Source organism: Balaenoptera physalus (genome assembly GCF_965194825.1).
Source record: "Balaenoptera physalus genome assembly, chromosome: 5".
NCBI lineage: Eukaryota > Metazoa > Chordata > Mammalia > Artiodactyla > Balaenopteridae > Balaenoptera > Balaenoptera physalus.
The window spans coordinates 131,000,597-131,288,954 of NC_138884.1; the positions used below are offsets into that span (position 1 = coordinate 131,000,597).

Here is a 288,358-nt window from a genome sequence, read left to right on the forward strand (position 1 = left end):
CAAACTCTCCCAAACTTAGTGAATTAAAACCACCACCAGGAATCAGACAGGGCACAGCGAGACTGCCTGGTCTCTGCTCCAGGAAGTCTGGAAGGAGCTGCGAGGACTCAACAGTCATTCACTGATTTATTCATCTGTGGTGACGCTCAACTACAGCCCGTACAAGGGGCCTCTCCCTTTGCCTGAGCTTCTTCAGAAAGTGATGATGGCCTCAGGATACTGCAATATTACATGGTGACTCAGGGCTCCAAAAGTAGATATTCCATCAAACGATGGAGAAACTGCGTTGCCTCTCCTGACCTAGTTTCATAAGTCAGTGTCACTTCCGCCAATTTCTACTGTCACAAGCCTGCCCAGATTCCAGGGGAAGGGACACAGACCCTATCTCTCAATGTCAAAGTCACATTGTAAGAGCATGAAAGTACACAGAATATCATTTCAAAAGATAGATGGCAAACTGTTAAGAACTGTTAGCTCCGAGGAGTGGGGTGAGATTATAGTAGTAGGAGATGGATGCGACCATTTGCTTTTCCTATAATGGGCTGGGACTTCACAATGAGTCCCCAGTTGAGATGTGTAAAGGACAAGAAGTAGTGTGTCTGGAAAACTGCATGCAAATAAAATGGGGCATGAGACATGATTTGGTGCCAATCAAACTACCTCAGCTAAATTCCTAAAAAGCATGATCTGGTATCCAACCACTCAAATGTCAGCCACTGTGGAGATGAGTGGAAAACATCAAAATGGGTGTCCTGATACTTGAGCCAGGCAGTCCAATCTGTGGCTAGACTTAGGTTGGTAAAGAAGCTGGGACCCTGACAACTCAGGAGCGTCTATGCTTTTTGGTTTGTTTTGTATCACTTTAGCTTTCTAGTAAAAAGTCCCTTTAAAAAGTACAGTTTGTTCGCAACTATAAAAACAGAAAAAAAGGATATTTTCTACTCATGAGGATCCTTTTAACCAAGTTCAACTCTAGATCTTGATTCAGATTACGGGTGGGGCTACAAGCAAGAATAAAGGAAGCCTGGTATCATAGTGGGGTTTTCTTACTGAATTTAACCATTTGCAACTGAAATTACTTTTTGTGTGTAGACTAAATCTTTAGTAGAAGTTTATTTTTTAAAAGTTCAGATTGTAACATTTTGTGGTGAATACCAAGACTTATTGTGAAAACACAGTGATCAAGACACTGAGGTAGTAGCATAAGGATGACCTTATGGAATGGAATACAGAGCCCAGAAATAGTCCCACATAGTCAAATCAATAGTCATTTGATTTTTGACTGAGATGCCAAAGCAATCCAATGGGGACAGGAAAGTCTTCTCAATAAATGAGGGGAAAACCGTTCATACATATGGGGGGTGGGGAGAACCCAATCCTTACCTCATAGCATATACAAAAATTAATTTGAGATGGATAACAGACATAGTAAAAGTTAGAACTATAAAGCTTCTAGTCTAGAAGAAAGCGCAGGAGTATATTTTTGTGACCTAAAAGACAGGAAGAGGACATGGAAAGCAATAAAAGAAAACAATGGATAAATTTATCTTCAAAATTTAAAAATCCCTCTCTTAAAGACATTGTTAAGAAAATGAACAGGCTATCCAGAAAGTAGAAGAAAATTACGCAAAGCATATATTGGGATAAAGGAGTAGCGTCTAGGATATTTTTAAGAATCCGTACAACTCATTAATAAAAGACAAACAACCCAAAACAGGACACTGAGACGAAAGTCAAGTGATGCTCCGCGTAGAAAAACACCCAGACACTTGAAAAAATTACTCAATGCCATTGCCACCCTCATATTTTACCCAAACTCTGTGTACAGTGAAAGAATCATTTAATATTTTTAAAAAATAACATTAATTGGCATATAAACATGCCCATTATAAAGAAAATCTGATACAAAAATAAATATTTCCTTCCTTCCATTTACCTCATCCTAATTAACTCTTCAAAAAGTATGGGTAATAATAATTCACACACACACCAAGCTGAGTTACATATAATTATGTTTTTATTTCACAGCCTTTTAAGAGTATAAACCACAAAGTATTTTGAAAAACAGACATGAAGTATCATTTAGCAGCCACAATATTAAAAAAATAAAGTAAAAGAATGAATTACACAACAGAATAAAATAATCTCTGCTGACTTTGACTAGGAACACATAATGTTCACTAGGAATGTTAAATGATTGGCACTACCCCTTTCCCATCACCAATTATTACTAAAATCAATCACAGGATCTATTCCCAGGAGACCATTCCACTTATACCTACGTTCAATGTGTAAATGTCAAGTTAACATCTTGAATTTAGTTCCAAAATACCATGTTTCCTTTTCCTCCGGGAGACAAGTTCAATGGCAAGATGGAACAGTGAAGACCATGGAACACCAAGCATGTGACTTACATGGTGACTCTAACCACCCCCCTCCCCATACACACACCCAGCAAGTTCTAAAACACAGGAAAGAGAAAGGTGTGTACTATGCTGTACAGCACAATAGACACTGGCCACATGTGGCTATTTACATTTAGATTATTTAAAAGTAGATAAAATTTAAATTTACCTCCTCAATCACAGTAGCCACATTTCAAGTGTTCGCTAACCCCATGTGGCTAGTGGCTACCATATAAGACAGTTCAGATATAGAACATTTCTGTCATCACAGAAAGTTCTTTTGGACAGCCCTGGATGTGGGAAGTGTTTCTTCTCCCTTTGCTGAGCCAGGATGTAGGCTGCATATGGAAGCAGTTCTGAGAAGCAATTCTTCCAGGATATTCCTAGATTGGTGGTGGAGTCACAGAACGGAGTAAAGTAGCCTTTCTTCACATAGATTACCCTCCCCGGTGCGTGAAAGGAATGATCTTTTTATGGGGATCAAATACACAACTAGATGCCACCAAAAATTTGTCAGGAAAATCAGAGAAGAGAGAAATGAAGCAGATGTGGAAGTAGCAAGGTAGAACATTCCTCATCCCATTTCAAACCTCCATGAAGAGATTATGTCCTCCAAGACAGTGTGCAGGTTCCCAGCATCTTCCTCTAGAAAAGCCTGATGGGGGCAAGGATGTTGGTTGAGAGAGAAGGGCAGTCCTGGTAAGTGTTTCATGAGAAAACCTGACACGTCTTGCACTCTACTCACTCTCTCAGAGCACAGCAGTGTTGCTTGGAGTGTTGCCAGTTGTGAAGGAGCTACAGTTTTGACATGTTTCAAGCATTATGCTTCTTTACTACTGTATTTTGTATCCAGGGCACAGACTACAAGTTGTTCACCCAAGATCCACCATTATCTTCTTCCTTATCAAGAGAACTCAGATTTTTGTTGAAGGCAGTTATATGTCCAGCAACAAGAACTACCTTTCTCAGCCAACCTTAGACATAGCAGGAGCCAATGACACAGTCTGGCCAATGAGATGTAAGCAAAAGTTGCTGGGCTGCCGAAAGCTCTTTAAACGGAAGCGGACTCAAACTGGCGTGCTCTGTTTTCCCTTTGGGTTTCCTCCATCTTCTTGAGGGGAGCTGTAACAACCACCTTGGAACCTAAGGGAAAAGCCATGGGAACCTCAGGGGCCACCTTGACCCCGACATCTGTGAGCTGCTGAACCAACACCAGTACTAGCTGACCCCCAACCTCCTTGTTACACGAGAACAAAACGAAACCCCTACTTTGTTTAAGCCGCTGTTCAGTCCAGTAATTTCAAGATAGCAATCCACCTTGATTCCCAATAAGAAAATTTTTATCTGAAAGTAAAAAATATCTTGCCTGAAGAATCTGTACATATTCAAGTTCAAGAAACTTCATAGAATCATATTAATAAAACAAAAGTATATCTTGAACCCACCAATGCCTAAACAGACCAAAGGTGGGTGGAGGAAATAATCAGGATTACTGTGTAAAATAGCTGCTATTAAGGCAAATAAGAGGGGTTTTGGCTTAATCCATCAGGAAGTTTTTTTCTGAATGTCTATTATGTTCTCAGTGCTCTCTAAACACAGGTCTGCCCTTCTGCTTACTCAAATTCTTATATGTTAAAATGCTAACTACTCAGATAATTATTCAGATCATTATTTCATCTATAACTTTATTTTGTGTAGACAAAGTAAAAAATGGAGAATTGAGAATTGATTTCACTGATTCAAACAAACAAAAAATCAACATCAAAGATCTACAACTCAATGTTTAATTTTCCCTTTATGTGACACAGACAGCTGACAGTGATTTCCTAATGGTCCCAGAGTTTAAATTGTGGATCTAGCTTAAATAAGCACAAGTACCTCAGAGTAGCTATAAAAATAAAAACAGAGTACAGTATTCTGCAAGTACTTTCTATGTACTACATTAGTATTCTAAAAGTCTCTATATTAGTAGGTATGAATTAGAAAAAATAATCATTTCCCACTATCCTAAATGGTTTAACCATTTACAATGTTTAGAATTTTGGCCATTAAAAATTTTTAACCCTATTGCACTTATTTTGAAACTACAGACAAAATTGGAAACATGAAATGTCAAGCTAAAAATAGAATATTGCATATTTTTTACTCACCTAGTTCCAAGTTTCCACCCCTGCAAGTGAACCAAAAACAAATCCTGGCACCTTGTCCATTCCCAGAAAAGCCAGTGCATGGCACACCCTGGGTAAATTTTCTCTCTTATTCTGTGCAATCACACCAGATGGCATCAGTCCTGCATCCACAGCTGTGCCTTAAAATTGAAGTTCAGACATAGGAATCTACTTTATTAGACATTTTAGATTTCACAGGTATGATTGTGATGTCATTCTCATTCAACTTAAAATGGTTATCTTTCCAAATAGAACTGCAGATTCATTGCACTTACAAGTTTGGAAATCCGTGAAACAATCGAGATTATCCTAATAAGATTTCAAGTCTTTTTAAACAGCTGAAATTTAGAAACAACAATGAAATAAGAACAGTTGAAACAGAATACTAATATTATATAACAATCGAATTATGGCCCATTTCCTTATAATGTAAGAAATTCAACTCAGTTTCTAACATTGCTGAAGAGTCACTAAAAACCTCATATTGAAAATAAAATATAGCAATTTTCTATAATCAAGTTACACTTATATAACGAGCAGTTATTTTAAATGTTCCTGACTTTTCAAAATGTTTTAATGCCTAGCTCATATGTACACTGTCTTCAAAAACAGACTTGGTGGAGTGATTGTCAGGACCAGGGTGTGGTCAGTGGATGGAGCAGCCAATATGTACAAGCCTGGCACCTAGGCCATTGTGGGCGTCAGAGCGCTAGATTAAAAATGTATACAGGTAGCACAAAATTTGAGTTCAAAAGTAGTTCTAATGTGAGAGATCGATCTATGTTGCGTTCTTAAAAATGATGATTGAATAAATGAATGGAACAGGGCAGCTCATGTAGAGAAGTCAAAGTTTCAAAAGCAAGACCTCTAACAAAGCAAGCGCAAAGCAGGAGATCAACAGCAGCAAGTTCTGAGAGCAAATGTGAGAATTCTTAATTCCCAGATTTTAGGGCCAAGTTCCAGGCAGAGATTGGGTAATAGGAATAAATATTCATTTTTGCCTGGATAAATGGGAACTTAGTAGATAATGAATTAGATTCTGAGGAGGTTATAAAATGGAACTGGCCACAAGAGAGAAAGGCAACCACTCTTTTCGTAGGAAACTGAGTCAGTAGAACCAGCAAAGAGATTGGCTTAATACTGGGATGGCAGCAAACTACTCACCCTGAGTTCTCTATAGTCTCCTGTCTAGAAGAGTCAGGGGTGATTTAAACCTCTGGACACCAGTGGCACTGCTACGAAGAATAAAGGATTATAAAATCAAGACAAGCAGGTGGTTAAAACAATTTGCATTCTGGTTATTTACAAAGTATGAAGGGATTGTTTTCCATCCTTGTAAACTATTATTGCTTTTTTTCTTTTTTAATAAATTTATTTATTTATTTTTGGCTGTGTTGGGTCTTCGTTTCTGTGCGAGGGCTTTCTCCAGTTGCGGCGAGCGGGGGCCCCTCTTCATCGCAGTGCACGGGCCTCTCACTGTCGCGGCCTCTCGTTGCAGAGCACAGGCTCCAGATGCGCAGGCTCAGTAGTCGTGGCTCACGGGCCCAGTTGCTCCGCGGCATGTGGGATCCTCCCAGACCAGGGCTCGAACCCGTGTCCCCTGCATCGGCAGGCAGACTCTCAACCACTGCGCCAACAGGGAAGCCCCTATTATTTCTTATTAATTACTCCCACACTCATCTTCAAAGTCCATATTAACCATACAACTGTATAACTACATGTTACTCCACAGGTGTCAACCAGTTAGAGAACTGCTGTGCAAAGTACAATTTAGAATCACTGCAGTTGATTCTGAGATTCAAACTGGGAATTCAAATCGAGTCTTATTATACCTTCAATAGAGAGAGGTGTGCGTATGTGTATATATGTGTATATATATATTTATGTGTATATATACATATATGTGTGCATATACACACATATATGTGTGTACATATGTATATACACATATGTATTTGAATTTGCTTATGACATTATATTTAAAATAAACCACTCACTTCATTAACAACAGTTCTATTCTACTAAAGTGAAATAGGAAAGCAGGAAATTATCTGAATGTGTCAGGCCAAAACTTCCCCCATAAATATTCACATAAGTGAGACTATTTTTCCTTCTCTTGAATTATTAAAATAATTGTCTTCCACTTCACTTTCATATTATCGACTTAGGCAACACTTAGTGTTTCACTGTTTTTAGCCTTTCTACATGGTCTGTCTCTGTGCCTAAAATTAATAAATGTTTTCCGTGTTACAGTCAAAACAGGGACAGCTTATCTTATCCTAAACATGACTGAACCCAGATCTTCCTTTATTGAAGACAAATTGTATCTGCATTACATATTTCAACTTCAAGAACCCCTGCACTGTTTTCCAAAAGAGCATATTTATTAAAATTGCAATCACTTCTCACATCCCATTCTAATTTTTATGATCCTCTACCTAGACACTGTACTAGGTTAGGAATCAGTTTGGCTCCTTGGTTCCAGTAGAAGCTCACTGGTTCTGAGTGGGAGAGAGCCCTTTATTTCATTGCACCCATTTCCTCCATCCTAAGCTCTCACTTTTTAAAGGGCCTGGGTCTTCAAAAGTTTACCCAGGGACAAAGTGAAACCAAGGGTGGTCCCTGCTTACCATCGCAGAAAACGTCCGTCTCTGGTGTTCCCAGCCCGGTTACCCGGCTGTAACTGCATCCGCGGTCCTCCACACCCCAGCCCAGAGCAGCAGCTCGGCTCCAGAACTTGAGACGGCATAAACCGAGGAAAAAGCATCTGGAAGATAAAGTTATTTCCCAGACTAACATTGCCCAGAGCGTACTTAGGGCACACTGGTGAGCAGTTTACTCCTGCCCGTCAATCTTCCCGAAAAGGTTCTGATCACGTAGGACAGCCTACATTCTTCCTGTCCTTTTCCCGTTGCCCTACAACGCTTCAACTGCCTCCTTTCTCCAGCCCTCCATGGCAGCTCCAAGGACTCTCCCAATGGCTCCCACTCTAACGCTCACCATCCTGCTGTTTCAGACTCTAAACCTACCGCCGCAGCAATCTGCAGGCACCTACGGGGCTGGCGTCTAGAATAGGAGTAGGGATCGAGAGGAAGAGGAGATTCCCCATAAAAAAACGGGCCACTGAGTCCTCGCTCCTTGGCACCGCCAGTTGAATCCCATTTAGCATCTCCAAAGCACAAAGATACTTAAAGCAGTGTTTGGAATACTTCGAGCGCGCCCTGTTTCTTCCTGCCTCCTATCGCAAAGGTTAGGATGACATTCGATTTTGTTTGCAAGTGGCTGGACTGAATTATCCGAATAATTTAGTGCTGTACCCCTTGGGTACGAGATAAATTGCAGTTGGACTGGAAGAAGAGCTTGCAGGTGCTCAAAGCCATTCTGGCTCCAAAAGCTAAACTTCTCTCTTTTCTGCATCTTTCCCCGCCCCGGAAAAGCTTAGGGTCCCTCCCTAAGAGCACAGCACCAGCCCAGACCCCAGACACCCGCCGTCCCTGACATCCCCGCGCGCCGCGAGCCCCGAGCCTCCCGGAGGAGCGGAGAAAGTCGCCCCTTTGCCAACCCCTCCCACGCCCAAACGGACCTGCCAGCGAGGCAGCCGAGCCTGGCCCTCGAACCCGGGCGGCCAGAGAATCGAGGCCGAGACCCAGCCCGGTGTCCGCACAGCTCCATGCCCTCCTGCCAGTGTCCGCGCGGCGCCGGTCACACCCCTTGGTCGTGGGAGAAGCCCCAAGGCTCCCGGTGCAGCGAGAGGCGCCCGGGCTGGAGCGCCCCGGCAGTGCTGGCCACGGAGTTCTTCAGCTGCTTGATGACTACGAAGAGCAGCAGGAAAAGTAAGAAGAGCAGAAAGAAGAAGAGCGCCAGGTAGAGCAGAAAGTTGAGCTCCCACTCCATGCTGAAGGCGCCGGCGCTCAGGGGCCGTGCGCGCTCCGCACCCGTTGCCTCTGGCCTGCAAGGCGCAGCCTGCCGCGTCCCACCTCCGGTCTCCCCGCGCCGGCGCTCGGGCGCCTCGCCTTGGGCAACGGCTCCGGGGTCCACCCTCGGCCTCCTCCAGCTCGGAGGAAACGCGCCAAGGAGCTGGGGTAATCCCGGCTCCCACCCTCCCGGTAGGCACGACAGCCTGTCTACGCTGAGATCCTCTCCTGAGCTCTTGGGAACGCGAGCTGATTTTTCCAGGCTCAGCCTCCCGGAGGGTGTTAGGGCTGGTGTTTTGCTAATGATCTTAAGGTCTCCACCCGCAACATCCAGTGGGGTCTCTAGCCCCCTCCCTTCCTAATTAATTTGTTTCATTATTTTCCCTTGTTCAGGCTTTCCCAAAGGGCAGGCGATGCCATGGCCCAGAGACCCAAAAGTATCAAAGGGGACAGTGAAGGTGGGGTCTAAAGGGCTGTGGGATGACTTAAGGGCGCCTGAGTCAATGCCAGGTCAAGCTGCCTTGCTCTTCAGAGTTGCAGATGCACTCAGTATAGAGTGCACATTTTTGTGTATAACAATAGGAAAAAAAAAAAAGTTAGAAAAGCATTAGATTTATTTAGAAAAGCATTAAAGAGAAAATGCATTTCAAGTTATATTGTACAAAGCCCTCCAATGTTGACTTAGAATTCAATTTCTTTGGTGGAAAACAAAAACAACACAACAATTTACTTAAAGTGCTCGCTTAAGCCCCTAACACCTCTCTGTAGTGGATTAAGATCACCCACAGCCCATATGGTGCAGCTCTGAAAGAAATCCAGTTGAATTCTTGCTGTGTAACAAATTACCCAAAAACTAAGTGGCTTAAAAAAAACATAAACATTGGTCATCTCTCAGTTTCTGTGGGTCAATACTTTGGGAGCACTTAGGTGGGTGATTTTGACTTGGGGTTTCTTATGAGGTTCAGTCAGATGTTAGCCAAGGTGGCTGTCATCTGAAAGCTTGTCTGGAGCTGGAGAATCCACTTCCAAGGTGGCTCACTTACATGGCTGGCAAGTAGTGCTGGTTGTTGGTGGGAGGCCTCAGTTCCTTCCAATGTGGGCTTCTCCACTGGGCTGCTTGGGTGTCTGCACAACCTTCTGCCGACTTCCCCCAAAGCACAAGAGCTGAGAGCACTTCCCCCAGTGATCCAAGAGAACAAGGCAGAAGCTGCAGTGCCATTTATGGCTGGCTTCAGAAGTCATATACCATCACTCCTGCAGTATCCTATTGGTCACAAGGCCAGCCCTCTTCAATGTAGGAGTCCAAGGACATGAACACCAGGGGGTAAGGATCATTGGTGGCCATCTTGGGGTCTGGCTATCAAAGCTGCTAACACAATGGGTTATCATTGCCCACTCTATAAGCCTCCAACTTTATTTCATTCTTTATTTGTGAAGATACAGGAGAGGCCCCTGGAATGAATTTGGGGAATAAGGCCTGACATACACATCCCGGATTATTTAATGGGCTGCTTATAATAAATGGCTCTCCCAGTGATGGCAGGGGGTTCAAAGAAGCAGGATGGTATGGAAAAAGCTGTGAACTGGAAGTCTCAAGGACCCAATTCTAGTCTCAGCTCCACGTGTCAGTGGTCACTTCAGCTCTCTGACTCTCCGTCCCCTCACCTGTAACACACCTTGCTTACCTTTTCCTTGGATTTGTTGTGAGGATCAAAAATGAGTGGGATGTTGAGTAAGAATGTGTTTTCCTAAGTAAATGCCAGGCACTATTATTATTCTTTTACTGAGAGTCCGCAGTGTTACAGACTGCTGTGCAAAATTCCCAGGTCCTAGGCCTCTCCACCAAACATCCTACTGTGTAAGGAATCTCTCAGATCTTTCAATCTCTCTCTCAATAACATTATTGATCCACCTCATGGGCAGTAGTATGCTGGAACTGGCTCAAAGTTTTTCTCAAAAATTTTGCAAGCCATTTGCTAAATACAGCTATGATTAAAAATTAAATCGTATAAACTTACAATTAAATTATGTTAACAAAGGTAATAAATACTCAAAACTCATCACTTCCTCATTGTCTCACCACATTTTACTATCATCTATGCACTTGAGATTATTTACATCGGTTGTAGCTGTATGGCTGAAATGTTATACAGTAGGATGTTACTGTGTATTTCCAACTGTGCTCAGATGTCACGTAGTGTCGTGAAATTGGCCACAGTAGGGGTATTTGCCCTGTGGAAATGTACAAGTGCTACAAATCAGGGCCAGAGAGCCAGTTGTTAAACACTTACCAGCATATCACTGCTCACAGAGTTACTGAGGAAAATTTGAAGTCTTATACAAGTAAAGCAGAGATCTGTGATTTTTTCTGACTACCCAGAGTCTACACACCTCCACTCTAGGCACCACATATTCCTACTGGTAGAATTTTCCATTGTATGTAATCTTGGAAAGAAGGTAGATCCCAATGACTGCTTTCCATTGCCATCTCCCGTTATGGAAACCAAGGGGGTCAGAGATATCTTTTACCCACTCCTGATACAGTGCAGGGAGGAGGGCAGGAAGAGCCATGCCAGAAACTCACCCGCATATCCTTGACTCCAGGACTCCGAAGCTTGGGAGCAGATGCAACAGGAGAAAATGTTTGGAGGTCAGCTGCATCTGGGTGGCAGAGGAGCTCCCAGGCCAGACCAGTCCCCGGAGTGATGGGGCGTGGCTCTTGCTGCTGCTTCCCTGGCATCCTTGACTCCTGCCCTTTTTCCAAACTGCCTCTTTTCTATTCTGTGAACTTCCCCTGGCTTTCCAGTAAATCTCCTTACTGCAGCAAAGCATGGTGGTTAACAGCAGCTTGCAGATGAGAATACTGCCTGATAAAGAAGGCATGACTTACTTTGCATATGTTAAGCACTCATTATCAACAAGGTGTTTGGTAGAAAAGGCATATGCCACTTGGCACATTGCCATCCAGATATCCAAGCCATTCAAGGATGGACACTGAAGCACAGAGAGGTTAAGTGAGCTGCCCAAGACCACACAGCTAGCAAGTGGCAGCCTGCATTCTCAACCCTTAGGATATATTACTTCACAGAGGAAAGTGCTCTTTTCTTATGCATGACTGTCAAATTAACGACTTTTTTTTTTTTCTTTTGAGCATCAAACTTGAAAGAAACAAATTTCAAGAGACACATACCTTCTACTTATGTGCATCTCGGCTCCTTCCTTTGAAACCTTGAAGGTCAAAGCTTCAAATGAGCCAGTGTATCCCTGCAGAATGCTGGGGAAAGAGGCCAAGAAATGAGGATTTTATGTCACCAAGCTCAAACCCATTTCAGCCTGCCTAACCATAACTATTTAGATTATCCATTTATCTGAGCAGCTTAAATGGATTTATAAATATTAACTAATAAATCTTCATATTCACTCTCAATAGAATTTGTATTTAAAATAACATTGCTGCCACAAAAATAACTTATTACATTTATTAGATGCTCCCAATGCTTTTTGCCTCTGGTCATGTTTAAATATCTCATAAGATGGTCTGAATTTCAGTTTATTTTATCACAAATGACTCCATAGGAATAAGACACCACCTTTCTCAGCCTAAACATGCATACTACATGGAAATCCATGTGAAGAAAATCCAAGAATTTTAAAAGCCAGAAAGGACACTCGCTGTAGATAAGAGTGTTACGGTTCCATTATCTAAAAAGAAAGCCGTGGTGCACACGTTGGTAAGGTGGAGGGAGGCTGTGTCACTGCAGTCCTATACCACTGCCCACAGAGTGGACCCCACTTGTGCTTTCACTTAACACAGAAAGCCTCATCCACCACTCAGAGGCAGACTTCCCACTCCTCAGTCCCCCTCCTCACGAGTCTCAGAACAACTGCTCCTTGCCCCGGCCTGTGGACATCCATGGTGTGTAGCAGGATAGGGCTCTCCTTCCCTTTGCCTGCTTTGTCCTCCCACCCTCACCTCTAAAAGGGAGGGGGGTCTTTTATCATAACAAGCATCAAAGGTATCTATGGGAAGTGATTAATAGTAGCAGTAGAAGAGGTTGTCCTGTGAGTGTGCTTCTCTAAAGAGCCCAGAGCCCCAAGAAGACACTCAGGAAGGACTGTAAAAGTCTGCCAAGATCCCAGGATGGAACCTACCTGTTGGGGGTACCTGCTAGTTGGAAGCAGCTTCCCCAACACAAGGGCAGGATAAGAGTAGGAGACTAGAGAAAAAGAGATTTCCAGGTACCTTCCTGAGGCTGATTCAATTTGGCCTGAAATGAATCCAAAAGAAATGAGAAAAAGATTTTGCACCATGCTCTGGCCTCAAAATGTGTTACTGACCATGGTTAGTAACACTGGGTCCTTAAGTAACTGTATCCCTTTCCAGATACTGTGGACCATACAAATTGGGTTACAGGTTTCTGCTTAGATGGGATGTCTCTTAAAGTACCCATGCATGTGCTGGGGATGAGGTCCATACTCTATGGAAGTTTCCAGGCCCTAAGAAGCTATGTTCTAGCTAGTCAGGGCTTGAGTCAGTCCTCGTGATCCTGGCAACCCTTAATGGCTCCAAAATATCCATGTTCCTCTGACACCTCTTCTCCCTTGCTCCTGCTTCAAGTACAGATATAACACCATGTTCATTTCTAGGAGACACAAACTGGGCTTCCTTGGAATTGCCTCTGATTTATATATTTTATCACTCCTAAAACCCTCAAGACCAGAATTAGAAAACCTGTGCGGGCTTCCCTGGCGGCGCTGTGGTTAGGAATCTGCCTGCCAATGCAGGGGACACGGGTTTGAGCCCTGGTCTGGGAAGATCCCACATGCCACGGAGCAGCTGGGCCCGTGAGCCACAACTACTGAGCCTGCGCATCTGGAGCCTGTGCTCTGCAACAAGAGAGGCCGCGATAGTGAGAGGCCCGCGCACTGCGATGAAGAGTGGCCCCCACTTGCCACAACTAGAGAAAGCCCTCGCACAGAAACGAAGACCCAACACAGCCATAAATAAATTAATTAATTAATTAAAAAAAAAAAAAAAGAAAATCTATGAGAATGTTCACTACTGTAGGAGAGAAAAGTGAGGTGTTCTACCTCAGGGAGTCATCTAAAGTTAATCAACAGTTATTGTAACATTCCAACAATAGGGTTTGCTCTCCACACCCTCACCTCTTTCCCCATTCCATCCCCAAAAGCCCCCTAACTTGGGCAGTTATGCAATGCTTACAAAATGAGATATGCTTCAGGAAATAAGTAAAATGCATGTGATAAGCTGCTTAAATCTGAGGAAACATTTAGAAATACCCGTGAGTCAGAAGGAGGGAAGGAAGGAAGGCTGGAAGGAAGGAAGGAAATCTAAGGAAGAAATCTTTTTGAGGGGTATGTGGGAGATCATCCTATGTGGGTAGCCTTTGAAATCCAGAATTCGCCACTAAGAACAATTCTACGGAGACAACACAACCACCACCACAATTCTAGACACTGTCCTCAGCTTCAAATGTCTTAAAACACAACAGAAGATACCCAAGTCTGTCTAATATTAAAAAAGAAAAATGTTAAGTGACAGATGTGGTAATGGCCAAACACTATTTCTTTAATTTAGACTCTTTCCAGTAAGTCAGCAGGAACATTGGAGAAAGTCGATGTGACCGTGGCTGGCCTTAGACTTGATCAGTATTATGCTATGTAGCAAAATAAAAAGTCTGCGCATCATAGAGATCAATACATCCTTTGTTCAGCACAACTAATGACAGTGGTGAAACTGTCACCACTAATGGAAGGTCTGCAAAGCTTCTGTGTCAGCTGATAATGATCAGAGCTGTGGGCTTGCAGAAGCACGGACACACACACGAAGCTCAAACTGGACTGCCCCAAGAGAAAAAGGAATTAGAAAAAGTAGAATTTTTTGTCACACATGCTCCCTTAGTGAAATGACAACTTGTGAGCTCTAATGACACAACTAGGGCCTGCATTCCCAGATCTAGGGATCCAAGCTGTCCTCCACGCACATGCAGACACCATAGTTCAGACTGGCAATGAACAGACTTGGGTCCCAGTTCAGTATACTTGACCCTATACTATACTGTACAGTGCTGTATTTCCAGTCCAGTGGACTTGGACACATATCTTGGCTTTGTTTCTTGCTAGCTGGGGGACCTTGGACACCACTGGTTGCCTACCAAGCACCTCATCCCTCTTTCTTCCTTGTCAATAGAATCCTGACTCTAGTCAGGTATCTGCCTCTTTCCCATGTACCCCATTCAACTTAAGAGGAGACTTTTGGGGAAGTGGGTCCCTGTTGATCTAAAAGTCATTCAGAGAATATGACAATTTTTTTTTTGTACAGGAGGGGGCATATGACCTAAACTGACATAATCTAATTGAAGAAGTGGATTATTAGTCAGTGTCCAAAAAAGAAAACAAAACCCCTGTAGGTATTTAAAATAGGGAAATTTAATACAGGGAATTGGTTACAAGGCTATTGAATGGGTAGGAGGAGGAAAAGAAGAAGGTAAAGTAGCACAAGATTATAGCCCCATGAGCTAGAGGAGCAATAGGGAAAGTAGAATTACAAAGAGCACATGATCACTGCTGCCCAGAGCCTGGGATCACTGTTGCCATAATTTACATCCAAGACTTCTCCTGGAAATTGCAAGCCTTTAATAGACTCCAGAATTCCAAAATATTGTATCAGACAGATTCTGCTAGTACAACTGTTGTCTAGGTGGGAAGACAGATTCCTACTGCTTTCTAATCCACCACCTTCCCAGAATCCTTCTCTTTTTATTTTTAATTGTGGTGAAATACACTTAAGAGTTACCATCTTAACCATTTAAGTGTACAGTCAGTGATATTAAATACATTCATAATGTTGTGCAACCATCTCCACCATCAATCTCTAGAACTCTTTCATCTTGCAAAATTAAAACTCTGTACCTATTAAAAAGTAACTCCCCATTTCCCTTTCCCCACAGCTCCTGGCAACCACCATTCTACTTTCTGACTCTTTGAAATTGACTATTCTAGGTAACTTATATAAGTGGAATCATACAGTATTTGTCCTTTTGTGACCGGCTTATTTCACTTACATAATTTCCTCAAGGTTCATCCCTACTATAACAGGTGTCAGAATTTCTTTTCTTTGTAAGACTGAATAGTATTCTGTAATGGTTAATTTCATGTATTAACTTTACCAGGCCACAGGGTGTCCAGACGTTTGGTCAAACATTATTCTGAGTGTATCTGTGAAGATGTTTCTGATGAGAATAACATTTGAATCAGTACACTGAGAAAAGCAGGTTGCCCTCCCTCGTGTGGGTGGGACCAATCCAATCAGTTGGAAGACTGAAAACAGGCTGACCCTCCCACAAGTAAGAGGCCCGAATGCCTTCAAGCTGGGACATCAGTTTTTTTCCCTGCCTTCAGACTTGAACTGAAACTGGGTCTTCTTTGTCCTTGAGCTGCTGCTTTTCAAACTGGAACTACACCTTCATCTCTTCTGGGTTTCCAGCTCACTGACTGCGGACATTGGAACTTCTCAGCCACCATAATTACATGAGCCAATTCATTATAGCAAATCACATCTATCAAAAAAAATCATATCTATCTATCTCTATATCTAGCTCAAAGTCCTATTTGTTCTGTTTCTCTGGAGATCCTTGACTAATACATATGCCATTGTATGTATATACCACTCTTATAAATATGTTTTATTTTGAGTAAAAAAAGAGCTATACCATATGATCTAAAACATTTAAATAATCTACTTTGACTATAGGTTATAGGAAGGCATATATATATGCCTCCTGAAGAACTTTTTAGCCAACCCAATATTTCCTGAGAAGTTTAAAAATTTTTAATGCATCAAGTCACACTGCCATTTAGTATATGTGAAAAATATCTCTCCTCAGGGTTTTCTATATTTAGAGAGGCCAATTCCACTGTGGTTAAGGTATAGGCCTGGTATTATTGCCTCTGTGATATGTCATATTAGCAGGCCCGTTGTCATAAATACGGGTTGGAATCTACAACAGAAACTCTTGCTGAGAGACTAATGCCCCCACTAGGAAATATACCTGGATATTCCTTTTGTAACCATCACCATAAACCAGCCAACAAATGACTGCTTAACCAAGCCTCCCTCTGGCTTTTGCATCAGCTGTGAATCAATCCAAGGAATCTTCTAACCCTCCCCATGGAAATCGTTACTTCAGACTGGAGGCTGCTGGCTTAGGACAGGCAAAGCCTCTGTATCGCTTCACTCATACATGCTTTCTTTTAACTTAAGGGATCTGAGCACCTAAACACCAAGATGATTGGCATCCGGGAGACAGCAACCTTTAAAGCACCTTTTCAAGAATTCAGAAGTTACGGATTATAACTTCAGCAATATAGAGATCGTCCTATCATTCTCTATGACCTGTGAAACCCTGTAAGAAGAGAATGTTCAGGGTGTGTGTGAATCTGGTGGTACTAGAATATTAATACCTTCACGAGGTTTTCTTTTGCTCAGTTGCGGATACCGTTGGTTGAGCTAAGTGACGCGATTACCGCAGTTACTCAATAATGAAAATGAAGATTTGTGGCATCTGAAGGAAATGCACATTCCTGCCAGCTGTTGCACACCTGGCTCTTCTGTGTGCCCTTCCTAATCATGATCTCTTCATGTGGTGTACGGCTGACCTGTGGGCTCTGATTGTCACTAGACACCACCAAGAATTTTGCTTCTCCACCCACCCCAGCTGGTGGTTGAGCTGTTTCTCACCTATGAGAAGAGACGAATACACAACTCATTACACAAAACTCAGCACCTGCTACCAACATATTTTTTGGCTCTTCGTATTTTCTTCTATCTTGTGTATTTCGTTGGATGAAAAATAAAGTCTGTTGCAAGAAGAAAACAGCCATTTATCGGTTTCATCATTTTGTTGATGCCTTAGTCATACTTGCCAGTATGATTTTTCCTCCTCCTTTTCCACATTTCTTCAGCTTTTCTGTTGTTGTGGAAAGAACACTGGTGGGAAACAGAAGGCCTGGGTTCTAACCATCCCATGCTAGCATAGCCATGTAACACTGGGCATGTCTTTCACTTCTCTATGCTTCTGCTTCCTAAATTAGGGGATTGAACATAATTATCTCCATGTCCCTTCTGGCTGCAAAATTCAAATGACTTATCATTTTTACTGCCAAAACCAGGGAGCGGTAGAAGAGTGAGATTATCTGGGTGAATTGCTCCCAGCTGCCACGATGATGGGGTAGGCTTGGAACCCAGGGCGCCTTCTTTCAGGAAAGCAGTTTCCTCTGGGAAGGGCCTCTGACACGTTAACAGAAGGGGTTAGTGAACCACTGCTCACCCCCCACCATGGCATTTTTCCTTTTAACTTCAAGGAAGCAGGGTTTTTCACATGTAACCAACATATCAGTGGCTCCCGAAAGCAACCACTTTTTCACTATGTGCAAATCATGAAGCAGGACTCAGTACAACATGGATTCCTTCAAAAGAGAAAACCACGCTACAGAGCATCACTGAACAACACAGAACTTACTGAAGGAAGAATTTAGACCACAGAGCTAACAAATGTGCACTGGACATTTCTGTTGCTCCCAAAGCCCTGGTTGGCTGTTTGGGCAACTTCAGCGTGCCTTCCTTTTATCCCTTTCTTCCCCAAAGTCATTATTTTCCTTCCTTTGCTTTCTTTGTTAGGCAGGAAACCTGAGCACCAACCTGAGCTAGCTTCTACCTGTAGGTTCATCAGATTCTCTTTTAAATGAAATTTCTGCCCACAGGAATTCTCCTATCAGTTGCCAAGAAGATATTTTCCCCTGGGTATTACACATAACTCTTTTTTTTTAGGTTATTTAGATTTATTAAGTATTTGTTCACATTTTCTTCACATCAGAATATTATTGTTTTTACATTTTCAATTGAAAATGCAAAAAAGCCCAAAATTAAGATTCATCATATTTGTTTAATTTTTATCACTAGCAATTTGATTATTAACAATTGTCCATTCCTGGATCTTCTCGCTTTTTTTTTTTTTTTTAATACATTTATTTTTGGCTGCGTTGGGTCTTCGTTGCGGTGTGTGGGCTTCTCATTGCAGTGGCTTCTCTTGTTGCGGAGCACGGGCTCTAGGCGCGCGGGCTTCAGTAGCTGTGGCTCGTGGGCTCAGTAGTTGTGGCTCGCGGGCTCTAGAGCGCAGGCTCAGTAGTTGTGGCACACGGGCTTAGTTGCTCCGCAGCATGTGGGATCTTCCCGGACCAGGGCTTGAACCCGTGTCCCCTGCATTGGCAGGCGGATTCTTAACCACTGTGCCACCAGGGAAGCCCTAATATTTTTTTTTATTGGAGTTATAATTGCTTTACAATGTTGTGTTAGTTTCTGCTGTAGAACAAAGTGAATCAGCTGTATGTATACATATATCCCCATATCCCCTCCCTCTTGAGCCTCCCTCCCACCCATCTAGGTCATCACAGAGCACCAAGCTGAGCTCCCTGTGCTATACAGCAGCTTCCCACTAGTTATCTATTTTACACATGGTAATGTATATATGTCAGTGCTACTCTCTCAATTCGTCCCATCCTCCCCTTCCCCCGCCCTGTGTCCACAAGACCGTTCTCTACATCTGCGTCTCTTTTCCTGCCCTACAAATAGATTCATCAGTACCATTTTTCTCAGCCATAAAAAGGAACGAACTTGGGTCATTTGTAGTGATGTGGGTGAACCTAGAGTCTGTCATACAGAGTGAAGTAAGTCAGAAAGAGAAAAACAAATCTCGTATATTAACGCATATATATATGGAATCTAGAAAAACGGTACACATAACTCTTCAACCTCTCTGATCAAGCTCAAATCATTTCCAAATAAGAAAGAATGTGAGGGAAAGACTACTGTGTTAAGAAGACCTCCCAGGTAGGCTGCTGAGGACAGGACTTCATGCCAGTGCAACTGCAGGCATTGTTTTTTATTCTCTTTCAGATTAGAGTGAGTAAAACTCCATTGTACAGGCTTAAAAATGAAGCTTTCTAAATCCCCAGCACCCTAAGAAAAAGGCTTTATGAGTTTTTATCTAATGTTGAGCAAAAATTGAGCTCATCTTAAAGATTATTTAGTACTAAAGAGTATTGAGTGTTTTTGTTATCAAGCAGTTGACAGTCCATTATTTCATATTGTCTTTAATATCACCATAATCATTTTATGACAGTGTTATAAAGCTAGTATATTTGGTGTGCTATTTGATATTCCTGCTTTTCTAGTGAGGTTTACTCTGCCACGGAAATAATGGGACAACATTTGCTCTCAACGTCAGCACAAGCAGCATATTAATTTAAAGGACAATTGTTTGCCCATCAAACTATTGATGATCATGTTTGTAAAACATTTCATGCATAATGGCAGTGTGTTTCTAAAACTAGTCTACACACTGTGATTTTTTTTTAAACACCATGAAATTAAATTGTGAAATAAGTCTTGCAAAGATGTCAAAATTTCACCCTCCAGTTACTGGAATATATAAGGGATAAAATAATCCTGTGTTTTGTAGGTGAACTATTGAATGAAAAACACTCTTTTCCCAAAGCTTTTCTAAAGGAAAGTAAACGCACAAACTGTTTAAACTTATTGCTGTAGATACAACTTCGTCAAAATGTAATACTAATCTGTATATCTAGCATGTTTTAAAAGCACATAGAATTGAGCATTGCTTCATTGTAGAGTATGGTGATTAAGTCCCTGGGTTCTAGAGCCAGGCTGCTTGAATTAAGAAGTCTTCACTTCCCTGACCAGCATGTGACCTCTACTCTGTGACTTAATTGACTCATCTGTAAAATGGAGGTATAAAACGATACCCTCAACGTTGGGTTGTGGTGAAAATTAAATGTATTAATACATATAAAGAGCTTAGAACATTGCCCGAACATGGTAAGTGCCCAATAAGAGTTAACTCTCATTCTCATTATTATTTCACAAGTCAGGATGTTAACAACGCAATGACAGTGTCAATCTGTGATTACATAAACCAGCTGTAGAATTCATTTCCTATCTCACTAATCACACCTACCACTCTCCAGATCATGTTTGTGCTATTACATTTATAGTTTTTTTCTTTTTTTTTTTTGCTATGTACAGTGCTTTTTATTTTTTGAATTTTATTTTATTTTTTATACAGCAGGATCTTATTAGTTATCCATTTTATACATATTAGTGTATATATGTCAATCCCAATCTCCCAATCCCACCACCACCAGCCCCCTGCCACTTTCCCCCCGTGGTGTCCATACGTTTGTTCTCTACATCTGTGTCTCTATTTCTGCCCTGCAAACCGGTTCATCTGTACCATTTTTCTAGGTATAGTTTTTTTCTAATGTTTAAATTTTTGATACATCTAGAATTTAATTTTTGGTGAGGTGTGATTCTACCCTTATTTTCTTCCATATGACTACTGTGTTTTCCCCAAACCATTTGTTCAATGAATAACTCATTTTTCCTACTACATTTCTATATCAATTCACTCTCCTACAACCTTAGACCAAATCTTCAAACTAGGTTTCAATTATGCCTGAGGGTACATGAAGACTTTCTAAAGGGCACATGAGCGTGGTTAGTTTTATGCTTATGTACAGATCTTCAACTTCCACGTACTTTTTCCTAAAATCATTTGCCTAAGAAGATGCCAATCACCAAGGGTCTCTCTCTTTCTCTCCCTCTATTTTTAAAAATAGACTATTTTTTAGAGCAGTTTCAGATACACAGAAAAATTGAGTAGAAAGTACTGTTCCATACACCCTCTGCCTCTACACACGCACAGCCTGCCCCACTATCAACATCCTCCACAAGAGTGCTACCTTTGTTTTTTGTTTGCTCTGTTTTATATTTCTTTATTTGGTTGTGCCGGGTCTTAGTTGCAGCAGGCAGGCTCCTCAGTTGTGGCATGTGAACTCTTAGTTGCAACATGTGGGATCTAGTTCCCTGATCAGGGATCGAAACCGGACCCCCTGCATTGGGAGCACAGAGTCTTATCCACTGCACCACCAGGGAAGTCCCAGAGTGCTACCTTTGTTACAACTGATGAATCTGCAGTGACATATTATCACCCAAAGTCCATAGTTTACATTAGAGTTCACTCTTGGTGGTATACGTTCTATGGATTTTGACCAAAGTATAATGACATGTATCCACCATTATAATATCATACAGAATAGTTTCACTGCCCTAAAAATCCTCTGTGCTCTGCCTGTCTATTCCTCTCTCTCCCACTTATTCTCTGGCAACCACTGATCTTTTTACTGTCTCCACAGTTTTGCCTTCTCCAGAATGTCATATAGTTGGAATCATACAGCATGTAGCCTTTTCAGATGGGCTTCTTTCACTTATCAATATGTCAAGGGTCTCTTCTCATACTCTTCTTTCCAAATTTCCTCCCATTTTAGCAAGAAAATCATATCTCTTACCTAGTCTTAATTTTAATACTGTACTTTACCAAATGAATAATCCTGTAAACAATTCCTTTAATCAAGGCACCATAACATATCCTCCCCCATCCATCTCATTAAGAGATACATTTCCAATAAATTTTACTTTTTGGGTGACAAGAAACATACCCTTGTCTGCTGAAAGCCTTCAGTGGCTCTGTCTCCCTGCCACATCAGGCAGCCTAGCAACGGGCCAGCTCAAAAATATGGTGAGGCAGCTTCTAGCTGATATCAGCCTCACTAAGCTCCAACTACTACTCTTTTCTAAGAAAGTCATCCCACCTCTAGGAAGCCACTGTTGTTACATAGTTAAACAAATGCTTCCTGTCTCTTCTCAATGCCCTAGGTTTACATAAGTGAGCTCCTGGGCCTAACCACCTCTCACGGTGGGATGAGAACTTGGGAAATCCTGTGTGCTCTTCTGCTGACTCTTAGATGTAAGACTTTCCATTAAGCCTTGCCTTACGCCCTCTCTGTGTATTGTTTGGGGGTATTAGTGCCAACTAGTAGTCATATAATAATTGTTTATCAGAATTCATAGTTTATGATGTTCTAATCAAATGCATATTACTGGTATTTATGATAAGTCAACCCAAAAGAAATTGTTGTACACATATGTTCATAGGATATATATTTGAGGTGAAGAAGCATGACAAGAATGCCAATAAAAGATGGTCGACATAAAAGCCTATTACATTAGGATAAAAATCTACGGGAGAAGTGGAATAGAAATGGAAGTTGGAGAAAAAGAGACAAGATGAAATTTCTGACAGAAAGGAGCTTGTTTGTTAGCGTTTTAAATGGATGGCAATGGGTTCCAATCACTGTGGTACTTTTATTTCCACTGAAGAGGGATAGCTTTTTTTAAAAATATAGATATTTGCAGCATGCCATAAACAACATCCTTCACTACTACTTAAATTTATAATGAAAAAATTTTAATGTCAATTTAAAATGTTTCAGGGGAATAGAGTTTTGCAAGAAGCTTTTAGGGGGACTGTAATCAAAAATATCCTAAAAAGAATCCTAGACTGCTTATTTTCTTACATCCCGACCCCCTCCTCCTCCAACCTCACACTCAGTTGGAATTATTCAGGCGCTTCGAGGGGTGTGCGTGTGTGCGTGTGTGCATGTGTGTTTAGGGGTGCCATGTACAAAGGTTCTGTAATTTAAGCCCAACTATCCTAAGAGTTGCTCAGTAAATGTTTCTTGAGATCAACTGAATTGAAAATAAGATATTAATAATTTAAAACAAAGGCAAAATAGGATACAAAGATAAGATTCTTTCTCTGTCTCTGCTTTCATAAATTTGCTGTGATAGTGGATAACAGGTGGTCTGCACTCCAGAGAACATGGTCCTTGGCTTTATCCTGCCAAATATTCTTCTTTTTTCTAATCAGCAACTGTTATGAAGGCTGAGAACCTGGCTGCCTGAAGTGTTTTCTGTGGGTCAGCAGTGTTCGCGTCACCTGGAAGCCTTTTAGAAATTAAGACACCCAGGCCTGACTCCAGGCTTTTGAACCAGAAGCAGCAGTTTCACAATATCACCAGGTGATTCCTATGCGCATTAAAGTTGGAGAAGCACTAGATTGGCAGCCCCCAGTCGTCTAGTTAACTCATGGGTGACAGCCACACCTAGTGAGGTTCCAGTTCTAAATGTACCTAAAGGTATTCTTGGCTGTTCCATGACTACCATCATCATTAACCGTACTAATGATATATACCGATAAACCAATTAACAGGGCACTTCTGCATACATTATCTAATTTGATCCCAACTACATTCTTCAATTTAGAACAAAGTACTTCCTGCAAAGTGCACAAACTCAGTTCCATCAATGTGAAGAGACAAGTAGAGTTTCCTGAATTGTTTTCAAAGATGAACACACTCTTAAGTCCAGAGAGTCATTTGGAATTATTTTCAAATTTAATAATGTCAATACTCTTCACTCAAATATATTTTGTTGTTATATTCCAGAATATTTTAGGAAAAAAACATAATAAAGTAGTGATTTAGAGTGGGTTGGTTTTACTATTGTATCATAAAAATCTAGGTCTGGTAAGCTGGGACGAAGTGAGAGTGGCATGGACATATATACACTACCAAATGTAAAACAGATAGCTAGTGGGAAGCAGCCGCATAGCACAGGGAGATCAGCTCGGTGCTTTGTGACCACCTAGAGGGGTGGGATGGGGAGGGTGGGAGGGAGACACAAGAGGGAGGAGATATGGGCATATATGTATATGTATTGTTGATTCACTTTGTTATAAAGCAGAATCTAACACACCATTGTAAAGCAATTATACTCCAATAAAGATGTTTAAAAAAAATATCTAGGTCTGGAAAGCATGTTAATAAAACTATGTTGAGAGAGGTCAAACAGCTTGTCCAAGAGAGATTCACAATCAAAAACACCTAAGAGGCAACTAATAAATCAACAAAAGGATTTTAAAGGTCTAATTGCACATGTACTGTCTCAGGTACTAAGTAAAGAAATAAAAACACTTGGTATTAACACTATATATCTGTATCATCCACACTTCAACCCTTATGCATTAGATAGAATACCAAATCATAAAACATTCATCACCACCTTTAAGGAGTTTTTATTTTCTGCATAAGAAGAGACTAAATTCAGAGATTAAAAAAAGTAGAAAACAATCACAGGGCAGAATATGGAAAAGAGCTTTATAATTTAATATTGTATGTATCAAAGTGATATAAACAAGCAGACTGAGGTGGGATTAGTAAGATAAAATGGTGATCAACATTTATTTCAAGGTTTTCTAGTTCATTTTTTTTGGACCCACTGCTTGTTATTAGGCTGCCAAGAAGGAAGGTCTGCAGGTGGGTGGGATGAACAAAAAAGCAGAAGGATCAAACATGCACCAAGGAGTGGTGGGAAATGAGCCATGGGGAAGATGCCTGCAGAGTCAGGAGGCAGTTCTACATGGAAGGTCAAGATCTGTATTAAGTGTACCACAGATAAGCAATCAATAGACCAAATACTAATATTTCATTCCTCCTACCAGGAGGTCACTCACTCATATTTAGACGTGTTATTTTCAAGGGATTATATCTGGTGAATTGGACTCCTTAGTCTGCTTTGGCAAGCCTGGTGGAGTCCTGGGGTTCTAACATTGTGTCTCCTTGTAACGCAAGAAGCCCTCTTCTGGGCCAGAAGTCACAAAAGAGCCTTGCAGTTCTAATGGGTTACTTCTTGTGCCAAGACTGCCCTGTCATAGACATGCTAGGAGCCCTGTACATGTCTCTAAACCTCTTGTGTGGAGTCAGAGTGAGCCCATGAGCAAAAGCCATCTTGGCTTCATTGGAAGTTCATCACTGAGTATCAGCTCCTCACACACAACAACCTTACCTTATATATGGAACTCACTTAACACAGATTGTGACCCCTCACCTCCCCACAGACACACATAAAATAGCCACTAACATGCCACATGTCTGAGGGCATCTTCTCCATTGCTTAGTTCCCACCCCTCCCTGGAAATTGGCTTGTGTTCTTCCCTTTGCCTCTTTGTTCTAACCACCCACCCACAGTCGTCCTCTTTTGGCAGCTCGAAAGGACCTGGCACTCTTGATGTAACTACCGACGGCACTCTGCTTCACCAGATCGGGTTCTGACACCATGCTCTGCTGCCAAGGGCCCTGCCTCCCTCCAGCTGTTCCCCTATTTTTTCCTCAGCAGTGTGACGCCCACAGGAAGGAGTGGGGGAGAACTCAACCGGCAGCATCCCTGCTTCTATTCCTGGGCTCTGCTGAAAGCTCTTAAGTACCCGACACAACTATGAGTTACTGAGCATAGGGCTTTTACAGAGTTTGGGCTAATCAAATGAGCACAATTTGCTCTGTACTTTGGGACAGAATGAACCTTGTTAATTGGTGTCAGGAGTCTTGAGCCAAAATAAACATCATAGCCTGAGGGGAGTGGTCATAGTGTGGAACCACCTACTTCCGGTCCACAGGACTGCTTTTTAAGAGTTCAGGTGCTTCCATGTCCTGGCTATTGTAAATAGAGCTGCAATGAACATTTTGGTACCTGACTCTGTCATACAGAGTGAAGTAAGTCAGAAAGAGAAAAACAAATACCGTATGCTAACACATATATATGGAATCTATAAAAAACAAAAAATGGTCATGAAGAACCTAGGGGCAAGATGGAAATAAAGACACAGACCTACTAGAGAATAGACTTGAGGATACGGGGAGGGGGAAGGGTAAGCTGGGACAAAGTGAGAGAGTGGCATGGACATATATACACTACCAAATGTAAAACAGATAGCTAGTGGGAAGCAGCTGCATAGCACAGGGAGATCAGCTTGGTGCTTTGTGACCACCTAGAGGGGTGGGATAGGGAGGGTGGGAGGGAGGGAGACCCAAGAGGGAAGAGATATGGAGACATATGTATAACTGATTCACTTTGTTATAAAGCAGAAACTAACACACCACTGTAAAGCAATTATACTCCAATAAAGATGTTAAAAAAAATAATAAAAAAAAGAGAAATTTTAGAAAAAAAAAAAAAAAGAGTTCAGGTGGATGTGAGCTAGATACTGGAGCCTGCCCAGGCATAAGTTGCTACGCAGACCTTGTACTTGTCCCTGACTTTTATCTATGGCACACACAGCATCTGTCAAATTAGGGGGAAAATATCCCACCACTCTATAACACGTTCACAGGCTTAAGTCTTTATATAATTCTTTCCAGTGCTTATTGCTATGGATTTATTTTCACACAAAGTTAATCAACTAGCTTGTAGTTCCTTCAGGGTAAAGTTGAAAGTATTGCCATTTAAAACCACTTCATGAAAATATACACCGATCCCATTCTCTGTGAAAATCAGAGTTTCAAACTGCCTTCTCAAAACCTGATTACCAAAATATTGACTAATCTCTTGTAGAAAAATAGAATGAACTGAGAAGCTTGTGAAATACATTTTGGATGGCTAAATATGTTGTGGGGTTTTTTGAATTCTGTAATATTTCCCAATTCTGAACAAATTTCTTTATGCATCTTAAAGCAATAGCCTGGCTGAATGGTGCTTGGTGCTTTGCCTCACCTCAACTGGCTTTGGTATCCTCCATATTATTGTTTATGATGAAAACACCATCTGTCCTTCTTGAGAAGGTTTTGAAACTATTTTGAAGGAGGGTAGTTTCACTGAAATTTTACTTAATTTATACAATATTGGCAAAGGTTCTGGAAAATAATCTTAACAGTTTCCTCATAACAAGGACATATGGCTATTTAAAATAAAATGACATTTTCTAATTTAAAGAATATATTTGTTTATTAAGTCTATCATAATCAGGTTGGTAGTACTTTTACGCAAAATATGGTTAATAATCTATCTTGTTAGATATAGTGAACACTCACACTACCAAAGAGGAGAAAGGCGCAGATTAATAGATGTCTGACCTTTGGCAAGTTACCTTATTTATCTAAGCATCAAAATGCTCATCTACTTAGCGTTGTTGGGAAAATTCAAGGCATGGAGTTGCTTTAAACAGTGCCTGGAGGACAGTGGGAATACAAAGGTAACTGAAGATTACTTTTCCCAGGTAGCACAATGGCTGCCGGTAAATATGCTTCCACCTCCATCCTATTCTTGTTCTTCTCTCATTTATATAGCATTTACTAAGTACCTACCATGTCTCAGGCTTAGGTGCTAAGGATAGAGAAATGAATGAAACAGACTCTTCAGATGGAGCTGAGTAAGAGACACAGCCAGGCAAACAGACCACTTTAAATGTATGCCTTGGAGGAGACCTTCAAGATGGCTGAGGAGTGAGACGTGGAGATCGCCTTCCTCCCCACAAATACATCAGAAATACATCTACATGTGGAACAACTCCTACAGAACACCTACTGAATGCTGGCAGAAGACCTCAGACCTCCCAAAAGGCAAGAAACTCCCCACGTACCTGGGTAGGGCAAAAGAAAAAAGAAAAAACAGAGACAAAAGAATAGGGACGGGACCTGCACCAGTGGGAGGCAGCTGTGAAGGAGGAAAGGTTTCCACACACGAGGAAGCTCCTTCGGGGGTGGAGACTGCGGGCGGCGGAGGGGGGAAGCTTCGGAGCCACGGAGGAGAGCGCAGCCACAGGGGTGCGGAGGGCGAAGCGGGGAGATTCCCGCACAGAGGATCGGTGCCGACCAGCACTCACCAGCCCGAGAGGCTTGTCTGCTCACCCGCCGGGAAGGGCGGGGGCTGGGAGCTGAGGCTCGGGCTTCGGAGGTCGGATCCCAGGGAGAGGACTGGGGTTGGCGGCGTGAACACAGCCTGAAGTGGGCTAGTGCGCCACAGCTAGCCGGCAGGGAGTCCGGGGAAAAGTCTTCAAAAAGTCTTCGAGCTGCCGAAGACATAGAGACCATTGTTTTGGGGTGCACGAGGAGAGGGGATTCAGAGCACCGCCTAAATGAGCTCAAGAGACAGGTATGAGCCGCGGCGATCAGCGTGGGCCCCAGAGACGGGCATGAGACACTAAGGCTGCTGCTGCCGACACCAAGAAGCCTCTGTGCCAGCACAGGTCACTATTCACACCTCCCCTTCCGGGAGCCTGTGCAGCCCACCACTGCCAGGGTCCCGTGATCCAGGGACAACTTCTCCAGGAGAACACATGGCACGCCTCAGGTTAGTGCAACATCACGCTGGCCTCTGTCACCGCAGGCTCGCCCCGCACTCCATACCCCTCCCTCCCCCCCGGCCTGAGTGAACCAGAGCCCCCGAATCAGCTTTAACCCCGTCCTGTCTGAGTGAAGAACAGATGCCCTCAGGCGACCTACACGCAGAGGCGGGTCCAATCCAAAGCTGAGCCCCAGGAGCTGTGCGACAAAGAAGAGAAAGGGAAATCTCTCCCAGCAGCCTCGGGAGCAGTGGAGTAAATCTCCGCAATCAACTTGATGTACCCTGCATCTCTAGAATACCTGAATAGACAAAGAATCATCCCAAAATTGAGGCAGTGGACTTTGGGAGCAATGATATATATATATTTTTTTCCTTTTTCTCTTTTTGTGAGTGTGTATGTGCATGCTTCTTTGTGTGATTTTGTCTGGATAGCTTTGCTTTTACCATTTGTCCTAGTGTTCTGTCTTTTTTTTTGTTGTTGTTGTTAGTATAGTTTTTAGTGCTTGTTATCATTGGTGGATTTGTTTTTTGGTTTGGTTGCTCTCTTCTTTCTTTCCTTTTCTTTTTTTTTATTACTTTTTATTTTTTTTTAGTTTTAATAATTATTTTTTATTTTAATAACTTTATTTTATTTTTCTCTCTTTCATTTTTTCTCCCTTTTCTTCTCAGCTGTGTGGATGACAGGGTCTTGGTGCTCTGGCCGGGTGTCAGGCCTGTGCCTCTGAGGTGGGAGAGCCGAGTTCAGGACACTGGTCCACCAGAGACCTCACGACTCCATGTAATATTAAATGGCGAAAGCTCTCCCAGAGATCTCCATCTCAACACTAAGACCCAGCTCCACTCAACGACCAGCAAGCCACAGTCCTGGAAACCCTATGCCAAACAACTAGCAAGACAGGAACACAGCCCCACCCAATAGCAGACAGCCTCCCTAAAATCATAATAAGGTCACAGACACCCCAAAACACACCACTGGACGTGGTCCTGCCCACAAGAAAGACAAGATGCAGCCTCATCCTCCAGAACACAGGCACTAGTCCCCTCCACCAGGAAGCCTACACAACCCACTGAACCAACCTTAGCCACTGGGTGCAGGCACCAAAAACAATGGGAATTTCGAACCTGCAGGCAGCAAAAAGAAGACCCCAAACACAGTAAGTTAAGCCAAATGAAAAAAAAAGAAACACACAGCAGATGAAGGAGCAAGGTAAAAAAGAGCAAACAAATGAAGAGGAAATAGGCAGTCTACCTGAAAAAGAATTCAGAGTAATGATAGTAAAGATGATCCAAAATCTTGGAAATAGATTGGAGAAAATACAAGAAATGTTTAACAAGGACCTAGAAGAACTAAAGAGCAAACAAACAATGATGAACAACACAATAAATGAGATTAAAAATTCTCTAGAAGGACTCAATAGCAGAATAACTGAGGCAGAAGAACAGATAAGTGACCTGGAAGATAAAATAGTGGAAATAACTACTGCAGAGCAGAATAAAGAAAAAAGGATGAAAAGAATTGAGGACGGTCTCAGAGACCTCTGGGACAACATTAAATGCACCAACATTCAAATTATAGGGGTCCCAGAAGAAGAAGAGAAAAAGAAAGGGACTGAGAAAATATTTGAAGAGATTATAGTTGAAAACTTCCCTAATATGGGAAAGGAAATAGTTAATCAAGTCCTGGAAAAACAGAGACCCATACAGGATAAATTCAAGGAGAAACACGCCAAGACACATATTAATCAAACTATCAAAAGTTAAATACAAAGGGACTTACCTGGTTGCGCAGTGGTTAAGAATCCGCCTGCCAATGCAGGAGACATGGGTTCAAGCCCTGGTATGGGAAGATCCCACATGCCGCGGAGCAACTAAGCCCATGTGCCACAACTACTGAGCCTGCGCTCTAGAGCCCATGAGCCACAATTACTGAGCCTGGTGCCACAACTACTGAAGCCTGTGCACCTAGAGCCCGTGCTCCGTGACAAGAGAAGCCACCGCAGTGAGAAGCCCATGCACTGCAATGAAGAGTATCTCCTGCCCGCCGCTTGCCGCAACTAGAGAAAGCCCGTGTGCAGCAACAAAGACCCAATACAGCCAAAAATAAAGAAGTTAATAATTAATTAATTAATTTTAAAAACTAAATACAAAGAAAAAATATTGAAAGCAACAAGGGAAAAACAACAAATAACATATAAGGGAATCCCCATACAGTTAACAGCTGATCTTTCAGCAGAAACTCTGCAAGCCAGAAGGGACTGGCAGGACATATTTAAAGTGATGAAAGGGAAAAACCTACAACCAAGATTGCTATCCCCAGCAAGGATCTCATTCAGATTTGATGGAGAAATTAAAACCTTTACAGACAATCAAAAGCTAAGAGAATTCAGCACCACCAAACCAGCTTTATAAAAAATGCTAAAGGAACTTCTCTAGGCATGAAACACAAGAGAAGGAAAAGACCTACAACAACAAACCCAAAAACAATTAAGAAAATGGTAATAGGAACATACATGTCGATAATTACCTTAAATGTAAATGGGTTAAATGCTCCCACCAAAAGACACAGACTGGCTGAATGGATACAAAAACAAGACCCATACATATGTTGTCTACAAGAGACCCACTTCAGACCTAGGGACACATACGGACTGAAAGTGAGGGGATGGAAAAAGATATTCCATGCAAATGGAAATCAAAAGAAAGCTGGAGTAGCAATTCTCATATCAGACAAAATAGACTTTAAAATACAGTCTGTTACAAGAAACAAAGAAAAACATTACATAATATCAAGGGATCAATCCAAGAAGAAGATATAACAATTGTAAACATTTATGCACCCAACATAGGAGCACCTCAGTACATAAGGCAAATGCTAACAGCCATAAATGGGGAAATCAACAGTAACACAATCATAGTAGGGGACTTTAAAACCCCACTTTCACCAATGGACAGATCATCCAAAATAAAAATAAATAAGGAAACACAAGGTTTAAATGACACATTAAACAAGATGTACCTAATTTATATTTATAAGACATTCCATCCAAAAACAACAGAATATACTTTCTTCTCAAGTAGTCATGGAACATTCTCCAGGGTAGATCATATCTTGGGTCACAAATCAAGCCTTGGTAAATTTAAGAAAATTGACATCGTATCAAGTATCTTTTCTGACCACAATGCTATGAGACTAGATGTCAACTACAGGAAAAAATCTGTAAAAAATACAAATACATTGAGGCTAGACAATACACTACTTAACAACCAAGAGATCATTGAAGAAATCAAAGAGGAAATCAAAAAATACCTAGAAACAAATGACAATGAAAACACCACAACCCAAAACCTATGGGATGCAGCAAAAGCAGTTCTAAGAGGGAAGTTTATAGCAATACAATCCTACCTTAAGAAACAAGAAATATCTCAAATAAACAAGCTAACCTTCCACCTAAAGCAATTAGAGAAACAAGAACAAAAATACCCGAAAGTTAGCAGAAGGAAAGAAATCATAAAGATCAGATCAGAAATAAATGAAAAAGAAATGAAGGAAACAATAGCAAAGATCAATAAAACTAAAAGCTGGTTCTTTGAGAAGATAAACAAAATTGATAAATCATTAGCCAGACTCATCAAGAAAAAAAGGGAGACGACTCAAATCAATAGAATTAGAGGGGCTTCCCTGGTGGCGCAGTGGTTGAGAATCTGCCTGCCAATGCAGGGGACACGGGTTCGAGCCCTGGTCCGGGAAGATCCCACATGCCGCGGAGCAACTAGGCCCGTGAGCCACAATTACTGAGCCTGCGTGTCTGGAGCCTGTGCTCCGCAACAAGAGAGGCCGCGATAGTGAGAGGCCCGCGCACCGCGATGAAGAGTGGCCCCCCGCTTGCTGCAACTAGAGAAAGCCCTCGCACAGAAATGAAGACCCAACACAGGCATAAAATAAATAAATAAATAAATAAATAAATAAATAAATAAATAAATAAAATTTAAAAAAATAGAATTAGAAATGAAAAAGGAGAAGTAACAACTGACACTGCAGAAATACAAAGGATCATGAGAGATTACTACAAGCAACTATATGCCAATAAAATGGACAACCTGGAAGAAATGGACACATTCTTAGAAAAGCACTACCTTCTGAGACTGAACCAAGAATAAATAGAAAATATAAACAGACCAATCACAAGCACTGAAATTGAAACTGTGATTAAAAATCCTCCAACAAACAAAAGCCCAGGACCAGATGGCTTCACAGGAGAATTCTATCAAACATTTAGAGAAGTGCTAACACCTGTCCTTCTCAAACTCTTCCAAAATATAGCAGAGGGAGGAACACTCCCAAACTCATTCTACAAGGCCACCATCACCCAGATTCCAAAACCAGACAAAGATGTCACAAAGAAAGAAAACTACAGGCCAATATCACTGATGAACATAGATGCAAAAATCCTCAACAAAATACTAGCAAACAGAATCCAACAGCACATTAAAAATATCATAGGGGCTTCCCTGGTGGCACAGTGGTTGAGAATCTGCCTGCTAATGCAGGGGACACAGGTTCGAGCCCTGGTCTGGGAAGATCCCACATGCCGCGGAGCAACTGGGCCCGTGAGCCACAACTACTGAGCCTGCGCATCTGGAGCCTGTGCTCCACAACAAGAGAGGCCATGATAGTGAGAGGCCCGCGCACCACGATGAAGAGTGGCCCCCGCTTGCCGCAACTAGAGAAAGCCCTAGCACAGAAACAAAGACCCAACATAGCAATCAATCAATCAATCAATAAATAAATCTTAAAAAAAAAAATCATACACCATCATCAAGTGGGGTTTATCCCAGGAAAGCAAGGATTCTTCAATATATGCAAATCAATCATGTGATACACCACATTAGCAAATTGAAGGAGAAAAACCATATGATCATCTCAATAGATGCAGAAAAATCTTTTGACAGAATTCAATACCCATTTATGATAAAAACCCTCCAGAAAGTAGGCATAAAGGGAACTTACCTCAATATAATAAAGGCCATAAATGACACACCCACAGCCAACACTGTTCTCAATGGTGAAAAACTGAAGCCATTTCCACTAAGATTAGGAACAAGACCAGGTTGCCCACTCTTAGACTATTATTCAACATAGTTTTGGAACTTTTAGCCACAGCAATCAGAGAAGTAAAAGAAAGAAAAGGAATCCAAATTGGAAAAGGAGAAGTAAAGCTGTCACTGTTTGCAGATGACATGATACTATACATAGAGAATCCTAAACACGCTACCAGAAAACTACTAGAGCTAATCAATGAATTTGGTAAAGTAGCAGGATACAAAATTAATGCACAGAAATCTCTTGCATTCCTATACACTAATGATGAAAAATCTGAAAGAGAAATTAAGGAAACACCCCCATTTACCACTGCAACAAAAAGAATAAAATACATATGAATAAACCTACCTAAGGAGACAAAAGACCTGTATGCAGAAAACTATAAGACACTGATGAAAGAAATTAAAGATGATACAAACAGATGGAGAGATGTATCATGTTCTTGGATTGGAAGAATCAACATTATGAAAATGACTATACTACCCAAAGCAATCTACAGATTCAATGCAATCCCTATCAAACTACCAATGGCATTTTTCACAGAACTAGAACAAAAAATTACACAATTTGTATGGAAACACAAAAAAACGCAGTATAGCCAAAGCAATCTTGAGAAAGAAAAACAGAGCTGGAGGAATCAGGCTCCCTGACTTCAGACTATACTACAAAGCTACAGTAATCACGACAGTACGGTACTAGCATAAAAACAGAAATATAGATCAATGGAACAGGATAGAAAGCTCAGAGATAAACCCATGCACATATGTTCACCTTATTTTTGATAAAGCAGGCAAGAATATACAATGGAGAAAAGACAGCTTCTTTTTAAGTGGTGCTGGGAAAACTGGACAGCTACATGTAAAAGAATGAAATTAGAACTCTCCCTAACACCATACACAAAAATAAACTCAAAATTGAATAAAGACCTAAATGTAAGGCCAGACACTATTAAATTCTTAGAGGAAAACATAGGCAGAACACTCTATAACATAAATCACAGCAAGATCTTTTTTGACTCACCTCCTAGAGAAATGGAAATAAAAACAAAGATAAACAAATTGGACCTAATGAAACTTAAAAGCTTTTGCACAACAAAGGAAACCATAAACAAGACAAAAAGACAACCCTCAGAATGGGAGAGAACATTTGCAAATGAATCAACTGACAAAGGTCTAATCTCCAAAATTTACAAGCAGCTCATGCAGCTCAATATCAAAAAAATGAACAACCTAATCCAAAAATGGGCAGAAGACCTAAATAGACATTTCTCCAAAGAAGATATACAGATAGCCAACAAACACATGAAAGAATGCTGAACATCACTACTCATTAGAGAAATGCAAATCAAAACTACAATGAGGTATCACCTCACACCAGTCAGAATGACCATCATCAAAAAACCTACAATCAATCAATGCTGGAGAGGCTGTGGAGAAAAGGGAACCCTCTTGCACTGGTAGTGGGAATGTACATTGATACAGCCACTATGGAGAACAGTATGGAGGTTCCTTAAAAAACTAAAAATAGAACTACCATATTAGCTAACAATCCCACTACTGGGCCTATACCCTGAGAAAAACATAGTTCAAAAAGAGTCATGTACCACAATGTTCACTGCAGCTCTATTTACAATAGCCAGGACATGGAAACAACCTAAGTGTCCATTGACCAATGAATGGATAAAGAAGATGTGGCACATATATACAATGGGATGTTACTCAGCCATAAAAAGAAACAAAATTGAGTCATTTGTAGTGAGGTGGATGGACCTAGATTCTGTCATACAGAGTGAAGTAAGTTAGAAAGAGAAAAACAAATACCGTATGCTAACACATATATACGGAATCTAAAAAAAAAAAAGGTCACGAAGGACCTAGGGGCAGGACAGGAATAAAGACGCAGATGTAGAGAATGGACTTGAGGACACAGGGGAAGGGTAAGCTGGACGAAGTGAGAGAGTGGCATGGACATATATACACTACCAAATGTAAAACAGATAGCTAGTGGGAAGCAGCCGCATAACACAGGGAGATCAGCTCGGTGCTTTGTGACCACCTAGAGGGGTGGGATGGGGAGGGTGGGAGGGAGACGCAAGAGGGAGGAGATATGGGGATATATGTATATGTATAGCTGATTCACTTTGTTATACAGCAGAAATTAACACACCATTGTAAAGCAATCATACTCCAATAAAGATGTTTTAAAGAAAAAATGTATGCCTTGAATGCTCTAGGAGCACAGAGAGGGGACTCAGCTCGTCTGGGTTTTCAGGAAAGACTTCTTCCTTTCTCTGAGCTGAAAAGTGAAGAATGCTTAGAAGTTGGTCAGAAAGAAAACGTGCGGTAAAGTACTCAGGCAGAGAGAACCCCTATGCAAATGCCTAGAGGTGAGAGAGATTTTGGTGCCTTTGAGTAACTGAAAATAATTCAATAAAGTTGAAGATTAGATAAAGACAGAAGTGTTCACAGATGGGACTGGGGAAATAGACAAGGACTGAATTATAAAAGGCAGTGTAAACCACGGTGTAGAGTTTGGAATTTATCTTAAAAGCAATGGGAAGTCATGGAAGGGTTGTTATGGAAAACAGAGAGGTTAGAATTGTGTTTGGGAAGCATCATACATAATGTGGAAAATGAACTCAAAGAAAAAAGACTGGAGACTGAGAGGCTAAGTTGGTGGCTGATAACAATAATTTAGGCAAGAGATAGCGGCCTGAATTTCAGTGATGATGATAGGATCAGAGAAAACAAATGGGTTAGGTGTTTAAGCAGGTGGCCTCAACTGGACTTGGTGATTTATAAGAAGAGGTGGGTGTGGTTAGAAAGGAGACGAGAATGTCACCCTGGCTTACTGGCTACTGGGGTGTTGCCATTCTCTAGAGGGAATATAAGGAAGAACAAGCTTGGGAAGAAAGATAATGAGTTCAGTTGTGGACATAATGAATTTCAAATGTCCATAGAACATCTAGAGGCATTCAGAGTCCAGAAGAGGTCAGGGCTGGTACAATACATTTGGGAGTAATCAGCAGATAGCTGGTCATTGAAACCATGGAAGTGGAAAACTGGGGAGAGTATATAAAAAGAGACATTTTCTGGGACAGAATCCCATGAAACATTGACACTTAAGAGATGAACTGAGGAAGAGGAATACCCAAAAGGGATTGAAAAGGAATGGCCAAACAGGTAGAAAAATCAGGTGAATTAGAATTCACGAAAGATAAAAAAGCATTTCAAGAAAGTCACCAAAGTCATGGGAAACAAGTATCTCAAGAAGACAAATGACATCAAATGCTACCAAAAAGCCAAGTAAGAGATTTCAGTTTTCACTGGTTTTAACAGCAAGGAGGTGTAAATCAATCTAAATGTCACATAAACACACACATACACACAGACTTACATGCATATACACATACTCACACACACTTTAAATCCTCAAATAATAGGTTATGTTCTTCTAAGATCCACCAAGTCTGCTCTGTCTTGTTTTCCTTCTCTTCCCACTCCCATCCTTTGTAGTGGCACTGCAACTTACCTGAAGCCCTCATTAGACCAAAAGGTAAAAGAGGAAAGGGGAGCGGTGGGCAACTTAATGTTTGGTGACCAAGATTTAATCCATTTCAATGGTACCTGGATTCCAGCTGTTGTATGGAAATGGAAGCCACTTATTATCATTTTAAATGTAAACTGTAGAAATGAAATGCTGACTTGGCCAACTGAAGTTATGAATTTTAATTCTCATCTAACAACTCAATTGACCTTTGGAAAATTTAAGAAGGGAGACTACGGACTGTACATTTTAACATTTCAGAGCTTTTACTACTAGCTTTTGCTCTAGACAATACCATCTATAGACAGCAAACAAAAGTATGCAGAGCTGAATTTCTTTGCTATATTTAGTTGATCAGAAATTATTAAGGAAAACATGCAGTTGAAACGGTTTACTGCAAAGAAAATGACTGACCTATTTTTGAAGTCAATTATAACTCAAAAATTCAAATGTATAAAAGTTCTAATTGGTCAAGGGTTTCAATGTATAAAAATTTTATATTTTCTTTTTAACTCCTTTAAAGCATATGGTTTAGTTAAAAGAAATAGGATTTATTTAGACAGCAGAAAAATGTCAGATTATATGACTCATATCCTACCTAAATTTCTCTGTTCCTGCTGGAAAATTTCCTCTAACAGATGAGTAATCTTATTTTATGCTGGATCAGCCCCACAGTTTGATATAGCTATGGGTTTGAAATAGGAGTGAGTTGCTAGTTGTATGATTCAAGTCCTCTTTGAGTACAATATCGTTATCTCATTACTTTAATAAAAAATTGAAATTATATAGAAAATTTCTAACAGTCTTCATCACCAATGATGTATACCAGTAATGTAAACCAGATTTTCATCCTGAAGAGAGCTAGAAGTTCCCCAAGTTCCAAAAAAAATGCAAAAAAGCAAATATGTAAATTATGAGCTTGACACTGATTGCAAGCAAAATTCTAAAATAGGTTCTCAAACAGATGGTCTGTGAGCATTTAGAAATGTAAGAGGTGACCATCAGGAGCCAGCATGGGCTCAGTACAAACAAATTTTGCCAGGTAATCCAATGTCCTATCAAAATAGGGTTATTAGGCTAATGGGCTTGCAAAGGTAATGTAATATACACAAGAGAACCTTAAAAAGTAAAAATAATTGAACCGTTCAGCCATAATAGAGTATGCAGGTATTCTATTTACTATGATATAATTTATTATGACTTTTGACAAATATTTATTGAGCACTTACTTTGCATCTTGTACTATGCTAAGTGCTTATACACCACTTCTATTAATACAGTTCTACCTATGAGGTAGAAACTGTTATTATCAAGAGGCAGTGGAGTGTACAGCTTAAGTGCACAGACTTGGAGCCAGACAGCATTCTTTCAAATCCTGACTCTGGGGACTTCCCTGGTGGTGCAGTGTTAGAGAATCCGCCTGCCAATGCTGGGGACGCGGGTTCGATCCCTGGGCCAGGAAGATCCCACACGCCACTGAGCAACTAAGCCCGTGCCCCACAACTACTGAGCCTGTGCTCTAGAGCCTGTGAGCCACAACTACTGAGCCCGTGTGCCACAACTACTGAGTCCATGTGCTGCAACTACTGAAGCCTGCACACCTAGAGCCCGTGCTCCGCAACAAGAGAAGCCACCACAACGAGAAGCTTGCGTCCTGCAACAAAGAGTAGCCCCTGCTTGCCACAACTAGAGAGAGCCCACGTGTAGCAATGAAGACCCAACACAGCCAAAAATAATTTTAAAAAAACAAAAAACAAAAACCTGACTCTGTCACTTAAATGGCTGTGTGACCTTGAAAAGTCACTTGATCTCTGCCTCATGCTGATCATCGGTAAAATGGGGATGATGATAATAATAATAATAGTAACTCCCTTCAAAAGGGGCTGTGAAGATTAAATGAACTAATGTATGTGAACATCTAAGGAAAGTATCTGGCACATAATAAATGCTATGAGTATCAGCTGTAACAGCTCCATTTTGAGAAGTAAGATGTGTCCAAGACACTACAGTTTCCCAAGCCAGGATCTAAACCCAACACTGAAGCCAAAGCCCATGCCCTAAACCACTATAAAATTTACATTTTTAAAATGTGTGACATTCTTAGATGATTTCAAAGAATCCTTGACATCTACTCACTTCTTTATACCTTTGTTTTAACAATGTACCTTACACCTAAGTTGTTTGGGAAGCTACTTCTGGGCTCGTGTTCTGAAACTTTCCTAGAAGCCAGAAAAGCTACTTAGGAAATTGGGTTTGCAAATTTGAAGGCTATAGCCTTCATATTTTAACAGGCATATGGTTATACCTCTGGAGAGTGACATGTGCTGACCTCATTCAATAAAGAATAAATACTGTACGGAATATTACTCAGCCATAAAAAAAAGAACGAAATAGTGACATTTGCAGCAACATGGATGGACCTAGAGATTATCATACTAAGAGAAGTAAGTCAGAAAGAGAAAGACAAATACCATATGATATCACTTACACGTGGAATCTAAAATACAACACAGATGAACATATCTATGAAACAGAAACAGACTCACAGACATAGAGAACAGACTTGTGGTTGTCAAAGGGGTTGGGGTGGGGGAGGGAAGGATTGGGAGTTTGGGATTAGTAGATGTAAACTATTATATACAGGATGGATAAACAACAAGGTCCTACTGTATAGCACAAGGAAATATATTCAATATCCTGTGATAAACCATAATGGAAAAGAATATGAAAAAGAATATATATATATATATATATATATATATATGTATGTATGATTGATTTACTTTGCTGTACAGCAGAAATTAGCACAATATTGTAAATCAACTATACTTCAATAAAATTATTTTAAAAAAGAATAAATTTATCCCTGGTGGTCCAGTGGTTAAGGTGCTGCGCTTCCACTGCAGCAGGCACAGGGTCGATCCCTGGTCAGGGAACTAAGATCCTGCATGCTGTGTGGCACAGCCAAAAAAATTTTTTAAAAAAGAAAAAGAATAAATATTGTAATAGAGGAAACTTAGTAAGAACCATAGCTAATGTTTATCATTGTTAAATATGGGCTGACACCTGTTGTAAATGCTTTTCATGTACTATTTAATTTTCATGACCACTTTATGAGGGTATTATCAGCCCCATTTTATTTTCAGAGAGGTTTACAACTTGCCCAGGGTCACCCAGCTAGCAAGTTGAAGAGCTGGCATTTAAACCAGGCAGTTGGAGCCTGGGCTCTTTATCCATTAAACTCCCTCTCAAGAAACCACATCCAGGGCTTCCCTGGTGGCCCAGTGGTTTAGAATCCGTCTGCCAATGCAGGGGACACGGGTTCGAGCCCTGGTCCGGGAAGATCCCACATGCCGCGGAGCAACTAAGCCCGTGCGCCACAACTACTGAGCCTGCGCTCTAGAGCCCACGAGCCACAACTCCTGGAGCCCAGGCGCCTAGAGCCCGTGCTCCTCAACAAGAGAAGCCACCGCAGTGAGAAGCCCGCGCACCGCAACGAAGAGCAGCCCCCGCTCGCCGCAACTAGAGAAAGCCCGCGCGCAGCAACGAAGACCCAACGCAGCCAAAAATAAATAAATTAATTAATTTAAAAAAAAAAGAACCCACACCCAGCTATACTGAGTACTTGCCAAAGAACCTCAAAGAAGTCACCCTATTTGTTTCCAGCAAGCTTCCTCACAGCCTATTTAGTCATTTTGAATGCTCAAGTCCACTGACGTAATCATTCATTGCCCCCATTTCCATGTCTCCTCAAATGCCTCCTCATCAGGGAGGCTATCTTCCTGACGATGCTGTTTGCACAGTATCCTCCTGGTCACACGTGCCTGGCTTGGCTTTACTTTTCTTTCTATCACTTATCACTGCCAGGCATTTTTCATTTGCTTGTTTGTTGATTACCTTAGTGTCCACCTGTCTCTATAACAAAAGCTCCAAGGGACTTTGTCTATTTTGTTTACTACATTATCCCAGTACTTAGAATAAAGCCTGGCACATAGTATGTTCACAAAACATATTTCTATAAGTGACTGAATTCTTACATATTTTTGTTATACAATCTAACTTATCAGTAATACCAGAAACAAAAATTAAATAAAAATGCCATGATCAGATGTAATATATAATCTCTATTAATTTCAGTTTTCCCTTCCAGTCCCTGTTTATAAGCAGATACTATTTCTTCTTACAGATATGTACTCATAACAGAGCTTCCAAGATGTATTCTACCTTTTCAGATAACATTATCAGATCAAATAAAAAATCCAATTCTGAATGGATTTTTGTCAGTGACTTTCAATAAATTACCCTTTCAGGCTCAGTTTTGATTTTTTTGTTTTTTTTTTTAAGTAAAAGCCAAGTTGGTCAAGGATTTTCCATTTGCACATTAGAAGTCATTTTTCCCTGCATTTTATATTGGCAGAGGTAGAAATTATAGTTCTAACCCAGTAGTACTTAACTAAAACAAGATTACTGAGATACAAACCATGCTTTCCTTTCAGGCCACCTCCTAGACATCATTAAAAATTTTCCTGGACTTCCCCAGTGGTGCAGTGGATAAGAATCCACCTGCCAACGTAGAGGACATGGGTTCAATCCCTGGTCCGGGAGGATCCTGCATGCTGTGGAGCAACTAAGCCCGTGTGCCACAACTGCTGAGCCCATGTGCCACAACTACTGAAGCCCACACACCTAGAGCCGGTGCTCTGCAACAAGAGAAGCCACTGCAATGAGAAGTCCACACACCGCAATGAAGAGCAGCCTGGGCTCGCCGCAACGAGAGAAAGCCTGCGCTCAGCAACAAAGACCCAACGCAACCAAAAATAAAAGAAATTAAATCTTTAAAAAAAAAATGTTCCTGATCACTAAAGAAAGCACACTTCAGTGATACAGATCTAGCACTTTATGTGTTACAAACTTCTTCATAAAATATTTTAGCAGTATTTTGATGGATTCAAAGGTTGCAAAAAATGTCAAATGGAGATTTTCTTTGCACCATCAACAAGATGAGACTAGGCCAATGAAACATGAAGTCCGAAGGTAATGCTTACCTGAGAAGAGTTTGTGGTAGGAATAGCATTAGCTGTCTATTGTTTCTTAGCAGCTTAAACAACACACGTTTACTACCACAGTTTCTGTGAGTCAGGAATACAGGCACAGCTCAGCTGGGTCTGATTACAGTTTTCTCTAAAGGCTGCAATCAAAATGTAGGCCAGGGCTGGGGTCTCATCTGAAAGCGTAATTTGGGATGCATGTTTCCACGCTCACTTATGTGATTCTTGGCAGTATTCAATTCCACTTGTGCTTTGGATTGTGGGTCTCAATATCTACAAGGCCGTTGGCTGGAGGACATCCTTAGCTCCTTGCCACATGGGCCCACCAACGTAGAAACTTGCATCATCAAAGCCAACAAGGGAGATAATCTGCTGGTGGGATGGATGTTGCAACCCATCTAATCACAGAAGCATCATCCCCTCAATTCTGAGATTTCTACTGGCCAGAGGCAAGCCACTCAAAGAAGAGGATTACACAGGCCCTGAAGGCAAGCAGGTGGGGATCATTGCGGGCCATCTTAGAAACTGCCTACCACTGAAGTACTATCTCAAGATAATACCATATTTCTTCTTAAAGAGATGAGGCCACATGATGCCACCTTTTGGCCTTGGCTGTCCACTGTTACCTCCTGGAGAGTCAGCATCATCTGGTGTTTTCCCACTTCTGCTGAAGCTGCTGCTTCTGAAACAACCTAAGCCTTTCTTCCTAGGCAAATTTAAGAAGGTGAAAACAAGAAAAAGTAGAAACTTTTCCCTTGAAATCATTCATTTGAATAAAGAGTTGGTCATGATATAGGTGCAGCATCCCTGGGCTTTGGGCTAAAGGAGAGTGGTGAATGTTGTACAAATGACATAGTCTGTAGGAGCCTCTCAGTCAAGAACAAATACCGCATCTGCATGTACAGCTTCTACTGCTTGTTAATAAAAGCTCAATATTAATCTCACTCTTGCTTGTATGTAAGCTTTGGGATTACAGTTGGATCTCATGTCTCTTTATATTAATGAACCCTACTTCATGGTTGTATTTCTAATTGTGTGTCAAGTCTAAGCATAAGAAATTGAGTTTGGATAATCTAATAATAGCAGCTTTCTTTTCTATATAGATGTCAATGGCAAAGTAATCAAGAGAGGAAAGTTAAGATACCGAGAGAAAAATAAGCAGATTCACTGTTAAGGTGAAGTTCATACACTTGGCATAGAAATGGATTCCCATTTACAAGAAGCAGGACAGTGTAATAGTTATGAATACAGTCTCTAGAGACAGACTGCTTGGGTATGAATCCTGGTTGTATGATTTTCTAGCTGTGTGACCCTGGGAAAATCACTCAATCTCTCTGTGCCTTGGGTTTCCCCATCTGTAAAACAGATAATAATTTCACCTACCTCATAGGGTAATTATTAGGATTAATATTTATAAGTGCTTAAATCAGGGCCTGGCATATAGTAAGTGTTATACTCATGTTTCTTAAATAAAAGAATCTATTTTAAATTTTTACTTCATATGACTTCCAGTTTCTGGTCCAACACAAAGTCAGCTTGGAAATGTCCTGCTGTCTACACACAAGAAAAAAGCTGAACAAACTAAAGGGCAACAACTTTTCTTAGATTCATCACAGAAGTGAGGTCACGGGACAAACCACTGCTGCAGAATTTGGAGAGGCAGACAGAGAGATACTGAAGACCACAATTTACCAAAGCAGAAACTCACATATAGAAACCTCTACAGGAAGCAGCCTGTGGTAGGAAACCTAAGCTGTAAGGGACTAATAGTTGGAGGCTCAGTGTAGACAAGTCTGAGAGCTGAAACTCCAGCAGGGAGTTTCAACGCAATCCCTATCAAATTACCAGTGGCATTTTTTACAGAACTAGAACAAAAAATTTCACAATTTGTATGAAAACACAAAAGACCCCAAATAGCCAAAGCAGTCTTGAGGGAAAAAAACGGAGCTGGAGGAATCAGACTCCCTGACTTCAGACAATACTACAAAGCTACAGTAATCAAGACAATATGGTACTGGCACAAAAACAGAAATATAGATCAATGGAACAGGATAGAAAGCCCAGAGATAAACCCACACACTTATGGTCAACTAATCTATGACAAAGGAGGTAAGGATATACAATGGAGAAAAGACAGTCTCTTCAATAAGTGGTGCTGGGAAAACTGGACAGCTACATGTAAAAGAATGAAATTAGAACACTCCCTAACACCATACACAAAAATAAACTCAAAATGGATTCCAGACCTAAATGTAAGAGTGGACACTATAAAACTCTTAGAGGAAAACATAGGCAGAACACTCTATAACATAAATCACAGCAAGATCTTTTTAGATCCACCTCCTAGAGGAAAAGAAATAAAAACAAAAATAAACAAATGGGACCTAATGAAACTTAAAAGCTTCTGCACAGCAAAGGAAACTATAAACAAGATGAAAAGACAACCCTCAGAATGGGAGAAAATATTTGCAAACGAATCACAGACAAAGGATTAATCTCCAAAATATATAAACAGCTCAAGCAGCTCAATATTAAAAAAAAACAAACCCAATCCAAAAATGGGCAGAAGACCTAAATAGACATTTCTCTAAAGAAGATATACAGATGGCCAAGAAGCACATGAAATGCTGCTCAACATCACTAATTATTAGAGAAATGCAAATCAAAACTACAATGAGGTATCACCTCACACCAGTTAGAATGGGCATTATCAGAAAATCTACAAACAACAAATGCTGGAGAGGGTGTGGAGAAAAGGGAACCCTCTTCCACTGTTGGTGGGAATGTAAATTGATACAGCCACTATGGAGAGCAGTATGGAGGTTCCTTAAAAAACTAAAAATAGAATTACCATGTGACCCAGCAATCCCATTACTGGGCATATACCCAGAGAAAACCATAATTCAAAAAGACACATGCACCCCAATGTTCATTGAAGCACTATTTACAATAGCCAGGACATGGAAGCAACCTAAATGCCCATCGACAGACAAATGGATAAAGAAGATGTGGTACATGTATACAATGGAATATTACTCAGCAATAAAAAAGGAACAAAATTGGGTCATTTGTAGAGACGTGGATGGACCTAGAGACTGTCATACAGAGTGAAGTAAGTCAGAAAGAGAAAAACAAATATCGTATATTAACGCATATATGTGGAACCTAGAAAAATGGTACAGATGAACCAGTTTGCAGGGCAGAAATTGGGACACAGATGTAGAGAACAAACATATGGACACCAAGTGGGGGAACGTGGCGGGGAGGTGGTGGTGGGATGAATTGGGAGATTGGGATTGATATATATACACTAATATGTATAAAATGGATAACTAATGAGAACCTGCTGTATAAAAAAAAATTAAATTAAATTAAAAATATATAAATAAATAACACTCCAGCAGGGAGGCACTCACAGGGTGGCTCCAACGCTTTTGTAAGTTTACCTTCAGAAGCCATACCTGGCTCTCACAGTGATGACTGCGGGGGGAAAAAAATCTCTTCATGCTTCTGGCAAGGGAAGGAGCCATTATGATATAGGACCAGAACACCCTGTTCTTCTTAATAAGACCTGCCCCCAGCAGAAACTATTTCAGCAGAGCCCCACAGACTGGGATATTACCAGAGCCTCACTAACCAAGGAAAAGAGCAAGACCGAACTCTATCCCCCCCTAGCCTTATGGTCTCACCTAAGGACCATTGTAAAGGTCACAGCCCAGGGGCCCTGGCTCACTAAAAATCTGAGACTAAATCACAGGACTGTAGAATGCTCCCCTCCCCCACACCTTACCAACACATCACAAAGCACCTAGATACCTCAGTTCCTTTTATCCTGTACATGATGTCTGGTTTTCAACAAAAAATTACAAGGCATACTGAAAGACAAAACGTACAGTTTGAAGAGACAGAGCAAACATTAGAACCAGTCTCAGTTATGGCAAGGATATTGGAATGATCAAACCAGGAATTTAAAAGAACTATAATAAATATGCTAGGGCTCGAGCAGAAAAAGTAGACAACACACAAGAACATAGGAGACAGTCTAGAGGATCTTGGGACTGGAGGAGACTTTTTAGATACAACACCACAGACACAACCCACGAACGAAATTTTGATACGCTAAACTTCATTAGAATTAAAAACTTCTGTTCTGTGAAAGACACTGTCAATAGAATGAGAAGACAAGCCACAGATTGGGAGAAAAAACTGCAAAAGACATATCAGATAAAGTGCTATTATCCAAAATATGCAAAGAACCCTTAAAACTCAACAATAAGAAAATGTAAAACTCAACTAAAAAAATGGATAAAAGATCCAAATAGACCCCTCATCAAAGTTTTATAGATGGCAAATAAGCATATGTTTGCTTATACGTTCAACATATGTCATTAAGGACTTGCAAATTAAAATAAAAATGAGATACCACTACACACATTTTACAATGGTCAAAATCCAAAACACTGATGCCAAATGGTGGTTCCAGTATGGAGCAACAGGAACTCTCATTCATTGTTGGTGGGAACACAAAATGGTACAGCCACTTGGGAAGATAGTCTGGCAGGTTTCTTACAAAGCCAAACACACCCTTACCATACGATGTAGCAATTGTGCTCCTTGGTATTTACCCAAATGATTGAAAACTTACGTCCACACAAAAACCTGCATATGAATGTTTACAGCAGCTTTATTTGTAATTGCCAAAACTTGGAAGCAATCAAGATGTCCTTCAATAAGTGAATGGATAGACAAATTGTGGTACATCCTTACAATGGATTATTCAGCAACAAAAAGAAATGAGCTATCAAGCCACAAAAAGACATGGAAGAACCTTAAATGCATATTGCTAAGTGAAAGAAGCCAACTTGAAAAGGCTAAATACTGTACGATTCCAATCATATGACATTCTGGAAAAGGCAAAAAAGAGTCAGTAAAAAGATCAGTTGTTGCCACAGGGGTCGGGGAGAGGGAGGGATGACTAAGTGGAGCACAGGTAATTTTTAGGGCAGTGAAACTACTTTGCATGATACAGTCATAGTGGATGTATGTCATTATACATTCTTCAAAACCCACAAAATGTTCAACAGCAAGAGTGAACCATAATGGAAACTATGGGCTTTGGGTAATAATCATGTGTCAGTGTAGATTCGTCAGTTGTAACACATATAGCACACTGATGGGGGATGTTGATGGTGGGGGAAGGTGTATGTATTTTGGGGGTGGGGGGAGAGGTGTTTAGGAACTCTGTATTTTCCACTCGATTTTGCTGTGCTCTGAAAAATGTCTATTAAGTTTTTAAAATCCATGCTGCTAAAATATAGCTCAGGTTTAGACTGTAACTGAAAGTTCTCCTTCTGCAAAATGAGTAAAGAGCAAGTTGGAAACCACTGTGTGGAAGGCACAACTTTGCTGGCACCAATCACACTGCCTAGCACATAGTAGGAGGTCCATAATTCCTCTTCTGCCTCTACTCACTCCTGAAATCTGTAAGCCCTCAGTTAGCAGCAGCCCCTGGGGAAAGGGGAGTGGATGACACCTGCAGGTATATTTTGCACAAAACAGACTGGGAATCCCAGGGCTATGCACAAGACCAGGTATACCTCTTTCTCCAAGAAATTTAGATCAGGGCTTCTCTAACTTCAGTGCATATAGGAATCCCCTGGAGAGGTTGTTAAAACAGACTGCAGGGCCTCTTCTGCAAAGTTTCTGATTCAGTAAGTCTGGAATGAGACCTGAGAATTTGGATTTTCAACTGGCACCCTGGTGATGCTGATGTTACTGGTCAGTGGATCACATTTAAAAGTTGCAAGAATTTTGATGGTTTTTAAAGATGAAATCTTCTCAGTAGACATTCTGGAACTTATAAAGGAGGAGCTTGGGACCAGCAATCTGGCTGAAAGGGACTAAGGAACTTCTCAGAAGGCTGCATCTGCTTGGCAAGCACACTGTGTTTACTTAGAATAAGAACTTATTTGGATAGGTTGGGGTGATGGAGACTATGAGAGAGGGCCTAAGCAAACTAGCAGTCCATGTTTTGTTTTGCTCTCAGAGAGTTTTAACAATGTTTTGATCCCTTTAAACAGGGCATGTGCTGTGTAGGTCACCACAGTCCCCATCACTTCCTATAGTCCTAAACTAACCAGCTTCACTCATTTATAATCTACCTGGACCCTGACGTCGTTTCACCTGCAAGCCCTGTACTAGCCCTGACCTTTCAACCCCTTATAGCTTTAAAATTATAGGATGCTATCTGTAGACTTTCCTATTGTGGCAGAGAGGAAGTTCCTTCTAACATACAAAAAAGAGCCTTTGCCACTCAATATTTTCGACTACATATCTTCATCCTGCAGTGAGAAATTTTCAGGCAAAAATAGCTTCATGAATACCATAACTCTCCACAACAATATAGTTTGTGATGAACACAAGCATCTTCCTTTAAAAGAAAACTTGGTATATAAAACTAGAGATAGAAATTAATACATACATGAATAAATAAGGCAAATTATAATAATTTAGGGTTGCCAGATTTAGTTTAAAAATATAGGATGCCCAGTTACATTTGAATTTCGGATAAACAAACAAATTTTTTAGTATAAGTATGTCCTATGCAATATTTGGGATGAATTGGACATGCTTATACTAAAAAAAAAAAAGCTATTTATTGTTTATGTGAAATTCAATTGTAACTTAGCATTCTGTATTTTATCTGGCAATCTGTATTAGTTTCCTATTGCTGCTGTAACAAATTATTACAAACTTAGTGGCTCAAAGCAACATAAATTTATTATCTTATCTTACAGTTCTAGAGGTCAGAAGTCTAAAATGTGTCCCTAAGACTATGTTCATTTTGGAGGCTCTAGGGGAGAATCCATTTTCTTGCATCTTCCAGCTTCTAGTGGCTGCCCATATTCCTTGGTTTGCAGGCCCTCCTCAATCTTCAAAGCCAGAAGTATAGCAACTTCTCTTCTCACTGACCCCTGCTTCTGTTGTCTCTCCCTTGCCCACATCCCTCTTATAAGCACCCTTGTGATTACATTGGGCCCACCTAGATAATCTCCTCATCTTGAAATGCCCAATTTATCACAACTGCAAGATAACTTTTGCCTTACAAGCTAACATATTTACAGGTTCCTGGAATTAGGACAAGGGCTTCTTTGGGGCAGGGGTGTAGGGGGGGACTATTCCCATAACGGTTATTTGACTTACGAATTTAGCCCACAATAATATATTCTACTTTTATTATTTTATTATTTCTAATTCTATTTCAGATATGATTTTGTTTGTAGAAATCTAACTGGCACAGAACTTCTGGTTTGTATTTATTGTTTAGACACCAAACCACATAATTTCCTACAGATTTTTATCAATGAGTATGAATCTTCTTTTTACAGATGAAAATAAATAAAAGGAATTCAGTCACGTGCCTGAGACAGAGCCATATGCATAATTTTCCTTGTGTCCAGGATTACCCACATAGTACAACAATCAGTATGCAGCAGAAATCAACATGTCCCCTGCTTCTCTTCCCCCTTATTTTGTTGTATTTATGATAAGTTGAAGACTGATAATTTTTTATTCCTCTCAACATATAGAAAAGCTTAACAATAATAGGAGAGATCATATATAGGTTCCTGAGCATAGTGACTGATAAGAATGAAAGGGGAAGCTCTTTCAACTATTCAGTGGAAACTAGAGCTGAACTTGATAAGCTGAGGGTTTTTATTTATTATATGAATGAAAAAATATGGAAGCAAAATATACACTACATCTGACTTATTAGTGTTCAGTTGTTGTTGTCTCAGTCCATTCAGGCTGCTATAATCAAAATACTGCAGACTGGGTGGCTCATAAACTATAGAAATTTATTTTTCAGAGTTCTGGAGGCTGGAAGCCTGAGATCAGGGTGCCAGCGTGGTTGGGTGATGGCTCTCCTTCAAGTCACAGACTTCTTGTAGTATCCTCATGTGGTGGAAGGGGCCAGGGAGCTCTGTGGGATCTCTTTTATAGGGGCACTAATCCCATTCAGGAGGGATTAGTGCCCCTCCTCCCAAAGGCTCCAACCTTCTACCACCATCAACTTTGGGGGTTAGGATTTCAACATATGAATTTGGGGAGACAGAAACATTCAGACCACAGCATTTGTCAATGCATAAAATCTTTTCAGATATTGACTATGTGGTTTCCAGATTGAGTTTTGAAAAACAACAACAAATGTCTCTGATAAAAAGTTTGGGGTTTCCCTGGTGGCACAGTGGTTGAGAATCTGCCTGCCAATGCAGGGCACACGGGTTCAAGCCCTGGTTTGGGAAGATCCCACATACCGCAGAGCAACTAGGCCTGTGAGCCACAATTACTGAGCCTGCGCGTCTGGAGCCTGTGCTCCGCAACAAGAGAGGCCGCGATAGTGAAAGGCCCGTGCACCGCGATGAAGAGTGGCCCCCACTTGCCGCAACTAGAGAAAGCCCTCGCACAGAAACGAAGACCCAACACAACCAAAAAAAAAAAAAAAAAAAAAAATGTTTGAATGCCAAAATTCCTCTAAATAAAGAAATAGTTAAATGTGTCAGAACATGAAAAGGAAAACATAAGTTTTTTTTTTTTCTTAACTCTTTCTGATCATAAAAGCTATTCATATGCCTTACAGAAAATTTGGGAAATTCATAAAGAAAAAAACTTCAAAAAGAAAAAAAATTTCCCAGAATCCCACTACCCAGAAATAATCATCTTAACATTTTGCATTATTTCTTTCCAGGATAATTTCTGGAAAACCAATTTCTATATAGACAAATTGCATGGCAGACATATTATATAGTAAATAAAATGTAAGCTTCCATTTGTTTATTTAGTGATCTGTCCATTAATTTCTTTCAACAGATGTGCTGTGAAATAGGTCATTCATCCACTTATTCACAAGGTGCTCTACAACATGGCTCTTCATAGACTTTCTTTTTTTTTTTTTTTGGCTGTACCGCAAGGAATGTGGGATCCTAGTTCCCTGGCCAGGGATCAAACCCATGTCCCCTGTAGTAGAAGTGTGGAGTCTTAACCACTGGACCGCCAGGGAAGTCCCTCTTCATACACTTCTAATAGAAGTGTATTTAGTCAGTATTCTTTTGGACACACTTACCAAAAGACCACCTCAAATGTATTGGCTCATCAACTGGAAAGTCCAAGAATTTGGTGCAAGCTGTTTCTATGTAAAGGATCTACTTCTCTCTCTCTCTTATTTCTCAGTTCTGTCTGACTTCATCTTCATCTTCAAACAGGTTCTCTCCATGTGGTGGCAAGATGGCCCCACATAGTTCTAGACTTTCATGGTCCTTAATGTTTATAATCCTAGAGAAGGAAAGACCTACTCTCTCCCAGAGTTCACATGTCAAGACTGATGGAGGAACTTTTTTGGTCCTACCTGGGTCAACAGTCAATGAGAAGACAGGGATGGGGTTCCACAATTAGCAGGGCCTGATCACAGCCATGCCTGCTATTAACATTAACAACAGAATCACATAGGGTCAGGAAAGGGCATGTCTCCAAGAAATAGAAGGGTGCTGGTCAGACAAAGCAACAGATGTCCAATAAAGAGGAGAGAAGATCTATACTCAAATATCTTGTAGAAAACCAGGTTATATTTAGACAGATCATCTAGGTCAATATACTACTCAAACTTATTCTTTTTAAAGAGCAGAATGCACATTATCTGAACCTCTCCTCAAATTAAAAAAAAAAAAATTCCCCTGTAAGCATGAAACAAATGTCCCTTGGGTGTCTCAAAAGTTTCTTACTAAAAACAAGGCTATGAAGTAAATATATTTTATGATGGTATGTAGATGTGAGTGGAAACGGGTTATACACCTTTGGATTAACTCCAATAAAAGGCAAATGCTGTAGTGCTAAAATTACAATAATATAATAGTAAAAGTAGGAAGGGATGGTGGAAATTGTATAAAAGTGGAAGGTGAGCGGGACAAGGTAATCAAGCAGTGATCTCAGAACAGCAATCAGACGTGGCATATTTGGACAGTTTCACGGGAAGCCTTGCCAAATCCAAAGCGGAAGGAAACTAACAATTTGAATTGCTATTATGTCCAAAACATGGTGTTTGATGCTTTCCTTCAGACCATTTAACACAAAGTAATTATTTCCAACCTAAATACACAGAAGCCAAAGCTCAGGATTATTTAATTCACCTACAGTCCATTTGATCTGAAGTTTATCTGAAGCCAAAGTCCATTTTTTATCCACCACCAAGCTGTCTCTCAGGAAAGGACAGACTATTTCAACAAAGTCCTGTTTCCTTTCTGATGGGAAAGAGAAATTATCAAAAGCCCACTAAAATAACCCAAAGATTTAAATGATGAAATTAACAGCCAGGAGTTCTGTTGCGAAACTATACTATAAACATGAATTGTGTTGTTTAAGAACTTAAACGGCCTATACCTTGTAATCCCCTTGCGCCTTTTGAAAATCAATCGGCTGTCTGAGCGTGTGGATATAGGGTCTGTCCACTTCCCTCCTTCTTCACGATTCCTGTCTGCGGACCATGTCAGGCTCATCCAACCTCAGTCTTGGCTCATGTGGCTCCTTCTGCTTGAAAGACTTTTCCTCTCCTGCAGATGATTTTCTGGCTGATCCTTCTCATCATGAAGGATTTGCTTAACTCAAATGGCACCTCTACAAAGTGACCTCTTCCTGCAATTAGCCTGATTAAAATAGCCTCCTCATCCTCAAATACTGATAGTATTTAGTATGTGAAATTGTTTTATTTAATTGTGTAGGTTTTAATTGTTTGTCTCCTCCAAAGAGGACATACATTCCTTTCGGGTCAGGAGCTTGTCCACCCTGTTTATCCAGCACTTGAATTATTCTTGGGACACGGGAGGCCCTCACAAGTAGTATATGTAATTTACTGAGTACACAGATTACAAGTGGTATAATGATCACTGGTAGGAAAAAACGCTTGAGAGGAGACAGAAGCGAGATGCAGCCTGTGTAGGAGTTACATTGCCTATCACCCTGAAGCAAATGAAACAAAATAATATGTGAACACTGAACTAGTGCCTGACTCCAAGCCAGGCATTGTTCTAAGCATTTTACATGTACTAACTCATTTTTATATCTCATAATAGATTTATCATTGCTATTTTGCAGATGAGTAAAGTGAAGCATATAGGCTACATTGGCCAAGGTCACAGAAAAAGTACAGGGCAGAGTCAGAATTTGAGCCTGGGTAGTTTGAAGTTAGTTCCTGCTTTTAACTACAGAGGGTCCTGCATGTATAACACTTCTCCCTTCAATTTTTCAATGGCTTGAAAGCGATATGCATTCAGTAGAAAACATACTTCGAATTCTGAATCTTGATCTTTTCCCGGGGCTATGTATATGCAGTACGATACTCTCTCTTCATGCTCAACAGTGGTAGTAACCACAGCTCCCAGTTAGCCACCTGGTAAACAACCGGTACACTTACAACCATTCTGTACCCATACAACTATTCTGCTCTTCACTTTCAGTACAGTATTCAGTAAATTACACAAGATATTCAACACTTTATAAGAAAAATAGGCTTTGTGTTAGATGACTTTGCCCAACTGTTGGCTAATGTAAGTGCTCTGAGCAAGTTTAAGGTAGGCTAGGCTAAGCCATGATGTTCCTAGGTTAGGTGTAGTAATGTATTTTCCACTTCCATGGCTTTATCTGGACATAACCCCACGGTAAGTGGAGGAAGGTCTGAACTACTTGATTCTGCCTCTCCCAAAGAGCCGAGTGACTGGCAGCACGAACACACTAAAGTTCCTCTACGCCTATAAAATAAGCTTATCGCCTTAAAATAACTGGAGAGGCTGTAAGAAATAAACAACACATTTTGTTTCAGCCAGCGGTAGGTACAAATTGCTAATCCTATCAATTCTTATCAATTTTCCGAGGTTTCACCGTCAGCCCGTAAAAATACCCCAGCTCACCATCTCAACTTTCTTCTCTCCCCTCCGCTCCACTTACGCCGGCTCATTCCAGTGTTTCTCCAATGAATCTGCTGAAACTCTGCCTCTACAGCTTTTTAGTGGCCAAATCAACTTCCTCATCTGTAAAATAGCAATAATACCTGTCTAGCCTACTCCACTAGAACTGAGGATAGAGTGAAGTGTGAGAGTTGCTCTACTGATATTAATTTCTACCACTGGTGGTTATTTCGGGGTCCTTTTCTCCCCTACACTTTATAATAAAAGAAACATGTTTCCGTTCAGAATTTCGCCTCCTTTCGCTTCTCCAGCCAGCCAGCTCCGGCTGGTCCAACCTTGCTTTGAGCCTGCGCACTAGCGGCGGTCCGCCAGCCTTTGCTTTCCCAGCTTCAGCTGCCGCGCTTTGATGACGTCAATCTCCTGCGCCGAGGTACGAACAGGGTGCGCGTGAAGAGGTGCAGGGTGTCTTCTCCCGACGCGTTCCAGTACCTGTGCGTCCCCTGACCCGACAGTATGAAGGAGACGCCACTCTCAAACTGCGAGCGCCGCTTTCTACTCCGCGCCATCGAAGAGAAAAAGGTAAACCGGGCATTTGGCGCTGCGTGAGCGCTCGGGTACCGCGGCGGCCCGCAGCCTTCCGGCCTGGGCGCACAGACCTAGCTCTCGCAGGCCCCGGGAGCCCCTGGGGGAGCGGCCGGTGGGTTCCCCCAAGGCCCCAATATTTATTTGGCTCCGGTGGGGTCTTTTCAAGGCTCAGGTCACCCCAGCGACTGTCAGTGCTCGGGCACCTAGTTTCCACTCTCCTACGTGGAGTGGTCAGGATCACACTTATCTCCAAGTGCTTAGCCCAAGGACTGCCTAGCACAGAGTAATCAATATTTGTATTAGGAATAAAGGAATGTTGTGCTTACAGCGGCTGGATGGCAGACAAACCTATGATTATAGGAACATCAAGATCTCATTTGGAACAGATTATGGGTGCTGCATTGTGGAACTTGGAAAAACAAGGTAACAAAGTATTCAAATTAAGTATAAGCTCAATAGGGAGAAATTTAAAAGAACTTGATTGACTCAGTTTACAGAGCAGATAAGTCTGGACAGTACTTTGTTTAGCTGCCCGAAATAAATATGTTTTCTTCAATGCAAGACTTTGGGTTTATAGTCACACTTTACATTTTTAATCATGAATATATTTTCTGTCACATGAGTATCACATAGTTCTTTCTGATCTCTGTGAATCATATATACAGCCAGCAGTGATTGCACTGAATTTGTTCCTTGCATTTGTTGTCATTAAGTAGGGCCTACTTTCCTCCTTTACCTGAGTGACATGAGAATTAGATTTTTAATATTCATTTGGAAGTTGTGAGGATATTGGTCAGATAATGTTGGTGAACCATGCCATAAGAAAACTCTTAGGACGTCTCAAGTTTGCATGCCATCTTGTATCACTAAATATTTGTTTTAGAAAAGAAAAGAAATGGTCATTGACTCTTAAAAATCTGTGGCATAGTAAATATTGTAATAAGAGATTTTTTTTCCCTGTCATCTCTTTGGTTATGCCAATATGTGTTTTATTTCTGTATGTATTCTACTACTGTGCTTTGTAGGTAACTTCAACCTTTAATGTTATATCATACTGAACATGTTATTACCCAACGTATTACTCAGCGTACTGTAAGACTGAAACTTAATTTTTAGATTTCCTTTTTTTTTTTAATCGGAAAGGAAATACATTTAATTAACAGATTTGTACTTTATCTTTGCAGAGTTCTTGGACAGGTTTCCTGTGAACTTGTTTCTCCAAAACTCAATAGGGCAACAGAAGGTATTCTTTTTTTTAACCTTGAACTCTCTCAGATGGCTGCCCCAGCTTTTGAACCTGGCAGGTATTTAAATCTTTTTCTTAAGCTGCTTTAGCCAGAGGAGAGCCTAACAGGGGTGAGCTATTGTTTTACTGCCTGGTGTTATATTTCATGACATTAGCCCATTCCTGTTTTCATAGGCAGTCAGATCTCTTGGTGAAGTTGAATCGCCTCTTGGAAAGATGTCTCAGAAATTCGAAGTGTATAGACACTGAATCTCTCTGTGTTGTTGCTGGTGAAAAGGTGGGGAATATGCCCAAAATTCTTAATCTTGGGATGAGTATTGTTGATTCATGGATCCCTGTATCTATACTTTCATTCTCAGAGCTTCAATTAATTCAGTTTTATTCTAGTTCACGTCACTTCACATATTCCTGAGTGCTACCCATAGAACTTTGTGTCATCTCTCTTTGGAGGGACAAAAAAATTGGTGAAAATAGCAACTTGGATTTGCATACACATTTCTTATTCAAAAAACTTGTGGTTTTTCACATGTTTTCATTTATTTTCTTACGTTATTTAAGTGAGTTGATAGAAGCAGGTAATGTTTTCCTTTTTTATGGATGAAGAGCTGAAGAACTGATTAAATCCTTCATTTGGATAGGTTCATTGACTTACACAGGGCTGCGTAGTGAGTCATTGGTAGTCTGACATGGGAAATATTACTCTCAATATATTGTGCTACTTGATGATATTAGAACTTTATTCTTTTTTTTTTTTTTTTATAAATTTATTTTATTTATTTATTTATTTGGCTGTGTTGGGTCTTCGTTTCTGTGTGAGGGCTTTCTCTAGTTGCGGCGAGTGGGGGCCACTCTTCATCGCGGTGCGCGGGCCTCTCACTGTCGCTGCCTCTCTTGTTGCGGAGCACAGGCTCCAGATGCGCAGGCTCAGTAGTTGTGGCTCACGGGCCTAGTTGCTCCGCGGCACGTGGGATCTTCCCAGACCAGGGCTCGAACCCGTGTCCCCTGCATTAGCAGGCAGATTCTCAACCACTGCGCCACCAGGGAAGCCCAAGAACTTTATTCTTGATTAGGGTATTTTAACCATCTTTTTGACTCCAGAGAAGTCACTTGGCCTTTCCACATTCCATATTTGAATATAATACTATTTGCATTACTTGTAAGGTTATCATAAATATTGTCAAGTAAAACCTAAGAGTTTGAGGTTTTTAAGTTAGGAGACACAATAAAAATATCATTAGACTTGGAGTTAGGGGAATCTTAGTACTAAATGTAGAGTGGTTCTGTGTATTTACAGTATATATTTTACTATTTTCAAATGACTCATAGAAAGGTAAACTACTGGTATTTCAGGTGTTGGTCTGGCTTGACATTTTTCTAAATGTATTTTTATTGATACAATAGAAGGAATAACTGCATGTTTTAACAGCAAGAGAAAAACTTGCACACAGTGTTCCCTTTCCTTATAAATTATCTCTGATTGTGACTCTTTAGGATTTATTTTTGTTTTGAATTCACATTCAGGTTTGGCAAATACGTGTGGACCTACATTTGTTAAATCACGATGGAAACATTATTGATGCTGCCAGCATTGCTGCAATTGTAGCCTTATGTCACTTCCGAAGGCCTGATGTCTCTGTCCAGGGAGATGAAGTAACACTGGTAAGCTCCCATGATGTGAGCCAGGCTCCTTCTTATGAATGAATGAATATCCTTGCTGTGCAGACAGCTTGTTTCTAATGAAGTCTTGTTGCAAATGGCAATTAAGTATGTTCTAAAATTTGTTCCTAAGGCAAAAAATATGGTCACAGTTACCTTTGAAATCTCTTAAATCTCCTGTATTAAAGTTTTGTCAATGAAAGCATACCCTATCCTGGTTTTTTTAGAATAGAACTCGATGACTTCTTTGGATTGAGCATTAGATAAAGTGGTTGGTTTATGCTTAGGGGGCATGTGTGAAAAATCATAATTCTCAGTGTTTTCACAGTGAGATGCTTGTTCTTACTGTGTGGCAAAAACCCATCAGAAACACCTGGAAAGACTGTTAAAACATATTGCTAGTCTCCATCCTCAGAGTAGAATGGGGATAGGATGTATGAGTTTGTACTTCTGACAGAGTTCCCAGGTGATACTGATGTTGCTGGTATAAGGACCACATTTTGAAAGCTATGGACCTATACTATTTACATTGTCCTTTCTTTTGTGCAGAGTATGCCAATTTCAATTTATATAAATTACATGCTAGAATAATGAAAGTGCACTGTAGTGATAATTTGATTCCTGAAGTTATAAAAGGAAACATCAGATGCCCAAATTCTCTAAGATGTCATTCATGATGCTGTTTTTAGGAAGTAGACTGGAGCAGACTCTTGAAAGACTTAGAGGTGTAGACAAAGTTTTATTAACAATAGAGACGTGGTCCTTTAGAGAGGGGAGGTGGTATATGGAAGTAAAAAAGAAAGTATAGAGTGATGAGTAGACAAAAAAGACATTGATTAAAAAATACTGTAGAGATATTGCTGGTGGTAAAGTGTTACAGCCATGTTGGAAGAGTTTGGCAGTTTCTTAAAAAGTTAAGTGTAAACTTATACAGCCTAGCAATTCTATATCTAAGAATGTACTCAAGGAGAATGAAAGTATACATTCACTCAAAGACTTTTATGTGAATGTTCATAGCAGCATTATTCATTACAGCCAAAAACTGAAAATTAGCCAAATGTTCATCAATTAGTGAATGGAAAAACAAAGTGTGGTATATCCACACAGTGGAATACTATTCAGCAGTAAAAAGGACCAGACTACCGGTGTGATGTATACTTCAAGGTGGATGGAACATGCTGAGTTGAAAGGAGGCAGATGCAAAAGACTGAAAATTGTTTGATTCCACTTACATGGAATGCCCAGAAAAGGCAGATTTATAGAGATAAAGTATTGATAGATCAGTGGTTGCTTTGGGCTGAGAGTGGGAGTGATAATCAACTGCAAACACACTTAAGGGAATTTGGGGGAGTAAAGAGAATGTTTTAAAAACTGAATTGTGGTGATAGTTACTTCACTATATATTTACTAAAAAGTGAATTATTTACTAACAATTAGTGGATTTTATGTTATGTAAATTATACCTCAACAGAGCTTTTTGACAAATACATCAAGTTTTAAGGAAGATGAATGGCGAAGTCAAACAGGTAGTTGCAAAAGAATTTATTTAGGTACTCACTGAAGATTAAAGGGATTTCATATTTTATTTTAATATTTGATGTACAAGGTGATTTTTTGTCTGTTTATAAGTTAGTGACTGTAATTACTGAAACTTTCATTTTCAAACAGTATACACTTGAGGAGCGCGATCCTGTGCCATTGAGCATCCACCACATGCCCATTTGTGTCAGCTTTGCCTTCTTCCAGCAAGGGTAAGTCTCACCCTGGTCATGGGCTGAAATTATAAATGCAGCTAGGAACTTTTTTGTTCCATTCAAATGTGCCGTAGGCAAACGAACAAACCCCTTGTTTAATATTAGAGCGCCTTATAGTTCTTTTCTTTCTCTGTTAAGAGCATTACTTGACAAATGCTCAGAACTGAGAGCTTTCTCAGTAGAAGTGACAAATTCTCCTTTAATGAAGAGACTTCACGTTTTCCTTTTCATGGCATACTTATACGTTTATGAGTTTACCACAGCATGGTAGCTTATCTTTCCTAGAGGTGTACAGATGTTAGGCTCTAATTTTGGAAAGTAGGCTGAGAATGACTGTGGATTAATGGAAGAGGACTTTGGAATATATTTGAGGAGCATATTATATGGAATAGTTGTAGGATAGGAGCAGGTTACAAGGCGGAATGGTTCACAAATGAGAAAAAAAAATCTTGTTTTCCTTCAGCTCTCCAGCAGTTTCTTCACAACTCACTGCTAATTCCTCCTACAACAGAAAACCTGGAATCTTAGGTCCATGTAAGGTGCCTTTAAATGAAAGCTTGAGCCTTAAATCTCTTTAGAAACAAAGAGAGGTATAAATAGTTTAGCAATTTTATGACTAAGAACTAGAGAAAAGCTTTCATCTTTCAGTCACTGTAGTATAGAATTTTATTAGAGGGAAATAGACCAGCACTGTCCTGTAGAATTATGACATGAGCCATATATGTAATTTTAGTAGCCACATTAAAAGGGTAAAAAGAAACAGGTAAAATTAGTTTTGATATTTTATTTTACTTGATATATCTAAAATATTTTAATATGTAATCAATATCTTAAAAATTATTCTTGAGATATTTCACATTCTTTTATTTCTACTAAGTCTTTGAAATCCAGTATTTTATACTAACAGTACATCTTAGTTTGGACTAGCCACATTTCAACGGCTCAGTAACCACACGTGATTAGAGGCTAACATTGGACACTGTGGAAATAGGCAGTATTTTTTTGTAATGAGCCATTAGCAGAACCTGGAAGAATTTCAAAGTACAGGATATTAGGGAAACTTTAAAATTAACCAAATTAATGTTATAATAATTCTGTTGTCTCTTTTCACATTAAAGTGACTCAAATTCATAGGCTCAGACGTACACTGTGTTGACCTTATTATAATGCTATCTCTTAAAAATATCCATTAGCTTAAAATTGACAAGCACTCAGCATCAGATTTGTTCAGGTCCATTTAACATTCATTTCAGAACATATTTATTGGTGGATCCCAATGAACGAGAAGAACGTGTAATGGATGGCTTGCTGGTGATTGCCATGAATAAGCATCGAGAGATTTGTACCATCCAATCCAGTGGTGGGATAATGCTGCTAAAAGATCAAGTCAGTGCTTTGATTTGATTAATGTTCCATTAAAGATAGGTCTCTTCTTTTTAGAAGCTTTTTCGTGTTTTTTAACTAAAATCCAACAGATATCTTCAATGATCGATTCTCGGATCTGTTAGAATCTGGTGTCAGTACTGTCTGTTGACTTGTGGCTACAAGGTACCCTCCTTCCTCCCTGGCTTCTCCCGTGGATGGCCCTCCAGAGTCTACCCCTCTAGATGGAGGAATACTCTTTTCCTTCCAGTGAGGAAAGAGATTTATATCCTTTCCCCCTCCCCTTCCCCTTCCCCTTCCTTCCCCTTCCCCTTCCCCGCGTTGGGTCTTCGGTGCTGCGAGTGGGCTTTTCTCTAGTTGCGGTGAGCAGGGGCTACTCTTCATTGCGGTGCGCGGGCTTCTCATTGCGGTGGCTTCTCTTGTTTCGGAGCACGGGCTCTAGGTGCACGGGCTTCAGTAGTTGTGGCACCGGGCTCTAGAGCGCAGGCTCAGTAGTTGTGGCACACGGGCTTAGTTGCTCCGCGGCATGTGGTATCTTCCCGGAACTGGGATCCAACCTGTGTCCCCTGCATTGGCAGGCGGATTCTTAACCACCGCACCACCAGGGAAGTCCATATATCCCTATTTTTCTTTAAAGTGTCAGAAAGTAGAAATTATGTAAAAAGATAGTTTTACTTTTGGAATTTGGGTACAGTGAGCAGAAGTTCTCAAATCCAGCTACATATAAGATTCACATGGGGACTTTTAGAAAATAGATTGCCATGTACCACATGGTGCAGCTGGTTAGGAGCACAGAGACTACTTAATTGGAACTCCAGCTCTTCCTTATACTAACTGACCTTTGGCAGATGGTTTCATATTTTTGTGCTTCAATCTCTTTATCTGTAAAATAGTAAATAATCTTAATGTCAACACCTTCTTGTTAGGAGAATATAAGGATAGATATGGATGTATTGTACTGTATAGCATAAATTAAGTGTGCAGTAAATGTTAGTTTCTTTTATCATCATTGTCATTATTACCAGCATCATGACCACTGCCAGATCCCTATTTCCAGCGATTCTGATCCATTAGGTCCCTGAGGCCTGGGAATCTTTGCTTTATAAAAGCTTTCCGGGGGACACCGTGCAGCCCTGTCTTGAACAGAGCTATGGATCACTCACAGAAAGGAAATTAGTGTGTCTGTGGCCTCTTCAGTGGTATCTTCTACATTGTCATAGAAAAGTTTTTGGGTCAGTTCCCTTAACATTTAAAAATAGCTCTCATATCTTGCCTTAATTTGTGCTTACAGTGTATTATTTTCATATTTGAAAAAAAAAGTAAGGCTTAAATTGCAAAGGTAGAAAAACTAATCTCATGTTTTTAGTTTTGTTAGAGAAAGCTATTTGATTTGTTGTCTTTAAATAACAGAGTTCACTTTTATAAATAGGTTTTGAGATGTAGTAAAATAGCTGGTGTGAAGGTAGCAGAAATTACAGAGCTAATACAGAAAGCTTTGGAGAACGACCAGAAAGTTAGGTAAGTTTGATTTATTTAGAACTGAATGGTCTTGTTATAGATTTTTCTGTTGGGGATTTTTCTCACACAAGCATAACTATAGTTTTTACACTCAGTCTTTCCTTATCTGTTCATCTCAGTTGAATATACTAAATGTTTTTTGAAAGTTGATTGAACTATTTATTGTATTCCAGTTTACACATAATCTGTATTAAAAAGCCACGTAATATTTTTCGTTTAAAAAGTTAACATTTTCTTAGGAAAAAAAGAATCCAGTAGCTCCTGTTAACAGAAAGAATACAAACTGGGGTTGGTTTCCATCTCTTCTTACTGTGTGACATTAAGCAACAGCTATGTCTCAGCACTTCAGTGTCTTCTGTAATATGGGAGGTTAATGCCTACCTGGTGGGGCTGGTTTGAGGATTGGAGAATAATATGCTTTAAGTACATAGCACATGCTTGGCACACAGTTTAATAAATGGTTAATTATAGTAACTTTTTATTATCTCACTTGATAGGCATAATAAATTGGTGGGGTTAAGTTAGTCAAATAGTTTCTCATCCAATATTTCTCATCTATCAAAAGGATAAAATAGTTAACTTTTTTTCCCTTCCTGTCTTCTCTCCCATCTCTCATTCCCCCTTCCCCCACAACTCCCCAAAAAAACCCACACAGGAAAGAAGGTGGAAAGTTTGGCTTTGCAGAATCTATAGCAAATCAAAAGATCACAGCATTTAGAATGGAAAAGGCCCCTGTTGATACCTCCGATGTAGAGGAGAAAGCAGAAGAAATCATCTGTGAAGCTGAACCTCCTTCAGAAGTGTATCTTTACTGGGTGTTTTTGGTAAAAACAAGAAGATTCATAACACTTTGGGCATTTTTAGGGCTATGTGAAGCGTGTGCATACGGAAATTTGTTTTCTGAAACACTGTACTTTGTTAGAAAAAAACACTTAAGATATAAGACAAGATAGTGATGAGTCATATTAAATTGATGGTGTAACATCTACCTTCTCTTCAGCTATCCTACCAAAACCAGAAAATTCTCTTCTTTTAAGAACCAATTTACAGCATTTCATTTTCCTTTGGAAAACTGTTCTCTAATCTCACTGGCATGGTCAGACACTATACATTACACATTGTTCTTTTATTTTTTAATAAATTTATTTACTTATGTATTTATTTTTGGCTGTGTTGGGTCTTCGTTGCTGCATGCGGGCTTTCTCTAGTTGTGGCGAGCAGGGGCTACTCTCCGTTGTGGTGCACAGGCTTCTTATTGCGGTGGCTTCTCTTGCTACGGAGCACGGGCTCTAGGCGCTCGGGCTTCAGTAGCTGTGGCTTGCGGGCTCTAGAGCGCAGGCTCAGTAGTTGTGGTGCACGGGCTTAGTTGCTCTGCAGCATGCGGGATCTTCCCGGACCAGGGCTCAAACCCATGTCCCCCTGCATTGGCAGGCGGATTCTTAACCACTGCGCCACCAGGGAAGTCCCCACATTGTTCCTGAAGTTCATTCACCAGATTTATTACTGCAACTAAAATGTTCAGAGCGAGTGTGTCTCTTGATATTTCTCACTCATTGTGTCCATAAAATCTTAACCTGAGTTATACACTATTTCTTCTTCACTGTTCAGCCATCCATAGTATAGCTATTAGTAAATTTTTTCCTAATAATTTGAGGCACACTTCAATCAATCTTAAAGGAAGAAAACTTTCATTCTAATCATTTTCTGCACTGCATCAAATAGCAGTATTTTTGTTATTCAGTTTTCTTAACTTGCTAAGTGTTTCGAAACCTGTGCTGTGGACTCCTGGAACCGCCCAAATTGGAGAGGGAATAGAAAACTCCTGGGGTGATCTTGAAGACTCTGAGAAGGAAGACGAAGATGAAGGTGGCAGTGATGAAGCTATCATTCTTGATAGTATAAAAATGGACACGGGAGAAGTCTCTAATATTGGAAGCCAAGGTATGTGATACTTTATGGCTATGTGTAATATATATATATATCTATCCCTATTTTAGGAATCTTATTTTTATATTAGCAGTTACTTTTTTAGAGGGGCTAAATATTTTGTAATTTAAATTTCAACTAAACTGTTGAGGCTAACTGCAAGAATATGCTTATCTTTGAGGAATAGTGGTATTCTTTGGTATGTGAAGGGAGTGGCATTTTTTATTTTAAAGTTTTTTTTTTTTTTCTTTTTTTGTATCTTATCCGGGCCAGTTTTAAGGGGATGAGTTTCCTAAAATCTCATTCCTGTGTGCTGTTTTTTCTTTGTATAGTTTCTAGACTCAAACATAAAAAGGCAATATCATAACATATATTAGAGTAGTGCCATCCACAGAACTTTCTGCAGTGTTAGAAATGTTGTCTCTACACTGTCCAGCATAGTAGCCACTAGCCACACGTAGCTACTGAGCAGTGAAGTGTGGCTTGTGTGAAGAATTGAATTCTAAATTTTAATAAATCAAACAAGGAAGGATCTAGGAAGTAGGTTGGTGGAGAACTAAAGAATGCAGCTACTAAATCTGGCTGAGAAAATAGTGAAGGTGATACTGTTTCAGTGTGTAATGCATATACCTGCCTGCCTTCAAGGAAGGAGAATATTGCCTGTAAATATTACTGAGAACATGCTGGGGTTTTTTGTAAGGCAAAAAAAAAAAAAAAAAATCCCCATTAATTGGGACCCTTATTCAGCTTCCCCAGTGGTTACTTCTATTTAGTATTATTCTTCCAGACCTCGTTCCATGTATTTACTATATATTTACACCAACATAAGCTGCTTAAACACAGGGACTATTTATTGATAGATGTTACTTTTTTTTTTTTAAACTCCATATGCCTTTATATGTTTGTGAAATTTTTCTAATAGGGAGAAAGTAATTGAAAACTCTATTTAAATATAAAGAATTAATGTAATAAGTCTCATGGGGAAAATGGGCAAAAGAATAGAAACAGACGTTTCTGTTCTTTTGCCTATTTTTTGTTTCTGTTCCTAGTTGTATATGCATTCTCAAATACAAACGGCCAGGAACACATTGGCAAGGGTGTATAGGAAAATGGGTTAATATACTATTCTTGGAGTGTAAATTGAAACGTTTCTGGAGGGATCTGGCAAAAATGTCTTTCGGAAGGTATATGCCTTTTGACCTAGTAATTCTGCTTCTAGGTATGTTTCCTTTTAGTGTTGTTTATAGTAGGGAGAAATTTAAAATTTAGATCTTCAAAATTAACAAATTCAAAGAGTAGCACAAGGAATTCAGTTGGCATATTGACTTGTTTCCAAATTGGTTCTATAAGATGCTCTATGTGTGTGTGTGTATATATATATACACACACACACACACACACACACACACACACACCTGTATGTAGAATTATCCCCCTCACTTTAATTCTATTAAAGAAGCACACATAAGGTTTTCCAGAGCTCCAAGGAATAACCTCAGGGAAGGGAAGAACCAAATAGTACCTCCTTTATAAGCCTCCACCCAAAATGCTGTTTGGGCTCTCTATCTGAAACTTATATTCCTTTCTTAACATTTTCTTAAAAGATGCCCCTATAGTGCTCTCAGACAGTGAAGAAGAAGAAATGATCATTTTAGAACCAGATAAGAATCCGAAGAAAATAAGGTAACAAATTTCTGGTTTATTTCAAATGTATACATATACTCAAGACTTTTTAGAAGCTTGCTCTCTGGGTTTCTTCAACCTGAGATTTATAGAATTAGGTCTGTAAAACTGCTTGGATGCCTTTCAAGGTTACAGTATTCTTCTGTCATAGTTGGCAAAAGTAAGCTCCTAGTACTAATACTGTTAAAACTTGTTAATTTACTTTGTTCACAGAACACAGACCATCAGTGCAACACAAGTAAAAGCACCAAGTAAAAAGCCAGTGAAAAAGAGAAAAAAGAAGAGAGCTGCTAATTAAAGTTCACATAGTTGTATATTTGTATATAACTATTAAAAAGGTATTTATTCAGTGCTAACAACCTTGGGTATTATTCACAAACCCATTATAGAATCTAGTTCTTTATACAGTTTTTTACATTATGCTTTAAAATAAACGTCTGGAGAACTCTTTAAAACAGGTTTTAAATAACTGTCACTTTGGTAGGTCAAATGTAGTAAAAGTTGATGAATGAAAAAGCATTTTCATAGTGTGTACAAAGACCTGAAAGAGTCTTCTTAGATTATGCCCAAGTCAGACAGTTGGCCCAGTTCCTTACGGAGGTGAATGTCATCACCTGTGTGTTGGAAGGAGAAGCCTTCCCAGTCCCCATGCTTTAATAAACCAAATTAATTTTTGAGTGAAATCCTGAAGTCAAATTTTTACCTCAAATTAAATTTGACTTACAAACCAAATTTTCCAAATCAATTTATTTCTTATTATCCTGACAGCTGGCATCATTAATACTTTAACAAAAACCACTTAAAATTAGCCAAATATCTAAGATAGTTACATGTACAAAAGATATACAAATTAAAACCATTTAAAAAGTAATAGATACCATAATTTGTACTTGACCATAACTTCTGTATTCAGAAATGATTGTAAAATTAAAACCTAAGATAAAATCTGTACACCATATACTTTGAGTGATTTACATCCTAGAAAACAAAGGCAGTCTTTCACTGTTACACATTTAGTGTCTCTGGTGGGTTGAGGAGAGAAACACCATGATACCTGTAAGCAGGGAAAAAAAAAATCCATTTTTAGTAAACATTCACTGGGTGAAACAGATTATGGAATGAAACATATACTAGGAACTCACAAATGCTATTTCTGTCTACTTGAATTAATGGTTATAAAACCATAGTCTGGTCCCCAACACTTGCATGCATGCCCCCCGTTCCTCTCCCCTCTTCTCCCTCAAATACAGGACAGAAGCTCAAAACACATGGCTGCTAAGAGAACAGTTGCTTAAGGAGGCTGTGCCTGATTTGTGAATCCCTTAAATAAAGTTAAAATGTCAAGGATCTCTGAACCGTACAATAGCCTGGAAAAGCAAGCTTCTTTGGTATCTACTGCTGTTAATTCTTACTTTGAGTTTTTGTACTTTTCTCTTATTGACTGTTGTGCATGCCGCGGAGCTCTGAGGTAGGTCTGGTGAAGGTCCATGAGACAAGGCTTTAGAGTTTCCAGCGTATATCCAGTCTTTTGTACTAATGATTCAGGCTGCAGGAGGGAGGACGGAACCACTGAGTTTTGTTTTTAGTAACAGACACTGAATACAAGTTAGTAGTTGGCATTAAGCTTGAGTTTTGTTAAACTTCAGTCCTAACACCTCCAACTAACATCTTCCAGTTTTCTCAAGCTCTGTTTGCTAACTTCAATCAATTTTTATTATTTTCCTTGCCAGCAGCAAGTTTTATGGCCTGAATTCTTTAAGCACACCTTTCAAATCCAAGTATTAATAGTAAGCAAGCTTTCTACCTAACAACACATGCTATTAAACAGGTAAGACAAAATGCTTTAAACAGTGTAGGTGATTGAATAGCTCTTCCAGTTCAGTACATCTAGACAACTGTCAGTTGTATAGGACAGTTATTTAACCTATCTGGCACAAGCATTTACAGCACAAGGTGGATGTGTGAGGACGTCGTCATACATACCCAGCTTTGTCCCGTGACAGTGTAGAGTGCTAAATGGAAGGCCGCTGCGGCGATAACTGATGGCAAATACTTTAGATATGGGTCAGCATCTATCAAACTTAACTCTCCCAAAAACTGGAATGAAAAAGTAAATATGCTTTATGATCATAAGAGCTCTGGAATTCAAACCTCAAATCCTTACCTTCTGACCGAATATTTTGCTGTCTTTAAGACTGGCTCTGTAGCAACCATCGCCACATCTTTAAATATATCCACTACCGTGTTTTGCTTCATTCTCATCCTGTATTTTTCCTCCTTTAATAGCTTTAAAAACAACTCTGCTGGCTACCATTTCCCAAGACTTCATCCTCATACCACTATTCCTAATGCTTTCTCCATTTATGTTTTCTTTTGCCAATGATAGGCTTTCTTTCATACTGCAGCACTAACCTGTCCCCAGAATACTAAATCCCTTGACCAAGGCTGTATAATGAAACTAGAGCTTGCCCCTAATTGTGACCTTAGACTCTTCATTCAACAAAATGAAAAGAACTTACCATTGCTAAACTTTCAACTTTGCAGTTTGCAGACTGCTGGTGCAGAAAGTACTGGGTAAGAAACTGATTTATTGTTGGTGCAGCTAAGTCAAAAGCAAGGACTTTCAAAACTAGGTGCTCCATTCTCAGAACTTGTTTCTTGGTATAAGTGTCATCTGTAATGTATACAAATTCTGCTACTTCTGGGGGGTATATTTCTTCAAACTTTCTACAATGAAAGGAGTTTTAAGTAATCAGTCCTTTTATAAGAAAAGCAAGCTTGTTTATCCTGACTTGAAATCCCTTAAGCAGAATAAATGGAACGAATCCAAAACCAGTTGCCTGTTTCCACTGATACTTGACCATTTCTAGCCAAGACTATGTAAATGCTAATTAAAAGCCCCAAATATTTCTCCCACTTCAAAGGAAATAAGTGAGAGACTGACTTCCCAAGATGGGAACAATGCCAGAGTTCACCAAGTAACTGAAAATGTAGGAAATTTCCTTAGAAAAATAAATAATTTACATTTTAGTTTTCATGTCTTAATGGAGAAAAGATTTTGCTTATATACCAGAAAGTACTTTAAAGTGGAAGGAACCACTCTGTAACCTAGTCCTGGTGTATTAAAATGTCACCAGTCTGTAGGTTCATTCAAGGTGCCCTGAAATCCAGATCTAGGAAAATTAATGTCCTAAATTTAAAAAGTTTCATCCACTCCACCATCCCTAAAGTAGTTGCTGACTCCCTGCCTTGTATAGTATGTTAAAATGTCACACTTTAAAAGATCACAATTTCTTCCCTACACAGAAATACTACTAATCACTTTTAACCCAACAAACCAAGTTGTACTTACGAGGCTAACAGCATAGCAGCAGTGCCCACAAGCTGAAGTTTTCCTCTCAACACAGACATTGATGAAAGAAACCTATCAATGTAGTTCACAGCCAAATGCAGGGTCTCATTCTGTAGTTTATATTCTTCTCCTACTTCAACTAACCAGTCCACGAGGATAGCCCTCATACTGTTAGTAATGTCTGGCTGTTTCTTCATGTAACCCACTTTAGGCTTACATTTAACCTGTTGAGAAGGTTACTTAGTATAGTGTTAAAACTGCAGTTAGATTATTTTACCATTAACAGATGCTGCCTATATGCTAGAAACTTAAGTATAGCATTAGAGTAATTCACTGGCAGTTAAAAAACTTAAAAACATTATCCTCTTAATTTCCTTTCACCACAGTGAACAAATAGTATAAAAAGTAGATTCAGAGAGCCTTTACCTCCATTTCCCTAAGGTATGTGTGAATGTCCTCATGGTAGTCTGGTACTTCATTAACACTCACTGGCTTTTCATCTTCCAATACAATTGACATATCCATAGTATGTGGTGACTCTGGGAGAATTCAAAAGTACAGTGAAGTTCACTTTTCATTTTCGACTTAATTTAAGAGCTAAAAGTGATTGCCCTTGTAAGGAGTCCCAAACTACCAATGTGTTTATTTCATCCAACTAAAAAGAGCTTGTTATGACAAAGTACATAGAAGATTTAACTCTGATTTTAGTACCTATGTCCACTTACTTTTGGAATGATTTTAATTAACAAGAAAAAGTACTGACAAACCATTAACAGGAAAATGAGCTTGAGGAGCAGGTATTATGTTGAAGTATCATTCATCTCCCATGACAGGAGTACACTGGTTTTGCTAGGACAAAGTTAAAATCCAAGTTTTGAGATATCTAGGATTTGTCATAAGAGTTTGCAGACCCCTAAGTCTAACCTATTCAAAGCACAATCCAGGCAATAACTAGAAGTAGGGCTAACAAGTGTGATAAAGAGAAACTCAGATTTGTTATGGGCAGTTCAAACACATTAACACTAAAATCAACGGGTGATTCTTTTTTGGTAAATTTAAATTATCTTTGAAGGCAAAAAATATCATCCATTATTCTTTTTACTTCAAGGTTTGAGGTTAAAATTTATTGCAGATTTTAAATAAAAATACACCAATTATTTTATTTCCATAGGACTTCCCTGCTACACCTCTCATCCATAGAACTAAAGCTGAGATTGAATTTAGTGAGCTGTCCAGTGACTCGATAGCCTGATGGTAAAGAAGCAGCACAAACTGTAGTCAGAGTTGTCTATAGCAGCTACTCTGACTCACAGGAGGACAATGTCCCTCTCTGGTAACAGACAATCACTTAGACTGATTTTACAGAAACAGTTTTAAAGATGGAAGAGATGTTGGCTATCTCAATATTTAAAGCTGCATTCTCAAATAGCACTCTATTTGAGAATGGTATGTACAAAGTGAGTCTTAAGAATACAACTGAAATATATTCTCCCAATCAAGCAAACACTTCCAGGGTCAGATTAAAATAAGTCTGAGATCTAATGAAATTGATGTAATTAGCCGTGTACCAGAAGGAGCACGGGATTAGGATCCTTTTGTAGGTCACTAGGTCTTGCATTAGCTGTGAGGCCTGAGATAAGTCACACCCTTTCTAAACTTGTTACATTAAACCTAACTCGTAGTTAAGGATCAGGTAAGATAATGTTCTGAAAAGCAAAATTTCATTAACCCAGTCTATTCAGTAATTATGATTACATTGATTTGATAACAAATTTTCTTTAAAACTTACCAAAACTACCATCCATTGGGTAATCAAGAGGTACCAGTGGTTTTCTTGGTCCTGGTAAAGTAACAGCTGAGTTAAAAGCCAAGACATCTTCACCTTCTGGTTTTTTAGATTCAGCTGGCCTCTTCTGAGTCTCTTCCTCTGCTGAATCCACGTGAATGGTAAACGCAGGCTGCTGGCTGTTTGCTTTCCAGGCAGGAACGGTGACATGCTCATCATTTACAGGAAGATCCTTAAGAGGTGCAACCTAAAAAATAAATAACTGGCTTTGAGCTTATTAAGTGGAATTTTGTTCTGCTTTCATCCCCTTACACTGCATTTACTCCCAATAGCTCTATCAGGAAAATTAAACTTTAGGGGGAAAAATCCAGACAAGGAAATTTGAGTAGTCGGAGAAAGAAGGGATGTTCCAATTTGTCACAGGCATTCCTGCAAGAGTTTTAGAGTCACACTAAGTGGAATTAGGCAAAACTCATCAAGGCCACGAGATGGGCGGAGTGGCAGGCCGAAAAATGCCAAATTTAGGAGAGATGGCAAAAAAGTGGTTTACCTCTTTCGCCCCAGGGTGGAGCAACAGAGCAAATTCGGTAAGATGGCGGAATTGACCAAAAGCAAAGTATTTTTTATACCCTTTCCTAAAGCAGAGGTAATCTCTTAACCATATGGGGAGGATGAAGGAAGTCCGAGCAGCGGCTGGGGCTTAAAAGCAGAGAAAGGCGTGGAGGCGGGCAAAGACCATACTCATGTTGTAGGGCTTGGTTTGACTTCGTTATCTATAGAAAAATACTCCCAGTGGAGGAGAGCGGACAGGCAGCACAAACGCATTGTGCTGGCAGGGAGAGTAATGGGAGAAACTAATGGGAGTAATGTGGCATCCTACACTCCAGAAAACCAGGGATCAAGGGACTCCAGGTCCTGGCCTTCCGCGAAAAGGCCAGGGGATGCTTTCTCGCCACTCTCCTCTGCCGGCTACGGCTAAACCCATGCAAAACTCCCGCTCGGTCCACCCTCCTGCAGATACGGCTCACTGCTTTACCCGTCGCGTCTTAGGCCTCTGCTGCGGCGCTGGTCCCCGCGAGTTCCCGGCCTTCAGTACCGCCAGCCCAGCGCGGGTCCGGGGCTGCTGGGTGGGCGCCGCCTTCTCGGGGTTGATGTTCTCCTGGTTCTCCTGGTCCTCCTGGAGCGCCGTCTGCTGCAATGTTAGCAGCGCCGAGCCTGCCTCGCGGGCCGCAGGCCCGGGCGCGGAGCTGCCCAACATCACTGCTCCCGGGGGCGAGGCGGGATCAGCCTGCGGCGCCAAGCAGCGTGCACTGCGTCCCGCCGACCAGCCTAGGTACACTCCAGCCGTACCCGCCCGCCGCAGCTCGGGCCAGCCTGCCCGCCCGCTGGCCCGCTCGGGATCGTGTAGGACCGAGGAGGTTGCGAAAGGCGGAGGCAGGCACTGCCGGGCGTGGAGGGCCAAGGACGCCCCCGAAACGAAGCGAGCAGCCCGCCGGAGCGGCGGCTGTTCATGCAGTTCAAGTATCCCGCGACTATTGAAATGGACCAATGAAAAGAGCCGAGGCCCGTGACGTCACTCGGGGCGACGCGGTCGCAAGCGAGTGAAGGCGGCTGCGAAGGCAACCGAGCAGGGGCGGAGCGGGGCGAAGAGATGTCGAACGGCGGCAGGAGGAAGTACGCGCGCCCGGCGGAGAGGCGGGGCCTAAGTCTACTGTGACTTTAAACAGGGCCGCTAGGCGGTCCCTGTCTCGGGGCAAGGGCTGTCTCTAGGATAAACTGAATTAAACTTTAACAATTAGTAGCGGGCCGCCCCGGCCTTCTGCCCTAGGACCTCCAGTTAGCTTGAATGACTAGTTTCTCAAGGTCTAAAATCTGATCCGGCCACATACTGGCCTGGTGGTCCTGTTCAAGTTATTCAGTGTCTCCAATTCTCAATTTTCCTATCTGTTAATTGGGAATAATATCTACGCGTTATACAGTTGTCGTTAGTATTAAATAACGTGCATAAATCATTTAACACGCTGCTTATGTAACTGATATAATATTGGAAGACTATAATGTCATCTTACCATTTAGGTGTTTCTTCACAGTCTTATGCTTTTTATTTTTCCTAATGAAGATGCAATTAATTTAAAGTGCCACCTTGAACTACTGTTGATATATGTTAACAAACAGTAATGTACTACAAGAAATTCAGCTAGACAGTCATTAATTTTTATCTCTTTTTTTCCCCAAGGTGTGGCAGCCAACAAAAAGCACGGAGTAAAATTCGAGTGACCTAGATATAATTCTGTGTTCCATTTAGAAATGAAGGTTGTTTAAACATAGTAAAAACAATATGACCTTATAAAAGTAAAACTCTCGGGCTTCCCTGGTGGCGCAGTGGTTGAGAGTCTGCCTGCCAATACAGGGCACACGGGTTCGAGCCCTGGTCTGGGAAGATCCCACATGCCGCGGAGCAACTGGGCCCGTGAGCCACAACTACTGAGCCTGCGCGTCTGGAGCCTGTGCTCCGCAACAAGAGAGGCCGCAATGGTGAGAGGCCCGCGCACCGCGATGAAGAGTGGTCCCCACTTGCCGCAACTGGAGAAAGCCCTCGCACAGAAACAAATACTCAACACAGTCATAAATAAATAAATAAATAAATAAAAGAACGTGAATTTCTAAAAAAATAAATAAATAATAATAAACTCGCAGCAGATTGATGAAGAGGCATCCTGCTATACCCATTATTGTAGTTATAAAAAAAAAAAAAAAAGTAAAACTCTCTTAGCAATATGTGCCTTTAACAAATTTTCACATTTAACATACAACAAGGCTTGCACATAACTAATAAATATAATGATATATAATTAAGGAGCACTGTTGTTTTCCAACAAATTCATAAGTGTGCCCTTCTTGAAAACACACAGAATAATTTATTTTCTACTATAATCCTTATGCTATTTTAAACAACCGTTAAGTACAATATTCACCTGAATATGAATAAAATATGAATTAAGATTAATGACTTCCATAGCCTTAAAGTCATATTTCCCTCCATTTATGATAAAAAAGAAATCAGTGGATATTAATGCAGGAAAATCTAAGAAGCTGTCACTATTTCGACACTATTCACATGTAGTACACTTGTGTAGCCCTACTGGTTACAGCACATCAAGTTAAGATCCCCCCCAGTCTGTGCAAGTTCTGCTGATTTCCCTGGCCAACTCAAGTATTTTACAAACTGAGCATGGGTCACAAAACATCATCAAGTAACAGCAAAATCAGTTGTAAATCAATCTCAATTCCTAAAACAAAATTTATGTTATTTCCCCTGGTTGACAACATACATAGTAACCAGAACGCAATCCAGGCACCAGAACTTGGGTTCCACCTTTACAAAATAATAGCATGTCCTCTTAAACACCTAACCTCACTGAGAATCAGTTTTCTTACATGATTTGACAAAATAATCAATATATGTTGTCAAGGTCAAATGAGGAGGGACTTCCCTGGTGGCGCAGTGGTTAAGAATCCGCCTGCCAATGCCGGAGACACAGGTTCGATCCCTGGTCCAGGAAGATCCCACATGCCGCGGAGCAACTAAGCCCGTGTACCACAACTACTGAGCCTGTGCTCTAGAGCCCGTGAGCCACAACTACTGAAGCCTGCACACCTAGAGCCCATGCTCCACAACAAGAGAAGCCACTGCAACGAGAAGCCTGCACACCACAACGAAGAGTAGCCCCCACTCACCGCAACTAGAGAAAGCCCGCACACAGCAACGAAGACCCAAAGCAGCCAAAAATAAATTAATTAAAAGAAAAAAGATCAAATGAGGTAACATATGTAAATACATTTTGAAAACTGTAAAGCAGTTTATACATATGTGTGTTAACTTATTAAATATTTGAATATATTTTTATTTTCCAAATAATAGTTCTCGATTATTATAAACATTATAATTATAATTATTTTATATGATTACTATAAAACATCCACTTGAAAAAAAATTCATTAAAATCTCTTATAATCATTCCACTTGTTTTAAAAATAAAAATTCTCTTTATTTTTAAAAAGTTCCATTTGTCAAAAAAATAGAAGCATTACTAAAAAAAAGTCATACCTCATATATTTTTAGATAATATTAAAAAACGCACTTGAAATAAAAGTATATACAGTTAGCTTGCAATTCTGTTTTAACATTTTTCATTTAAACATACAACCTCTTTGGAACTTTACCTTATTTATATTTCATGCAGCATCAAAGAAAGCAATCAATGCATTTTGGTCATAACTGTCCAGAATCTCCAGTAAAAGAGGCACTTTGGTTTTTACATTGGTGCCTTTGAATTTGAACTTATCTATGAAAAGATCGGTGATCATGCCTATAAAGAAAAAATGTTAAGTTTCTGTCATTGATTAATTCTATTAATGACACATTATTTAATGAAAGTAAGCGACTGCTTGAGAATCTATTTCTAAGCACCTGTAATTCCATTATTTAACATACAGAAATCCGAAAGGATTGATGCATTAAAAAATATTTGGGGGGGATTTTAAGGCAAGTTTCAAAATATAAATCATTTGGCTAATAACCCTCTTAACAATTGGTTATAAGCTATTAATTCAGACAATCAACTGCTGGCCAGTTTTGAACTGCTATTGGTATATATAAAATTACAACAAGTGGGTTTTTTTTTTTCCACCAGGCTGACCATTTTGACATAGTGTAGACATATTCTGTTCATAACAGCTTTATCTGAATTAAAATATTCCATCTATATGTTGACCATTCTTAGGATTTGACTTGAAGGCAAATATTTCTAGTTTCAAAGATCTGGGCAAATTATTTCACCTTTCACTTTTTGCATATATATAGTGGGAATAATTTAAGCTATCAATCTTTTATCCAAAACTCTTGATGCAAGATGTGTTTCAGAATTTTTCATATTTTAGGAAGATAATAAAAGGAATATGCCATAATATACCATATATATGGCATAATACCCGTGGAAAGTGAGTGGCAGCATCTGGTAACAAAACATAACATATCTGCAACAAAATATATGAATATTCATACTAAGTGGAATAAAAAAACTATAAATAACCTCGTATCAGTTTAAGTGAGGTTTTGTCATTAATTCAGATCAAGTCAGATTTATTGCCAAATGATTTATGAACAAAGTGTTTGATTTCAAAGCTCTCTGGACTGTGGAATTGGTGATAAGAGATGGTGGTTCTGCACCACCCATCTTCTAAGTTGTGATGAAGATAAAAGATCATGTGTTTGCCACATAGTAAATATTAAGATATTAGATATTATTGTTACCATTTCTGAGCAAGTCTTTGGGCGTAAAATAAATTCATTAGGTAGATCTTAAGGATCAATATGGACTGATGATACCAACTGACTCTACAGAAGACTCGGCACAGTGCAAAAAGCTTGCATTTGGGGGCGAGGAGGTTCTAATGAAGGCCTTGCCACTACCTACCTATGTGACAACACATTCTTAAGCTCAGATTTCAGTTTACAGATGTGAAAACCAGAGATAACACTATCTACCTTGCAGAGCTGTTGTAAGGATTAAATATCCCCCCTGATTATAAAGATGTTATAAATAAATAGGTGTGCTATGCACAATAGGTCTTATATAAAGATCACAAAAAATGTTTCCTTAAGCTGTTCCTTCCTTCCTCCCTCTTGCTCTTGCTTTTTCAATACAACTGTGAAACATTCAACTTCTCACCACCAAAGCAGAATGAGTTTTAAACGTAAATTGACACAGCACATATATACCAATTTTGCATAAAAATATTAAATGCTGCATTTTGATATTTCAGAATAGCAATAAAAACTGAAAATTATTTGTGTGAAATATAGCCTAAATTGTAATGCTTCATAGGTTGCATTCATTTCACACTGGGTTTCTTCATATATATAAATTCATTGCATTACACTTATTTCACTTCTTAATGTGTATTCGTATTTTATCTAGTAAAAATATTAAACATTAAAACCAACTTGACAAAATAAATACATTGGGCAGTACATGGGTTGTTACTGGTTCATGACTGCTGTAATCTTTGCCTATCTCCTTTTGCCCAGCTTCTCTCATGTGATCCTTTGCAAACAGCCAGTAGAAAAGAAATATGACAAGGTATTCTAGAATAGTTCACTAACCATAGAGTCTTTCAAGATGTGCAGGTTGCTTTTTGTATTCTTCCTGTAGGTGATCTGCCTCTTCTAGGATACAGCGATATTCTGGTATCAGAAAGTTTGTGTTTCCCTCATGAACCTGCAATTCCTTATTTAAAATTAAAAACAGAAGCACTTAATGTTCAAAGTTTAATCCAGTGTAAAGTGGATTTAAAGTGGAAAACTTTAAGGTCTTTACAATTTTAGAAATCCCATCACAATAAAATAATGATCATGAGTCCCGTGACACAAATACTTACTTTTAAAGCATCAATTAATTGCACTTTCTTAGCCAAAAGCAACTGGTACTCCAGCTTTGGGTGGATTAGCTTTAATGTGTGTTTGACTGATACTTCATTTATCTCTAGAAGAAGTTGAGTCAGGCACAATTAGATAAGTCACTTTGATCAGGAACATTCTTATTGTAACAACAACCCCCCAAAAACAGAAAGAACGATTCTTTTTTTTTTTTTTTTTACCGTATGATATGTTGAGGTTAATTTTCCTTTTTGTAGCTTCTTTAGAGAGCACATCTTTTAGGATGGATATAGTAGAAATGTTGTCAGATTTAAAAACTCCTTCACCTTTTCTATAAAATTAATATTTTTAAAAGAACAGCTTTAGAAGGAAATACATCCAATAAATATGTCCAGTAAATACATATTTTGCGAATAGGACCTTGTGTTTAGACTTCATTTTAGATTTCTTTATATAGTTATCTCATTATTAATGTAAAACATATTTAAACATGTAACCTTTTACTGTTGTAGCAATTCAAGTTCTAAACATACTTGTAAAACTGAATAAAAGACGTTAGACACATGCCTTCGAAAGATACAATTTATATAAGTTCTTCATTTAAAACCTTTTTTTCATTTTCACTAATAAAATTTCCAATAGCTAACCCCTTATGTATATAAAATGCATTTAGAATTGCTTGCTTTCACATGTTTTTTTTTTATGTAATCACATAAATTACAGCATGACTATATGCTTCATCCTTAAAAGAAAGCTAATATCAAACCTAAGAGTAACATCTTCTGTTCTTCCATGCCCAGCATCCATTGCCACTTCTTATGTTCACAGGACCCTTCTCCCTTCTTTTTCCTTACGCAACCCCTGCTTCTCTCTCTCTCTTTCTCTCTCACCCTTTTCAATCCATATAGTTTCATTGGCACTGGTCCCATCCCCATTTCTGGGACTTCAGGAGGAAGTTTTCAGCAGCATATTCCATACCCCTGAGCACAGTGATTCACGACTCAACGATGATACTCAATCCTGGGACTTTCATTGGAACTAGTGGGAAAGGGAGGCTATGGTAGCTGAAAAGATATAAAGCTGGATGGAGCTGTTGGTGGCCACCATGGCACTACATAGGAAAGCCAAGAGAAGACAAAAACAGAGCTGAGCAATGGAAAGGGATAAAGTCTTGACAATATCAGTTAAGCCACTGATCCAGTTATGCTTGAGGCAGACTACTGCTAGTCTTTTAAGTTATATGAGCTAATAAATTCCTTTTATTTGGTTAAGCCTGCTTACGTTTGGTTCCTTTTTATGATGGCCAAAATTTTCCTAATTAATATATACCATCTTTTATGTATTCAGTGTTGCCTTTTTATTTGCTTTTATATTGACTGCTGTAGGCAAATGCTAATTCTTTTTTCTAGAAAGATGAATAATACACACTTACTTTGATCCCAATTATGTGTTAGAAATCATGAGATTTTTTTCACTAGTCTTCAATTTTAATTAATGATATTTAACATTAAATACTTATACAGTACCTGGCACTGTGGAATGACTCACGTGGTTTATCTTCCTTTAAGCATCACAGTTCAGTGAAGTAAGTGCTACTATTTCCATTCGTCACAAAAGAAACTGAAACTCAGAAAGTTAAGTAATCTAGCTAAGAGCAAATAGCTGGTGAGTCACAGAGCCAGATTCAAACCTAAGTATGTCTGTCTCCAAAGTACACGCTTCTATACTTCTTCCATATATACGTATTTTATGGAACAAAAAACATTTATTGAGTACCACTATGTTCAAAGCCATGTGTTAGATACTTGGAGGATACATACAAAGTTAATTAAGAAATAAACTCTGCCCAGAGCTTACAATCTGATTTAGAGACAAGCTTACATAAAAATTATTATATACTTCAAAAAAATAACAATAAAAATCTAAGGCAGGTAAGAATAAAATGTTATGGGAACAGAGAAGAGAATCAAGGAAGACTTAAAAAATGTAGCTATTGAGTTGGGCCTTGAAGAATAAGTAGAGTTTTGACTATTAAGGAAAGAATATTTAAAGACACAGAATGGTAAAAAGCAAAGGTATGCTATTATAAAAATATGTAGTATGCCAGGGGCCTGTCAAATTGTCTGCTATGATTAAAACATGAGGTTCGCTGTGGTACTTCAAAACTGAAGTCATGATTCCAGGTTTACACAGGTAAGATCCCCTGGAGGGTACAGTGAAACGCTCCCATAGAACTGATGCTAAAACCAATTAGATTTCTGGAGAGTTCTTGGTCCCAAAGGCTATATTCAGAGGTAAAATTATGTGTTCACTGTTGTTTCCAGAACCTAGCATGGTAAAGTCTCAGCTAGGAAGCAGAAAGTAGAATACCTCAGTAAACTGCTTAGGGAAAGAAGCTTTAAGAGAGAGAGAGACAGAGAGAAGATAAGAAGCCTCCTCCCCTCTAAACAAACAAAATTAAAAAACAAAAAACAAAAGATCAAACAAACAAAAACAACCTACAGATGTGAGAGAATGAGAATGCAAAAACCTTGAAGAAGTATGAGCGCACAAGCTCAAAGCAGATGTAGAGAAATCAGCCTTACCCAACACATTAAGAACAAAGGAGAAGGAAATTTTAGCCTCTACTATATTCAGAAACAGAAATTAGGGGGGCCTATGGGAGATGAGTAGGGAGTGACAGTGAAGGGGCAGGAGGGCAACTGGGTGCTTGAGAAGAGTGTCAAGGAATAATGACCTTCACCTCAACGTGGTAGCTTCAAAAGCCTGCATGTTCTAAGCTCTCAAGTTCTTGAGCCATTTCCTATTTTTGCATAAAGAAATTCAATGGTAATTCTTCTTGTAATTCTTACTGGAATTAGGATGAATGTTCAAATCAATTTGGGAAGGACTTGCATGTTTACATTGTCTTCATATTGATAACTATAGAATATATTACTCCATTAAATCAAGTCTTTAATGTCAATAAAATTTTAAAGTTCTCTTCATGAAGTTCTATGTATTTCTAATACAGAATATTCCTACAGATTTTATATGAACATTTTGTTATTGTTATCGCTGCTCTGAAAGAATCTTGTTAAACAATTTATTTTCTAACTGGTTATGGCTGAGAATTGGAAAGGTATTGCTCTTTCATATTCATCTTTAGTCAATCATTTTTTAAACTCATTAATTCCATTTGTTTTTCAACAGATTCTCTTAAACAGTACAGTTTTTCAATCATATTATTTGCAAATTATTACTGCCTTAAAACTTATGAAAATTTAGAAGTTCCATTTATGTAAAAAACACTTGTGAACCAGGAATAAGTTTTATTTACCTGTAGGTACTTTCAAGTTGTGTATCCAGGAAGGTGTTCTGAAAGTAAAATGTCACACATTCTCCTGCTGGAGGTTTTTCAGGAACTTCAGGCAGGCAAAAAACCACCCAGGAGTGAAGTTCAGCAAAACTGAACTGGCCTGTCAAAGTCAGTGTATTCATGGGTCTGCAATTTAATAGCAGAGGTACACATATTTGTGTGGGAATACACAGAGGTATTATATGTACTCAACACATTAAAAAACAGAATTTTGCAACAGTAGTTACGAATAGAAAAGCAGCCATTTAATTTTTCTCAGATTAATCTTACCCATCAGATAAACATTTTGATTTCAAGGAAAAAAAAAAAGAATGCTTATCTATACCTGTACTTTTAATATTCAGCTAAGTGACATAAATAGCTTGTTTTCATTATAACATGCCTTCACAAATACAATTCAGTTTACTCAGGTAAATTCCATTTTTTAAAAGTTCATCTAGTGTTTATATTATAGGAACTACAAAACATAAGAATCTACTAAAGGAAAAAATCAGCATAATGTGAAGGCAAAGAACTGGGCTTTTAAGTGAGATGGACATGGGTTTGAAACACTAGCTGCATGCCACTGGGAAAGTTAGGGAATGATACCTTCTATTTTGCAGGGATATGGAATTAACTTTCTATCTGCAAATTACACATACACACAAAAAGTTGTAAAGTAAATCAAATAAATTTAAAATAAATCAAATGGATAAAGAATTAAGAAAATGCAAGTTTATGGAATTAAAGGTACAGAAAGAATTTTAAGAGAATACAGAATAGAAAGGACTTTTGAGATCGCCACACCAACTCTATTTGCAGATGAGCGAACTAAAGCCCAGAGATTAAATTATTTTCCCAAAGTCATGCAGGAACAGATATAAGGCTATAATCTGAGTCTCCTGAGTCCCAGTTTGCTGTTCTTTCCAGAACACCACACTATACCTCCTTTAACAACTCTGACTTTTAAGCGGGAAGACACCCTCAGAGAATCCATTCTCTTTAATGTTTTCCCAAAACCTTCCTTAGGAATTTTTCTCCTTACATCTTATTTAAATTACGTATCTTTAAAATTACAAGCTGCAATAGAAAAACCATAGGCTTTGGCCTCAAATCTTCACTCTGTTTCTCATATCAACAAGTTACTTTTCCAAACATTACTACTTGTTTTGCCGTAAGACTTAAATGGTAACACCTAAGCACTGAGCACAATGCATGGCACAGGGAAAGTATTCACTAATTGTTCATTTCTTTCCCTTCTTCATTTAAGGCCATGGTCTCTCATTTTCAGAAAAGAAAGTGAAAAACTATAACCAGGAGGATGATTAAGTTGGAACGGAAGTTAGAAATAATAGGGACTATCACAACTAATTGCTCTGCCAGTATTCCCTGAGGTGAAGTAGAAAGGAAATATAATGTGTGAGGCTAATACAATAAGGCCCTGATTACAGAGAACTCAAATGCTAAACAGTATTTCCTCACAATAGATGTTTGAGACACAGAACTGTTACTCTACTGATTTCAGAATGGTAAATACATGAGAAAGATAGGAAAGTCCAGCTCAAATCAGCCTCTAAAAGAAGACAAAGACTCTTACGTCTATTAGAAAGATTAATACAGGTATCCCCTGCTTTTTGAAAGTTCACTTTATGCCACTTTGTTTTATGCCCATTTTCGGTAACCAAGAGAAATCCAAAGAGGATTTTTGCTTTTACCAAAAAAGGTGAAAAGCAAAAATAGCCTCAGCGTTTGTTCTGCAGCGGCTGTTACGGAAGCAGCACGTGCCCCAGCAGCACCGAGAGCGGACCCGCCGAGCTCCTTCTCTAGGAACTACACTCAGCTCCTCAGCATCAGGCCACGTAGCTCTGAACTGCCTGTGAGCATCTGTGCTTTACCCCAATTTATTTTGAGCATCCATTATCAAGATGTGTCCTGCTTCTATGCTTTATGCTATTTTAGCTTATGAAAGGTTTCACAGGAACACTCTACTTTCAGATAGCGGGGGAAACCTGTACACAGCATTTAAATATTTATTTAATTTTTTAAAAGTACAACTAGCTACCAGAATTTACCCTACTAAAATAAAAAGCAACTTTATCTGCATCGTGTAATATCCTAAAAATAAACTTCTCCCTCCTTTGTCCTACCTGTCATGATCAATAAAGTGAGTTCTTTGATGGAGTGAAAGGGGTTTGATAAGGTACTGGCGGACCTGACATGTTTTGGGTTGAATTCTTGGAGTCACATATGCTTGAAGTGTGCCATACTGGCCTTCAATTGAGCGAATCTGAACACAAAAGAGGAAAGAAAATAAGAATAATCTAGCAACATAAAGGCTATCTTTAAAATGTTCAACACAAGTAAGCAGGTACTCAGGCCTTAATCTCTTCTGTAATATGCTGAAGGAAATAAGGACATTCTATTAAACAAGAACTTTTTACCTCTATAGTAAAAGAAAATTTTAAAAGATTTTGGTATTCAAAAGCAAAATTAATCCAACTATGAAAGTCATCCCCACCACATATTTTTAGGTCTGTCATTCCAAAAGACAGATATTCTCACACACCACCCTATCACATCTAAAAGTATAGGTGTATAATATATTGTATAAGATTCACATAAAAAATGGTTAAAATTTAGACATTTTTGTTGAAGGGATAAGTGGGTCAACAACTAATACTTCATTTTCTCAGAAATGGGGGTATTATAGCATATGGCTATTGTTATAAAAACCTACTGACAGAAAAAAAAATGTTTCCAAGAACTTAATTCTTGACTTTCTATGAAAATAGAGAAGCATACTCACAATCTAATTATGACATATTTGGATTAGGAAATTCTTTTTAAGCTATTTTGAATATGGCTAGTTGGATATCCTGAGAATTTAAAACACTTACAGAAAACCCTAATTCATGAAATTGTGAAGACCTAATTTTAGGAGTTAGAAAGCAGTCAAGTTTCTCCCTCCTGTCCCTTTCAGCTCCTCTCTGTTCCAATTCATGAAGTGGATTGTAGTACCTCTTGTATTACAAAGGCAGCTTCTCTAATCTAACTGATACATCAGCTCATACTTTCCCTGGCATGTGAGGGGGAAAAAAAAAAAATCAATGTTTTACCTAAATGGGAAACATAAATAAAAGTTTAAAGCAAGAGTTTTTGCAAATTTTATACTGAAAATATTGTTCTGAATGGGAAGAGAGAAAAGATAAGGAAAAGAATAAAAATACAGAAGGAAAATAAAAAATCGATCTGATAAAGCTATATTTTAGAGTTTCGTTTTAAAGGGTAAGCTTACACTGGCACATAAATTTTTGCACAATAAGTTCACAATTAGTACAACACGGGGAATATAGCCAATATTTTATAATAACTGTAAATGCAATATCAACTTTAAAAAAAAGAATATAATTGATCATAATATTAAGAAAAGACATAATGCTTTATTTGATTATATACTTCATATTCATTATTTTAAAAATCCACACAATGAAGAAAAATTAGGATTAACATATAAGTAATCTGAAATCCTACCACCCAGAGATGATCATTATTGCTATTTTGATAGTCAACTTTTCATACATCTCTCCATGCAGATGTACAAAAATAAATGCATAACTTCGCATGACTAAATTCTATTTATATCATAGACATCTTTGTTTTTATTTCTAATAATCACATTTTTCCCTTATCTCTGCCTCTCCTAATACCATCACCTCCCTCCCACTCCCATCCCACCCATACCTTCCCCCTATTGTACGACCTATCATATCAGACAGGTGTTTCTTTTTATGCATTTCTTCATATTATAGATAATATATATATACATATGTAGGACTTTTATCTGCATTTTGTGTTTTTCATGGAATTTGCTCCATGTTAACAGGAATTGACCAACTCATTCTTTATTGCAGCTCTGCAATATTCTATGAAATGGATAAACAGCTATTTATTCAAACATTAAATTACTGAGTGTTCACTTTGGTCAACTTTTCTGCCTCTACAAACAATGCTGCAGTTAATTATATACATATCTGTGTGTACAATACTGTGATTTTATTGCTATGAAATAGATTCCAACAAATGGGATTATAGCCTATTTTACCAAAGTAGCAATAACAATTTTTATTTCCTTCAGCTATGATTGAGAGTGTCCTTTTCCTCATCCTGCCACCTGGTAATTCTGCTTTTTCAAAATTTTTGCCTATCTGTTAGACAAGCGGAACTGATTTTTTGTTATTTTGAGTTTCCCTAACTGATAACGAGGTAGAATATGTTCTTTTAATATTTGTTAGCTATTTTGATTCCCTCTTCTGTGAACTGCCTACCCATATTGGCCTATTTTCCTAATTGGGTAGTCTTTTTTTTTTTAAGGAAGAAGATTCTTTCTTTCTTTGGCTGCGTTGGGTCTTAGTTGCAGCATGCGGGATGTTTCATTGCAGCGTGCGGGCTCAGAAGTTGTGGTGCATGGGCTCAGTAGTTGCGGCATGTGGGCTCTCTAGCTGTGGCATGCAGCCTCAGTAGTCGCGGAGCATGGCCCTAGTTGCCCCGTGGCATATGGGACCTTAGTTCCCCAACCAGGGATTGAACCCGCGTCGCCTGCATTGGAAGGTGGATTCTTAACTACTGGCCCACCCTGGGTACTCTTTTTAAACAACTTATAGGCAGTCTTCATATTCTGATATTCACCTATTATCTGGAAGACAGCTTCTTTTTGAAAATAACTAGGTACTTAATTCATCTGAATTTATCTTTTATAATATATGGCATAAGAATCCACTTAATATTCTTCCAGATGGATGCCAGTTGTGCCAATAGCAATTTTTATTTTTATTTTTTTAATTAATTAATTTATCTTTGGCTGCATTGGGTCTTCGTTGCTGTGGGTCTAACCACTGTACCACCAGGGAAGTCCCACCAATAGCAATTTTTAAATAAAAACAGTAATTTAATAGAATTTTCTCTACCTAAAAATGCTGTGCATTAAATTCCCATAAATATGTGCTGGGCTATATTTCTAGACTTTATTTTGTTGCGTGACCTATTTATTTAGGCCTTGTAAATACCCCACATTATTTTTATTATAACAGTTTTATAGTACATTTTACCATAGGGCAAGGTAAGTTCCACCTTTTCTCCTTTATCATAGTTTTGTTGGCTCTTTTCAGGCATTTGCTCTTTCCTCTGAACTTTAAAGTTATTGTATCCAATTTTAAAAAAGAACATAGGTTTTTAATATTTTTAGGCCTACTTCCTAATTTATTGGCACAATCTAGCTCAGTGAATGTAATCTAAATGTTTAATTAGGTTACATAAATATGCTGAAGTATATTCCTTTAGAACTTATACTAGTTTTCAATTTTTCTTTCAAAATACATGAAAGGGGACTTATACAGATGAAAATAAATTGTTTAGAAAAAAATTACATTTTAACTGGAACTTCCTTAACCAGATGTGAAAAAGTTATTGTGCAATAGCATCTCTCTTGAAAAAAGCATACTTTGAGTTTCAGAACATCAGGAAAAAGTTACAGTGCTTAATTTTTGGATCATAAACATATCAAAAATAAAAATTTTTTTAAATTTCACACTAAAAATTAAGTAACTAAAATAAACTTGTGTGCTACAATCAGTATTTAATTATAAAAGTGATTATGTTAGTAAATTGCAAAAGGAAACTTCAAAGATTTTCCCTGGAATAGTTGGTAATGACATCACTGGAATGCAATCAGAAAAATCCAGATAATAGGAAAATATAGGGCAAACGCTCGGGGACTTCAATAACCAAATTACCTTATTTGGACCATGATTGGATCAAACAAACTAAAAACAAAAAACACTACACTAAACATTTGATAATACTAAGGAATTATTATTATTTTTCTTAGGTGTGATAACAGTATTGTGGTTATGTTTTTTTCTTTCTTTTTAATTAATTAATTTATTTATTTATATTTTTGGCTGCGTTGGGTCTTCGTTTCTGTGCGAGGGCTTTCTCTAGTTGCGGCAAGCGGGGGCCACTCTTCATCGCGATGCGCGGGCCTCTCACTATCGCGGCCTCTCTTGTTGCGGAGCACAGGCTCCAGATGCACAGGCTCAGTAGTTGTGGCTTACGGGCCTGGTTGCTACGCGGCATGTGGGATCTTCCCAGACCAGGGCTCAAACGCATGTCCCCTGCATTGGCAGGCAGACTCCCAACCATTGCGCCACCAGGGAAGCCCTGTGGTTATGTTTTTAAAAAGAGTTCTTATCTTTTAAGTGGAGATATGTATATGCATAACAGGTTCACTTTGCTGTACACCTGAAACTAACACAACATTGTAAATCAACAAAGAGTTCTTATCTTTTAAGTGGAGATATGTATATGCATAACAGGTTCACTTTGCTGTACACCTGAAACTAACACAACGTTGTAAATCAACTATACCCCAATAAAAATTTTTTTAAAAATACAAATTTTACATAATCACTTAAAAAAAAAAGAGTTATCTTTTAAACATATGTACTGAAATATTTACTAATAAAATTATAAAGTATGTTGTATTTGCTTCAAAATAATTTGGAATGGAGAGTGACAGCATAAACAGGATTGTCATGAGTTGATCATCGCTGAAACTGGAATCATTACTTTTGTGTATGCTTGAAACTTTCCATAATAGAAAATTACAAAAAATATTTCCAGTTAGAGGAAATTTAGGATTGGTAATTTTAGAGAACGTGACTTGTTGAGTGCTAACAGAAAAGAGACTGGTTTGGGCTGAATTAAAACCTAATAGGTCATTCAAAAGACATTATTCCAAAATGCTCATTTCAGGGAGAAATTTAATGCAAAGAAATGATATCATATGTTGCAAGATTTACCAAGGAAAAAAGAAAGTTCAAACTTTCAAGTAAAGGTAATCTCAAACAGTTTTACCTTGAGTTCCAGCCTTGTGGTATTTGCCTGGCACCGATAAGTGGCGAGAAGAAAGTTGTCATTTGACTAGGAAGAATTCAAAGTTGAGGAAAAGGATGAATCTATGTTTTTAACAATAACAACAGCACCAACAGTAATAATAATATTTATTTTTACTGAGCACCTATCATTTGGGTGGCACCATGCTATGAGCTTTACGCTTATTCCTACAAACAACCCTATGTGGTTAAGTTTTAACAGATGAAGAAATTGAGTCCTGAAGGGTTAGGTAAATTTCCTAAATGCTAGTAAGTTATAACACTGGTATTCAAATTCATACCTTTAAGACTCTAAAGCTCAATGCTCTTTCCATATTAAATCTCTCCAATAACACTTTAAAATATTAATTGTTCTCCCAAAAATTCAACCAGCAGTACAAACTCCGAATGTTTGTATTATAAAGGTAAAAACATCAATGTTCAGTGTTGAATGTATTTGATTTTCACACATACTTATAGACAACTGGGAAATATCTCATCTATGTATTCCCAGCAAATAGCATAGTGTCAAGTAGACTGTAGGCATTCAACACGTTTGCTGAACAAAATTGGAGAGGTTACTTCAAGTATTATAACTTCTTAAAATTGAATAATAAACTACTAAAAACAGAAAAGTATATCTGCGTGCATGAATTGCAAAATCAGAAAAAGCAACATGAACTATTTGATATGCAATTTTCAGGCACTGCTATTTCCCTATTTTTAATAAATACCTGAAGAAATAAAAAGAATGCTAATGTTAAAAAGAAAATTCAAATGTTTTAATTTCAAATAATTTAAACTCAGCAAACACAGAGGATCAGTCAACTTAAAAATAAATATACTTCTGTGTAATTAAAAACAAATGTATATATATATTTTTTTAAAGAAATTCACGTTCTTTTGTTTATTTATTTATGACTGTGTTGGGTCTTCGTTTCTGTGCGAGGGCTTTCTCTAGTTGTGGCAAGTGGGGACCACTCTTCATCGCGGTGCGCGGGCCTCTCACCATCGCGGCCTCTCTTGTTGCAGAGCGCAGGCTCAGTAATTGTGGCTCACGGGCCCAGTTGCTCCGTGGCATGTGGGATCTTCCCAGACCAGGGCTCGAACCCGTGTCCCCTGCATTGGCAGGCAGATTCTCAACCACTGCGCCACCAGGGAAGCCCAAATGTTGTATATTTAAGTATTTATGGATAAAATTATATAGATTAATTAAAGGGGATAAAATGTCTGGAATTTGGTTTGGGATGGGGAGGGGGAGGGTAAAGAGCATAAAACAAGACTGGCCGTATGTTAAAGTCAGTGATGAGCACATGGAGGTTATTATAGTATTCTTTGTCCTTCTGTATATACTTGAAATCTCCATAAGATTTGTTTTTTAAGCCATCATTCTAGAAAATAGGTTTTAAATTAGTATGAAATACTCATTTCAAAGAATCCTGCAGTGATATAAACAGGTTAATCTTTCACTGTAACTTAGGAATTAAAGATCTGAAGTTCATACTAACTTGTTTTTTAAATGATCATAAAAATGTAGATCTTAATCTTTTATGTTTTATTCTCAAACAGGGATGACAAAGCACATATGGTAACATAATACAACTGCTATAAAATCTCTTATCAAAAAAAAAAGCTTTACTCTGAAATTATTTTGAAAATTCCCTAATGTAACTATCAACTTTGTTCTTTATCTACTCTTGTCATCCTTCCCTTTTTAATGCCAACTCCAGTCACCATTTCCTGCTCTGGCTTGTCTTCTCCAATGCAGCTGCTCCAGACCTTCTCTGAACCCTAACTTCTCTTCAGGAGCTACACCTAAGCTCTGAGACTGCTAGTCAGCCAGTACCACGCAGAAAGAAGTGATACAGTAAGCGCGTCCAAAAGCTCTGATATGGTCTCATCCCGGGTACTTGGCACATAGTAAGTGTTCAATAAATGTCTGTTGAATGAAGGCTAAGCAAGAGTCAACAAGAAAAAGTGAGGAAAGGCAGGCAGATGGAACAGATCATGTTTAAATGTAGGAATGTGTGAAACTGTATAGCATTTTCAAGAAATTTTAAGAACTTCAGTTTGGCAGAAATCATGTGCATGGGAGGGAAGGTAGCAGCTGGTGAGAGATTAAGTTGGAGATGTAATCAAGAGCTGAATTTTGCAAAGTTTTTTATGCTACAGTGAGGAATCTTGACTTACATGCAGCTCAGGAAATAAGGAATCTTTAAAAGGCTTTGAGAAAAGGAATGACACGGTGATGTTTGTCTTTTAGGAAGGCCTCTCTGGTGGCAGTGCACAGCATAGCCTGGAGGTGAGAGGCAATACTGGAGGCACAGAAACTGGCAGACGAGGAGTTCAAGCAAAAGCATTATGAGGGCCAGGAAGGTTAACAGAAGTGCAAATGAAGCAGAGTAGATGTAGAAGAGCAAGGAGGTGGAAATGACAGAAATTAGTGACTACAGAAGCACCCCCCTTATCTGTGGTTTCGCTTTTCAGGGTTTCAGTTACCCACAGTCAACTGTGGTCTGAAAATATTAAATAGAAAATTCCAGAAGTAAGCAATTCATAAGTTTTAAATTGCACACCGTTCTGAGTAGTGTGATGAGAACTTGCGACATCCCACTCCATCCTGTCTGGGACATGAATCATCCCTTTGTCCAGCATATTCATGCTGTATATGCTACCTGCCCGTTAGTCACTTAGGAACCATCTCAGTTATTACATAGACCAACCTTCATGGTACTGCAGTGCTTGTGTTCAAATAACCCATGTTTTACTTAATAGCAGCTCCAAAGTGCAAAAATAGTGATGCTGAAAGAAACATCGTATCATACAGGGGTTCCGTACTATTTGTGATTTCAGGCATCCACTGGGGGTCTTGGAATGTATCTCCAGCAGATAAAGGGGGAACTACTGTAACTGGATTTAACAGATCAGAGAGAGGAAGGAATTTAAGACAACACTCCAGCTTCTGGATTTTCTGAGGATAGGGAAAGAGAGTAGAAGCAGATTTTGAGGGAAGGGTTATAAAAGGAAATACAGAAGAAACATCAAACACTAGTAGCATTTATAGGCTTTATACAAAATGGCATAATGGAAAGAAAGCATTTGAAGAATTCTTTATATTTTTACTCACCTCAGAATCACAGCTGCTAAAGCTGACAACAGCAGAATTTTTATCCACATCTAGTAAATCTATTGGAACATCACTCTGCAGTCAATATTAAAAAAAAAAAAAGGTTCAGATGAAAAACTAAGAATTCTCACAGCACATATTTTCACCTTTTGAGATTATCTACCTCAAAACTGATGGTGAGTGAGCAGGCTGTATTAGTTTAGTAGTTGGAACTTAAAAAATTCTAATAACGATATAAAATACTGGAGTTTTCTAAGTCACATCTCTGTTAAGATTCTCCTAAAGGCTAATCAGAGAACAAATCTTTAATGTCCTTTCTAGGTCTTCCTGAAACTTAAGTCCATTGGTCTTTTGTTTAATATGTACAGGATAAATAAAAAGTAAAGACATAATTTAAATAATCTATGAGCCAACTGATTAGCTAATGGAAGATTAAGATAAACATTTAAAATCACTGTTTAAAAGTGTTCAATAATAATTAGTGCATATGACTAGTTTGCAAAATAGATCCAGCCATGAAACAAAGAAATTAGACATTTTGCTTACCTGTATTAAGACATTATCTATCGCTGTCTGCACCTCTAAGATAAGGCTGTAGCTGGCATCATCTTTATTTAATGTAAACTTGTCATTTACACTAAATGAAGGTACTGCTGATTTTGCTTTGCTTGATTGAGAAGACTGTTGATATTTTTCTCTTTCCTGTAGTACCTTATATTGCAGATGTTCCAACTCACTCCTAGAGGAAAATACATACAACTTTGTCACCTATAAGTATAAACATTTGAGATCCTTAGAATTACAAAAGTCTGAGACATTTACTGCTGCAAAATGCATTCTTATTGGTTGAGTTAGAACTATAACACTAATAGGAACAAAATTTTTACTTCTATGACTGACCAAATGGTTCCACATTATTTATCTCTGATCTAAAAATTAAAACTACTCTACTCTACTCAGCCCCACACCAGCAATATTAATAAGGCGTTGTAAGAATCAAGGCAGGCTGCAAATAATCAATCCTAATACATGAATCTGGTTACAGTCACATATAGCACTAATAAGAAAAGAAACTGATTGTTCTGGGGTAGAGGAACATATTAGATTTAATAAGAAGAAACAAAACGTGTGAAATCAGTAAACATGTACCTTTCAGTAAGACATTAGGGGTGATAGACAAAATAAGAAGGCTGCTGAGTATGAATATTTTGGAGACCACAAGGATAATCACGAGCCAGAGGTACAGCTGAAGTTCTACCAAGTGTTGGAGACTGAACAGTGCAGGCATTGCTTAGAGCTGCTCCAGTTAAAGGGAAAGGAAATGAAGTAAATAGTAACTAGGGTAGAACAACATGAGGTTTAGCTACTAGCCCCAATTTAGGGGGAAAAGTCTGGGAAGGCGCTTGGAAGGGATCTGTGCACTAAACAAAGGAAAAGATTCATTCGCCCAAGAAATATTTACTGAGTGACTCTATGTACTTATGATCCGGGTGCTGAATGAACAAAATAGACATAAGCTTCTCGTGAACATACACTGCAGTGGAATCAGGAGGGGGTTGACTTGGTTATAAATATGAGGTATTGTACTGAGGACATGAGATAGTAGTTCATTAACTCTCCTTGGTGTCCTTGCTGCATGAACATTAGAGCTTTCTCTCTTGGTGACTTTGGTGAACTGGTTTGTGGTGAACTGGTGGTGTGGCTTTAGGGAACTAGTACTTGTGGCATTTTGTTGCCTCAAAAACTTCTGTAGCCATCAACTACCACCAAAAAAGGATCAGCCCTCACTCCTGAGGGCTGAGGGCTGAAGGGCTAGGGTAAGGGGACTAGTCATTACAAGTTTCAGCGACTCCCACTTCTTCATTGTATGCAGCAATTTTCCTTGAGGCCATTTTCACAGGACTTGTCAAACTGAACAGGCCATGAAAGCAATCCCTGTGTCTAAGAGAGTCAACATTACTCATTTCCAGTAAGAAAACTTATAAGCCAAAGTTACAGACTCAGAAGGGTCCACAAGAGCAGTAAACATTAGAATTAATGAAGAATAGAGCCATCTGTGTTAGTTTCTTTCTAATGTCTATGAAAACAGACAAACAAAAAAACCACTGTAACTGTTTATAATAAATGAATGAAAAAATACAATTCTTGATCTAAGAAAAAAATCAACATAGAATAAAACATATAAAAAGTGTATTTCTAACTCCAAAATATTAATCAGCACTTACTGCTAATTTTCTCAAACTGATAAACTTTCATTAAAAAACGTGATAAACTAATTAAATGTATAATTCCTTCCAATAAAATATACTGCATTTATAAATAAGAAAAAAACAACAATCACACACTTTATGAAATAAAAAAAAAGAAGCAAACAAAAATCCAAAATTACCGTAAAGAAGAAATTTTATTCTGCATCTCCTGATTAATTTTTAGTTCTTCTCCTGGTCCACTTTCCTTATGAATAGGCTCTGTTGTCAGACCTGTAACCCAGCCTGCAGAGATGAATTACAATCGTGCACCAGTAAGTGCTGCTAGTGTTAAAAGAAACCCAAGATACATGCCCCTGTGTCCACCAACATCAACCTCACTTAGTCTTGGACTTATTTCTTTTCAAAAAACAAGACAAAACAAAACGCAAAAGAAATCAAGCTAGAAGATATTCAAACCATAAAGAAATTACTTTGGATACCATTTTTGTTTTGCCTGAAATATTGTAATACTACGATTAAGGAAATCTTTCACTTCTTAATTTAAAGTTTTAGTTTTCAAGTATGGAATAAGTCAACACATTCTAGTAAATGCAAAAACTGGCTGATGAATAAAAGTTGTCTTTCAAAAATTATTTTCATGGGAAGTTAAACTCTCATATAACTATTGTGAGAATACAAAAATGACCTACTCAAAAGCAAGTTTTATAAGAAATGTACACAGTAACAAAACAAACTAAATTTCAGTAAATAATTCTTTTTAAACCAAAGGATAGCATTTAATTTTCAAAGATGCTAGAGATATACTAAGCACTTTTAAAAAGTATTATTCAAATATTAACTGTTTTATAAATCAATACACCTACTCCTTCCTTATTTTTTAACCATTAAAGATTTTAATGCTGTAAGAGTGACTTACTAATAAACATTTTAAAAAGTAATCATCAAAAGCAATTTATTAAGTTTATATTTTTTATTATTGATTCTTTCTTCAACTAGCTATTACCATTTACCTTACCTGAATATGTGGATACCACGATTTCATCGTAGCCATCTTTCCCTACACAACCACCCTGGATAGATGTGACACTCTCAGACAATGTCTAAAATAAATTTAAGATCAAGCACGTCATCAATAAAATTTCACAGATATGTGAAATAATAAGCCACAAAACTTATTTTCTTGTCTCCCAACATTCAACATATATTTATTGAATACTTATTATGTGTAGACACTGAGATTGGAAAGGTGAAAATCCTGCACAAATGGCTGAAAATTCCAGTGCTTTTTAATTTGGGGAAAGAAGATTGAAAATGATTCATATATTTGTGTGTACCACTCAGCTACAGTAGTCATCTAATGAGCAAAATCATTTATTTATATAAAGAAATAAGTTTTTTTAAAAAAATGACGTAAGTGGGAATTCCCTGGAAGTCCAGTGGTTAGGACTCCATGCTTCCACTGCAGGGGGCCCGGGTTCCAATCCTTGTTGGGAAACTAGGATCCCACAAGCCACGTGGCCAAAAAAAAAAAAAAATTACACAAGCAAAACTCTCAATACATTTAGTTTATTATCTGAATTCCACAGACCACCTCTCACGTGTTTTCTCCAAATAGTTTTTTAGAAGAATAAAGAAGATGGTAGCTTACATGGAACCTTTAGACAATTTGCTACTATGGAGAGAAACCAAGTTTTTCACATGGTTCAGGGTTTATATCTCTTTTAAGCAATACTTCCCAAACTTGTCTGACAATAATCACTTGGGTGAGTCAACTAGGAATCTGTATTTTTAACAAGCACTCTAGTTCAGTGGCTTTCAGGCTATTTGAAAAGCAAGCAATAAGTTTCATATTGCAAGCTGGTATAATTCACACATGAACATATACAACAACAGATATAACTTAAAAGGTTTTTGTTATATTCTGATATATTCTAATCTATTATCTTTCATTTAAAAAAAAATGTGTTGGCAACCCATCAATGGGTTTGACCAGTAGCTCTGCCAGGTAATTATTACCAGGCAAGGCCCAGAACCATTGTCCTAAAGGAGAAGGTAGAGGGAATGGACACCAGCATTAAAAATGATAGTTCTCTTCATCCTCCCTGTAGGAGGCAAACCTCTGAGCTATTCTGCAAATCAGGCTATCTTAGCTGTTCCTGAGCTAATTACCTGAGAGATTCAAGTAACAAAGGTTTGATTATACATTTGCATGAAGTTAAGTTCATAGGTGCATTTTTTTTTTTTGGCCGCACTGCACATCTTGCAGGAATCTTAGCTCCCTGACTAGGGAGGGAACCCGTGCCCCCTGCAAGGGAAGTGCAGAGTCCTAACCACTGGACCACCAGGGAATTCCCCAATAGGTGCATTTTTAACAAGTGTCCCAGTGGATTTCATATACACTAGAATTCTTCAAACTTTTTTGTTCATGTTCTCGCTAAAGTTAATTCTGAAAAAACAAACAAACAAAACTGCATCCATCCCTGTGTACATTTTTAAACTGACTTTCAGATTTTCATCACCACTTTAAATAGTTACAAAGAATGTAATGTCTGGAAGTTTTAGAGATTTTAATTTTAAAATAAAACTGTCACATAATCACATCCCAATCATACCCAATGAACCTAAATATCAAGACAAATTTATATACACAATTGACTTAAAAGTGAAAAAACAAATCCTTCTTTCACAGCTGGAAATTTTACATTGTTCCCTGAACTTCTATTTTCACTCCACTTCCCCCACATATATTTATCTTAATGTAATGTACTCATATGCTTGAAATTCTTTTATACTTCTCTGCAACCAAGAAAAAAGAAACAGAATTTTTTTATCTTCTGTGATTAAAAAGCTCTAAGCATTAGAAATTTCTATTGTCCTAATTATTAGTATTTCACAATTGATCAACAAATATATGTTTTATATTTTTAAATAATAACTAACCACTAAAACAAAATTCTATAGGAAATGTATCTCATGAGACGAATGGGACATTTTTTCCTTCTAAATTATTCATGTATCACAAATGAGTATTACTTATATATTGATAGAATGAGACTGAGTTCAACATCAGTCCTATTCCTTTTTTTCATTTTCATAGATAGAAGCACTAATCGAGCTTAGTCCCATACAGATACTGATGAGACTAAAAGAAATTTTGTTGTAGAAAGTTCACTCTAGGGGCTTCCCTGGTGGTGCAGTGTTTGAGAGTCTGCCTGCCAATGCAGGGGACACGGGTTCGAGCCCTGGTCTGGGAAGATCCCACATGCCACGGAGCAACTGGGCTCGTGAGCCACGATTACTGAGCCTGCGCGTCTGGAGCCTGTGCTCCGCAACGAGAGGCCGCGATAGTGAGAGGCCCGCGCACCGCGATGAAGAGTGGCCCCCGCTTGCCACAACTAGAGAAAGCCCTCGCACAGAAACGAAGACCCAACACAGCCATAAATAAATAAATAAATAAATTTAAAAAATAATCTGTTTAAAAAAAATAAAGAAGAAATGGGAGGAGGACTCATGGGGTAGAAACAGAATTTAAAAAAAAAAAAAGTTCACTCTATTGTTTAAATATCTTCCAAGTCACATACCTAAAATCATCTGATCTACCACTAAAAATGTTTAATGATGTATCATCTGACACCTTGATTAGGTCCTCCTTCTATTTATTGAAAGCAAAACACTGGAAACCAGCTGACTACAGAAGAATGTTTTACCGAGTCAATAGAGTCACACACATTCTCACTTTCTGAGTGGTTTATTGAGTGACTATTAATTATAACTTACTCTTTCACTCACTTAGAAGTACCTTATTTAACCTAATGTACTCAGAAAAAGTTACAAAAATTAAAAAACTGTTAATTTCTACATGTTTTTTGCCAATACAACATTTTAATGAAATTCATTTATCTTATGTACTTCAAGTACCTTTTTATAAAAGTCTTGGAGTTGTAGATTTAGTTAATTCAACTTACACCTTAAAAAAAACAGTCATAGAACCATAACACAGGAGATCCTAGACAACATAGTATAGACATGTTTTATGTAAGTAACAACATGGAATGCCAATTAGGGGAACTCACAAGAATAGACCTTGGTCACTGATCAAAATATTGGTGAATAAATATATATTTATAAGTTTAAATTAAAATGTGATGTTTAAGGTATGTACATATTGTCTTTTTATGATCTGCTCCTTAACTTTTTTGATTAACCAACCATCAGTCCAGACTATGTCAGATAAGAGGACTTCTCCTGATTAGGAAAACAATAAAGAGAGTGACGTCATGAATCAAGATGAGGCAGCATATTCGCAGCCTTAACACAACATGGAAGCAGTACCTCTATCATCAGACAAACAGAAGAAAGATTGGGAAGACAGGAATTCTTAGTGCCACACGTGGCAGAGGGGAGACATGCTATGTCATTACTGGGGTTCGGAATAGAAGTCAAAGAGGAAACTTGGGGTCTAAATGGGAAAGTTTCTCAGGGGTTGATGAGAAAAAAATGGGAGATCACCAACACAGGATTATTATGTACTTTTAAGCCTAAACTATTATTTGCATCATTAGCAAGGTAACTTTTTGCACCAAAGAAAGATGAACAAGTACAAAATAAATCCAGAAAATAAGTTGTATAATGTTTTTATCCCCATATTATCTATATAATAATATACTTTATCTATGTATCAAAATATCTGTTATTTACTGATATGCAATTGAAGTAGGTACTGGGAGAACTTTTACCACTATTAGAGAAATTAGACAAAGAAAGAAAAGTTCATACTGAATTGTGGATTTTTGCTGCTGTTGTTAAACAGCCTCAATACATCATGCATGAGGCAGGATGGGGAAACCCTGGACAGGAGAACACCACTTTATGAAAATGCAAGATTCAGTTTATGCCAGAATGCTTCTCCATGTGACTCTGCACCTTGGGATAAACAAGCTTAATTACACTTAAAATTTGTGAACTAAAAATTACTCTTATCTAGTATTTCTTCTCATACTGTGGATCTTGGGTGGTGAAAAGTGAAATTGCTACTTTTCCCTCTCTGCTTAAGGATATTTTTGATATTGTCTTAACAATACGAAGTTTATTCCTAAAACCTTATTACTTTAAAACAACACAATCTCATTTATGCTACCTAAACATATAAATGTTACTCCTGTAATCTATTATGCATTATAGAAACTAAGGTAATACATTTAATAATTTGGATATACAGTATTTAGAAATCAAGTAAAAAAGTAATTTATTGTTCAGCTTGAGGGCAATAGTCATTTATTCAAACATAAGAGTAGTCTAGAGAAGATTTTGATAATATCAAAGCAGAGATATTTTAAGCCAAAAACAAGATTTTAATATATTTCCTTTAATAAAACACAAACTGTCAGTCATCTCTATAATTGTTTGATGAATAATAAGCATATATAGTCTTTATAAAAGTGAACTTACCTGATCAAATCGTAGAACAGGCTCATTTGCATTATCAAAACTATACACTTCCACCATTCCATCATCTCTTCCAACAAGTAAATCTTTAACCCCATCACCCACAATGTCAAAGCTGTCAATACACAAAATACCTTTAAAAAGGTAAGTGATAAGTTATCAATAAAATTGATATTATAGTAAAAAATATACCAAGTATGAATGAAAAAATATATATATCAAATCAGAGTATGAAAAAAAAAACCAGGGTAAATTAAAACAACTATAGGGCTTCCCTGGTGGCGCAGTGGTTAAGAATCCACCTGCTGATGCAGGGGACATGGGTTTGAGTCCTGGGCCAGGAAGATCCCACGTGCTGCAAAGCAACTAAGCCCAGGCGCCACGACTACTGAGCCTGTGCTCTAGAGCCCGTGTGCCACAACTACAGAGCCCACATGCTACAACTACTGAAGCCTGTGCGCCTAGAGCCCGTGCGCCACAAGAGAAGCCACAACAATGAGAAGCCCACGCACCGCAACAAAGAGTAGCCTCCGCTCGCCACAACTAGAGAAAGCCTGCGTGCAGCAACAAAGACCCAACACAGGCAAATATAAAAAAATAAATAAATAAATAAATAAAAATTAAAAAAACAAAACAAAACAGAACTATAACAATAACTTCCCAATTGAACTCCATGCCTCTAATTTTGACCTGCTTCCCTGCAAACCCACTCTACACGGAGTGTTTTTGTTTTAGTTTGGTAAATTAGACCACATCATACCCCCACTTACAATTTTCCAATGACTTCCCACTACAGTTAGATTAAAATTCAAACCCCTTTACCAAGGCTCATGAGGACTTACGTGATTTGGCCTTACCCTACCTCCGTGACTTCATCTCATGCCATATGAATATATTTAGCCACATTGGTCTTCCTTCTTCTCCTCAAATGAATCGAGTTTACCTCTGCCTCAAGTCCTCTGCCTTTATTTTTTCCTCTTCCTGGACATTCTTTTCCCTTAAATCTTTTACATTGTTAACACATTTTCTTGTCAATCAGATCTCATGCTGTACTTATAAATAGCCATCCAAACCTACCAAGTCAGATATAAATTCCCCTTAGAAAGGTATAAATTCCTTAGAAAAAAGGAATATTCCCTGACCCGACTGCACTTCTTTGCCTCACACCAAGTACTCCCAGATTCCAATTAATTCCCTACAGCAAAAAATGAAAAATGGGGCTTCCCTGGTGGCGCAGTGGCTGGGGATCTGCCTGCCAATGCAGGGGTCACGGGTTCAAGCCCTGGTCTGGGAAGATCCTACATGCCGCGGAGCGGCTGGGCCCGTGAGCCACAATTACTGAGCCTGCGCATCTGGAGCCTGTGCTTCGCAACGAGAGAGGCCGCGATGGTGAGGGGCCCGTGCACCACGATGAAGAGTGGCCCCCGCTTGCCACAACTAGAGAAAGCCCTCCCACAGAAATGAAGACCCAACACAGCCATAAATAAATAAATAAATAAATACCTTTCATCCTTTAAAAAAAAAAACGAAAAATGGATTTGAGCATAGATTAATGTCATAGATAGACATTAGTCCATAAAAGCCTATCCATCCCAATTTACTATTAGCATATCTTACTTTAAAAATTATGGCAAAAGTATGATAGACCTGCTAAATAAACAAACAGCAAATAAACCTGAGGCAGCTCTGTAAATTGCTAAGTCTGCTATACATTATGAATAAATAAAACAGAATGAACTATATAATGTAGGTTGACCTATTTATCTATCTATTGAACCCACGCCCTTGGAAGTGAAAGCAGAGTCCTAACCACTGAATCACCAGGGAATTCCCAGTATATTTTATTTAATAATCACTGAAATTCAGAATCTGAATTATATCAAAAACATACCCCCCGACTTCCCTGGTGGTGCAGTGGTTAAGAATCCGCCTGCCAATGCAGGGGATACGGGTTTGAGCCCTGGTCCGGGAAGATGCCACATGCCACGGAGCAACTAAGCCCGTGTGCCACAACTACTGAGCCTGCACTCTAGAGCCCATGAGCCACTATTACTGAGCCCACGTGCCACAACTACTGAAGCCCGCGCACCTAGAGACCGCGCTCCGCAACAAGAGAAGGCACCACAATGAGAAGCCCGCGCACCGCAACAAAGAATAGCCCCTGCTCGCCGCAACTAGAGAAAGCCCACGTGCAGCAATGAAGACCCAATGCAGCCATAAATAAATAAATTAATTAATTAATTAAAAAAAAATACCTCCCCTCTTCTTCTCATTTCGAATTTCCCACTTGTGTATTGGTTTGGATGTAGTGATCTGAATAAGCCCAAGTTTTCCATCTGACGTTCCATACAAAAGGTCTTCTCCAGAGTCACCTAGTTATATTTAAAGTCAACATATTATATTTACCCCACAACTCACACTATTTCTTTAAAATTGAAATATTTTCATATGCATTGTCTTTCATGTAAAAATCTCATATAAAATATTATAAAAAAGACAGATTTTAATTAATTTACTTAATTTAGAAGGATGGTTATACATTCACAGAATTTATAACCGTAAGAGATAAGATCTTTCCTCGTCAACTAATTTTAAGATGAGGAAACTAAAAAATTAAAGTTCAATAACACATTACTGTTAGCTACTGGCAAGTTAGAAGACAACTGTCTCTATTCCAGTTCATGTTCTTCCTACAATTTCCCATTTTCACTTAATATATAGTTAAATGATTAAAAAACCTGAAATATCTAAACTTAACGTAACTCACTCCCTTATTTGATTGTCAAAAATAAAGCTCTGATTACCGCCATTTCCATTATGTAGGGCTAAAACAGTAGGTGGGCCAGGAACTTCAATTTCATACATCACATCAGATCCCTGAAGGAGAACAAGTATTTTAAAACTAAAACAAAAGACAAATTTAAAGTAATAGAGGTATTCATAGATAATATCAATATTCATATAAAGAACCCTGGAATAAAACTACTGAAAAATACTAGATTGTGAATATTAACTTCTATTTGTTAGCAATTCTGCACATGTCGACTCATTTTATAATAAAAATATACACATATAAAATATAAAGAGTGAGGAAATAAATATTTCAAATATTCTCCACTTTGAATACTTTTCACTTTAGGTACTTTGTTTGCCTGAAAACTTGACACTGGTAAATTTCCCTGTCAAAACTTTCCAGGAACAAGTTGTTTCTTCTGTCCTGTCTAACTCAAGGGCTTTAACTTAGAGCACATTCAAACAGACTCAAAGTTACTTCCTAAGGAAAATTCTGGCCTTGTCTTTGGATATTTCCAAAACCCACTCGAGTAAGAGGCAGAATGACCTGCTATTTAGATAAGAAAACAGCTAAATCCTTTTATTTGTCTTTTTTTCAATTTTGTCACTTATAATGCATAGTATTTGTGAATAGTATTTGTGAAGCTGTTAAAGAATGAGGTAGAAGTATTAAATTCACATAGAAAAAATATGATAAATCACTCAATGAAAAAACATTGGCAAAATTACAGTAAATCTGGTATACCATTATTGTTTAAAAATTTTAAATATATATAGAATATATAAGAGCCATATGCTTTATATTTTATTTAAAAAAACATTAAAAATTCACAGATATCTATATGTAACTATATAAACACAAAAGAATACACACAAAACTCTAAAAAGGCTACCTTTGGGGTAACGGATTGCCTACAAAGGCAGAGGGGGAGTAGGGGAAAAGTGTGCAGGGCAGAGAAAAGACTTCAACTTTTTACTTTCCACAAAACCTTAGTGATTTTTTTTTTTTACAATTAGCATATGGATCTCTTGTTAAACAAAGCAGAATCCTAGAATTCAGCCAGATCAATTTCTAAACGGGTGTGAGCCAACTTGTTAAAAGCCTTATTCAAACAACTCATATTTGGGAGCATAGGCTGGGGGAGAAATTAATCATTCATGCCCCTAGAGTGAACCTTGAACATTACTTTAATTCCCCATAGAGAAAAAAAAAAAAAGAACTTCATAGAACCACTGGATTTCATCTTCTATAAAAGGGCTGGTGCCAAGACAGGCCATCTAACTATGAAATTCCAAAGAGTGAGATAGCCTTTGGTGGCACAGAATAAACAGCTAGACTTTTTGTTCAATTGCACTATCATCCTAAATTTTGATCCAATTAATCCACTTGTTATATGTTATTTACATCTAAACTTTGTTTTATGGGTCCTGGGGTGTGTGTGTGTGTATGTGTGAGAGAGAGAGAGACAGAGACAGAGAGAGACAGAGAGAGAGACAGAGAGACAGAGACAGAGAGACAGAGACAGAGACGGAGAGAGAGAAAGAGAGAGAGGGTACGTCTTTTTTATTGAAAGTCACTTTTGGAATTCCCTGCTGGTCCAGTGGTTAGGACTCAGCGCTTTCACTGCCAAGGGTCTGGGTTCAATCCCTGGTCTGGGAACTAAGATCCCGCAAGCCGTGTGGCGCGGCCAAAAAAAAAAGTCACTTTCAAAAAGACAGTTGTAATTAGTACTACTAATAACAATGGCCTTAAGTAGTTGTTTTAGCCAATCATGGTTTTTAATAGAAATATAAAGACAGTAGATGCTTTTTCAAACATTTACTGAGTGCTTATTCTGTTTAACATACTGTCATAAATGCTGGGTAAATTCAAATGATACAACCCTGATCTCAACTCTCTCCTGTTAAAGCCTAACACCCTCTCCCCAACACAATTTCCTCCTTTAATTTGATTTTTTGGGAGAGGGGAGGGTGATGGAGGAAATAAAAAAAAAAAAAAAAAGGAAAAGCTAGGAAGGGTTCCCTGTAGCAAAGGCATTAGATTCTTACTGTACTAACTCAGATATTATGTGTGGGGAGAAAAGTGTCCTTTCTTCCATATATGCCTCTCTAAAAACTTGTCAAAGATTTCTACACATTTGCCTCAAGTAAAAAAAATAAAAATTAGTCTGTCAATTAAAATATTAAAAAAATTCTTCATGATATAATTTTAAGATACTTAAAGTGGTAGTAGTCACTAAAGTAATTTATCTCAAGTATACACTGTTCAGCAATAATTTTTTACCTAAAGTATGAAAAACTATAAAAATGCAAATAACAGCAACCTGTAAAACTCTGAGTACTCTGTCCTGGCAGGCCAACACTGGTATATCACGAAGTACTCTTTCCACTGGAAGGCAGATGACGTCATTGATTTTGTCTCCAGAAAGGTAATAATGTTGGTCTTTGCAGTCACAATAATGGTTATAGATGTAACTTGCACTGAGAAAAAGGTCTGAGCCAGATATGTGCCTGAGAATATAAAAAGTAATTTAAGATATCAACATTTAAAAAAATTAGCATAGGAAGCTCCTGAATTATTTTCAGAGATGAAAATAAAAGTTTATTATATACAGTTTACTATGATTTTATCACAGACTCAGAGGACACTTTTTGTTTTCATTTCTCCCACTTAATTTCTAGCCTTTTGGTAAAGCAATGATTTTGAAAGCTGAAAATGAGGTTCTACAGGCCTCAGGCTTCTCAAAAATTGAGCTCAGAAAAACTGAAAACAAAGACAAGATAATGGTAATATTAATTGTCTATATCTGAAGACAATTAATAAATTAAAAAGTAACTTTTTTGAATGTGTACTATGTGCCAAGCACTGTCCTAAGTGACTTACATGTATTAGTTCAATCCTCATAACTCTATAAACTAGGGACCATTATCATCCCTTAAGGAGAGTAATAAAATGTTAAGTAACTTGCATAAAGGCACAGAACTAGTAGACAGTAGATTGGACTGCAACTCAGTTTTTAACTCTACAGTGAGCTTTCTTACTACCACACTGAATAGAATAAGGCTATTTGAACTGAATCTACTTGAAACTAAATAACAAACAGTGGAAAAAATGACTTCATTAGAATTTTAACTTGAGAAAAGAAATAATAAGCTCATTTCAAATTATACTTAACAAAATTTAGATAAAGAATCACAACTATGTTATAATTCTTAGAATGAATCAAGTTTTCACTGGGGTGCTAACATTTTCGACAAAAACTATATACTAGTATATTATCTTCACTTCTAGATAGCTATCACCACGTGATCATAAAGAGGGTATTTATTTGACGGTTTCACCTATTTTTCCACATCTCCTCTAAGGTCTATTTAAAAAATTTTTTGATACTAAAATTATTCCATATCCTATAATGATCTTCATTGATTTTCTCTTCTTCAATTATTCTTCAAATGGATTCACTTTGTGGCTCTGCATACGATTTCAGAAGTTCTCTTAATAGAGGGCAGACAGCAAAAGCAAGAAGAACTACAATTCCGCAGCCTGTGGAAGGAAAACCTCATTCATAGAAAGATAAACAAGATGAAAAGGCAGAGACCTATGTACCAGATGAAGGAACAAGAAAAACCCCAGAAAAACAACTAAATGGAGTGGAGATAGGCAACCTTCCAGAAAAAGAATTCAGAATAATGATAGTGAAGATGATCCAGGACCTCGGAAAAAGAATGGAGGCAAAGATCGAGAAGATGAAAGAAATGTTTAACAAAGACCTAGAAGGATTAAAGAACAAACAAACAGAGATGAACAATACAATAACTGAAATGAAAACTACACTAGAAGGAATCAACAGAAGAATAACTGAGGCAGAAGAACGGATAAGTGACCTGGAAGACAGAATGGTGGAATTCACTGCTGCAGAACAGAATAAAGAAAAAAGAATGAAAAGAAATGAAGACAGCCTAAGAGACCTCTGGGACAACATTAAACGTAACAACATCCACATTATAGGGGTCCCAGAAGGAGAAGAGAGAGAGAAAGGACCCGAGAAAATATTTGAAGAGATTATAGTCGAAAACTTCCCTAACATGGGAAAGGAAATAGCCACCCAAGTCCAGGAAGCACAGAGAGTCCCAGGCAGGATAAACCCAAGGAGAAATACGTTGAGACACACAGTAATCAAATTGGCAAAAACTAAAGAAAAAGAAAAATTATTGAAAGCAACAAGGAAAAAATGACAAATAACATACAAGGGAATTCCCATAAGGTTAACAGCTGATATCTCAGCAGAAGCTCTACAGGCCAGAACAGAGTGGCAAGATATATTTAAAGTGATGAAAGGGAAGAACCTACAACCAAGATTACTCTACCCAGCAAGGATCTCATTCAGGTTCGATGGAGAAATCAAAAGCTTTACAGACAAGCAAAAGCTAAGAGAATTCAGCACCACCAAACCAGCTCTACAACAAATGCTAAAAGAACTTCTCTAAGTGGGAAACACAAGAGAAGAAAAGGACCTACAAAAATAAACCCATGACAATTAAGAAAATGGTCATAGGAACATACATATCGATAATTACCTTAAACGTGAGTGGATTAAATGCTCCAACCAAAAGACACAGGCTCACTGAATGGATACAAAAACAAGACCCATATATACTGCCTATAAGAGACCCACTTCAGACCTAGGAACACATACAGACAAAGTGAGGGGATGGAAAAAGATATTCCATGCAAATGGAAATCAAAGGAAAGTTGGAGTAGCAATACTCATATCAGATAAAATAGACTTTTTAAAATAAAGAATGTTACAAGAGACAAGGAAGGACACTACATAATGATGAAGGGATTAATCCAAGAAGATATAACAATTATAAATATATATGCACCCAACATAGGAGCACCTCAATAGATAAGGCAACTGCTAACAGCTATAAGAGAGAAAATCAACAGTAACACAATAATAGTGGGGGACTTTAACACCTCACTTACACCAATAGACAGATCATCCACACAGAAAATTAATAAGGAAACACAAGCTTTAACTGACACAATAGACCAGATAGATTTAACTGATTTTTATAGGACATTCCATCCAAAAACAGCAGATTACACGTTCTCCTCAAGTGCACGCGGAACATTCTCCAGGATAGATCACATCTTGGGTCACAAATCAAGCCTCAGTAAATTTAAGAAAATTGAAATCATATCAAGCATCTTTTCCAACCACAACGCTATGAGATTAGAAGTCAATTACAGGAAAAAAAATGTAAAAAACACAAACACATGGAGGCTAAACAATACACTACTTAATAACCAAGAGATCACTGAAGAAATCAAAGAGGAAATCAAAAAATACCTAGAGACAAATGACGATGAAAACACGACGACCCAAAACCTATGGGATGCAGCAGACGCAGTTCTAAGAGGGAAGTTTATAGCTATAGAAGCCTACCTCAAGAAACAAGAAAAACCTCAAATAAACAATCTAACTTTACACCTAAAGGAGCTAGAGAAAGAAGAACAAACAAAACCCAAAGTTAGTAGAAGGAAAGAAATCATAAAGACCAGAGCAGAAATAAATGAAATAGAAACAAAGAAAACAATAGCAAAGATCAATAAAATTAAAAGCTGGTTCTTTGAGAAGATAATCAAAATTGATAAACCTTTAGCCAGACTCCTCAAGAAGAGGGAGAGGACTCAAATCAATAAAATTAGAAATGAAAAAGGAGAAGTTACAATGGACACCACAGAAATACAAAGCATCATAAGAGACTACTACAAACAACTCTATGCCAATAAAATGGACAACTTGGAAGAAATGGACAAATCCTTAGAAAGGTATAACCTTCCAACACTGAACCAGGAAGAAATAGAAAATATGAACAGAACAATCACAAGTAATGAAATTGAAATTGTGATTAAAAATCTTCCAACAAACAAAAGTCCAGGACCAGATGGCTTCACAGGTGAATTCTATCAAACATTTAGAGAAGAGCTAACACTCATCCTTCTCAAACTCTTCCAAAAAATTGCAGAGGAAGGAACACTCCCAAATTCATTCTATGAGGCCACCATCACCCTGATACCAAAACCAAAGATACTACAAAAAAAGAAAATTACAGACCAATATTACTGATGAATATAGTGCAAAAATCCTCAACAAATTACTAGTAAACAGAATCCAACAACACATTAAAAGGATCATACACCATGATCAAGTGGAAGTTATCCCAGGGATGCAAGGATTCTTCAATATATGCAAATCAATCAATGTGATACACCATATTAACAAATTGAAGGAGAAAAACCAAATGATCAAAAAAAAAAAAAACCATATGATCATCTCAATAGATGCAGAAAAAGCTTTTGACAAAATTCAACATCCATTTATGACAAAAACTCTCCAGAAAGTGGGCATAGAGGGAACTTACCTCAACATAATAAACGCCATAAATGACAAACCCACAGCAAACATCATTCTCAATGGTGAAAAACTGAAAGCATTTCCTCTAAGATCAGGAACAAGACAAGGATGGCCACTCTTGCCACTATTATTCAACACAGTTTTGGCAGTCCCAGCCATGGCAATCAGAGAAGAAAAAGAAATAAAAGGAATACAAATTGGAAAAGAAGAAGTAAAACTGTCACTGTTTGCGGATGACATGATACTATACATAGAGAAACCTAAAGATGCCACCAGAAAACTACCAGAGCTAATCAATGAATTTGGTAAAGTTGCAGGATACAAAATTGATGCACAGAAATCTCTTGCATTCCTATACACTAACAACAAAAGATCAGAAGGAGAAGTTAAGGAAACAATCCCATTCACCATTGCAACAAAAAGAATAAAATACCTAGGAATAAAGCTACCTAAGGAGGTAAAAGACCTGTATGCAGAGAAGTATAAGACACTGATGAAAGAAATTAAAGATGATACCAACAGATGGAGAGATACACCATGTTCATGGATTGGAAGAATCAATATTGTGAAAATGACTATACTACCCAGGGCAAACTACAGATTCAATGTAATCCCTATCAAATTACCAGTGGCATTTTTTACAGAAATAGAACAAAAAATTTTTAAATGTGTATGGAGACACAAAAGACCCCGAATAGCCAAAGCATTTTGAGGGAAAAAAACGGACCTGGAGGAATCAGACTCCCTGACTTCAGACTATACTACAAAGCTACAGTAATCAAGACAATGTGGTACTGGCACAAAAACAGACACATAGGTCAACGGAACAGGATAGAAAGTCCAGAGATAAACCCACACACCTATGGTCAACTAATCTATGACAAAGGAGGCAAGGATATACAATGTAGAAAAGACAGTCTCTTCAATAAGTGGTGCTGGGAAAACTGGACAGCTACATGTAAAAGAATGAAATTAGAACACTCCCTAATGCCATACACAAAAATAAACTCAAAATGGATTAGAGACCTAAATGTAAGACCGGATGCTATAAAACTCTTAGAGGAGGGCTTCCCTGGTGGCGCAGTGGTTGAGAATCTGCCTGCCAATGCAGGGAACACGGGTTCGAGCCCTGGTCTGGGAAGATCCCACATGCCGTGGAGCAACTAGGCCCGTGAGCCACAACTACTGAGCTTGCACGTCTGGAGCCTGTGCTCCGCAACAAGAGAGGCCGTGACAGTGAGAGGCCCGCGCACCGCGATGAAGAGTGGCCCCCACTTGCCGCAACTAGAGAAAGCCTTCGCACAGAAACAAAGACCAAACACACCCAAAAATATAAATATAAATAATAAAGGCCTCGGAAAGCAGAGATTCTCCTAAATTAAAAAAAAAAAAAAAAACTCTTAGAGGAAAACATAAGAAGAACACTCTTTGACATAAATCACAGCAAGATCTTTTTTGATCCACCTCCTAGAGTAATGGAAATAAAAACGAAAACAAACAAATGGGACCTAATAAAACTTAAAAGCTTTTGCAAAGCAAACTACAAACAAGACAAAACGACAACCCTCAGAATGGGAGAAAATATTTGCACATGAATCAATGGACAAAGGATTAATCTCCAAAATATATAAACAGCTCATGCAGCTCAATATTAAAAAAACAAACAACCCAATCCAAAAATGGGCAGAAGACCTAAGTAGACATTTCTCCAAAGAAGACATACAGATGGCCAAGAAGCACATGAAAAGCTGCTCAACATCACTAATTATTATAGAAATGCAAATCAAAACTACAATGAGCTATCACCTCACACCAGTTAGAATGGGCATCATCAGAAAATCTACAAAAAACAAATGCTGGAGAGGGTGTGGAGAAAAGGGAACCCTCTTGCACTGTTGGTGGGAATGTAAATTGATACAGCCACTATGGAGAACAGTATGGAGGTTCCTTAAAAAACTAAAAATAGAATTACCATATGACCCAGCAATCCCACTACTGGGCATATACCCAGAGAAAACCATAATTCAAAGAGACACATGCACCCCAATGTTCATTGCAGCACTATTTACAATAGCCAGGTCATGGAAGCAACCTAAATGCCCATCAGCAGATGAATGGATAAAGAAGATGTGGTACATATATACAACGGAATATTACTCAGCCATAAAAAGGAACGAAATTGGGTCATTTGTAGAGAGGTGGATGGATCTAGAGACTGTCATACAGAGTGTAGTAAGTCAGAAAGAGAAAAACAAATATCGTATATTAACGCATATATGTGGAACCTAGAAAAATGGTACAGATGAACCGGTTTGCAGGGCAGAAATAGAGATACAGATGTAGGGAACAAACGTATGGATACCAAGGGGGAAAAGTAGCGGGGGGCTGGTGGTGGTGGGATGAATTGGGTTTGACGTATATACACTAATATGTATAAAATAGATAATAAGAACCTGCTGTTTAAAATAAATAAATAAATGAAAAGTTCTCTTAATATAATTTTTATCAACTTAGTGAAATTCTAAATCTCTTATAAGATTTGAAATTTCATTTTCAAATCCATCTGCATTATAAGCAGGGAAGGATTAATGAGTGGTCATCAATTTTATAAGTGGTCAGTTTTCTTACTGAATATTGTCAAGTTATAATCTTGTTTTCCCACGCAACCTTATCAATGTGGAGATTCAGATAATAAATTTTCAAAAACTGAGTAAAGAACCTTTCCATCCTACCTCTGCCACTCCAGTAAAAACATTTAAGAAACTAGCTAAAGAGACTATTGGCTGGGAAACTCCTTAGCTTCCTCATACCTCAACCCATATACCTTTCTGAATGTGGAGGTATGCTAATAATTAGCTACTTTTGTTTTAGTATTTCACAATTATCACTGGCCATGTCTATCTAGAAAAGCATTTCAAAAGAACAATATTCTTATTAAGCCACTGAAATTACTTCCATTTGCCACTGTTTAATTCTTATCTAATCTCACCAAACCTAAGTTTTATAGCCCAGACATCAGGACACGTGCTGTGCATTATACAGAATTACATAGCAGAGCTATACATTAATAGAACTCTGGATCAGTAGTTTCCAAACCAAGGTCTGGCTGCTTATATAACATGGCTGCATAGGATTCAAATGAAAAACTGTTCTTTTAACCTACTCCTAATAATTCTGATTCTGCAGGTATGAGGTAGGACAAGGAATCTATTGTTTAAAGCTTCCAAGGGATGCTCCTAAGTAGCAGGTTTCAAGAACAGTGGATTAGATAAACTTTAAAGCCTCTTCCAGTTTTCCATGATTCAAAAACTAAAATTTTAATTGCAAAATTTCACATAACAGGAAGCCATTAAGGAAGTTATTTTTCTCTTAGAGTCTTACCTGACTCACCTGAAATTATACCTTTTTGGTAGTCATTAACTTTGATGGCCAGCCTTTTAACAAAATGATGCTACCTCAAAATCAGAACTACCAGAGACAGCAAAGCAACAGGAACCTAAATATCTGGAGATTTTCTTTCACTTCTTTTATACTTTGATGATGAATCGTAACTGAACTAATTAGTCAAAAATGAAGCTATAAATACTATAAATGTCTTAAAAAGATAAGATTTCAACACCCAATTGATTCTGTATTGACTCCAGGTCAAATTTAATTTCCAACTAATAAAGTGTCTTTAATTATTTCCCAGATAACCTACTAAGATGTGATACTTAATCTGATGTCTGTCACCTATCCAAAATATTGTAAATGGATATGTAAAAATAAAAAAGAGAATAAACATACATAGCTTTAATGCTTTCAGTGAGGTTTGTTTCAAAAGAGAGAAACTGTTTTCCTCTCTTTGTGAAGCCTCTGATTTCAGATCCTGCAGCAATAAAAATTTTCTCCTGGGGCGTGTTAAGAACCCCTCCTAGTTCCAATCTTGCAATCTTCTGCCCAGGTAAAGTCTTGAAGACTGTCTGCAAAAATCATTGAGGAAAAAATTAAGTACACAAATTTATTCCACGTATTTTCTTTTACCATAAAAAATGCTGTGATTTTAAACTTACAAAATATTATAGTTCTAAATAGGAACACCTTTAGATACAAATGTATCCAGTGGTCTTCTGGGTTTTTTGCTAAATATCTTCAAACTTTGCAACGTTTATTCCCACACACGTTGCATTTCAATGACATCATTAAAATCTAAACTCTTGCACCTCCAAGCAGCGTTCGCTAAGCAGCAGCATTAGCGTCACTTACCTTATTAGAAATGCAGACTCTCAGGCCCAACCCCAGAGCTACTGAATGAGAATCTGCATTTTACCAAGATTACTCAGCTGGTTCCAGTGGACATGTTTTTATACCTTAATCATCTTTTTAAAACTAGTCTCTCCTGGTTCCCTTACAATTTTATAAATTTTAGTAGTATAAATAAAGGACTGTAGAATTTACTGAAAACCTGAGCATATAACTTCATATCTCTCTATTTAATTGGAAATATTTGCATCCTTAGTTTATTCCTCGTTATTTTCTATTTTATTATTGGCATCAGTTTCTTCCCTTCACCGTCAATGACTTATACACAGAGAATAAAATATCTGGAAGGATATATGAACAACGGAAACACTGAGTTTCTGATAGTTTCTACCCTCTTCATCTTTTTGCAAATTTCATATAATGTAGAATGAATATAAGAGTTCACATCTCAGACCCATCACTTGTAAACTATGATCTGGGAATATGATGATGTAAAACTCACTTCCTTGGTTAGGCTATATTAAGTGGCAAAGGTGATGCGATGGTCACGTCCATGTTACACTGTTATATAAGACTCCATCTTAGCAGACTGGACAGATTTCCCTGTTGGCCTGAAGAAGCAGTTCACCATGTTGTGAGAGGGCCTGTGAGAAGAGCGCATGGCAAGGAACTGTGGGGGGCCTCAGGATGCTGAAAGCAGGCCCTGGCTTACGGACAGCAATAAAGTGGGGACCTCAGTCCAACAACAGTAAAGAACTGGATTCTTCCAACAACTACATGGGCTTGGAACAGGACCCTGAGCTCCAGAAAGAAACAGAGCCCGGCTGTACCTGTGTTGCAGGCACATGAGGCCTCGAGCTTGGACTCCTGTCCCGTGAGATAATAAATGTGTTTCCTTTTAAGCCCCTAAATTTGAGGTAACTTGTTACACAGCATAAAAAACTAGTATATCACCCTAGGCTGTCAAAGATGTTTTACAAACGGCTAGCAAATGACTCTCATGCTGCCTGTAGCCTCATACTTCATATGACTACTTCCCTCAACCTATTTTTCATTATGCTTTAGAAAAAATTTTAATGTAGGAGTATTCAAAAGGTACACATACCACTGCTTCTCCCTTCTTCATGCCAAAGCACATAACTACTCCATCATGATCTCCAACAACCACCTGTAACAGATTGAAGAGAATCTAAAATTACTGTTATTATGCCCTACTAACTTATATGGGGAAAACAAGATTCTCAATATATAAATTATGATTTTAAAACTAGACATCAGAAAATCTAGTAAAGACATCCCCACAAAAAATATCCACCAAAGAATTGTAAGAAAGGGCCAAAGAGAAGGCTATGAAGAATTGTTATGGAAGTAGCTGGCTTTCTGTTCTGTTCCTACAAGGTAAACAGAACAAGAAAATAGAGACAGAAATGGCAAGGAGGCAATTTTTTTTTCCCCTTAACTGGAGCATAAGAACATTTTAAGATTAACTTTTAAAACATTATCAGGCACTTCCCTGGTGGCACAGTGGTTAAGAGTCCACCTGCGAATGACGGGGATACGGGTTTGAGCCCTGGTCCGGGAAGATCCCACATGTCATGGAGCAGCTAAGCCCATGCGCCACAACTACTGAGCATGAGCTCTAGAGCCTGCGAGCCACAACTACTGAGCCTGAGTGCCACAACTACTGAAGCCTGCGTGCCTAGAGCCCATGCTCTGCAACAAGAGAAGCCACCGCAATGAGAAGCCCACACACCACAGCGAAGAGTAGCCTCCACTCACCGCAACTAGAGAAAGCCTGCACGCAGCAACAAAGACCCAATGTAGCCAAAAATAAATAAATAAATTTATATATAAAAAAAAATTATCAAAATGAGGTTGTGACAGACCTAGTTGATATTTTTAAAACTTTTTATTTTTTATTTTTATTGACGTATAGTTGATTTACCTAATTAAACTTAAAAGCTTTTGCAAAGCAAAGGAAACCATCAAAAAAATGAAAAGACAACCTATCGAATGGGAGAAAATATTTGCAAATAATAAGACCAATAAGGGGTTAATATCCAAAATATGTAAGCAGCTCATACAACTTAACATAAAAAATAACAAACAACCTGATTAAAAAATGGGCAGAAGACCTGAACAGACATTTTTCCAAAGAGGAAATGCAGACGGCCAACAGGCACATGAAAAGATGCTCAACACCACTAATCATCAGGGAAAGCTAATCATCAGGGAAATGCAAATCAAAACCACAATGAGATATCACTTCACACCAGTCACAATGGCTATCATCAAAAAGAACACAAATAACAAATGTTGGCAAGGATGTGCAGAAAAGGGAGACCCTCATACACTGTTGGTGGGAATGTAAATTGGTGCAGCCACAGAGGAGAACAGTAAGGAGGCTCCTCGAACAACTAAAAATAGAACTACCATATGACCCAGCAATGCCACTCCTGGGTATATATCCAAAAAAAAACAAAACCATGAATTCCAAAAGATACATGCACCCTAATGTTCACAGCAGCATTACTTACAATTGCCAAGATATGGAAGGAACCTAAGCATCCGTCAACAGATGATGGATAAAGAATACTACTCAGCCATAAAAAAGAATGAAATTTTGCCTTTTGCAACAACATGGATGGACTTGGAGGGCATTATGCTAAGTGAAATAAGTCAGACAGAGAAAGACAAACTGTATGATAACATTTGTATGTGGAATCTAAAAAATACAACAAACTAGTGAATATTAAAAAAAAAAAAGTAGCAGACTCACAGATACAGAAAACAAACTACCAGTGGTTACCAGTGGGGAGAGGGAAGGAGGAGGGGCAACACAGGAGTAGGAGATTAAAAGATACAAACTACTATGTACAAAATAAGCTACAAGGATATACAGTATAACACAGGGAATATAGCCAATATTTTATAATAACTGTAAATGGAATATAACCTTGAAAAAGTATGAATCACCTGTAATTATTGTACACCTGTAACATATAATATTGTACACCAACTATATTTCAATAAAAAATAAATAAAATAATAAAATGACCTTTTAAAAAAAAAAGTGTAGAAGAGTCCTGAGACCAGAAAGTTTGAGAAGTGTTGCTCTAGTTGAGTAAATACAATAAATGACAATCAAAAATCTGTTGATTTATCCTGATAAAATGTTAATATATAGGAATACTGTATTTATTTTGCAGCTATTAAAATATCCTACTAGTCTACCAAGAAATTATAATTGTCTTATGGAAATCACAGGATTAATATTTCTATAAAAATAATCAATATTGTTAGTTAAATGTAAAGATTAACATCAATATATTTAATTACTCTTAAAAATATGATAAAGTTTTTAAAAAGCATTTTCTCTACAATCTATTGTGTTTTTTTATTTCTTTTTTCATATACGCAATCTGGCACACACAAATACACACAGGGTAAGTTATTACCAGAAAAATGGAATATGGTTTTCAACTAGTTTGCTTATACTATTTACTAATTGTACATAATAATTATAATGTCCAAGAAACTTACTGTCTATAAATGTCCCTTGGTATTCCAATCTCTGTTCAAATGAAAAGAAATTCATTTCCATTTTAGCCTTGGAATTTAAAAAAAAACTTATCAATAAGGAAGGAAGTATAAACCTCTCCTCTGTCAGAGCTGAAGAGATATGGAGAAATCAGTATCTCTACGTTACCTTTTGTGTGGCTCTATATCTTGAAGCAGGAAGTAGCTTCATAGTCTTCTGAGAGGTCACTCCCACCTAAGGAAACACATCAGCTGCCTGGTGAGTGATTTCTGATACACTAATTTGAAGTTATTAAATCAGAGATTAAAAGGACCAGCAGATTCTAATCATAGTAGGCCTCAGTTTTTTTATTGCAATTAATTAGTGATATGAAATAATTATTATCAGCAACGAACTTATTTTCTAATGAAATATGCTACAAAAGTCAGAATACAGGAAACAATCAAAAATAGTAAAATTTATGCTATAAAGTTGTCAAGTCAAAAATAATAACGTGGCATTACTGGTAAGATACTTCACACCAAAAAAATATTTCTACAAGCCTTCTTTTACAACTTCATACAGTTGTTAAAGTGTGTTTGTAATTTAAAATCTTTGGAAATAGATTCGTTATTATTGAAAATGAAACATAAAAGATTTTAGCTAAAATACCACCATGCTGATGACAATGACATCCAATCTAACTGATGATGAAGATTATTTTACAAAACGTACAGAAGATGAAAACAGCACGGTTTGCTCAGCAGGGCATTGTCACTAATGGTGCATGGTTAGGGCAGGAGAATGGGACCAAAGAGAGGGAAACTGCAGGAGACAACAGACCACGAAAGAATTTACATATATTATAGGTCTATCCTTTAATTCTGTATTCTAGGGAGTAGTATTAAAGTTTAATCTGATTCGTATTTTTGAAACATCAATCTAGCAATGATGTGAAGGATGGCTTGGAGGGAGGTAAGCTGGAGGCTAGGAGCTATTTCAATTATCCAAGCAAGGGAAGATGAGGACTGAACTAGGGGTAACAGAGATGGAGGGAGCAAATGGGACAGATTCATGAGATATTTAGGAGATAAAAGCAGCAAAATGTGGTGACCAGACGGATATGGAAGATATTAAGGTGGGAAGTACCTAGCATGACTCTCAAGGAATGTGACAGGACAAACATTTGTACCATTAGCCAAAACAGGATTACTGAAAAAGGAGATGGAGAAGGAGAGAAAGTCTAGGGCTGAAATACTGAGAGGCAGGGTGGTGTAACAGAAGGAACACAAGCTCTGGAGTCAGAGACTTTGTTTCAAATAGGAACTCCATCCTTTCCGCTATCGTGTAACTCACCTTCTCTGAGCCCCTTGATCTTCATGTACCTACTTTGGGAATTTTTATGAGGATTAAATATATGTACTTGTGTTAAGATCTGAGAATAAACTAGACGCTCGAAAACGGCTGTCACTGCTTTTATTATAATCTGGCTCGTGGGGTCCAGCTCACAGTAAGAAACAGGTGTCTGGCGCTGCGCAGAAGGGACTGGGTACAGATGGAGATCAGGGAGTTAGAAGCTGCAGCCGGGGAGGAGGAGAAGGGCCCCGGGGAGGAATCCGGGAGCCCATCAGGACATTCGGAGCATCTTCAGGACCTGGCAGACGCCAGCACCGCGGGGGCGCGGGCTCCCTCTTTCCAAGTCCCCGTGGACCGTCACCAACAAGCCGGAGTTGCCGGTGAGCAAGGTGTCTGGAGGGTGGCACCCAGATCCGCTCCTGTGCCGCCGCGTCGGCGCCGAGACACCCCAACAGACGCCAGTGGAAGGATCGAATCCTCTCAGGGAGCGCAGCTCACCCCGCGCAGCGACCGCCCCAACCCCTCAGGTTTACCTGTAAATAATCCGCTCGGTTTAAATTCAGATCCATGACGGAGGCACAGACGCGCTGGGCAGCGCCAGGCCAGGACAGGTGGGGTAGAGGCTGCGGGACCCCAGGCCTCCGAAGGGAAAAAGCTCGCTTCCCACCTGAGGGCCAACGCCAGCTACTAAGGGCTCAGTGGGGGATGCAAAGACGGAGCGTCAGGGCAGCGGCGTCCTGCGTGACGTCCGTACGCTCCTGCGAGAGGGCCCCGGATGGAAATGAAGCCCCACCCCCCTCCCGACAGACCGCCCACTGACTTAACCCGCTCCAATGAGAGGCGGAGAGGAACGGAGGGCGAGGTCCAGGAGACCTGAGAAGGGTGGTTTCCAGGGAGACCGGAGACGCAGTCTTGGCTACGCCTCCGCCACCGCCCTGAGGCCCAGGTCTTAAGTCTTTTCTGTGTAGAGCCTTGACTTGAATCCCTGGTAGCTTCTGACCTGTTTCACCGCCACTAGAAAGGATCCCTGAAAGAATTAGGTTTCACCGCCATAGGAGTTAGCTTACAGCAGCATAGGAGTTCTCAAACTTTTGGCCCTAGGAGCCCTTTACAAAACTCATATAAACTATTGAGGACCCCAAAGACCTTTTGGTTATATGAATTATCTATTGATATTTACCATATTAGAAATTAGAACTAAGTTTCTAAAAAATATATTGAAAAAACTAATGAACTCATTATATAAATATTTTAATGAAAAATAACTATTTTCCAAAATAAAGAAAAGTAAAAAGACTGGCTTTGTTTGCAAATCTATTCACTGTTCACCTGAACAGTGAACAGGGGAGTCCCAGATCTACTTCTGCATACAATCTATTGGTATATGTTGTTTTTTGTTTCTTTGTAAGTATATGAAGAAAATGTGGTCCAAACTCAACAAGTGGTAGTTTTTGAAGTTAGTTGCAATGTGGAATGTGGCTTCATTATACAACATCCTCAAAAGTCCATTTGTTAATATCATCACAGATTCCATCAGAAAAGTTTTCAAGTGTTGGAAAGTTGTCAACCTCAGATGGCGGATACAAATTTTTGAAAAATTCTAATTTATGCCTAAAAGCTTGAATTTGAAGCATTGGCAACAAATGTCAATTATTTTCCTTGAAATGATAGTTTTCCTTCTTGAATTCACAAGAAAGTGTACGCCAAGTCTAAATAATCATAATTTGTCTGTCAGTCGTGCTTTCAAAAAAAGTGTTCCATGAAAAAAGCAGCGAGTTCAGCTAGCAATTCAAATAATCATACAAGTGCATTTCCTTGAAACAACTAATGTACTTCCGTATTCAGTAGAAATGCTTCATGCATACTTCCCATGTCACCCCACAGAGTATGTACTCGGACTTCCTTGGTGATCCAGTGGTTAAGACTCCGTCCTTCCACTGCAGGGAGCCCAGGTTCGATCCCTGGTGGAGGAACTAAGATCCCACATGCCACGTGGCGTGGCCGAATTAAAATATAAAAATGATATGTACTAAGAGTAGAGGCTTTCATAAAGAACATTTTTACATGAAACTTTGTTTCCCATCAATGTGTGGCCTTGATCCACGCTTAAGTACCAGCAGTATTAACCAACCTTGCTTTTGTACCCTTAGTACAAACGTCAACACAGTGAAAAAGGTAAGTAGCATCTTAGTGTTATGAAAATACCTTCAAAATCACAGACCCCCCTGAAAAGGCCTCAGGGACCCTCTGACTATTGCTGGCCTATAGTGACCCATGATCTGATTGAAAGCTGACCTTCCTTGACTCACTTTCATCAGTCCTTCCTTTGTGCATACCACACTCTGCCTACAGAAATACTACAGATGAATAAGTGGTTTCTGTGGTCTACTGGGGAGAGTTCACAAATGATTTCTGTGGTCTACTAGGGGAGAGTTCACAAATGTTTGTGAAACAAGAATTAAGCCCTTGAGAAGAGGTTCTTAAGAAAAGAAATTATTTCCTACACAGAGATCTGAGAAGGTTTTGCCTAGGTCCCAGGATGTTCCAGACAACTCTTTTGCTGAGGCCAAAATAACTCAGTATTGAAATAGACAACAATGCCTGAAGATGGTATAGATGTGTAGAAATTTGGAGAAAATATCAATTTAGACTCAACAAAAATACAGATAAATTTTAGAAGTAAATTGAAAAAATAAAGCCATAGAGGAGATAAAATAGAATTGTTATAGAATTCTATGGAATTTAGGGGGTTGGAAGGTGTATTAGTTAGATAGGGCCACCATAATAAAGTAGTACAAACTGAGTGGCTTAGACAACAGAAATTTATTTTCTTATATGATCTCACAGGCTAGGATTACAAAATCAAGTTGTCAGCAGGGAACCAAACCAGTCCTCTGAGGCATTTCTCCTGGGCATGTAGATGGCCATCTTCTCCCTGTTTCTTCACATGGTCTTCCTTCTGTGTTCGTCTGTGTCCTAATCTCCTCCTCTAATAAGGCCATCAGTCATGCAGGATAAAGGCCCACCCTAGTGACCTAACTTTAACTTAATTATCTCTTTAAAGGTCCTTTCTCCAAATACAGTCACATTCTGAGGTACTGGGGGTTAGGATTTCAACATATGAATTTGGTGGGGGCCGGGGGGTGGGGGGGAGGCACAATTCAGCCCATAACAGAAAGGAATTTGTTTCATCTTAAAAAGAATAGAAGAAGCCACAAAGAAGAAACAGATATGAAAAACAAAGATTAGACATTTCAATATGTCACAAAAATTTTAAAACAAAAAAATTTAGGACTTCCCTGGTGGCGCAGTGGTTAAGAATCCGCCTGCCAATGCACGGGACACGGGTTTGAGCCCTGGTCCGGGAAGATCGCACATGTCGCGGAGCAACTAAGCCCGTGCACCACAACTACTGAGCCCACGTGCCACAACTACTGAAGCCCGCACACCTAGAGCCTGTGCTCCACAACAAGAGAAGCCACTGCAATGAAAAGCCAGCACACTGCAACAAAGAGTAGCCCCCGCTCAATGCAACTAGAGAAAGCCCGCGCACAGCAACGAAGACCCAATGCAGCCAAAAAATAAATAAATAAATAAATATAAATTTATAAACAAAAAACAAAAAAATTTAGGATAAATATGTGCAGTTAGTATCTTAATAAACAATTCATACAAATATTAAAAAAAAAGAAATATAATTATTCTAATAAGAAAAACATGAACAGACCATACACAAAGAAGGTGGCTGCTGAACAAACATATAGAAATTTGTTACCTTCACTTGTAATCAATAATATTAAAGCAAGATACCTTTTTTTGCCTTTCAAATTGGAAAATAAATTTAACTGATACCACTATATGCTGTAGAGAGAGCGTGTTCTCATCATCCATGATGCTTCAAACTAGTAATAAACCCCTTTTCAAAAGCAACTTAGTAATGTATATCCGAATCTATAAATTATGGGGTGACATTTTTAACCTATAACCCCCATTCTGGATATTTAGTCTATGAAAACAACACAAAATAGGTTAGAAGCCATGATCGAGGCATTATTTAAAGTAGGAGCCTAACTGTCCAATAATAGGGGAGTATTGCATCCCTCCACTTTCCAGGCTACTATGCAGCCATTGAAAGTGAAAATAATGAAGGCTGTATAGCAATGTGGAAAGTGCTCAGGATGATAATTTTAAAAGAATATCAAATTGTGTGTATACTATGACTTCAATTATAGGAAAAGACTGTTAAGACATATACCAAAAAAACTTCAGTCGGTTATAAATTGAAGAATTATGAGCTTCTCCTCCTGTTTTTTTGTTTTCCATAAAGTGTTTCTAAGAGTCATCTGTTTAAGTCTGCATAGTTTCCAAAGTACACAATCCACTGTCCCAGTGATTGCAAGTTTCTGATAAAGGGTATTCTAAGACGGTGAGTACTGAATCTTCCCACCGTCTATTTTCTTGTTTCCCTTTTTAGGTCCTGGCAGTTCATGTTAACAATTTAAGGAAAATGGTACCGATATCAATATTGTTATGTTTTTGTATTATAACAAACAAACCATCAAAATGTCAAAAACCTGGTGAAGTGGACAGACATTATCTTTTTAAAAATGATGCTTGGGAAGTGTTAATAGTATTCCAGGACTGGGTGCAATCTTAGAAAACATTAATTCAATGTTTTCCCTTTTGGATTCACAAACTATTTTCATAGTAGTATATAATCCTTCAAAGCCCTTAGGAATTTTAATAATAACTTAATTTTTTCACTGTGTGGTTTTGCAATTAATTTTGTGTAATTTTTGCATAGAAATGTAACTTTAAAGAAAAGGTATTTAGATTGCTATTTAATTAAGGTGGCATTATAGAATTCATCTTTATACAATATTTATAATATTTGTAATAAAAACATAGGCTGGCAATGCTTATTTTCCATTTAACAAGTGATGCCCACTGTTTATTTCACTTTCAGTTAATTGTGTAAAAGATGAGAGGTTTTCTTTTGAAGATCAACTTTTAAAACATAGAAATGAGGCTATGACATATTATCAAAAATAAATAAAAAGAGCTTGTATGATATGTTACTTGGAATTCTTTCATTCTGCATCTAGAAAAGGTACTGTGTTCTGTTTCAAAATAATGAGCAAAGGTTTCAAACTACTAATTTTAAGCACTTCTCAAATAATTAGCAGGGTGGGGAGTTTTTATTCACAATAAATGAAATGCAAAGTTAGACAAAATTGCCACTATATTTTCTCTTTTTAAACATGTCTTAAGGTAGTAGCGACATCTTGGTGGGCTACATTAAAAAAAACCAAAAGCCAAAACAAAACAAAGCAAAAAAAACCCCAAAACCCAGCACAACACAACAAAACAAAACCGCAGATGATTGCATCACAGATGTGATAAAAACTGCCATGAGACAAATTTACTGAATTACCGTGCACTTCAGTAACTTATAACCTTATGTTGTGGTCTTAAAGCAATCACTGTAAGCATAAATTAAACAACTCATTACTAAGAATAGAAGCATTAAATTCGTTATTCATTAATTGCGTTAAAACCATCAACACAGCTAGAGGTGGTTGGCTGAGTGACTGAGTCATGAGTATACATATTGCTCTCCACCAATATGTGGTACCAATTTGGAAACTCTCAAACTCTTGTTTTAAAAGAAAAAAAAAAAAAAGACAGTTGAAAAAGAAAAAAGAAAAATAATAAATAGCCCTTTTAGACTGACTTTAAATAAAAGCAAGATATGGAAACAGAGATCATTACCACCTTGGAAGATGATATTAACCTTCTGAAACACCTCTACAATGCCCAGAGACCAGGAACCCCTGGTGTAGCATAACCCTGTTTGACTGGACAATGTATGAGACCAGAGAAGTTAAGTGATTCGTTTCAGGCCACACAATTAACAATTAATGTGGCTTCAGTTTCCTTTAGACATTGGCCATATGACACTTTACCATCCCATTTACAAAAGCTGTTCTCATTTGGTTTACACTTTTGAATTGAAATATGTTGGACATGATGGGGAAAGAGAATTATCCTAAATTATACTAACTTGGCTTGTGGAATCTTATTTCCCTGACCAGGGATCGAACCCAGCCCGCAGCAGTGAAAGCAAGCGTGGAATCCTAACCACTGGACCACCAGGGAATTCCCTAACTTTAGTTTTAATAATCACAACATATTTATGTCATTTCTAAGTTTCAATGGTGCACAGAACTTTTTGAAGACACTGGATACTATTTTGCATAGTCCCTTCTTTTATTTCAGGTCTATGAATCCAAGCTTCTCAACATATTGTGAATTCCATCAAGTCAAGGGTCCTCGATAAGTTTAATACAGCAAGCACTTACAAAGTGCCAAACTTTTTAAACAATAAGCCTAAGAAGCCAGTTGAGTGTTGCCTCCTTTCCTTGATCTTCTCTGTAACAGAGGAAAAAACTAAGCATAGCAAAGAGGTCAAAAAGTAAGAGATATTGGACTTTGATAGTCCTGTAATTAATCATAAGCACCTAAATGTCTTTTGCTAGACAAGTTGCTTTTGGTCCTGTTAAAGTGTTCCCTTCTCCAAGTTGCCCCACCAACTTCTTTGAGCTTTACTTTTAAGCCCAACATGCCTGTTACAATAGTAAGTGGGTCAAGGACTCGGTTGCCCAGGGCTATCATTAACCTCAAAGAAGTATTAATTCTCACGGTAATCCTCTAAACTAATCTTCACCTCACCCTTAAGTTACCACAGTAATACCTACGTCTTAGGGTGGTTCCCTAGACGCAAAGTCTGATTTGGATGTGGTGATTTATTGAGGGAATGCTCTCAGGAGAAAGGGAGGGGGGAAAGAAGGATAAAACAGGGAAGAAGCTAAAAAAAGATTTGGTCTCAGCTGGAGTCTAGCTGCAGCCTAATCCTATCCAAAGCTCTGAAACATGAATTGCACCAAAAGAGTTGGCCCTACCTTGACACAAGGGGACAGCTTTTTGTGCGTCCACACCAGTTGGTCGTTTGTTGGTGTGAGGAGGGGAGGTCATAACGACCAGACCAGGACAGGGTTGCTTTCTTTCAGCTGAGGGCAATTCCCTGGGGAACAGGATAGCTGGGAACTGTTAAGGAGCCAACACTCAGGATCTGAGAGATGCATGCCCTGGTCCATTAAAGGGGATCTGGGTAGGGCATCCATAGTATCAGTGGCATCTACCACACCTTGGTGTCACATCTTCCTCTTGACTACCACCCAGAAACTATAAAAAAAGAAAAAATGTGAAATATCAAAAACATACTAGTTTTACACAAGCATAGTAAATAAAGGAGACAAAAACCTATGTTGAGAGCTCTAGAGTTGTGAAAGGTATGGACTGAAAAGATGTATGTACTCACAAGGCATAGATGACATGAGTTTTATCTTCACTCAAGACTCCAAGAATCCTAAACTAGCTGCTTTTTTTTTTTTAAACAGAACAGTCACACTTTTATTTATTTATTTTTATATTTATTTTTGGCTGTGTTGGGTCTTCGTTTCTGTGCGAGGGCTTTCTCTAGTTGCGGCGAGCGGGGGCCGCTCTTCATCGTGGTGCGCAGGCCTCTTCACTATCGCGGCCTCTCTTGTTGCGGAGCACAGGCTCCAGACGCGCAGGCTCAGTAGTTGTGGCTCACGGGCCCAGCTGCTCCGTGGCATGTGGGATCTTCCCAGACCAGGGCTCGAACCCGTGTCCCCTGCATTAGCAGGCAGATTCTCAACCACTGCACCACCAGGGAAGCCCAAACTAGCTGCTTTTAACACTTTTACATTCAACATTTTTCCAACCCCAATTAAAAATATTACTTATTATTCTGCTCCATAGCTGTAAGCAAAAATATCCACACTTGGAATCCTAGACAATATTATGTATAAGACTGAAAGTGTTGTCTATTATGGAAACTCCATATCTTTACTGTTTTAATATAAAGTATAGTAACATATAACAATGAAAAATTCAGTATTTTATTCTGTTCTGAGGTATAACATAAAATACACAAAGTTTGAAAAATGTTTAAGACAAAATACTATTATCATAGCACAAAAGTTAATGAAATATTCTACAATGGTAGCAAAAAATGTATAAAGTTCTTTTCTTAATTTAATTAAGTCCCCAAAAGTAGAAATTAAGAAATAATCTTTAAAGAGCTTTATGTAGTTCCATTTAATGTTCATTTTTGTCTTCATGTCTAGAAAGCCTTCCTGCGTGATAGTAATGACTCAAAGTATTATGTATGTAATTGGCTTTTAGAACCTATAAAACTATCTTTGAGCTATGATCATAATTTGTGTTCTGGTAAGATTTGAGAGGAACAGACTGAAGAGAATTAGGACGGTAAGCATAACTCTATGAGAGATTTAAACCTAGCTGGTTAAAAAAAATACTTCGACGTTTTGTGGTCTGTGAAGAGAGGAGGGAACTTACCAGTCTGTATCCCCTTTCCTAGTAAAGTCATGAGGCGTTGCGGATATTACCAGTGTTCAGCTCAGTTACATAGTAAGTCATACACATACATCACAATCTATTCTGTGTAGCAAGTGTAAGTGAAATGTCTTGATAAGGAAAAGGATGTCAATCATTGTAAGCAATGATGGCAAGAGATGCCTCAAAGGAAAACGAAACACACCTGGTGATGCTTGGACATGGCTTTCCAGGTACACAGCCATTGCTCCTTCCTATTCCTCCCCATAGCATACCCTCCAAAACTCAGAGTGGAGCTAACAGGCAAGATATGAAGTCAGTTGTTGATAACTTATTTAGCATTAAAGCATCAGAGGCAGAAATTAGGAGGTTATAACAAACTAACAACCCTGCATAACCCCCGACTTTAAAAAATTCACCACACCACTGACTAAATTCACATTACTGAAAAACAACAAATGAAAATCTAAGACAGTAGGCAAACAGTATATACTTTAGAAAAATCTTTAATGTGTTGTTTGGAACAATTCTATGAAACAAATATGTAATGTAATTATATTTTCTATTAACCCATTTCATTGTGAAATTCTTCATTCAGGGTTCAAAGGTTCTAGGATTATCAGTGATGTCAAAAATTCTAAGAAAATCTGACCAAGTCATAGCTGTTTGTAAAATTTTTTCAGTTTATATTTTTCAAAAAAAAAATCTCTTTAGCACTTGGACAAGGGAAGGTATGCTACATAGTGATGGCCTTTTAATTTTTATTTGTATTTTGTTGGCAGTTCAGTTCAGTCGGTTTTGACAACATTTATTGAGCACCTACTATGTACCAGGCACTGTACTAGATGCTGGAGACACAAAGATGAATAAGACATGGTCCCTGTCCCCAAGGAGCTTACAGTCTCTTAGAGGCAAACAGGTAGTGCAAAGACGTAGAGTTTATTCTAAAATGGACAAAAATATCAATAACGTAGTAATATTGGGCCTTTAAATACAATGGCACGTCATTGTTTGTAATGTCAAGGCAGACAATTAAAATGAAGACCATTTGCATATGATAAAACAGTAAAATCATTGAGACCTAACTTTTAAAGATTCACATGATAAAGGTAGTTAATACTAAAAATTTACATCATAGTTTTTCAAGTATTTCATACTTAGAAATATTATTGCCCACATTTGTGCTATAGTCAAAGCCATAATTCCAGGTTACTGAGTCATTCACATCTCAGCACGCTGGGATTCAGTTTCTCACTGAGTTTATGAATTAGAATGGCTAATTCCTCAGTCGCTTGGCTCTTGTCCTCCAAAAGTTCATAGCGAAGGCTGGAGATATCTTGCTTGATTTCTTTTAATTCACCTACGGGATTTGTATTAAAAAACATATAATTGGTAATTTGCCCTTCGTATTTATAAAAAAACAAGAGTGAAATTTATACATGAATGCCTTTGTCTCATAACATCTCCAACATAGCTACTTTAGGTGTTTTCCTTTAGAATGTTTAAGAAATGTCTGCCTTTAAAAATGTACTGACTTTGGAAAAAAAAAACCATAAAAAGTAGTTCAGCTATGTTTTAAAAGTAAAACTCAGCTAAAGTATTGTCCTGTGGCTCAGCCAACTTTTAACACAGGGTGATTTCTCTGTTAACTGGTCTATAATCAGAGTACCTCCTTTCTGTCTTCAGGGAGTTTGTCTGGTTCCCTGAGCCATAAGGGTTGACACCTATATGGATTATCTCCCATTGCTAGGCTGGAAGGGAATCCTAGCAAAATGAAACATTTCTAAAAATGAATCAATCTATATAACAGGCAAATACTCACATGTAAGAAGTAAATTGAGGTCAAGTTTGAAGTAAGGGAAAGGAAGGAAAAAGAGTAGGGGTATTTCTCAGGGAAGGCAATGGCAATGAACATAGAGCTAAGGAAGAAACAAATTAGTTTCTGTGGCACAGGGGATGATGTATAAGGAAATAACAAGCAATGGTGAAATTAAGGAGTTTAGATGTGATACCACTGGCAATGTTTACATACATATAAGTCTCCATAGGAAACTTCTGGCTATTAAAACACAACTATTCCCATAATTTAGCTTGGTAATACTCTGAGCATGTGTAGATTGCAATTAATAACTGGATTCTCTTGCAAATAATTGTAACGTAGATAAGCCATTGACCTTGAAAGGTAAACCTTGGGTCATGAATTTATCTTGAATCCAAGAAATGATTCTTTAAATCATTGGCACTTTAATAGCTTTCTATAATAGAATCATATGTAAAACATATTTTTCATGATATTTCCTGGTATCTTTATGATGCTTTAAAGTATAATCTATGTTCTTTTATTATATAAACGTCAGAACCTTTTATTTTAAAGAATTCTAACTCTTCCTCAAGAATACACACAAAACATTTGATTCTTTTTGTGGCAAAAAAAAAAGGTGGGGGGGGGGCTTTTCCTTTCGCATTTGGCAACATAGAGGAAATAAACTGATCAAATTCGAAATCGCGAGGCCAGTCTTTTGTGGAAGAAATGGATTCTCACAGCATTTAATATCATATTTGGACCATAAGCCCAGTGGGCCCCCTTTCACCTCCCTACTACTACATTCTTCTTCCTTGTTTTTGAGTTATGGGAAGCCTACACACTAAGTGTTGTACTTAGTCTGCCAATACAGGAAACACAAATTACTCAATCTCTTTGGAATTCAGCTTCTTCATTTATTCAGTGAACAGGTTAAATTATATGATATGCTTTCTTAGTTAGAACTTTGTTCAAAACTCCAAAGTTTCCTTAATTCATTTTCCTCTTTTGTATAAAAGGACTTGGAAGATGACTCCTTGTTTCTGATGCTGTCATGGTGGCCCATTGCCCCCTTCACTTAGTTATGAGGTTATGGTACAACAAATAAGGGAGGTTATGGTACAACAAATAAGGTTCCTGCTTTCTAAACTAAAACTCAATTCCAATCCTGTCTCTCTGAAACTGTTTCTAGGTCACCATGATTGGATTTTTGCTGGTTTCCGATCACACATTCTTAGATTTCTACAAACACATACCATTGTGTTGACTCAGATTTGTAAGAGATTCCTTGCATTAATCAAGTAATGGCTTCAAAGCTCATCAACAGTTTAGTTTAGCCTTTTCTTATCAGCGTAGCTATATCTAGTAGCATCTCACTGGTGCTGAAAGCTATAGTTTCTATTTTTAGGGCAACTTATTTCTCCCTGGTTGATTTCTTTCCACCTCTGGACCTGTACTTTGGCTTATACCCCAGCCTTTGATGAAAAAGTGTTATAGTACAGACAGACGTGCTGCCTAGGGTATGCCTGGAAAACAGGTGCCAAGAAGAAAAGTGAAAGGCAAAAGAGAAACACCAGATGAGAAAAATGGGTTAGAGACTTCTTTCTGGACAACAAAGTAAAGATTTTTCTGAAGAAATGTGGATTCTGTTTGAGCCAACGTTATTTTACCTGCATCACCGGAAAAATGTTAACACTCAATGTGAACTCCCTGAAACGGAAGTGAAACTACAGACTACTTATGTAATAGGGATTAGAAACTCCCAGAAAGATGGCAGACTTTACATTCTAAGAAATCAGGGCATTCTGTAGTGATAAACTGTCTCTGATTGACAATTTAAATAACTGTTTCTTTAAAAAGACAGAGTTTTAGAAATGTAGCATAAGATTCTCCTGTCAATCTTGGAGGAACCCAAACAGTTACCTGAGATTGAATTTTTTTGTTTTCCTTTTTCACACGTTTTAATTTTAATTTATTATTAAAATGTTTTGTACTGAAATCAGTAATGCCCCCGTCTTTCCTACTGGGATTAATTGGCTTAGTCTTGTTTTGATATAGTATGATGAGTCAAAGTACAAGGCAACTCCAAAATCAACTTAAATTTGTTTTCTTTTTGTTTTCTTTTTTGAAAGCAGGGTAAGAAGGAATTGTACTAACAATTGTTATTTCTGGTTGACTTTTACTTTCATTTTTTACTCTCCCATATTGGATTTTTAAAGTATCCTTCAATATGAAGTTTTCCAAGTTCATTAAATTAGTTGTAAAAGGATGTTTCTCAAGTTGAAGGTGCTTACCTTCATTAACTTCATCATTTTCTTTGTCTACTTGTGCTTTCAAAACATACCGCTTTATAAGTCTTTTCATTATCTGCTGTTGGGCCAAAAAAAAAAAAAATTGTATCACCAATGATACACATAAGTAATCTGGATTCTATTTCCCAAAGAGCCTTACATACCTGTAAAGCAAAGAACTCAGGGGAGAGAAGTTGTATGTAACTATTTACAGAAGACTCACCCAGATTTCAGAACATAATCCCTTTTCACCTTGTACTGAGTTTTACTGCATGATCCACAAACATTGCCCTGACCCAGCCTTCACCCCCACTGCCACCCCACTCCGGGGATGCAAGAAGCTTCAAAAGAAGTTAAGCTGAAAGACTTCAATTCATGGCTTCTCTTTCAAATAATGATTTCTCTTTAAGGCACATTGACACTAAATTATCATCTATAGATACTACCTTATTTCTCACTGTTTAAAAAATATACAAATATATGCTCAATATGGAGAATTTGGAAAATACAGAGAACTAAACAATAAACGAAAATCATCAATTATCCCACCGTCCAAAGATAATCATTGTTGTTATTTTAGTGTATGTCTTTCCAATATCTTTAAATTTTGTATATATACTAATTACTATATGTATTACATTTTATGTTGTCTAAATACCATATATTCTGTTACATTATATGTTTTCCTCTCATAGCAATATATATTGTGAATATATTTCAAACGAAATAAATGCTCTTACAAGATAATTGTTTATCCATATGGAAAAAATTAAATTGGAGCCCTACTTCATACCATGCACAAAAAAAGGAACTCCACATGCATCTTAAATATGAAAGACAAAGCTTTTAAATCCTTTAAAAGAAAGTATAGGAGAATATATTTATAAATTCAGTGTACAACTGGATGTTTTTTAAACGATAAAAAATTCTAATTATAGTATTTCTACTATAATTATAATTCTATTATAATTTCTACTTTTCAGATTTATAAACTCAACTTCATTACAATTAAAACTTCATGAAAACTTCTGTTTATAAAGATACCATAAAGAAAGTAAAAAGGCAAGCCACACACTGGGAGAAAATATCGATGATACTTACAACTGGTAAAGAATTTGGATCCAAGATATATGAAGAACTTTAATATGAAAAACTCAAAGAATCCAATAGAAAAATGGGCAAAAGTCAAACAGGCACTTCACTGAAATGGAATTGTGAATGGCCAACATGCATATAAAACAATCTCAAAATCTTTTCTTGGGGAAATACAAATTACAATTAAAAGGAGATACATGGGGGTGGGGAGGGGAATTGGGTGAAGGCAGTCAAATGGTACAAACTTCATTATAAGATAAATAAGTACTAGGGATGTAATGTACAACATGATAAATACAATTAACACTGTTTTATGTTATATATGAAAGTTGGTAAGAGAGTAAATCCAAAGCGTTCGCATCACAAGAAAAAAATTTTTTTCCATTTGTTTAATTTTGTATCTATATGAGATGACTCATATGTTCACTGAACTTATTCTGATAATCATTTCATGATGTATGTAAGTCAAATCATTATGCTGTACACCTTAAACTTATACAGTGCTGTATGTTAATTATATCTCAATAAAACTGGAAAAAAGGAAAAAAGTGATACAATTTTATATCTAAAAAGGGAAAAATTAATAAATCTTATAATGCCAAGTGTTGGAAAGGATATGGATCAATGGGACTTTTGTACTTCACTGGCATGAGTACAAGTACAGTAGACCACTTGGAAAAACAAGTTGGCATTATCTTTTTGTAATTGAAGTACAGCTGATTTACAATATTATATTAGTTTCAGGTGTACAACACAGTGATTCAATATTTTTATAGAGTACACTCCATTTAAAGTTATTATAAAACAATGGCTATCTTTCCCTGTGCTGTACAGTATATCCTTGTAGCTTATTTTATTCACAGTAGTTTGTACCTCTTAATCCCCTATCAATTTGGCATTATCTTTTAAAGTTGAACACTTGCATATCCTTTCACTCAGAAAGGCCACTCCTTGGTATAGGCCCTAGAGAAACTTAGCACATGTGGACCAAGAGACAGACATAGACACGGTTTATAGCAATCTTGTCTGAGACAGCAAAAAACCTGGAAACAATCCAAACAAATACCAACAGAAGAATAGACAAATCATGGTATGTTACACAATGTAATGTCATTCTGTTCACTAATGAAATTAATTAATGCAATTAATGAACCATGGCCACACACAACAGTATGGATGAATCTTAGAAGCGTAAGTGCTGAATGACAAATTCAAGTTGCAGACGTCACAAAGTATGAAACTATCCTTATAAAGTTACTAAATAAAAGTAAATCCACATAATGCATTTTTAGGACTATCTATATTTGTGATAAACCTGTATTTGAAAAGAAAACCAAAGCCAGAGGATGAGAAACCCAAACTTCCAGATAGCGACTACCCCTTAGGTGGAGGCAAGGGTGTGGCCTAGGGAGGAGCACACAGGCAGAGGCAGTGGACAGATAATGTTATCCCTCTCACGGAAGTGGTGGCTTCCTAGGTATGCATGTAATTATACTTCATAATTGACGTGCTGCACATATTCTTGTGCATATATCAAACATTAAAAAGACAATAAAGAAAAGAAAAAAAAAGTTCTAACTGAAATGCAGATATAGTGAGGGTGGAAAATGTACCTCAGTTTTAGGAAAGTATGAATTATGAACCAAAGTGACCCACTAGATGCCAAGGTCAAGTAGAAAGGAGAAATCTAGGATAATACAAAATGTCTGCCTCAGAGAATAATGACAGATTGAGAGGGAGCCCATGCTATCAAAAAGGAAAAGCCCATTTTATCAGTCATAGTAAAATATGTATAAAACTTGTTGAGTTGTGTGGAATCTGGACCCCAGGACAGACCTTAGGCAGGACTCATTCATTCATTCACCAAATATTTTTAGTGAGCGCCAGCTCTGTGCCAGGTACCGTACTAGGCACTGGAGATGCAACAGTGAACACAATCCCTTCTCCAACGAAACCTCACTGGAACCATTCACTGTGATGGGTGGGATATAATTAAGTTTAGGGGACAATGCAGGCATATTCCTATAGAAAGAAAAAACAACGAAGTGTTTATCAGTTAAAAGCAGCTTGAAAGGCAGTAATACAAATCAGTGGGAAAGAAAAGACTGCTCAACAAATAATGCCTAGACAATGGACTATCCTTACAGGGAAAGTTAAAATTAGACCTTCCTCACACCATATATTAAAGAAAAGAGCCAAAGGGATGAAAAATCTAAATGTGAAAAGCAAAAACTTTGAAAGGAATATGGTAATGTTTCTTGAGAAAGCTAACAGAAAGGATAAGCCATAAGGAAAATGTTGATAAATCTGACCATATTAGGACAATCTAAAACTTTCATACAAGGAAGAATATCAATAACATGTAATCTTATGTCAGATGGGATTTTTCCTGTTGTCCTGGAATTGTTGATAAACCCAAGACTGATGAAAAAGGATGCTAAGTACCAGGTCAGCCACCATGGTCTAAGACCACGTTGCCCCCTGCAGCTGGAGCCAGCCACCTCCCCTCAGGGCTTACTGAGACTCACTGGACCAGTACTGAACTTACCAACTACTTTCTCCTCACCTCACATAAGGAAAGAGAGTGAGACATGGGAGGGATCATGGGCTTTGCGGGGAGAGAGGTTATTCTCTCCCTTCCCTGTGTGGAAGGGAGAAGGTGCACCCCGCCTCCTAGAAGCGAAGGGAAGAAGGAAATCCAAGGCAATGTAAAGTTTAGGCTTGCCTGTAGGAAAGGGAGCCTGGCATCCTGCTCCCAATTAGATGTCTGTTCTAGCAGGCTTGCTGGCCTGATCCTGGTAATTTAGTCAAAAAGGAAAAAGAACTGTGATAAGAGAGGAACAGCCATTGGGTCAACCTGTACTCTCAATATTTGACAAACAGAGACAAATTTCCATTATGTTGGGTAGAAACACATCAGTGGGAAACGATAATCTTTTCAATAAATGGGGCTTGGACAATGGGCTATCCTCAGGGGAAAGGTGAAAATTAGATCCACACCTCAAGTGAGAGTCAGATCTCTGCATCAGGGAGCTGTGCGTCGCCTTTTCAAACCCTTTAAACATGCCCCCGCCCAGTTAGACAGGCAGCACTTTGGTGACGGCCACAAGCAGGACATCAGAATTTGATCAGTGTTACAGCACTAGTGATGAACAACAAGGAAAAGACTGCAACCTGCAGTTAACTCAAGGGAAAAGATGTTTACCTTTCAGCTTCTTCCCCTTCCCTCTCCACATAGCACAGGATGAACACCTAGAAGAGTTAACAGGGGGAGGTGTGGACAAAGCAGACCACAGTCTTCAGCCACTGGAGTCACCTTCAGAGGTTTAGCTTGTGCTAGGAGTGAGGAGGAGAAGAGCGCTAGATTGATTTGGAGAGTTTGTCTGTTTGTTTCTTTCTCTCTTTCTCTAATATTTATTTATTTATTTATTTATTTATTTTTGGCCATGCAGCATGGCCTGCAGGATCTTAGTTCCCCCACCAGGAATTGAACCCGGGCCCTCAGCAGTGAAAGCACCGAGTTTTAACCACTGGACTGCCAGGGAATTCTCAAATTTCAAAATAAACATAACTATCTCTTTAATTACAAACGTGACACTTTCTAATAACACAAAGTCACTGGAAAGTTATGGAGTCTTGACAAGGTGTTGTAAAGGGCTCCTCCATTCAGTGGAAAAGAAGAGTTCAAAGTAAGACACTTAGTGGGAAATTATTGAAAACAAAGTCACTTTTATACATTCACAGGCTGCAGCTCCTTAGTGGACCATTACATGAAGTTAAAAGAAACCAAAGAGAGAGAGAGGCTGCTTGCAAAACATACTGACCAAGAATCAGTATCCAGGACATGATAGAATTTTGACAGGTCACTAAGGTAAAGACAAACAGCCAAGTAGAATTAGGAAAAAGAATTTAAATTCACAAGAAAGGAAAACTGAATGGCCAACAAACATATGAAAAGATGTTCAATCTCATTGGTAATCAGAGAAGAGTACATTTAAAAAATTAATATCAATTCACACATATACGTTTGGCAAACATTTTTTTCTTTTGAAAAAAATTCAAACCCACAGAAAAGTTGAAAGTAAAATAAAGTGACTTCAGACTTTTCACCTTGATTCACCAATGTTAGAAATTTGCCACATTTGCTTTATCTTGCTCCCTGTGTCTATTATTATTATATTGCTAAAGCATTTGAAAATAATTTTCAGACATCATGTCATTTTATCCCTAAATATTTCCATGAGTATCTTCTAAGAATGTTCTCTTATATAACCATGCTACAATGATCAAAGTTTAGAAAAATTAACATGGATCAAACTGTCTAATACATAGTCTATATTCTCTCTCATTTTCCCAGTCAAGGATCACATGTTGCTTTTAGATGTCATGTATCTTCAGTCTCCTTTAGTCTGGAACAGCTCCTTGGCCTTTCCTTGTCTTTCATGATGCTGACGTTTTTGAAGTATAAAGGGAAGTTGTTTTGTAGTTGGCAAAATTTAAAAATTCTGATAATACCAAGTTCTTGTGAGAACATTGGGAAACTCTTATATCCTGCTACTGGAAATAGAAATTGATATAACCACTCCCAGGTATACAACCCGGAAAAACACAAGTGTGCAAAAGGAGACATTTACTAGAATGTTCAATACAGCATTATTTATAATAGGCAAAAATGGAAAATAAACTAAATTTTCATCAACAGAGGAATAAACAAAAATTGTGTATTCATACAATGGGATATTATAGAGCAATTAGAATGAAAAACAAGATATATGTGTATCAAGATAGATAATTCTCAAAAATATAAAGATAAGTGAAAAAAAACAGAATATGTAATGTTATTTATATATATTTCAAAACCACATAAAACTAGTATCAATACATAATGGTATGAATATACTTATATAAATAATAAATAAAGTATACATGGGAAGAACACACAAGAATTCAAGATAGTGAAGATCGCTGGGGAGGGATGAAAGCTAATGTAATAGAGTAGGGGTATTTTAGTTATATCAAAATTTCCTTACAAAAGAGACCCAAAAAGAATGTGGCAAAATGTTAATATTTATTAAAGTAAGATGGTAGTGACACAGATGTCTAACAGGACATTTTGTGATACCTTTCTGTGTTTGAAATAGTCCATAATCAAAATTTAAATATAATAAAATAAAAACAATTAAAATACTCTTACAAATAGGTTTTTAATGCTGCCTAGCAAATCGATGTGCCTCGCTAGCCTGGGCATTCATTCCATCTTCAGTAGCCAATAGTCCTTCAGTCATGATAAACAAATATTTTCCACTTTTACAAACAAAGCTGTAAAAACTTCATCTTGTAAAGAAACTGAGAATAACTCAGAGAATAAATAAAGGTCTTATTTAGTACCATTCAGGCATGCATTATTTAGAAATACTATCTCTACAAAAAATGAAACTTCTAAAAATTTAAGTGAGGCAGAATGCATTTGGAGTCAAAAATCTATGAATTTGAATGCAGGCCTTTATTTACTAGCTGAGTGAATTAAAGGTGCTTAAACTCTTTAAGCTTCCATTTCCTCATTTATAAAATGGGGGTAATAAAGCTCAACTAATAAGTTGTACAGATTAAATAACCAAATGCACGTAAAAAGCATAGTTCCTGCTTAGAAAAGGACAGCTCTTGTTGGTATTATTTATAAAGTTTGAAGACTAAGATACTGCTACCCACATTCCCTAGTATAATACTCTAAAACATTTCTGTAACATTATTCAAAACCACACTTAGAAAGTCTATGAAAACTTACATTTACTGCCAGAAGGGACAACAACAGGAAAATAAAATATTTTAAACATTCATATAGTGTTCAAGTTCCCTAGAAATATTCTGAACAAAACTATTCAGATTAAATTCCCACACTGAAGGGAAAAGAAGAAGGCATATTCATCTCCATTTCATCTTTAACCCGAAGGGAAAATTATAGTTATGGGCTTAAATCTTTCCCTTCAAAATTTGATGTGTTTTAAGCTTTCCATGTATCCCACAAAAATGTTCACCTTAATATTTATAGCTTAAATATACTTTTCTACCACTGCACCAAGTTGGAGTCTCTCTAAAAGGCAAGAAGACACCTGCTATTGGACTGAAATCAGTTTCCCCACATATGACACTACCTGGTAATAGTCTATCCCTTAGTTCATGTTGGAAAGATAACTGATGTGAATTCCAAAACGATTTGCAGCTCAAAGAAGGTGAAAAGTTTAGCCATTTCCATTCTATTAGGTAGCTTGTCTGGTGAACCCAAGGCAGTATTGTATAGCAGTTGAGAAAGTGGGCTACAAGGACAAACAGCTTGGATTTGAGTGTGTTTTGAGTTATTTACAAGCAATCAAATCTTGGTGACAATCTGTGTAGTGGAAATGTTAGCATCTATCTTGTAAAAGATAATACAAGTTAATTACATAGAAGGTGCTCAATTAATGTAACTCTTATTCCTTATTATCATTTATGTTTCTTTTATAAAGAAAATTTTGATTAACCCATCTTAATAATGCTGGTACTGTAGGCAAAGATCATGAAACTTGTGAGTAATAAGTAAAAGTATCATTTAAAATATTATCTTTACCTAAATTTCTGATGGATTCTTTAATCAAAGCCAGTAACACAAATTAAATCAATCAATAACAGAATCATCTTCTTTCCCTCTTGGTCAAATTGCCAACTAATGCAACAGAAGTCTATAAATTAACTTCCACATTCCACAGACCTCCAGGAATTATCCATATTTCTCGATATGAGCATGTGAGTCACTGTTTAAGGAAGACACTGTAATTTTATTGAGTGGACTATGGATTTCCTCTGTCCAGGGTGTGGAAAGCTTGGTCCTAGTTACCTCAAACATTATCTCTTGCAAACAAATCCAAGTTCATTTCTCAGCCCGCCATTAAGACTGGGAGAAGGAATGAGATTTGGATGGTTGCATATGTGTGTATGCCCTGCCTTTCCAAAAAGCATCAGAGCTTTTCTTTTCACTTGCTTATTTTTTACTGATTCAAATTCAACTAACAATTGTTAAGTAATCTATCAGATACTTTTACATTTATTTCCTCATTTACTCCTACAGAGAAGCCAAATTTGACTGACATCGGTAGATTCTATAATCTGAATTTTAGCAACCTATAAAGTGTATAAGGTAATAAGATTGATTTGGACAAACACAAAGAACTTGGAAGTAGAGAGCAGAATTATAGGGAGGGAAGGGTCCTTGGAAATCATGTGTTTTTCATTTTTTCATACCACTCATTGTGACATACATACCCTGACAGATCACCATTGCACAGCCTCTGAATAAACATCTGTGATTCAGACCCTGCTACTTTTTCCAGACAGTTGGTTTGGTCTATTTTTGGACAATTGTAGCTGTTAAAAAATTCCTTTGTATTGAGCCAAAATCTGCTTCACTGTACCTTCTAACTACTGGTCCAAGTTTTGTTCTTTGGAGAAACAGAGAATAGATTTCCTTCTTCTACTTGATCAGTTTTCAAATATTTTCCTCCTCTGGGTTTCCCTGGGTTCCCATACCATTTTATTTATATCTCACTTATACCACATAGCCATATCCCAAGGTTGTATGAACATTCACCTACTTTTTTCTTTCCTTCCCTTCCTCTCCACCTCTGTGCTGCCCTTCCACTCCAGTGGAGAGATCCTTGAAGCCATGGACTGTATATTTGTAGTCTTACAACCTAAGACCATGCATAACAGAGGATATTCTGAATGTGCCCTGAAGCTTAAGGTGAATTCCTCATATTACCATGTACTTCCAGTAAAATCAAGCCTACATGAATTAGATCAAAGACCATCATGTGGGCCAAAGACAGTCTAACACTATCTGAGCCAGAGGTGTTCCCAAGCCAAAGAAGGTTGTTAAAGCAGAGCTGCCACAGAAGAGAGCAGAGAGATAAGAACCTAGAGCCCAGCTTTTGTGGAGGCTTACAATATATTCTCATTTCTCAAGGTCATATTAGCATATCTATGTACTTTTAACTTGAATTAACACAGGTATTCATGAGCAGAATTCAGTCATAGCTATCCCTCCAAGTCTTTATGTTCTCCAGAAAAATCATCCCCAGTTTTTCAAAAAATTCTTTATATACATAAAAATTACCTCTGCATGCTCTTAATAATTAATGTTAATATAAATAATACTGCCATTGATCAAGGCACCTAAAAATTTTTCCTTTGTTGCCCTGTGAGACACATCTGAATCTCTGTCTTTGAAGTAATTGTCATGGAGAGGAAACATTCATTTGAATGTAAAACATGTAAGATGATGACCTGATTGGTGATGGCCACATATTTTTTTGAAGGTGGATGTAACTTTTTTTTTTTTTTACCGAGCCCTGTGGCACGTGGGATCCTAGTTCCCCAACCAGGGATCAAACCTGTGCCCCCCTGCAGTGGAAGCGCAGAGTCTTAACCACTGGACCGCCAGGGAAGTCCCAGGATGTGACTATTTTTGAAAAAATGTGAAGTCAGATGGCACTGTCTTGTTAATAAGGTGAATGATTAGCTGAGTTCAGGACTGAGAAAGTAACAAAGCACTTTTGTGTGTCTTACAAACTAATTATAGAAGTAACTCTTTAGAGATATTCCAAAAATATTCTGATCTGTGATATAAACCATTAGAATTAGTGTATTCCAAAGGTCACCCCTTTGAAGGAAAAATCCCCATTTAGCAGATTAAGATTAGGAATTTCTTTAAGGTAAACCACATACTCACACTACATGAAACAAAAATCCATAACAAATAAACCAGTTGTTATCACTCATGGAGTTCATAACAGGTAGATTTTTATCTAAATATAATCAAGACATTTATATGAAGTTTGGTGTGTATATAGCTGATTGAGACTTTTTCCCTCAGTTTCTCTTTTTCTGCTATCACTTTTGGGGAGCTACAGAAGACTATGCCACAGGCACAGGGAATTTTTCTCTTTAGAACATACGAAATATACAGGATTCTGGAGTCTCTAGGCATTTAGCAAGGACCATCTCATGCAGAGGCATAGCCATTTTCAATTTGACAATAAACTTAGAAGTTTCGCCACTTCTTCTAAATCACTCAAAAGCAATAAGGAGAATAGGAAACAGAAACACTAACTCCTTCATTAATGAGACTTAGAGGAATCCATATTCTTTTTTAGATAGGTTATATGTAAGGTCAAATGGGGATATGGAGAAATGCCAAGAGCAGACATTCATGGCTGAGAATGTCACTTGACCTTTTGATACAAAGGCTACAGAAGCTTAGAATTATAGGGCTGAAGGAGAAATTATAAAGAAAAGCCGTAATTGCTAGAAGTACTTTGTGAGTGAGGTGGAGAGGGAGAGTCTGCCTTGTGAACGATCCTGCAGTGCTACTTTTGACAAGAGATAATAAAGAATACGTTGAACTCACATACACAATGCTATGCCTAAAGGCAAATTCCTGCTAGCCTGGGACGGGGCCCTGGAATTCTCTGACCCCACTCCAACCTCCTGAAAGCAGCTGGTCCGAGAAGAACTTACTTCATTCAAAACTGAGTAATAGTCAGTAAGGAATCTACAAAACATCTATACTAAGATAGTCCAAGAAAAAAAGGAAAAAAACAAATAGCAAATAAAGAACACTCACTAGAAAAATGCTAAAGAAAAGATGAAAACACATAATGCCATTATTGAAACATAATCTTTTAAAAATAGGGACCAATCATGTCTTCAAAATAAGAGCACATGGAAAATACGGTAAGTCAAAGTAGGAAATGATATATAAGTTGGAAAATTTCAAGAAGAGGAGGAAGAAAAAAGTTAAATCATCACAGAAATGAAAGATATATTTGAAGCAGCACATATGAAGATAGACAGGAATAAAAGACAGGATGGGAAAAAAAAGGAGCCAAAGAGAGAAATGGATGAAAAATTCAAAAGGCATAGAGAAAAAAAAGATTCAGCAGGCATCTAATTGGTATCTCTGAAGATGAGACCTCAAATAATGGAACAGAAAAAATATTTCAAGGTATAATTCAAGGAACTTATTCAGAAATAAAAGAAGACTTGAATGTACAATTTGAAAGGACGTACTCCATGCCAGGAAAAATTCATGTAGATCCACCTACAGAACAATCAATTGCAAGTTATTGGATTCAAAAGATAAACAAAGAAAATTTGGACATTCAAATCAAAATCTCAGGTCAACTATATGAGAAAAACAATCAGGCTGGCCTCAAACTTTTCCATATCAACATTCCATTCTAGGAGCAGTGGAGCAATGTTTACAAATACATCAAGAAAATAAAGTCATATCTAAGAATTTTACAGCTAGTCAATATGAATATATAGAAAATAGGAAACAGTTTAGGACATGAAATAACTCAGAGAACGTAGTTCCCATGAGCTCTTTTTGAAGAAACTGGAGGAAGACAAACTTTACCTGACAAAGAGATTAATGGAAAATTAAGACAAAAAGACTGGTGGTGAGTACTGACTGTTTAACTGTGGGACTAAAACTAAAACAAATGTGAATTATAATCTTACAAGGTAGTGAAGGGGATCAGAAAATATCACCCCCAAATATATCACTTTGACATAGGATTACTTTGAGCTGAAGGCAATTAAGAAGCAGAAGACACAGAAGGAGCTCACTGCCTTCCTCCCAATTGCCCAAGAACAGGACACAAATTTCCCTTTGTGAAGATCTTCCCCCTCCCCTCTCCCATACCACGAGGAAGAGAAACAAGCATCCTCACTAGAAACAGAAAGTTGGCTCAGAGATGGGTCTACACAAACACAAACCTTACTACAGTAACCCTAGTCTTCCATTAATTTCCCCACATATATACTTACCTTCCCACAATTTACCACCCCTGGGAGCCCAAAGACATCCTCTTTCCTTTGCCTTGTCACTTCTCCACAAATTCATTGCCCTTTTTAGGATGATATATAAGCCTCAATTTCTAACTACCCCTTTGAGTTACTCATCACCAAATTCTCCCATGTGTTTGCACGTTGCATGCATAAATAAACTCTGCTTTTTTTCTTCCTGTTAATCTGCCTTTTGTTAGTTTAATTCACAGGCCCCAGCTACAGAACCTAATGGGTAGAGAAAAGGTTTTTTTGTTCCACCCCTACAATTCTAATGATTTAACTAGCAAAAGCTGGGAGGAGGAGGGCAAAAATGGTGAAAGATAAAATAACTATACTGATTTTTTCATATTTTAGAGCTGGAGGGTCAAAAGATAAAACTTGAAATTTATAAATCAAATAACAGATATAAGTATGTGTAAAGCACCAAGACAAATAATATAATCCACTTTTGCAGAGACTGCCAATTCTCTTCCCTGGTTTTTTAGCTCAGCACATGGCCACTAGGAATTAAGACTTATTTCCCAGCCTCCATTGCAGATATGTTGCTTGTGTAACTTTACAGAAGTTCCTTACAGGAAGGAGGCATCTTTCTTCCCTATCACTGTCTGACTATATTTTGGAATGCAGAAATAATAGCCGGAGCTCCAGCAGCTTTCTTGGACTGTGAGATCATGTTAGAATGAAAGTCAATCATGACCGAGTAATATGATAGAAACAGCCTGGGCCCTTGACAGTGGTAGGTACCATACCAGCCCTGGAATGACCACCTCCAGAATTCTTGAAGAGAAGAGAGAAACACATTTCTATGTTCTTTCAGCTATTAGTGGTTGGTATTTGGTGGTTCTGTGTGATTTGCACCTCTTAATCCTAATTAATATGAACACTCTGAGGACTACTTTAAAATGATACTGGGTACACGAATGAAGATCTGAACAAATGGAAAGGTGTGTCATATTCTTGAAAAGGAAGACACAACATTATAAAGATGTCAATTCTTCTTAAGTTAACACAAACCCTAAAATACCAACAGAATATTTTGCAAATTATACAAGCTGACTCTAAAGTTTAAGTAGAAAAATAAACAAGAAAGAAAAACCAGGAAAATTATGCAAAATAATTTGAGTAAGAGTCTCTTCAAGTAAGAGTCTTGAAGTAAGGACATATGTATGTGTTTCTGTGTATTTTGTTTGATTTTGTTTTAAACTATAGTAATTAAAACAATGTGGTTCTATAGCATATTGAAAGCCCAGAAATAAATCTAAGTAGATATGGGAATTTAGTAAATGATAAAAGTGATATTTCAAATCAATAGAAAAGACAGATTATTCGACACACCCAGTTGTGTAATCATCTGGAAAAAAAATAAATTGGATCCCCACCCACACATTGCATCAAACTATATTCTATACAGATCAAATATTATCATGTAAAAAGTGAAACCATTAGCGTACCAAGGAAAATATGGGTAAAAAATTTCTTAAATATCCTCATATGGGAGAGGAGCTTTTGAAATAGGACACAAAATCTTAAGCCATAAACAATCTGTAAAGTTGACTACACACAATTCTAAAAGGTTGGGAAAAAATACCCACAAATATTAAAAAGACACACAACAAACTGGGGGAAAAATTCTCAACTCCTACCACAGGTAAAGGGCCGATTTTCTTAAAATAATTCTTAATTCTTAAAAGAATTCTTCCTAATTTATAACAAAGAGCCCATCAAGAAAAGCAAATAAATATTGGGTCTTAAGCATATAGAAAACTAAGCCTAAAGAGATGGTCAAATTCATTCATTACAAAGAATGCAAAGTAAAATGTGACACTGTGGTATCATTTTCACCTATCAATTTGGACAAGATAAAAATCTTTGGTAACATACTATTGGTAAATTAAGGAGGAAATGGGCACTCTTGTACATTTATTGTTAAGAATATAAACTGGGCTCAGATGCAGGCCGAAGCCCCCGATGGTGCACTCGGGAGCAGAGAAGGCGAGTGCCCAGCGCCCCACATGACTCAAACCCCACGCCCGGCCCTCAGGCGACTGCACCTGACCGGGAAGCCCCTGACAAGAGGCCACCGCTCAGGTGTCTCTGGGACCTGAGGAAAGGAGCCCCCGACAGGACGTCCGGCCCTCAGGTGACTCTGTGACAGGACGGCTGCCCGAGGAGTGAACTTCCATTTTGGAGAGGGGCCCACATGTGAGGGAGTAGCAGATGGTCTCTATCAGCTAAGGGCTTTAGCTCAACAACCAAAAGGAAGCAAATTCCAACAACAACCATGTGCCTGCTAGAGGACCTGGAGCCTTAAATGAGTCTCCAGCCCTGACCAGCAGCTCCCGTGCAGCCTCCTGTGTGAGGCCCTGAGCAGAGGACCCAGCTCACCTGCACAGGTACCCAAAGAAATGGTATCCAGGCAAAATGAGGCAGGAGCAGAAGAGCTGAACATGCATGAAAAGGAAAGTGAATCCTAGTCCATTCAGTCTAGTATGAAACGGGAAAATTATTACAATCATTTGAAGACCCAAGAGAATGATAAAAGGCACACTATCCATAGAGAATTGTTTACTCATGAGAAACTGCTACCGTGTAGGGGAAGGATAATAAACCTGAATTGGTTGTCTAGGAGCACTCAAGTGCTTCCACCCAACCCTGGACACAGTTAAAGACAGCTTCTTTGTGGCTGGCAGAGAAAACCAAGCAGCTTTGCCAGCAAGAGGATTCTAAGGGAGGAGGAGAAGGAAAGTAGCAGGAAGGAAAACAGACATCAAGAGGGTCTTGGTGCTCTGGCCTGATGTCAGGCCTGAGCCTCTGAGGTGGAAGAGCCGAGTTCAGGACATAGGACCACCAGAGGCCTCCCGGCCCCATGTAAGATCAACTGGCAAGAGCTCTCCCAGAGACCTCCGTCTCAACACTAAGACCCAGCTCCACTGAACGGCCAGCAAACTCCAGTGCTAGATGCCCCATGCCAAACAACTAGCAGGACAGGAACACAACCCCACCCACTAGCAGAGAGGCTGCCTAAATTCATACTAAGTTCACAGACACCCCAAAACACACCACCGGACGTGGATCTGCCCACCAGAAAGACAAGATCCAGCCCCACCCACCAGAACACAGGCACTAGTCCCCTCCACCAGGAAGCCTACACAAGCCATGGAACCAACCTTAGCCACTGGGGGCAGACACCAAAAACAATGGGAACTATGAACCTGCAGCCTGCGAAAAGGAGACCCCAAACACAGTAAGTTAAGCAAAATGGGAAGACAGAGAAATATGCAGTAGATGAAGGAGCAAGGTAAAAACTCACCAGACCAAACAAATGATGAGGAAATAGGCAGTCTACCTGAAAAAGAATTCAGAGTAATGATAGTAAAGATGATCCAAAATCTTGGAAATAGAATGGAGAAAATACAAGAAACGTTTAACAAGGACCTACAAGAACTAAAGAGCAAACAAACAATGATGAACAACACAATAAATGAAATTAAGAATTCTCTAGAAGGAATCAATAGCAGAATAACTGAGGCAGAAGAACGGATAAGTGACCTGGAAGATAAAATAGTGGAAATAACTACCACAGAGCAGAATAAAGAAAAAAGAATGAAAAGAATTGAGGACAGTCTCAGAGACCTCTGGGACAACATTAAACGTACCAACACTTGAATTATAGGGGTCCCAGAAGAAGAGAAAAAGAAAGGGTCTGAGAAAATATTTGAAGAGATTATAGTTGAAAACTTCCCTAATATGGGAAAGGAAATAGTCAATCAAGTCCAGGAAGCACAGAGAGTTCCATAGACAATAAATCGAAGGAGAAACATGCCAAGACACATATTAATCAAACTATCAGAAATTAAATACAAAGAAAAAATATTAAAAGCAGCAAGGGAAAAGCGACAAATAACGTACAAGGGAATCCCCATAAGGTTAACAGCTGATCTTTCAGCAGAAACTCTGCAAGCCAGAAGTGAGTGGCAGGACAAATTTAAAGTGATGAAAGGGAAAAACCTACAACCAAGATTACTCTACCCAGCAAGGATCTCATTCAGATTTGATGGGGAAATTAAAACCTTTACAGACAAGCAAAAGTTAAGAGAAACCAGCACCACCAAACCAGCTTTACAACAAAGGCTAAAGGAACTTCTCTAGGCAGGAAACACAAGAGAAGGAAAAGACTTACAAAAACAAACCCGAAACAATTAAGAAAATGGTAATAGGAACATACATGTCGATAATTACCTTAAATGTAAATGGGTTAAATGCTCCCACCAAAAGACATAGACTGGCTGAAAGGATACAAAAATGAGACCCATATATATGCTGTCTACAAGAGACCCACTTCAGACCAAGGGACACATACAGACTGAAAGTGAGGGGATGGAAAAAGATATTCCATGCAAATGGAAATCAAAAGAAAGGTGGAGTAGCAATTCTCATATCAGACAAAATAGACTTTAAAATAAAGGCTATTATAAGAGACAAAGATGGATACTACATAATGATCAAGGGATCAATCCAAGAAGAAGATATAACAATTGTAAATATTTATGCACCCAACATAGGAACACCTCAATACATAAGGCAAATGCTAACAGCCATAAAAGGGGAAATTGACAGTAACACAGTAATATCAGGGGACTTTAACACCCCAGTTTCACCAATGGACAGATCATCCAAAATGAAAATAAATAAGGAAACACAAGCTTTAAATGACACATTAAACAAGATGGACTTAATTGATATTTATAGGACATTCCATCCAAAAACAACAGGATACACATTCTTCTCAAGTGCTCATGGAACATTCTACAGGATAGATCATACCTTGGGTCGAAAATCAGGCCTTGGTAAATTTAAGAAAATTGACATCGTAACAAGTATCTTTTCCGACCACAACGCTATGACACTAGATATCAATCACAGGAAAAAAAATTGTAAAAAATACAAACACATGGAGGTTAAACAATATACTACTAAATAACCAAGAGATCACTGAAGAAATCAAAGAGGGAATCAAAAAATACCTAGAAACAAATGACAATGAAAACACGATGACCCAAAACCTATGGGATGCAGCAAAAGGAGTTCTAAGAGGGAAGTTTATAGCAATACAATCCTACCTCAAGAAACAAGAAACATCTCAAATAAACAACCTAACCTTACACCTAAAGCAATTAGAGAAAAAAGAACAAAAAAACCCCCCAAAGTTAGCAGAAGGAAAGAAATCATAAAGATCAGATCAGAAATAAAGGAAAAAGAAATGAAGGAAACAATAGCAAAGATGAATAAAACTAAAAGCTGGTTCTTTGAGAAGATAAACAAAATTGATAAACCACTATCCAGACTCATTAAGAAAAAAGGGGAGAAGACTCAAATCAACAGAATTAGAAATGAAAAAGAAGAAGTAACAGCTGACCCTGCAGAAATACAAAGAATCATAAGGGATTACTACAAGCAACTATATGCCAATAAAATGGACAACCTGGAAGAAATGGACACATTCTTAGAAAAGCACAACCTTCCGAGACTGAACTAGGAAGAAATGGAAAATATAAACAGTCCAATCATAAGCATTGAAATGGAAACTGTGATTAAAAATCTTCCAACAAACAAAAGCCCAGGACCAGATGGCTTCACAGGAGAATTCTATCAAACATTTAGAGAAGAGCTAACACCTATCCTTCTTAAACTCTTCCAAAATAGAGCAGAGGGAGGAACACTCCCAAACTCATTCTACAAGGCCACCATCATCCTGATACCAAAACCAGACAAAGATGTCACAAAAAAAGAAAACTACAGACCAATATCACTGATGAACACATGCAAAAATCCTCAACAAAATACTAGAAAACAGAATTCAACAGCACATTAAAAGGATCATACACCATGATCAAGTTGGGTTTATCCCAGGAATGCAAGGATTCTTCAATATATGCAAATCAATCAATGTGATACACCATATTAACAAATTGAAGGAGAAAAACCATATGATCATCTCAATAGATGCAGAGAAAGCTTTCGACAAAATTCAACACCCGTTTTTGATAAAAACTCTCCAGAAAGTAGGATAGAGGGGACTTACCTCAACATAATAAAGGCCATATATGACAAACCCACAGCCAACATCATTCTCAATGGTGAAAAAACTGAAACCATTTCCTCTAAAATCAGGAACAAGGATGCCCGCTCTCATCACTATTATTCAACATAGTTTTGGAAGTTTTAGCCACAACAATCAGAGAGGAAAAGAAATGAAAGGAATCCAAATCAGAAAAGAAGAAGTAAAGCTGTCACCGTTTGCAGATGACATGATACTACACATAGAGAATCCTAAAGATGCTATCAGTCTTAGAGGAAAACATAGGCAGAACACTCTATGACACAAATCACAGCAAGATCCTTTTGATCCACCTCCTAGAGAAATGGAAATAAAAACAAAAATAAACAAATGGGACCTAATGAAACTTAAAAGCTTTTGCACAGCAAAGGAAACCATAAATAAGGCGAAAAGACAACCCTCAGAATGGGAGAAAATATTTGCAAATGAAGCAATTGACAAAGGATTAATCTCCAAAATTTACAAGCAGCTCATGCAGCCCAATATCAAAATAACGAAAAACCCAATCCAAAAATGGGCAGAAGACCTAAATAGACATTTCTCCAAAGAAGATATACAGATGGCCTACAGACACATGAAAGAATGCTCAACATCATTAATCATTAGAGAAATGCAAATCAAAACTACAATGAGATATCATCTCACACCGGTCAGAATGGCCATCATCAAAAAATCCACAAACAATAAATGCTGGAGAGGGTGTGGAGAAAGGGAACCCTCTTGCACTGTTGGTGGGAATGTAAATTGATACAACCACTATGGAGAACAGTATGGAGGTTCCTTAAAAAACAAAATAGAACTACCATACGACCCAGCAATCCCACTACTGGGCATATGCCCTGAGTAAACCATAATTCAAAAAGAGTCATGTGGGCTTCCCTGGTGGCGCAGTGGTTAAGAATCGGCCTGCCAATGCAAGGGACATGGGTTCGAGCCCTGGCCCAGGAAGATGATCCCACATGCCACGGAGCAACTAAGCCCGCTTGCCACAACTACTGAGCCTGAGCTCTAGAGCCTGCAAGCCACAACTACTGAGCCCACGTGCCACAACTACTGAAGCCTGAGCTCCTAGAGCCCATGCTCCGCAACAAGAGAAGCCATGACAATAAGAAGCCTGCGCACCGCAATGAAGAGTAGCCCCTGCTCACCGCAACTAGAGAAAGCCCGCGCTCAGCAGCAAAGACCCAACACAGCCATAAATAAATAAATAAATAAATAAATAAATAAATAAATAAATATATGAGTCTTGTACCACAATGTTCATTGCAGCTCTATTTAATTTACTAGCCAGGACATGGAAGCAACCTAAGTGTCCAGTGACAGATGAATGGATAAAGAAGATGTGGCACATATATATACAATGGAATATTACTCAGCCATAAAAAGAAATGAAATTGAGTTATATGTAGTGAGGTGGATGGACCTAGAGTCTGTCATACAGAGTGACGTAAGTCAGAAAGAGAAAAACAAATACCGTATGCTAACACATATATATGGAATCTAAGAAAAAAAAAAAGGTTCTGAAGAACTTGGGGCAGGACAGGAATAAAAACGCAGACATAGAGAATGGACTTGAGGACACGAGGAGGGGGAAGGGTAAGCTGGGACGAAGTGAGAGAGTGGTACTATCAAATGTAAAATAGATAGCTAGTGGGAAGCAGCCACAAGGCACAGGGAGATCAGCTCAGTGCTTTGTGAACACCTAGAGGGGTGGGATAGGGAGGATGGGAGGGAGACGCAAGAGGGAGGAGATATGGGGATATATGTATATGTATAGCTGATTCACTTTGTTATAAAGCAGAAACTAACACACCATTGTAAAGCAACTATACTCCAATAAAGATGTTTGAAAAAAAAAAGATGCTATCAGAAAACTACTAGAGCTAATCGATGAATTTGGTAAAGTAGCAGGATACAAAATTAATGCACAGAAACCTCTTGCATTCCTATACACTAATGATGAAAAATCTGAAAGAGGAATTAAGGAAACACTCTCATTTACCATTGCAACACAAAGAATAAAATACCTAGGAATAAACCTACCTAAGGAGACAAAAGACCTATATGCAGAAAACTATAAGACACTGATGAAAGAAATTAAAGATGATACAAACAGATGGAGAGATACACTATGTTCTTGGATTGGAAGAATCAACAGTGTGAAAATGACTATACTACCCAAAGCAATCTACAGATTTAATGCAACCCCTATCAAACTACCAATGGCATTTTTCACAGAACTAGAAGAAAAAATTTCACAATTTGTATGGAAACACAAAAGACCCCAAATAGGCAAAGCAATCTTGAGAAAGAAGAATGGAGGTGGAGGAATCAGGCTCCCTGACTTCAGACTATACTACAAAGCTACAGTAATCAAGCCAGTATGGTACTGGCACAAAAACAGAAATATAGATCAATGGAACACTATAGAAAGCCCAGACATAAACCCATGCACATATGGTCACCTTATCTTTGACAAAGGAGGCAAGAATATACAGTGGAGAAAAGACAGCCTCTTCACTAAGTGCTGGGAAAACTGGACAGCTACATGTAAAAGAATGAAATTAGAACACTCCCTAACACCATACACAAAAATAAACTCAAAATGGATTAAAGACCTAAATGTAAGGCCAGACACTATAAAACTCTTAGAGGAAAACATAGGCAGAACACTCTATGACATAAATCACAGCAAGATCCTTTTGACCCACCTCTGAGAGAAATGGAAATAAGAACAAAAATAAACAAATGGGACCTAATGAAACTTAAAAGCTTTTGCACAGCAAAGAAAACCATAAACAAGACGAAAAGACAACCCTCAGAATGGGAGAGAATATTTGCAAATGAAGCAACTGACAAAGGAGTAATCTCCAAAATATACAAGCAGTTCATGCAGCTCCATATCAAAAAAACAAACAACCCAATCCAAAAATGGGCAGAAGACCTAAATAGACATTTCGCCAAAGAAGATATACAGATTGCCAACAAACACATCAAAGGATGCTCAACATCACTGATTATTAGAGAAATGCAAATCAAAACTACAATGAGGTATCACCTCACACCAGTCAGAATGTCCATCATCAAAAAATCTCCAAACAATAAATGCTGGAGAGGGTGTGGAGAAAAGGGAACCCTCTTGCACTGTTGGTGGGAATGTAAATTGATACAGCTACTGTGGAGAACAGTATGGAGGTTACTTAAAATACTAAAAGTAGAACTACCATATGACCCAGCAATTCCACTACTGGGCATATACCCTGAGAAAACCATAATTCAAAAAGAGTCATGTACCAAAATGTTCATTACAACTCTATTTACAATAGCTAGGTCATGGAAGCAACCTAAGTGTCCATCGACAGATGAATGGATAAAGATGTGGCACATATATACAATGGAATATTACTCAGCCATAAAAAGAAAAGAAAATGAGTTATTTGTAGTGAGGTGGATGGACCTAGAGACTGTCATACAGAGTGAAGTAAGTCAGAAAGAGAAAAACAAATACCGTATGCTAACACATATATATGGACTCTAAAAAAAAAAGGTTCTAAAAATCATTCTAAAAAATGGTTCTAGGGGCAGGACAGGAATAAAGACGCAGACGTAGAGAAGGGACTTGAGGACACGGGGAGGGGGAAGGGTAAGATGGGACGAAGTGAGAGAGTAGCCTTGACATATATACACTACCAAATGTAAAATAGATAGCTAGTGGGAAGCAGCCACATAGCACAGGGAGATCAGCTCGGTGCTTTGTGACCACCTAGAGGGGTGGGATAGGGAGGGTGGGAGGGAGACGCAAGAGGGAGGGGATATGGGGATATATATATATAGCTAATTTTCTTTGTTATACAGCAGACACTAACACACCATTGTAAAGCAGTTACACTCCAATAAAGATGTTAAAAAAAAAAGAACATAAATTGGTACAAGCTCCATCAAAATCAGTTTGATAATAGTTAAAAAATTAAAATGCACATATACTTTAACCAGACAATTCTATAGGCTTGCAAGTTTCAAATATCATGTATACAAGGTTACTTACTTGTATTGCCTGTAATAGCTAAATATTGGCAATATCCTCTATTTCCATCAATAGAAGGCTGATAAATTAAATACGTAACCATTACAAAGTAAGACTTTGACAGTCAGTGTGCTAAGCAATTTTGCAGAATGTGCTGCGTCCAAGAAAACCATATGAACAGGAGTATACCCATTAATTGACATTACCATTCATTATAAATTCTTTGATCCTCATTCTTGTGATCTTGTAGTCAACAGAAATCTAAAGATTTGGTAGTCAAAGTGATCAACCAGATGGGAAGGACTATACCCTCTTCTGAGTTGGAAAATAGTGTTGAAATGTCACATCCAAGATCAAAGCGCAACAGATATTTTAAAGTAGTACTGATGCAACAGTATCGCCTAAGATTCCATTTGAAAAACAGATTATCTGGAGAAATGTACCAGGTTTTTTTGTACTGTGAGAACATTATTTTCCTAATATACCACATCTCCCACTGCTTTCTCCAGCTCAAGGTGTATGAAAGTGACCTTCGGAAATTGTGGCAACACTTTGCTTTCAATATCACAAAGGAACTCTTCTTCCTCAATCAACCAACCAAACAAACAAAACAACAGCAAGAAGAAGAAGAAGGAGAAGGAGAGGAAGAACTTGGAGTCTGATTTCTAAAGTGCCCTCTAACATACCATTTTCTCTGTTCTGTTCTACCCTCATAGCACATCTGAAGAACTGAAGAAATAATTCTACTCACTTTTCTCTCTGACACACACACACACGCACACACACACACACATGAACACAGAGACATATATGGAACTACATACAGATAAAGAGATATGTCTAATGAATGCTTACCTGATAACGTGTTGGCTGATTGAGAATGCTGTTAAAACTGTGTGATTCAAAAACTCTTGAGTTAGACTGAGTGAAGAGGTTTAACTAGGAAAAAATACAATTAACCTAGTAAATTAGAATACATTTATCTGGAAATCATAAATATAATCTACTTTATTCTCCCTGATAACATTTCTGGAGTCAACATTTCCGAGGGACATCTTGTGGAAGCTGAGTTTTATGAATGACTTCATATATTTCCAAAGGCAAAAATTAATGTGAGCAACACGCTCACATTTATCAAAATGTTGGACAGATGTACTGTAATAGAACTGTTTACTGATAAAATATTTTTAGAAGTTGGCTCGTGTTAAACATAATTGTTCCTGGGGTCCTTGTACACTTTATCAAAATGTCTTCATGGCATCTAGAAGGAGAAATTGCACAGAAGCAACTCTATCTGCTCCTGAGCCTGTGCTCCTCTCCTACACTTGAACAGATAACACACTACAAGTTCAGAGGGTATAGGGTATCATTTGGTATGTTGTAATCCTAAAACATGAACCAAAACGAAACGTCTTCCTAAGTATCTTGGAAGTACCCTGTGCCAGGTTCAACACTTTGGAGAGAATTGGACTAAAGTATTTTGGCTTTCTTTTCTTTTACTTTTTAAGGTTTAACTTTTGAGTGGGTAGGAACAGAAAGCAAGAGAAGACTGTCGTTACTGTCTACCCTTCACGTATGTCAACAGGGCCTGCATCTTATTTGCAGATAAGCTGCTACCTATACAGTGTGATTCAAAGGCAGGGCCCTTTATCCAAAAAAATGTATTCACTCCACCACCTGTCTTCCCACCATCATAACTTAGGAAGTGGTGGGATACTAGAAGGGAAGGAAGTGGTGCTCATAGGTAAGGATCCTCCTGGTTTTGTCCTCTTTCGATTGTGGCAGGAGAAAACCTCAGCTAACAAAGTTAATTCTCCTATTTGCCACTAGAGGTCAGCCTCTGACCGTTGACTGAGGTTAGAGGTAAACGTTAGATTGATTTCTTGCGGTTCCTTCCTGTCCTCTAAAAAAGAAAAGCAGAAACATAATTTCTCCAAATGTTTACTGAATTCAGGACACAGAGAGTATCTATAAAGATTAATAAGATTAAAGAGATAAAAACAGCTCCATGAACAATTTAAGAAATAAAATCAAAACGGCAGGGTTTTTTTCTGGCCGCACCATGCCACATGCGGGATCTTAGTTCCCTGACCAGGGAATCAAACCTGTGCCCGCTGCAATGGGAGCGCGGAGTCCTAGCCACTGGACCACCAGGGAAGTCCCAAGATGGCAGTTTTTAACCAGATATGGGGAGACTAGGAAGCCAAGCAGCATGGCTCCTGAAAGATCAGTGCTCAACCTTCTTCTGTTTCCAGCAACGTCTCTGAAGAAAGCTGTTCTTCCTGCCGCTGTTGCAATACAGGCAGGAGAGGACCACCTAAACAGAGCACATCTGCCGCCCTCACATCCCTGTGAGCAAGCTTTTTTTTTTTTAAAAAACAGGGGTCTAGGTAGCCACAGCCAACTTGAATGTGCTCTTCTTAACCTGTTAGTATTTCTCCCCTTCTACATTATGACAGTATCAGGAATGAAGTCAAATGTCAGTGAAACCATTTGCCTACAGAAAGAAAACTTGAGGGTGTGAAGTGCTGGAGCTGTGCGTTCCCATGCTTCAACAGCTTCCCTTTTAAATAATAAAGCCTCCGAGAATAATAATCAATCCCCAGAGAAACAAATTGCCTTCCAAACAAAGTCCGTCTCAGCAGTAGCAGGAGTTGCCCAGGATGGCAATTAGAACCCAACCCATTTAAGACACCAGCTAAGCGGCAGCTAAAGGCACAGCCGGTGGGGAGGAGGTGGGGCAGTAACCAAGCCAGAGCCGCAGCTGCTGGGCAGGGAGGCAGCCAGGTGCAGCAGAAAGAGTTAGACCTCTGAGGCCAGAAAACTCCAATTCCACGACTACCCCACACTGGCTAGCTCTTGTGACCTTGCATAGGTGAGTTGTTTTAATGGCTTCAGTGGTCTTATCTATAAAATGGGAATAATAATACCTACCTCACAGCGTTGCATGAGGTTCAAATGTACGGCAAAGCACTTTGTAAACTGTGAATGAGGAAGGGCACTGATATTTGTTGAGGCTGGAATTTTGTGCCTCTCATATCCTCCTCACAATAACCCTGTGATGTTTTCTCTCTTTCAGGTGAGACAATTATGGCTTAGGGTAATGAAGTGATGTATCCATGTTACTTTCTGCTAAGCCTTAAGCCAGAATTGAAACCCAGGTCTAATACCAAGGCTCTCTTCCTTACATTATGCTGCTTCTCACTGTATACAGTGAGATATTATTTGAAATCATAGCCAATCACTGTCTTGCAACCTAAGAGCCTTAAGAGCCCATATTCAGGTCAAACAAAGAAGGTTTAAAAGACTGCCTTCTTAAAGAGTAAGATGTAGAGTATTACAAATCTTGGAAATGCACATCTCTTTTAAAAAGTGAGAAATTAAATTGCACTAATCCTGTCTTTTTCCCCAGCATCAACTGAGAAAAAATATGCACTTTATGGAGGTAACATTGCTATCTTGTGGGCTCCATTTTCACAACTTTTAGGCAAAATTATATTTTAATTTTGCTCCTGTCTGCTTCACTCCCTATTATTTGAGGTTCTGCCAATATCCTTCTGTATCCTATACCAATTCTACCTCTGCAAATTAAGTTCCTGATACTAAAGTGCTAGCATGGAACTCATCTTTGTTAAAATCAAAGTATGACTCAATTAGTATGACTCAAGAACAAACCATTCTTGATTATTTATAAAAGGGAGTATTTATGGTTAATATTTGGGGGTGTTCTTAAGCCTGTATCAAGTTTATGATATTAAAGGAAAAAAGATTATTTAGCCCAATAAAGGGTTTCTACAAATAAGAATAATATGTTGGTGGTGAACTATATATACAACCAAGAGAAAAATGTGATGTTAGAACTATTTAACTTCAGAATAACAATTGAGAAGCATGGAACACACATAAAAAAACAAAGTGTTTTCTAGCAATAACTTTTCTGTTTACTTTTAACAAGTTAAAGAAGTTTTTTGTTTGTTTGTTTTTAATTTGGTAGTTTATATGAAATTCTGACCTAAAACAAGGCATAGACTAAGTGACTTCTTGATATATTATGCAGATATTAAGTACTAGTCTATGAAAGACTATGGAATGGACAGTTACTTTCAACATCTTCTAAGTTCACACATAAAAATTATTGAACAAACGTCAAAAGACAAGGAGAAAGACAAAACATTTATCTTCAGGTCTCAGTAAGCTTTTGATACCTACCCTGGACTTTGAGTTACCCATTCCCATTTCTATATCCTTCTGTAGCCTTCTCCTTCTGCATTTGGAAAAGTTAATGATCCGCATGATGAAATAAACGAATGACTTTGGACTAGGAACTAGACTGAAGGGTGGAGGTAATGTTTTTCCATCATCAAAATACGATAACCAAAGTTTTGAGCGAGCAAACTTCCATTCTACGTCACTGTCATCCTGTGTCACAAAAATAGAAAAAATATAACAACTGATTTTAAAAACTAAATATTCTAGTAATTGATCTTACAATGAACATACATTATGCTTTTGAAATACAAAAGTGGCATATATACATTTATCTGCATATAATCTCTATTGGGCTATATAATATTCTAAGTAATATAATTTTCATGATATTTAAAATTTTTTTCTCTTCCATATGCCTCTGTCTGTACCCACTGAAATTTAACCAGAATTTCCTGTCCCCTATCCAAAAAACAAAGCATAAGCACAAGAAAAATTCAGGGTCGAGGAAGGATGAAAAGGTTAATTCCTCCCTCCCTCCCCACTCCCTCCAATTCTGCGTATTCAACAATAGTTCTCCGTTCCCCTCCTCATCTACACCCATCCAAGCCAGGTTGTAGACACAGCATATTATAAAGGGCAAAGGAAAAAGACAGCAGCATTCAGATGAATTGCACTTTGGAGGTTCTGTGTCTGCCATATGTACTCAAATGTCACATAAGGCCCTCAGTGGCCTATTTCTGTCTTAATCTCCTTTTATCCTCAGTGCTGCCCCCTGGTGGTGGGCATAAACATTCTATCTGGTAGGAAGAATGGAGAGAAGAAACGGAGCCGGTCCATGATTCGAAGAAGTTGGCTCAGTCATTTCACGCTGCCCAGTCTGCCATTACTACACCCAAGCAGGTGTTCAGAGTACCAGTTTTCATCTCTGGAGGACCTAACTTCTGCTTTGAGAACACTATCTTAATGTGTTTCTAAAACACAGATAGAGACTCGATGGACTTAACAAACAGTAAAGCGCTAAAGAGATACAGCACACTAAACTGGAGTACATAAGAAAATATATATACAGTGATGAAGAAAGGCACCAAATCGAGCCCAATCCCAAACAAAAATAAAGTGATTTCTAGAATACTAAAAATTCTGACTAGATAAAGAACATCATCAAAGTTTACCAGGCATCTAGTAATTCCTCTACTGGGATCTTTCAGATGGTTGGCTGGCCAACGTAGGAGAGAATAATTTCCCTGTGGCCAATACTTCTTCTAGACACTACTTCAGCAATATACCCTGAGAGAAGGCAGAGTGATGGTAAATGCATGAGGGCCCCTGCTGTGCTCCTAGAAGATACTAGAAGGTGTATTACCACCTATCCAGATGGAAAACACAGAGAAAGGCCCTGCTGTGGTCTAGGCCTCTTTGTTGACAAGAGCAGGAGCACCAGCACAGGGCACAAAAGCAGACGCAGTGTGCTGTTAGAACGAAATGGCAAGGACAGACACAGTGGGTAGGAAGCGGATTTACCTCAATCTCTTGATACGAGCTATTAATCATAGCAATGAGCATGTTGAGTAGAACCACCACCATAGTTACATTGTATATTCCATAAAGAACGTATCCAATATTCTCTATGAATTTGTGATCATATTTGAGCACAACGGAAGTCACTTCAGACAACCCAAATATTGACCAAAACAAAGTCTTGAAACTTTCTTCTACACTGTTGAAAGAATAAGGCACAGAGTCAATAAATAAACAGTTTTCAGTATGAAAAAGTCAAAAGTAAAAACAAGTTAAGGTCTGAATACTGCACAGATGTAAAATGCTATTGTATTAAACTAGCATCATAATACCCCGATCAGAACAATTTTGTTATAATATTTAATAGAAAATTTTCTCTCAGGTTTTTAGGAACTGGTGATTAAATGGTGCCGATGCCTAGTTTTTCTTTAAGTTATCATCAAGTGAAAAATTTCTGAGCTTGGCAGGGGAAAGCTGAAGTCATGCCCCAATACCCATTCCTTTTTCCTAGAAGGATGGAAGTTTGGGGCTTGATTTTGCAGGTGGTTTAGGAATTTAAGTCAGGTTTTCTGGAGTAGAACAAGATTAGGATTAAAATTATATACCCACTTCAAAAAAAAGTATGTACAAACTTATTCCTTGCAGCATGGCAGCAGGGAAGAATGAAAACTACCAAAATACCCATCAATACAGGAGTGGGTAAATAATTCTGGTACATCTATAAATGGATTGCTACGTAGCCACTGGGAAAAAATGAGACAGATCTGCCTTCACGTGTTTATATAAAATGATATCCAAGATATATTATTAGAGAAAAAATGAGATGTAGCAAGTGTGAAACAGTCTACTGTTTTAATAACAAAGAGGGGTATACAAATTCTTATATTCTTGTTTATGCAAAAAACATCTCTGAAAGTATCCAAAAGAAACCATTGCCTCTGTACCTAAGGAGAACTAAGAGACTGGGGTCCAAGGCTGAGGAAGGGGACAGGCTCTTCACTGTAGATACTGCTCTACATGTATTTTTCGCCACAAGAATATATTACCTACCTAAAAGTTTTACTTAAGTGGAAGTGAAGAGAAGGCAACAGAATTAAAGATTCCTATTCTTTTCCCTTAATTTATATAGTCTACTTCCTGATTCTTCCATCACAGCAGTTAGCACTTAAGCCCTCACCAGACTAATTACCTACTTGTATCCCTTAAATGAACTATGCCAACTGAATTTGGCTGGTTTTGTCATACAACCGAGTGATAATCACTGATCTGTGAACCATGAGAATAATCCTTAAACAGTTACACATGTAGAATTCCAGTAAAAAGGAGGGTTCAAAAGTAAGCCCTTTTTTTTTTCAAAGAAAAATGTATGGAAATAGTACTTTTTTTGGTTTGTTACAACAGATTCTAAACAACAGTTTTATAGATTTGTAGGTTTTAGTATTAGTTTAATTCAATCATTCAACAAATATTGATGGAGCACCTATTATGTTATAGAAATTGTTCTAGACCGTGGGGATAGAGGGTTGAATAGAAAGGTTCCTGTTCCTGTAGAGTTACTCTCGATTATGAAATATTTGATGATGTGATGTTATAGCATAGATGTTAAAGGAAGAATAAGAAAGACTATTAGCCTCTTTGTTCCTGCCGTGAATTTAACAGCATCACAAAATGCCCCCAGTCCCTCCTCTTCCTCCTTTGCAAACCTTCCCGCCTCTAACGCTGGGAATATAGATTCCCGAGAATCCATATGTGTGGGGAGAGGGGGAGAGGGAAAAGGAGAGGACACTGGCAGTTCCTGAGCTCCTACTATGGGCAAGAGGCTTTATATAAATTACCTTCCATATCCTTACAGTGACCTGATTCAAACCTTATTGTGCTTTTTTTTTTTTTTGGCCTCACCGTGGGGCATGGGGGAATCTTAGTTCCCCAACCAGGGATTGAACTTGCACCCCCTGCAGCGGAAGCGTGGAATCTTAACCACTGGACCACCAGGGAACCCCTATAACACTTATTTTAAAAACAAGAAACTAATACTGAGAAATGTTAAGATACTTAACCAAAGACCACAGCTAGAAAAGAGCAGACGTTGCATTCACAGCCAGATCTGCCTGATTTTCCAGCCTGTGGTCTTTCCACTATATCGTGTTGTCAGGTCCTCACACAAAGCAGTGATGAAATGTAGTGTATAAGATGAGTTCTCATAGAGGTCAAAGGGGTACTACTGTGTGCAGGATCTCTCTGTCCTTCCCCCCCGGGTTCAAACAGAAATTTTTTTTTTTCATTACAATAAAGTGAGTTTCAGTTCTCTTTCACCCCTACGATCTGCTCTATATTAACTACTTGGAAAAATTCATTTCAAAACAATTTAGATGCCTGGAAGGGCTTGATATTCTACTTTAGTCCACAGGGAACTTACTGAAGGTCTAGTTTGTTTTCAGCTGTGGCATTACAGGGCACAGAGGGTGCAAAGGGAGGCACGGAGGACCTTCTGATCTCCTCACCTGGAAGGACCACAGTACAGACGGAGGGCCCGCCTCCCTGACCACTAAACAGCAATGGGTGACAGAGGATCTGGCAATGTGGACTCCTCCACGCTGAGGGGACTTAAAGGGACAATGACTAAGAAAGCTTATTCAAGGAAGACTTCACGTGGAAGGTAAGCCTCCAGTGCAGACGCCAGTATGATCAAAGGAAGGAAGTGGTACTACTGTACAGTGGACGGTACAACGTTTAGCTATAATTTCTTCTCCTTCAACTCCCTGTACTGATTAATGATACATTAACATAAAAGCCAATGCTCCGGGACTTCCCTGGTGGCGCAGTGGTTAAGAATTCACCTGCCAATGCAGGGGACACGGGTTCGATCCCTGGCCCAGGAAGATCCCACATGCCACGGAGCAACTAAGCCCGAACGCCACAACTCCTGAGCCTGCGCTCTCGCGCTCTTGTGCCACAACTACTGAGCCTGCGTGCTGCAACTACTGAAGCCCGTGCACCTAGAGCCTGTGCTCCACAACAAGAGAAGCCCGCACACCACAACGAGGAGTAGTCCCCACTCGCTGCAACTAGAGAAAGCCCGCATGCAGCAACAAAGCCCCAATGCAGTCAAAAAAAAAAGCCAATGCTTCTTTTTGAAATAATAGTAATGGCTACAAAATGATGAAACTAAATTTAATGTCATACATAATGTAAGAGATATCCAGTATTAAAAATTTGCTACCCAATTCTCTTAAAATAGCTAGTTTTATCTAGGATTTCACTGAGTTTTGATCCATTCTGTGGTCAAACATTCACTAAACTCAAAGCGATGAGCCTTTGGAGCAATGTAATCGCACACAAGCACTGTTTCTGTTTTTTGTTTTCTTAGGTTTTCCCCATCCCTTTCCTTTTTTTCTTTTTGCGGTATAGCTGATGTACGATATTACATAAGTTTCAGGTGTACAACACAGTGACTCACAATTTTTAAAGGTTATATTCCACTTACAGTTGTGACGAAATATTGGCTATATTCCCTGTGCTGTACAGTACATCCTTGAGCGTATCTTATACCCAGTAGTGTGTGTCTCCTAGTCCCCCACCCGATTATTACATCCCCCACTGGTAACTACTAGTTTGTTCTCTACATCTCTGAGTCTGTTTCTTTTTTGTTATATTCACTAGTTTGTTGTATTTTTTTAGATTCCACATATAAGTGATATCACACGGTTTGTCTTTCTCTGTCTGACTTATTTCAGTTAGTGCACTCCAAGTCCATCCACATCTTCTTTATCCATTCCTCTGTTGATGAACACTTAAGTTTGTTTCCATATCCTGGCAATTGTAAATAACGCTGCTATGAACATTGGGGTGCACATCTCTTTTTGAATTAGGGTTTTTTTTTTTTTCTTACATATACCCAGGAATGGCATTGCTGGATCATATGATAGTTCCGTTTTTAGTTTTTTGAGAAACTTCCATACTGTTTTCCACAGTGGCAGCACCAGTTTACATTCCCACCAACAGTGTACGAGGGCTCCCTTTTCTCCACATACTCGCTAACATTTGTTCTTTGAGGCACTAACTATGTTTAATGGATTTTTTTCCTGCTCTTAAAAACATCTTTATTACAATCATTGAAAAAAATGTTTTTGCTTCATCTAGACTTGTCAGAATTTCCCTTCATCCTACCTTTTTTTGTAAAATGTTTTACTTACGTGGTAAAAGCAGCATTTACTTTAGCCCCAAGGTAGTAAGAATAAAGTATGAACATGCCAATCATAAAAGCAAGAAACACCATAATAAAGAGGACCATGAACTTAAATATGTCCTTCACAGTCCTTCCAAGAGAGATCTGTAAGGGGCCGAAGCTCTCATTCGCAGGGAGGATGTAGGCGATCCGAGAAAAGCTGAGCACGACAGCGATGGCATAGAGACCTTCAGATATGATCTGAGGGTCCGAAGGGAGCCATTTATCTCTGGCTACAAGAAAAGAGAGAGCGCGATTAAAGACAGAACTTTCTTTTTTTTAAATTTTTTTTCTTTTAATTAATTAATTAATTATTTTATTTTTGGCTGCATTGGGTCTTCGTTTCTGTGCGAGGGCTTTTTCGACTTGCGGCGTGCGGGGGCCACTCTTCATCGCGGTGCACGGGCCTCTCAGTGTCGTGGCCTCTCTTGTTGCGGAGCACAGGCTCCAGACGCGCAGGCTCAGCAGTTGTGGCTCATGGGCCTAGCCGCTCCGCGGCACGTGGGATCCTCCCAGACCAGGGCTCGAACCCGTGTGCCCTGCACTGGCAGGCAGATTCCCAACCACTGCGCCACCAGGGAAGCCCAAAGATGGAACTTTCTATTCATTGCTAACTATGTGGAATACCTTAAAGAGGAACTACCTTGTAGGTAGGTGGTTATTATCTCAATTGAAACTACTCTACATTTAATGAACCGTCCAGGCACTACTTTTCATGTTAAACCAGAAACATATGAATTCTACATTCATATGGTTTCTTTTAATGGAGGAAACGCTATTATAAAGATACAAAGCTGACTTCACATTAAGCAGAAACAGAATAAAGTACAAGAGATGAAAAAAGAGGTGAAAATGCTTCATTAGATACAGACTGTGTCCAGGATGACAAAACAGCTGACCTGACTGATTTGTCGCCTCAGTTACCAGATTTATTGACCGGCTATTTTATCACCCTATAGGCTCAGTTGGCACAAATCTGCTTTTCCCTATTTCATGGGAAAACTAGTTCATCTAACAGTTTATGCAAGTAAAATGTCATATTATAAGAAGTGAGAATGTCACTGAATCACAGTGGTGCTGTCAATGTGATGTCTGAGCAACACAGCTGGTTCCTGGAAAGTATAAAATGCTACTGAGGTGCAAAAATCTTGGCAACAGATTCTAAATGAGGACCCCCAACACCCCTTTCAAGGTTACTTTAGTAAGTTCACAGCAGACTATTGGATACTCATTTCCCTAGAAGATCAGCGAAACACTATGTGGTTAATTCTGTGAGAACTGGGTCACTCCCAGGAGGATGGTGCACTGCAGACATTTCCAACAACAACAAAAATGAACATTTATTGAATGTTTAATATGTACCAGACACTGTGCTTTCAATGACTCTATGGATCTGAGGTTATTACTCTCTTCTCAAAGATGCAGAAACCAAGACTTAGAAAGGTTAAAAACTTGATCAAAATCACAGTAAGGAGTGAAGCCTAAATTCACAGATTTCCATTCCTCCAGATGATAGTCATTAGACACACACAAGTAAATTTAAATAAGAAGGTACTGAAATAGTCAAGATATATGTTACACACAAATACAATCTAAGCTATTTCCTTAATTATAAGTGGTAATCACTTGCTCATTTGATCTGGCCTCCTTGGTGTATAAAAATCTTTGCTTGCTGACAATAAGAGATAATGTGTTTAAATTTCACAGTGTGTAAAACATACACCTTCATTTTAGAGCATGCACTCAGCCTTCTTCAATAATGTTAACACGCTGCTGGTACGTATCACAATGTACTTATAAAGAGTTATTCCTCACAATCAGAACACATTTAAACTCTGTGCCTGAGTTTCCTTATCTGTAAAATGAGGGTTAGACAATAATTGCTAAAATCTTTTCCAGGTTTAAGATTTTGCAACTATATGAAAATTTGCTAATTGCGGCTTCCCAATTTCGCCTTAAGGGAAGGGAAGCTAACATTACTTAATATCGGTTTGCAGTGGGCCAGGAAGGCATCGGTATCCATGCACCTCTGATGTCACTGGGGTCTCCTGCTCTCATGATCTAGAGAAGCCTGGCTTCTCCATCCCACGTCATAGGAGCACAACATCCTTCCCAGCATTCCTGCTGGTTCTGCAAAGCTTACATTCTCACTGTCACTTTAGCTCCTATTTCCTGCCTCTGCTGAATTTTTGTTCACTTCCCTGTACAGCAGTTTAGCACCTTTTATTATTTTATCTCCTCTAACCCAGCCTCTCAGGGACTCATCTTCCACATCAAACAATTTAGCAAGCTATTTTTCCCCCCACTTAAAGACAATTTCATGTCCTAAAAATATATAAGCATAATCATGATGTTAGGCTTACAGGTAATTTTCTCCCACCTTGCAATACCTCCTTTTTACAGATGTGAAAACTGAGGCACAGAGAAGTAAACTAATTTGAACAAAGTCACACAGCTAGGGAGAGTCAGTGCCTTGATATGAATCTAGTTTTATACAGCTCTAAAGCTCAGGTTGTTTCTACCATCTCTACACATTCAGCACGCATCTCATACTAAACATACTCTTTACTGGCACTCCCTTCCAAAATGTGCTTATAATAACCTTCCTGAGACAAAAGAGAACTCTGCAGCTGATAACTTACCATAAGTGAAATACTGTATCTCTGGTGGAAGTGTAACTTCACTGAGGTCGCTCTCTTGGACATAACTGTCCACATACTGTTGTGCTTTTGTTGCCTGAAGGAAAGCCAGGAATCTGGCTGTGAAAGCAGCAATGAAGATGGAGAGCATCCCGAAGTCTAGGACATTCCACAACTGCAAAATGTATTCCCTGGGTCCTTCCAGCCAGAGCTCCTTACACTCAGACCACATCATTCCTGTCACAAGATGCACAGGTTACAGACAAGAGTTTACTGCTTGGATCGGGAAGCTACTATTTCGTCCACCATCAGTCCCCACCCATAAAATGCCCCAGTGTAAAGCATGCCACTAGGCACCGTAAAGCACTGATGGACGACAGCTCGGGAAGGGAGGTGCTGGGCAGAGTTAAATGAAAGAAGAAGCTTCGACTGAAGGAATGATGCACTCCATCAAGTTAGATTTTGGTGAAACATAATTCTACATGTGGCACAAGAAATGGTGCTACTCTTATGGGGGCAGGGCAGAAGGGAGGGAAGGAAATAAGCAAGGAAGGCTCTTCACATCAAATGATTTTGGCCCATGAAACACTTGGAGGAGAGGAGAAAATTCATCTTTATAAAATGACAATGGTTGTCAAATCATGGTGATTATTAGAGAAATAAGCCCCTAATTGAGAACCGTACTCTACACTTTTAACAAGAACAGTCTTCCAGTCATCCAGGAACACTTACCTCATTCCCCTACCCTCTCTCCTCATTTCAGCTTCATGCTGAGAAGGTGAGGAATGTCATTGGAAAAAGAAGAAACCCTTAAGCAGGAGGCCCTAGGACATTATGAAGAAACTGAAAGCAGAAAATGTCGTTCTGGGAGAAGAGGACAAAATATGCCAGTTTAACAACTTGTCCTGACCATGTAAGGGGAAAATATTGCAGCGCTTTTAAAAGACATGTAGTGGCTCAAAATAAAATTCATAAAATAATTAATTGACCCAGGTTAAGGCCACAGGAGTGAATGAGGAGGAGAACCAACCCATTAATTTGGGAACTGAGAAGATAATAAGAAACATTCTGTGTGAAATAGAATATACAAAAATGACTTTGGATTAGTGATCAATAGATAAACTGGTTCCAATCTTTATTTTTTTCTTGTATTGCTTAAAATGTTTACCTTAACATAGTTATTCAAAAAGAGCTATTGTGAGGTGAAGTAACAAACATTCTGAAAATGGAAACTCTCCTTAAAAAAACCTCTGAAACGGAAGCAATAAATGTTCTTTAATCATCAGTTAATAGCCACTAGGTTATTTCAGAACTATTTCAATTAAATATTTGATCATCACAATTAGTCACATTTTATTATTTTTTTTAATTAATTTGTCTTTTTAATGTCTTTATTGGAGTATAATTGCTTTACAATGGTGTGTTAGTTTCTGCTTTATAACAAAGTGAATCAGCTGTACCTATACATATATCCCCATATCCCCTCCCTCTTGCGTCTCCCTCCCTCCCACCCTCCCTATCCCACCCCTCTAGGTGGTCACAAAGCACTGAGCTGATCTCCCTGTGCTATGCGGTTGCTTCCCACTAGCTATCTATTTTACAGTTGGTAGTGTATATATAAAAATGGCATTTTATTCAGTAATTGAAGTTGATTTCTGAAACATGGTATATTGATAATTAAGCTTATGTTACTCATAAAAATTTTGTTTAGTGTTAAGGGATACCTTGCAGCATTATCAAGCTGCCATATTATTCCAGTATTTGTTATTCTGCTTATCTTCCAGTGGGGCTGTTGTCACCATATAATGTACCACAGCATTTTACATAGAACATGGCAATCATTATATAGATGTTATTTTGGGAGAAATTAGAATACTTGAAATAAAAGGCTTACCAAGAACCCAGACCATAATTAGCATTTCAGTCCATGTGAACCGGGTGGTCTTCACCCTGAAGATCTGTCTGGGATAGTCAGTGACGGTGATATTGGGCAACGTGGTGATTCCTTCGAATCTGTCTGAGGCATTGAACACAAGCAGGCCCAGGAAGATGATGAAAGAAGCAGCGTGTGCCACAAACTTCATAAAAGGGCTTCGCAGGATTTTCCCCAGCTGTGAGAAGGCAAACAAACAAACAGACAGACAAAAACAAAAAACACCAAAACCTTTTACTTGAGGAAATCTGGCTTCCACTTATGAAAACTACTATACAGGATAAAAAAGAAAAAAAAACAGATAAAATGAGAACACTCTCAAAATTCTGCTTTTGTTTCTGAAGAGTTATACGTTGTAAAAATTACTCCTTTTAGGGGATGCTTCCTCTAAGAATAATTTAAGAGGTCTTCAAACTTCATTGTTTCTAAATATCCAATTTGTCTTAGGATAGACTTCATTCACAGATGCATTTCTGGAAATTACAAGGCATATACTGGTTATTCTTATTTTTACATGAAAGGTTATGCAGTGGCAGGATTTTAGAGTCTAGGAAAAGAAACTCCAAATTTGTAATATGTAATTCTTTATAATTGAAATGTTATGATGAGTTTGTAGACTCATTCATTTATAATTGAAATGTTATGATGTTTTTGTAGCACATTACAAACCCTTTGAAGATTAAAAGAAACTTACTACTACAGAAGTAAATTTTTGTTCTCACTTCTACATATTCCAAAATCGATTTGTACTTTGTATGACATAAAAAGGCAGAAAATATTTTAATAAACATAAATATTTTATCTGTTACTATCCAATAAGAGCAGAGAGATACACAATAATTAAAACCTCTAAGTAGGTTAACTTAATGAAAAGTCATCCCTGAGTTTGGAAAATCATATAAATAGTACAAAAGCATTTTTAAAGTTCAGTTTATAATGATTTTAAGGTAACTCTTTTAAAATCCCATGTGATATAATGTCCTTAAAAGCCATATGTTCTAGTAGAAATGAAAACAATTCCTTCTGTCCCAAGAGCTTCTGCAGTCTAAGAATTAGGTATATTTGGTAGATTTATCAGAGAAGTTCTCTATTCTGCATACTCAGACCCTACTTTCAAACTCAGTCTGTGACCTTGAAAAGTACCAAGGTTCACGTTTAAAAGACTGTAACTTCAAACAAATGTTTTTGTATGTCCAGAAACTTAATTTGATGTCAACAAATAACCAAAGAATGTCAAACATTTCTGGGATTGGACATGAATGCACACAGACAAATGTCACATTTTCCATATTAGACACAGAAAAATAAACCACTCATTTACATATCACTGTGCTGTCCCACAGCTGCCGAGAGGGCACACTGGGGTAGTTCATCCATAGCACATAGTGATTTGGGGGGAGTCGCCAAGTCTGTTTCTCCTAAAGGTTGATCTTTGAAAATGTTAAATAACATGAAAAAAAAAAAAAAGCAGCATGCCTATCTTAAAAATGGGATACATGTGGAGAATTCTTACTATATTGTCCTTTCACCACAGGATAAGTGGTGTATGGCAGGTATAAATGTGGGCTCCAGAAACAACTCAATTCCCTCCTTTCCCTTCTCTGCTGGGCAGAGTTCACCACATCATTAGCTGCACGTTTACAAGTGAAGAGAAAAAAGAATAGACTTCAAGATGCCTACTTCAAACTCAATACGTTTTAACTGGGTAAGCTGCCCTAAGAGACAAACACGTATAAATTTGAACATTCCAATTCATTTCCCCCAGGAAGGGAAATTATTTGGGTGGGATATGATTTTTGCTTTAATGCATGCTCTCTCCCTATTTATAGTTTTTAGTCTTTAGTGTTTATGTATTAGCAGAATCGTAAGGTATTTGTCCATGATAGGTAACAAAGGAACTTAGTTGAGTCATCGAAATTGATCAAAATGACAACATTTCTGCCTTAAACTGCATGGGCAGCTCAACGACGAAGTGAGATGATGAATATTCTTACACGTATATGGGCCTGCAGAGCAGGACTCCGCAGGAGGAGACAGATGCGCCAGAGAGATGACAGATTTCCAGGGTCATTTGTGAGTGGCCTTGACTCATTTTGCCTGAAACTGCCTCTGATTTTAACAAAACCAGATTTTAGAATATAAAAATAGGACTAAAGGATCTCAGAACTGTTTATTCTCCCTGGCAGTGTCCTTTATTAACCTAATACAGATTCTGTTAGCATGACTCCTATTCCTTTCCACATCTTGTTTAGAGGATCTCTTAGGCACAATTAAATTGACTGTATACTGGCAAAGTTGAGAGAGGGATAAAGGTAGTGAACAAAATGATTCAAACAAAACTAAATAGATGAACAATCTAAAAAATCCAAAGCCCCCCAAACCCAAATTCAACATTTTTTAGAATCTCCTGAAGGAACAAAGGGCTAGGGGAACCTGACATGTGCTTTCTTGAAGACTTTGAATAATACCACTGTTCAGAACCGAGCTTAATACACCCAGCCTCAGATCTTTTTGACAGGTTCAACCGAGCTGCCTTTTCAGTTCTCAGGTTAACTGTTTCTTGGAACCACTGCAGGAGGGCTCTTCCTCTTCCACAGGCCAGTCTGGAAGACTATTTATTAAGCTGGCAATAGAATCCGTACAATTGCTACTTCACTTAAGCAGCTTTTCCTCCTGCTTACCATGGGGATTTTATCTTAAAAGCCTAAGTATTATATGCCTGCAAATATGATCTATCCCACTAGTACCAAATCCTTTTCATCCCTTATTTGAACTAATCCAGTCATTAAAAAGCAGAATTCGTGTTCTTGAGTCAATTAACATTCAGGGTAAAACTGGTAAGAGCCTTAAGTAGGAAGCTTTTTCCTTTTTCATCCTCAAAGGACATAGTACACCAACCACAGAGGAAACAGAGGTGAAAAAGCCGGTACCCTGCTGCAAGGTGCAATCCAGTAGCCGATGGCAAGGAACGGAAGGCCCAAGGCCACGACCAGAACCACCAGACACTTGATAGCTACCGTCTGTTCCCGCAGGCCTGAGAGGTTCTCGTACCAGATTGTCAAGAGCTGCTGCTGGCAATTGGGGTGAGCCACAAACTGTTGGTCGGGACAGAGAGAGAGGGAGAAAGAGAAGTAGGTTACCATGCCATTGTCGACAGTTCGGCTACCGAATGCATGTGCATCCTAAAGATATTAATGCACATTTTGTTTCCAGATATAGGCACTGGAAGGTTTCTGGTAATATTCTTTACCTTCCCTTTGTTTTTCAAAATTGCTCCAGAACTATTACAAGAACTAAAGTGGAAACATGAGGGTAAAACTGACGTTGTCCTTAATCATAGTTCTTTCTCTCTGTACTTGCAGACTCCTCTATGGAATCTGGGTGACGTATGCTTTCCTTTGCGGAAACGTGTCCCATGTTGCTGTCTGCCAGCTTACTTGCATTCAGTTCAAAATGGAAAAGAAAATAGTTATTTGGTTTACTGGCTACTATAGCTAAAAGAGAAATGTGTTACTGTTTCATGAGCAACTCCTAAAATGATACATCTATGAAAAATATATACATGATACGTCCTACGTGTATGTATGCCCTACCAGAGCAAATATGCAAAAGATTTGCAAAAACTCAGTGAACCTCCAAGTGTTATGCTTGATCCACATTTGCTCTGCTTCCAGGAATTGGCATCAAATATCACGTCCATCCTATTTTAGTAATCTGTACTCTTTTTGTTGCTTCCTCTATCACAGGTCAAAAAAACCACAAACATTTATCTCTATCAATTCTTTTATAATTACAGCTCTAATCAGGAAAAACATGAGCAAATTATACTTATTTTAGCCCTGCTATTTTATTTTATTATTTTGTTTTATTTTATTATTTTATTTTATTTTTGCCATCTGATTTTGCTAAGTCATCTGCCTACATCTATATAGAAGAACTGGGATTTCATTAAGGTCCTGTCTTCATTCAGGTAGCAGAATATATTTGTAGTCAGGCCCATGTGAAAAGGTCCCTACGTCAAAAGGTGCCTATCTGCAGCTGGATATGCCTTTCTTTGAACGGCCAGCTGCACTTTGCCCAAGCTTGGGAATTATTCAGGGTCATTCACAAATCAGCTACGAGTGTCAACATATTTTTAAAAAAGAGTGCTTAGCAACACAAAAATCAAGGTATGACTGTCTTCTATAAAATGCAACAAACAACAAAGAACCTGTTAGGAAGTACCCATGAAATGTTTTTGCAAATTCTGAGAGGCAAAGGAAGCAGCCACAGTTCCCACTAACTAACTAATCAAGTTCTAGTTAATGATCTGAATGCTTCTTAGTAACTCTAGGCAATTCCTCAAGTTACCTGGCTATTTATCAATAGCATACCTACAAGGAAATGAACAGGATTCCACTTAGTGGTGTAGAGTTTCCCATCAGCTGTTCTAATTAAAAAAAAAAAAAGAAAAGAAAAAACAAAAATAAAACCTCATCTCCCAGGTTGGGCGGTAGAGGCACAATTTTCCTCAAATTCCCACTCTTTCCCCCAGTGTGCACCCGCCCTCTGGGAAGTCCACTGACTTTGCTATGACAGCTGCCACCACTGTGCAGAAGGAAAACTTGACAATCCATTGACAGAGGTGGTGAGGATGAGTTTACAAATATCAGGTTTGAAATACTTAACTGAATTTTTTCCCAATAATACAAAGGAAATGAACAGCAGGATTTGGGAGACTGAAAGTACTAAAAGGAAGATGCTATTTTTTTCTTGCTTGATGAGTTCAATGTGAAAAAGCATATTTTATCTTGTAAGTTCCTCTTAATTTAGTTATAAAAATCCCAGGTCCTGAGGCTCATGGGTCATTGCTAGTGGCTAAGTATATATTAGATCTTCTTTCCAAATTCAAGATTCTGTCACTCTTCCAAAGTTCTGATTTTTGAAAACAGTATTTCAAGATCAATTCAGTCATTACTTGAACTCATGATGAAATAAAATCAAGGTTGAAGGCTTCCTGGGGTCTATGTAACAATTTCCTAGGAGTCTTACTGAGAATTTCTCCAAACTTCCACTTCTGCCCCTGTACTCTATTGGATCATTACCTTCCTGCTTCACCCCTCCTTTTGTGTTAAGAATCTTCACCCCCTCTACGGTTCTTCTTTTTTATTTTTTTAAGATTTAATTTTATTTAATTTTGGCTGCACTGGATCTTCATTGCTGCATGTGGGCTTTCTCTAGTTGCAGGTAGTAGGGGCTACTCTGTTGCGATGCTCGGTCTCCAGGCATGCAGGCTTCAGTAGTTGCAGCACGCAGGCTCAGTAGTTGTGGCTCACGGGCTCTAGAGCACAGGCTCAGTAGTTGTGGCACACAGGCTTAGTTGCTCCGCGGCATGTGAGATCTTCCTGGACCAAGGATCCAACCTATGTCCCCCACATTGGCAGGCGGATTCTTATCCACTGCACCACCGGGGCAGTCCCCCTTCTACGGTTCTTAAATGTCTGTCTCATTCATTCATTCATTCTTCAAAATGTCATAAGCCCCTCCTACACGCCAGGCAGGTGTTAGGTATTTGGTACAAGAAGACCAAAATGGGAACATCAGTATTGCAGTAAGTGATAAGTGGTCCCTGTTGTAGAGCACACAGTAAGCTCTACATAAATGTGAAGAAGTTATTATAATGGAGACTTGGATTCCATATGCTTGCCAAGATAAATAATCAGCATTTAAAATAGTCTTAATCTGAATGTTGGTCCAAATGTCTTGGTGTTTGGAGGATCTGCATTTGTGGGAAGTTGGAGAGATGTAACTAAAACGCAGTCCTGTGACTCCAGCTAAGCTCAGCTTAGGAATGGGAATGGTGCATTCAGAGAAATCTACAGGTAGAGCATACAATGTCATCAGATCAGATTACCACTTGGGAAATCAACATGCACTTGTTTATAGGCCAAGGGTTTCTGTAAAACAGAAAATCCACATGAAGTTAAGAGACACTTGGACACGTGTCCCTGTGAAATTGATGGACAAATTTCCCTTCTGTGGCTGTCCAGCCTTTCTTTCTTAGGTTTTAAACTCTTGAGTACAGAAATATTAATGTTGTAGTATGGCTCCCTCTTCTTGCTCTTCCTCCTTGAGCTAATCTTTAAATTTGAATCTTTAAATGCTTTATGGCATTAATTATACTGTATAAAGTTTACAAAGCCCTCAAAGACTTGGTGGAAATCAATCCTTTCCATATGGCATTATGCAATGATCAATCTTTGACCTGGTGTGACTTGTACAATACAGTGCAGACACTTAATATATGTTAAATACTAGCCAAAATCATGGTGTTTGCACTTCACTTGTTATACTTTAAAATTCAACCTAACAGGTATATTTCCTGTACTATTAATTCTACCCTCTTCTTAACTGAGATCATAATACAGCACCATATGGCATTTAATCCACGGAAAGCAAACACAAATAGATATTTTCCTCCAATGATTTAAAATCCTAATACAAGTACACAAGGAACATTTTAAAAAAGAAAATAAAACCAGTATAATAGTAGCAAGTGAGGGCAAAAGAGCTAATCCTTCTAGCAGATGAGTTTTGCTCTTTTCAATGACCTCAAAATAAGGCAGTAACCTTTATCTCTTAAAACTGTATTACCTCCTAAAAAATGTCCTTATGCTGCCACACCAGTCACAGCTAGCTGGATAAAATTTGTATGCTGTTTCTTAACTTCAGTGGACCAACAAATTGAAACCATTACAGAAATAATACCCTTATTTGAGGTTTTCTGATATAAAGGGAAAATGCTTGACACACAAGAAAGTCTCAATCTTTCAATGGAACAAAACTACTGGAGCATAGAGAACAAATTTTATTCCCTGCCAAATGACTGACAGATTGTAAACTGAACCACCAATCAGGGCAGTTGATAAATTTCAACCTAAAAAAATTACACTGTCTTTTTATCAAATTAGCTTTTCCAAGAGCTATCTTCATGGGAATACTGTTGTACAAAAACATGGTAGGAACACTCTGTCTTTGTTTTTAATGACATTGCTGGAGCCACAGTTTACAATATTTAAAAGAAAATATTCTTGTGAATAAAAACTAGATCATTCATCTTCTTTATAAAGTTCTTTGAATTGTGAAATATAAACTGAAAACTCCACTGTGCTGCACAGCAGAGACTGGCACAGCATTGTAAATCAACTCTAATTCAATAAAAAAAATTTTTTTTAAAGCCCCTGAAAACTTACATTGTACACGTTTTCTGGATTTCAAACCCACTGAGTGCAAAATGCTGTTACCAAGAGCTAACCCACTGTTGCCTCTCAGGTGCCTGAGCACAAACATGGCAGAAGCCCTGCAGTGCAGGACCCCTTCCCGTGCCGGCTGCCACATGCACGCCAAAGTCTCTGCAGTGGATTTATCACTCTTTCATTGTACTGCTCACTTTCTGGGCTTTCTTTTCACACTTTCTGCATATACAGTGGATAATTTTATGTGTCTATATTGCTGCATGTCTCGTTTCTAGATGATCTTGCTACGGTTAAACCTAATCTCTCTCTGGAGGAAATAGAGCAAGGAGGAAGAACTCAGGAAAGGATTTCCTCTTTCTCAAGAGCTTGGTTTTCCAGATTCGATGATCTATCCAGTGCTAGTATCTTTTATCTTTGTCAAGGGCTTTCTTACAATAGACAAAAGCTCACTTGAGATAGGTAGGACTCCCGTTATTTCTATGGGGGAAGTGGATTGATATTCATCCTCAAGTCAGAGAAGATAGAGGTACATTCATAAATAGAGCTCAGGACTTTTTGGAGGGCAAATAGTCCATTATTCTAATTGGGAAATAATGAATGGTTTGCCTAAAATTTAATCTTCTTGTACTTATTTTCAAAAAACCAAATTTCACCCTCCACTCTATTCCATTCTCTTTTGTAGAATAATGTGGGTAACTCTACAAACGGTAACAACATTTACTATCTTTCCAGTTTTATTATTTACCTTAAAGACCCCTCAGAAGTGAATCTGGGATGAATAAGCTTCAACATCCACTCCCTGATAGAAGATACATTATTGTTTGTTCCCCACTAGTAGCGTATGATTGCTCATTTCACCAACAGCACTGAGAATTGTAATTTTTAATTCTTTAATAATTTGAGCGAGAGGAGATGGTATCTGTACGTTAGCATGCATTTCTTTTATTACTAGAGGGTTTGAAATTTTAAAATATGTTTGTTAGCCATTTGAATTTTCTTTTCTGTGAATTACCTATCCAAGCCTTTTGCTTATTTTTCTACAGGGCTCTGGAAATTTTCCCTATAAATTTGTTTGCATACTTTGGATATTAAGAATATCAATCCTCTGTAAGTTATAGTATAGAAAAAATTTTTCCCAGTTTGCCCTTCACCTTTTTTGTTTATGATCTTTTTGATGTACAGAGGTTTTAAGTTGCATGTTGTCAAACCATTTATATTTTTGTTTTTTATCTCTTCTACTGCTTTTATATTAAAAAATCCTTTCCCACATAAACATTAAATTCATGTTCAGACTTCTCCTATTCAGATCTTTTATATTTTCATTTTCTTCATTAACTGTCATTGAGTCTCTAAGGCCTAAGGTGAACTCATGGTTATTCCTAGGGAAGACCTGAGCCCAGAAAGAACCCAACAGACTCAGAATCAGAGTTGAGAGTAGATCTTGGGCAGATGGCAGAAGAGACACCCTGAGTCTCTTATGGGACCTAAACAAATGAACATTAATCAAACTGGTTTCCTTGGTGGAATTATGGGTTGATTTGAACATATACAAGTTTATTATATTATCGGGGGGGGGGGAAATTCATAACATATACAGTATTTTGAAATCCCAATGCCATGCATGTAGCTATGGGTTACTTCAGTGCCACAGTGGGTAGGGTTCATGAATCATTATAACCCAAGAGGTTATTTTACCTGGGGACTAGAAATGAGATGATGGAAAAAGGAAGCAGCAGAAGTGGGTGGGGGTATTTTTGCTCCTTGCTAGATGGAGATGGGTGAGTGTTGAGTGAAGAATGAAGGAAGCCTTGGAGAGAAAGAAAGAGGAACTGGGGCTTTTGGGGGGGCATTCCAGAATAAAGTTCTTATATACATTTATTGGGTGAAGATTCCAAATCAAAGATTTTAACTAATTTTCCTTTTATAGCATAAAACAGACAAAACCAGAAATACCTGCAAAGTCCTAAATCTCCTTTCAGTTCCGAATATATTTTTGTTGTTGCTGTTTCCTGGTAGTTGACTGATAGCAAATTTATTATTAATTGACACCTCATACATTGTAACCTACACATCCATTTATTTAAAATCAACATGCAAGAAGACATTCACTCTGCAAGACAGTTTGGTTAACAGAAGCACATCTGTAGATGAGCTATCTCTGCTAATATGACACTTTCAACGCAATGATAAAGAACCAGTGACAACCGAAATCAATTCTCTCCGCTCAGGTGCTAAAGAGGAGAGATGCCTGTTGTGTAAGATCTGTGAATAAATGTCCAGACAGTTTTCTAAAAACAGTTTAATATCAATCTTATGCAAAACTATCTTTTTCTTCCAATACAGCAAAACTTCAACTAGCAAGAATGCTCTGAAAGGAGGGCAGTTAAGCCAATTCATTTACCTTGTAACTGACAATTCCTTGAAAAGTTATTTTACTTCAAGATTTACTGAGAATCTTCACATTTCACTATCTTATTAAGTAGAGGGGAGATCTGTCATTAATGGCTGGCTATAATCTTGTGAACACTACAATGTGGAAGTTCTCTACATTGTGGTAGAACTGTGTATGTGTGTGTGTACACACATAGAAACACAGAGAGAGAGAGAGAGAGAGAGAGGGAGAGAGACAGAGAGAGAGAGAGAGAGAGAGAGAGAGAGACTCCCCCATCCTCATTTGCTACTAGGGTACAAACTTTGGCCTAGGTTCCACTGGTCAGAGGCACATGGGCAGACCTCTGACTTGGAAGGGGCCTTTTATAACAGGCTGCACTCAGGGCATCCTTTCTGCTAGTGGGGAGCTGGCCATCTGCAGCAGAGGCAGAATTGTTCTGTTTGGGCCACAGAAACTCCCTTACCAGGTCAGTTCTGGGCCTGGCTCTGGGCAAGCTTTCTGCAAGCACAGCTTAGATAAGCTTGTTCCTCCACCTCTCCTAATGATTCTGTGAGCCTCCTAATATCCTTAACTAAATTTTTTTCTGTTTAAATTGGCTATGGTCTACCACTAAGAACGAGAACCAGCACAATACACATGAAATGTCTTTGATGACTAAGAACTGAACTTGTTTAAGAGCCATCATTCTGAGAATGAATTTTCAAATGCAGAAATGTGATTAGCTAATACTTATTGAGCAATCACCATGTACTATGCCTGTGCTAATTACTTTACTTGCATTAGCTCATGTAATCCTTAAAACAACTGCAACAGTAGTTGTCCTCACTACCAACAAGCAGAACGAAGTTTAGACTGATCAAGTGACTTGCCCTGTCACACAGAGAAGACAAGTCAGGACTTGAACTCTTGCAAGTTGGCTCCAGGGCCTGCCCTCTTGTGCACCATGTCACACTGCAGGAAGGACAGAAGATTCCATAGATTGACCAGTTCACGAAACCAGATCTATTCCCGACAACAGCTTACTTCTTCGTGATTTAAAGCACAAAAATTTAAGTTATATAAAATATGTATACGCGATTAGATTCTGGATAACTGAGATTTTTATTATAAGTGAAACGTCCTAACTACAATTTACATGAATTATTTCAAAGGCCCATACAAGTAGCAAACACATAATACATAACTGTTCTATCTGCAGTAACCAGAGTAAAAAAGTAATCATAATTTTTTTTTTTTTTTGGCAACTGCATAAAATTCCATAGCTGTGTGATCTTAGACACGTCATTTAAGCTTGGTGAACCTCGGTTTCCTTATAGAATAGAAATCTCATCATCGAACACCTATTTTATATGTGAAATGGATAATAACAAAGGCTTATTGCAAGATTAACATGCGAATGTAAGTAACAGTGCCTTACAAAAATGTTTACAAGTAACAGATTTTATTATCATTAACCGCATTTTAATGAGCAGTTTACAAAGTTCTTTTGCATATCTTAATCCACTGAAATCCCACCAAGACCCTGAGACAGATAAGAGGTATTATTCTCCTTTTATATGAGGAAAATGAAATTTAAAGAAGTTTTATGACTTATCCAAGGTCCAAAAATGGATAAAAAGTGGAAAGGATCAGAGCTAGATACTTGACTCACAACTTTACCATGATACTTCATTTAATCTCTTTCATGAAGTAAAATAAATCTTCTTATCAATAATGTCTATTACTGCTATTATTTTAAAATCTTTCCTGGGATTATGGCATAGTTGATATTACATGTTTATACTAATATGGAGCTGGACGAAAGTAGGCCACTCACCTTTTTGACTTCATACTTAATGGCAAGTTTGACACGACTCAGTGAAGCTTTATGCCTGTGCATCTCCAGAGGCTCTGCCGATTCCAGATCTCCATTCAGAATGGCTTCTACCTCTTCCGAGTCTCGGCAAAGATCCAGCACACCCACTACGAAGTCTTTGCATTGCATGGAGAGCTTGCGATAGTCATTCTAAGACCAAGAGGTTTAGAGTTTAATACAGAGAATGTGCTTTAATTCAATGGAAAGTGTTTAGGGGTTTTGTGAATTAGAAAAAGTCTCCCTACGTCTGGGTAGGAAGTTGCAGCCCCCAGGTGGATGCTAGTTTTGTTCAGTTCGATACCGGCTGGATTTGCTCCCACCTACCCCCTTAGCCAGCACCTTCTACAACCTGTACAACCATGTGAGACAGTTCTGAAAATGGTGTGCATGTCAGTGACTGATTTATATTAAGAGATGTTGGCTAAATGCTAATGCTGAAAGACCAAAGAATCGAAAGAATCTTTCTTGTACAGATGAACAATAGTTTTCTTAAAACTCAAACAAAACCATTTCTACAGTGAAAGTTCTTTAAATTAAGTGGCAATTTGGCATAGAAGATTGACTATGTATGAAAATGGCCTGTCTGGTTTACTATCCATTGCCTCATTGGAGACAGTGCTTCTCAAACTGTAGTCCTCGGACCAGCAGCCTCAGTAGCACCTGGACATGTGTTAGGAGTGTAAATGCTGAGATCCCACCCCAGGTGTCCTGATTAGAAACTGACAATGAGGGCCCACATCTGTGTTAAAACACTCTCCAGGTGTTTCTGATACACATTTGTGTTTGAGAATGTTGGTTCATAGTGAAGGCAAAGAGAAGGGTAGGTACCAACGTGGAGGGTATTTTTTCTTGTTTGTCTGAAGGGCACATTATAATGTCCTGCAGAGCTTCTAGAGAGAGAGAAATGTCTGATTATATGTAATTGAATTCTCAAGGGTTGCAGAATATCAATACCTGAGAGAAAAATTTTCAGGCTACTGGAACTAACACCTTGCTAAAAATAATCCGTGAATCTTTAATTTCATTAGCATATTTATATAGTGCCATGGACTGGTATGAGGAAGTCAGCTGTCAGCATTCCCTGTTACCTACTGAATGGAGCTCTATTTCTAGCCCATTGATTCCAGTCTAGGTGTCAATGACCATCTCTTGGGAAAGGGCCTTACTTTTGCAACCCCCAGCTCCACTTCTACGGCTTTCACTAAAATTTTAGCCCATTAAGAAAATTAATCAGATGATAATCTAATTTGGTGCACTTGAGGAAAATAGAATCCCTCATTCCAACATGTCCTGAGATACTGTATATGTCTAATAACTGAGTAACATTTAGCACAGCAGAATTTCTGGGCTTCCAAAAATCATACTTTAAAAATGACATGAAGAATTTCAATTTTTTTCCCCTTAAATGATTAATTAACTTGATTTGATGGGCAAAAATCATGTCACCAACTAAAATAAACAAGAAGAGGAGAGACGGTTTAAAGGCGACACAGACTAGAATAGTTTCCATTTCAGATATCAGAAATCCAGATAAAGAACAGTTGCAGTTAATCCTTTTCCCCTCATAAGGGAACAGATAAAATGAATAAAAACTTCAATCTTTGGTTTCCATTCAAGTTGGTACCATGCAACTGATAAAATTAATAAAATGTTCAGTCTCTGGTTTCTATGCAGAGTGTCAGTTAAATATCCATCTGCCTTCCATTCCTGAAAGACTAATGAAATATTTTATTATAGCATCCAGAAGAAGTGTTATCCATGTCTGTTTCCATATAAAGCTCCCCTTTTAATACAATTTTTTAGATGAAATTTCCTCATGTTACTCGTCAGTTCAGACTGTTCTGTAAGATTTGGTACAACACAGGATGGCCAATTCTCCATTGATCAGAAATAAAACAGACTATTTTCTATTCTTGAAGAAAACATAGGAACCAATTTTGCAGTAATACCTGAATAATAACTCATTATTTTTAAAAATTATAATCTGTAAAATTATCCGATCTTAAGGAAAGCTTTGTGGCTTTTTCATATCCACTAAAAGATCAGTCAAAAAGCAAAAAACAGGTAACCAAGTTGCAAGGACAACACTGTTTTCATAACAATTTAAACATTTCCTGCTGGAAGAAGTCTGCTATCCAAGTACAGAAAATAATCAGAGCTGGAGGTAATAGCGATTTCTTCTACTGGGGTTGTGGGATACCATTTGCCAATATATGCAGAGGTCTCAGGGAAAGATGGAGAGCACCACTAAAGATGGCCTTTCCTCAGTTGCAAAAGGAACTATCTAAAGTCTGAATTGCAACATGAGCCGACTCTGTCAGTTCTACCATGAGGTCCTGTCTCATGTTGCTTCACAACTCAGACCGTTTATCTGGTCTGAATTTTCTAATGACACTGTCTTAATTTCGTTTTGCTTGATCATCTTCACCGCTTTTCCATTACCATGGCCCTCCACAAAGTTACCAGATGGATCTGCAGCCCACTTTACAGAGCAGGAACTCAAAACCTGGAAGACGTGCTCGAGCCAGAGGAAGAACAACGAAGCTCGGGCCTCATCACAACCTGTCTACAGGCTTCAGCGGGTTTTTAATGTGTATGGTTTAATCATCATTCTAATCCCTTTTTATCCTTAACAGGAAAACTGAAATTCAGCTCTAAGCAGGCGTGGTCCTGTCAGATCCTTTCCCTAATAATAAAAGAGGCAGGATAGTGCAGTGATTAAAAGGATAAATCTGAAACCAGACTTCCTAGGTTCAAACACTGCTTCTACCACTTACTGCTTCTACCACTGTGTGATCTTATAGAAGTTACTTAGCCTCTCTGATGAGAATTAGCCTATCTAATATTGCTACTATGAGGATTAAATGCTTTGAGTGTGCTTGGTACACATCAAATACTATAGAATTGCTTCAGTGTTACCAGGTACAGCATGTTACATAGAATAGCTAGGACTGGGACCCAAGGCACCGAAATCTAGGCTTAGCAGATGGGACCTTGGCTACAGTCTTTGTTTTCTCATTTGTAAAATGAGAGGTGTGTATAGTCAGATGATTCCTAGAGTATTTTCCTGCTATGAAATGCTATCTTGCTTTTGGATTGCATTCATTTTCCTCTTCCTTACAGTCCTACTGTGATATAGGTTGAAATTGTTTTTCTGCTTTAAAGAGGGGAAATTTGAGGCACGGAGAAAACAAATGGTTTTTTTTTTTTTTGCAAAAAAAAAAGTGCATCATTGATTCAGAATTAGGAAATTAGTAAATTTCAGTTTATTAAATGACCAGCTTCCTTGCCACTGACATTTGAAGGATTAGACATGGAATCCATCCTGTCCAATATTCTGTTTCTCAAAATAGCTTCAGATAGCATTTGCACATCGAAAATACTTCTTTAATAACCTGTCACCAAGCTGTCCTCCATTAATCTATCTATATCTATATCCTAGAATGTTCAACCCTTGGGGTAATGACCTTCACATGTTTTCGGCACCATGCCTCCTGCACTCTTCAAGGAACTTTGAAAACTGCACAGTGGCTGAGAACCTTCCGTGAAGCACCTAAGTGATGGCAGTTTGAGGGATGAGAAACTGGATCTTACAGGCCATTGATAAGATAAAATAGTCACACGTGTCTGAAATGGAAAAAAAATCACGTCTTTTTCACTAGGGAACACGTTGTCTTTTTTTTTTTTTTCATTTCAAGGCCAGTACTTTGAGCTCAAAGCCTCTATGGAAAGAATATAGTGAACACCATGGAATAGGGCAAATTAAGTGACCCTGCCACAGAAATAAGCTTCACTTCCTGCCCTTTCAGAGCTCTGAGTCTCTGGGTCAGTGCTGTGAAAGCACTATTTTCTCTGTCTGTCTAAAGCCCTGACAGGTGGACATGAGTGTGGGATGAGAAGGCAAAGAGGTGAAAGGAAGGCAGATAAGAAAAGAATAACAAGGACAAGTGAGAATGGGAAAGAAAAGGAACATTTAGTCAGGGGAGAGAGACCTGTAGTCCTTAGAGACTGTAACTTCCAAAGAAGTGTCTGTATTTTGGCTCAGAGATGGTTATGCTACACGACTGCTTTCCATATAATTCAGAAAAAGGAACTGTGAGATTTAGATGATTTTTGCATACCCTTAGATATTTGGCAGCTTTATGGATGCCTTCTTAAACTCAGTTGTGTTTTCTCCTCTTTTTGCCTCTTCACTTATAATAGTTTCCCACCTTTGAAAGGTTATCAGAGGTGACTCTTTATGTCAGGGTAAAGGAGATTCCAAGTATTATCAATATGGGTTTAGCTGGCTTCAAGGGGAAAACTATGAATAACAAATTTTCTTAACATTGCTTCACTGAGACTACTTCTCTGGACAGAATTGCATACATCACCATCTTTCGGAAATTATTAAAACATAATCTAACCACAAAGCTACAGTAATCAAGACAGTATGGTACTGGCACAGAAACAGAAATAGAGATCAATGGTACAGGATAGAAAGCCCAGAGATAAACCCACGCACATATGGGCACGTAATTTACAACAAAGGAGGCAAGAACATACATGGAGAAAAGACAGCCTCTTCAATAAGTGGTGCTGGAAAAACTGGACAGCTACATGTAAAAGAATGAAATTAGAACACTACCTAACACCATACACAAAAATAAACTCCAAATGGATTAAAGACTTAAATGTAAGACCAGACACTATAAAACTTTTAGTGGAAAACATAGGAAAAACACTCTTTGACATAAACCACAGCAAGATCTTTTTTGATCCACCTCCTAGAGTAACAGAAATAAAAATGAAAATAAACAAATGGGACCTAATGAAACTTAAAAGCTTTTGCACAGCAAAGGAAACCATAAACAAGACAAAAGGACAACCCCTCAGAATGGGAGAAAATATTTGCAAATGAAACAACAGACAAAGGATTAATCTCCAAAATACACAAACAGCTCATGGAGCTCAATATCAAAAAAACCCCAAACAATCCAGTTAAAAAACGGGCAGAAGACCTACATAGACATTTCACCAAGGAAGACATACAGATGTCCAAGAGACACGTGAAAAGATGCTCAACATCACTAATTATTAGAGAAATGCAAATCAAAACTACAATGTAGTATCAACTCACACCGGTCAGAATGGCCATTATCAAAAAATCTAGAAACAATAAATGCTGGAAAGGGTGTGGTAAAAAGGGACCCCTCCTACACTGTTGGTGGGAATGTAAATTGATACAACCACTATGGAAAACAGTAGGGAGGTTCCTTAAAAAACTAAAAATAGAACTACCATATGACCCAGCAATCCCACTACTGGGCATATACCCTGAGAAAACCGTAATTCAAAAAGAGACATGCACCACAATGTTCACTGCAGCACTATTTACAATAGCCAGGACATGGAACCAACCTAAATGTCCATCGACAGATGCATGGATAAAGAAGATGTGGCACATATATACAATGGAATATTACTCAGCCATAAAAAGAAACCAAATTGAGTTATTTGTAGTGAGGTGGATGGACCTAGAGTCTGTCATACAGAGTGAAGGAAGTCAGAAAGAGAAAAACAAATACCGTACGCTAATGCACATGTATGGAATCTAAAAAAAAAAAAAAAGGTACTGATGAATCTAGTTGCAGGGCAGGAATAAAGAGGTAGACAAAGAGAATGGGCTTGAGAACGTGGGGTGGGAGAGCGAAGTTGGGGCGAAGTGAGAGTAGCCTCAACATATATACACTACTGAATGTAAAATAGTTGGCTGGTGGGAAGCAGCAGCATAGCATAGGGAGATCGGCTTGGTGCTTTGCAATGACCTAGAGGGGTGGGATAGGGAGGATGGGAGGGAGGCTCAAGAGGGAGGGGATATGGCGACATGTGTATGCATATGGCTGATTCGCTTTGTTGTACAACAGAAACTAACAAAGTATTGTGAAGCAATTATACTCCAATAAATATATATTAAAAAACAAAAAACATAATCTAGAACATTCCCTTTTGTAGAACCTCTTCTACAGACTTTCAGTATATATCAAGCAAAACGCTTAAAAACAAGGTTTGAGTGACACTTGGAATAGTGAATTAACAAATTTAGAATTATACTTTTTATTACTAAGTTGAAATAAAGTGACATTTAGACTTTGAACACTTTTCTATTCTCTTCAAACAGAATTTGAAGTTTTAAATTTGCTCTACCTGAGTTCTGTCAAAAAAATGATAATTCATTTTAGGTACAAGGAAATAAATCTTTTCAAATACCACATAATGAATCTTTTCAACGGGAGTAGATATAGGTGATATTCATTTTCTTCTTTTTATTTTCCCACATTTTCCAATTTTTTTACAATAAATATGTGTAGCTTTTATATTAGAAAAGAATGCAATGGAATAACAAATAAAATTATTTGTTATCTAAGGCCAGATCTCCAGAAGGACAAGATGAGTGTTGATGGATGTCGAGGGAATTTGGTGCATACAGAAGGGAAAAACCCCCCACAAAACTTTCCTACCATTTTCTTTCAACTACTTCCCTTGAATTATATTGTTAGTTGCATTTGTGTAACACTTAAGTGTGAAAGACTGCAATAATATCTGAAAAGCAGAATCATCACTTTTTCTGTGATCTGATACCACAACACTAAATTAAAAAGATTAACTCAACATACAGAAAATAATTCAAGGAATTTATGCCTAGAATCATTCTCTTAGGTGGATAACGGGAGGCAAGAACCTGCTGAAAAACAGTCTGACTTTCACCTGATCTACGAAATCTCCTTTTGCCCCAGATTTAATAGGTAGAACCATCCAAAATGCACAGCAGGCTGTAACAATTAAATTTAAAAAATGTTCCACTATTAATGTATAGTTTTTTATAAAAATAAATAATTCTGCTTGACTGGAGTTGATGTCCAGAAAAAAAGTTCACTCATAAAAAAACAAAAAAATCTATTAAAGCAAATCAATCTGCTGTCCTTATATTTCTGGGTTGACCTCATGTCTATGGCTCACTATTTTGAATATTGTGGATTTCACTTGTGGATTTCAGGTACAGCCATTTTTGTCACAAATAAAATGACTTTAGTCATTCACTTAAAATTTTATATTAGCCTTTTGACTTTCAGTCTAAAGAGATATACAAAGGGCTTCCCTGGTGGCGCAGTGGTTAAGAATCCGCCTGCCAATGCAGGAGACACGGGTTTGAGCCCTGGTCCGGGAAGCTCCCACATGCTGCGGAGCAACTAAGCCCGTGCGCCACTACTACTGAGCCTGCGCTCTAGAGCCCGAGAGTCACAACTACTGGAGCCCGTGCGCCTGGAGCCCGTGCTCCGCAACAAGAGAAGCCACCACAATGAGAAGCCCGCGCACCACAACGAAGAGTAGCCCCCGCTCGCCGCAACTAGAGAAAAGCCCACGCATGGCAACAAAGACCCAATGCAGCCAAAAATAAAATAAATTTTCAAAAAAGATATACAAATGTTTGGCCCAATAAACAGTGCATGCAAAACTAATACTATTTCTGTATTGGGTGCCACCATACAATCAAGTACAAAAGAGGAAGAATTTGGAAGGGAGACGATTGCACCACATCCCTCCTTCAACAAAAGAGAAGTCTCGTGTACGACTTAACGCTTATCCAGAACACAGACCAGCACCGTAATTACAGCTCTCTGATCTAGCATATACCCATCCTCAGAGCGAATTTATCACAGCTCCGTGGTGAGAAAGGAAAATCAGCAGGTCGTTTGTGAACGACGCTCCCAGTCCCTCGCGGTTTTAAATCCACTGGGCGAAACTGATTCGGGAGCAAACTACGGAAGGCGCCTGGCGGCAGCCCGGAAGGGGAAGAGCGCGCAGGGCAGCCGGGGTGGAGCGCACAGCTTACCTTGAACTCCTTCTCTATGTTGGCCAGCTTGGCCAGCTCGTTGCTGAGCTCCAGGGCGGTGAGCACGGGGTCCTCGCTGGACAAGGACAGATACGCTGGGCTGGCCAGCCCCTTGTAGGCATTGATCCTCGAGCGCGAGTGGCTGAAGGAGTCGTGCCTCTGCTTCTCCGTGCAGTCCCCGCACTTGCAGAAATAGTCGTGCGGCCGCTCGATCCTGGCGCCCTTCATCAGCAGCATGTGCACCACCTCGTACTTCTGGCAGTGCGCCGCCAGGATGATGGGGGTGATGTCGGGGGAGAAGCGCGTGCCGTCCTCGTCGTAGGCGTAGAAGTCGTCGTCCTGCAGCTCCTGCTCACAGGGGCTCAGGGTGAGGCGCTTGCTGGCCGCGAAACCCGGGTGGTTGAGGATGGCCTCCACGATGCGCACGTAGCCCTTGCTGATGGCGAGCAGCAGGGCGTCACCGATGCGCGCCAGGTTCTCCTTCTTGAGCAGCAGCTCGGTCACCTCCAGGTGCTCATTGCCCACCGCCAGCTGCAGCGCGTTCTGGCCCATGTAGTCCACGCAGTTGACGTTCAGCGTCCTGGACTCCTCCAGCATCTTGCGCACCACCGGTATGTTGCCGTACTCGGCGGCGTCAAGGAAGCGCTCCTCCTCGGCGGTGAGGCTGGTGCCCCGATCGTTGAACATGAAGGCCGGGCCCCGCACAGCCTGGCGCCGGCCCTTCTCGCGCATCACCGTCTTGCGCCTCAGGGAAGGGCTTTCCTCCATTGACCTAATCAGCAACAGCAATAAGAAAAAAAAAAACAAACAAACAAACCCAGATGTATGATATTAGGGCATATTGCTTCCTCCCAGATGTCGGGCCATTTCTGGAGTACACAGCATCCACCGCGCACATCTGTGGCCCGAGGACAGCCAGGTCCGTTGCTGACACCCGCCTGAAATTTACACCTGTACCTAACACGGGCTGCTAGAACCCAGAGAGGGGCCGGAAGCCCTTCAAAACAAGAGTTCCTGTTCCGTAGAAAATGACATTCACAAGGAATAATAATATAAATGATTTCCAGACACCCCGCGTCTCCCTTGCGACTCTGGCAAAGATGGGACTCATCATACCTTGTGGAAATAACCTTACTACGGCTTTTAAAAGTCTTGAAAATAGGGGCGAGCAGGTACCTGGTACCAAAGCACTAGGCCTGAAGGCTAAAGAGATTAAAATTTTCAAGAATTAGGCCAGAACAATCCTCTCAAGTCACTGCATATTTTTAACTAAATAAAATCATTGACACACACACACACACACAAAGCCCAGTATTTAGGCCAATTATTATCTTTCAGGATCTTAGATTTGCTATTTTTTTCTCTTAAGGATATCCCACTCCACTCCCCCACCCCTCCAAAAAACTTACCAGATTCATTTTTTGCAATAACACAGACAAGATTTAGCAATTATAAAATGAGAATATCAATCTAGATTTATTTTTTTGAAAATAACTGTGCCTTTGTAATGAGTTGTTTAATTACCAATATTATATGGTTACCTCTTTGAACTAAAAGGATATGGTATGATTTACGGTTTAAAAATCACTAGTATTACTTTATGAATAAAGCAACTACCGCTGACAAAATAGCAGTCACATAGTCAGGGGCTGAAAACTAACTAGAGAGGCATTGTCCTCCACGGGGGGCCTGGAGGTTGGCATTAGGGAGCATCTCCAGCAGGTGAACTCAGAGGCGGGAAGCAGTGTCCCCTCAGTTCTCAGCTCTGTGGGCCCCAAATTAAGAAAGGAGCACTGAAGCCACTGGCAGAGGTTTCCCAGATAGAGACCAAGGAAATGTGGCCAGGCAAACCTACAGAGATAAGGAAACCAAAGAAGTCCCCTGACAAGCTTGTAAACTTGTCCAAGGGCAGAGGGTGCTGTGACAGGCCCCCCATTCTAACAGCTCAACTAGTGTCAGGTGATCAACTTTAAAAAATTAAATGTAGTATTTATATATACACACACATTTATATGAATATACTTATATATACACATATGTACACACACATGTATCTATGTGTAGGAATTTCTAGAAAGCAATACAAGAAGCCTTTCATTGTATTTATACCTGGGGCTCTGGGGAGTGGAACTGAGGAGCCACAGGGGAAGGGAGATTCTTACTTTTCACTTACAGCTTTTACACATTTTGAATAGTTTTAACCATAGTTTGAATATTTTTATTAAAAATAAAATTTATGTTTAAATTAAAAAAGATCTTAATCCCTTAGTTGACAAAAATTTTTTAAATATAGGTACATATTACATTATACATAACCATTACACTATAATCTTTCTGAAGCTAAATAAATGCCATATGTTTGACTATTATTAGTAGGTGTGGTGTGTAGAATAGTGTGTGGAGTGAGGTGTGTAAAGTGTGTGGTGTGTGTGTGGGAAACAAGGAGGTGCAAGGCTGGTTGGGGGTGTGTGTTTTGTGTGTGTTTTTTTGTGTTGTGTGTGTGTGTCTTTGTTTGTAGAATGATGATTTTTTAGGTGAACAAGAACTGGGAAATAGCATTCACTGAACTGCATAGAAGAGACCTTTGCTTCAAGATCAAACTTTATGACAAGGGTCTTTAAAAATCTTAAAAATACTGTCATTGTAATAAGTTGACATACTTATTACATTAGTAGTACTGACTTCATTAGATTGAATATTACTATTAAGCTACAAACCGGTACTCTTCAAATGGCTAGAGCTTCCATATTGTATAAATGATGAATTTTGTGCCTACCATTGATAATATATTGACATTATTTATGACTACAGAATATATATGCAGAATATGTAAGTCTGCAGAATTCCAGTCTATCTCAGATGGGTTATCTTTGGGGAAATAAACTCATTACTCAAGTGTCACATCTTAATGGAATAGGGCTTTTTATCTAATGATTGCTACCTACAAAGAAAATCACTCATAAAAACGCTACCTTTTCTCCCAAAAGAGAGTGATCTGAAAATACCAGAAAATGATTCTTTCATAAATTTTTTCTTTGCATTTCTTAGTATTTTAAAGTTTTTTTTTCTTAGTATCTCTTCTTCTTTTGGAACCTATACCTCTGTTTTGTGTATTTGAGCTGAAATGTGGGGTTTTAGTACTATACAACACAAGTCACATGAGCCATTTTGATTTTGGCTTTAAAAGATTCTAACACTGAGTTAAGTGTGAATTAAGATTTTTCAGTTAGAACAAGTTATACTGCTATTTCAAAATAAAAGTACTGACTTGGTGCTACTTGTCTTCATGGTGAATCCACATAAGAAGTGTCTTCTTTTTTTTTTTAACTTTCCTTACTCTATTAAGATAAGCTTCATTAATCTGGACTGATAAAATGGTATGAGTCACAATCAGTTCATCCACAATGCATTAGCATGGCCTCAATCTCGGCTGGTCTTGACAATGCATCTCCTCTGGCATGAGAAATAAGGAAAGAGTGAGGGTGAATGGGAGAGGATGCCTAACCTTAGTAATGCTAACACTAAAATCATTTTGCCAGACATTTTCTTACCTTTAGATCCTCACCCAGTGGGTCAACTCATTCAGCACTGCAAGGGTGCATTGGACAGGGCCTTCTTTCGGGTAAAAGCATTGGAGAACCACTGACCTAAATCAGTTGCCCTACAAGCACCGTGTGCAAGCTCCTTCCTGGCTGATATGGATGGCTGGTAATAGCTGACTGCTATGGACTGAACTCTGTACCACCACAAATCCATATGTTGAAGCCCTAATCTCCAATATGGTATGTGGAGATGAGGTCTTTGGGAGGTAATCAGGGTTAGATAAGGCTATGAGTGTAGAGCCCTCATGGTGGAATCAGTGCCCTTGTAAGAGGAGAAAACAGAGAGCTTGCTCTCCCTACCCTCCCACCACCCCCTCCTTGTGCGGACACAGTGAGATGGCAGCCATCTGCAAGCCAGGAAGGGAGCACTCACCAGAACCTGACCATACTGGTACCATGATCTCAGACTTCTGGCTTCCAGAACTGTGAGAAAATATGTTCCCGTTGTTTAAGCCATCCAGCCTGTGGTACTTAGGCATGACAGCCCAAGCTGAGTAAGACACTGACCATACATCTTAAGGCAAAAAAATTTTTTCATGCTTTATGAAACAAACTTTGGATTCCTAGTACTTGTCCAAACACTTAAGCAGATAAAAAGTTCTTCCTGAGAAATATTTTTGTGCACCCAAAGGCAATCCTTTGCTCCATTCTATTCAGAGGCAAAAATATAAGCAACACTCCTCAGTTTTCGTAACTTTGTCATCCACTCATCTGACTTCTAACAGTGTGACTTGAGGCCCACCTGCCTCAAGATCGCTTGGAATACCTGTTAAAATTCAGACTTCTGGGCCCCATTCTAGATGAACTAAATCACTCTCAGGGGTGGGGCCCTGGAATATATATTTTAAATGAGCATCCTTTGCAATTCCTACGCACACTGAAGGTTGGAAACCTCCAGTATAAAAACAATGGAGATGTCCTGGATCAATGACCCCAGGCTAGGAGGCCTGTAAACACTTGTCACACTGGCCCTGCCAAAAGCAAAGTTGGAATAACATGTTTGAGCAGTGCAGGCTAAGGGACAAGCAGCCTTACATTCACTTAGGTTCCCTACCCTTTATTACCACTTAAGATTTGATCTTCAGGAAGCTATTCACCTGAATCACAGTAAATAAGAAGCCTGTAAAATGCCTTCACCAGTGACCATTTAATGTCATGCTCTTTCTTTTATCAAGGATTGATATTTTTAAAGGGTTACTATGTTTCCTTCAAAACTGCCTTTAAAGGGTTAAAGAGGTTTTCCATTATAGTATCTATTGTACCTTTTATGAGAATTCAAGTGCTAAAATCATCCTAGAATTGTGTATCAAGAAGCCTGTCTCTCCAGATGAGTTTGCTTCCCTTAATCTAATAATATGAACTGTATACCCGTGTCTTTTTTTGTGGCCCAGGGTACCCAGGAATTTAGCTTAGATCTAAAAATGCTCAATTACCATCAGTATCCTAACCTAGGTTTCTGGCACAGTCTTTCCCCTTCTCCTAAATGATTTCTGACATAGATTTTAAATCAGTTATCCTGTATTCCATGTGTCTTAAACCTATTTTATGGTTATCTAAACTCTTTTTTGAAAAACAGAGTATTAATAAATACCCCCTCATATGGGCCACCCCTGCCCACATTCCTGGATGGTAAGGTCATGCTTTATTTGTCATTACCCAATGCCCCACAGGGAGTAGATAGTCAGTAAATATCTGTTCAATTGAGTATTCAAATCTCTTCCTGGGCCCTATCCTCTCACTTGACTTCAGCTCCCACATGTACAACCATCTGTCCTCCGGTCACTCTAAAATGCCCCAACTCACGTTCTCCCTTAAACCAGCTCCCCCTCCTAACATTTGCATCTCAGGCTAGTTATTCAGGCTTAGCAATTTCAAGGTCATCTGTGACTCACTGTCTTGATCCTGTCAGTCACAAAGTTCTGAAGCTTCTCCTTTGGAATGTTTCCTGTACCGGACCTTTCCTTCCAATTCTCATTGCCAGCGCTATCCTCCAGATCTTTAACTCATCAAGGCTGGATTATTGGAACGGCTTTCCGGCAGAGATGGCACAAGGGAAGGCAACGAAACTTTACTGAGTTCCTGGTATGTGTCTGTTTCTCATGCACTCTCATATTTAATTCTCGTAACATTGCTAGGAAGCAGGTATTATTTTCTCTTTCATAAATAAGAAAACTGAGCTCAAAGGAAATTGCCCAAGGTAATATACAGAGTAAAATGCAGAACTGGGATTCAACCTAGGGTCTGTCTGACTCCTATTCTTCCTGGCACTTCGTGCTGCTCCTGATTTCCTCTTTGCATCCCCACAGACATCCCCAGCAGCTTGCACTTCTTAACTTCTGCTTTTACTGTCACGCTTCTCTTCAAAACAAAACAAAACAAAAACAAAAACAAACTAGGTCCTCCAGCTGATTTTCAGGGATGCTGACAGCCTGCCCCACCCTCCCTAGCCAACCTTCTTCTCCTTGCTCCTCAGATTCATTCTGCACTGTCTTATAAACATATTATTCTGTTTATTTCTGTACTGTAAAGGGTACAAGTATAAAATATCCTATACCATCAAGGATATTTTTTTGAAAAATTAGCAAGGTTCTTTTCGATTTTGCCTTTCCAAATACAAGATCTTGACCCTGGTTAACTCGGGGACATCTTGCTTCAGTCTTGGGGTGGGGGAGGGATGCAGTATAGAGTTGCATGAGTTTAGAGGGAAATAAGATAAATTTTAGAGGAGGAGTGCACATAGAGAGATCAAGGTAATTTTTAGTGGTTTTTTTTTTTTTTTTGCAAGAAAAATGGGGTTTTGTAAGCAGAATTTTGGAAAAGGGAACTTGTCTTGAGGAAGAATCTGCTTAGTTCCTTTATTTCTCTAATTAATTCCAAAAGAACCTGATCACTGAGTGCTCTCATCATGCAGACAAGATAATTCTCCCACTTTTGACAACAAAGCCATGATGCTTACTGTCCCGGGAGAAGAAAGAAATAACAGAAAGGAAGTAAAAGTCAAGATGTGGATTTAGTAAGGTGAGGAACCACTGAGGGTAGGGGGATTCTTGCCCCGCTTGTTTGATTTGGAGATCTGGAACAGTCCTGCCTGGTTAAGTAGGGAATGGTCTGGGCTTTCTCAAGCCACCCTCAGCTTCCATGTAGTGTGGACCCTGCGCTGAGAGCCAGGGAGCCTGCACCAAGACTAAGGACGACCGCTGGGGCTGTGAGCTGGACAGAGGATGTTGCAGGTACCCAGCTTTGTAGCCCCCAGGAGCTGAGCTGAAACCACATATGCCAGAGAGCACATCTGGGTGACAAAGTCAAGTCAGCCAAGATCAAGTTACTGCCACTGACAAGCAGCACCCAGCAGACAATGAACACTGCCCGGAGACCGGAAGAGTCAGAGAATAGCACCCTTTCCTCCCTCCAGGGGACACATAAGCTCCCCTCCCCCAATGCCCAGATGCTACAGAGAAGAGAAGGAGCGGCTTTCCAAGAGCCTGAGCAATTTTATCCAAGTGAGACAGTATTTCTTAAAAAGGAAACTTACTTTATATTATCAAACTAAGAGCAGTGAAATTGGCCTCACAGCATCCCTCCAGAGTGCCCTGAACCGGGGGTGGACATGCGGACCAGAAAGAGACTCCAACCCCTTATGGAGATTGCAGGGAGGAATCAGTAAGCAAAGGTCCCTTAGACACCGGCTCCGCAGCACAGGGAGACACTGTCCTAGTTGACTAGATCCCTGCGATAATGTAGGTCAAGGATTCCCATCTTACTAACCCACATAATTGCTTAATTGCTTAATTAACTTAATTGCTTAATTTATTGGTTGCTTAATTCACTTGTTGAATGAGAATGAATGTCTGTTTAGCAAGCAAAAAACAAAACAGAATTTTAAAAACTAATTTAAACCACAGATTGAACATTTGGTTAACTTTTTTCCCCCACTAGTCAGCAGGTAGGAGGCTCAGGGGAAAGGCCTGTTATGCGAGCTACGTGCTGCCCATACAAGTTGTTCTGGTTTCTTGTTCCTGCTACACCTGCCTCTGGGATGTTCCTTTTGTTTCTATCCCTGGGCATACTCTTATTCTTGCCCTGTGCCAATTCAAATCCTTCCTACCTTCTGTGGTCCAGCTTACATTACACCTCCGGAAACAGAGGGTAAGGCTTCACACGGTAATAACTAGAAGACCTGCAAGGTTCCGTTCATTCTGAAATGTTGCCTTCTGAACCTTTCTGAAACCATTTCTGACCACTTCAGCCTGACCTTTTGCAATATTGCTAGTCTGCCCATAAATCTATACACTTTTTTTCCCCTCTCCTTGATTCTGTCTCCTTGATTATTGTCTCCTATGATATTCATGTCCCCTAAGTCTGGTTGAGAAAAAAATGCCCCATGCTTCCTATCTTATTTTTCATACTTCTTAGCCACCTCTATAGTGCCTAATATAGTGCAGTGTATGTTCAAAAATACTTGTCAATTGATGCTAATTCTACAGATAAAGTGACTCAGTCAGAATGTTAACGTCCTTAAGGTCACTGAAAGGAAGAGAATTAGAAAATGAGAGCTCAGAGGTTCTCTCCTAGGGTCTCTCTACTTTACCATGCTGTCTCTAGGGAACAAGAAAAACGAATAACAAGTTGCAAATCAAAATAGCACTATTAAAATATATATAGGCTGAGCTTATGTATTGGAATACTTTGGTTCTATAAAAACAGTTTCTAAAATGGCTCTTTGGGTAGAATCACAAGCTCTTTAGCACTCAGCAACAAATGGACATTATTAAAGAAGTCCTCTCAAATCTTTTACCTAAGAATTAAGCAGCTACTCAACCTATCTAGCAAGCCAGCCAGCAACCAAGCAAAGTAAACACCACCAACAACGTGAGCCAAAGCAATAAGAATAACAGTCAAATTGTTTTGACTAATCAGTTCACCACACTGAAGGAGGCAAATGTGCCCACCGGCTAGGATCCGGTCTGTCCTTCTGTGAAGGGCAAGAAAAGCAGGAGGAGCCACGGAAGATAAGTAGTGAGAAAAGCACAGAGGAGGGGGAAAAAGTGTCAGAGAGCCACCACCATGTTAGCTACCATATTAGGGATGGTGATAATTGGAAGTGGTAATGAAGGTGGGAAGCAGCAGGCACCTGACCGAGGACAAGAAAGTCAGAGATGAAAAGTCACAAAAGAGACAAACCCCACAGTCCTCCAGGGAAGCAGGCACCTGTCAGTCAATGTGGTCGCCTCTGGAGACATCTGACAGCTACACGCTACGCCTACGTGTGAGTGTGCTCGGAACGAGGAGAGGGCATCTGACAGCCTCGGTAATGTCACGTTTTGAAAAATCTCTTATATGTGTATTCGTGGAGGGGAAGCAGTAGAGTGGCGGGGCACTCTGAACTTGAGTAGCCCCGACGAGCACCAGCGCGCAAGGCTAGAGTCGAGGCAGCCCAATCAGCCCGACTGTCTGGTGTAGCGGGGACTGCGCTACGGGTAGCGCCGCTTTCCACACCACCTGCTGCTGAGCCTGCCTCTACCGTCACCACGTACAGTCCGACAACATGCTGTCACGACCGCGGCCAAAGCAGCAAGACAAGGCACTCCGCTCCAGAAACAGGCACGCGTCACTTTCATGCCTAAAGAGTCCCACCCCAGAAAACGGTTAGAATGTGGAGATTCCAGAACTTCCAAGTCTGGAGAGAGATTTGGATCTCCACAGTCATTAATTTCCTGAGAGTTTCTGTTGGCCAGTGTTATATTCAGAATTCTCCATGCATCATTTTAATAAATCTGCTAATTTTGGTATATGCCCTAATGACTCAGCCGGAGACGAGAAGCTGTTGTTGGAGAGAAGCTCCTGTCTCTGCTCTTCATCGCTTTCCCCGTCATCCCTCTCAGGAAAGTTCTGCCAGACCCTTTAGCAGCTAAGACCAGAAAAGCAAAAAAGCTTTTAAGAGTGTGTTGTTCCCTCTAAAAGTCCACTGGGAGCAGAGGTGAGGACCTCTAAGCACTGCCTGCATGAGTTCTTGGTGGTGCTTCTTAAACGTATGTGCCCAGAAAAGCGTTTAGGTAAATGCCTTCTAGAACTTAGATGCTTCTGTTTCCGGGAACTGCGTTTTGTGTGTAACTCCATTGAACTGACTATTGTATTGCTTTGTGATTATCTGCTTTCGTGACAGTCTCCTCAACAACACTGTAACATACTTAAGAGCAGAGACTGTCTCTCTGTATCTCTATAAGCCTGGCTGTTAGTACACGGCTGATGAATATCTATCTATCGGAGGCACAGATAGATGTGTGTGTGCTTAAAGCGTTAAGACTGAAGACCTAGGGAATAGACACTTTTCCCCTTCAGATTCAAGCATACCCTTGGTCACATAAAATAATGTGTGGAAGTAGTGGTGGAGGGGAATTTGGAGTCATTCTTCTATAAAAAAGAATGTCATGAATACATTAATATAAATTAATTATCAGGAATTAAAGTAATGTAAACAATCATTCTTCTTTCAAAACAGATTTCTGCTTAATCACATTCAATTCTTAGTTACACCACAAAATGACTGACGAATCTTACAGCTTGTGATTTTGATCTTACATAAAGTTACATTTTTTCAGGATAATCTGAGGGCAAACAGAGGATACATCTTAGAATTAATAAGCTTTTATAGTTAATAATTAAGCTTATCTTCAAAAACAAACTCACTTATTAAACTCAGTACTTTCTAAAACAAATTTTTATTATTTCAGTAAGATTAGTGACAATGAAATTAGAAATGAAATACAAATTCAGTCTATAATTGATCAAGAACGTGAGATAAAATGAACTCAATAATAAAATCAAAAACCTCTACTGACCCAAGAGAAGTTCATATTCAGCTATTTAAACATATTAGTCACTATCAATTAGATATATATTAACTTCTAATGTTATTAAAAGCAAAAGGATCTGGTTTTCTATCATTGTCATCCATATCTGAAGTCAAAAGTCTGAGGTTTTTAGATTCTTGTTCCCATCTCATCACCCTGCGACCTATTTTTTAACAGAGAATCCATATGCATCAGTCCTATTTGACAAAATGTATTTAGAAATGCAAAACTGGTGTAGAATATTTAGTAATGTCATGCTCTTTCCTTAACACGTCATGCACTTGTGGACATTTAAATCTCATTTTTAAAAAAAGGTCTAGGGCCAAATTCATATAGTCACCTATTATTTGAATAGTGCAAAGAAAAGAGGGGAGTTTTCTTTTGAATAGGGGAAATTTTCTGACTAGATAAGTGTAGACAAATACCCCTGACCTAGATACTAAATTAAAGACAAAATGCTATAACAATCCTAATTATTCTCATAAAGTCACTGCTGAGCCCCTTATGCACAAGTGTGAATTTGGCACCCATAGTTCCCAACTCCAGACCTTCTATCTGGGGCCAGATTCCTCTGTGTGCACCCTGCACAGGCCACTCTTCTGGCTCCCCTGCCAGACTGATAGCTACGTAGTGTTGATTGCCTGAAGGGGGCTATCTCAATCCTGAGCCAGGAAGTTGAAAGTATTCCTTCCTATGGAGAGCAGAGAGCTCTGCAAAAACAGCTGTCTTCCTCCCATTACATTTCCTGTGAAGTTTTATAAGGAGAAAACATGAACAGACAGACGTTTGCTATCCTAGCACAGTAATGAGAAATTCCTAAAGTTCTAACCTACTCTTCAGATGTTGTCCAGGATCCTTTTACCTCTTTTATATTAAGATAAGAGAAAACCATAAATGATATTTGGAAGGGGTCAATTGTTCCTTGAGATATTCTTATCTCCACCCACCCACCCCCGCCCAATTCTTAATCCTCCTACTTAGTTTACAAACTTTCTCAAGTTGATCTGCCATCAGTAGTCAAATTGAAATGATGAATTAATTGAATTTCATAAATGAGTTAATACTAATTATTAGTTTCCTGTGTTGCTCCTCCTAGGAGTAAATGCATCTAAAATTTCTTTGAGGAAGAGAGAAATGCTTAACCCAAACTCGGCCACAGTGTAAACATTACAGTCAAAGGAAACTGGAGATTTCACAAGGCCTGGGGCTTCTGTGAATTCAATGTCAACCTTCAGCTTCAGTTTCTCAACTGGACTAGATGAAATCCTTTTCGACTCAAACATTCTAATCTTCATCATATTCTACATTAGTTAAATTTAGGAAGTGTGATTCTAAGATGATTTTAGTTGGGGGATTCAGATGATCCTCAAATCACACTGTATAGATTACTATCTACTTCATTTGCCTAATAAGATCAGTCATAATTAAGAATAGTCTTCCTTCTGCAACCTTGGTTCTGTTAATAATACTGTCTTCATTTGGGCTTAAATGAATACCTAAAACACAATCGTAAGGATGTTTGGTTTCAAGATGATGGAATAAAGGCCTTTCTCACCCCTTCACCTCTCAAAAATTACCCCCTAAACAACACAGAAAACAAAGAACACAAATTTCATCTTCCATGAAACCAGAAGTATTTGTAACCACACACCACAATATATGAAAAGGAGATAAGTTGGAAGAATGGTGAATGATTTAACAGAGAGAAAGAAGGTCTAACCAGAGTGCCTGTAACAAAAAATAAGCTGATCTACCCAATACCAGAAAAGACTTGGAAACTAAAGGCAAAAGAAATCTCAGAAATCAGAGACAAGGCAGGAGCCTAAAATGGAGGAATCAGCTGAAATTTTGTGTAAGTGGTGTGTAGTAACCCTCCCCCTAGATTGCTAACCTCCAACTGATATGATCAAGTGACAACCCTCCCACATCCCTATAAGAAATATAGGATACAAAATCTCTGGAGAAATAGAAACAGAGATTCTCTAAATGTGGGGATACCAGGCCCAGGGGAGGGGAGGGACTAAGAATGGGGGGAACCCTGGCCAGTTCCAGAATACTAGCAGCCAGGTTTATTATCTCTCAACCCCTTCTCCCTTGTGACATTAAAAAAAAAAAGATACTGCATCTCTGAAATAAGAAAGAATGTTATAACAAAGGAATACTCGTAAGACAAAAAGAGCTCTTAGAGATTAAAAATATAATAGATAAAATGGAAAAAAATTCAGTGAAAGAGTTGGGAAATATAGTTGAGGAAATATCTCAGAAAGAACAGAAAAGACAATCACTGGAAAACATAATAGAAGAGATATAAAAACTAGGGGATCAGCCCAGGAGATCCAAAGTCCAAATAACAGGATTCCAGAAAGAAAGAAGAAATATGAAAATAACAGGTAGGAAATAATAAAAGAAATAATACAAGAAAACTTCCCAGAACCAAAGGGCATAATCTCCAAATACTGAAAGGGTTCACCAAGTATCCAGTTCACCGAATGAAAAAAAGACCCATATCAAGGCATATCATCTAGACATTTCAGAACAACACTAATGATGAGATCATTCTAAAAGCTTCCTGAAGAAAAAAAAAATTAAAAACCACAAACAAAGGAAGTCAGAGGGTTTTGGAAGGGATGTCTTCAGGAAAACACACACAGTAAGAGACTGTAAAAGATTTTGCTAAAGAGGCAAGAACAAGATGGAACAAATATTTACTCCATGAAAAACAACTAATTATAAAAGAAAAGAAATGCAATCATACTATACTACTTGACTCAGCAGTGAATAATAGTTACATGATCATAATAACGAAGACTTTAAGTAAGATATTAACCACAAATTGTACCAAACCATGTGATGAAGGATGGGGGAGAATAAAAGGTATAAGTGAGCGAAAATTGTTGCCTGAGAATACTGATGACATCTAAAAACATGAATAATAAGATAGCTATACCTGAAGGAGTTGTAAGTGGAATGAAATGGAGGGGACAAGAAGAAAAAAGGAGAAAACCAGGGAACTGCCATGGGTTTGCTGTTGTTCTTATAAGCCACTATTTTTAGCATTAAGTTCTAAAACTATATTCTTGCATTACTTTGATACTATATAAAATAATTTACAACAAACCAACAAAAATGACAACTCTCTACTGTACATAGTGAAATTACTACTCTACGGGATAAACTAAAAATATAATTCAAAGTTTCAGGTTATTAAAGGTCTCAAGTCTAATGCCGTGCTGTACTATTCTTGAAAATTATTAACTATGGAGAAACCTGCCCCTTCCTTAATAATGCTAGTTTGACTTCAGTCCTTAAAGTCCAACTTCCTATCCCTGGAGATTCAACAGTGACTTGGCAAATCTCTGATTTCCACGCCAGCGGTGGAAGGGAAGTGCTGCTTCCAGTCTGAAACACAAGCCAACATGCACAACACTGTTCTCAATCCCACAGCCAAGCTAAACCTGGACTGGAACGTTTTCACAGGCCGGTACCACAGAAACTAACATCCAAGTAGACAATCTGGGTTACGAGGCATTGTGTACTCATCTTCAGATCCCCTATCATACAAAGTTGAGCATCAGAAGCTCTATTATTCTTTTAAATCTTCTAATCACTCTGTGGCTTTATTTTATATAACTTTCAAAATAAAAATTGTATATATTTATGGTATATAATATGATGATTTGATATACATATACAGTTGACCCTTGAACAACATGGGTTTGAACTGTGCAAGCCCATTTGTACACATATTTTTTTAACAAGTATACTGGAAAAAGTTTTGGAGATCTGTGACAATTTGAAAAAACTCACAGGCAAACTCTGCAACCTGGAAATATTGAAAAAACTAAGAAAAAGTTAGGTATGTCATGAATGCCTAAGATATATGTAGATACTAGCCTATCCTTACATAGGCATAAGGTGAGTGACATTTAATTATAATATTTAAATAATTAAATAATGTACTTTAAATATATTTAATAATAGCAATAATGTTAGTTTTCTTACTGTTTTATAACTTTGCTTTCAAAGAATTACATTACCATATAGTATGCTTCTCTCTCTCTCTTTCTTTCAATTGGAGAAGATGTGTGTCAGCCTATCATCACAGGTAAGTTGTTTTAAAAAAACATGATCACGTTTCCAATACTGTATTATGAATATGGCATGGTAATAATACCATATGCCACAAGAATTTTATAACAGTTCATTTGTTAGTTTATAGGCTACTGTGAAACAGCCATATCGATTACACCAGGCTACCATAAAGCAATCATATTGCTGCTTCTTCGTTATCAATGTATGAATCATTATACCTGCAAATAAATATGAATTTCTTTTTCACATAATTTTTTCATTTTTGATGTCTAGTGTTAGTATCAATAATACATATAACGTCTGCAGTGTTTTGTATCATATAAGACAATATCGTTGTAGGTACTGACAGATGATTCATTTTGTAAACAGATGACATAAGCATGGTATCAATAAATACAGTACAATACTGTAAATGTATTTTCTCTTCCATAATTATGCTTTTCTTAATAACATTTTCTTGCTCTTACTCTATTGAAGAATACAATTATATAATATGTACATATAACATACAAAATCTGTGTTAATCAACTGTTTATGTTATCGGCAAGGCTCTGGTCAACAGTAGGCTATTAGTAGTTAAGTTTTAGGAGGAGTCAAAAGTTATACATGGATTTTAGACTGTGCGGGGAGTTGGCACCCCTAACCTCTGGGTTATTCAAGAGTCAGCTGTACATAGTGAAGTGATTACTACAGGCAAGGTAATTAATATATCCAGCTCCTCACATAGTTACCTTTTGTGTGTGTGTGATGAAGAAACCTGAAATCTACCCTCTTAGCAAATAGCCCAAATATGGAAACAACCTAAGTGTCATAGACCCATGAATGTTAAAAGAAACTGTGGTGTATATATATATACAATGTAATATCAATATTATTCAGCCTCTACAAAGGAGATCCTGCGATTTGTGACAACATGGACGAACCTGGAAGACATTAGGCTAAATGAAATAAGCCAGACACAGAAAGAAAAAAACTGCATGATCTCACTTATAAGTGGAATCTAAAAAAGTCAAATACATAGAAGGAGAGAGTAGAACTGTAGTTACCAGGGGCTGGGAGGTGGGGAAATTGGGGAGATGTTGGTCAAAGGGTACAAAGTTGCAGTTATGTAGGATGAATAAGTCTAGAGATCTAATGTAGAGTATGGGGACTATAGTTAATAATACTATATTGAATACAGAAGCTCTATTATTGATTTACTAAATAATCTTTAGCAATTGACAACTTCACTGTGTATCAATTTCCTCATTTGCCCAATGAGAAAACCTGCTTTAAAGAGGTGTGATTCAAGTTAATTCATTTAAATGACAGCATGAGGTATTATATAAACACAAATTACTGCTTTAATTATGACAAATTTTTGGCAGCACTTCCTCAAGAAAAACTAAACAGAATCCTCTCTTCTTTTTTTTTTTTTTTTTAAGTATGTTTATTATAATTTTTTTTTTTGGCCGAGAGGCTTGCAGGATCTTAGTTCCCCAGACCAGGGACTGAAGCCGGGCCATGGCAGTGAAAGCGCCGAGTCCTAACCACTGGACCACCAGGGAATTCCCCAGAATCCTCTCTTCTAGAAGCCTTTCTCTCTTCAAGATAACACTGCTGAGAAATCTAATGATTTCTTGCATGTATGTTAATGAGTAAGGATTGAGTCTTCTTACTAAAAGTATGGCAAAATACAAAGTTTTTCTCTTTATTTACCAAGTATTTGCCAACTATGGGTCAATTCTTCCCTTTTCTTGAACCTCTTCTCTCTAGGCGGCCTTGTCTTAGTACCACCTGCTCCTTCATCATTTTCCATGTCTTCTGCTTGCTACTCCTTCTTTCTGCCCCTCTAAACAAAAAAGTTCCCCTCAGAAAACTAGCTCAGGCTCCCTTTGTTCCTCTCTTCGCACTCCTTCCTTGGGTAATATCATGAACTCACACAACTCTATAACAATTCCCATTAGACAGTAGACGCTCAAATTCTCCCAAGCTTTAAACTTGCATTTCCATCTTCCTGCTTGACACTTCTATCAACATTATCTGAAAAATCAGATTCTACTCTGTTTGTTCTTTTCTTTTCAACAGTGACATCACAATCTTAGTCATCTACATCAAAATCACCAAGTCATCTCTGACCCTGCTTTCTCTTTAAACCCCTGATGGACAGTTAGCTGCAAATTCCCATAGATTCTTTGCCTATTCTCTTTTCTTATCTCGCCCCATTCCATCCCACCAGTCCTACACTATTACAGATCCTAATCTCAGCCGGGAAAGCTACAATAGCCCCCTAATTTATTTATTCACATTCTGCCAATTGCCACTTCAATCCATCCTGTTCTCAGAGCGGCTTTGATCAAACTGTTGCTGCTTTGAAACAATCAATGGCTCCCTATTGCCTCCCCTTGACATACAAGATCCTATACATTAATGCCCCAAATAAGCTATGTTTCAGTAAAACTCAATTGATAGTCCCTGGACATGCCTGGAATTTTGGAAGTGGGAGGGCTTGAATTAATTGCCCACTCTGTCTCTGCCTCCTATCCTATTTACTTTTTAAGGCTCATAAAGGTTTTCTTGATTTCTCCACAACCTTGTGTTGTCTATTTCTTCTTTGCACTTGACTCATCAGAGCTCTATCCTGTGTGTATGTATTTAAGCACTCATTTTACTCTAACTTATAGCATAATTGTTCATACATACTTTCATTTCCACCTCTCCCTTATGAGATTTTAAACTCCTTGAGTGCAGTAAAGTTGTCATACTCATCTTTGTGGCTCACTGTACCTAGCCTGCACTTTGCACATGTAAATGCTTAAGAAATGCCTTTGAATTAAAACTCATAAGGACTGCCTTCAAATGCTTTTGGAGTTCATCAGACATATTTAATAACTAAAAACTTCGAGAATGAGTTAATCTTGCCAGTGACGTACTACTTGGTCCTAGATTTGCAAACAATTGGGAAAAAAGAAGTCTTGTTTTGAATCAATGGTTGGATAAAGAGTTGTATCAAAGGATAAAAAAAAAGTCTTCTTAGTGATATAGTAGATGACACTTTTCTTCCTAAGTCAGTCTGTTTCAAATTCCCAGATGGAATACTGGAGCACGGAGCAGTGAAATGAGCAACAGGGTTATGCTAAGGAATCCTTTTGGTAAAAGTGGAATTCTACCCTGGGCATTCTGCTGGATGTTAAATTCGGCTATTCTATTCTGCCTACTAAAAATGACCCTGGGGCTTTGGTAGACTGGGTATCCTTCTCCAATTCCATCCTGGGGCTGTATGTTCACTTTCTGAGCTATTAAACTGTGGCCATATTCTACTCAAAGGTGGAATAAAGAGCTAATCTCTGCTACAGATATCAAGTTAGTCTCTGCCGTTACCAAGTGACAGGCCTCAAAGAAACAAGAAGAGCTTGCTGCTCTACCTCTAGAAGGAACCTTTATTAGTGGATATCTCCTTCAAATGACTGGGTCTTTTCAGCCAGCTGTATTTACTTTACAAAATAAGTACACTACAACATTTACCTGTTGAATTATGTAAAGTCAGAAGATAGATAGGAAAGATGTTCTCTTACGAGTTAGACATCGAGACTACATTAGAATTTGTCCCAGTGCTTTGTGTAATTGACCTCAAGCTTCAAAAAGCAAAGTGTGTAATCTCTGCTCCGCCCTACTTTCTCAGATAAGAGTGCTCTGGCGTCCCATTTATTGTGGATCTACGATAAAAGAAAAAAAAATCAAAGAATCAAGAAGTTGAGCTGGGTTATAAAAACCAAATTGGCGAAAGGAAAAATGGACAATGTCTTAAAAACTTAGGGAGGCGGGGAAGCGAGCTGGCCGCGCTTTAATCCGAAAGGACCTACCTTTCCTCCATTTCCTGGGCCATTTCCAATCCAGGCTAATCTTCAGCAATAAGTGAACCACATTGGGAAGCGTCGCTCGTTTTAAATCAGAAACCTCCCTTAGACGATCTACTCTCAGCCAATGATTTGCGTTTTTAATAGGCAAGTCCGGCCGAGCCAGGTGCGGGCTCTGACCAGCCGAGCAGTGCGCGACCCGACCGGTTCGAGGTCGCCCCAGAGACCTCGCACCCCGCCTGTGCGCAGCTTGCGGGCAGCAGGGGGCGCTGCGGAACCTCCGTCCCTTCCCGGGAGAACCCCTTCCCCGGCCCAGGCGGTTAGTACAGCCCGTCACGACTGGCCCCAAGTTCTCTACCTCCTAAAAAAGACAGACGCCCAAGGTACGTGACAAAAGAAACAGAGAGCACGCGCCCTATAAAACGAACCACTCTCTTCTTCATCCTCTCTGCGTCTCGCAGCTGGTTAAAGGCTGTTTCCAAAATTTAGCAATTAAGAAAAGTTGTTCTTTCTCACACGTTAAAGCGCGGGCCTCTACCTTTCTTTTAAAAAAGAAACAGCTACTGACCCTGAGCCGCCTGGGAACCACAACCAAGTACCTCAAAGCGGTGCCGGCGGCCGCCCCGCGCCCGCTCTCTCCCCGGGAGACCCGCTGGGGCTTCGGCTCCAGTTTACCCCCAGACTGTGACTGGACCGTCGGGAAAAGAGGTGACAGGGCAAACCTTCACCCCACACTCTGTATCGCATGCCGCCCCCTCCCTTCTCCCCACGCCCGACGGCCGGGAGCGTCGGAGGGGACTGAGGCTCCCAGGGTGGCTCCACGCTGGACGCCGGGAGGAGGCCGGGGTTCGAGCTCGCGCCGGGGTCTAAGCACACCTTCCCCTTCTTTGACCTCCCGGGGTCAGCGCCGGGACCCCGGGGTCCCCTGACCACGGGCAGGGGCACGCCGGTCCTCGGTTGCAGGAGAGCAGGCGTCTGCTTACTGGAAAGCGTGCCTGGCGTCCGCTGTGTCAGTCCGCGGGGCTGTTCCGTGCGCTCGAGCCGGGACGGACACCCCGGCCACGCCTTCGGCGCCCCCGAAGTCCCTCTACAGAGCAGCACCAAGGGTGCGAGACCCCGCCCCAGGTCCACCGTACACCCGAGCCGCCACGCATGGGACTGCCGTGGGGGGTGGGCTTTGAGGGTACGGGGCAAATGGCGAGGCGGCCGTGGGCGCGCCTTCCCGCCCCCCGCCAGGCGCCGTCCTCCCGAGGCGCGGGCCGCGGGCCGGCCGGGTACTCACATGTCGGGCCCCGGCGGGAAGGGCGGCAGGCAGTAGTCGTGCGGTTCCCGCTGCCAGGGCGCCAAGCGCGGCTCGAGCCCCCCGTTGACGCCCCTCCAGCCCCGTCGGCGGCGCTGCGGCTCCGCGCCTTCGTCCTCGCCCTCCTCCTCCTCCTCCGGCGCGGGGAAGGTCACCCTCGCTTGCTCCTTGCACTTGCTGACCTTGGTGGACATCGCGCCGGCCGCGGTCCGAGCGCGGGGATGCCGGCCGGCGGCCTTCTTCTCCACCGCCGCCGCCGCGCGGTCTCTCCGTGGCGCCCCTTCCCTACCTCCCGCGGCTCCAGCAGTCCCGGGCAGCCCCGGGCGGGGAGGCAGGAAGAGAGAACGGCGCGGCCCGAGACCGAGCAGTTAGAGGCGGGAACCAAAGCCGTGTCGCCGCCGCCGCCGCCGCCCACCATCCAACCGTGGGGGCAGCCGCCACGCCCGTGGCTGTGAGGAGGAAGCCCGGGGCCGAGCGGGCCGCTGGTGCTGGGAAACGCGCTCCCGCCCCGCGGCGGCGGCGACGGCGATGCCTCCTCCGTGCCCGTCTCCTGTCTCCGACAGCATCACTTGCTAGGACAGTACAGTTACTCAGGGTGAAGGAGAGGGAGGAAGGGAGGGAGAGAGGGGGGGAGGGAGAGAGGGGGGGAGGGAGAAGAGGGGAAGAATCAATTCCTTATCAGATAGTGAGAGCTCGAGAGGAAATCAGACAGACCAGCAGGTAGGGAGTAAGGAAATCAGAGAAACTTCCCTCCGCAATTTCCCCTTTCTCTTCCAAAACAGCCTTTCTCCTTTCAGAGATACAAGTTTCCCAAGGAAGGGAAAAGGAAGTCGTCTGGCTTGTTAATTTTCCTGCAGTTGTATTTACCCTGTTCAACTTTGTATTTGTTTCAACAAGCACCATTGGTTCGTTGTGTTACTTACTCTAAGACTTCGTTGAACCTACAGAGGTTTAAGTACATTTCCCTGAGTGCCAAGAATGGTAATGTTTTAATCGTGCATGATGCTTCAGGGGTTTTTAAAAATGAATCTCAAAACATCTAACAAGATTTATATACTTTTCAAGAACTATTTTCCAGCAAAATTTAAAGTATTCTTTTTAAAATTTAAAAATTGCATTTTAAAATTCAAGAGCAGTATTTCTTCTGGGAGAAAAGACTTGTGGAATTTTCGTCAGAAGGAGTTTTAGGGATCAAGGAATTTATCCCTCGTTTTAGAAATAAGAAAACTGAGGCCTAGAGAGACTGAGTAAACTACCCAAGGTACGTAATAGAAAACTCAGATGAGACCTAGGCAAGTGTATTTTCTAAAGCTTTCTATTGCCTCAAATAAACAGCTTTCTAGCAAGTCCAACTTGGAAGAATCACAAAAATACCAAGTACGCTACTATGAAATAACATACTCATTCTTACCATTGTCCAATTATACTGTATTTTTTTGAAGAGCAATTCTTCTCAAATTTAAACAAAGCACAAGGAAATTTAGCTCTTTTGAACTACAGTCTTAAAAAGTAAATAATATATTGTGTGTTTTATTAAGATGATAATGTCTGTATGTTTTAGGAAGCAATGATGTTTATTTACACATCTGGTACAGAAAAAACAATGTCTGGTGTTTTACAGTTGGAAGCACCCTTCCCATACCAGCACATATACAAGTAGAAGTGTCAAAATCCTCACAATGCAAGTTTCCAGACTCCTTCAATTCCACCTCTGAACTATCTCTAAAGCAGGACTGCTTTCCGTACCCCAAAACCACTGCTTCAGTGAAGGCTCCCATCATCCTCCCTGCCATCTAGTCTTTCTGCAGCCCACCTCTTCCCACACCATTTCATTCTCCACGCTGCTAGAGAGACCATGCTCAGAGCAAGTCTGATCATGACTTTTCACTGTAAAAATCTCTGGTGGCTTCCCACTGCTTTCAGGTTAAAATCCAAATTTGGCATGCCCAGCCCTTTGTGGTCTGACCTTAATTCTTCAGTCTCTCCTCCCATCCTCCTTCATATACATCCTAACTCCAGTTACGCTGAACTTCTCATTCATCACCCTGCATTCTAGCCACTTTCCTGTTTCCCTGCCTTTGTCTGTGGTATTCCTGTCACTGAAACATCTCTCTCCCCTCAGCCACCTGGCACACTTTTACTTTCCCTAAAGACCTAGATTAGGTACGGCATCCAATCTGATATCCCTCCTGCCTCCCAGTAAGTTCCCACAGCTCATGGTCCTCACCCATTGCACTCTGTGCATACTACAGTCTTACCAGTAGTCATAGCACATTGAAATTAACTCCTTATATTCCTGTCTCTTTTAAGCCTGAATTCCTTGAGGATGGTTTGGGATCTTATTTACCTTGAGCTTCTTGAGAGTTTATCTTTTTGTCTTTGCATTTAGCTCAGTACCTGATGTGCAGGGGAAGCTCAATAAATGTTGAATGAATTCAGGAAGTCTACAGATTCTTTATAATTATGTTAACAACTGCGTGAACTGCTTTTATGAGGCTCTGGATAGAAGCACTGTGGGAATGCTGGACTCACGAGGGTTTACTCTTACATACGGTGTTAGTTTCCTAGGGCTGCCCTAACGAAGTATCACAGGCTGGGTGGTTTAAACAATAGAAATTTGTTTTCTGGTAATTCTGGAAGCTGCAGGTCTGAGATCAAGATATTGATAGGGTTGGTTTCTTCCAAAGCCTCTCTCTTGACTGCCTTCTCCCTGAGTCTTCACATGGTCTTCCCTATGTGTCTGTGTTCTAATCTCCTCTTCTTATAACAACACAAGTCAGATTGGATTAGGGCCCACTGTAATGACCTCACTTTTAGCTTAATTACCTCTTTAAAGACCCTATCTCCAAATACAGTCACATTCTTAGGTACTGGTGGTTAGGACTTCAACATATAAATGAGGGACAGGGGCACAATTCAGCCCATAACACAAACTAACTCTCCTGGGCTGAGGGAACTGTTTCATCCAGAATCTGCTAACATTTTTATTCTTAAGAAGTGCATTCATGAGGTTAACGAAAACCCAGAGGAGAGGAAATCTAAAGAAAGTAGGTTCTTAGAAGAGAGAGGAAATAGGGACCTCCTTGGCATAAGCCAGCTTTGTCTTTTTGGTTTTCTTCTTTTGTAAAAGAGGGTCTATCACTGTATATATGTTGTTGGCTGTCTGTGTACTCATGAAATAAGTGCCTAACATGCATTCAAAATCCATTACTCCTTTGGAGAATGACAACAGCAAAATCAGTATTCAGTATTCAGAAAATCAACTGTTGAGGCTGGTTATTTTCAAGTAGAGGTGGTCACTGAAGCAGAAGAGAAGCATAACTTTCATGATAAGTCCAAATTAAATAAAAGCAAATTTTTAAAACCTGGTAGCAGAAGATGGATTCCAGTTTTCCCCCTGAATCTCTAAGAAATGCTATACCTTCTTTAAAATCTGTTTCACACACTGTGGAAGGCTCTGTTCTCTGTCTCTCTGTCTCCTCTCACTCTCCCTCTCTTCTTCCAGGATTGTCTGTAACACACCTAATAAGAAGACACTGTTGAGCAGTAATTCTTGCACCCCAGGATGAAGTTTAGACTTAGCAGTTTTCTCAAGGGAGTAAGAGCATGGAAACAGGTATAATGTTCCAAACAGTGCACATTTTAAAAAAAATTTTAATTTATTATCATTTATTTTTGGCTGCGTTGGGTCTTCATTGCTGCGTGCGGGCTTTCTCTAGTTGTGGCGAGCAGGGGCTACTCTTCATTGAGGTGCCTGGGCTTCTCATTGGGGTGTCTTCTCTTGTCTCGGAGCACGGGCTATAGGCGCGCGGGCTTCAGTAGTTGTGGCACACGGGCTCAGTAGTTGTGGCTCTTGGGCTCTAGAGTGCAGGCTCCATAGTTGTGGCTCTCGGCTCTAGAGCACAGGCTCAGTAGTTGTGGTGCACAGGCTTCGTTGCTCCGCGGCATGTGGGATCTTCCCAGACCAGGGCTCGAACCCGTGTCCCCTGCATTGGCAGGTGGATTCTTAACCACTGCGCCACCAGGGGAGCCCCAGTGCACATTTTTTTCCTCCTTAAGAATAGAAGTTCTCTTCCAAGTGGATTTTGCTTTGCTTTAAAAAAAATAAACTTTATTTTTTAGAGCAGTTTTAGATTCACAGCAAAAATGAGTGTAAGGTACAGAGAGTTCCCATAGACCCCCTACCCTGACACGCACAGCCTCCCCCAATACCAACACCTGCCACCAGGACCGTACATTTGCTACCACTGATGAACCTTCATTGACACATTTTTATCACCCAGAGCCCATAGTTTACATTAGAGTTCACTTTTTGTCTTGTACATGCTATGGGTTTGGACGAATTTATAATGACTTATATCTATCACACAGAGTAGTTTCTCTGCCCTAAAAATCCTCTGTGCTTTGCCTATTCATCCCACCCTTCCCCCCGTCTATGGCAACCACTGATCTTTTTATTGTCTCTATAGTTTTGCCTTTTCCAAAATGTTATATAGTTGGAATTATACAGTATGTAGCCTTTTCAGGTTGGCTTTTTTTCCCACTTAGTGAGATGTATTTAAGTTTCTATCATGTCTTTTCATAGCTTGATAGTTCATTTCTTTTCAGCACTGAATAATATTTCATTAACTGAATGCACAACAGCTTCTTTATCCATTTCCCTACTGAAGGACATCTTGGTTGCTTCAGAATTTTGGCAATAATGAACAAAGCTGCTATAAACATCTGTGTGCAGGTTTTTGTGTAGACATAAGTTTTCAACTCCTTTGGGTACACATCAAGGAGCACAATTATTGGATATGGTAAAAGTATGCTTAGTTCTATAAGAAACCTCCAACCTGTCTCTCAAAATGACTGCACCATTTTGCATTTCCACCAGTGCTGAATGAAAGTTCCTGTTGCTCCACATTCTTGCCAGCGTTTGGTGGTGTCACCGTTCTGGATTTTGGCCGTTCTAATAGGTATGTAGTGGTATCTCGTTGTCTTAATTTGAATTTCCCTGATGAGGTTTGGTATGGAGCATCTTTTCATATGCTTATTTGCCATCTGTATATCTTCTTTGGTGAGGCGTCTGTTAAGATCTTTGGCCCATTTTTAATCTGGTTGTTTGTTTTCTTATAGTTGAGTTTTAAGAGTTCTTTGTAAATTTTGGATAACAGCCTCTTATCAGATATGTCTTTTGCAAATACAGTAGCCCCCGCTTATCTGCAGTTTCATGTTCCATGGTTCAAAAATATTAAACGGAAAATTCCAGAAAACAAACAATTCATAAGTTTTAAACTGCACGCTTTTCTGAGTAGCATGATGAAATCTCGCTCGATCCCACTCAGCACGTGAATTATCGTTACTCAGGACATAAGGTATCTGTTAGTCACTTAGTAGCCACCTCAGTTATCAGATCCACTGTTGTGGTATTGCAGTGCCTGTGCTCAAGTAAACCTTATTTTACTTGATAATGGCCCCAAAGCACAAGGGCAGTGGTTCTGGCAATTTGAATATGCCAAAGAGAAGCCATAAAATGCTTCCTTTAGGTGAAAAGGTGAAAGTTCTTGATTTAAGGAAAGAAAAAAAAAGAACTCGTATGCTGCGTTTGCTAAGATCTACAGTAAGAATGAGTCTTCTATTCATGAAATTTTGAGGAAGGAAAAAGAAATTTGTGCTAGTTTTGCTGTCACACTTCAAACTGCGGAAGTTATAGCCACAGTGCATGATAAGTGCTCAGTTAAGATGGAAAAGGCATTAAATTTGTACAATATTTTGAGAGAGACAGACCACATTTATATAACTTTTCTCAAAGAATGTTGTTGTAATTGTTCTGTTTTATTAGTTATTGTTGGTAATCTCTTACTGTGCCTCGTTTATAAATTAAACTTTACCATAGGTATGCATGTATAAGAAAAGACTTAGTGTATATGTAGGGTTGGATACTATCCGCGGTTTCAGGCATCCACTGGGGGTCCTGGAACATATCCCTTGAGGATAAGGGGAAACTAGTGTATTTTCTCCCAGTCTGTGGCTTGTCTTCTCATGCTCTTGATTTTTTGCTTTTTAAAGGAAACATAAGTCATTAATTTTTCTTAGCAGCATAAACTAGTAAGATGGGGAATGCTGCATATCGGGATAATTGAGCCTGAAAAAGGAGGATCCCTGAATGTATGATGTGGTAATTAGTACTCTAGTGCTTTTTACACAGAATTGGCGGGGTTCTATTAACAGGGTCTCACTAATGCTTGCAGCGCTCTTACAGGCCCAGGAGGTCTCAGGTAGTTTCCTACCTTAAAACGTTTGTTTTGAAAATTTGTTCATGGGTCACAAGTTTAGAACTCCACATTTACCTTATCACAGAAATAAGTTGTAAGTGACGGGTATAGTTCTTGGACAGCTCACAAAAGCTTACTTAACTTAAACTTGTTTCAGTGACAGTATAGAGAGGTAGGTAAGAACATATACTCTAGGCCAGAGGCCTGGAGTCCAGTCCCACCTCTGCTGCTCTGTGACTTTAGGGAAGCTACCTAACCTCTCTGAGCTTCAGTTTCTTCCTCCATAAAATGAAGATATAATCATAGTACCTATTTCATAAGGCTGCTATAAAGATTCTAGGTGTTAACGGCATGGAAAACTGTGCCTTGCACCTAATAGGTACTGGTAAGAATTATCTATTATTAGTTCACTATTGTAAACTATAGAACTTACAATAGAAGTCTGAAGTCTGGGTCCTAAGGCAGGGAGCTGCCATGTCTGATTTAGATGCCCCTCTATATAAAAGCATTTACTAAATTGTATAATTGTATTTAGTAAATAGCATTTACTAAGCTGCATAACTGTTGACTTATTTGTCTGTCTCCCCCACTGGATGGTAAGCTCTACTGAAGGCAGGGACAGTGTCGTATCTGACACTGTCACACTGTGTAATCAAAAACCTGAAAACAGCAAGTGTTCAGTAAGTGGTAACTAGTAATAGTAGCAGTGGCAGTTGCAATAGCAGATGCTCAATAAATATTTATGGAATGAAAATCCAGGTACGAGGAGAAGGAGGGAGAGAACTTCCTCTGCTTTGGGCACAGTGCCAACTTCAAACAAAATCTGGGAATGGGCAAAATTCCTCTCTGGTATCTTTCTACTTTTTCTCTCACATCTTTTCCCACCTTATGGTGCCTGCCTTCCCTGGCACCTATGGACTCAGTGACTTCATGTTGCTTGAACTATCCCACAATGTTATCTCTCTGGCCTGCTGAACCCAAAAAGTGCTCCATGCTTTACAATCACCCTTCTATCTCCTGCCAGTCAAAATTGCTCTTCCTTCAGGGCAGCCAACCTCAGCTAGCTATTAAAGGGAAAGTGTCTTACACAAATTCACACTAATGTGTGTGGACATCTAAGAGTCCTTAATGCTCTGAGAGATTTACGTTTTTCAAAGACTGCAGTGAATATCCATTTAGCAGAATTACTAGCTGTGTATTAAAGTGAAGTGAAAGGAAGATACTTTTTACAGGGGTGGGGAGGGGTGAGGAACTGCCAGGTAGCAAGCTGGCCGAGGAGGAACTTTCCTACAGGGTTTCTGACTTTTATCTTCCCTGTTACTAAAGTTACCATTCCCAAACATCTTACGTTCACCCCCTCAGCCCCCTCATCAGCATCTGCCCATGGCACTGTCAAGAAAGGGTGCAGTTTGAGGAGGGAGTGGAAAAAGGGCTAAGAGGCAGAGCTAGAGACTTTTTTTTTTTTTTTTTTAGAAAGAACTCTGGTCTCTCTTCCTCTTCTTCTTTTTTTTTTTTTAATTAATTAATTAATTTATTTATTTTTGGCTGTGTTGGGTCTTCGTTTCTGTGCGAGGGCTTTCTCTAGTTGCGGCGAGCGGGGGCCACTCTTCATCGCGGTGCGCGGGCCTCTCACTATCACGGCCTCTCTTGTTGCGGAGCACAGGCTCCAGACGCGCAGGCTCAGTAGTTGTGGCTCACAGGCCCAGTTGCTCCGCGGCATGTGGGATCTTCCCGGACCAGGGCTCGAACCCGTGTCCCCTGCATTGGCAGGCAGATTCTCAACCACTGCACCACCAGGGAAGCCCAGAGCTAGAGACTTTATGTGTAGTCTCAATCTTGAGAAAATAGGAACATAAGTGTATTATTTTTGGAAGACAGTTCTCCATGAGTGCCTCCCATTTCTATACATCTTGCAAGCAGAGAGATCTGCCTTTGTTCTGGAATATCTTTTCAAGGGTGTTTGTAAGGCTAACAGCTTAGGAAGGCAGAGGGAGTGTCCCTCTCTGGAGCAAAGACTAGGTTTGTTTACTGTCCAGTATAATAAAGATGGTGCTCCCACTGGGCAAAGGGCAGGGAGGCTTACTGATCCTTATAAAAGATTCAGTTACCTAAGCGTGGGGTTCCTCTCTTGTAATGCAACCCACTGCATGTACAGGGATCATCTGGCCCCCTTCCTGTTACTTTGCAGGAGTTGGGACTCAGGGAACTAACACAAATGCTGACCCTCTAGCTACTGCTATGGCTGTGAGTAAAAAACTGTCCTTTGCTTCTGGTCTGGGAGTTTTGTGCCTTCTGCCAGCATCCACGAAGCAGTGACTGACCAACTTGTTAGCTTGCAAATAGTGTAAAATCTCAGAGTGCTTGACAATTATTATATTTTGCAGGTGAAAAAATTCACAGCTCTCCCCAGAGCAGAAATCTCCAAGAGTATATTAGGTTCTGAGAGGGGTTGTATTAACTTTCCCACGAGAATAAATGCATTAACTTATTAATTAATTTTTCAATATTTGCTAATGATTTTTTATGTGAAATCAATACCAAAGGAAATCAATACCCTCTACTTTAAAAAAAAATTTTTTTATAAGATTTTTTTTTGATGTGGACCATTTTTTAAAAGTCTTTATTGAATTTGTTACAATATTGCTTCTGTTTTATGTTTTGTTTTTTTGGCCGCGAGGCATGTGGGATCTTAGCTCCCCACCAGGGATCGAACCCTCACCCCCTGCATTGGAAGGAGAAGTCTTAACCACTAGACCTCCAGGGAAGCCCCAATATCCTCTATTTTTTAAGATACAGACTTTATGAGTGCTAATAGTTTTGTGTTGACAATCTGAGGAGTGGCTTGACATTGCTACTCAGCCAACAGTGCTACTCAAGGCTTCGAATGCTGTTGTGTTTGGAGACTTGAGGAGAGGTGAGGGTGAATATTTAGCTTTCACTTCCTCGACCTCTGTCTGCACGTACATACAGAAATCAAATCTGTCCAGCCTCTATTTTTGGCGTGGGCAAAAACAACTCTGCTTCATCCTAATCCCTATGATCCCTGCCTACCCTCTTCCAAAACCTATTTAAAGACATGTTCCTCAAAGTTATATTTATCCTTCCTTGAGGGAGGAAAAAGTACTGATCACTTACAAATGGAAAACTGGCAGAAATGTGTCTATGTAAGTCACCTGTCAGAAAGGGAGTTTGAGAAAATAGAGTAGTTCAAGTTTTCCGACCATAGTATATTCACCATTAGTGAAATGAGCTAAAGTCATTTCTTATTCATATTATTTTTGTGCAGGGTGAATCCTTAGAGCACATTAATAATGGTGATAAAAACTAAAGTGCAATTCTCTTTCCTTTTCCTACTTATATAGCTCTTTAATGTCACATTTACTCTGTGCTACATGCACATGACTTACAGGTTGCAAATGCAATCCCATTCTAAGGTCTGAATCGTTCAGTAATAGAATTAAGTTGTTAGTCTCCATATTAGCAGTTTAGCTTCCTTTGTTTTGTTTAAAAGCATAATATCTACTCACCACCAGTGGATGAAGAGAGACTTGACTTTCTGACGCCTAATCAGGTCTAACTAGGTATGGATTTAGGGAAGGGAAAGTGGGTCTCACTTAAACATTCTGGATATATAAAGGACAATGTTTCCCCATTGCTTTAAACCATGCCCTTCCTCCCCAGACCCCAATTAGCTATCCCTAATCTTCAAATGTAACTCCTTTATCTTGTAACTCAATTTAGGCAAAGAGTTAAGAGAATACAAAAGGAAAGAGAAATGGGAGAGAAGACAATGTTTTCTGCTTCTCCCTCCCTATATTCACCTGGAATAAATTATCTTAAATACGTAGGAAATATCCACATACATGGGATGCTCAGTGGTCTAATTTTAATGCAAACTTTGATTAAAAATTAAAATTACAAGATAGTCACACAGCCACATAAAACATACAGCTCAATTATTAACACTTTTGACATGATATTATAATCAGTAGAATGTCTTTAAGGACTTTAGGGATAAAGAAAAAGGGAAGAGATTATACTGTCTAAAAAATCATGAACTATGTGGATTTGAAATGTATCTTAAAGGACATCTAGTCTGATCTCATTATAATGCTTGAATCCCTCTGCACTGTCCTGGCTAAATGTTCGAACATATATGTTAATATTTTTATAATGTCAACAGTTTTAAAAAACACCATCCACATGCCACTGTAGATTCTTTTTTAGTGCAATAAATCCTTTCTTAGAAGAGTTTCAAATGCTGGGGAAAAAATTAATTGTGTGGACTACATCTTAATCAGTGAGTCCAATCTGTGAATAATTGCCTTTATAAGGAAGGTCGTTGAATCTCTTTGCGATGGAATAATTGTTCAAAGGGGAACTTTAAGTGATGCCTATGAGGGTTCCTGGGAAGCACTGATGTTCAACACCATCTAAATCTACAAGGACTGGAAAAGTCCAATTGGACATGTACAAATCAAATGGGGACAGCTGAGTCTCCGTTGAAAGTTGGGGCTTTTAAAATTTGAGCCTTGGATACAACCCAATCAGAACTTCTTAGGATTATGAGTTGGAGATGGGAATGGAGAGCAATTACAAGGATCTGCATTATTATAAACCAAAAAGAAGACAGATTATAGATTTTTTGCATACAATAGATTTCAGTTTGACTACAAAACAGGAGAGAATGGTCTAAAATATAATTTGAAAGTGGAAGCTTTGAATCTTGGCTTGAATTTAATTTATCCTGGAAAAGGAGCTTCGTGCAAAGGACTTTGTTGGGATCCTGTGAAGGTGCTACTTGCTGCAGAGCCCAGCCACAATAACAAAAGAGCTGGTATCTGTATCAAACAAACAATTCCTGCACACAAGTCTTCCTCATAAAAGTTAGACATTAGTCTCGCCTACTGAACCACAAAAAGAAATCGTTTCTATAGGATGTTCTGTTTCATGAGGACTTTTTTTCTCTACTCAGCTGTTTAGCCAACAGCTTCAAATTCTGAAATCCCAAGGGAGAGAGAGGCTTCTCACACATCCAAAAGAAGATGGCAGGCTCCCAAACCATAAATGGCTTCAATTTTCTTAAAAAACCAGCTTAGTGAATCACAGGTGGATTTTTACCAAAAATGCATTGATAGGCTTATGCTACCAATAATACCTTACTTACAAAGAATCAATTTTTTCTTGGCTAGAAATAGTATGCGTACTGTAGCCAAATGCATTAGAACATCAACAAAGACAACTTTGGAGATAACTCAGGAAAAGCCCAATATCCACAAATGAATTGATTTCAGGAGGAATAATAAAAGCTCATAAGCTAACAAGAGTACATTAAGGATTTATAGTACTGTTAAGGGAACAAAATGGAATAGTTTAATTAGAATGCCTTTCTGTGAGAACATATAAGATCTTATTCATGAGTTTTGATTTGTTTCAGAAGCTACTTTTATATAAATGCAAAATATAAAATTGAGTACAAAGCAGGAAAAAATCACCAGTACCTAAGGAAATGAAAAATCCCAAGGTGTCAGTGTGGCCATGAACGAAATGATCTTACATACAGAAAACATAGGACGGGTGTATCATAGGAGACAGTCATGTTCAGAGTCCATGACTTTATATCCCAGAATCTCACATCAGCAGCAACAACTACCCTTTCCTACTGTTCCTTTCTGTTTAATGTGGAGTGAGCCTATATAGAATGATGAGCCTAAATTAAACCCACAATCAAAGAATAGTGAGCTGTCCACCACTTAAAACCCTTCAGAGTCTCCTGATTGCATCCAGATAATGTCCTTTACCTAACACTTAAGACTTTTGGTAATCTGGCCCTTGCCTATCTTTCTGGCCTTATCTCCTGCTACCTTCTCTTTGAGACTTTGTATATGTGTTCCCTCTGCCTAGAATACATCCATTCCAAAAAAGTTATTGAGCACCAATTATATGCCCTTCCTTAAATGTCTGTCTGGCAAACTCTTCAACTTTCAGAACTCAAAAATCTCCTCCTCCTTGAAGTTTCCTTCCTCAAAGCAAGTTAATAACCATCCTCTTACCCTTTTAAATAATGCCACCACTGTACCTTGTACACAGCCCTTGTGGAACCATACAGCAACGTTTTGTTTTTTCAAGGAAGTGAAAAAAAATTACACAAGTGAATGTATGCCAATTGTTAAAAGTTTTCAGTATTCCAATTGTTAAAAGTTTTCTCCTTTTCAGAAATAACCACAGTTAAGAGTTAGGGACGTATTTTTTCAGGCTTTTTTCTATATACTTATATACCCGATAGGCAATTTAGTGTACTTAAAAACACAGACCTTGGGCTTCCCTGGTGGCGCAGTGGTTGAGAATCTGCCTGCCAATGCAGGGGACACGGGTTCGAGCCCTGGTCCGGGAAGATCCCACATGCCGCGGAGCAACTGGGCCCGTGAGCCACAACTACTGAGCCTGCGCGTCTGGAGCCTGTGCTCCGCAACAAGAGAGGCCGTGATAGTGAGAGGCCCGCGCACCGCGATGAAGAGTGGCCCCCGCTTGCTGCAACTAGAGAAAGCCCTCGCACAGAAACGAGGACCCAACACAGCCAAAAAAATTAATTAATTAATTAATTAATTAATTAATTAATTAAAAAAAAATTCAGAGCCTGGGGTTCTCTGAAAAAAAAAAAAAAAAAGACTACAGATGTCAAGTGGGCTCTTAGGCTGTCTGACCATCACAACATGGAAGGCAGTGGAGGATGGAGGCAAGTAGAAACATGTGAAGAGTCATGTCCTGTGTGGAGGAAAGGTAGCAATATGGATTAACTCTATACGGTGAGGAAAAACAGACATTTAAGTATGCGTTATTTATGAGCAACCACTACTGTTTTTACAAATTGTTCTCCCTTCAGGATATTACTCTTGAGGATAAGGACTATGTTTATTCATTCTTGAGTTCTAGCAACCTATCACTCAATAAATGCTCGGGAAATCATTTTTGACCAGAACATTCCTTTGTTAAAGGTAACGATGTAAACTGATAAAGATGGTGGTGGGGATGGGAGTGATGGTGGTGATGTGGGTCTAGACACTTCCTAAATGTATTTTATCTAAACATCATCCTCTCAGAACTTTGATAGTCTTTATGTCCTTATTAAGCAATAACTGGTTGCATTTACAGAGCTAGATTTAAAATTTTAATTCTGAGAATATTGTGAATTCTTCAGTGCAGAAGTCCTAGATTCCTTGTGAATTTCTCCATCCCATGGCCTAATTCCATTTTGTTTCTTTTCCTCTTGCTACTTTCTTTCATTACCATTTTATTTGTTGGCCCATATTTAAGGTATAAAGCTATTTTGGGTGCAAGGGATCAAATTGGATAAAAGACTGATAATCTTAGTAATAATCCTTTCCCTTAAAGCCTTTTTTATTAATAATTTGATGTTTTATCTCCTATTAAAATTTTTGAATTAAAAAAAAAAGTTCACCAGCTATCAGGAGGGCTAACCAATGAAAGGAAGTAGAAATAAACAGTTCATGCACTGATTCCTTTAAATGGCATATTCTGAGATATTTTTGAGTTTTTTTCATCCGTGTTGGTGATAGAGTTATTAAAAAAAAAAAACCTGATGTTGGCCTGTGATAGATGGTCTCATTATACTTAGAATTAAATAAATATGTAATTATAATCCAGAATTTTAGGCTTTTTAAAAAAGCCACATAGATTTTTACATCTTTAAAGTAAAGATTTTTACTTTACACAAGTCAAGATTGAAATTGAACAACAATCATGTATCAATTCATTCAGCATTTATATAATTTATATAGAGTGCATTTGTCTTCAAACTTTCCTGAATTAGCAAGAATTCTTCCCATATTTATTTTTCGTAACTCACTGAGATATGAAAAATGGTGCAGAAAATAAATGCGAAGCCTTTTGTTTGTTCTATTGTTAACTGATTTAAGGCTTTGATTATCTATAGGCACTTTACACTCTAAAAAAAGAAATTAGTCACTTTATCAAGGCATACATTTTTATCTGTAAAATTTTAGTATTTTATTTCTTAGTCACACTTCAAAACTCAAGAGATTAGTAATTTTTCTATGTGAAAATGTAAAATATGTAATACATGATTATACAAACCTATTTAATTCCATTCTTTGTCTCTTTTTAATTAAACATCCTGCCTATCAGAGCTTATTAATCAATTACTTGATTAATTATTAATTGCTATGTGTATTTGATATGATATGAACATGGATAATCACAGTAGAATAATTTATAATGGAAAAAATTAGAAACAGTAAGATTTTGGCAAAGTAATTATGGTGCTCCCATGCAATAGAATACTATACTGGCACAAAAGTCATATTGTAGAAGGATATTTATTGTCATGGGAAAAAGTTCATGTAATACATTAAGTAAAAATTGTCGGCCATTGAACTTTATGTGTAGCTTTATACCTTTTTTCCCCTACAAACCAACACAGCAAAAAGATTATAAGAATTTTCACCTATTTCCAGGGGCAGAAGAGGAGTAGGGAAAAGGTTGTGAAAATTAATAAAGGGAAACCTCATTTAAAATGAAGTTGGGAAGCCCTGAACGGGGTGCTGTCAGGCTCCATCTGTCGCAGCTTACTATGCATTCCTGGGCAGGAAGAAGGTTACTTTACTACCCTAGCAGGAAGAAGGAAGATTTTTTTCCTTGCCCAGTAACAACCCAGCCAATGAGAACTGCAAGTACTCAGCCAATGAGTAACCATTACCACCCTGAACTCTCACTTTCCTCCAATAGATTTCAGTTCAAAGCAGCCACTCCCAACTTCCCCTTTTTCTCTATAAAGTGACATTCCTCTCCTTCTTTCTCTGAACTTGCCTACAGTTTGCCATAGTTAGCATGTCCTGAATTGCAATTCCTCTTCCATTTCTAAACAAACTCATTTTGCTAGTAAAATAACTGGTTATTTTATATTTAAGGTTGACAGGGTATTTAGGACTTGTGATGACTTTTAAGTTTTCCTTTAGCTTTTCTGTGTTTTTTCAAAATTTCTCCACTGACCATGTGTTATTTCTAAGTAGAAAAAAAATTTTAAATGAATTCCTCAAATTAGAATCAGTTTTTGTTTTAATTTCACTATCCAAATCAATATTTATTGAACACCAACCTAGTACAAGACATTGTAGGAAGATTTTTTTTTAAATTTATTTATTTATGGCTGCATTGGGTCTTTGTTGCTGCATGCAGGCTTTAGTTGCGGTGAGCGGGGCCTACGCTTTGTTGCGGTGCGCAGGCTTCTCATTGCAGTGACTTCTCTTGTCGTGGAGCACAGGCTCTAGGCACGCGGACTTCAGTAGCTGTGGCACACGGGCTCAGTAGTTGTGGCTCGCGGGCTCTAGAGCGCAGGCTCAGTAGTTGTGGCTTACGGGCTTAGTTGCTCCGCGGCATGTGGGATCTTCCCAGACCAGGGTTCAAACCCATGTCCCCTGCATTGGCAGGTGGATTCGTAACCACTGTGCCACCAGGGAATCCCAGGAAGGTATTTTTAAAAGACAATTTTTCCTGCAGTCTAGGAGCTTCCAGCCGTGTTTTAGAAGGATTGGATGTAAAAATAGAAAATGTTAAAAAGTCAATAAGGTTTAAATAACAAGTCAAGCCAGGAATAGAAAGAGGATAAGCACATTTGATTAATTATATTGATAATTATTGCTATGAGGAGAATCAATTCTCTGCTTAACATTCCTGTGTTCAATCTGACTCACCATGAATCTAACCAACCCTTGCTTTTCTCTTTCTTATTGGTACATAAGCCTAGTTGTGTTTCATTGATGACCTCATCATTTGTGAATAATCCTGTTCTTGAGTTCAATTTCAGTGGCATTTAGCAAAGCACAATTCTGGAACCTCCTAGTTTTTTGACTGCAAGCCACTCAGTGACACGTGAGAACTTTGCAATATACAGTTGTCATTTCAGTCTCTACCCTTTGTCTGACATTTCAATTTAGATACAGCACGTAAAACTTTCTTCCTTCCCTATTTTCTGGTGTGGATTAAAAGATGCGGGAGAAAAAATAGTCATATATTTTTGCTCTGTAGCTCTTGACATATTTTCCCAGCTAAAGAAGGGAGAGTACGGTAAGTTAATTCGTCATTTAGTCAATGCCTGTTTCTTGAGAAGTATGTAGCAATGTACTAGTACCAAAGCACGATGCTGCACTGTCAGTCAGTGAAGTGGTAAAATAAAGAGGGTTGAACTGAGGGACCCTAAATGTATTTCAAATAAGGACCGTAACCTTGGTTGTTTTCCTCCCTCAGTAATTAACAAACCATGTTTGTTAATTCTTCCAATGGGAAAGACTGGGAATGAATTATTGTCATTCAGAGAAGCTAATTCCACTGTAAAGAAATACATTACTTAGTACAGAAAGGAAATTAATGTTGTTATCTATAATAACAGAAAATGTTGGTTTAAATTTCACTAAATGTTACCTATGGGGTAGGTAAGACAAGTAATTGTTGAATCATATCCTTCTGTTACATTATATAGATTTTCACAGATTTCCTTCCAGAGTGATTTTCAAAACCCTGCGTGAGGATGTGTATTTCACCCCAGAGGGGACTTAAGTATATGATAAATTTAAAAACTGATACGATTAAAGTGATAGCAGGGTCTTAATGACATTTCTTCATGCCTGGTAAGTGAGAAAGATGCAGGGATATAGTTTCCAGTAGCACTTGTGAATTATATTTATCTAATGAAAATTTATTTTTTCCTCCTTATTATGGGTTCCTCCTTCCTTCCCTCCTTCCATCTTATTTTCTTCCAATAATTTATATACACATGTTTGAAATTAGATTTCAAAGTTTATAAATCGTTTTGTCTGGGAACAAAGCAAATACGGTAGCCCAAAGGAAAACAACAGTAGCCTCCTTACTGTAAGAGAACTTTTTAACAGCTCCTTTAAAACCTAAAAATAATTTATCTGAATTAAAGTAAACATAACCAAGTGAATGCTTTTTTCAAGTAATGTATTCCGTGTAAAAATTTTTTAGATTACTGTTTTCCCATAATACTGGAACATTGTTTCTCTGAAATTGAAATCTTTTTTAAAGAATGACTTCTTAACATTGCACTCACTCTTGCATAACTATAAGCCTGTTAAAACACACAAATTGTTCATTTAAGTGACTACATTATCATTTTCCCAAGATAACAGTCACTGTGTACTTTTCTATCCCTGAAGCTAGAAATTCTGCTTATAAAATTACTGATGGAATAGAGATAAACATTCTCCTGAGTAAGTGATTTCTCCCCACCCCCCAGAAGTCACTGTTTACACTCTTCACTTCATATGAAGTAAATTTAGGATTTTTTAAAAAAGGAAATAACAGTTGCTTTTTTCTCTGCTGCTTTTGGCCAAGCTGAATATTCTTGATGCTATAGTTTCACCTGAAATTTAAAAGTTCTGAGCAATGTATTGGGCTCTAAATTTCTGGAAGACGACAAGAGTAGAAAAAAGGAAACTCTGTGGTCTTTCCAAGGGTCCTCTCAGCCTCAGGGAGACCTGAGCGGTAGATGTAATAGTGAGCATTGAAGGGCTTGGGAGGAAAAGCGCCCTGCCTCCGGACAGTGAGAACATGAGGGCTGGGATCTTCATCTCCTTGCCTGAAACCCTCATGTCACACGTGAGGAGAATGAGACATAAAGAAGCCAGCTGGCTTCCTGAAGGTCACTCAGCGGGCCAGTTCCCTTGTAAACCTGCACCTCCCTTCATTATCCTCCCAGTCACTTGAATAAGTCGGCCCTAAGCTACTTCCCTTGATTTCTTGTGAGCTGAGCAATTCTCTTAAAAGCATGCTTTTAAAACTGCATTAAGGAATTGGCAGTTTGGAGAGCTGTTCAGAGTATCCAGCCTGCCATCCTACCGGGATTGAACTCAGCCTGAAGTCACCTTTGCGGTTCCTATCCTGCTCCTTCTCGCCCATTCAGCATCCTTCTCTCACCGCACTCCCGCTTCTGAGCCTGGTCACTTAGCGTGACCACACCTAGTGCCTAGATGCCTTTGCTAGTGCCATAGCCTTCACGCTCATCCTCCTCTACTCTCGAGAATGCTTACGCTCTTTTCTGCCTGGAGAAGTTCTGCCTTTTACGCCTAGTGCCTAAGTAGTGGATCTATTCAGTAAGTCTCTTTCTCTTCCCTGTTCCCCCTTGTTTAAGGGTGCAGATCAAGTCTGTAGGAAAACTGGGGTAAGAATCTAGATCATCTGACTTGCAGACCGGTTAGTTTCCCACTCATTCCTTTCAGCCAAGCTCTGAGGACTGTCAAGTTCTTGATGGAGGTTTCTTCCAATCTCTTAGACATACAAGTAAACGTCCCTTCACTAAGGGTGCTGAGTGTGCTCTTGGCTGATGACAGATGAGGGCAATTCCCTTCTATGACCTTCCTTTGCCCTCAGGATAAAGTCCATCTCCTTAGCATAACCTAGAAGGCCTCTGCTGACCTCTCCAGCCTTTACGTGTGCCCTTCCCCTTAAACACTCAGATCCAGTCATGCTGACCTGGTCTCGGGTAGTCTGTTACCTCTGCATTCACAGCAACCCTTCATCCTTCACCAGGCAAATTCCTACCCGCACATTGTGTTTGTTTCAACTGACATGTCATCCTTTTTGGAAAGCCTTTCCCGACCTTGGATCTGATGCCGCATATCATAGCAAGTATCCTAACGTGGTATAATAATGGGTTATGGGCATATATGAATCCTCCGCTCAGCTATGAAGTCCTTGAATCTTGAAGAGACTTTATCTCAATATCTGTAATACCTGCACAACACTTTACGCTGTAATTTCATTTTTAAACATTTACTTTTTTAATTGAAGTAAAACATGCATCTCAAAAAGTACATAAATCACATATGCACAGCTGGATGAATTTTCACAAATGAAAGTCATGCTGTAACTAGCATAAATCAAGAAAAGGAACATTATCCCTAGAATAACTCTTCATGCCCCTTTACAGTCTTTGCCTCTCTTATTGCTAACACAAAAGACTGTTGCCTGAACTTTATATAAATGGAATCATACAGTACGTATTCTCTTTTGTGTCTATCTTCTTTCTCTCAATATTATGTTTGTAAGAGTCTAAAAGCTTTTTTTTTAAAAAAATAAGTAATATTGTAGTATCTAAGATTTTAATCAATGTATATGAAATGTTTTCCATATCACCAGTTCAGAAAGAAGGCAGCTATTAAGAGGCATGCATGAAATTTCTCTCTAGAGGATGCCTGCTCAGCATTCTTTACTGTCATTCTTTTTTTTTTTTTTAACATCTTTATTGAAGTATAATTGCTTTACAATGGTGTGTTAGTTTCTGCTTTAAAACAAAGTGAATCAGTTATACATATACATATGTTCCCATATCTCTTCCCTCTTGCATCTCCCTCCCTCCCACCCTCCCTATCCCACCCCTCTAGGTGGTCACAAAGCACCGAGCTGATCTCCCTGTGCTATGCGGCTGCTTCCCACTAGCTATCTATTTTACATTTGGTAGTGTATGTATGTCCATGACACTCTCTCACCCTGTCACATCTCACCCCTCCCCCTCCCCATATCCTCAAGTCCATTCTTTAGTAGGTCTGTGTCTTTATTCCCATCTTGCCACTAGGTTCTTCATGTCCTTTTTTTTTTTTTTTCCTTAGATTCCATATATATGTGTTAGCATACTGTATTTGTTTTTCTCTTTCTGACTTACTTCACTCTGTATGACAGACTCTAACTCCATCCACCTCATTACAAATACCTCCATTTCATTTCTTTTTATGGCTGAGTAATATTCCATTGTATATATGTGCCACATCTTCTTTATCCATTCATCCGATGATGGACACTTTGGTTGCTTCCATGTCCTGGCTATTGTAAATAGAGCTGCAATGAACATTTTGGTACATGACTCTTTTTGAATTATGGTTTTCTCAGGGTATATGCCCAGTAGTGGGATTGCTGGGTCCTATGGTAGTTCTATTTTTAGTTTTTTAAGGAACCTCCATACTGTTCTCCATAGTGGCTGTATCAATTTACATTCCCACCAACAGTGCAAGAGTGTTCCCTTTTCTCCACACCCTCTCCAGCATTTATTGTTTCTAGATTTTTTGATGATGGCCATTCTGACCGGTGTGAGATGATACCTCATTGTAGTTTTGATTTGCATTTCTCTAATGATTAAGGATGTTGAGCATTCTTTCATGTGTCTGTAGGCCATCTGTATATCTTCTTTGGAGAAATGTCTATTTAGGTCTTCTGCCCATTTTTGGATTGGGTTGTTTGTTTTTTTGTTATTGAGCTGCATGAGCTGCTTGTAAATCTTGGAGATTAATCCTTTGTCAGTTGCTTCATTTGCAAATATTTTCTCCCATTCTGAGGGTTGTCTTTTGGTCTTGTTTATGGTTTCCTTTGCTGTGCAAAAGCTTTTAAGTTTCATTAGGTCCCATTTGTTTATTTGTGTTTTATTTCCATTTCTCTAGGAGCTGGGTCAAAAAGGATCTTGCTGTGATTTATGTCATAGAGTGTTCTGCCTATGTTTTCCTCTAAGAGTTTGATAGTGTCTGGCTTAACATTTAGGTCTTTAATCCATTTTGAGTTTATTTTTGTGTATGGTGTCAGGGAGTGTTCTAGTTTCATACTTTTACATGTACCTGTCCAATTTTCCCAGCACCACTTATTGAAGAGACTGTCTTTTCTCCACTGTATATGCTTGCCTCCTTTATCAAAGATAAGGTGACCATATGTGCGTGGGTTTATCTCTGGGCTTTCTATCCTGTTCCATTGATCTATATTTCTGTTTTTGTGCCAGTACCAAACTGTCAAAAATATGGAACGCTTCACGAATTTGCGTGTCATCCTTGCGCAGGGGCCATGCTAATCTTCTCTGTATCGTTCCAATTTTATTTACTGTCATTCTTAACAGAACCCACTTTTGTTCCTGTGCCACATGCAACCCATGTGATTCATGGGGGGGTGGTGAGCCTGGTTGGTAATCTTGCTCCTCCTTGTCAGTGATTGGCTGAGGAATGTGAGTCCCCATTTTGACCAATGAGACTTGAAGAGAGGTTTCCTGGGGATCCTGGGAAATTTTTTGCCCACTACTCCAGGAACGTTTGCAGAAGTGACCCCTTAACTCTTTTTCTGGATGTACTGTCGTGTGTAGGTGTGAGACTCAGACCTCTAAGGATACCCCATCACCAGGCTCGAGGATGACGTCAATACAATGAGGAAGACAGTGCCAGGAGTCACAAGGAAATAGGGCTATCTACAGGATTAAATCATCCTTGAGTCTATTCTACCTCTAAGTTTCCAGATATGTCAATCAGCAAATCTCATTATTGTTTAATCCAGTTTGAGGTTTTTCTTGTTTGTTCATTTTCAGGTTTTTTGACCCTTAAAACTAAGGGCATTTTTAGCCAACATATCTCCTAAAGACTTGGATGCTTACCTGAAAGGCACATGTACATGAATGGACAGTGTTGTGAAGCTTTGGTCGTGGTAATGAGATGCAAGTCAGGCGGCAAAGCACGGGGTGGTATGGGATGGAGGACTCCAGCTAGATCGTGGGGCTGAGATGGAAATGCCTCAAGAACAAGCTGTTCTGGCACTGCCCACATTACCCTGGGCAAAGGCTCTAGGGGTACAATGTTGTAGACTTGAGGAACCAAGTAACCAAAGTACAGCAACATTCTGAGTGGTAGGGGATGAAGGCAGCTGTGTGTGCCTGCAAGTAGAGAGGCTTTTCCTTCTGCCCCTCATTTGGAGGAAATGACGGTCAAAGGAACAAAGTCGTGTAACCCTAGGTGGCCCAAGGGAATTTCTTCAGAGGACAGGGATTGCACCAGCTGACTGGTTGCCAGATTTTGGTGGTAGTACATGTCCAAGATGACAAAGGATTCTCAAATAATGGACGTGAAGTGTGGCACAGGTATAACCAGATTCTTGGTGTTTTCCCAACAATGTAGTGTGATAATGAGAGCAACAAGAGTGACAGGAAAGGGCCTCTTGGCTGATGGAATAGGTTTTCTGTTTTTCTGCCCCCCTGGAGATGAGAGTAATTAATATTGCCCACGGGGACTGAGAAAGCATGCCTAGGGTTACTGGAGTTACCATGAAGGGACAACTGTCCAACGGGAAGGATATTCTGTAAGATAGAGCCTCAGAGTGAGTTATGCTGAAAATGAAAGGAAAAATAGTTCTTTCCTCCATTCAAGCTGGGGAAATGGGATAGATCAGTTCCATTCACATGGGGATATTAGGGAGATTCTGTGAATAAGGCAGCATCTGATTTGACCTGAGAAGGAAAGATAGCATTTACACTAGAAGTGATATTAAGGAAGATATTTCAGTTAAAGGGAACTGAAAGTGCAGAGGCAGAAGGGCAGGGAAGAGAAGAGTGGGTATAAGACAGAGTGAGGAGATCAATTTGACTCTGCCATAGGAGAGAAGCAGAGTGTGTGAGGGTGGGGAGAGCTGAGGAGAGTGGGAAAGAGGAGTTATGTCAAGACGGAGGAGTGTTGTGAATGCCTCAGAACAGGTATGAATTTTATCCTGTAGGTAATGGAGAACAAGCAAAGAATTTTAAACATGTCAGTGATAAAATTGGAGTGGGCCTCAAGATGATTAAAATCAGAATGGACAGGGAAGGGAAAGACAGGAATTGAGGAGACCAAATTAGAGCCCAAAGCAAAAGAACAGAGGAAAGGAAGTGAATTAGGGTTGTGGTTGTAGACTGTAGAGAAATGGGAGAACTTATGGAGGTGAGCTTGACAGGAGTTGATATCTGATTGGGTGTGAGTGTTGCATGATCAAGAGGAACTGGATCATTGTCACAAAATCTAGTCCCAGAGGTTGATAATTTTTTCACCCCGTGTTACATTTTCCACACAACCATCTTGCTAGTGAAATGATTCCCAATTTGCAGGCTATTTTGGGAGTATATTTATAACAAAATGAAACAAACAAAAAACAAAGTGATGAGGTGATAGATGTGAAAAGAATTTGCCTGAAGGAGACTCCTCTATTCCATGGGGTTAACAGTAGTACTGCTTTTGACCAAGCACAATTGTGCGTTCCAGTGATGGCAATGGAAAGATAAGTGTGTTTAGAGCTCTTTTGCACCTTCACTGTCCTCCCAACTCACTATCTGAACCTGCCAGAGCTCAGTCACTGATTGCCAAGCAATTAAGGATGTATTTTTTTAATCAGAATTTAGTTTATTGGCTAGAGTGCATGCATTTTCTAAGCTGGAAAAGTGAGGTTGGAACTTGATGCCAAAGCATAATTCTCTTAATTATTAAAGGGGGGGAATTGTGAATGCATTCCTTAAGGAAAGGATGCCGAAAAGCTTTCTCGATGATGATAGCGGTAACAATACCTTTTAAAGTAGTGTCTTTCAAAGAATAACTTCAATATCTCTCTTCCTGAGGGAAGACCATAACCTCTTTATCATAGGGCTTAGTGCCATAATCATGCTAGTTGCTCCATAAATATCTATAAGAGAAATAGCAGGACAAGATTGTAGCAAAAAGAGAAGACCTGAGTTGGGAGGAATACTAAGCAGTGATAGAATTTTAAAGCTTTTATGCCAGGAGAGCCCTCTTACACTCAGGTAATAGATCTTCAGAGAAAAAAAACAAAGAGGAAAGGCTGTTTACTCCTGAGGACTATTTGGTTCACTCATTTATAAGATTTGACTCAAGAGTTGGGATTAAGTTTAGAGGGAAATCTCAGTTCTAGAGACTCTAAACAGACTTAAATTACTCATATCCTTCACTTTTTATCTTGGATTCAAGGACATCATGGGGAATTATGAAGAATCCCCAAGGCCCATCACTTCTTCCTCAAGAATTGTCTAGAACTCCCAATGATTACTTAATCATGACTTTGGCTGTTTAACAGACTATTTATCCTCTCAGATTTACATTGCTTTGTGTAATCTAAACTAGAGATCTAATTTTTATGGCACATAATAGAATGACTAGCTATCCTCAAAAGATAACCTTGAATATCTGAGTTATATTTTACATTGTAGCCAATCTAGCAGAGCACCATAAAAGGAAAAGTAGTGGTATTTAATGCAGAGCAATTAGTAACATGTAATAAAAATGAAAAGCATTGAGTAGTAAGGAGATAGTGTCCCCCAAACCATCCTTCCAACTCCATAATTTGCTGGAAATTTTCCAAAAGGAAATGGAAATATAAGGACTCCATTTTAATTGCCCAACAAGGGGGGAAAGTGCTCAACTGCCATAAGAACGTGTTGAAAAGTAGATGTATTTTGAACCAAAACATAAAGGTAATATTATGCCTCTAGAAATTCTATGTCTCCACTGTGATTTGAAGTGTTGTAGCTTATAGTAATCATCTTGGCAAAAGCAAAACATGAATAAGAAGCCTGAGTAATAATCATGAATCTGCATTTCAAGCTTTGAGTAAGGGAAAAAGGCATATAACCTAGCTAAAATTCTCATCCAAACCAACTCTCCTTTAAATGCATCAAGGCATTCTTAGAAATAATTTCATCATGAGATGAGGAGCCAAGTATCACTATCCTAGGTCTGATCTAAAAATCAATGATAAAAGCTCTTATTTATACAAATTAATTACTTCATTACGTTTCCCGTTGTCACCATACAGAAATTTAATAGTGAATTGGATGTAACCTGAACTCCCTTCTTCTCCCTCCATCCTTTCCTCCCTGCCTTCTTCCTTCCTTCCATTCTTTTGAATGGAGGGATGAAGTAGCCAGACATTATCATTTCCAAAACCAAGAAAATCAATTGAGGATTTTCATGGACTTGCTAGCTGTATCAGTTGCTATTGTTGCATAACAAACAACCTCAAAACAATGATTTCGAACAACCATTTATTTAGTTCATGGTCCTGCAAGTCAAGTGGATAATTTAGGCTGGTATCACCTGTGCTCCCTTATGTGTCTGCATGCAACCATTGGATGGCGAGGTAACTCTGCTTCCAAGGCTTGGCTGGTACCTCTTCCCTCTGCCCCACATGATTTCTCATCCTGCAGAAGGCTAGCCAGAGTCTGTGCTATTTTCTTTCCAAGACAGAAAGTGGAAGCATGCTAGGGTTCTTGGGGACTAGGCTTGAAACTGACACAGGTTCACTTCTGCCATATTCTGTTAGCCTAAGTAAGTAATAAGTAAGTAACAAGGCCAACTTAAGTTCAAGACGTGGGAGACAGACTCTACTTCTTGATGGGAGGAGAGGCAAACTCACATTAAAAAGGCATGAATACCAGGAGGCTGTTAATGGGGACTGTCAGGTGACCAATCTACCATACTAGCTACTGTTCTTCTAACACTTTAAAACATTTATTAAAGAAGTATCTTTTTTTTTTTTTTTTTAAAGGGAACGCTATTTATTTATTTATTTTGGCTGTGTTGGGTCTTCGTTTCTGTGCGAGGGCTTTCTCTAGTTGCGGCGAGCGGGGGCCACTCTTCATCGCGGTGCGCGGGCCTCTCACTGTCGCGGCCTCTCTTGTTGCAGAGCACAGGCTCCAGACGCGCAAGCTCAGTAGTTGTGGCTCACGGGCCTAATTGCTCCGCGGCATGTGGGATCTTTCCAGACCAGGGCTCGAACCCGTGTCCCCTGCATTGGCAGGCAGATTCTCAACCACCGCGCCACCAGGGAAGCCCCTCCTCTTCTTTTTTTAATTAATTATTTTATTGGTGTATACTTGATTTACAATGTTGTGTTAGTTTCTGCCACACAGCAAAGTGAATCAGTTATACATACACATATATCCACTCTTTTTTAGATTCTAAAAAATCTCTTTTCTAGATTCTTTTTTAGATTCCCATATGGATTATTACAGAACACTGAATAGAGTTCCCTGTGCTATTCAGTAGGTTCTTATTAGTTATCTATTCTATATATAGTAGTGTGTATATACACACAGTCCAACAGTCTAATGTGAATCTCCCCCAAGTACATGTCTAGCTTATGTTTAAATGGTGTAGATGACATAAAACTCACTACTCTAAAAGGTAGTAAAGATGGAAAAGTAGTCCATTCCATCTTCAGGAAATTACAATTTTTAGGAAATAGTTCACTTTAATAGGTTATATTTTATTCACAGGTCCTGAATCTTACCTAGGTGTCATAGCCATTTTTTATTCCACATCATAAACCTTAAATTATTTTAAGACACTTATTATTTTTATTTCTAATCTTCTGTTCTTGTTTACATTGTAATGAAACTATGAACGTTCTGAGACTGGGAACCAGTCATGTATAGTTCTGTATTTCCTGTGCCTATAACAATCTCTGGCATAAAGGAAATGTTCAACAAATATTAGTGAAATAAAATTGAATTATCAATGTTAAATATTACCAGTTCTTCCAAAATTCCTAATATGATGTGGTTTTGTGCCCTCTCTCATCATCTTTGTCCCCCTTTTCTTAGCAAGGTGCCCATAAATGACCTTAACTTTAAGGTTTGTTTTAAGTAGTACAAAGAAATGCGGTACTATCATTTAGAGTAATTAATGAGCCCACTGTTGAAATCACTGTTCACTCATCTTGGGCTCACTGTCAGAGAAAATCTCTGTTTTTTTCCCTTATGTGAGCTATACTAAGTCCTGTCATTCCTATGTTATGTTTACCCTGCTTAATTTCAGTTTATTTTATTTGTTCACACCAAGAAGTTGATGTCTTCCTGGGTACTAATTTATCACCTAAAGTAGTCTCCTTTGTTCCTAACTGCACGTTATCCACAGATTTGATAGACATTTTTATAACTTTATCTATACTTTGAATATAGTGTTGAGATGTGGTCAAGACAAATCCATTTTTCTGGTTGATACCTATTTATACATTAATATTCTTTAAATAATATCCCTTGTGCAAACTATTACGCTGGCCTTTTAATTGTTGTCTCTATCATTTTCCATCTTAAATTCTTCCTTTACAAAGCAGCCACTTTATAGTTTTCTATTTCCTACTAATATCTTCAAGCTTATCTCTTATTTGTTTCAACAAAGTCAGCATAGTTCTTTTACTGTCTCCCTCTGAAGTCTTTTGGGGTCGCAAGTCTAGTTTCCTTATATTCCTGGTTTTCGTTGTGTGTAGAACACTGTATTTGAAAATTATTTGTGGAAACAATTTGAGACCCACAGATGAAGGTACTCAATTCCAGAGAGAATTTTTTTTTTTCCTGTTTTTGCTAGGATTCTGGGGCATTACTACCTTAAACCATAAGTCTAAGTCTTGAGATAGCAATTAAATCAGAGGCTTTAACTTATCTTCTGGGCTGTTTCCCTTTTTATTCATGCCTATCCTGAACGTGCAGCCCTTTGGAGGAGATTCTCAGTCTATTGAAAGGAGGGTCTTCTACTAGATTCTCCACCAGGTCATCTCCCTTGTCCAACAAGGTCATCAAAACAAAGCTTCTGATCTACCCAGATTGGGAAATGCCTTTAAGTCAAAAAACAGTTTCAATGCCTACTTCCCTTCTGTATCCATTACCTTCCAGAGTTCTCATTTTCCCTTCACTTTTGGCCTTTTTAAAAACTGTCTTTTCTTTTTAATGACGTTAAGAAGAGGTTTCTTTTAAGTGTTTTGGTTGTTTTCAGCAGGACAATTGATTCAAATATCATAGCCTACCATTACACAGGAATCTGCTTCACTTCAAATCCTTACTCTGTTACTTTGTAGCTGTGTGACTTTGAATAAATCATTTAAGCTCCATGTACCTCAGTTTCTTCATCCATAAAATAGGGATAATAATAGTACCTACATTACGGGATTACATGTAAAGAATGTAATATGCTGGCACATAATAAGTATTCAATAAATGTTAACTATTAGTATATATTTTCATACCATCTTATTTATTTGCTTTAGGGCACTTATGACTCTCAAAGATTGCCTTGTTTATTTTTTATTGTTGTTATTTTTTTCTTTCAATAAAACATAACTGCCATATTTTAATAGTTACCACTATAAATTGAACAATATCACTTTAAATGAATTAATGAATATATTCAAGTTTTTCACTAAAACATCAACTTTGATTCAATCCCAATAACCCACAAATAAAAAATAGGCTATTTTATGTGAAAAATAATGTCTCTTCTGTAGCATATTCTTTTAAAAAGAGAACAAATTAAAAGCCCACCTTAATCCAAGAAAAGGAGAAGAATAATTAGACCAGATTTTACAAGTTAATTGCCAAAATCACTTGGATATACAGCACATTACTTCTATGTTTGGACAAACAATGCTCCCCTTCAAATTTTGAAAATCAAGATACCTTAGTTTAAGTATCTTTTAAAATTTACATATGTTCTCATTTGCAGAATGTCTCAGTCTTTCACCATTTATTATAATTCTAGAGACTTCTTATTCATTGGAGCCATTACTCCATTCACAGGAATTCAGGGATGTTCAGCATGTAATTTCTTTCATTAGAACCTTTTGATAAAACCACTGCATTATGTGCTCTATTCTGTGCCAGTGGATGGAATGGAATGAACTATAAACATGTCTGTTTGTGTGAGTGCCTCTCTGTGGATGGAGATGCCATTTGGATTACAGTTCAGGGGGTGAAAACTTCCTTGTCATCTCTGTCTTCTCTCCATTCAGAGTCTCAGAAGGATGTGGATCATATTAGACATGATATTGGGCTTGTCTTAGGAAATGCTCCTCAGTCTTTGACTTGGACACAGATGTCTCTGTTCTATTGTCTGTGGGGAGAACAGGCAATGATTTCTTCTGCAAAGAGAGCCCAGGAAACCCCTTCAGGAAGCCCTCCTTAAGCTCTCTTTAGTTACTTTCCAATGGGCAACTTTATTGGCTCTAATTTTTTTTAGTTAGCATAGTGGGCTAATCTTAAACACAAAACTTTTATATTCTTTCTGCTTGCAGAACATATAGTCCTTTGCAAGGAGAAATCTAAAAGTTAATACATATTTGTGTAGTATACTCAGCTTTACACAAATATTTTCCCTAAAAGTTATGAACATATTAGATTTCTATAAATCAAATCATAGTCAATTATGGTAAGGGGTCTTTATATTAAAAAAAAACTGAGGTGAATTATTTTGGAAAGCATAGAGTGAAGGGGAGGAGTAGGAGGAGATGAAGTTTTATAATTCTGAAGATAATTATATTTTATTACTTGTATGAAATAATAAGTTACATGCTAACCATTGCCTGACCAGCACTGTTATAATACAGGGTCCTGCTAGGGGTATTCTGTGAGGTATCTTTGTATCCCTCATGCCACAACATATGGTGATGTACAAAGGGAAGTATGCATTAATCTGTAGAAGGGAAATGAAATGACAATATTGAGAAATCAAACACAAATTAATTTCTTTTAGGGTATGTAGTCTTAAAGTCTTGAATAAAAGAAGAGAACTAGGGAAGAAATAGTCTCTAAGACCAACTGTGTCTAAATGAGAAGGTTATCAAGGAGATATGGCAGAAGTGAAATAAAGATGGTGCTGAACTTTCCTATTAAAACATTTTTTCTTGTGGGTGATTGATAGGGTGTCATCACATGGCTTGCAGGAGGGGAATAATGTGATAAGATTTTGTTTTATTAAGATAACATTGAGAGCCATCAGGTGAAGAATTAGAGGGAAAAGTGACTAGAAACATGGAATCCCACTACAGAGTAGTTATAGTAGTTAAGGCAAGGAAAGTGAGAGCCTAATATGGGGGAAGAGATGGAGAGTTATTTGGGAGGTTGAGTTGATAGAACATAGACTTTAGTGAGACTCAGTTTCTTGTTTTGCACTCTTGATGAATCGCAGTGCCATTTACTAAAATAAAGAATGCAGGAGGTAGGGTAGCTTGGCTGCAGAGGAAGTGGAATGGCATTAAGGAGTAAAGATGATGAGTTCTGTCTTTGACATCCTGGAGCTAGGTAGGGTTGTTCAGTATAGGTGTTGGATACATAGGACTGGAACTCAGGAGAAAGAACAGGGTGGAGATAAGATTTGAACACCATTGGCATGTAGGTTGTAGGTCAAAGCCATGGGAATGGATAAGATGACTCCTGAGGATCAGTGAAACAAAGAGAAGAGGAGTATGAATGGGAAAGAATGGCTGGAGTAAAAGAAAGCTCAGCAAAAGAAGGTGTGTCTTAGAGGCCTAAGGGGGAAGAGTGCCGAAGGAGAAGAACGTTTTAGGAAGGAAGGATTGTCAGCAATGTCAGAAGGTCCAGAGAAATCCAGTATGATTAAGTTCTGAAAGATTTTCACTGGATTTGACAAGTAGAAGGCCTTGTGGCCTTTGCCAGAGTGCTGGAGAAGTCAACTCAAAGTGAGATTCAAATCCTCCCCCCTCACCATTAACCATCTCCAGATACTCCCTGACTCACCCCACCCTGTTTTTTGTGTTGTCTGGAGTGGGTTCTTTACCCTAAAGTTTAAGGGCAGAATTTTCTCCTCAAAGCAGAAAAAGAGCTCATGTGTAGGAGAGGTGGTAGGGTGAAGGGAATCAGATTCTAGTTGTTTGAGAACAGCCAAGTTTTGAGCCCTGGAGAAGCCAAGTTCCAAGGGGTTCAAGTTGGGACTGCAGACCAAGGGTGTGAGGCTGGGTAGACAGGGTTAGAGGGAAAGAAGACTGCAGCCCAGGGAGAGAAGCTGGGGAGTTGCCGAGAGCTCTGGGCTGGGGGCGAGTGGTTCTAATTCTTCTTTATGGTCTGGGGTGTGTGTGTGTGTGTGTGTGTGTGTGTGTGTGTGTAGAGTATGTTTAATCCTATCACAGTAGCCCTTTACTGTCAGCCATTCGATGGCACCTATTACCCAGGAGAAAAAAGGGTTAATAGGTAAGTCCAACATCCTCTTTACTTCACTTCTGCCGTATCTTCTTGATATGTTCATGTGTATAGCTGGCTAGAAGCAGGGCAGTAAAGTGAAGAAATGGTGACTAAGTGTAGAGCAACTTTTGAGGAGTTTGTCTATGAAAGAAAGAAAAAAAGAATGAAAGTTTTTATACACTGGATTTTAGTTTTTAAAATGCGCAAAGATGCTTTGCTTCTTAAATTTAGGAGTCACTATAATTTGAAATAATGAATTTTTGAGGTTTTGGTGATGTTAACGTAGTAGACACAATTTATAAGTACATTTATTCTTCAAAAACTCTCTGTAGCAAGTGGGGCTAATTACCAGTAAACAGACTTTAGTCTCGATGATTAACAACAACAACAATTTTTATGTCTGTCTTTTTATTCTTATTTCTACTATAATAAGAACAAGAAGGTAAGAAGAAGAACAAGGCTAATGGAACTCCAGAGCGGGTGAAATTGAGGGCCGTGTGAAAGCCCTATAGGGAGTAATGCTGTTTTCTAAGGTTGCCTCCTCATCTATCTATCTATCTATATATTTTTTTTCATAATCTGATTTAAAATATGTCTTTTTCATTTTTCCCATGGCTTGAAGACATTTCTGCCATGCGTATAAGCTAAGGACTTTGGACTTAGTCACCTTTCAATTGATCTGTGTTATTTACCTAGGGGCACATAAATTTCCAATGCACTGTCTCTGTGAGGTGTGAAAGCAAACAGTCCTCTCCTCCCGGCAGCTGACACCCACGTCCTGCTCAGTTCTGATTGGCTGAATCCACTGGCCTGATTGGACCTAGCCAGTCAGAGGGCACGTGTGCAAGGGCAGGTCACACTTACTGTCCTGTATTTTTCTAAATAGATATTAAACAGTTGGAAAGATAGTAAATGAAATTTCCTTCAAAACACATCTCTTCCTTAAAAGTGGCTGAAAATATTTACACAGTTATATGTTCTGGTGGTAGCAATATGTATGAGTCAGATCTCTTTAGATTAAAAGTGACTGGATTAAACCAAACTGAATTAAACCAAAAAGGGAATTTGCTGGCCCTCATAATTGAAAGTGTTGGTGAGAGTTCAAGCTCATCTGAACCCAAATGCTCAAATACTGTCGTTAGAAATCTGTCTCCCTCCACTTCTCAGCTCTGCTTATCTCTATGCTAATAACTTCACTCCCAGTTTCTGACCAAGTCATGAGAAAAGTGGCAGCCAGCAGCTCTAGGCTTACATCGTATCAGTCCATGAACTCCAGCAAATAGTGGACACCTCTTTCCCAGTTGTTCTGGCAGATATCCTGGAGCTACGTTTTATTTAACACAGTGGTGAAATAAAGTGTCCATTCCTGAAAAAAACCTCTGAGTCCAGGGGACTGGGCTTTACCAATAGGCCAGGCTTACACCACGGACCCACTCCTAAAGGTGGGGTTGGGAGTGGGAGTCAACCACCGAACAGCTACGTGGATACATGTGCTGCATTCCTGTGTTAGCTCAGAGGGTTTTATTAGCTCAAGTCCCACGTTCTCACCAGACCTTTGCACATGCAGGGGAGGCAGGCCCCTTTTTACTGAACAGCAGAAACTGTTCTTGAAAAGGGGAAAGAGACAATAACTGATGTGAGGGAAGCAGCCCTCTAGCAGAAAAACTGAGAGACAGAAAGAAAAAGGAACAGCATGAAAAAGAAAGCAAACATTAAAAGAGACATTTAAAATAAACAAACAGAAATAATTATAAACAAATATGAGGATCATTAAAAAGCTATGAAGTTAATCACAGCATTTTGCCTTGACCAATTCCTGCAGAATGCACCCTCCCTTGGTAATAAGCCCCCTGAGAATGAGCTGTGTTGACCTGTTCCGGCCCATTCTCAGGGTATACTTCTTTCTCGTCTTTTCCTGTATTCTACATTCCATCTTCCATCCCTTCTTTACTCTTTCTGATTGCTCACATCTCTACTGACAGCTTCCTCCTTACATTCATAGCTACTGTCTTCCACCTTCTTTTGCCTAATTTTGCTTCACCTCTACACAGCAAAATTTTATTTCACATTCCTCCAAGGAGGGAAGGAAAAGAAAAAGATGAAGAAGACACTCCACCAAGCCCCTGGCATAGCTATTTGATTTACCACAGCTAAAACATGCTACATAATTTTCAGGGCCCCTTGTTCAAAATGTATCAAGAAATTCATGACAGCAGAGCATTAAACTAAGAACAGGGCCCTTCTGGGGCTGGTCTCTGTGCTGCTGTCCAGGATATACATTCATGACACTGACCCTGGGCAGAACTCTTTGGTTACTTCCCAACGCCATCCTCAGATATTCCTTTGCTTTCACATGGCCATCCTTTTAGGTAGGAGGAGGCTTGTCCCATCCTCAAATCCAGGGGAGAGGAATAAACCAATAGTATATCTCCATTTCCTTTGTCAGAAATTGGTTTAGGCCTGATCATATGATACACTTCCGGCCAGTGAGATCTGATTTCATTTTTGGTGAAAAGAGACACAGGAGAGGAAACAGGTCTTCTTTCCCTAGACATTATTATCTGTGCAAGAATGCCCAGCATTGCCATAGCCATCTTGCTAAATGAGGAACACTACTGAAGATGGCAAAGTGAAAGGAGAGAAGGAATCCACCAGTTGGCCGTTGAATTAACTAGCTATGAAGCCATTCCTGCTTAGGCTTCTTGCTATGTAAAATAATAAATTTTTTTTTTAATTAAGCTGTTTGAGTTGGAGTTTTCCTCTTATAGCTAAAAGCAGCTCAATTTGTATGCCTTAGTAATCAAAGAAATTCTTACATAAAAGTAAATTCTTACATAAAAATGAGAACAGAAAATATTAGACAGAAATGTAAATTGTGATGCAGCACAGAAGGACAAGGTTTCTTGAAAGTGTTGCTTCCCCACTAAAGAGACCCATCTCATACTGTCCAGTTTCTTTCTTGTGAGATGTTGAAACAATACATAGAAAGTTTAGAAACAGGAAGCAAAGTCTCAGAAAATAAATGAAATGCAAACCCAGATTTCAGAAACAGTTTTGGTAATAGAAACTTTTATTTATGTATAAGATTTCCTGAGGGCAGCATGTGAGTAAAAGCCACCTACCACTCCAGAAGCAGAAACAATAAATCCTCGAACATGCTTTTTTGTGTCACCTTTGAAATTACCACTGTAAGTGACTTATAACTAGCTTCAAGAACTTACTTATTGGCAAAATAGAGATAAACTAAAGGGACATCTTTCTCGAGATGTTACCAAATATAATCGGAAGCTATTCCTTATAGTCAGGACTTTGTCTATTTTAAGTAACAGGAAACCTAAATGAAGCTGACTTAGCTTACATAATCAGGGGCTCCAAGATGGACTGAATTCTGGCCCAGCTGGATCTAGGCTCACATAATTAATGCTCTTTCTTTTGGCTCTGCCCATCCTTGAGAGATACAGTGCTCTGATTGGGAGGGTCTCCTCGCATACCCTGCGCTGGCACCAGGAGGAGTTCACCTACCCCAGTCGCCTAGACTGAGAGTGTGGGAGGGGTGGTTTCTGAAGGAGAACGTGTCTAAGAAGATGAGGGAAAAGATTCTAGGCAGGCAAAACCAAGTTGCCTATGTTACTATTGTACAACAAATTAGTGTTGAAATGTTATTCTATTAATAGCAAGTATTGCAGGGGAAAACAAATGTTATTCAGAAGTCAAAATAAAGAATTCTGAATCCAAAACTAATTTATTTAGAAGTTAAGATTTTTTTCTTAATATACCAGTTAAGTTTGGAGAATTGAGTGAAAATTTTAGTCTTCTGTCTAATCATTCTAAAGACTCATTATCTTTCTAAATTGAAGGGATTTGTGAATTCACACATGTCCAATCTTCAAATGTAAATTGAAAGAGGAATGAAATTGAAACCAGAGACATTATGTATATTTCCAAATCAAAATGATGACAGATTAGAGATAACAAAGCAAGATTCTTGAGTGGAACTGTCTATTATGCTCCATCAAAGTGTCAGTTAAAAAGCCCGGATGTAAAGTCACATAACTTGATTGGGTTCATATCAACATTTCTGACTGCTTGTCAGAAAAGACAGTTTAGTTAGGGAGCTGACTTCATGTATTGGAAAGTAACAGCGTGTATCATCCTTTCCTCTTAAACAGCTTGTATTAAAATCTTCCAGTCACAAGATAGTGAATGAGCTGAGTTACTGGAAAAAATCTAAAAAGAGTTCCTATGAAATGAAAGACATACTTCAAATTTCTAACTGAACTTTTTATTTATTGTGAGTTCAGGGATTCACCTTTTTAAGAACCCGATCTCTAGACCTGCATGAATTTGAGATTGCCTCATTTTCATTGGCACAAAGACAAACACATTAGTTCCTTATCCCAGAATAACAAGACGTCCTTTATTTCAAATGGTAGAGGTAACTTGGAAACATTGCCGTAATTTATAGATACTATGTAATTGTAAGACACATTGTTATTCCACAGACTGAGGAAAAATTAGCTATTTAAGTGGTGGTTTATCTGAGTCAAAATTATGGCATTGCTTTGCAAGGAGTTTCTTGCATCTCATGCAAACCCAACTCCTTTTTAAGCTATCACCTGAGGAGTTGTGCAATGTTACAGTCAGTGCAGATGGCAAGTCCTCGGATGGAAGTGAAGGTGTTGATCAAACGAAGAGCTATCTAAAAAAAAATCCCAAGCCGTTCAATATCATCTTTTAATATCTTGTTAAGCAGGCTGCATCCATCACCAGAATGTACAATAATAATATGTTACTAAGAGAAAAGCATGTATCTGAAACTAAAACTGGCTGTGGCCTGTTCTTCCTTATAAGGAAGAGGTGGCATAATTCATTTCAGTGGAGAATTCAATTTCTATAAATCTCTATATGGCTCCTTCCTCCTCACAGAGACTTTGGAGGAGGGGAGAGGAGAGTGAGACCTGGAGCAGGGACCCATCGTTCATAGTCTTTGGCCATTTATGAGGGGCTTGGTACTGAGTTGGAGGATAGATGTTGGAGAGAGCTGCAGAGTTCGCTCCCACCCTGTCAACTGTAGGAAGAACCATTGTTATTGTTGTTGTTTTAGTCATTTGTGGCAGCCAAAGAGGGAGGCAGAGCCACAGCTGGGCAACCTGGTGGGAAGCTAGAGTTAGTGAAACAAAGAAGGAAGCCTAGCATTATATTTAAAGTCGTCTGTCTTAGAAATCTGTGATGTAACCTTCTTGCCATTCCTTGGAATCATCAGTAATAATTTGCTGTACATTAATTTTTTGAGGGGGAGGGTGTGGTTAGAATTCAAGGAAAAACAGCCTAAGTTCCACATCTAAGGTAGTGTGACTCGAAGAAGTGGAGGCAAGACTTAAATGAGACTGAGAGCTCCGTAGGGCAGGAACTCACAGAGTCACAAATAGAGCCCAAGTTTGGCACAGAAATTCCAAGGAGGGAATGGGATGGTGGCTTGAGTTGACATCGGGGTTACTAACATACTAATGATTACCAACATGTATTGAGAGATTTACTATGTACCAGACCTTGGACTAAGAGTTTACTCGTGCTCTCTTGTGCATTCTTTGCAACAGTCCTACATGGTTTTAATCACTTTCCCTGTTTGAGATGAAGAAATCGAAGCATAGAAATGTTAAATAACTTGCCTTAGGTCCTAAATGCTGAAGCTAAACTGAGAACATAGATCTGCATGACACAAAAGCCCATGTTTTTAACCAGCAACTTATACTACCTTTCCAGGGTCCCTATCAGCTCCACAGTACTGATTCGCACTCTTTGATCCACACTCCTTTCCCTTAGCAGGAGTAAGTAAGTGATGCCTTTAAATGCTGCCCCAAATTCCTAGATCTTTTTAGTTTTAAAAGAAATCACTCTTATCAGTAGTGGTTACCGATTATGTAGTTAGTATGTGTGGAAGGAAGAAGAAGTCTAATACCTAGTTCCTAGCCTTATGAAAATCATAATCAAGTTAGATAAAAAAGCATTAAAATGGAAATAAAAAGCAATATATGACATTCCAAGCTAAAAACCAAAAGTCTCCGCTGATGTGGGGTACCGTAAAGTTATGGAGAAGGGTGATATGGGATTCCTGGGTCAGCTCCTCAGAAGCTGTGTGGGTTTGGGCAAGTCTCCTAACCTCCCTCACTCACAGCTGCCCATTGGCAACATGGGAATAGTCATAGCCCTTGCTTTACCCACCAGAGCACTGACATGTGTCTCAAGTGACATGACGAATGGAAAACTGCTTTGTAAACTGCAGAGTTATTTTAAAATTTGAGTGCAAACACGATTGTCCCCCAGATATTTAAAAGCAGCTCATCTTCTGCGTCAAAGGTCAAATGCCAGAAGATAAGACTATAACCAGTACATTCAAATGAGACACCACTTTTACTCTGTCACTTATGTGGGGAGAATTAGTGGCAGGACAGCAGGCAGCAACTGTAGCAAGGAGCCACTGGTGCCAGTGAGGAAAGACAGACGAGCAAACACAGTCAACCCAGACCCTACCCTCTCCCTCGCAATATCCTCTCCTCTGTTGGCTATGGAACCAACCAGTCTTAACACTCTGGATATTTCTCAAGTACACTCTTTTTTTCCACTCCTTCACCACTGCTTTCCTTCAGGCACTCATTGCCTCTTGCCTAGGTATTGCATCAACCCATCCGTCCATTTCCCACACCTCGGTTTTCTTTCTAAGATGCAAATGTGGTCATGTCACTCTCCAGCTTAAACCCCCAGACTGCCTTCCCAATGCCTGGATAAAGTGTAGAGTTGAAGCTCAGCAGACCCCTTCACAATCAGTTTTTCCCTCTTGGAGCTTCTCCGGTTGCACCCCGCAGTCCAACTTGACTCTCTGCCTCGCAGCTCTTCAAGTAAGCCACGGTCAAAGCCACACCTTTGCACGTGCCCTTCCCCTTTGTTCTTCTGACGATTTTTCACCCAACCGTCAACATTCAGTACCAGAGCAGCGTCCTCTTCACAGCCTTCCTCCCCATCTTCTCCCATCCTATCACCACACCCCACACACCCAGAGAAAGTTAGGGTTCTCTCCGACCCACTGACACATTATGCATGCTCCTCTTACAGCATTTTCCACAGGGAGTATCATTAATTACTTTTTTTTCTCCCCCACTAGACTGTGCACTCCCTGAGGGTAGGGGCTTCCTCACATTGAATCCCTGCACCTAGTACATAACAGCTCCTTAATAAGCATTGAGTGGATAAATGTATTAACACTGACTTAAAAGATCCCCCTATTTGCACAGTTTTTTAAAATGACTACATTAGCAATATATTATAGAAGCACAGCTTGCTTGTAATTTTCTGTCTCACATACTCAGCATGGAAATTTTTTCAGTCGGAATAACTGAAGTTGTAATCATTTAAAAGAGGTGACACAAGCTAAATGGATTCTTGTGCTTAGAAAAATGTAAGCGAGTACAGTGATTAACAGAAAAATCCCACCAAGACATTTCTTTATCCTCATTTTCATGTCAAATCTCCTTGTTTTAGAACCTGCAGTAAAGTTTTGACTCTATTAATTATGACATTACTGCCTGCTGCTATCAACTTAAGGACAATGTCAAAAACGCTGAACTGTGAAAACCAGCAGGGGTGAAGGAGCATGGAAAATGGAATGTTTCAGTATGAGAAACTCTCTAAAGGAAGGAATCCAGTGCCCAGAGACCATTATCTGGTAAAAACATTTGTCGGACTGTGGGTATAAGCCAAAAACATTTCATTTACAGTGGGCACCATAGAGGAGGCCAGTGCCAGACATAACTATTTTAGCTGCTTTTTCTGTGTCATGGCAAGTATCACAGAATTCTATAGGAAAAGTAAGTGAAATGCATTAACCAGTGACCTACCCTCTGGGAAGCCACAATTTACAGCAGACTAAGTAATGACACTGAGGGGTCATGGCACCCAAATTGGTCTGGCTTTCTTTATCAGTAGGATTTTTTAGAAAGGGAAATTGGTAGTCTTTTCCCCTTTCTCCATTTTTTAGAGGCTCCCTTAAGTAGCATATTCAACTGAAGCCCATGAGTAAAATCTTGCTTCCTTACGAAGGCTGGGAGTGCTGCTCTTTTTAAAAGGACAGAGGAGACCTGCCGCTGAAGGGCAGGGCAACATGGCATCTTTTCCTTTCCTCAGCTTTCAGTACTCTAACCTGTGCCCTCATCATCCTGGGGCTGGAACACTGCACCTGCTTCAGACACCTCCCATCATCTCAGCCCACCTACTGGTCCAGGCTTTACTGAGCCACCCAGCTCCGCAGAGGACCACCTTGCAGCGCCGGGCGCAAGGTGCTCCGAGCTCCTCTCACCTAATACTGTGGGGCTCCTCACACGCCTCAACGTGGGATGCCCGTGGGACCTACGGGACTCACACCGGTGGCCCGAAAGTGTCTGTGCTTGGACGTGGGGTAACCAAATTCCCTTCTCTTCCATCCCTGGGGTGGATAGATCTGAGGCATTTCTACATGGTTCCACAGGTGGTGCCATTGGCAGGAAGCCCCAGCTGCCCACAGTGGCAACCAACCAGACAACACGCCCTTGTGTTGGCTCTCCTCCCTCCCTGTTTCCCACTACCCAGTTCCCCACTCTTGTTCTCCAAGAGCACTTCTCACAGTGAATTACCTGCACGCAAGCTACGCCTCAGGGCTCCACTTTCTGGGAGCACGCAGGCTAAGCCAGCCTCCTAACTGGTCTATAACAGATACACTTTTTTCATTACTAAATGCAACGGGTAGAAATAGACTTTTTTTGTATTTGCAATAATGAAGTTTCCACTTCTACTTTGTAATTGGGGTGGGGGAGTACTTATTTGGTCCAAGGTAACTCAGCATCTGTCAGTTAAAAAAGTCTCTTTAGATTATTATAGGGTCAGTCCTTTAGCATTTAAGCTTGGCCAGTTCTGGATTCTTCCCCTTCTCTCCTCCTGCACTTCCCCCCAGAGACCATTTAAGTTCTCAGATACTTAAATATCACCCTAGCTTCTTTTACCTTCCCTGGGACAGCATCTGCTTTCCTCTTCCCTAGGACAAAAGTCCAGAATCTCCTGGTCTAGTAATAGTAAGAGATTGTAGGGAGAAAAAAAGAAAAATAAGAAAAATATGGTTTAAAAGATTACAAAGATATTATGCTTTTTCAGGTCTCTACCCTCTTTTCAATATCTTGATACCACTGTCTACTAGCACCATTTTTTGTCATGTCAGTTCTCTAAAAAGGAACCAACAGTGGCTTCCAATTTACTATCTTTGATATCTAGTCTGAACTTCTCTTCTCCAGCTGTACTTAAACTCAGTGTCAATATCCCTTGAAGTGAAGGAGTACATAGGGTACCAAAATTGGGGTAATATTAAGAGGAGGAAAGGGGACTAAGGAGGTGACCAGCGATTGCCATTAAAGTTTGCCACCATGATATGCTTTTCTTACTGTCTTTCACATGACCTCCTGCAGCAAAAACAATGCCTGGTTCAATAACTGAAGTTTACTCTTGAGTACACAGACAAACTACATTTCCCAATCTCCTTGTAGTCAGGTTGGAGCCATCTGACTGTGTTCTGGACAGTGGGATGTAAGCAGAGCGATTTACACCACTGTGAGCCTTGGCCCATAAAACTCTTCCATCCCCAATCCTCCATCTCCTCTTCTTCTGTGGTAACCTTGGGAATCACACATGGAAGATGATGACGTCAAAAGATAGATGAGCTTAGGTCTCTGAATGGTTGGGTGGAGGTGAATCCTTTGTTCTCCCCACACTGCCACCCCCATCACATTAGATTGGGCTGTAAATGAATAACTAAGGTTTATTGTGTTAAGCCACTGAGACCCAATGTGTAGAAACCCACCTGGAATCTTACCCGATCCACAAACTTTTTGATGACCATTACAGCTCATAGTGACCTTTCTCTTCTCCTAACTCCTAGGGCACTGTTACCCTATTTGGACCTTAAATAAGTACTTACTTACTTTCTTATATGGCTTTTCATGTGCTACTTGCCCAACTAGATTATAAATTCCCAACTGTAGAAGGCTATTTATTATTATTATTATCATCATCATCATCATCATTAGGTACCTAAAGCAATTATCAACAGTCTATGTAGGTGGTACATCAGGAATGAAAAGTCAGAAGTCACATAAGGCTTATAAATGTCCTATAAATGTCATTGTATGATTCTAGCTTGGGCTAAATATAAGAATTCAGCCCCAGTAATTCTGGCTCACAGGCACAACAATGAATTCCCTGAGGATAAAATTAATTCCTATATATAAATGAGTTGTTCAGAAATACATTTAATTTTCTTTTTCCCTCAAGGGCTAATTAATGTTAGCATTTCCCCCAACTCTCCCGTAAAAGCATATTGAACAATATCGCAAATTGTGAAAGGAAGGATTAGAATGTGAGATTTCTCTGAAATTCCCCACACTACTGATTTTCTCTCACCCATATTTAGCTTCTCATTTGAAATGAAAGTCAGCAGGTTTAGTACAATTTGTGCTGGATATTATGAGTCTACTTTTCAATAATAACAACAACAATAATAAGTACTTCTTTCCATTCCTGAATTTCTTCTCTCTGACCCTAAATGTTAAACAGTGATATTCATCATTTTTTGTTCTCTTTTTCTAATTGTGAGAAGAACAAGCTGCTAAAGTTTATCATTTCAGGTAGGCATGATTAATTTTGCAATTAAGCAAAGGGAAGTTTGGGAGTAAGTGTTTTAAGTGTAAAGACTAAGAACTTGAACCAAACACATATTCACAAATTTTATACAAGTTTCTGTTTGAAGATGCTGGAAACCATTTTAAACTGGAAAAAAAAAAGGTAACTATAAATTTTGATGCTGTTGAACCGTGCCTGTTCAGTAATGCAGATACCTCTGACTCCCTTATTCATGCCAGGGGGCTTAGTGCTAGCAATTTGCTTTTCTGTCCAGTCAATGCACTTTCATTCTGAGCTGGAGAGAATACTCTGCAATTGTACAGTTCATGCCCTCCAGACGTTAGTTTCTTCTCCATTGAAGCTACTTGTGTAGAGATCAGTGTCTGCTGGCTGTACCAGTGTTTCTAACAATCACACAGCATTCAGTCTCATCCTTTTCAGTTCCCAAGTGCAACATGTTAATGATGAAGAATAAATTTTCTAGCCTTTCAAGGAACAGCTTGAAAGGACACAGCAACATGGGACAAATATCTAAAAAAGCAAAGAAACATTTTTATGGGCAGTCTATCACCATTGCATCTGAATTTCTTAGCAACCATAATTTAACCTTTGGTTGACAGGAAGGAAGGACAAGAACTAGGATATAAATACACTGGTTCATATATTTTCCTCCTCTAGAAACTCTAATGTGAGAATTGCCTTTTAATATGTGGTTGAAGTTTTTTTTTTTTAAATATAGCCACCATTAGAGATTTTCTGCAGAGGTTTTCAAAATGTGTTTCTCAAAGCCACAGGTTTTCCATGGTGGTACCTCAGGGCTGCCAAAATTGGGGCTGAGTGTGTGTGGGGGGAGGGTTCTTTCCCCTTCCTACCCCAGGAGTTTTGCTTTTTATGTTTTACATTTGGATTTCTACATAAAATTTACAATAAAAAAATGGATTCTGAGGGGAAAAAAATTTTAAATCCCTGAATGATGGAATCGTGGAGACATTTATCTTTTTTTTTCCAATCGAAGCAAATCATTTTTCTGCATTAAAATAACCAAAATATCATGTTTCAGGAATGTGTGGAGGATATTTGCCTGGGATATACTCCCTTTTCCTAGCAGCAGCCTGATTTCCTTTTGGGGAATTACCTCTTTCCCACTGACTGTAATGCTGGTGGATGGTGAATCCAGGGACTTCCCTCCATAGGAGCTGAAATGACCTGATCTTTCCTCTCAAAGCCCCAGGACAGCAAGGGCTTTGCTCCTTCAATCACATGGTCTCTGAATCTGGAGTGAGGGACATAACGAAGACACACAGGGGCTTGATGCATTTCATCAGTGGTACCCTGACCTGTCAGGAGACCTTGCTAGGGTTCTTCCTTCTTGTTCTTCCAGAGCTGCCCTGGTGCCTGCCCATTTCCAACTCAGATAGTTCCACCTTCTGGCAATTTCGTGGCTCCCTGATAATCCTTCTACCTGAGGGTGTTTTTTTGCAGTGTGTCTTCATTTTCCTTGCCTTGCTCTTTCCCAGTCCCTTTTGGACCAGCCCATAGACTGCCTTATGGCAACGCTCCACTCAAATTTAGCTACTGGCTGATCCTTGGGACGTATCCTTCTCTTCTTATAAGGGCTTTGGTGGTCCACTTACACTCTATCCCTCTCTCCTCCAATATATTCGCCAACCCTTGCCTGTTTTCCATTTGCTCTTCCTGTGCCGTGCTGATATCCCAGTGTGTTCCTGATTCTCTGTACAGTATGAGTTACAGCAGCAATGGTATGAAAGTATGGAGGCCTCAACTGTCTGGAGAGCCAGGAACACCTGCCACGAAGGTAAAAGTAGAGAAAGTCAGAAACCACAAGGATGTCAGGAACCTGAGAATCACAGCACAGACTGAGAGGCAGGAGGTATTAGAGAAGGGGCAGGGGAAACGCACAAAATCCAGACACACAAGGAACTTAGGACCAGGTGCCACCATAATAAGAAAGTTATTCTGCGATAAGGTCTAGTTTGCACAGGGGTTCTCTATATTCTGCGCCAGAACAGGGGCTGCTCTGGTGAGGTACCTAAGCATCCCCCGCCACCCATCGAAAGAAGACAATATAGATTTATCCAAAGTCTGTTTGGTTTTCATGAAGACAGTCCACCATTTTACTAACACAATGGAGACAATAAGACCCTCTCCGTATGATTTTTAAATAATAATAGCTGTCACTTATTGAGTGCTTAGTTTATGCCATGCTCTTTGGTAAAGTGCTTTGAGTATAATGAGAATTGATTTGAAGGAAGTTAAAAAAAAACTTGCCCAAGATCACACCCCAAGTAACTAGTAAAGCTGAGCTTTGAGCTCCTGTCTGTCATCTCAGAGCCCAAGTTCTTAATCACTAAGCATCCTTCCCCTAAAGGCCATTCATTGCACTGGGCTCTGGAATACACCCGTTAACTACGTCTTCCAACTCCAAGCTTCCTACCTGGAACTTAAGGAGGAGTTCAATAAATACGTGCGGAACAAACATGAAAGAGCCTGTTAGCTAAACTCTCGCCTGTTGGTGTAAGAACGGGCACAGTAACCATTGTTTGCCTACAACCGCACGTCTTTCTTCTGGGAAATGCTCCTTCCCCTACTCTGCCCGTGTGCAAAGAGGAGCTGTCCTTCACTTTCCCATCCCACTCTCTCGTGCCTCCTCTGTTTGGCCCAGGTGGCCCTGCTTAGAGATGACTGGAACAGGTTTGGGCCCAGCTGGGTGAACACAAGCTCGGCCAATCAGAATCCTCCCCTCTGATCTCGCAGCTGGGACCTTAGTCTCAGTCTCCCTCTGGTGGCGAAGCTAGGAGAAGTCTGGCAGGAGAGCAGCTGGTGTTTCTACATTAGGTCTGGGAATATAAAGCTGACCTTTATATTCCCAGACCTAATGTATATTGTATGTAAATATATATATATATTTACATATATATAATGTATATGTAAATATATATATATATATTTCTGTAGTCAGAAACTGAGAAATTGAGAGATAGAAACCATGAGGAGAGAAGGAGACATAGTAAGAATGGCAGAGTTTGAGACCTGGTATCATGTTGTTCTCAGGTCCCATCTCCACTCTTTTCCTTACATCCCCTTGCCAACTAGTTGGGTTTAGTCACTTCCAACCAAAATAGTTTTGACCAAGACGCCGTGTTTATAAAAATTCTCACTAACACATTAGTTCATGTTTATACTGAGAGAAAGGGGAAAATACTTTTTGTCTTTTGTCTCTGGAGATGGCATACACTTCCTTATCGCTAAACTTAGACTCTGCAGCTGTAGATGGGAGGGTAGTGGTAAGAGTTGACAGAGCAGAGAAACAAATTTTTGGAATTCCACCAGTAGCACTCCTGTTTTTGTATATTCCTTGCTGACTGTCAAGAATTTTATATTGCAAGGAGACTTTCCTGACCATCAGACAGTGAGAAATAAATTTTTATAGTATCACATATTTCTACATAATAGCTGGTAATAAAGTTTTTATTCTGAAGAACTCTGGGACACATAAATAGAGGTTCTTTGCCACCCTGGACATGAGAAAGTGAGCTGAGCTTAATTTAATTCCTCATTAAATTATTCTACAATAATTAAATAATTGGTATAATATTACTATTACTTATTGATTTGTATCATGGGTAAATTGTGAGATAATGCTTCATCTTAACAAACAATGCATCATGGAATTGCTGCAAATATTTGGTTTCAGAGTATAAAACACTGCCCTGACAATTTACAAAATCTCCTCTTACGTGGAAACCGAAGGTCATAGTGAGTCCACATATATTTAATTCACACACAACTCATTAAAAAACATATTATTACATGAAGCTAGGCTGCTGAGTACGGGTATGTAGTTTGTGCACTGCACAGTGACACCTAGCTTGGAGCACAAGTGGGAGCTGAAATCTAGCCCTCATTTCTCACCCTAAGCCATGTGCCCACGAGGCTGCCTGCACGCCTTCCATGGCACCATGTAGGCCAGCAGTGGCCCTACTGAAAACAAAGCAAACCTACCTGGGACCTAAAACTCTTTTGAAAGAAAGATGCATTCTTCTGAAACACAAAACAGATAAATAATGACAGAAGTAACATTTTCCCTATAAAAGTTAAGCACATAAATGCCCAATAAGTGCTTATTAAACTAAATGAACACCTTATCGAAGAAGAAAGGTAATGGTTTTCTTGATAATATGCCAAAAGGAAAGTGAAAGCAAATGACATGTTCTCATTTCTTTTCATGGCTTATTTCTTCCTTATAGCTGTTTTTGTTTTTTTGGTTTTTTTTTTGGTCCACTCTACTCAACAGCATGAACATTGATGACAATCCTATTGTATCCCTTCTCTTGTCACATAGGGATACCAGCAGAGTAAACACTTATTTTAACTTAAAAATTTTTTTTTTCTTACTATCAATGTTTCCCTCCTCCATCTCTACCCTCATAGCTGCCCTGATCCTCCTGGAACACATGGCCAATGGGGGAAGTAGCCCCAGTGAGTCGCATAATCACATCCCCATCACTGCGGTTTCGGTTTATCAACATTGACAATAAATTCCTCTCTGTGGCTCACCATAGTTTGCTTTTTTATACCACAGAAAGGTCCTGGACATGCTTACGGTGCTTTCTATAAATAACAGCCACACATTTCCAGCTTTCGAAGGAGCACATTCTGCTAAACATAGACTGTGGAGACAAGCAATCCCTGTTTTTCTTGCTGTATATCATGGGTGCTAATTCAGGCTCAGTTTTCCTTATTTCATCTCAGCTTGGCCTTGGTTATTTTGGGTCCTTCCACAGAGGTCACCATATCACTTCTAGTGCTTCAGAGTTAATACCCAGGCCAGTAGTATCTGCAGCGCTGGGATTATGGAGCCTCACAGCTACAATCACCATTAATTGGATGAGCCACAGTGTTGTTAAATAGTCTCACGGATATTCTAAGACAAAAACCAGAAGTTTGGGAGTCTCTTGGTAATTACAAGAGCCATAAGCCATTTGAGAGTTGAGGTCTGGGTATTACTGACCTAGAACTTCCCCAGCTGAAGCAGGAAGACAGACAACTTGGCATGAATAGCTAGAGTTAGCCCAAGGGCTCTATGGAATATGTCACTAATACAAAAGACTTATAGTGTGATTTACTCAGTTCTCCCAGCCAGTGCTAGCCTAGAGGATAACCTGGGTATTATGGGATGTGACTTGGTTAAATCTTTTCTTTCTTTTCTTTTTTTTGACTTTTTATTTTTTTCAAAAGCATATGCCATTCAGCAGCAGAAATGTGAACAAGAAGTCTTTTGGAATTACTTGTTATTGGCTTTTTATTTTGGATATTTTTTTTGTTTAAGACCTTGCCCCTTTCTGTCTATAACCTTACATTTAGCTCTAAAATGCCAACAGGCCCATCAGTCACACCAGATGTATCACCAGAGTATTAGCGATCTATGCAGTGCTTTTCAGTTTACGAAATGTGACATCACGGAGCCCCAGAACAACCCTATGGACCAGGAATTGTTATTCCTACTTGAGAATTGAAGAAACTGAAATCAGATCGATTCTTATAACAGGTCCACAGAGGACAGCCAGAACCCAGCCTCTAGCGGAGTGCTCTTTCTGTTTCAACCAGAGAGTCTTTTGTCTTTAGAACTGGTGTAACTTGGGTGGTAGAGAGGGTACTGGATCAGAGCCCCAGGACTTCCAGTAAGTCTCTCCTTGCCAGCCAGAGAAACTTGCAATGATTGCTTGATCTCTGAGCCTCAGTTTCCTTTTCTGTAAAATGAAATCCCCTTTTGCTCTCACATTCTATGATCCTATGATAGGCAAACAGGACCATCAGGAATCTTTCCTACTCATATCAATACAAGTGTGATATGTGTACTTTACATGCAAAGGAAAATAGAAAAGTTGATAATTTTTCTCTTTCTGTGACTTTCTTCTGTCTTCATTTCTTTTACCATTCCTTTAGTCTGCCGCAATGGGTGAATTATTTACTGCCATTCAAGTCTGCATTCTTGTTAACTGCTAAATGAAGAAATAGTGCTTTTCTCACATGATTTTATTGAGAGTTACTGCTCTGTCTTCACCAAATAAATCATAATACAATGTGTCCATATAACACAGCAAAATCTTATGGAAAGTTAGATTGGCCTTTTGGGGGCTTTGGAGGGTTTCTCTTTTGGGGCTTTGATTTTAGGTTCATCTTACAGCATTTTGTTGGCTTCTGTGTTTGGGCTGGAATAGAGATGCCAACATTTTTTTCATTTCTAAACCTCTACTCTAACCTTGTCATGCATGTGAAACTGGTCCTTGCTAGAAACATACGGAGAAAAAATGACTTTCCCAGGTGTCTCTCATCTAAGGCAACAGATCTGCCCATACAGTTAGATCAGAGTTTATCAAAGTGACTTCCCTGGACCAACACCATCAGCATCAGCTGAGAACAAGTTAGAGATGCAAAGTCTCAGGCCCCACCCACATCCTGCTGAGTCAGAAACCCTGGGGCTGGGGCACTGAAATTTGTTCCAAGCGCTCTAAAGTTTGAGAACTACAGAGAATAGATTATTGTCCTATTAGAATATTTTTTCATTCCTGAACTCCTCAGCACAGCTCTGTGGAAGTGAAATCACAAAGAATATCTGTTAGGGGAACGGAAGAAACTTTATATAGGGCATTAAGGCACAGTTATAACTAGAGTACAACAGTTACCTACATTGTTAGTCCCTATTACCTTTTTAATTTTCTTATCACTACCTTAGACATATACTATGAATGTCCTTTTCTGTATTTTAAATGTGTTTTAAACCTGAATCTATCAATTAGCATCAATACATAGTATAAAATTTACAAATCTAAATCTTGTAACTACCAAACTATGTTCGAACCCTAGTTCAATTCCACTGAACTGAGACTGGTCATTTTTCAGTAATCATCCCTTTGGGCTGTTACTACATGGTAAATCCCTTTTTGTCTTTTAGTTCTTGAGTGATTCTGGGTCAATATGATCTATTCTTCCAAATACTTCTCCACATTGCCAATTGCTATTCCACACAATTTTGTAAGAGACCAAGCCTGATCTTACAGGCTTGTCTCTGTACCCTGAGGAACCCTGAGGAAAAAGTACCTTCTGAGGACTTCCCCGGTGGCACAATGGTTAAGAATCCACCTGCCAATGCAGGGGACACGGGTTCGATCCCTGGTCTGGGAAGATTCCACATGCTGCAGAGCAACTAAGCCCGTGAGCCACAACTACTGAGCCTGCGTGCTGCAACTACTGAAGCCCGCGTGCCTAGAGCTCGTGCTCCGCAACAAGAGAAGCCACCGCAATGAGAAGCCCGTGCACGGCAACGAAGAGTAGCCCCGGCTCGCCACAACTAGAGAAAGCCCGCGTGCAGCAACGAAGACCCAACACAGCCAAAGATAAATAAAATTTTTTTAAAAAAGTTAAAAAAACAAAAAAAAAGGAAAGAAAAGAAAAAGTACCTTCCAGAGGCACTCCATCTGGTTTGTTAATTCAGCTAATAGCAGAGTCCTTTTCTGGGGAAAACATGTTCTGTTTTGATCAGAACTTTAATTTCCAAGGTTAATACTCACAAGCTTCTCAAGCATGGAGGTTCAGCCTTAACCCATTACAAACATATTATTATTCATCTCAGGATGGCAAGATTTGGGTTGTGCTACTCAATAATTGTGTGACTTTGAGCAAATTACTCAACCTCCAAGAACCTCATCTGCCAAATAGGGGCCTCATAGCCAGAGTTCAAAATCTGGAGGAGAATTCCATTTTTTAAAAATGCAACTCACCTCTTTCCCCATCCCCAAGGTTTTCAGCTTTTGAGGGGAGACCCAAGGGCTGTCCCTTCCCATTTGTCCTGGGAAGACAATAGAGCTTTGGTGTCTATGGTACAGGTTTGAGTGCGAATTCTAATAACACTTACTATCCTGTGTCTTTGGGCAATTTACTTAATCTCTTTAAACTTTAGTTTCCTTATCTATTAAATGAGGTAATAATACCATTTATCTTGCAGCATTGGAGAGATAAATATATAAAATGCTTAGCCTGGCATGGAGTGAGCATTCAAATGTAACTGTTATTATAATTATCATGATTGCCTGTCTTTCTTAGCATATGTCAAATGGTACTGACCCCCTCTTTGGACCATACCATCCATTGATTTTCTATTTTTTTTTATCATAGTAAGACAGAGTTATAGGACATGATTTCCTTCACTCTTTTTCATCAATTCAATGCCAAGCTATATGTGACTATTGGCCACACTGTTTGAAGCAGACTTTTTGAAGATTAAGATGGGGCTTCTCAATTGATGATTGGTTTTGACCTCTGGAGCTGAATGGTTCATTTATGGGCAGATGACCACGGGCTTTTTCTTATGGCCCATAGCCTGTAGCCAAGCCCATTGCAGACCACTGGGTAGTTCTTGCCACCACCATCCCCGACGGCGGGTGGTGGGGGGTGGGCACGGGCCATGGTGAAAGCTAATCACAAAATTCTTTTGCCTTCTATTGCCTTACATTGTAACAGCACCCACCCTCACAGAAGCAGCTTTTCATATCTTTCCAGTTGCCATCATCATGCCTTTGATCACTCCTCGTTTGGCGAGAGCTCTACACTAACAGCATAAAATGGAACTGGATTCTGAACTGGCCTTCCAATGACACGGTAGAGACGATCTCAAAACACAGGGCAGGAAGGACACTTTTGATAGTGTTTGCTATTTTGATAGCATTATTGTCCTTAATTTATAAAACTTCTCAGACTTAGGATTCAGCTGGTCAAACTGTTATTTTACAACCTTAAAAATATGTTCTCACACTGCAACCTCTGCTTTATACATAGGCATATTCCCATAATTAGATCATGAGTTAAGTTTTAATCATATCAATCATTTATAAATTATATGGGCTAAAGTGTGACTAATGGCCCTAATTATTAAGTGAAGAAATATGTTGGAAATTAAGTCATTTAACAGTACCCAAGCAGGTAACCATTTGATAGAAAAGTCTTAGCTAGCTTAACAACTATATAAAATAACACATCACATATTTTTGCAAAATGACTTCTGTATTAAAAATCAAGGTTAGAACTCAAGAGTGTTCTCTTTTGTCATGAATATATTTCAATTTTTGCAGCAGAAACAAGAGACTGCTTTTATTATACTATTTATGGTAGTTAATTATCTCTTTATAAAAGGAGGTTTCATATAACCTATTTTAGGAAAAACAGTTAAGAAGCTATTTTGGTTTTCAGTGTCCAGAGATTTTGCTCCTTAATTTTATACCATACTTATATATTGTAATCAGAGTGGGGTTTTTGTGCATGGGTTTTATTCAGAGGAATTTACTGAAATTCAGAGAGGATATTAGTCCCTGCCAGTCACCAATATGAATACAGCTCAAGATTGGTCAGTGATTGTACTATTTTCAGGGATAGATTGGAATAGAGCCTGGTGGGGGCAGGCCTGGCTGGGGGAAACTTAGGGACAGTAGCTTTACTTCAAGAATAGTAGGAAAAAATTTTGGTATGTGCACATTTGCTGTTATTCAGTTTTGTAGCCAAACATTGCTTCTTGGGTTTTTTGTCTTATCAATGAAGCCAAAGATATCCCAGTTTTCATTGGTGCTGTCAGTTTGATTCCTGACTTTATCAAAAAGCCATTCTAATAATCTCCATCCTAGTGTTAGCCTCAGCTAAATAAATTCTTCTTGAAGGTGTTATCTTCAGTCTTACAAGAAGCTACATTAGAGTTGAAGCATAGTAGTGATGAAGGCATAAGTCCATGCTAAACCAGCTTAGGGAAAAGGAGCTTGGCTTTCTGAGTGTTAAGGTGATTGTTCACAGAATCCTGACTCAACTGAAATTTCTACGTGTGAATGTGTCATGAGATGAAATTTTAACTGAAGAATTGAAATATTCTTCTATACTACTCTACAAAATTCTCCCTCTTTATTAAAAAATGCACTGTGAGGTAACTGGCCCTATTAACAGAGATAGTGGTATGTAAAACATTTTATAAGCAATATATTATCATGCAAACAATAATTATTATTACAACTTTTAACAAGTGAGAACTTCATGGCCGAAACAGTGAAACAAAAGTTCCTATAAGGTATCATGAATAAATAAGCACACAACAGGCCCAGCAGTGTTTAGCAATGTTCCCTGATGAGGGATGAAATGTAATATCTATAAACAGAGTCCTGGGCCTTCCAGGTTATTTATAAAGTCTGTTTGGGATTGTGGTAAAGATAATTCTCAATTTCTGGAGCCTAAATCTCTCAAAGACTTGTCCTTTTATTAATCATTTACATCATACACGATGTGTTCTAATGTATATGCTTTCCATCTGAGATATTACTGTAGCCAAAATACTTCAAAAATGTTAATGTATATTTATATTCTCTAGAAGTTGTTCAATGTAAGCAAGGAGTTAGTTTAGAACCTCCAACCCTTGTAGATCAACTCACCCAAAATCAATACTTTGAAAGACAAAATTCAGTTAACTGAATGACCAATTTGCCAAAAATTACTGATTTAGCAAAAATGGTTTTAATATTTGAAAAGGAATACTCAGTTTTAGTTACTGATGATAAAACATACACAATTAATGCCGATATGTCATTTGAAGAACTGGCCAAAAAAAGAAAACTCTAAAAATGCTTAAAGTTTGAAGAAATTGAAATTGTTGCCCCAAAAAATAGTCAAAATAATTCCAGTACCTATAAAATGCTACAAACTTGCTTTCAAATAAGGGGTAGTTGGAATATGTATACTTTGTGGCAATTTGCTGAAAGGCTTGATGTGAAAACTTTACAGAGCATCAGAAAAGCCAGGAGGGTGTCCAGAGGGAGTATTATACTGGACCATGTGATTAACGTGGGTAGAGAAATAAATGAGCTGGAATGTGACAGGAGAATCCGCATCACCTCAAATGTTGACTATGAGTCATTAAGAGTTGAAGGTTGATATGCTACCTGACAAACTGGCAAAATATCTTTAAAATATTGCATGATTAGGAAAATGTAAAATGGCATTAAATGAGATCCCTCGTTACGTTATTGATTTTCCCCAAACTTTGAAGAGTTTTAGTCTGTTGTAAACTATACAGTTTTGTTGTTGTTGTTTCTCCTGTGCATTGCTACAAAGTGAGTGTAACTGAATCTCCAGGACACTTCATTCTTTGGCATCCTGTGTCATCAGCCGTTGTACTCAGTAATCATTGGAATTGATATTTGTGTCCCAATGTGGATATTTCTCTCATAGTGGCAACTGTCCTAGAACTTCAGTTACCCGCTTCTTGCTTCTTAGGGCTGACAATTCCTGTAGCCTTGGATGACTTGATGACACCAGCTACCAGAATCGCCAATGCTACTTTTCTTAGGTATTATTAGTAGTATCTATTATTGCTATATAATATGGTTGGTAGTGGTCCCTCATGTGTTAGGCAAACAATAGTGGAAATTTATTGGCAGCAATCTGGAAGCCCAGTCCACTTATGTTATCCTCAGGGAAAGTCGGGCTTCCCCTAGCATGATGTGACAGTCGGGAAAGCAGCAGAAGTTGATACCACATAAGCAACTGTAACAAACTCCAAGGCTGGAGGCATGTATCTCAGTCTCAGGACATGGGCTTAGAAATATTTTTAGATGCAGGGAAGTGGGAAGTGGTGAGTGGTTTTGAAGTTTCCATCCTTACACTGCTGCCCCATAATCTGCTAAGTTACTTTGATACATTGAACTTCAACTATGAAGATGAGAAGATAGTCTCATCTTTATACCCAGAATCTTATGAAGGGAAATTCCTGTCTTCTGACAGTTTGTGTCATCAGGAGTTATAACATTACACATTACAGCAATAAATGAGGTTCACTATGTGTAGGTATTTTTTTAAATTTCAGCTTTATTTATTTATTCCTCTTAAAGCATTTATTTATTTATTTATTTGGCCGTGCTGTGTGGCATGCAGGATCTTACTTCCCCAACCAGGGATCGAACCAGTGTCCCCTGCAGTTGAAGCATGGAGTCTTAACCACTGGACTGCCAGGGAAGTCCCTAAATTTCAGCTCTGTTGAGGTATAATTGACCTATTAAGTTTTAAGATATTTAAAGGGTACATAGTGGTGATTTAATATACATATACATGATTAAAGAATCCCCCTCATCTAGTTAATTAATACATCCATTACTTTATTTATTTATTTATTTGGTGAGCCCATTTAAGTTCTAATATCATATGATATCACTTATATGTAGAATCTAAAAAAACGATACAAATGAACTAATATACAAAACAGAAATAGACCCACAGACATAGAAAACAAACTTATGGTTACCAAAGGGGGAACGTGGGGGGCGGGATAAATTAGGAGTTTGAGATTAATATATACACACTACTATATATAAAACAGATTAAACAACAAGGACCTACTGTAGAGCACAGGGAACTTATATTCAATATCTTGTAATAAACTATAATGGAAAGGAATCTAAAAAAGAATATATATATATATATACACATATATATGTATAACTGAAACACTTTCAGGCGCTGTACACCTGAAACTAACACAACATTGTAAATCAACTACACTTCAATTAAAAAAAATAAGTTCTACTCTCTTAGCAAATTTCAGTTATACAATACAGTGTTATCAAATACGGTCACCATGTTTTACCTTAGATTCTCAGACCTTATTCCTCTTATAGCTGGAAGTTTGTTCAGGTCTTCTTTATATCTATGTGCCTATTTATGTGGTTCTTTGCCTATTCCCTATAGTGAAAAACTTTCAGCAACAGATGGATTCGCTCCAAAAGCCACAGAGGAGGTGGAATGTCCAGCTGTTTGGGAAAGGTTACCTAGATTCTTGATAGCTTCCATAATATTTCTTCATTTAACATGAGCAGAATAGCTTGAGTGGTCTGTGCTCACCAGTGCCCTTACAACTTTGCCCTCTGGGATCACGTATGTCTTGAAATGCAAACTGGGTACATCTCAACTCTCCTGTACCTCTTTTCCACCACACACTGTTCCTCTGGTAAAATAAGCCCAGGAGCAGAAGTTGATACAAAGTCCAGTGACATTGCATTTACACTATCACCAGCAACACAGTAACTGCCACATCATTTCAGGGTTTATCCTGAGAATCAAAGTCAGATGAGCAAATTTTGGGTAGGGCAAAAACTCAAGATTCATGAGTTTCCACCTCACTTCAAACCCACCAGTGTTTTCATTCCACATTCTGAGTGTTTGGTGCCTTTGTTCGAGATGAGATGGCAAGACAGACGTGCCAACACAGTTATACACAGCACATGAACGTGAAATTATATAGAGCATGTTAATTTGTTTAATGCATTTGGGGATTCAGACATATCTAATCAAGCATCTGACGAAAAAAGATGGGAAGTTACCACTGTCAGGTAATCGTATAAAATCGTATAAAATGGACTGTCCAATTTTTGTTGAAATAATAGTATTTCACATGAAAATTATTAGATTACATTGATAAATTTTTTGAAATATTTTAACATTTCTAGGGTTCTTATTCCAGTATCTTAGGCAACATTAGTTAATATTTAAAATGTAACTCAATTTGAATATCAGCAGTTACCAAAATTAATCATTTCTCTAAAAGTGCCAAGGTTATTAAAGTCACAATAGTATAATTGTCCTGACTACCAAAAGCACATGTAGGAACCGCCAAATGGGTCACAGATGATAAAACATGCAAAATTAAGTTTGATACTTGGTGCAGGGTCAGGCACATGGTAGGTATCCAATAAACATTTATTGAATTAAATATTGAAATAAATGTTGCTTGGGTGCTGTTGATGGGTGTGGCTTATCTTGCAAGTCTCCTTCCTCCCTTATAGAGAGATTCTCTTGTCATCCTCAGAACTATTAATTTGGTTTCCATTGCCCTTCGTCTATCAGACATGTCTGGACTCAAACCATAGAAAGTGTTCAGTGTTTTTTCTTAGCAACTCCTCAGCCCCTGTGCACATGAGTGGTTCAAAAAGATGGATATTGCCTGCTTCCTCTGTTTCAGCCCAAACAAAAAAAAACTTGTTACAGATGGATCTGTGGAGTGACGATTAAATTCAGTCATTCTGTAACTGATCAGAAAAGTGTAATTCTTACTGAGGATTGTGATTTAGGAAACCAACAGAAATGTGGTTCCAGTTGAGCCAGATGTGAGCTGTTGGCCTATCATCAGAGGCTGGGTTGGAAAACAGTGGGCACAGTACTGGCTGGTGAAGCTGCCGTAGGCACACACCGTGGTCATACTGAGTGTGGTGGTAGGAGGGACAAATTTCTTTAGCTGTCATTAACACAAAGAGAAAGAAGCCACCACCTCTGCAAAGCCTTTTCTTTTCAAAGTGAGAATTTTGAAGCCATTTGACAAGGGAAAAAAGGGGAAACTAGTTGATAGCCTTTGCTTCCTTCCCTAGGGTTGAGGGTTTATTAAAGGGCACTGAAAAGGGGCAGAGATCAGGAGGATGAATTTGAGGCAACATCTTCAGATAGAGAGTGAGCTAAGCGATCTGGACATTGGGAATTCTGGCAAGATGGGAAAAGGAAGTGCTGCTGTTTCATTTACTGGTGTAACATAAACCTAAGTAAACAGTCATATCTCAGAGCATAAAGCACCCTCTACCCCCTACCCTTCCACACCCCATAGATATGATGGGGGAAAAGAAAGCTGGCGAGTAACTTTCTTGAAATTCTCAGAATACAGGGTCTAATCATAACCTACTTTTTATTTTCATTTTGCTAGAATAAAGAAAATAAAAACTTTTTTTTTTTTTTACCATTTAAAAACGGACAAAGTGATGGAACACTAGAGTGGTTTACTGAAGAAAGAGGAAAAACGAGAAAAATTCAGTTATCCTTGGTCTCTTAAAGAACACCTCAGGCAGGACAGGCTGTATGCAACATACCCCTGATCTGTGAGAATCTCTATACTTGCATATGAGTTGTAAGGAGCACTGACCATGGTCTGCACATATGAGCATCAGTCTCTCCAATATGCTTTGCTGTGTAATTAGTGGAATGAGAAATGAAGACATAAAAAGGCCAGGACTCTGAGAAATTTGTACACGACTGTTACTGCTCTCATCTGACTCCGTTTCACTCTGATAGCTCCTGTGGTCCCTGCTAAGGACTCTTTGCTGATCCAGAAGAACGTGCCTCACACCACCCTTCCCTTTCTCAAGATTCATAATAAATGATTTGCATCAAGCCAGGCCTCCAAAAGAGACCTGCTGGGTGATGCGGAATGTGCAGAGAGCACAGCTGAGAAACAGACCGAGCAAGTGGCTGGGGTCATAGAGCTCGGCATTGCCAGGGGATGCACGGGACCAGAGAGACTATCATTTACTGGAATGGATCTTTCTGGGCTGTAAGGACTTGATATTTCAATGTTTATGAAATTACCTCACAGGGAGAGAGAAAGCAATTAACTATCAGAGTAATTTCAAATAGCATTTTAAAATTCAGGATAACAAAAACAGGGAAAAGGGCTTCCCTGATGGCGCAGTGGTTGAGAATCTGCCTGCCAATGCAGGGGACACGGGTTCGAGCCCTGGTCTGGGAAGATCCCACATGCCGCGGAGCGACTAAGCCCGTGAGCCACAACTGCTGAGCCTGCGCGTCTGGAGCCTGTGCTCCGCAACGGGAGAGGCCACGATAGTGAGAGGCCCGCGCACCGCGATGAAGAGTGGCCCCCACTTGCCGCAACTAGAGAAAGCCCTCGCACAGAAACGAAGACCCAACACAGCCATAAATAAATAAATAAATAAATAAATAATTTAAAAAAAAAAAAAAAAAAACAGGGAAAAGCGGATGTCATTAATGAATCACTATGGCAAGAGGAGAAACGAAAACACTCTTTTGAAGTGATCAGAAAGTATTTATGAAACGCCTACTGTTTGCCCAACACTTGTGAGATTAAGAAAGTCATATAAAACATGATTCCATCCCTTAAGGAGATCGTAGGATTTATATTTGACTTAGCTATAAAAGCATTTTAAGTGTATAAGACAGGTATGTTTACAAGTGTATGTATGGGTTATATGCAATGGTGAATTGGTAAATCAGCTCTCTTAGAAAACATAAAACTCTGATTTGTAGTGTTTGCCAGTTTCTGTGGTCCATATACTCCCACCATGGCCATCACTGAATGCAGAGTTGGAAGGGGGTGCGCAAAACTGTCTCTCACAAGCCAATCCAAGCCAGCTCCAGCACACATGGGTCATGTGTCTACATGAACAACACCTTAAATTATGTTATTTAGATGTCTAGATAAGGGAGGTCAGCCAGCCAGACTCCTACTAGGAAGACCTTAATGGGGGAAGATAGGATTTAAACAAGAGGAGGTCTTTGTATGTTGAACTTTAAAAGATAAGGCTGCTTTATTTATTCTCCCCACCTTTTCACACCCTGGCACAGCCTCTGGATGTAGTAGATACTGAATAAAGAAATGTTTCCTGAATAACAAAAACAAATGGTTAGACTGAAAGCAATGGGGAGGTATTTTGGAGCAAAACTTTTTTTCTTTTTTTTTTTTTCTTTTTTTTTCCAAAAAATAAACAAATTAACTTTATTAAGTTACCACTTCAGTCCTTACATTGATTTGTTTACAAAAATATCAGTTTGAAATGCATTATTGAAAGTGAGTACACACAATAAATAGAAAATAAGGATGCATGGTGCTGGAGACATCTCAACCAACTTATCTTCATCTACTGCCCACTGTTGTAGACAAAATTTGACACCAACTTATTATCTTCATCTACTGCCCACTGCTGTAGACAAAATTTGACACGCAAACAGCATTTTTGAAAGAGCAGTCAAAGTACCGGGGAGAGGGCTGCAAACTATGAGAAAAGTAGCTTAAAACTCTGGACCACTCACCAAAAAAAAAAAAAAAAAAAAAAAAAAATCACTGTTTATCTGGAAGCTAACCTCAGTATAACACCGAATTATCTACTACTACCCACAAGAACAATTTAAAAATAAGAAAAGTGCCAAGGAACCTTCATTAACAGTATTTTTAAGTCAAAGTTTTTACTTTAAACATCTGATGATTACTCAACTTACTTAAAAAACAAAAATAAAGTTGGAGAGACCAAAGCAAGTAGGACCAAACCTTAATGTCTATTAAAGCTGTTGGTAGATGCATACCTATGGTTATTATGTATTTTATTTCCTGCTTTCTTCTGTGTATTGGAAATATGTCATAAAAAGTACTTAAATCTTTAAAAAGCTGAGAGGAAAAGGGAATTATGTGAACAAAGGCACAGAAGTAGGAATGAACACAGTCTGGTGGGTGCCTAGTAGACACTTTGAACCGATCAGAGTGTGGCAGGCAAGAGCAAAAATCAAGGTTGGGTGTAAGAATGTGAATGAATGGAAATCCCACCCCAGTTAACTGCTGCCTTTCCCACTGCTTCTTAAGTGGTCCTAAAGAACTCAACCCATTCTTTCTCCTTAGAATTATAGTTCATTTGTTAAATTTTGAATTTCTGTATTTGTGGAGGAAAAATATTAACATTAGTCAAAATTCGAATTAGATGGGGAGGGAAATATTTCACCTTATTTCACAGGGAAATGGACAACTTAAATAAAAACATTTGTTTTTGTGAAATGAGATCAGTGGTATCACGTGGTGTTTATTAATGCAGCCACCTCCATATTGAACACAATCCAAGTTGTCCAACCCCCTTTTCCTGCCCTAAAGGCTCACATATTCCGAAGCAGTCTAAAATAGTGTCCAGTTGGACAAATGTATAGATAGGCATGGGGTCCTCTGAATTAGAGTTCAGTGTTCTATTCATTGCATAAAGCAAAGAATAAGTCAAACATAAATTTACACTCTTTTGGAAGTCTACTGTGGATAGAATGAAGGAGGACAGAATGTAATAATCACAGCAAGCTGGCATTCAGGGAACTGGAAAAAGTGTAGAGAAGGGCCTTCTCCAGTCTGCTCTGTATATCTCACATCTCTATATTAGCATCTTGCAGTGTGAAGGAGCACCTCAGAAAATAACTTAGAGCACAAAAGTTCTCAGAAAATATTCACTGTACTTTCAATGCACTCTAAATAATGCATTTAGCACCTTACAGACATGCCATCAAATCACAGTAATAGGCAGACAACAACAAATGCTTGCCTGAAACACAGGATTTCTAGAATTGAGGATGGGGCTTACTTTATTCTTTCAGGTCCTTATTATCTAAAGCTTGCTTAGATTAGCTACATTAGAATCTGTATTAAAATAAAGGCTACAATGGTGGCTATCTATGAAGCAAATGGGGTCACAAATTAATCCCCAGAAACAATCTTCAAACAGGGGGATTGATAAAAAAGTTTACCAACTGACGCATAGTTACGATGCACCTGGTACACATTTTAGTGACAAATAGTCATTTGGAACACACTCTACCATCCTCCTGTGTTTTCCTCATAGAGTCTAAGTCCAAGCTGAGCCCCATTAAAACGCTATTTCATTCTCATTTACGTCTTCATACACAGTCATTTCCTCCTTTGTTAGACTCTCTGAGTTTGCTTTTATGAATTTTTTAGAATATCTCATGGTATAAAAGTTCTACCAGTTATCATGGAATTTCCAGGTCAGATGGTTTTCCTCCTACCAAAAATTAAGTAAAGAGAATAAAAAAAGAATCTTTTCTTATTCCATTCTACCATGCTTACCAAATTCTGACATTTCTAGCCACCATTTATCTTCATTTTTTCTCATATTTACAACCTTCAGAGACACATATGAATCAGTCCCTAATAAGCTTCTCTCAGCTAATGTGTTTAGTTCTTTTCATTTCACCACACTATTTATTTTAAATTTAAATTTTTTATTGAAGTATTAGTCGATTTACAATGTTGTGCTAGTTTCAGGTGTACAGCAGTGATTCAGTTATATATATATATATTCTTTTTCAGATTCTTTTCCATTATAGGTTATTATAAGATACTGAATATAGTTCCCTGTGCTATACAGTAAGTCTTTATTGTTTATCAATTTTATACATAGTAGTGTGTATCTGTTAATGCCAAACTCTTAATTTATTCCTACCCCTACTTTCCCCTTTGGTAACCATAGCTTGTTTTCTGTGTCTATGGGTCTATTTCTGTTTATCACACTATTTAAACCTAGCATTCTTTAAACTATTCCTGTGTTCCTCTCTGAATTTTTTCTTTCTCTTCAACTTTCTGGCACTTGTGTTTAACACTATAAAGGAAAACTTGTAGAACATATCTTTAAGAACAATTTTGGACTGAATGCTTAAATATAGCTTCCGGAAATACAGATTTAAGTGCAGTATTTCAGATGTGGTCTAATAGGCCATGTGAAATGGCAAGAGTGCTTTCCTGATTGTTGAAACATATGTTCTGATACTCAGCACAATTGAGGGCCAGAGTTTTCCCAATTATCTCTCCTTCTTCTGTCCCAGGTTCTCTTTGACCTATTCTGTGGCTACATATCCTTATGTTAAATCCTCATTCCTCAAACAAATAATCTGCATTTTCAATGCTTGCCTCTTTCTCATGCTTTTTCTCCTAGTTTTACACTTTCTTCAGCTCTCTTTATTAGGTCCCTAAAACCTTTTTTTAAAAAACAGCTGTTTTTATGTGAATTTAAGTACAGCCACATATTTTTTTTTTTTTTTATAAATTTATTTATTTATTTTTGGCTGTGTTGGGTCTTCGTTTCTGTGCGAGGGCTTTCTCTAGTTGCGGCAAGTGGGGGCCACTCTTCATCGCGGTGCGCGGGCCTCTTACTATCGCGGCCTCTCTTGTTGTGGAGCACAGGCTCCAGACGCGCAGGCTCAGTAGTTGTGGCTCACGGGCCCAGTCGCTCCGCGGCATGTGGGATCTTCCCAGACCAGGGCTCGAACCCGTGTCCCCTGCCTTGGCAGGCAGATTCTCAACCACTGCGCCACCAGGGAAGCCCCACATATTGTTTTTTAAAACCATACGGTTTACCACTAATTTCCCAAAGTTGCAGTAAACTCTCAAAACAAATAAAAGTGACCTCATATATACGACGGGACTCAAATTTAGACTTTTGGCATTGTTCCCAAGAGGAGACACTCCCAGAGAGTCAGTCGTGACAAGAATGGTATGCTCAGTTTGCAAAAATCTATCAAGCTATACACTGAGGATATTTCCACTTTTATGTATGTATTTTATACTTAAATAAAAATTTAAATAACAAAAAACCAAAACAAAACAAAACAAACTCTGTATTTGTTAATATAAGATTTAGCCAGATATCTTACTAATCCTGGCATTGCTAAGATTGAGATTTTCATGCATTCTCTGAGGCCTGGATAGGAGATAATCTAGATATTTCATATGCATTTAAATGAAAATAACATACCTAAATTAAGATGAAGTATTTGGAATTTCATAATAGGACATGTTTTCTATATCTTTGTGTCTTTGCTTCTTGATATACCCATCTTTCAAGCAAAGCGGTGGTATCTCTTTTCAAAAAATTAAATTAGGGCTCCTCAGAAATCTGACATCTTTATGTTTTCTTTAAATGATGCTGAAATAAATGTAACATATTTTTACAGAGGTTAGATAGAGATTATTTGCTAATCCATCTAATTATGAGTGAGTATTATGCCAAATTGGGATTTCTGGTTTAAGAGGGAGTTTGAGATGGTACATTTCGATATTAATGACGCAAAAGTCATTTTAAAATTGCTGTATAAGGTGGCATGTTAATGATAAAATTCTATTTATGTTCCTTATACTGAAGTAGTATGACTTATATATTACAAAAATTACAGAGAAAAACCCTTGGAAAAGTCAGTTAAGAAACTTCCATTAAAGTTCCCTCTGGTCTCATTGAAACCTGTGTCTTCAGTAACCTTCACAGCTATTTGCCCATAATTCCCTAATTTGTATTTCTAGTCCAGACCTGTCCTCTAGACTCCAGGCTATATGTGAACTTGACAGCACCACTTGGATGTCTCGTATACGCCTCACCTTCTACATGTTCAAAGCTGAACACGAGGTCACGCTCCCAGCCCTGGTCCTCCTCCAGTGTTCTCCACGTCAGTGCTCGGGGGATAACACTGCCATCTACTCGGTTGTGCAAGACAGAAGCCCAGTAGTTATCCGTGGCATCTTCCCCCTCTCCCCATATCTATCTACTCCATCACTCCGTTCTGATGTAGTGTATCATCTCCTAAATAGTAAATCTGTCCACCTCTCTTCATGCCATCCATTTAAGCCAAAACCATCATCATTTCTTCTTTATTGATTGGGTGACTAACCATCCAGGTTTGCTCAGGACTAAGAGGGGTCCCAAGATGTGGGATTTTCAGTTTTAAAAAGGGTCAGTTCTAGTCAAAGACAGATGAATTGGTCATCCTAATTATCAGTGGTATCTCCCTGATTCCACTTTTGCCTCCCTCCAATCCTTATCCACACTGAAGCCAGGGTGATTTATTTAAAATAAATATTAAAAATATGATGTATCACTTTATACCTGTTAGAATGTTTAAAATTAATAAGGCTGACCATACCAAGTGTTGGTGAGGATATGAAGGACCTAGAACTCTTTATTTATTTATTTGTTTGTTTGTTTGTTTGTTTGTTTATTTATTTATTTATGGCAGTGTTGGGTCTTCGTTTCTGTGCAAGGGCTTTCTCCAGTTGTGGCAAGCGGGGGCCACTCTTCATTGCGGTGCGCGAGCCTCTCACTATCGCGGCCTCTCTTGTTGCGGAGCACAGGCTCCAGACGCGCAGGCTCAGTAATTGTGGCTCACGGGCCTAGTTGCTCTGCGGCACGCGGGATCTTCCCAGACCAGGGCTCGAACCCGTGTCCCCTGCATTGGCAGGCAGATTCTCAACCACTGCGCCACCAGGGAAGCCCTAGAACTCTTATATACTGTTTATGGGAATGTAAAATGTACTTTTGAGTAAAAAAATGTATTTTGGAATGTAAAGCCACGTTGGAGAATGGTTGGGCAGTTTCTTAGAAAGTAAACTTATACATACCACCCACTCTTACATTTATCCAAGGAAATATATGTCCACAAAAGACTTTTATATTTGTAGAAGCTTTATTCAGGATGGCCCAAAAGTAAGAACAACACAAATGTCCATCAACAGATTAATAGGTAAACAAATTGAGATATATCCAAAGAATGGAATACTACTCAACAACAATAACAACAAAAAGACACATTACTGATACCTGCAACAACATGGATGAATCTCAAAAACATGCCAGTGAAAAAAGCCAGACATAAAAGAGTACATACAGTAAAATTCCATTTACATAAAATTGTAGGATAGGCAAAAATAATATATATAGTGAGAGAAAGCTGATTAGTGGCTGCGTAGGGCTGGGGAGGTATCACTGAGACTAGAAAGGGGCATGAGACAACTTTCTGGGCTAATAGAAATATTTATATCTTGATTTTTGTAGTGGTTACAAGCATTTGTCAAAGCTCATCAACTGTATACTTAGAGTGGGTACATTTTATTGTATGTAAATTATACTTTGGGATTTTAAAAAATATAAGTAAATTAAAAAAAAAAAACCCTGCAAATCCGATCATGTCACCCTCCTGTTTAAAATACTTCACAGGCTTCCTATTACTTTCAGAATAAACTCCAAAATCTTAACATCTGGCCCTGCCTGCTGCCCTGATCCCACTCATACCACCTCCCCCATACTTTCTGTGACCCAGTCCCACAGACCTTTTCTTTCTTTTCTTGGCTCCTCCATAGCTCTACCACAGGGCCCTTGTACATACTTTTCTTTCTGCCTGGTGTGCTTCCACTACCCACTTCTTTACAGCTGGTTAACACCTACTCATCCTTCAAATAGAAACTCAAATGCCACTTCCTCTAGGAAGCCTTCTCTGATACCCATATTGCATCAGGTCTGCCTATGATACACTCTAATTGCATCTTCTATGCAATAGAAGTGCCTTTATAGCACTTATTGCAATGTGTAATTGTATATTTATGAGATAGTTTGACTGTTTGCCTTCCCAGCAGACTTCCTTCCTTCCTTCCTCCCTCCCTCCCTTCCTCTCTTATTTTTAATACTAAGTGAATTAAAAAAAAAAAAATAGACACCTCGCCATTTTATTTTATTCTTGGCTGCACTTGCGGCATGGGGGATCTTAGTTCCTCACCAGGGATCGAACCCTTGCCCCCTGAAGTAGAAGCACAGAGGCTTAACCACTGGACCGCCAAGGAAGTCCCCCAGTAAACTTTAAACACCACGAGGTTAAGACTGTTTTACCCACTAATATATCCTCACACTTTACACAGTTCTGGGCTTAGAGTAGGACTAATAACTCAATCAATATTTGCTAAATGATTGAATGCTCAACTGCAAATGATAACTAACAATCACTCTTACATTACAGTCGAATAGTATCTCAATCAATCGGTCTATGCAGTTTTATTATTTAAATTCAAATTAATTAGTAAAGCATTTCAATTTACAAAGATTTTACACCTATGTAAGCCTCACATTAATATTTTGTGAAAAGCCAAGCAAGTCATTTGGCTATACAGTTGTTCTATAGGTGTCCAGAAAATTGAAAATTTATAAAAACCAGCCATAGGATAGAACTCAAAAAATCATGTTATTGTTATATTGTTAGTCATTTTTGGAACTTGGATTGTTAAATAAAAAATCTAGTTCTAGTAGCGTAATATATTGATGTTTGTCTTGCCAATATAATTTAAGATACAGCTTACTTGATAACAACTGAAATGTGTTCTTACACATTTTATAATAAAACACACTTTTGAATAAAGAGGAAATATCAAAGTCATTATATAACTACCTAAACAGAATTATTATGTTATGTTAGGAAACCATCTGATAAAAGCTTTTAATGACACCGAACCTGGGTAACCTTTTAAACACATTAGAGTTAGTAGTTATATTTCCTCATGAACCTTTCTTTATGTTTTACTGTGAGCTATTCTCAGAAGAACAGAACACTTTTCTTTTGGGGTTTGCAAACTATCAGGATAAAGAAAACTAAGATATTTTGAACTAGTAAGAAAAGGATGTGATCTCAAATCTTTTGGACATGTGAATTATCCCGCTACTTATTCTACAAAACAGAATAAAAATCACCACCTCTGCTATGTATGATGGTCGTTAACCATAATCTCTTGTTCAAAATACTTAACATGGCAAAAATAAATTCACCCTGAGCTGATGAAAGTGGATCCTGTTTTTGTTGAATTAATGTCGGCCAGTAAGTTACTCATGATTAGTAGGATTTACTTCTAGCAAAAATATTGCCACTGCAGAAAACATAAATGGCTCTTTTTTTTTCTCAGAAAACAACAACAAAATAACAAGAAATAATCCATGTTTCCATTTTTCGTCTTAGCTGCCAGAAAACTAGAGCCTAATTCAAGACTCAAGTTTTTTGTTCTTTTCAGGTACTGGGAAGCATTTATTCTTGTGGGTCACTTTTATTTTCTTATGTTATACCCCATGTTAAAAATCCTTTCTCCAATTCTTTGATAGGCATGATAAACTTCTATAAAATAATCTATTATTGACTCAAAAATATTAAATAGCTAACTTATAGACTTTTGAATATTTGCAAGTTATCAATGAACTGATCTCTTAAGGTTGACTGGAGGACAGCGACTGCCTTCCTGGCTGTTGCATTTGTACACACCACAAGGCCAACCAAACACAGTCCTTGATTAGCGTAGGGGCTCAATAAATGTTAGTCCCAAAATGAGCAAAATTATATAAGAAAACTCTGAAGTAATTTTATAATCTATCTTCTAGTTGTAGCCAAAATAAGCCATCATTCATACTACATTCATGCTTTCTGATTTAGCTAATAAATCCAAGGTGGAACCTGAATTTTTAAAATGAGAGGGTAGTTGATCCCAACAGAAGGAAAACAAAAATGATTTTCAGAACTGTCAAATTAACGTCTTTACTGTGACTGAGTTTGGAATCAGAGTCCTAAAAAGACCTGCTGTAGTGAACGGGAAGATGTTATGCATTCTGAAACCAAGACTACATCATCCTGCCTGCTGAACTTCAAAATCAAGCAGGCATGTTAGAGCAACAGCATTTACCTGATTTGTGTTCAGTGAACTGTTTGAAGTGCCTTTGATAAAAATTGTCAGTGATCACAAATATCAGAATACAGAATGTTCATATGCCTGGTGTCTCTTGAAATTCTGCAACTTGGGTCCGTATCGATTCTAACTCCACTGATAGGACTCATAAGTGGCCAAATGCCCTTCGTGTTTGTACTGGCAATTGTCAGTAATTGCCTACTTTTACTCATTTCTCATAATTACTTGCTTAATTTTAGTGCAACTTAAGTTTATGGAATTATTAATACATATGCTTAACTCATCAATCAGCCATAGATTCCCACTCTCCTCCACTCCTCCCACCCCATTTTTAGTTCTAACCTAAGAACCAAGACCTTTCTTCCAAATACACACACAGAATAAAGCCATTTCCATCAGACCTGGAAAATCTTAGACACAGAATTTAATCTTCGTACTTACGTACAGTTCACTCCTATGGATTAGTAGTCAGGCATGAATTATGGAAAGCAAGAATCTATTCTCCCATTTTTCAGACATTTTCAGGGAGAGATGAATTTTCAGATTCCAAAATTATATGACAGTGAAGTCAGGATGACGACTCTCTCTCTCTTTCTCTCTCTGAGTGTTAATTATTCATTGAAAAGCTTTTTAAAGATACAGTTCAATATTTCTTTACTGACTCACTGTTAATAAAATTACAAGTAGTAATTGGAGTCCTCAATTCCTTATAATGGCACTTGACATTTGTTACAATCCTAAATCACCTTTAAAGTGATATAAACAATTTTCTGAAAATGTTAAAGTCCACTATTCCTTGTACATTAGCTACCGTGGCTACCAACCATTAGCAGGATTTACCCAATCATTATATCTGTATTCGTGCATCAATTGATATTGATCTATCCACGTTCTTTTTTCTTTTTATTGTGATAATGAGATCTATTCTCAGATATTTAAGTGTACAGATATTAAGTGACAGATATTTAAGTGTACAATACAATAGGCACAGTGTTGTACAGCAATCTGTAGGACGTATACATCTTGCAAAGCTGAAGCTTTATACCCTTTGATCAGCAGCTCTCCAATTTCTCCCTCCCCTCCCCGCCACTCCAGCCCCTGGCAACCACTGCTTTATTCTTCACTTCTTTGAGTTTGACTATTTTACGTACTTTCTCACCTCAATATCTGCACAGGTTAGGCAAGGATAGCACATAGGGTTATTTTTTAAAGCAGTGATATTTGGTCAGGAATTTGAAGCTGACATGTGTCCTATACTGTCCTGGTTTTCCCACATGTTTAGCTAGTACACCTGAGAGAAACTATATAGAAAACAGCCAAGTTTGATGACAGAAGAGTCCTCACGTATAGCAAGTCTAAAATTTCATTAAACAGTGTTTGGGATGCTGCTAATGTTATTACTGTAATACAAACATCAAAGAAAATCAGATCACACACTCAGGGAAATCGTTCCCTGCTGGAAATCCTGTTAGCTGACTTCAATTATGCTGTGCTTTCCTCCTTCAGAAGGCTGTGTCAGCCCCATTATCTGCTTTCTAAATCGCCTGCTTAATCAAAGTGCACACATTTGAAACTCATCAAATTAAGTAAAATAAAATTTGAATCTTGTGCTTGTCTGGGTTCACATTGTAGCAATATCAGAATTATTCTGATTGCTAGAAGTGTATCTATGGACAGTGGTTAAGAAGATAAATAAGTAAGGTTGAATCAGAATTAGAAAGAGAGCCCTTCTGGTGGGAAGCTTATAGGCTCCAAAGTAGAGGTTTCTTTCAGGATTAACGTCTATTTTTTTAAGTACAATTCAAGATTTGTTAAATTCCCTCCATCATATTCCTGAAAGGAAAACATAAAAATATAATACCTGTATCATTTTTTGTTTACACTTTTATTATGAAAAATGTTAGACATATTGAAAAGTAGAGAGACCAGCAAATAAACATATACCAATCACCTAAAAAAATAATTTTTACCATGTGGGCATATTTGATTCATAAATTTAAAGTATTTTGAAGCAAGTTATAGATATCATGACACTTCACCCTTAAACACTTCAATATGCATCCCTGAAAAAAACAGGATATTTTCCTAAAATCCACAGTTTCATTATCACACCTTACAAAAGTAATTATTCCTTAATAACATTTAATTTCCAGCTTCCCTCAGTTCTCCCAAAGAAGTCCTTCAGAGGTGGTTTATTCAAACCAGGAAATGCACTTGCTCTTAAATATCACCAGTCCAACTTTGAATTTAAATGTACTTGTGGATGTCTTTGAAAATTTTAAGGATACATTTATAACTTTCAGTTATATTTAAAATGAGCCAAAGAAAGAAATTCACCACATTATATATTTCAGGCATTCTCAGGTTGGCTTTATCAAACATTTCTAAGCATTTAGTTCAAAATGTTTTTGCCCTTTTTGTTTTACTTTCTACAAAACTGCTATAAGATGCCAAAGATGAGCAGAAAGTGAGAAAACTTTCTATCTCAAAAATAATGACAGAAGTTTAGAAACAAATGTTAAGAGAAAAACGGCTTGAATGTTAAAACATAATCATCAACCCATATCCCTCTAATGTATGGTAGTCCAAGATGTGGATCACGGAAGTAATTGAATAATTCAGTAAGTCTTGTGTAGACCCTCTTAATTTCATAAGCAGGTATAGAAAGGAGCTATTAGTGACACAGTCAGCAGACCTCGCTGTATTCCACTGTATTCCAGTTTTCAGGAATGCCCAACCACTAGGTGGTACCTCAGACCTGCGGGGCACATGTGTATGCATCTTGCCAGACGCAGTTGGGCGGGGAGACATTGGGTGTGTCACCCAACAGGCTCTTCCCAGTGGGCTCACGGCATGAAAACATGGAGAGCTTATTTGCCCTCAGTTCACTGCAGCAGGCCTGTCACTAGTCTGGAGCATCCAATCAAGGCAGGCCTAGGAACTTGTTATGCAAGTGAGAATGTTTCCTGTACACAGCAACTAATTCTTCATCACTGATCCATCAACTGTGTCACTAGCTCTGTTTCCCTCAAGTATGTAGGTAACAGGGTTTTGCAAATGACACTAACAAGAATATTCAAACTGTGGTTTTAGCTAGTAAGATATTTTATCATTTTGTGAAATTCAGTAATGATACAGACTGTAATTCAGAAAAGGCAGGACTTATTGTTGGCTTGGGTGAGATAAATATTTTCTCAAGAAAAATTATTTGAGCTTTAAAATGCTCTTAAATAAGGATATCCTTCTTCTGGTATCATCCTGTGAGATGGTAGAGCAATGATTTCTAAGTATGAGTTCCAAATAATATTTCGGTAAGTCCAGAAAAAAGTGAGAAAAATAAGGGCAATATTGTGAGTTTTTAAAATGAAGTTAAATTTACTAAAATTAAAGAACCAGCCTCTTGTCTGAGATTGTCTTCTCACTGTGTGTGTGTCTGTGTTGATGTTAAATTTTTTCTTCTTTCATGAGATGATGATAGTTGAACATAGCATTTTAATGTCCAAAATTTAAAATTCATAAACCCATGGAATTGTCATATTTTAAAAGTATCTGTTTGTGCTTGGTTATCTATTGTTGTATAACAAACAACAATCATTTATTTTCTCATGATTTTGTGATTTGGGTAGGACTTGGTGGGAAGATCTTGTCACTGCTCCGGTTACAGCTAAGTGGCCCACCTAGGGCTGGAGGATCCACTCCCGAGAAGGTTTACTGCAATGATGGGTGCTGGCTGCCAGCTGGGATCTCAGGTGGGGCTGTGGGACTGCCACTCCTCTAGACAGAGCGGTTAGCATGGACATGTGACAGAATTCTGGCCAAAGAGTTACAAGGGGAAGCCTATGGGGGTGGGGTGAGGTGGACCTTCAGGAAGAGTTTATTCATTCCCAAAAGATAGTTTTTTGTTTTGCTGGATTTGCCATATCTCCAAGTGATGCTTTAAAACTGCGACAGCTGTCATAAAACCAGGAAGGAAATCAGCCTGAAAATGAAGCCAACACACTGAGGTTGGCAGCACATAAAGATGGAAACAACTTGGGTCCTTGATAGTGTTATTGGGCTGCTTGAATGAACTATCCTTGGAGCCACTCTATCTAGGAGCCAATTATGTGGAACAAATTTTCTTTTTTAAAAAAATTAATTGATTAATTTTATTTTTGACTGCGTTGGGCTTTCTCTAGTTGCGTTGAGCAGGGGCTACTCTTCATTGTGGTGCGCGGGCTTCTCATTGCGGTGGCTTCTCTTGTTGTGGAGCAGGGGCTCTAGGCACATGGGCTTCAGTAGTTGTGGCTCATGGGCTCAGTAGCTGTGGGTCTCAGGCTCTAGAGCACAGGCTCAATAGTTGTGGCACACGGGCTTAGTTGCTCTGCGGTATGTGGGATCTTCCTGGACCAGGACTCGAACCCGTATCCCCTGCACTGGCAGGCGGATTCTTAACCACTGCGCCACCAGGGAAGTCCAATTTTCTTCACTCTTTAAACTTGTAGGGTCAGGGTTTTTTTTTCTTTTACTTACAGCCAAAAACATTTCAACTGATAATCTATGTTTTGTTGCTTAAGTCAACATTTGCCTATAACACAAGAAAATAAAGCAAAGAAATATCAGATGTCTAGAATGAGGATAATTTTACAATACTGAGTAACAGGAACAAACTAACATATGAGACATGTTCCAAAGAGTGGATCCATATATAGGTATAACTGATTCACTTTGCTGTACAACAGAAACTAACACAACATTGTAAATCAACTATACTCCAATAAAAAATTTTTAAAAACCCTATATTTCCAGTTTAAAAAAAAAAGAAGACATAAAAAAAAGTTGGTCCTTGTTAACCATACTAGATAGTTTTGGATCATATACTTTTTAATTTCTTTCAATCCTTCTATTTGGTCTAGAAGAAATCCTCACTTTAATGCTAGAATATCTTTAACATCTAAGAGTTTCTAGCCTAAATTTTTAACAGAGAGCTGGCCTCAAGCTCAAAGTGATAGGCAGACAATGGAATTTAGCTAGAATTTAATAATATTTTGCTTTAGTTGCTTTAGTTGAATTTACTTTTATGGTTACATTCTATTACTGTTTTTCTATTTATGGTAATAACATAGTTTCCACATTTTAAGTAAAATGATTTAATTTAAAGATAAATGTTAAGTAAACATTAGTGCAGTTGGGGCATGGATATGGTAAAAATTATGAAGGTGGCCTAGGGACAGCTGAAGTTTGGGGAACACCAGCCTAGGATGTTTGATAAACTCCTTGGGTAGAGAAGGTGAAGAAGCCCTGCATATACCATAGTTGCCTGGCTGGAATGTATTTTCTATTGACTATTTACTAGGATCTCTTTCATATTTCATCTCAGATGAATTTTCCAAGATGAATTATCTCTGAATTTGGCATTCCTAACTTACCCACTATACTTCCACAGTTGCATCCTTGTCCTGGTTTTACTGGATCATTTATTCCCTGAGTTTTGTTGCCTCCATGACAAAGGATTGAAGTGTCATACTCTTGCTTGGACTTTTTTTTTTTTTCATCAGCACCTTCCTTTGCCACATACTTCTACCCTCCACCCACTTCAAGCACTGATTAATTCCAGACCTTTATTAATTCTAATCCCTTTAAAAGGAATGTGTCCCTCTGCTTTAACTCTACCCACCAGAGTCCTGTCCATCCTTCAACGACCAGCTCAAAGGCCAATTTCTCCATGAAGATGTCCCAAATCTCACTGCAGTAAGAATTAATCTCCTCTACCGAAACACTCTTTGAAAGCTCACAACCTGCTTTGTGGATTGAGTAGCTAGGGAGCTCCTTGAAATGAGGAATTTGTCTCAATTATCTTTGTCTAATCAGTAAATACCTAAAAAGTATTTGCTAAATTTATTGAACCAGAATCGAATCATATTTTAAATTAGTTGGAAATAATCTTGTAATTATTTTAATTTTAAAATGCTGTTTTGTCATTTTTGCAATAATGTCTACTTTATGTTTTCTCCAAAAAGGGGTCAAAGAATCTGTCACGGAAAGAATCTTGAGGCATTATATCACAATAAAAAGATATCATTGTAACTATCCAAGGACAAATTTATTCCTCTTTGGAAGACATCCAAAAATGTTGAGTTATTTTCCCTAGAAACCCATTCCAATTTTCTGCGTCTTTTATTCCCAGGAAGTTTTTCCTCACACTGAACCGTAACCACACCAAGTTTCAGCTTCATTTGTTTCTTACTGTTCTAGTGTCATAGTCTCCATAAGAAACAGCTGGTCACCATCCATTTCATCTACTCCCATCACAATCAAAAGTCTACAACTCTAAATATCCTTTAGAACAGCGGTCCCCAACCTTTTTGGCACCAGGGACCGGTTTCGTGGAAGACAATTTTTCCATGGTCGGTGTGGGGCTTGGGGTGGGGAAGGGGGATGGTCCGGGCGGTAATGCGAGCGATGGGGGGCGGCAGGTGAAGCTTCGCTCGCTCGCCGCTCACCTCCTGCTGTGCGTCCCGGTACCGGCCCACGGCCCGGGGGGTTGGGGACCTCTGCTTTAGAGAGCACGCACAAATTTTCCTTTTTAATCAAGAGTCAGTAGACATCCCAGACTAGCAGCGTGAGTTAAGTTTCTTTTCTTTTTTCTTTTTTTTTTAATGATGAGCATGGTAAACTCCTTTAAACAGAGTTCCTAAGACTACCATTGAGAGGGCAGTATCCTTCAGAGGAGATATTTGAAGAGACTCTATTATACTATAGTTGAAGAAGGAAGTGAATCAAAGTTAGTTTGCAGAAAAAGACTGTGTCAAATTAATGAATTCAAAGAAATGTTCACAGGGCACCAATATGATGTGAAAAAACAGAGGTTAAGGGAGAAACTGCAGGAAGTTTACATTCTCGTGACCCCAGAAGCCAAGTGATCCAAGTACTCAGCTGCAGTTTGGCCAAAGGAGAAGAGGGTCCATTTGAAGGTTAACTGAGCTTGCGTTATTCCTGGGCACCCTACCAGCAGGACCGACCCCCCACAGTGATGACATTTATAATGAGAAAAAATGCATGCAAATTAGTGAATAGTAATTAGAGGTGGAGCCATACATAGTCTGCTCTGGTGAAGGATTTTGGGAGGAGTTGGGAGGGAGAAGAGATAAAATATGAGGTCAACAGAAAAGGGATCAGAGTCGTATACAAAACAGTTAAAGTGAGAACGTACTCTCGGGAGAACATGGGGAAAGCGCTCACTTGTTATTGCTCTCACTGACTAGTTGAAACCAGTGCAGGTAATAAAGGATATAGTTGCATATCTATTTCCTCTCTTCTAACCGTTGGCATTACTAACTGGAATGAACTTAGAAAAGTGGGGAAGCTCTGTCTCCTGATGACCACTGTAATTTTATTTGGGTTTAATGCAATTGAAACAATTGGCAGTTTAGATCACTTTGCCTGCCCAGGAAAGTTGGAACCTCCTAGAGAGAGAACAGAGGAAGTAGAAATGAGAGTCAAAACACATGAGTCATAGAAAAGTGTATTGATAAGAGGAAATAAGAATGTGATCTGTCGTTTGTTGATAGTGTTATAGAGTTGAACAGGCTTCAAAAATTTATTGAACTGATTTTTCGAATGTGCTTCAGATTTTACCTAAACATTGTAAGTAAACAATTATTGTGTGTTTATTCAATACCCTAAAATATTTATTGAGCACATCTCATTAGAAGAATTAACAGATGCAAAGCTCTTAGAACAGTGCCTGGCACATCCATTCAGGTAGGTGTAGGCATTAGTCTTGGTAGCTCTTACTCAAGGTATGCATTCGGCTAGATACTATGGGATATAGACAGAGGGCAAGACATGGTCCTGAGTTCTTGGAGATTTAAATCTAAGGGCTCCATGGAAGGCAATTCTATTGATATAGCTTCTGTGGTCATACATTCTACTACAGGAGTCCCCAAAGCATTGAGCTTGACATCTGTGCATTTTCTCCCCATCATCCATCACCCTGAAAGTTAAGAGACTTTCCTAAGAGGCAGGAAGTCACAGGCTACAACCATCCCCATCCCCTTCCTCAGCAATTTTACAACCACCCTTCTCCCGACACACACACACACACACACACAAAAACACACACACACACACACACACACACACACACACACAGCCCTCCAGGCTATTGTTAATTATAAGAATTTGGAAAGATAAAAGTTTTTTGTCTAGATTTGTACTTAGTTTTTTGTACAATACTCAAATTATGTAAATATAATTGTTAGGGAAAAATAATTAAATTTGTTAGGCAGCCTCAATGACAGTCTAACTTTCTCATATACTTTTAATTCTCAAGGGATAGCATGGAAGTCACTTCCCTCATCAAGATGGACCCCAGTTTTTCCAGAATGGCTAAGGTGGATAATCTGAGAGGCTACTCCCAATCATAAGCTGTGTACTAAAAATCTTGACTTCTCTGGGCTAAAGGATTTAGGAATTCAGTTAGTTTATGGCTTTAAAACTTACTTAATATCAAGAGATTATTTTTTAATGTGTAGTACACACAGACTGAAAGAAATTTTGTTAGCCACAATCCTAACTATAATATAGGAGACACCCAGCCTGAGTACTAACTCACAACAATACCTGAAGGATATTTGTATCTATAATTGAGCCCTATATGAGAATTACAAAATGACTGTTGAGAATGAATGAACTCAGACTCTGGGGTAAGAACCAGACACCTTTGACCATATAGTTAATTTGGACTCAAGCATTTGCAATGATATGAATACCATACAGTGGGTGTCTATAGTGTGGGTTCCTTTGAAAGCAGAGCCTGAGACAAGAACTCTGGTCTAGGTGGTTTATTTGGGAAGTGATCCCAGGAAACAGGAGTGAGGAGCAAGAGAATAAGACAAGGAAAAAGGAAAACCCAATATAGATAGCATGTTGTAGAGGTCACTGCTATGAGCTGCAAGAGACTTGATTCCACTGGGAAGGCTGCAGAGTGTCTTCCAGAATTTTCCACTTGAAGACAGGAGATGAACATTTATCCACCTTCTGTGTCCCATATTGCTTGAGGGTTGCATGTAGGGCCGCTAATGCCCCCACCCTCTGGGGCTTGTCCTTGCATGAAGGCAGAGGATGTCACCTCCGACGGACAAGGCCCCGGGGCAGAACATGACAGGGAGAGTAAGTGAACTGCCTGCCGAAGCTGCGGCTTGACATCAAAAGTGGGTCAAAGGGATGTGACACAAGCATGGAAAGTTCTGCAAGCAGCTGGTGGTACCTCCTTACTCAGCAGTGGGTGGTAGCCACTAGACACCAGAGCTAAGAGTAGAGCTCTCCTTATCTGGTGTGTGTTCCTTTTCTTCAGATGTCCCACAGTATCCCCAGTGAGCTATCCACTACTTCAGACCTCTGCTCGCAGCCTCTGCTTATGACTTCTCAAAATGAAGTCTTTGAGTTCTGACTTTTTGTTAACTAAAGAAGTCTTTAGCTTCTTTCAAAGTGCTCTGTAAAATGCTAGTTTCCCTCTTCAGTAATGGCTAAATAATGTGCAGGACTCCATATCTAGCTCTCTAATCTGAGACTATCCCCTGACAATGTGTCAGCTATATTCTCTTTGCTGCAATCAGCATACTCCATGCCCTGGAAGTGCAGCTATATAGGGAAGGAGTTTTATATTCCTTCATGCAAGAAGGTTTACTTTCTTGTGGGGATCCAAGCTGAGAATAGATTTAATTCCTTGGGAGGCACCAGAACAATGCTTTATACCCTGATAAAATACAACCCAAGGGTGAGACTAGTTAACTATATCATGTCCATCACTGTATGGGCTACAGTTGCATAAAAGCTAAAGTGAACAAATTTCTAGTAGCAAAGACATCTATGAACCTCATAAGATTTATATAATTAGCACCATCCTTTGACTAATTATCTTGAAGTAAGACCCAGAACTTTCCTTTTTAGACAATGTCAAGTCCATTGGTTCTCACTGGAGACAGTTTTGCTCCCCTCTCCAAGAGGCATTTAACAATGACTGGAGACATTTTTGGTTGTCGTGACTTTGTGGGGAGGCAACTGACATCTGGTGCGTAGAGGCCAGGAATGCTGCTACAGGGAAGGAAAAAGTAATTTTCCTTCTATCCTTCTAGGTTCTCTCTAGGGCCCCTATACCAAAAGGCAGACTAACAAGAGAAAAACAATTTATTAACATGTATATTTCATGTATATATGGAAAATACCCAGGAAAAAAATGAGTAACTTTCAGAGGTAGCTTAAATTCAGGCTTAAATTCTATCTTCAGCAAAAGACAAAAGAGAAAAGGGTGTGGGGGAGGCCTGTTATGGGGGGGTGACCAGGAAACTAGGGTAAGTAAGAGTAAGGTTTGTTAGATTTAGGTCTGTGCCTTTTCCATTGATAAGAGTTTCTTGTGATTTATCACAAGAAAGGGAGACACCTTACCCTTAATAAAAAGGTAATCTACTCTGTGTTCATAGTTTCTCCTGTGTCTGCTGTCTCTCAAAATAATTCTTATGCCAAAGAACATATTTTGGAGTGGCTGTTCTCTTCTTCCCTGCTAACATTCTACAATTCACAGGACATCACCCACAACAAAGAATGGTCAAATCCAAAATGTCAACTTGCTGAAATTGAGAAACCTCAATCTAGAAACACTGAAATTTTACTTCTATTGATTTTTGGAAGATTAACACAAACATCCTTTGTGACTTAATGCAAATCATTTCACCTTTCCTGGCCTGGGTTTTTTCGAGTTGGTGAGAACGTTGTACTAGATGAGCTCTAAGGTCACCTCCAATTCTGACATTATATGATGCTATGAATCTGCTCCTTTCATTGCTACTCTAGTCTCCCTAAGTCCTGACATTCTAAGATTAGCCTGTTATTGGAAAAGCTAAATGTAAATAAGAATTGATTGTTTAACGTTTACTCTCAGCCGTAGAAAATTAATTATTGAGTTGCTGTTGAGACAGCAGCATTACTGATTTAACTCTGTTGTGTGATGAATTTTAAAATATGTAAAAGATTAAAGTCACAGCACATTTAAGACGAGTAAGAGATAATTTTTACTTTCCTAACCTAACCTTGTTACCTTTTAGCTGTGTGTATCGGTGGCTCTGTGGGTGGTCCCAAGACTTAGATTCTTTATATATTTTGGATATTAACCTCTTATCAGACATATGGTTTGAAAATATTTTTTCCCATTCCATAAGTGGTTTTTTTGTTTTTTGTTTTTGTTTTTTTTTTACTTTGTTGATGGTTTCTTTTCTTGTGCAGAAGTTTTTTAGTTTGATGTAGTCTCACTTGTTTAATTTTGATTTTGTTACTTATGCTTTAGGTGTCATATCCAAAAAATCATTTCCAAGGCTTATGTCAAGGAGTTTATTCCTGAGTTTTTTTCTAGGAGTTTCATGTCTTACATTTAAATCTTTAATCCATTTTGAGTTTAATTTTTGTGACTGTTGTAAGATAGGGGTCCACTTTCATTCTTTTACATGTGAATATCCAATTATCCCAGCACTATTTACTGAAGAGATTGTCTTTTCTCCATTGAGTATTCTTGGATCCCTGTCAAATATGTTAACTGTATATGCTTTGGTTTATTTCTGGGCTCTTGATTCTGTTCCATTGGTTTATTTGTCTGTTTTTATGCCAGTACCATACTGTTTTAATGACTGTATTTTTATAGTATAGCTTGAAATCAGGGAATATGATACCTCCTTCTTTCTTCTTTCTCAGGATTTCTTTGGCTACTCAGGGTCTTTGTGGTCTTTTGTATTTCCACATAAATTTTAGGACTGCTTTTTCACTTCTGTAAAAAATACCATTGGAATCTTGATAGAGATGGCATTGAATCTTTGGATGACTTTTGGTAATATTGACATTTTAACAATATGAATTCTTCCAATCCATGAACAAGATACTTTCCATTTATTTGTGTTGTTGATTTCCTTCTTCAATGTCTTGTAATTTTCAGAGTAGAGATCTTTCACCTCTTTGGTTAAATATATAACTAAGTTTTTTTTTTTTTTTTTGATGCTGTGGTAAATGGTATTGATTTTTTAAAATTTCTTGTTCAGAACATGCATTGTTAGTGTAAAGAATTACTACTGATTTTTGTGTGTTAATTTTGTATCCTGCAACTTTAATGAATTCATTGATTAAATCTAACAGTTTTTTGGTTGAGTTTAGGTTTTTCTATATATAAAATCATGTCATCTGCAAATGTAGTCAGTTTTACTTTTTCCTTTCCAATTCTGATACCTTTTATTCCTTTTTCTTGCCTTATTGCTTTAGCTAGGACTTTCAGTCCTATATTGAATAGGATTGGTGTGAGTAGGCACCCTTGTCTTATTCCTGATCTTAAAGGAAAAACTTTCAGTCTTTCACTGTTGAGTATGATGTTAGCTATGGGCTTGTCATATATGGCCTTTATTATGATGAAATATTTTCTTTCTATGCTTAATTTGATAAAAGTTTTTATCATAAATTGATGTTGAATTTTGTCAGATGCTTTTTCTGTGTCTACTGAGATGATCATATGATTCTTGTATTCTATTAGTATGATGTATTGTATTGATTGATTTGCATATGTTGACCCATCCTTGCATCCCAGGGATATGTCTCACTTGATCCTGGTGAAGATCCTTTTAATGTGCTGCTGAATTTGATTTGATAATATTTTATTCAGAATATGTGCATTTATATTCATCATGGATATTGTCCTCCAGTTTTCTTTTCTAGTAGTGTCCGTTTCTGGTTTTGGTATCAATATAATGCCAATCTCGTAAAATGAGTTTGAGAGTAGTCCCTCCTTTTTGATTTTTTTGGAAGAGTTTGAGAGGGATTGGCATTAACTCTTCTTTAAATGCTTGGCAGAATTCACCAGTGAAGCCATTTGGTCCTGAGCTTTTCTTTGTTAGGAGATTTTGATTACTGATTGGATGTCCTTACTAGTAATTGGTCTGTTTGGATTTTCTATTTCTTCCTGATTCAGTCTTGGTAAGTTGTATGTTTCTAAGAATTTTTACATTTCTTCTAGGTTGTCTGAAACCCCTTTATTTAAGCATGCATCTCTTCAAGAAAACTCAGTGCAGAGAATTAAAATTAAATAAATTTGAGAGTGATTATTTTCTGCACAAAATGTATTCATTTTAATGAAACTCCTTCTTTAAATATCTAGCTTATTCATTAAGTTAACAACTACTGAGCACTATTAGGTGTTGGACATTATTCTTACGCTAGGAAAAGTGTAGAATGAGAAAAACGTGGTTCCTACCCTCATGGAACATACTTTCTAAACTCTATGTGCATTTAGAATAAAACTTGCTTTAAAAGAAATTACTTTAAGAACATATCTATTGAAAAAAAATCAAAGTACATCCAATGGATATAAACCTCAGGCCACAAATTCAATTGTGCAAGAGTTTGTATTTAGTTTCAATTATTCAATTAAACTTTCTATCTTAACCCTTAATTCCACTTGAATAGCAGCACCTTTACCTTGTCATCTCATTGTTCCCCACCCCCCTTCATATGGAGGGGTCTCAGTTTGGGGGCATTTACAATGCTAAGACATGGGAGACAGCACAATCTGGGACATACAGGTCACCACTGAAATGCTTTCTTCATGTCTCCATTTCTTCATTTCCTGTTCTCCAGAAAAAAAGGTACAGCAGAATTTTCAGGACCACCAGAAGCTAGATCACAATTTGAGGATGCAGAAATATTTCTACTGCTGTGTTGCCATGTGAAGCACGGAAATTTCTGTAAAGCTGTCCATGGCCCATGACCTAGAAACTCATGCATTCATTCTTTACCTGGGTTTTTCTGCTGCAACCCTAGGACTCTGCCCCAGAAGGAAACAGATTTTTTTTGATGCATATTCTACTCTATGATACTTCCCTTCTTCCTACTCTCCTCCCTTCCTGTCTAAACATACATATATTTTACACACTTGGCAATAAAAATATGATCTTCTTAAAAATGAGAGAATATCTCAAAATGGTAAAACTTTAGCTAAGATCACAAAACTATTATCCCATATATATTATTCAAACATATATAGTGTCTATGATAAAATTTTCATGAAGCAAAATGCTTCTGTGTACATGACTTTGAAAAATGATCTGCATAAGCTGAAACATAAAAAGAGATGTATAATAAATAAACATCTCTGTAACTCTTCTTCACTGCCTCTCTACTTTATTAATAGTACTCATAAAGTTTCATCATGAAGAACTACAAACATTCCTAAAGAACTAGTGTAAAGTACACTTCAAAAAAAGCATGACATCCAAACAAAATGAAAAATTTCCTCCTCCCAAAAATGAATCTCAAATAAAAAAACAGAAAACAAATTGTAAAAATGTAAATATTAAAAACAAAAGACAGAAAAGAAAAAAAAAACCCATAAGAGAAAACTATTTCAAAATGCTGCTCTATGCGAGTGTAAATTATCAATGCCACCTCTTCCCATGGGCTCTCAGCAGTGATTTTTTTTTTTTTTTAAATGCAACCAAAGGGTCTATGTAAGGCCTTCGTGTGATTCTAAATATATTCAAAACTCAGGAGCAAAATCTTTCTAAAAATGGTTTCAACTCTGGAAAAAAGGTACAGTAGATTTTTTAAAAAAACTCTCTAGCCTTGTTGCAATAATAGACTGTGATCCCAGCCAATGCCTGCGCTGAGGAATGTGGGCACTAGACTCTAAGGGCAGAGCTGCTCTCAGTGGTCCCGAGTGTAAAGTTAGAATCTGACCCATTTTATTTTGGACTCTGAGCTTTCAGTCACTGCTTCTCATATTCCTCTTAGCTCCTTCTGTCACCGTCAATCTGCTCCAAACCAGCAAAATGCAATAATTGTGCATTCTGTACAGGACCACATTTAATAAGCCAAGAATAAACAAAGCAGTATTACTATAGCTGTACCAGGAGGATGTTATCAAACATGAAGCTAACAGGAGGGAGATACAAATTCACGCGGCGGCAAGTGTGAAGGTACGCAGCCCCAGGGCCTTTCTGGGCCCAGGTGAACCCCAATCATGGATGCCAGGTTTCAGACGTGACTCTTCAGCTTTTTGTCCAGTGAAATGAAACATTAAGCAGTGTATGTAAATACCCCTTTTGTAATCATTAAGAAACTCTTAAGATTTTAGGAGTCTGCTCCTTGCTATTTCCTGACCTCATGGTGAATGGATCCTGGGACAAAATGGTTTTTCTAAAATGGCTGGAAAGTTGTCTCCCCTGGTGCCCTGGGTTAAAGCAGGACCTGTGTCTAATGTGTTTTGGGGGTAGGCTCCTTGGTGTTGGGAGGGAGTTCTTGGGGATGCGGTCTGACGTGTTGCCCTCGGGGTGGTCCTGACAAGGGTGCTGTATGCACAAATAACCTCACACCAGTCTCCCAGGCTCAAAGTATCTGTTTAATAATGTGACAGGTATGGTTGAGAACTGGGGAGTGGGGCATGTGTGTACAGAAAAGTTTGGGGTTGTTTCCCCTCTGCTGGTTCCTTCGTGCCTCACCCTTGATGGTAGTTAAGTTCTTCGGGGAGGACTTTGGCAGCTCTAACCAGATCCAAGGCATTTGTTTGGGCAAAATGAGAACAAGGCCTGAGGGAGGCAGCAAGGCGTTACTCTCTCCTCCCCCATTTCTCCTTGCTTCCATTGAAGGAGCATTTCCCTGCTCCCTGCCTAACAAGGAACACCAGGTCTCAGTCCTTCTGTGTCCCTTAGGAAGTCCCTAACTCCTATTCATCCTGCACCCGCAGGAAGAAGGAGAACAAAAGGGAAATCCCCATTGTAATAGGAGCTCGTGTTCATTTAGCGCTTACCCTATGCCCCGCACTGTGCACGAGGACTTGTGCACTGGCTGCTTTTTTCCTTACAGCGTCCCCGTTGAAAGGATAGGATAGTGACTGTCCTATTTCAGTCTTGCGAGAAGGAAACTGAGGTTTCCCAGAAAGGTTAAGTAATTTCTCCAGGGTCACGCAGGTTCCCAAGTGGTTGGCTATGACTTGGACCTGGCGCTGTGGCTCCAGAGCCCCCTCCTAACCACACAGTCTGTTGCTGACTCCTCATTAGGATGAGGAATGGGGAGAGAGGCTCCTGGAAGCTGTAATTACTGAGGACTATCATTTGATTTAAGTCCACAATTACTGAGCTCTGTGTGACACACCATGCTAGACTCTTGAGGTATAGAAATGATAATGTAACTTATTTCTCTATATATGAATATAAAATGCTTTCATGTTCCTTTTTTATAGTTTATAAAGATGGGGTGAAGTAAAACTAATAGAGAATAATATGC

The 288,358-nt window shown here is 38.8% G+C and overlaps 5 protein-coding genes across 21 annotated transcripts; 1 reads left to right on the forward strand and 4 right to left on the reverse strand.

Annotated features, from left to right (window-relative positions):
* Positions 1-1,995: 1,995 nt before the first annotated feature.
* Positions 1,996-54,594, reverse strand: LOC309661309 (uncharacterized protein). 8 transcript variants are annotated; one of them, XR_014263925.1, is made up of 8 exons: positions 52,730-53,874; positions 11,678-11,761; positions 11,072-11,305; positions 8,157-8,385; positions 7,204-7,340; positions 5,738-5,808; positions 4,849-4,911; positions 1,996-4,713 (listed from the first exon to the last, which is right to left on the reverse strand). XR_014263925.1 is itself a non-coding variant. In XM_082462997.1 (7 exons), the coding sequence occupies exons 2-7, from the start codon at positions 52,843-52,845 to the stop codon at positions 3,473-3,475; spliced, it is 876 nt and encodes a 291-aa protein (XP_082319123.1). In that variant the 5' UTR covers positions 52,846-52,899; positions 54,253-54,594; the 3' UTR covers positions 1,996-3,472. The 8 variants fall into 8 exon arrangements, 5 of the variants coding, with proteins under 5 accessions (XP_082319123.1, XP_082319125.1, XP_082319124.1 ...); XM_082462997.1 differs by lacking the exons at positions 4,849-4,911; positions 5,738-5,808 and adding an exon at positions 54,253-54,594 and having other exon boundaries at positions 1,996-3,548; positions 52,730-52,899; XM_082462999.1 differs by having other exon boundaries at positions 1,996-4,911.
* Positions 54,595-54,660: 66 nt separating this feature from the next.
* Positions 54,661-73,792, forward strand: EXOSC9 (exosome component 9). 6 transcript variants are annotated; one of them, XM_082462907.1, is made up of 13 exons: positions 54,661-54,828; positions 55,163-55,257; positions 56,019-56,138; positions 56,255-56,357; positions 57,602-57,739; positions 59,405-59,487; positions 60,744-60,876; positions 62,303-62,391; positions 63,047-63,193; positions 64,151-64,332; positions 65,922-66,000; positions 66,214-66,338; positions 73,375-73,792. In XM_082462907.1, exons 1-12 carry the CDS (start codon positions 54,763-54,765, stop codon positions 66,296-66,298), a joined length of 1,320 nt encoding a protein of 439 aa, XP_082319033.1. In that variant the 5' UTR covers positions 54,661-54,762; the 3' UTR covers positions 66,299-66,338; positions 73,375-73,792. The 6 variants fall into 6 exon arrangements, with proteins under 6 accessions (XP_082319033.1, XP_082319031.1, XP_082319032.1 ...); XM_082462905.1 differs by lacking the exon at positions 73,375-73,792 and adding an exon at positions 71,250-71,415; XM_082462906.1 differs by lacking the exon at positions 73,375-73,792 and adding an exon at positions 67,251-67,383.
* On the reverse strand, positions 66,729-73,357 carry CCNA2 (cyclin A2). The gene is made up of 8 exons (XM_082462912.1): positions 72,175-73,357; positions 71,142-71,385; positions 69,779-69,891; positions 69,353-69,576; positions 68,520-68,727; positions 67,984-68,097; positions 67,413-67,546; positions 66,729-67,054 (listed from the first exon to the last, which is right to left on the reverse strand). The coding sequence occupies exons 1-8, from the start codon at positions 72,394-72,396 to the stop codon at positions 67,006-67,008; spliced, it is 1,308 nt and encodes a 435-aa protein (XP_082319038.1). The 5' UTR covers positions 72,397-73,357; the 3' UTR covers positions 66,729-67,005.
* Positions 73,793-73,898: 106 nt separating the features above from the next.
* BBS7 (Bardet-Biedl syndrome 7) lies at positions 73,899-117,906 on the reverse strand. 2 transcript variants are annotated; one of them, XM_082462827.1, is made up of 20 exons: positions 117,495-117,906; positions 115,795-115,860; positions 113,191-113,253; positions 111,630-111,805; positions 103,743-103,929; positions 101,430-101,502; positions 100,881-100,997; positions 98,629-98,759; positions 94,196-94,280; positions 93,360-93,462; positions 91,517-91,709; positions 90,971-91,045; positions 87,827-87,892; positions 83,062-83,201; positions 80,897-81,061; positions 77,799-77,908; positions 77,580-77,683; positions 77,305-77,428; positions 75,363-75,508; positions 73,899-74,881 (listed from the first exon to the last, which is right to left on the reverse strand). In XM_082462827.1, exons 1-19 carry the CDS (start codon positions 117,528-117,530, stop codon positions 75,375-75,377), a joined length of 2,148 nt encoding a protein of 715 aa, XP_082318953.1. In that variant the 5' UTR covers positions 117,531-117,906; the 3' UTR covers positions 73,899-74,881; positions 75,363-75,374. The 2 variants fall into 2 exon arrangements, with proteins under 2 accessions (XP_082318953.1, XP_082318952.1); XM_082462826.1 differs by having other exon boundaries at positions 73,899-75,508; positions 117,495-117,905.
* Positions 117,907-123,817: 5,911 nt separating this feature from the next.
* Positions 123,818-208,651, reverse strand: TRPC3 (transient receptor potential cation channel subfamily C member 3). 4 transcript variants are annotated; one of them, XM_082462777.1, is made up of 12 exons: positions 205,159-208,651; positions 185,496-186,267; positions 177,584-177,772; positions 169,071-169,235; positions 166,102-166,318; positions 164,211-164,444; positions 161,537-161,801; positions 157,347-157,542; positions 155,826-156,035; positions 152,472-152,555; positions 129,499-129,574; positions 123,818-126,763 (listed from the first exon to the last, which is right to left on the reverse strand). In XM_082462777.1, exons 1-12 carry the CDS (start codon positions 205,368-205,370, stop codon positions 126,621-126,623), a joined length of 2,763 nt encoding a protein of 920 aa, XP_082318903.1. In that variant the 5' UTR covers positions 205,371-208,651; the 3' UTR covers positions 123,818-126,620. The 4 variants fall into 4 exon arrangements, with proteins under 4 accessions (XP_082318903.1, XP_082318902.1, XP_082318904.1 ...); XM_082462776.1 differs by lacking the exon at positions 123,818-126,763 and having other exon boundaries at positions 126,771-129,574; XM_082462778.1 differs by lacking the exons at positions 123,818-126,763; positions 205,159-208,651 and adding an exon at positions 204,860-205,006 and having other exon boundaries at positions 126,771-129,574.
* Positions 208,652-288,358: the final 79,707 nt, after the last annotated feature.

Coding starts and splice junctions, on each gene's coding strand:
- EXOSC9 (XM_082462907.1), top strand. CDS start 54,763: ATGAAGGAGACGCCACTCTCAAACTGCGAGCGCCGCTTTCTACTCCGC. Junction 59,488..60,743: donor TTTGCCTTCTTCCAGCAAGG/GTAAGTCTCACC, acceptor CATTCATTTCAG/AACATATTTATTGGTGGATC. Junction 62,392..63,046: donor GAGAACGACCAGAAAGTTAG/GTAAGTTTGATT, acceptor AAACCCACACAG/GAAAGAAGGTGGAAAGTTTG.
- TRPC3 (XM_082462776.1), bottom strand. CDS start 205,370: ATGTCCACCAAGGTCAGCAAGTGCAAGGAGCAAGCGAGGGTGACCTTC. Junction 169,236..177,583: donor TTAAGTATGAAGTCAAAAAG/GTGAGTGGCCTA, acceptor CCCGACCAACAG/TTTGTGGCTCACCCCAATTG. Junction 166,319..169,070: donor GGATTGCACCTTGCAGCAGG/GTACCGGCTTTT, acceptor GCCTTCTCACAG/CTGGGGAAAATCCTGCGAAG.
- CCNA2 (XM_082462912.1), bottom strand. CDS start 72,396: ATGTTGGGCAGCTCCGCGCCCGGGCCTGCGGCCCGCGAGGCAGGCTCG. Junction 71,386..72,174: donor AGAGGCCTAAGACGCGACGG/GTAAAGCAGTGA, acceptor TTTATTTTTTAG/GTTGCACCTCTTAAGGATCT. Junction 68,098..68,519: donor AAGTTGAAAGTTTAGCAATG/GTAAGTTCTTTT, acceptor TTTTCATTCCAG/TTTTTGGGAGAGTTAAGTTT.
- LOC309661309 (XM_082462997.1), bottom strand. CDS start 52,845: ATGAGCCTGACATGGTCCGCAGACAGGAATCGTGAAGAAGGAGGGAAG. Junction 11,762..52,729: donor AGGCGCAAGGGGATTACAAG/GTATAGGCCGTT, acceptor CTCTTTCCCCAG/CATTCTGCAGGGATACACTG. Junction 8,386..11,071: donor CTGGAGTCAAGGATATGCGG/GTGAGTTTCTGG, acceptor TGCTCTTCGTAG/TCATCAAGCAGCTGAAGAAC.
- BBS7 (XM_082462827.1), bottom strand. CDS start 117,530: ATGGATCTGAATTTAAACCGAGCGGATTATTTACAG. Junction 91,710..93,359: donor AATAAAATTTCTTCTTTACG/GTAATTTTGGAT, acceptor ATTTTCCTCTAG/GAGTGAGTTGGAACATCTGC. Junction 91,046..91,516: donor TAGATAATGTCTTAATACAG/GTAAGCAAAATG, acceptor TATTGACTGCAG/AGTGATGTTCCAATAGATTT.